At 44.0% G+C, this 273,809-nt stretch overlaps 5 protein-coding genes across 20 annotated transcripts; 3 read left to right on the top strand and 2 right to left on the bottom strand.

Annotated features, from left to right (window-relative positions):
- Positions 1-22,202: 22,202 nt before the first annotated feature.
- Positions 22,203-48,162, top strand: PKM (pyruvate kinase M1/2). Of its 3 annotated transcripts, none has more exons than XM_044438731.1 (11): positions 22,203-22,297; positions 28,208-28,368; positions 29,662-29,753; positions 32,398-32,529; positions 37,031-37,217; positions 37,742-38,012; positions 38,520-38,670; positions 39,509-39,661; positions 43,507-43,673; positions 46,636-46,817; positions 47,065-48,162. In XM_044438731.1, exons 2-11 carry the CDS (start codon positions 28,227-28,229, stop codon positions 47,169-47,171), a joined length of 1,584 nt encoding a protein of 527 aa, XP_044294666.1. In that variant the 5' UTR covers positions 22,203-22,297; positions 28,208-28,226; the 3' UTR covers positions 47,172-48,162. The 3 variants fall into 3 exon arrangements, with proteins under 3 accessions (XP_044294666.1, XP_044294668.1, XP_044294669.1); XM_044438733.1 differs by lacking the exon at positions 43,507-43,673 and adding an exon at positions 42,785-42,951; XM_044438734.1 differs by lacking the exons at positions 43,507-43,673; positions 46,636-46,817; positions 47,065-48,162 and adding exons at positions 42,785-42,909; positions 46,538-46,625.
- Positions 48,163-55,335: 7,173 nt separating this feature from the next.
- GRAMD2A (GRAM domain containing 2A) lies at positions 55,336-105,727 on the top strand. Of its 5 annotated transcripts, none has more exons than XM_044438784.1 (14): positions 55,604-55,711; positions 55,994-56,120; positions 57,850-57,963; positions 85,346-85,441; positions 86,729-86,789; positions 88,077-88,149; positions 90,330-90,433; positions 93,829-93,927; positions 97,105-97,176; positions 98,755-98,817; positions 99,838-99,994; positions 101,029-101,128; positions 101,230-101,337; positions 102,596-105,727. In XM_044438784.1, the coding sequence occupies exons 4-14, from the start codon at positions 85,356-85,358 to the stop codon at positions 102,597-102,599; spliced, it is 927 nt and encodes a 308-aa protein (XP_044294719.1). In that variant the 5' UTR covers positions 55,604-55,711; positions 55,994-56,120; positions 57,850-57,963; positions 85,346-85,355; the 3' UTR covers positions 102,600-105,727. The 5 variants fall into 5 exon arrangements, with proteins under 5 accessions (XP_044294717.1, XP_044294719.1, XP_044294718.1 ...); XM_044438783.1 differs by lacking the exon at positions 55,604-55,711 and adding an exon at positions 55,771-55,901; XM_044438782.1 differs by lacking the exons at positions 55,604-55,711; positions 57,850-57,963 and adding an exon at positions 55,336-55,369.
- Positions 105,728-114,439: 8,712 nt separating this feature from the next.
- SENP8 (SUMO peptidase family member, NEDD8 specific) lies at positions 114,440-124,684 on the bottom strand. 4 transcript variants are annotated; one of them, XM_044438899.1, is made up of 3 exons: positions 124,491-124,684; positions 121,932-122,056; positions 114,440-116,722 (listed from the first exon to the last, which is right to left on the bottom strand). In XM_044438899.1, the coding sequence occupies exon 3, from the start codon at positions 116,678-116,680 to the stop codon at positions 116,045-116,047; it is 636 nt and encodes a 211-aa protein (XP_044294834.1). In that variant the 5' UTR covers positions 116,681-116,722; positions 121,932-122,056; positions 124,491-124,684; the 3' UTR covers positions 114,440-116,044. The 4 variants fall into 4 exon arrangements, with proteins under 4 accessions (XP_044294834.1, XP_044294835.1, XP_044294833.1 ...); XM_044438900.1 differs by lacking the exon at positions 121,932-122,056 and having other exon boundaries at positions 124,463-124,684; XM_044438898.1 differs by lacking the exon at positions 121,932-122,056 and having other exon boundaries at positions 124,491-124,683.
- Positions 124,685-124,855: 171 nt separating this feature from the next.
- On the top strand, positions 124,856-255,740 carry MYO9A (myosin IXA). Of its 7 annotated transcripts, none has more exons than XM_044438892.1 (43): positions 124,856-124,944; positions 153,039-153,952; positions 161,012-161,106; positions 164,108-164,170; positions 167,396-167,495; positions 169,753-169,809; positions 173,801-173,898; positions 174,657-174,783; positions 183,319-183,408; positions 188,769-188,885; positions 192,368-192,502; positions 193,621-193,742; positions 195,840-195,981; positions 197,207-197,402; positions 202,923-203,030; positions 208,130-208,205; positions 208,354-208,497; positions 209,411-209,450; positions 210,065-210,187; positions 211,623-211,703; positions 213,097-213,207; positions 215,988-216,110; positions 216,755-216,904; positions 218,774-219,093; positions 220,003-221,631; positions 223,373-223,460; positions 223,999-224,214; positions 229,572-229,684; positions 230,938-231,095; positions 231,892-232,100; positions 233,094-233,210; positions 234,056-234,244; positions 235,061-235,108; positions 237,411-237,522; positions 238,815-238,876; positions 240,210-240,402; positions 241,123-241,251; positions 242,693-242,798; positions 243,527-243,658; positions 244,819-244,942; positions 250,020-250,222; positions 250,506-250,648; positions 251,452-255,740. In XM_044438892.1, the coding sequence occupies exons 2-43, from the start codon at positions 153,110-153,112 to the stop codon at positions 251,931-251,933; spliced, it is 7,914 nt and encodes a 2,637-aa protein (XP_044294827.1). In that variant the 5' UTR covers positions 124,856-124,944; positions 153,039-153,109; the 3' UTR covers positions 251,934-255,740. The 7 variants fall into 7 exon arrangements, with proteins under 7 accessions (XP_044294827.1, XP_044294826.1, XP_044294828.1 ...); XM_044438891.1 differs by lacking the exon at positions 124,856-124,944 and adding an exon at positions 124,983-125,195; XM_044438893.1 differs by lacking the exon at positions 124,856-124,944 and adding an exon at positions 149,035-149,046.
- Positions 255,741-257,352: 1,612 nt separating this feature from the next.
- Positions 257,353-263,564, bottom strand: NR2E3 (nuclear receptor subfamily 2 group E member 3). The gene is made up of 6 exons (XM_044438908.1): positions 263,465-263,564; positions 262,362-262,640; positions 261,505-261,686; positions 260,261-260,501; positions 259,591-259,696; positions 257,353-258,323 (listed from the first exon to the last, which is right to left on the bottom strand). The coding sequence occupies exons 1-6, from the start codon at positions 263,547-263,549 to the stop codon at positions 258,191-258,193; spliced, it is 1,026 nt and encodes a 341-aa protein (XP_044294843.1). The 5' UTR covers positions 263,550-263,564; the 3' UTR covers positions 257,353-258,190.
- Between the last annotated feature and the right edge of the window lie 10,245 nt (positions 263,565-273,809).

The following is a 273,809-nucleotide window of genomic DNA, read 5'->3' as shown; positions in this document are numbered from 1 at the left end:
AAGTTTTATCTTTTAATTTACACCTTCTAAGCAATCTTTGTCCCTTAGGTAAGCTCTTTCCACTTTCCGAGGGGAATTCTCTGAGGCAGTTACTAGACATTTGAATGGGCTAGAGCTTAGGAGAGCTAAGCCTATCATGCATACCCTGAGACAGTTTGATTATTCTAGTGTTTGGCCGTGTCATGCCTATCTGGAGCCTAGAGGAGTCATGCCTATCCTGAATGCCCTGAAACAGCTGATAGATATTTCTAGTATGTCAGGATCCTGGGGAGTCAGGCATAACATAATCCAGCAATGTCTGCAAGCAAAATTGCACGGTTGCACAGCACCTGCCCTGCCTGCGGAGCACCTAGCCGCATCCCCCGCAGCTGCTTCAAGGAGGGGGTCTCTCCCTCCACTCCCTGGAGGGAAGTTGGCCCCATTTGCCAGTTGACCCCTGGCTTCAAACTGTATGGACAGCAGAGCTACACTCCAGTTAGAAAAGCCTGCCCCTAGTGGCTAAAGGTGTAATATATCCTTCAACCACAAGGACACACTGGACACCCTTAAATTAATTGAAATCAATCCGTGTATTTTAAAAACAAAATATGTCTAACAAATACACCCTTATGGGTCCCTTAGTAAAAACAGCAAGTTTCAGGGGTCTAGGTTGCATGATTCTGGAGCTGTGGCAGTGATGGATGGACCACCAGATCCATATCCTCTTTTATTACGGAATTATCAAATAGCACACCGTGTACAAATACATGAAGCAGCATGTTCTAGAGTTCCATAGGGAAAGAAACTTTTATTGTGTGTGTGTGTGTGCCATTGGGACTTCACGGATTTATTTTATTTCGTATGGCCTAGCAGAATGCAGCATTATGGCATAAAAATTCACTGAAACAATATATAAAATGTACACAAAATGTAAATTATTTTAAAATGGGGACTGTCACAGCTAAATAGTCTACATTTTCAGCTGCTGGACCTCATAAGGATCGCCTGGCAAGAAACAGCACCATGAAGACCGAAAAAACTTCGCAGATTAAAGCCAGCATTTTCAATGGGTCTGAGACAGGATGCTGTATGACATCAACACTACAAGTGTGATGTATTTCTGCAATCATACCTTGCCTGCACTTGTTGGATCCTGCAAATAAGCTTCACTGTAGCCCTGTTTCAAAGGCCTCTGGTTTGTTTTGGGTAACAATCCATAATTAGTGGTTTAATGTTATTGCAGATTAGTTGGCAGCGATTTGAAGAGGTGTTCATACAGTGCACCCGTAATGCATTAGATTTGCCAGCACAAGTCTCACTGGGGATGCTGGGAGCTGTGGGACTTTGTTTCTGGGTAAATATGGATGGAAACATGCCCCAGGTAAAGCGTTGCTGACTTGTAGACTCCCCATGGGCACCTGGGCGGGCACTGCGAAAAACAGAACGCTGGGCTAAAAGAAATGCTCAGTTTGGTGCTGTTAGGCACCCCAAAGATGCTGAGGTGTTGCACATCCCAAAGGGAGCTGCAGGCTTCCTGCATATAAATTTCTGGCCTGCCGTTATGCCCTGATGCCTTGATTCCTCATTGCCAACACTTGCAAATTTCACATCTTGCCTCAAGACTCCAACCGCAGAAGCCTCCACTATGAACAAATTTCTAGCCTTCTTGTTTCAGCCGGATAAAAGGAAAAATAAAGAATGCAATGTCTTTAAAACTGAAAACTTAATATTACATAAGCAGAGATGTTTATTGTTATACATGATGATGAAAAATCATGTCCTGAGTTTGGACAGGATGGTCTTCATGGCCCCTTCCAACTCTACTATTCTATGATTCTACAAATTGCCATCTTTGTTTATATAGGCACCAACATCTCCCTGGCTATCTTGTTTTCCTGGCACTGTGATAGCCAAAAACATGCAGAATACTACCCTGCAGTTCTCACCCTTTACACACATAAACAAAGAAAAGAGAGCTAGTTTTCTTCTTTCTTAAGTCCTGACAGGTAAAAATCAATTATTGTTCCATGAGCAAGAAAAACTTGTTGTATTTTGATTACTACATCCTGAGAAAAGAGATAAAAGAACAACCCTGATCTATACAATACACAGAAGATCTCTTCCACTCAGAAGGGACAATCTTTCTTGCTCCTCACAGTGATCCTACTTTCAGCTTTCCCTTTTGTTCCAGAGCAGGAGTTAATCCAACCATCTAATCACTTCACAAATCAGTAGATATAAAGAAGAAAATCAGTGCATTATCTTCTGTTTTCCTTCTAAATAGCCAACTCCATTTAGACTCTTTCCTCCCATTCTCCTAATATTCTACCCCAGATTCCAAAACCACTTGGCTTAGAGTTTCCTATCACCCATTTCTTTATGTCGCTTTTCCTTTTTCTTTTTAAAAATTCAAAGCAGCTTACACCCTTCTCCTCCTGCAGCTCTCAATGTTATCTCCACAACAACCACCTTGTTGGAAAATAGAGAAATATTTCAGATATTCTATGACTGTTGTAAACTGCCCACCGTACTTCAGCTATGGGTAATATAGAAATGAGCCAGTGTGGCGTAGTGGTTAAGAGCATGGGGCTGGGACTCAGGTGATCCGGGTTCGAGTCCCTGCTCAGCCATGGAGCCAACTGGGTGACTGGGCCAGTCACAGACTCTCAGCCCAACCTACCCCACAGGGTTGTTGTTGTGGGGATAAGATGGAGGAGGAGAATGATGTAAGCTGCCTTGAGCCCTTTGTAGGAAAAAGGCAGGATATAAATCAAAAAATAAATTAAACAACAACAACAACAACACTGTGAGGTAGTTTGGGATGAGAGTCTGTGACTGTCCCAAAGTTACCCAGTTGGTGCCATAGCTGAGTGGGGACTAGAACCCAGATCTCCTGAGTCCCTTAACTGGTATACCACATGGCTTTAATGGCTCTCAGCCCACTCCTTGCAGAAACCTGTTGTCCTACCTCTCTCAAACTCTCTCACAACCCCACACAATGGCCTCTTTCTCCCTCATACAGATTATGGCAACCTGACACTTCTCCCTTCCCCCCATTCTCTGTGATCTCTCTCACATACCCACAATTTTCTATGAATCCTTGTGCACCTTACCTTCACTACTGATCTTAAATACTTGTTATCTTTAGCTTTCTCAACACTATTATATGTTTCTGAACTTCTAATTCCTTGAATGGATGGTTTGATTTGTTTTAAAATCCTCTTTTTAACAAATTGAATAATTGTTTTCAAGGACTTAATCGCTATCTTTGATTCTCTCAATTTTGGGAAGGAGGGGTAGATATCAGCTTTTCCTATGCAGCCAAAATTCGATGCCAAATGATCCTTCATGTATGCGTTTGGTTTACAGATATGCAAAATATACATTCATGTAAATTAAAGCATGCTTTGCAACACTGGGCTTTTAAATTATTTCTAAAATGATTCAAATTAATTTTTAAAATTAATTAAGTTGCTTTGTCTTCCAAGATTTCCAGAAGGCTCCAGCCCCAAATACCGGTATCTGGAGTATGGGATAAACCTGCGATCCTGTGAATGAAGCCTGGTCAAAAAGCAGTTGCTTTGCGTAGTGAGTCATCAGAAGAACAGCTTAGAGCATCTACCTGGGCTGGCTCTGGACTGTCCCACCCATCCAGTCTTTACCTTTGGGCCCCCTGAGACAAGGAGGGCTAGAACAGGTTGCTTGTCTGGGCTAGGACTTCCCCTAAGCAGCTGTGGATTGCAGGTGCTGGTGTGATTCAGTGGATGTCCTCGCTTAGGTTTGGTTCCCAGCCTGAACCTGACAGATAAAGGGTCCCCAGCAGCCTGGCAGCAAGTGCACAAACACAGGTTTCACAACTCCATCTGTGAAGCAATTCCACCTGCGTTTTCCCACGGGCAGCCCCTGGGGCTCAGGAAGTGTCTTAAGCAGGGAGGAGCTGCATTATACAAGAGTCCGTAAAGGTGCTCAGCATACTCATGTTTTGCATGATTAGGTGTTCACTTAAACATCTGAAAATATCAAAAAATAACACAGGAAAGTTCATCATTATTATTACTTTTGCTTGCTCATTTATTGCAGATCATAACATGGTAATTATTATGTCTCTACATGTTCCAAGATCGAGCTGTTTCTGAGGCTGAAATTAATCTCTGGATAATACGTTCAGGAAAGTTTGAATACAAATTATAAGCAGGGTGGGAAAGGCCAGGAAATTACTCATCGTACAAAAAAGGAGTTTCATAATTTCATGTAATAGATTTTCCAGTGTTCTACTGTAATGATTTCCTATTTGGTTGACAATTTTAACTGACTGAGTTTCAGTGCTAATGGACTGTGTTGGACGAGGTGGAATCTCTGATCTCCCTTTAGCAAAGACTAGCAGATCAGGAGAAAACAATAACAGAAATAATTCTCAAAACTCCATTTTCAGCAGCAACATTTATCTGCATAGAACCTATTCAAAAACAAAAAGGTGGTGCTTCAAATGCAGCATTTGATTCCTAAACCTTCAGCAAAAATGGCACTTATTATTTGTAACTGTTAACATGGATTCTTTCCCAACTTCCTTCTGACAACACGCAATCAGAGTCAGAGAAACTAGCTGGGTTGCTCCAAGGGGACGGGGGAGCGTTGAGGCATCCCATCTAGGGAGTACTTTTCCATAGGTGCTGATGTGGTGAGGACAAAATGGAGATGAGCAGGAGGAGGTGGGTTATGGAAGCCACCTTGGATTCCTTGCAGGAAAAAGTGGAATATAAATACAATAAATATAAATAATGTGATCGTGATACTACTGTATTTCTTCTCTAGTCCTTGAGCTAACTAATGACATGTGCAGTGTTGGGAAATTCAGATAAATCCTGGTAGAAAAAGGTTGCTTATATGTGCCTTTGAGTTATAAAATCAATCTGTGCCCCTTTCTCGGAAAGTGGCAGAATTCCAAGCCAAGTTACTGTTTAGCACTGCTGTTACTTTAAGAGGTTGGAACTCCTAGCTAGCCGGAGAGGCTGCTAGCTCTATTTGTGTGCTAATAGCAACAATTTTTTTTTTTAGCAGCATCGCAGTCACCCTAATTTGCATGATCAAACTCACAGTGAAGACTGGCAATGGCTCCTGATTATTATATCAATCTCCTGTAATCAGTGGTATTGTATTGAGCCCCCTCTGCAGCGCTCCCACATTCTTTTGACTGTGTTCCCCTTATTTCGTCATCATCTACCCTACTGCTATGACATGTGTCTCAGAACCTATAGAACACTCTGTGTATGTTCTGGAAGCTTGTAGTTGGCCTGGCACTGTTGTAAGCATGGGTTCTCTGCAGAAGTTGGTGAGTGATCTTTCAGATAAACTCCTGAGGTTCAAGGGGAAATGCGTCTTCCCTACCAAATCTGTTTATTCATTCTCCTGCTATCGAGATGCCCCGACAGTGGCAAAATACACCACAGCTTAGTCACTTCCTTGCAGTAATTATTAAAACAATAATTATTATTTTTTTGCATTTACTACAAGCTCTCTCTCTCTCTCTCTCTCACTCAAGGAATGCCTCTTTCCATATGTGGCAACCTGGACTCGAAGATCGTCATCTGAGATCCTTCTCAGCAAGTCCCCTCCGAAGGAAATTAAGAGGGTGGCTACAAGGGGAAGGGCCTTCTTTGCAGTGGCACCCTGACTTTGGAAACAGCTCCCCAAACATGTTAGCCTGGTGTCCTCTCTGTATGCTTTTTGGTGCAAGACAAAAAAAACCCTATTTACCCAATGTTTTACTAGTTAAAATAATCTTTAAAAAGAACTTTTTATCTATAAGGTATGTATTGTATTTTAGTGCTATTATACCCCTGAATTAACTTGAGTTGTGGTTGCTGTGTGGGGGGAGGGGTTGGGGTTTTTTGGCTGTGCCCTATTGCTATTTTATTGATAAATTATGTATGTTTGATTTAATAGTATTGTTTTTATTGTATATGTTGTTCGTTGTGACTTTGTAAACCACCCAAAGAGCCATTTTGACTAATGTAGATATTAAATAAATGAATATGTTTTACTCTCTGGTGTCTTTTCTTCTTGTCAAAGTAGGATGTTAATGGCTAAACTACTAGAATGCCACAGAGACAAAAGTGATGGAGGGCCTAGAAATATCCTAAACAAACAAATAAACTGAATTTTCCCGTCTTAAAACAAGGTAAACATGATGCAGCCCTTCCACCCGCACAGTATCTTTGCTTAACCTCTTATACTAGGTGGGTTATACAAAGAATAGGTGCTGTTAAATAGCAGACAGGAATGTTTTCTTCTGTTACATAACTGGAGTTCCAAACTGGGTAAACAAGATAAGAAAATCTCAGAAACCACATTGGCTAAACGCCCACAGAGATTAAGGAGAGAAAAAAATCTGAGTTTAATGTGAATTGCACAAGGGGGTTGCATAAAAGGCCGAGTTCAACGAGAAACTAAGGAGCATCTTTTAACATGAAGGACAGAGCGCCGGGAGTGAGAAAGACAGTTGGTCTTGACACCCATTTTCAAGCCCTCCTGCTTGGGACTCAGAGGAAGAGCCGGGGGGGGGGGGGCTTGGACTGGTGGCCAGTTCCAGATGTTGAGTGAGGCAGGGGTGCTTATCTCAAGGCCAGACTCCCCAGCTGCACAGGCAGCCTCTGGGAATGGCCAACATGTCCATTGAGCAGGAGAGGGCGCAGAGCAGGGCAGTTTCTCAGAGATCGACAAGGCGGGCACAGTTCTTGACCCCATGATGTGATGTTGGCAGAGGAGGATGGCTCAGTTAGATGCTTGGTGTACAGAGAGGAGGGTGCTCATTTCCAAAAGGCCCCTCCCAAAAGGATGGGCCCCAAACACACTCATAAGGAGAGTCTCTAGAAGTAAACACTAGATTGGGTTCAACAAAACACTCTGTGCAAGCTCAGATTCCTTCTGGGTGATTGTGCTTCTGGAAAACACTTTGGTCAGTAAAGAGCGTTTTGCAAGAAAGGTGTGTGGCTGAAAAGGGCATCCCATGGGAAATTGTCGTCCTTTTTCTGTAACCATTGGGATCATTTACTCAGTCATGGCTTTGCATTGCATGTTTCCTGATCCCCATTTTTCACTGGGTACTGGCACTGGTGGCGATGGAGTGGAACAGGGGCCTATTATAACGAAGCCACCACAAAGGATCACAGACCAGAAAAAGTCCCCTTTTCTCTCTCTAAATTGCTCAACGAACATGTTCCCCCTCGAACTTTTCTTCCGAAGACGACACATTTACATCTTTCAGTCACTCCTTTCTAGTCCCCCAATCATTTTTGCTGCCCTTCTCCAAACTTGCTCTATTTTACCGGAATCCATCTTAAAGTGTGGTGTCTGAGACTGGACACAGCTTTGGAGGGTAAGGTGAAACTGATGAGCACAGGATAAGGTGGAGATGTGACTTCCCCTGATGTTGAAACTACCTCTTTTGATGCAACCTAAAGCTGCATTTGCTTGTTTTTGCTTTTTGCACAGCCGTATCACGCTACTGGCTCACACGTTGACCTTTACGAAGTTTTTCCTGATCTTCAACTGAAACCTGCCTCCTATATAATTGAAGCTCAGTGCCGGGTGATAAGGAAGAAAGTTGTGCAGGTCTTTTGAGTGGCAGGCTTTCAAGCACAAGAAAAGTTCTGTGTATCCCCTCTCGGTCTTCTCAAGGCTAAACACCAGAGGGGCTCCGGGAAAGAGCAGCACAGCAGGACCTCCTCCCAGTCACCCATTCAGAGCTGAGTGCTGCCGTCTTAGTCACGGCCCAGACATTCTTCTAATTGGACCACAGCCTTGTTGTTGTGTGTGACATCAAGGTATTTTCATTGGTGAGGCCGGAAATAGGAAATGAAGCAAAACAAGAAGCGCACACGTACATGCTGTCCTTCTTCATAATCTTGTAATCCATCTTTCCTCCCAGGAGATTAGCGATGCGTCTTAGCCTCACGGGGATGCTTTGAGGAAGGCCGGGCTCAGGCAGCGTGGCTTGTTTAGGATCACCCAATGAGCTTTACATAACTCAGGGGTGACTTGCATCTCAGTTCCCCACATTCAGGTTCGGCAGCTCCGTTGCCACATCACACCAGCATTCGCTAAGAGTTTCTTGGATGGAAAGAAAAGCTGCCGTAAACCTTGCACCTGCCAGAAGGTACAGGTGAAGCAGCTTTTTCCTTCTGAAACGGGGACGTGTTTCCTTCGCAGTGATCTGTCAGGGGTGGGCGCTGTGGAGGCCAGGGCCAAAAGAGGGAGGGCCACACCTCATCTCTGCAGCCTCCTCTTCTCCCCGTTTTTCCCCTTCGCCAGAAGGTTGCTGACTAAGGGACGGGTTTCCCTTGCCAGAAGTTGGGACCAATGACTTATAGAAGGATTTGAAAAATAGGCCAATGACTATTTGATAGGGGTTGATAGGGGAGCTAGGTGGGTTGATAGGGGAGCTAGGTGGCCTATTTTACAGAAGACAGTCCTCTTTCTGAACATGCCTTCTAGTTGATGGGCTGTCCAGACCAAGCCTGGTTTAAATCAAAGAACCACAAGAAGAAGAGCCCTTGGACAACAGACTGGCTGGATACACAGTCCACCGGGCCAGTCTTCTGCCATCATGGTGATACGTATTGTATTTCTATGCAAATTATGGTTATCTCTAAATTTGCACAGATAAATATACATTTGAATATGCAAACTGGGGTCCCGTTTTGTCCCTTACCGTAACGCCCACTCTGGCTATAAAAGACAGTCAACCAGCAGAAAATTTGTGACAGTAGTGCTCTCCTGATCCAGTAACGCCCAGCCTTGTTTCCAATTTCTGGAAAGTATCAAAATAAAGGACAAGATTCAGAAATGTAGTCCTGGCTCACATGTAATGACCCATGAATTGCTGAAATCGAGTAGGAGCATACAAGCTTGCTGCCTTCTGCATGCTTGTCGCGTCAATTAACAACCGACCATCACCTGTTCTTAGGCTGCTGGTGCAAATGCCAGCATTGGGTACTCTGGGTTGCTTCTGGGTTAAACAACCCAACAGCAAAGCACAAGCACTACTGAGCCAATGGTAGTGTGTATCTACTCCGGCCTTCTTCTACATAACCTGTTTTTGTTCTGGAAAGAGGTAAGACTGTGTGAAAACACAAGGCATGTCCTTCGGACCCCTGGTACCAGACAGCAATTTTAATCATGACTTTTTTAAAGGGGGGGGGGGCAGTGAGAGAATAGCTTGTGCAGGAGTTTCAGCAGCATCTCTAGCTTCTGTGCTCCCCCTTGATTTCCCTTGCTGTCAAAATGTAGTTTGCCAATTCCTTAGGGTGGAGATCCAGGTTTTAAATTTTTGTTCTTTATTCTGCAATTAGCATATGCATTCATTTGGTTGTTGTTGGGTTCACACACCTTTAAAATAAACTTCCTCGATCCCCAGAATACAAATATATAAATAGATGGGCCAGTTACACTGAAGCGCTTGGTTCGCTTGAATAGCGTCCCACTCTGCCCCAGCACGAAGCATTTCTTTTGGGAATGAACCCCGGTTGACCTCAGAGGGATTTCTTGCTCTCCAGGTAACTACCAGGCGCTACCATTTTAATACGTGCAGTTGCCCCCCCCCCCCGCTTCCCTAGCGTGGCTCGATCCAAGCGACGCTCTCCCAATTCACGAGATGATCTGTGCCTGCCCCCTGCTGGCAAAACAGAAAATTGCATGAGAGGAACCTTCCCTCTGTGCTGACTCAGTTGCTGCAACTCTCTGGAAAGCGGCTCAAAAGGCTTTCTGCTTCCACAAACAGGGAGGGTCACAATTTCCCCGTGTGGCTCACAGGGCTGATTTTTGCTGCCATTAACAGAGAATGCTCTGGGAGAAGCATCTCTTCTGTTTCGTAACAATGGCACTTCCCACTCACGTTTCTTTTGCCTGAAAGCTGCAGCAATTTGTGGTTGTGGATGATGCGCCCCCGATCATGCGCGCTCCCGCAAGCCGCTCAGTGGCAGAGCACGTGTTTCCATGCAGACGGACTCTTGCTCAGCTCCACAAATCCCCAGCCTGGGCTGGGAAGGAAGCACGGTCTAAAACTGACAAGCCCCTGCCACTCATTGTGTGGAGCTAAGTGTAGGAATCCAGGTGCCTTCCAGAGGAACTGGACTACAGTTCCCATAAAATCACAGAAGAGATGAGTTGGAAGGGGCCACTGGGTCCAACCCAGGACTCCCAGTTAAACCATGCCTCTCAGATGGCCGGCCAGTTGCACCTTGCATGCCTCCAGTGTGGGAGAGCCCACCGCCTTCCTGGCTTGGCTGTCCTTCTGCTCTCACATGCACTTCTTTCGGATGTCCAGCTGGAACCTGGCTTCCTATAACTTGAGACTGTTGTTTCATGCTTTCTACTCTGGGAAGACTGAGATGAGATCCTGGCCTTCCCTTTTGTGACAACCTTTCAAGTACTTGTGGAGCGCTACCATACCTTCCCTCGGCCTTCTTTTCTTGAGGCTAAACATGCCCAGTTCTCGCAATCTCTCCTCACAGGGTTTTGTTTCCAGTCCCCAACTCGCCCTCGTTGCCCTCCTCTGAACCCTTCCCAGCTCGGCTGCATCTTTCTTAAGCTTTCCAGAACTGCACACGGTGCTCCAGGTGAAGTCTAGCAAGAGCTGAGTAAAGGGAAACAAGTACTTCGCAGGATTTGGAAAGGATACTTCTATTAATGCAGCCTAAATGGGCATTCTATGCATTTGCCCTTTTAGCAGCCACATCACACTGTGGGCTCTTATTCAGCTTGTGAGCTACAACAGTTCCAGGATCCTTCTCACATGCAGTATTGCTGAGCCAAGTGTTCCTCATTTGTAAGGATGCACTCCCCTCGTCTTCCTAGGTTCAGGGACTGGGTGCATTGCCGCTGACCCCTGGCCATGCTGAGTTTAAATTATGCGAGTTGAAACCCAAACAACAGAGATTGCATCAGGTTGCCTGGCCCTGGGAAAATGGCCCAGCATGGTCTAAGGCATCTTTTTGGGTTCCTGTCCTTGCAAACAGGTGATGTGATCTGCATAACTTTTTAGGAAATTTAATGTTTAGCCTGTATGCTATGGCCCTTTTTGTTTTTACAGATGTCTAATTTATTGTGTTTTAATTGGCTTTTAATGTGGTTTTTACTGTTGGTATATTTTACATTTTAAGCCTCCTAGGAAGGCCTCGGCAATTATAGGAGGCCTATATATGTAAATAAATTTAAATAAATAACCTCCAATGTTCCATACATGAAAATAGGGATCCACCTGTGCGCTGGAGTGTTTTCTCTGTGCACACCTGTCCTCCATGGGTCTAGAAGTCAAGGGCCTTGCTTCTTGAGAAGGCTGTCTCTACCATTAAGCAGAGGGAAGCAGCTGCTGAAAAATGAGCAGGACGAATGCCAAGCATCCTGTGGGCCATATGAGCTTGCAGCCCACATAGTCACGATCCCATTATTATTCACACAGTCCCAACCTTTCTATTTTATGTTTTAAATCTCATTTTATCTTCAGATTCAGATGACATGGCTGGAGCTCCTGTCGAAGCCCTGGTCACGCTGTGGAATACAGAAACGACCCAGGCAGTCGATACGATCGCTCCTAAGTTTTAGGGCTTGTACAGCTCCCTGGTACACCCAAGCTGGGAGTGATAAAAAGTTTAGGAGATGGCCAATACGGATGGGGGGAAGTTCCTGGTGAATACACCTGGTATGTGCCTATGGTCAAGTACATTTTGAGGCAGCGAGGGCAGCAAAGGATCAATGCTGCACTGCTTCTCTCCAGTTTTCTCTTGGCCGCCCAGTGGAACTTTTCAGAGTTATCCAGGGCTTACAGCGCTCTGGCCCTGGGGACAACCTGGAGCCATTTCAAGTCTGCTGCAATGGACTTGCCTGGCACTTCCAAGAAAAAAGCCTCTTGCATCTGCCCGGACGTGACCTCCAGAGTTACAGCAGATGAATCTATGGCGTGATCCACAACCCAACCTGTTCCGGCTTTATTGGATGAGTTTTAGTTGGTATGGCTTGAGGATGTGCGCCGGGAGCTTGGACAAGTTCGTGCAACCGCCTCTGGACTGGATCCTTGCCCCTCCTGGCTTATAAAAGCCATCGAGGAAGGAATAACCATCTGGGCCAGGAGATAATTAATGCCTCCAAGTGAGGAGGCGCCGTCGGGTGAGGCCACTTCTGACCAAGTCCTTGCTAGGCCTCGCAGATCAGCACGGATTCCAAGCAGCCCAGAGTCCCAGTGCAACTACCGGCGGTGCGCCACCCGGTGATCTCAGTGACTCGGCAAGGTGATCCGTGGGGAGCTGCTCTCTGAAGTATCCTGATCTCAATACCTGGCAGTAAGAATCCTAGAATCAAACGGACTACTGCTGTTTTTGGTTTTGCCCCCATAGTGGAAAGCTTGGGTGGAAAGAGCTTCTGCACCCCGTTCTGAACGCTCATGGAACCGTCTCGGAAGCGGGTCTCGGGAGACATGGCTCACTGGCCCATGAAGCTCTTTACACAACTACTGCCATCTTCCTTGGCCAGCATGGTCATTGGTCTTTCTGGCTGTGGATGATGTGATTTGTACTCTAACATAGCTGGCGAAGGCGATCCACCCACTTGGAAAAGCACATTTGGCGCTAACATCATGTCTTTATTTTAAACCTCTGCCTTCAACAAGCCACTCCCTTCACACACTTGGCCTGCCTACCTCACAGAGTTGTCGGCAGGACACAAGATAATATATGCAAAGCACTTTCAACATACAACAGCAATAAAGAAAGGCCAATTCGTATGCGTGACATGAGTGCAATGATAACACTCTGGTCTATTTGTCCTTCTTGTCTGAAATTAGTCTCTCTCAAATTTTACATGTTTCCCGAAAGTATATTGAAATCAACCCCGAGGGTCCCTTGAACTGAATCAGTGTGAAACCAGAGTTGCTCTGGGACCACACGGCTTCCCTTGGCGCTTCCTTCAGAGCCCACAAGCGGAGCAAAGACCTGCAGTCTCATAAGTAGCACAGTCCTGAGCTGTGCATTCGGGGTGGCCGTGGGGAACAGCTTCCAACAGTTTAAAATAGCTAAAAAAGCAGTGCGATTCTGGGAACTCACACTTAAACAGCAACACGCCTCATATACTTCCCTATGCCTGGGGTGGAGGACAGTCTTAATCTAGCACAGAAGGATGACCATGCTCTCCCCATTGAGGAAAGCATTCTGCATTCTCAGGAGCTACCACTGAGAAGGCCCTCCCTTTATTGTGACTCTCCCTGAAGGAGGTATTCCCAGCAGGGCATCACAGGTAAGGTATTTATGTTATTATTTAGAGCATTTGTGTGTCGTCCCATCGCATAGCCTCGGGACGGCTTACATAAATAAAATAAAAATACACATAAAATCCAGATTCATGCTGGCTGCAGATTAAAACCCATAAACTGATATTAAAAGTTATTAAAATATCATTGAAATAAAAAGGTCTTAGCCTGGGGCTGAAAAACAAATAACTACGGTGCCAGGCAGACCTCTCTGGGGAGCACATTTCATAGGCGGGGCGCCACCGCAGAGAAAGCCCTCCTCCGGGTACTTTGCCTCCTGATGTCTCTCCCGGAGGAGGGCCTCTGCTGCAGTTCTCAGGGGGCGGGAGGGCAAATATGGTAGAAGGTGTTCCTTTAGGTATCCAGGTCCCAAGCCATTAAGGGCTTTATAGGTAATAACCAGCACCTTGAATTGAGCCTGGACTTCGATGGGAAGCCAGTGAAGCTGATAGAGGACTGTGGTTATATGAGAGTAACGCCCAGTCCCCATCAGCAACCTGGCTGCTCTGTTTTGCACCATCTGAAGTATCCGGACTGTCTTCAAGGGCAGCCCCACACAGAGCGCATTACAGAAATCCAACCGGGAAGTCACCCATGCATGTGTCACTGTTGCCAGGCAATTGTCCTCCAGGTAGGGGTGCAGCTGATGGATCAGCCGAAGCTGAAGCAAAGCGCTCCTCGCCACCGCTGTCACCTGAGCTTCCAGGGACAGCTCTGGGTCGAGGAGCACCCCCAAGCTGCAGACCCTGTCCTTCAGAGGGAGTGCAACCCCGTCCAGGGCAAGGTATATATCAGTCAGTTTAGAAGTGAACAGGAGTACAGGTAGCAGGAGTTACCCGAATCTGAGGTTGCAGTTTGACAGAGGTCATGCAGGAATCTGTTTGCTAGGCATCCGTTATCGGGCAAGACTGTATGCTTGCGTCCGTTGTGCTCTGTTTGTAGGCTGCAAATAGGAATTAGTATCTCCTTTCCCTGGTTCCTCATCAAAAGCAACCTAAATCTGGTAACACCCGCTAGGAATCAGAGAGCACATGATGCTATTTTTGTAAATCCTCAAGGAAGCCTTAAAAATAAGGGGCATCTGGGTCTCAGCCCCCGCCCCCCCGGCCATGAAGCTCCCTGGGTGCCTTTGAGAAATTGCTCATTCCCAGCCTGTCCTACTTCACAGGGTTGTTTTTTGTGAGGATAAATAGAGTTATGCAAGCTGTTTGGGGTTCCTTACAAGAGGAAAAAAGGAGGGATATAAATGCAGCGTGATAATAGCAATTTAAGCAATAACTTGAAAAAAACCTTTACAACATTTTGGTTGGTCCAAATAAAAGTGTTGCCTATTTGTGGATTCAGATTTCTGTTTGTAGCTTGGGAATTTCTCCCGGTACCCTATTTTGGATATTTGATCCATGGGAGCAGTCTAGCTATCTTTGTTTTGTAGAAATGAGTGTTGAAGTTTAACAGATGTATGAATTCTATGTGAAATTCCCACAAAGTGAATTTTCTTTTCTCTGCTGAGATACATTGCACACTTTCCTAATTAAATGCTTCTCCAGAGTGGTCCTGTTTCCATCTACAAGTTCTTACAGAACAGCTTCCTTTTTGTTCCGGAGGATTTAGGAATCGGCCATACCCAAGGCTGACGCAAACATTAAACCACTAGGTGCCAGCAGCAACATTTTAGATCCTTCAGCGAGCAGAGCTGAGATTTCCCAGACCAGGAAATAATTCATAGCTTTTTCCCCTGTCTGAAAAAGAATGACTTTTTTGACAGTTTACTTTATCAAGCAGAGAAATCTCGTGATCACAGTTTCTATGGGAACTAGTTTCATGGCGAACTAATAAAATGCTTAGATGAAACCTGATATTTAACCAAAAGAGGACCTAGGAAAACACAAAACACTACCAAGTATATATTACAAAGGAAGGGCTTGTTTGAGAACTATATACTTTACAAGCTTGCTTGGAAATTTTGCCTGTATGAAGTAACAGTAGCTTTTTGTATACTGGACCTTTCCTGCCTCGTCATGCTTCAATCTGTTCCCTCCCATGTCCTGCCTCTATTCTCATACAATCCATCCTTTCCCTACATTTGCCTCCCAGCCCCTCTCCAAAGAGATCAGGGCACAGTGCACAGGGATGATGAAATTCTACTCACAACATCCCTGTGAGGTAGGAACAGCTCAGTGTTAGAGCACGTACTTTGCATGTATCACGTCCCAAGTTCAATCAGTCTCTTGTCCTATCCAATTAAATAATTGGTTTACTGTATTTATAAGCTGCTTTCCAGCTCATTTAGGCTTCTCAAGCAGCTCATAGTTAAAACCCACACAAGCTTCCAATACAGTTAAAGATATTATATTGTTTCACGAATGAGATGACTGAGCCATGCAGTCAGTGATACAGACCAGGTGCAAGGCCCACCCTTTGCAGAGAGGGGCAGGGGCTTGTTCAGGCCTGGGCCTGTGGGTCCCCAGCCCTGAATCCATTTTCCAGGGCCCTGGGAAGCCTTGAGTGTTCCTTGGTGCCAACAGATGCCACCTGCCAGCTTCATATTTTTTCAAAGAGGATCGCAGCTGGGAAGAGAAGGAATGACTCTTCTTTTTCCAGGTACTGCCACACCTCTCCAAAAAATGTTCCCTTGCAGCATGGCAATTAAACTTAGCGTTTTCCCATTGGTTTGGGCTGCTTTGCGCGCGCGCGCGCGCGCGTGTGTGTGTAATTTCGCATGTGCAGAAATCTGTGGGTCTGTAGAATCTGTCAAGTGGCTACCAACACCCCTGGAGAGGAGGCAGAAGATGCAGATTTCGTTCCTGCCACAAAGAGACCTTGAGCTTGCAGTAGAGCACCTGCTTTGCACCCAGTAGGTCCCAGCTTCAGTCTTGGCACGTCCGGTTCAAAGGACTGAGGCAGCAGGAGAAACTGCCAATCAGGGCAAACGGTAGCAGGCTAGGAGGACGAGGCATCGGAGGCTGGAGAATGCCACTGCTTATGTTCTTTGACTCAGCTATAGCTGGTGGTGAAATGCCACAGAAGCTGCTCTTTGGATGGGCGTGTGGGAGGCTGCTTTCTAGCGAGTCAGACCTGCAGTCCAGCTTGCCAACACGGACTGGCAGCAGCTCCCTGAGGTTTCAACACAGGATCCCTTCCAAACCTGTCTGAACCTTTGAAGGACTGAAGCTGTGATCTCCTGCCAGTGTTCCTGCATCAAGTTGCAACCCGTCCCATAATTTTTGGGCCGGTGGAAATTCAACCCAGCCACAAAACCCTATTCACAAAAGCACAGCCATCTTCTAGGATTCCCACAATGGCCTTATTCTGTTATATGATGCATGTTGAAAGGGAATGTCTCTTTTTCCAAATCATCTGAGAGCACTGATTCAATGTTCCTTTGTGCAGGACCTTATCAGGGCACAACGAGGTGTTTTTACACTCTGGACACATAACAGCCTTATGGGGGATCTTTGGAGTGTCATCAGGGGGACTTCACTCACCTGGAGGCCTGACCTAATGGCACGACTGAGACTCTGAAGCTGCCCGGTCCCACCAACAACACAACGCAGGGTAATTCAGGGATCAGCACTGGGGCCTCAGGCATAAATCACGACCGTGCCAAAGTCACAGCTCTTTGCATTAAGCATCCATGGTGTCCCTTTGAACTGCATGCAAGCTGGGCTGAGCGCAGGAAGAAGACAGAACACCCAACCCACAGACCGGCTGCTGAGAAAGGCAGAAGGCAATAACCAAAATGAGTCAGGAAAAGACTGGGGAAGGGACAGGAAAGTGAGTCAGAGAGGCTAAGAATGACTGTGTAAGCTCACTAGTATTGGTCTTAAGCCTTCGATATCCTGTGAAGATTTCAGTGGTGAGTAAACGAAGAGAAGAGGCAGATAGTCGAACTGAGTCAGTGTCAAATTTCCATTCTCTGATTTCTGGAGGAGAGAGGCACATGCTCTCGAAAGACTCACGTTTCCAGAAGTGTCTTTTGCTGAAGCCCCATCAGTGTGGGGAGGGAGCATTCATAGGGTTTCTTTCACACTCCTTTAAGATTACTGGAACACATTTAGACAGACACAAATCCCCGAACTCCCAATGTTCTGTAGCCTGCCATGAGGGCAATATTGACCAGAGAGGATGCTGCAACTTCCAGTACTATTTTTCTGTTGAACCATGCACAGAATTGTGCCTAAGGCCATTTTTCCCTACTTGACAAACATAAAACCACAACTTCAGTGTTGGATTGCTAAATGTAGGGGCTGAGGCAATGCAAGAGCCCTTGGGAGGAAAATATGGGGAGAGTGACTGCAAACTAGAAATGGAAATGAGTCATCTTGAATTCATTTGTAAAAGCAGCGCCCGAGAATGATTTCAGTTAGGGACCGAAGGGGAGGCAGGTGGAGCTGCAGAGAAGCCAGGCAGCAAGGCGTCCTAAAGAGCCAGTGTGGTGCAGAGGGAGGACGAGGACTAGGCTGACCTGGATTCAAATCCCTGCTCAGCCATGGATTTCCCTGCGTGCCCTTGGCACTGGAGGTTTCTTGCTTTCTACATCTGCAGCATTCGAATGGGCTTTTCATTCAAAAGAGGCTCCAAGAGCATCTGATACAACAACATAATACTAATAATACTGTTCCTACTTTTGGGCTTTCCATACAGAAGACGCAACACAAAAGGAAAAGGGATTGGGAGGGGAGAGGAAAAAGCAAAGGCACCTGGCAGGAGGGGATGAAACAAGCTGCCCGAAGCTTTTCCTGCTCTGACTGCTGCGTTCTTCCTTGCCTGAATGTTTATCCTGGGAGAGAATGGAGAGCAGCCCCCAGCGGCCCTCCCTTCTCTTGCTCCTCATATCCTCATCCTCGCCACCGCTTGCTTGCTTGCTTGGCAGGCGGAGCACGAGGGAGCAAGGAGGCGTGCTACTTACCGCCCTTCCTCCTCCTCGCCACCATTTCCTGGGCCCGCGAGAGAGGCAGCTGTACCAGCGAGTCACATTTGGGAAGAGGAGGAGCCATGAGAGGGCCCGGGCCGGGCGTGTGCCTCTCTTCCACTCGGCCTCTTGGCCCTGTTCCTTGTCCCCTGCTGCAAGGGTGGAATCGCATCCCATGCGCAAGCTTAGGGGGCTGCCTCACTGCAGTTCTTGAAGCCCCTGTGCCTCCGGGAGTCAGTGCATCACACTGAGAACTGAGCAGCTTGTCCAAGCAAGACGCAAAAGACCTCCTCTCAAACATTCTGGGAGGCACCCCTGAACTGCTCATTCCATTTCTGGAGGTCAAGGCAGACAGACATCTTCATCAGCAAAATGACACATACTGTTCAAACAGGATATGCTTGACTTTTATCACCTCAGGGCCTGCTGTTAACTGACATACTACAGGAAAAGAATATTGTGGCAAGTTTCCTACTTGAAGCATATTTCCAAAAAGGTTCCAAGGACAGTGCTACCTGATTCCCCACAGGATCCTACCTTCTGTTTGCTCGGGATTGCAGGCCTGCAATGCAATCCTATGCATGTACTGTATTTGATGCAGCTTACTGCCTTGTAACTGTTTGGGATGGGCTGTAACCCTACACACACCTCTGAGCAATTACCTCCCATTGCTTTGTATAAGGCAGATGCTGGCCGATGGGTCAGTGAATGCCTTCTGAATGGGAGGTAATGGCTTAGGTCCTTGATGGTTTCCTGGCAGTGGAGAATGAATCTCAACACCCTTGGAGCTTATCCTTGCAAACTCTGCTTTCTCATCTCTGAGAAACAAAACATTCTCACCCTTTCCCCCAATTGTACAGGTTCACAGGGCAGATTTGCATAGCTCTCCCAAGGAACAGTCAGAGCTTCCCGCTTTAAAAGGCAGGAGAGAAACCATCTGGTACATAGCTGCTATTTATTTTTTATATTTAGACTCTTTCAGCTTAATAATTAAAATCCACACAATGGTATGATTAGAGAGAACTTACTGTGCACGGGGAGCTGGTCAGTCTTTTCTAGAATATCTGATAGTGGATGACATGGATCAAGTTTCAAGTGAAGGGTGAGGGATGTGTGGTTTTCCAGATGTTTTTAGACAACAGCAGGCAGAGTTAACTCATTGCTCTTCAGAAGTTGTTGGACTGCATCTAGCATCATTCCTTATTGCTGTCAGGACTGGCGCCAAGGGTAGTCATGGTTGGGCATCGGCTGAAGGATCCCACTCCAGGAGGGGCCCACCAAAAACAATGAGCTTTACTTCTAGGTCCACCTGTGTGGGTTGCGCCACTAAAAGGACCATTTCAAAGAACGCAGAAGAGGGTTTTTGGCACTCCGGCAGGTGTGTCAGCGCAACTGCTAACAGCCCACAGCTGCCTCTGCTTAAAGGAGCAGGAAATGGGCAGAGAGATTGATGCGGCTTTACACATGGCTTGCAGGCGCTTTGTGCGCTGCTCCAACTTGCCCAGCATTTGCCAGCCTCTCTCGCTGGAAGCGTTTTTGGCAACCCAGCCAGCAGGATGGGGGAAAGCAAGTAAAATGTGCAATAAATATGTGGAATCTGGTGCCCCATGATGAGAGAATGGCTGCTCCCATGGATGGCTTTTCAAAGGGGATGGGCAAATTGATGGAGGAGTCGGTCTGTCCGTGGCTACTCACCACAATGAATGCCATTTCAGTGTTCAGCCGTCATATGAATACTTGTTACAGGGGAGCAACTTCTGGAGGGGGCTCCTGTCTTTAAGTCACGATTTGGGCTCCCTCCAGGCATCCGGCTGGTCGCTGTTGGAAAGCAGCGTGTTGTTGGACTGGATGGCCCTTTGGTCTGGCCCAGGAAAGCTCTTCTGGACTTCTCACACCCTAGCACAAGAGTGAGGAACATAGAGCCTTTGAGATGTGGCTCTCATCAGCCCTAGGCAGCACAGCCAGCGATGAGAGTCCATGGGAGTTGTAATCAACATCACAAGCAGGGCCTCCATTCCCAAATGTGAGCACTTTTGCCAACCCTTGAGTAATTTGCCTGGACATTTTAAATGCCCTCTGAGGGCACCTGCATGCAGACTAATCTCCGTCCCAGTCGGCAATCTGCCTGCTCCACTTGCCCATCTTAAACTCTCTGTAACCCCCCTCCCCCATTAAACCCAGAATTAGAATAACCTAACAAAATCACAGCGGGAGGGGGGGTTCCATGCATTCAAAACGGCTTGGTGGCGCTGCACAGCAGAAGCAGAGCTGTTCTGAAAAGGCAGAGCAGGAAGTGCTTAGCGATGTATGGAACACATGCTAATGTTTAAGATGGCCTGATCTAATGCGTGTTTCCTGCAGGGCAGCCCCGTACCTGGCCTCCCCAGGCTGACTCTCCAGGTGCTACACAAATGGCAGACTGACAATGTTTCTTTCTATACTTGTGAAGGATGCCCTTGTATTTTCAATACTGTTTTTGACCCATGGACAAAACGTTTAATTTGGCTTGGACATAGAATTCTAATGCATTACTCAAAGTTCTTCCGGGGTGATCTGAGGCAGTTTTAGCAAGCCTCAATCCTGCAATGTTTGCAATATCCCTGGAAAAGGTGAAGAAGTGGAAGTTAAGGGTGCTCCTAGGCTTGTGAAAAACTGATTTCTCCTATCACTCAGTAAACAGTTGGAAGGAGGATTTTCTAGTTTAGCCTAAACAATAAAGACTCTCTTATCTTAGAGACAAACAGGGACTGCAAACAGGAGCTTTAATGAAACAAAGCAGGTATGCTTTTTCCTTGTCTCTTTTACATTGGGTATTTTGGTGAGCAGCATATTTATCATATGTTGCTTTACACATTATTTTCTGAAGCACACAAGCAACAAACTGAAAAACAGGCAAAGAATATCTGGAATTCTCATGGACCAGCATAGCTTTGCATTTCTTTGTAGCATGCTTCTGAAAATACTGCATTTAGTTATGCCAGAATTTTTCAAAACAGGAAGTTATACTACTTGAAGTTGGTGTTTGCACCATCCTCTCTGAACACCAAGTAATAATGTATGACCTGAACTGACTTTTTAACCTAGTATACCACCTACAATTTATCTCTGGCTTTAATATAACTGTAATCTTTCTCTGCAATTTGCTCCACGCCACCTCAGGAAGCTGAGGGTTTTGTTCAAGGCAAAAGGTAGTGCTTGGCTGCCTCCAGTTTCCAAAATGGGAGATCAGCCATTGCTTCTCTTTCCCAAAATACACTGGTAGGTGCAATCCGATCCCTTGAACACCTACTACTGATTGAATTTGTCTGCAAACTTCCAGTTTAGAGGCTGGGTCCCTTGAGAACTTGGGTCTGGACACCTAGTCAACATTTTGGAGTTTGATTTATACTCGCACCTTCTAATCAGGAAATGGTACTCAAACAACAGTAACAGCCAAAACCGAACATTAAAAAAATTAAAGGAGTCATAAAACAAGTGCATTCAAAACCCTTCTCTTTCTCAAAGAAAAAGAACATTTCTTCCCCTTTTTGTACTTTCTAGCTGACAAACGATTCTGCAGAACAGGAAAGCTTGCTCAAGGTTGTGAAATGTGGGTTCTTAATAAAGTTGTGGCTTGTTTAAACCGACATAAGCCGATTTTTATATATTTATTCAAAGAAGAGCAGGGTACAAGTTACTACGATAAATTAAAGAGGGGACCGTGCAGCACTACCACTTCGGGGGGAAAGAAGTCCCACTACGCTCAGCGAAAGGTCCCCCCCCCCCCCCCGGGGGGCTACAAACCCCCCCCCCCCTTTAAGGGCTCTGGCGTTGTCATTCATCCCTCGCACGCGGGGCGCTTCCCCCTCATTGGCCGTTGCTCGCCCTTCGCATCACACCATCCCTCCGCAGGTTATAACTCCGCCGAACGGGAGGGGTAGAAAATAGTCCAGAGGCCGCGCCTACCAAGGAATATTAAAACGGAGTGGTGAAGGGCGGGGCAAAGGACGGCGGAGGGATCTGCAGGGCGGTGGTGCGGCTCTCAGAACTACCTTGACGCCGTGCCGGCTGGAGCGGCCGGTCAGAGAGGTGGAGACTCTCCGAAGGGACTGACTTCAGTAGCCGGGCAGGTAAGGATGGTGAAGCAGCCGGGCGGGGCGCTTCTTCTGGGTGCGCCTCTGGCGGATCCTTGCCCTTCTCGGCTGCAGTCCCCGCGCTGTAGCGCGGCGAGGAACGCCGCCTCGCTGATGCTCTCCCCTCCCTCATGACGCCGCTCCGCATCTCCGCCCGGATTTGTTTCCTCTGCGGCTCTTCGGGAGCCTCGCACAGAAAGGCCTACAACTCCCAGCATGCTGCAGCGCGCCGGGTCCTCCCGTAGGCCTCCCCTCCCGTCTGAACGCGCGTGGGCCGCGTTCTCAGCCTCATGGCTCTTTCTGGTCGCTGCGCCGCGGGCGATTAGCGAGAGCCGCCCCGCCATCAAGCCCTGAAATTAATTAACGACGGAGGAAATGGCTGTGAAGCCTGAGGGAGGGGAGGCCCTCATTCATGGGCGCCCGTGGCGCGAGGCGGCGGCGTCTCTCCCCCCCCCCCCCCTTCCCCCCGAAGCTGCCGGCACCCTGGGCTTGGGCCTGCGGGGTGTTGAGTAACGGCCGGGCACGTGGCCCTTTGTTCGGACGAACCCCCAGGAAGTGACGGGCGCGCCGAAAAGTGCCTCGGCGGAGCCCTTCCCCCCGCCTCCGCCGTCTCCTTGGAAACGGGCCCGGGGCGGCCAGAATCGCGTGCGGGGGGGGGGAGTAGCGTGCCGCGTGCACGCGGAGGGGCTTGATGCTGCGCGCACGAGGGACGCATGGCTTCCTCCGCTCAGCCCTCTTCCTCCCCCCGGCTGCCTCGCTCTGCTCCCCCTCGCCGACATCGGAAAGCCTTCCCTGTTCCACCCCGAGAAGCGAAGGGGTGTGAGTGGAGGTGCAGGAGAAGGAACGGCCTGGGAAGGGGCTGTATCGGGTTGCACTCCGTGACATTTATCTTACCCATAAAACTGCCCCTTATCAGGTTGCAAAGCAGTGGCAATCAGAGCCTTTGATTGCTCGTCCTTAATTACCATATTTGCACGCATCATTTGAGCCTGCTTGACCTTCAGAGGCAGGGAGTAATATAAAAATGGAGCTGCCACGAGGCTTTTTTTTTTTTTTTTGCTGGACTCTCAGTCCATAGATTCAAGTGGAGTCAGAGGAGAAAGTCATCCAGTGATCTCTCAGGCAATTTAGCAAGGGAGAAGGTACTTTCCCTCTTTTGTCTCTCCATCAGCCTATGCAGACATATTTAAGTGGATGTAAGCCCTGCTGGTTTACTGCAGTGCTTACTCACACGCAAGGAACCAAGTGTACGGTTTTGTAGCCTTATTTTGATTTGTTCAAGTAGGAATGCCTTTCCCAAATGTATTTTTAAACATCAGCGTCCTCTTGATATATATGCTTGACAAGGCATGACTGTTCCTTGAGAACATCAGACAACCATGATGTGCCGTTTTCCTGGGGTGACCTTGGCTACTGCAGCTGTTTTGTGCAGAGCGAAAGTTTCATGCTTGGAGTAGGAACAAACAGATCCCACCATTGCAGTTGCCTCCACCTTTTGCTGCTAGCAGGACAATATTGGGGCGGTCTTTGGAAGAGGCACAATGAATGAAGCTTTAACATATCCTTTTTGAACTGGAAATAGGTTTCACCTTGCTGACTGTTGAGCTAGGGTTTCTGGAGCTAAGCCAAGTACTTCAAGAAGTAAATGAGTTCTTAATGAAAGGCAAAAGTGTGCAGAACTAAAAATAATTCCATAATGGGCACACAACTTTTAGGGAATTTGTACCACATAGATAAGTGTGACTCGGTCAACAGGCTTTGTAACATTTCTGTTATCCTATATTAGTGCTGTATAGAAGCAGTGTGTAAATTCACATTCCTGTGTTGCTTTTGCCAAACTGTTCCAGAAGCTTCTGAGAATAGTGCCTGTGATCTTGGATGCTTACTTGCCTATGGTAACAAAAAACTAAGCTAACCTGCTGTTAGATCTAAAAGAGATAGCATGGGATGAGCTGAGGTGGCTGTGTGTTGTGTGCTACCCCACGTAGATCTATGGAGAGAGGGGAATATGAATAACTTGCTTTAAAGAAACTGGTTATACAAATATAATTGCTACCAGCAGCCATAAAGTTTTCCAGTGAAACCTTCCCTTCCAGTGGATTCTCTGGTATTCAGAGAACGTGCTGGAAGGGTTCTTACCATGCCAGGTAGAGGACTCAGACCTTTCCCCCAAATTCACTGGAATATGTAGATAATTTGAGGAGCAAGTTGGTACTGCTTCAAAGCTAGATCTGGAGATGCTCCGAATCAGCCTGTATCACCACCTCTAATGTGCCCCCAAATGGGGGAGGAGTTATCGATGGCCTGAAATGTTTCCTTCCTGATGTGATGTAATTTCCAGTAACTGAAATAAGGAAATGACTGAGCAAATGACAAATTGAGGATAGCTTCTAAGTGACTGCCTGTTGCAGCTTTGTCTGCTAGAATAAAATCAAGTCTTGTAGCTAGTTAAAGATCAACATAGTAGCATAGCTTTGCTTTTGTTTGTAACACCCTTGTGTTCTAAAAGATTAAAATGTTTCTTTCTGTGGGATTCTTTCTTCAGAATTGAACATGTTCTGTATCCTACAGTGCCCATATTTAACATGTCAAAGCTTTCCCGTGACACTGATTGCATTGTGTTGTCATGTGGAAACTTGTTCAAGGTGGATGGTTGTGAAGAAGAGGCTTGGCAGCCTGAAGACTTTAAATTGCTCGTCCTGTATTTGAAACTTCTGTACGTTGCCTGCAGATCAACTGCTGGTTAAACATCTGTAGTTGGTGCAAGCTTTTTCAATTGATGAGGCAGGAAATATCTCAGCTTGTTCACATTCATGCAGGTGAAAGCTATTAGTGGCTGCTAGTCCTGATGGCTGTATGCTGCCTCCATTAGGAGAGGCTGCCTCCCTCTGCACAGGCTGCTGGGGAACCGGGCAGGAGGATACTATTGCACCCGGGTCCTACATGTGGGATCCTGTGGGCAGCGGCTTGGCCACTGCTTTTGAAAAATAGCGCCAGGTTTCCTTAAAATGACTCATTTGAGTTTAAGGATGCATTCTTAGGTATTAACTGTAATGCTTATACACTCAATAGTGGGAATTCTGTAAACAGAATGTTGCCCTATCTGTTCTTTTTGAAATGCATCAAGTACTTCTGTAAATCACTGTTAACAGATACCTTGCAGAATGAATAGCAAGACACAGATTGGGTTTTTAATCCAGTTTGTTACAGCTTTTTATGCAGTTCTGTCCCGGAATATCATAGTTTGCATACTGTGTGTGTTTATATAACTTCTAGAGTAGTACATTTGGGGCTGTATGCATTTGGAAATCTGAAACACTGAATGCTGAGTCTGCTTTGTAGAAAATTGCATATCTGCTCCACTGAAATTCTACAGAGTTACACAAACTTTAGTAGAATGTTTTGAAAGATTCATGCTTGAATCTTGTCCTGCCAATTGTAACTGCACCAAAAGAAAGTAGGAAAATAGAGATGTTTCCTTCAGACATGTGCAGAACTCAAGGTTTTCCATGATGCCTTTGCCTGCTGCAGGATGGTGTGATGGCTGGCACGTAGGATTCAGATGAGACTGTAGTAGCAAGCTCTGCCCGCTACTGTCTGTGCGCGCAGTAAAGCCTCAGGCAAAAAATGCAGCCGACAAAGGCATAACCGAAATGTCTTTAAATTTAGCAGAGAGCTTGTGTCTATATATTATTCATTTGAAAGTGAGTCAGCATCTTCAGTGAGGTGGGACCAAGAGCTGCTTCTGTGCATCAGCCTATTGGAAGAGAAGGGATGGCCATGGGAGGTGGGTAAGAATGCTGCTTCCATTAGACTGCATCTGAATGAGCGAGGGAAACTGCACGTACCTCAGAGGTCCTGACCAGAAAGGGAGGAGCTTCTTAGTCCAATCTGTTAAAGAGCCAGTGCAAAGCCAAAAATAGCTTAGAATAATCATGCCGTAGAAATTGAGCTGGTTCTGTTATTTAAGTGCAGTTAACGAAGCACAGAAGTAGTATTCCACTTCTGTACTGCTCCCACAGTCCACAGGACTCTGGTCAGTTTACCTTTCCAACAATTAAAAGCAGGTATACATTTCCAAATACACTGGGATTCCAGATACATTTTACAGTAATACCATGCATTACTTGTTTCTCAACACCATTAAGGCTGAGAGAAAATTAGCTAGTCAGATTTATTTGTTCATGTAAGCAACTATTAAAAGCTATATTTAGGTAATTATGAAGTACCAATCTCTGGCTTAGTTCACTAACATACGAAACTTGATTATCAGTACAATACTAGAAAAAGGGAAAATGCTACATAGTTTCATTGCTAGAACACTATGTGGTACAAAGGACACAGTCCTGTGATCTTCAGACATCGTCTGGGGTGTCATTAGATTTTTCAGAGTTGCAGCACTGAATTACTCCCAACTCCTGCCCCCCCCCCCCACACTTGCAGACAGTGCTGGCTGGCCCTCTTAGGGTGGAAATGAGGAGGAAAGGGGGTGCCCGCCTATGCCAGTTTTTATTTGTGCCTTACCCCCGCCCCCCATTGGGACAAGGTGTGGAGGCAGAGGAGATGGCCACTACTCCAGACACTGGATGATTGTGAGCATCCATCTTCAGAGGCTTATGTGCACTGCCGGTGGAAGAGATGGGAGTGTATCCTTAAATTATTTTATTTCTGTGCCACCCAGTGGCTAGCAATAGTTCCCACAATGCAATAAAATGCAACAGAGTGTAGGAGGTGGCTTTAAAGGTGGCTGTCATGCAGGTAAGTTGTAGAGACTTAAGTTAGCATACAATGTATGCTGCAGCATACAATGCATTCTCAACTTTCAAAGAGGCTTGGATTGTGATTTGCTGACTTTCTAATTAACATTATTTGTGCATCGTAATCTTGGAGACTGCACAGTTCCGGTTAGAGTAGGTAAATCCTTAGGCAGGAGTACATCTTACATTGCTGTGGTAGCAGCCAGCTATATTTACTGCAGCGCTAATAATATAGCCAGTAAAATAGTGAAGATTTCTGGGACAGATAAATTTGGATCCCTTACACCATGAAAACTGTTGATTGAACTACTTGTGATATTTGCACCATTATTTCCAAGATTGATAGTATAAGTGGATTGTTTGAGCCTGTTTATTCTAGCTTACTGGCCTTTTTTAAACTTCCATATGATTAATCCATAGTGTTTGCTTGGCAGATGAGTGTAGTTAAATACTGGTTAAATAAGTATCTGCAGTAATATGTGTATCTCACTAACGTATAGCCTGATGTTAAGAGTAGTCTACAGCCTATACCAAACTAATTTCCTGGGATAAGGATCAACTACCTCTCAGGTTTGTTCCTCCTTAGCCTAATATGTGTTTGCACTGCTGTGCACATTTGCAGTTTACACACACACACACACACACACACACACACACACACGAGTAGTGCGTAGACTTTTGTTGCTGGGAAAGGCTTCAGCTTGCTAATTCCCTAGCATCTTCTGCATGGCTAGTTTCCTGTAATGTATGAATTGGGAGACATATTTCACAGTTCTCTGCTGCAGGAATGAGTAGGCTGAAAGGCTTGCTGAAGCAAGCCCTGCACCTGGCGTGATACCTAATCCCCTTGCTGCTCTCATAGATCAAGATGTGACATGAGCAGTGTGATTTCACGGGGAAAAGGTTGTTGGGTGAAACTTTTTATTGTAATCAAGCAATGGGTGTAAGGGGCATCCCTGTGAGGGCACCACTTCAATTATGGTAAATTGTAATCCGCATTCCTATCACTTGGTCTTAATACCACCAAAGGAAGATGCATAAGGATAGCAGGAATGAGTCTCTAATGAGCTAGGGAGGGAGGCATCAGTCTGTTCTTCTAAAAGACCCCTGGCTTTATATGTTACTTAATTGGTTTGTTCTGTTGTTTTAGATACCGACTCTCAGCAGCCATGTCTAAGCAACATGATGCTTTCATCCAGACCCAGCAGCTGCATGCTGCCATGGCAGACACATTCCTGGAGCACTTGTGCCGCCTGGACATCGACTCTGCCCCAATCACTGCAAGAAACACCGGTATTATTTGCACAATCGGTAAGTGAAATTGAGTCACAAGGTTAATCAAAAGTGAAGACAATGGTAATGAGCAGACCAGGAGTTGGAAGTATTCGATCTTGTGCTAGAGCATCATTGCCTTTTCTCTGTACAAGATTAAAAGCAAAAAGATTGTTAAACTAGTCAGATACCACAAGCTCATGCCTGCTACTGGTATTCTCACTTACAGTTAGCCAAAGTGCTTTCCTAGTAATTTGTTCTTTTGGCTGCTGTGACTTTGTTTCCATCACTTCCTAATTAGAAGCTTTCTGCCTTAAGGGATGATACATATAATCTTGGTACACCAACATGGTTGCAAAGGGATACTAACCGGAAAGTTAAATGCTTTCTAATTTGTCCTTGTTTTGTAGAACTTTCAGTTTACAGTTTGAGTGTACTCCTGAACTGAACCTGGATGCCCAGTTTTTGACAGGTTGCACAAACAAAGCTAGGACCCCAGCTGTGCCCATTCCTTGATCTGGCAACAGTCGTGTGTGCCTTCATTAGATTCTGTTTGGACGGCTGTAGCACACTGTGTGTGGGGTATCTTTTGAAAATTGTTGGAAATGGCAGCTGGTACAGAATGCAGTGTAAGTTAACTGGTGCTGGTTAAAGGGAACACATGATTTCCTTCTTAGAACAACTGTACTGGCTATTGGTCTGTTTCTAAGAACAATTCAAAGAGCTGGGTATGACCTGTATAGCCCTAAACTACTGGTACCAGACTTTCCCACAGGGGCCTGTTTTTTTACGATTTTAGAGGGCGGCCTTTCTTTGTACCACTACCTTTGGTAGAGGACATGCTGCCTTTTCAGTGGCCGCTCCTAGGCTCTGGAGCGCTTTGCTGAGGGGTGGTGCAAGTTTTAATTAATACTTTATTTCTGATTCTGTTGTTGGTAGCACTAAGTGCCAGTCTTTCATAGGAAAGTGGGATAAATATAATAGATATTGCAGGAAACATTGCCATCCAGACAGGAATTATGCACATATTGCTCTGACAGCACTTCACTATTACCTAAAACTGCTTCCATTTTCAGTGGTGGGAGTTGCAAGCCACTGTTAAGCATGTCCTTAATACTTGCAGTACAGAGATAACTTGATGCATTTTACCTGTCTTAGTATTTATTGGTTTGGGCATGAAATTAGTCTGCATGTCCTCCAGTGGAATAATGCTTTTTTCTTCACAAGGGAAACTAAAAACTGATCTCAGTAGCATCTGTCTTGCCTGTCAAGCTGATCGAATAAGGCTTAACAAACTGGCATCTGCTAATAAAATTTTGTCTTAATCTTTAGGCCCGGCCTCTCGGTCAGTGGAAATGCTGAAAGAAATGATTAAATCTGGCATGAATATTGCCCGTCTCAACTTCTCTCATGGAACACATGAGGTAAGAACAGACTGGAGGATAAGCATTGACCCAATTTTACCAGGAGCTTCTTTATTAGTGCCACCACTTATTGTACATACTACATTTGAGCTCTAGTGCTAAAGCGTGCTTCTCATTGATCCATTTTGATTTAAAAAAATAAAAAATCAGGCACCCCAGTATAGGTACCGCCCTAATGTGTTAGTCATCCCCCCATCTCCCTTCCCAACCAAATAGATGTAGTGCCACCTTCAGGGTGGTTTCTGCTGAGTGTGGGCCAGACAGTGAGAGGACATACGCTACCCTCTTGGTTTGGTCAGCTTGTTGGCTCTGATGCCAGGCTCTGGGACAAATCAAGTTATGTCTGCTCCCTTCTGGTTCTGCCTGTTCAACAGTGTTTTTCTTAGAACCAGACATGGTCTGATTTTCACCCGCCTCCTGATTTATTTCATGCCATGCTAACCTTGGCATTTCAAATAAGAATTCTACCCCACCTCTTCCAGTTCAGATTCAGATTCTGAGGTAACCACTTTGGAATGCTATAATTTGTAAGAAGCAGGCCCAGTTTTCATTTCTAAAGGGTAAAATTTCAATCTCTGAATATGATTAGAATTTTTATTATGAAAGCTCTGACTTGGCCCAGCCTTCCAATTTTATTGTCTTCCCATTGGGTTCCATCATGGAACAGCTGCATTCCTGGAGACTTTGTAAAATAGTAGAGATCAAAATCCTTAGTATTTTAATAAACAACCAGAACTCTCTGTACTTTGATTATAGAATGAGAAACATAATGCTAGAAGAGCATTTTGACCACCTTGAAATACAGAACTGTCTGCATGCGAGCTTTGGGTGTGCATTAGTGAATGTCAGACTGGAGCTCAAAAAACTCTGCTGCCATTAGTGTACAGAGTGTCCACTTCAGTACCTAACTGAAAGTTCACCAGCTAAAGGTCACTCCACTGTTACTAGATACTGCTGATGCATGCCTGACTTAAAAACAAGATCTTGAAGCATGTTCACCCTTGTAGCTACAAGCATCTCCTCCTATTAGTAGTTAAACTTTTTGTGCTGAATTGAATGGGATCTAATCAGTTCTGATGCCAGTTCAGTTAATTGCTCTCTTTTTCACTAAGAAGTTTTGAGCAGCAAACTGATACCAAGGAGGGGTAACTAACTGCCTCCTTGCAAAATCATATTTATAAGCCAAGTCACTGAAATGGAGGGTTTCCAAGTAAGGTTTGAGAATAATGTTGGTAGCACTGAGCTTCTGAAATGCCAGGATAAGGTCACAAGAATTGCAAGTAACTAGTAGAAGAGCGCAGCTTCCCGTCTATAAATAAAGCAGCCTTCTCACTATTACTACTGGGCTGGAAGGCTCCCATTCCCAACTACAACTTTACTTAAAGGCCACTGAAATGCCTTTGGGCTAGCTGATACTAGCTTTGGGAAAGGTCAAGCTGCAATCCTGAGTGCAATTTACTAAGCTTCATCTTAGCTTGCAAAATGTTCTGGCCCTTTCCGTCTGTCTTCTTTTAAAAGCTGCTTCATATTGAAGTGAGCATAAAAGTTCTGTGGCAGTGTTAAGCTTGCTGGCCGTTGCAGGTTCTTGATAGTTCTAATATGAAAAAAATGCAATAACTATAGAATTGCATTTTTACATATTCTCTACCTATTAAAAATTTCACTGGAATCTTATTGTACAGTTTAGCTTTGGAGATACTGTGTTAATGTAGATTAATACTGCTCTATAGTATGGCGATCAAATGATTTTTTTTACTTCCCATCTTTCTCACCTTAGAAACTTCTCTTGTGGTATTGACTTTTAAATAAAAGACCATATCTAAGGTTAAGCTAGTAAAACTGAATTTATTGGTTACCAAAAGAATGGCTAGACTTATTATTATTATTATTATTATTATTATTATTATTATTATTAGAACATTTCTATGCCGCCCCTTGCTGGTGCATAACTTACTGTTTTGTGGAAATAACCTGTTTTTCCAGTTTCATCCCTGTGACCTCAGTCTCCTATGCTACACTGTGCTGCCCCTGTTTTTAATAGCTTAAACCTTTTGTAACTAACTTCCAGAGAAGTAACAGTTGGAACAGATCAGTGAAGAATCTTGTGGCACCTTAGAAACAACAAAGTCCTGTGACATACCTTAAATCTGTTAGACTTTAAAGTTCCACAAGTCTCTGTAACCTTGATTGTAAACTTTGCCTTCCTTTTACTTCTCTAATATAAATGAACAGTTCTTGTAGGGATACTCAGTGAAGTATAGCCAAGGATGTGGTTCGGTCCCTTAACTGCAGTTGTGGGTATTCATGTCTATCTCTGGCATGCTACTTTCATTGGGCAGTGGATGGAATTGGGCATTAGGCTTGTTAGACAACCTAGTACTGTTCCATTTCAAGGACAGTGTATCTTGGGCCACTCTTGCTTGTGCTAATTCTTCTGGTTTAAATATAATACATATGGGCAAGGTGCAAATAAAAACTAGGAAATATTAATTGCCCAGCTTCCTGGACACTGGCCAGGTAAAACACTGAGGAACCAAGATATGAATGCAATGCATATGTAGCCAGAGTTAATTCAGCAAGACCTTACTTGGCAAGCAAAGTGCTTCTTTTCATTTTGTAATGATTAACTTTTCTTCCATGTTAGTACCACGCAGAAACAATCAAGAATGTACGGCAAGCTACTGAGAGCTTTGCTTCTGATCCTATTTCATACAGACCGGTCGCTATTGCATTGGATACTAAGGGACCTGAAATTCGAACTGGACTCATCAAGGGTGTAAGTTGTGTTACATTATTTGGTCTTTCTCATCGTTGCACCTTGGGTCACTATTTCGAACTCATTCTCACTGTAAATCAGGAAGGGTCATCTGTACGAAATTATCCAATCCACCTAATAGTCGGTAAGGAAAGGGAGAGTTACAGGCTCAGGATCTTTGCCTGCCCTCACAGAATTTCATGCCTCCCTTTTCAAGTGCTGCGTGCCTTCTGATTTGTACACCGGTTGTCTAAAGTTGGGATCTTTAGTCAGTGGATCAGCACCCAGAAATGGGTTACAAGGCTGTGTTTAGGTGGGTTGTGGGCCTGGCTTGCTCTCCATGACAGCCTTCTCCGACACAATGAAAGTAAGCTTTTGCTTTTGTTTTTTGCATGACTTCACAAGTTGTCAGTATCAGTCCCATTATTGTTATCAGCATCAATTACATACTGCCTTTATCTGTTGAAAAGCAATTGTGGTGGTATATAGTAATTTAAAATGAAACTGGGCAACGATAAGCACAAGTGCTTTGAAAACACTAAACATAAAAACCTATGCATTTTAAAAGGCAAACCAGAGAAGGTGTATTGTTATGCCCCTGCCTAAAGGCTAAGAGTGGGGGCCAAATGCTTTGTTTGGAAGCAACACAGGAAGGCCCGTCACACATGACATGTGGACCTCTGCAAGTAGTGGTACCCTCAAAGGGCCTCCCCTGCTGTTCTTAGTAGATTGTCAGATGTAGCAAAAAGCTTTCAGGTTTAAGGCCAATACCTTAATTGAGACAAGAACGCAATCGGCAACCAATGCGGGTTTTTCAAGACAGGTGGTAACATGGGCCGGATATTATGTACTGGTTTGCAGCTTTGCTGCATTTTGTACCAGTTGAAGCTTCTGGGCAGTCCTCATGGGTAGGTCCAGATAAAACACATTGCTATACTCTAAATGTGATATAACAAAGGCATGAATAATCATTTTATTTGATTTATATCTATCTGTGAGGTAGGTTGGACTAAGCCTGACTGGCCGGAAGACACCCAGTTGGCTCCATGGCTGAGCCAGGGACTAGGATCCTGAGTCCCAGTCCTACACCACACTTGGCTATCTACATGTGAGGCTATAAAGTCAGATCAGTTCAGAAAGGGCTACAATTGGTGCAAGCATAACTTGAACATAGCTTATAGTATGGCATCTGGAGAGGTGTCCAGTGTACCATTTTGTTCAGCTCTATGGGATCAGGGGCAGTTTTTGAGGCCTCAGGGTGTAGGCAATGCATTTATAGCAGTTTGGTCCACAGCTTGGTCTACAACCTGCTCTCTCAACTTCTGTGCCTTCTAATTTATCCCAACTAGTGGGAGGCTTGGCTGAGTGATGCTTCCTGTCTTCACTCATGAAGAAACCCCCCAGCATCTAGAGGTTTATATTCATTACCATGCCACCACTAATGCCTCTTTTCTGGGTGTGCTGGCCGAGCACTTCTAGACATTCTTGTAAGAGATTGGTTATCTCTACCCATTTCTGTGTGTGTTCAGGGTTTTAGGATAGAAGGCCCTCTGCTGGGTGGCCAGAATGGTGCTGCTTTTACTTGTAAGGACAGTTGCAGAAAGCAGAATTGCAGGACTGTGCTTTGGATCCCTGGCAATTATGCTGCAGGATCCCAGGGTGCCATCTTGTCCCCAGGGCTGTTTAACGTCTACTGGAAAGTGGCCATTAGGAGATTTGGGGGCAAGGTGTTGTCCGTATGCTGAGAACACACACCTTTGATTATCTGAAGTGGGACAGGCCATACAGGTTTTGAAAGGTGCCTTAATGTGATGAAAGCCAAAAACTTGGCACAGAATCCAGACAAAATGGGTGATTAGTTTCCAAGTACAGAAATTGTGGAGGGGGGGGGGCTGTCCTAGATGGGGTTCGGTCCTTCAGCAAGAACAGATATGTCACTTGGGATTGCTGCAAGGCTTCATCACAGTCTTTAGAGGCCCTTGTGACTTCTGTGGTGTGGATTACATTTTGCCAACTCTGGCTTTTATTTCATCTACACCCTTTTCTGTTCAAGAAGCACCTGCTTATGGTAGTCCATGGTTAACTTCACATTTAGAACTTTTAATGCACTTCATGTGGAACTATCCTTGTGTGTCCAGAAGCTGTAGCTGGTGCACCCAGTGGGCTGGGTAGGGAGCCGGACTGAGAATCAATTGCGCTGGGGTTGAAGCAGCTGCAATACCTACCTACTTGTTAATTGAGATGAATATAAAGTCTTCATGTTGGCATATAAAGTCCCGAACAGCTTTGGAGCAGTTTACTTTGCAGGTTGCTTTCCCAATACAGACCTGTGATCACTGGAAAACGTTTTGCTGGTTATACTGTGACCTGCAGATCGCCATCTCATAGCAAACAAGGAGAGGGCCTTCTAGGTTACCCACCTTCTATAATGTTGATGCTGGACAAGCACCAACTGTGGTGTGCTTTAGGCACCCATTAAAGACCTATCTTTTTACCCAGGTGGTCCTTGAGTGTGCTACCCAACTCAGTTAATTGTAGTGTTGTGAGTATTGGTTAATGTTTTAATAATTATGTATTGTAATTGTATTTTAGTGCACATCACAGGGTAAATTAATCTCCCTGTAAACTGCTTAGATGCATTTTTTAAAATATGGTAAGCAGTATATAAATCTGTTTAATTATGTAAATGCACTCCTTGTCACCACCACCGGGGCAGCGGGATCAAGCAGCCCTCCCAAGTTATGGACCTGATGTGTCAGAGGGAACACAACTCTTTTCAGAACAGTGTGAATTCCAGGCCCCAAGTCAGACTTACTATTGACCAGCAACCTGACATACCTGTCTGGTTTTAATTTCAGCTTGTTTACTCTCATCCTTCCCATTACTGAACCCAGGCAATGTGCTCTCTTGGTGTTAGGTGACAAAGAGCAGCAAAGTTAGGTGTACCTTACTTCAAAGTTGTGTCTGCCTTAAACAGGGTTGTGCTTTCCCCATCCAGTTTCCCCCACAGGTCATTTACCAAGGTCATCAAAGCAGGTCCCAGTCCTGTATCCTGACTGAAAACCTGATACAAATGGCTCCAGATAATCTTGTCAGCTCTTCCAATCAATCTGTGTTCCGTTTTCCAGGAATGTGCAAAGAAACAGCAAACTAGTAGCCATTTCATGTTCCTCTTTGAGAGCAGGTTTTCTCCATCCAGGAGGAGCAGCAGCAGCTCTCCCAAGACGACAAGCAAATTAAAATTTATTTTTGTTGACCAAGTTGAGCAAGTTGACCAACAGTGTGACGAGAGTGTGAGTGAGTGTTTAAGAAGGGGGGGAAGTGTGTGTGTGTGACTGGATGGAGACTTCAGCTGACTTCTCTGCAGGCAGACAGTACAAACTTACTTTAACTGATCAAGCATGTGTGTGCGATTATTAGTGCCATCGACAAGTAAAGCTAAAGCAGCAGCCAGAAGGTAGGAATGTTGCATTCCTGTTTTTGTATATAAATATATGCCCTTTAGGTTGATGGGGGACGCTATTTAGGGTACAATCCTATACCAACTTATCTGGGTATAAGCACCATCGAATACAATATGACTTGCTTCTAAATAGGCATAGAATTTTGTTAATCTTTTTGTCCTTGAGCAATCCTAAGTAATCTTGTGTTTACACGTAAGCATGGATTTTTGGATGAGAATTTGTTGGCCAGACAATACCCTTAGTAATCCAGACCTCCTTACTTGTGAGTGGAATCACCAAGTATTGTGCTGCTTCTTGCTTTACCTTTGAAAAATCATGAGGGGGGTATCTTCAGAGATGCTCAGAGAAGGATGGATTTTGGTTGCTTTTCTGTGTGGCTATGAAGTGTCTCCTTTCACAATGGGTTGCTGTTGGGTTTCAAAGCTTGTTGTTGCTTTGAAGATATTCCTATTGTTAATATTATTACAACAACATGCAATGTGTGGATTTTGATTGGTCTCAGAACTTACTACTGGGTTTCAAAAACTGTTTTCTTGTTTGTCTTAGAATATTATCACCATCCTCTTCTTGTGAGGCTGTGTGAATTCCTCCTCTCCCCCCCACCCAATTTTGTGCACCTCAGTCACTGCATTTTCTCTCCAATGGGAGTTGCAGGCAGACCCAAATCAGTCAGTGGGGGTCCAGAGCAGTGTTTTTTGTGAGCCAAGTGGATTTCTCCAATTCCCCTTCACACCCATGCGATAGTGGGTAATATGTTGCAAGCTGGGAATCAGAGGTGGTTCTTGGGTTTGTGCAGGCACATTGCTAGTCTAAAGACCATCTATGCTCATTTTCAACTGGCAACAGATTAATATCAAACGGGAGGTTAAACAGTTGTATATTAGTGTTTCCAGTCTTCATAAGACATGATGCTATTAAGTAGCAGGATTAGGGGAATTGAGGCTTTTTTTTTCATTAGTTGGGAACTGTGCTACAAGGCAATGCCAGCAAAGATGGCCCTGCGGGAGATTCCATATCCTTGGGTAATGGCATTAATGTTTTGTTTTTGATGCATTTAGAGTGGTACTGCAGAAGTGGAGCTGAAGAAAGGTGCAACCCTAAAAGTGACCCTGGATGATGCCTTTATGGAAAAATGTGATGAGAACGTACTGTGGGTGGATTACAAGAATCTCACCAAAGTTGTAGATGTTGGCAGCAAAATCTATGTGGACGATGGTCTTATCTCTCTTCTTGTTAAGGAGAAAGGTATGCTCAGAAGTCATTCCAGATAATATGACCAGACTTTGAAAATGTATTTTTATCCCACCTTTCAGAATGTGGTGTCCTCACAAGACTTTTTACAATTTCTTAAATATGATTGTGATGCTAATATTTAAGCCACTTAAGCGATGGTGTGCTAGCATCATCTTTATGTTATTTTTCTCAGAAGACAGGAAAAATGTGGATATAACTGTAATGCAATAATTTCATTGTGGCATATTTAAAATCTGCTTATCCATACTAAAATCAGTAAAGTTGTGTGTAAATCTTGGACATGTTTCCAAGTAATGAAAAATGCCTAGTCTTCTGACAACCTGATGTGAAGTTAAAAGTGTGCTGCAAAACCATAGTACATCTGACCATATTAACAGTTGTGAAAACCAGTCACCTGCTGCTTTGTGGACAGATTCTGAAATGAAGTGAGATGGGCACAGATAATGGAGGATCATGCTTGAAGTGAAAGATTTATTGGGGACAAATGTCTAAGTGACTTGCTTAATCCTTTGCAGGTGCTAACTATGTCATCACTGAAATAGAAAATGGTGGAATGCTAGGTAGCAAGAAGGGTGTAAATCTGCCAGGAGCAGCAGTGGACCTTCCAGCTGTTTCTGAAAAGGACATCCAAGATTTAAAATTTGGTGTAGAGCAGGATGTGGACATGGTGTTTGCATCCTTCATCCGTAAAGCAGCTGATGTTCATGCTGTCAGGAAGGTGCTGGGTGACAAGGGAAAGAACATCAAGATCATTAGCAAGATTGAAAACCATGAAGGAGTACGCAGGTAAGCTGGTTGAAGCTTATAGTCATACTTGGTTCATTCATACTGAACTCACTCAGGAATTTTGAGTACTTCTAAAACCTAATCTGTGTGTTAGCTTGAACCTCCTACAATAGTTCTGTAGTCCATCCTTTCAAATGGCATAATGTGCAGTGAACTTCCCCTGTGGAAAGATGTAAATAGTGCAGTTGAATGCACAGCAGCCATTTTGTTTGGTCAGATAGTAACTGGAGAATTTCCCTTTTGGAGCTTTCTCATCACAATGGGGACATGGTCCTGCTCTTGACTGTTGAACGGAGAGCCTACACAAAAGGTGGTCAGTTGCTGATCTGGTCTCATCCATCTTAAGAATCTTGCTTTAAGTTTTGGCCTTCCATACTATTATGGGCATGATCCCTATAAATATAGATAATCAAAGGAATTTATACTCAGGTTTGATATCCTCTACCACCATCTTTCCAGTATCTTTTTCATGTGGAATATAATTATTTGTTCTTGTTTGATCTTCAGGTTTGATGAGATCATGGAGGCTAGCGATGGCATCATGGTAGCTCGTGGTGATCTTGGAATTGAGATTCCTGCTGAAAAAGTTTTCCTTGCCCAGAAAATGATGATTGGTCGATGCAACAAAGCTGGCAAGCCAATCACTTGTGCTACTCAGGTACATCCTGACCCTTGCGCCAGATCTTTTCTGTATATGAGGGCTATATGAATCCAGTATTTTGTTAAACTTTTAAATACTTTGCATCGCATCTTGTGCCATTGATGGAAAAGGATAAAAACAAGCAGACCTTACTAGGAAGTCTGAAATGCCGAGAAGGCCTTGACTAGAATCCTTGTGGGATTCTGGCAGTCTAAATACAAAGGTAGCTTACAGAAGACTTGAATTTTGAGAGAGGTTGCCCTGTATCCTGTCTGTCTTAGACAAATTAGTAGGAACACTATAAAAGAATGGTAAGGAAAACAGAAAAACATTGTTTACGATATGGTCTTGAGCAAGTTGAATGAGAATGTGGTGCTTCTGGACTGCTGTTAATAGCAATGATGCTCTTCATTAGTGGCACTCATCAGTAAGATATAATCTGGCATGTATACTCAATGTATGCATGAGTATATAACACTGTATAAATCATGTGGACATAATACATGTTCAGGAAGAGTTTGGAAGCTGAAATGAAAGCAAGAAAGAATAACCTACAAGGTCATGCTAATGTGTATTTCCTTGGAAGTAACTCCTACTGTGTTCAGTAGGACCTACTTCCCAGAAAATTTGCTTAAAATTGTTGCCCCAGTTATCACCTTGTAACATGCGTTCACTTCAAACTTTAAATTGTTTTAAGGTTAACATGGCTGCCTTACTAAGCAGAACAGTAGACGGAGCCTACCTTGGAAGTGAGGGAACAGCATGCCATGTGTATTGTTTTGGGTGTTGCAAGTGCATATACGTATCATCTGGTTTCTCTAGCAATTGAGCTGCTAACTTGCTAAACTTTTATCAGATGCTGGAGAGCATGATCAAGAAACCGCGTCCAACACGTGCGGAGGGGAGTGATGTCGCCAACGCTGTCCTGGATGGAGCTGACTGCATCATGCTGTCTGGAGAGACTGCCAAAGGAGACTACCCTCTGGAGGCTGTCCGAATGCAGCATCTCGTGAGTGATAGCCGTTTGGTCAAACTGCCCATGGGTGTATATGCAGAAACACTAGCATGCATCATGCACAGCCACCCAAGTTACCCCCCCCCCCCCCAGATCTAGTGGCTAACCAAAAGTATATGCAACAGCGGGCTGGCTCTTCACTATGGTTTGTACATAAGCCATACATCTCTCAGGCTGCCATAGACTTTTTTTGACAGGGAAGCCCTGAACACTTTCTTCTTGAATGTGTGAAATACTGCTTTTGCTAGTTTTCTAGCATGGCATTTAGTGTGAGGCTTTGCAATTCACCTGGAATAAGATTAGGAATGGGCTTGGGGTTCTGGATGTTTCTTTGTTTTACTTTGTATGGATAAAAAGTAAGCAGTTGGGTGGCCCTGTAATTTTGAAGTTCTGCATGTGATAAAGGGTGTAAGCCTGAAGCCTACTTGCAGACTCAGTGTTTGGGGCAAAGGTAATGTCTTTGCATTCCTACAAATTCACAGTGGTGGGGCTAGGCTGTGGCAATTTACCCTTTTATAACATTGTCTTTATGTTTACCAGTTGTGCCCTTGGACAGCGCTTCATTTTAAAAAGTGCATGACTGACCTTTTTTACACGTTTAAACTGCCAGAAAACTCTCTGCTCTGCTTTGGAATTCTTCAGTTTCTCATTGACAACATGGTACTGAGTACCAGAATTAAAGTAACTGGTTGTGTTGGCTGTCTGCTGTGAATTACAACAGCCTTGATAACATACTAGTTTGAGAGCTGCAGTCCAGGTTAGTTAGTTACTCAAAACAACTCGCACATAATAAGAAGTGTGTTTAACACTACCTTTTTGCTTGGACTCTGTTCCCTTTATAACTTTGCGCACACCATCAAACAGATGTGGAAACCAGTTCCTGTGAGCTAGTGGCAAACAAGCATGTTCGTGTGGCAATGAGGTTTGATTACTAAAAAATCTAAAGCTCCTTTTCACATTAAAGGATCGAATGGGCTAACTTCACTGGCCTTCAGTAACTTTCTACAGCACATCTTATATGCTTCAAGAAACTTTATGAGCAGACTGGCTGATATTTGCAGGTACTAGTTAATTTTTTTTTTTCTAACTGCCACAAAGACATTTTATATGAAAGCATCTTCAAGACTCAAAGTTCAACTTGGTTTTCCTATATAGTTTCCCTCAGTTTTTCCAAAGAAGAAAAATGAAATGTGAACTCAAAACATTGAAAAGGCAAGTTGGTAAAGACTGCCTCCCTGCTTTTGAAAACATGATTCATTTGAAAGGCCAAAATAGTAGGCTCAGTTACTTATTTTCAAATGTATATGCCACTGAATAGTCTCAGGCTCATCTAATTGCCAACAACAAATATGCATACAATAAATACTGCAAAAGATTTGGAAAACGTATTGCAATATTGTTAAAGTGCTTAAGCAAAACTCAGCCAGTACATGCTGGAATCTACTTTCTCTTGCACAGCTTTGGGGAGCGTCCACCTGAATTAATAAAAGCTGTTTGGCCTGTATGTTTTTGTATAGCCTAATTTTCTGCTAAAAACTCTGCAGTTTTAAACCATATTGATCAACTACTCTCCTGAATCTCCCATGTTGAATATGTAAGTAAACTGGCATAGCCTAACAGGTGCCCTTCCTGAAAATATTATATTTAAATCAGGAATTGGGGGAAGGAATCTCTAGCCTTCCTGTGTCAGAACAACTAGTAGTGCTTCACAACCTACTGTTAAGCCAAAGCCTTCTCTTTAGACCTTTATACCCTGCCATTTTTCTTATTTTGTTTTCTCTTTTCCTTTCCCCCCTACTTAAGCATGACTGAAGCCTAGTTCTTAAAGATGAGGTGGTATACCTGACTGGACCTAGATCCCTTTTCACCAACCTGCCAGTGTTGAATGTGGAGGGTTGTTTTCTTTATTTCTTCAGTCTGCTGCCTTATCTCTGAGGGCTAGGACTTTCTGATCTGCTGCTATAGCACAAAGTATTAGAAGAGTTTCAGTCACTCCTAAGTAACAACTCTGCACCGATGCAGCACTGAGCATTCTGTTGACTGAGCATCCACATAATGGTGTTTTTTTCCTGGCTTTGTACTATCCTGTTCACCTGCTACTCTTACATAAAATGGGCCTAGTCTTGCCTCTTGGGATAGAAGAGCAGAAAGAAACTACTTCTTGCACAAATGGTACTATGAAATTCACCTAATAAGTCATGCCATAAATAATATCAGATCTTACTTTGACTATCTACAATAATTTAGTAATTCTTGAATGGCTAGATCTCTCTGAATGCTTTTAAAATGCTTTGCTTAGTCTCTACTTTGGCTGGTAAGGCTTGCGTCAACTAAAATTTAACCCACCGTATGTGCTTGCTTGAAAATAAATCTTGCGTGCGTTGATTCTTAATCGAGTAAGTGCACTGAGGTTTCAATCCTAAGCATACTTACCAGAACAAAATTTGAAATGATCCCTGTGGAATGTAAGTCCAGTTTGGCGCATTGGACTCAAATAACTTTGGCTATTGGCAATATAAGTTGACTGCCTTGCTACTACTAGATTCTGTATACACGAGACTTGTACAGCCAAAGGAGAGAGACTATGCTTCCTATAAAAGGGTGGTGTGGTGCAATAAAGAATATGCTTGGAGTCTCCTTTAAAAGAGCAAGCCAGTGACATGTCTGAATAGAGAGCCGCCAGAAGTGCAGGCATGGGAATCTGGACTGATGCAGCAGAGTGGTGCCACCGCCTCTGCGCTTAGAGAATGCAAAGCTGCAGAGGCAGAGCCTGGAAACCACGGTCTCCTCAGCCTGACACTTGGCTCCACCTTGCTGGGCTCGGTAGAAAAAGTTGCAAGGAAGAGTGTCTATGGGTCATTTTCAAATGGGCCACTAGTGAGGTTGCATCTTAATCTGGGCATGATTCAAGTTTAATTTATGACCCTACCAATTACTTTAACTTGGAAACCCAGATAGTTGTGTTGCACCACTCCACCTTCAATCTCGCATGCAAGACTGACAAAGAATTAACTCTCCTTGCAAATTAACCATATCATATCACTCTGGTGTATCTCTTTCCTTCTTTCTATGTTGCTCCTTTTTTCCTCCCTCCCTCCCTCTTACTCTGGCCTACAGATTGCTCGCGAGGCTGAGGCTGCAATCTATCACCGTCAGCTGTTTGAAGAACTTTTCCGCCACACTGCTAACATCAGGGACCCTTCTGATGCCATGGCTGTAGGCGCTGTGGAGGCCTCTTTTAAGTGCTTAGCTGCAGCTGTGATAGTTTTGACAGAGTCTGGCAGGTAGGGCTCAGAGTTAGGCAGACAAGTAGGACTTGTACATTGATTTATAATTCCTTCAAAGGTTGCCTAGACATGGTCTAAAAAGCATTGCTTCAAGCTATAGTGGCTCCTATACATGGCAAACCTCTTCCTTATGCAGCACTCGTGTACAATAACACCATAAGTCTGCCTTCATCTTTCTAGCAAAGCAGGATTTGAGGTACGTAGAAGCAGAGCAAGAGTGACTGGCAGTTGCGCTTGGATGAATGCAGAGATAATTGGCAGAATGGAGTGGGGTGACTTGGCAGATGTTAACTTCCAGGCGGGAAGTGAGCGACTGCAGTCCAAACAGCAGCTGTAACGTTTGCGCTCGTTGAAGTGCATAAACCATATTCATGGCTGAAGTGGCGCCATCAGTTTTGCTACTAAACAGTTACTTGGGTTTGCTTCTGTTTTGGCTTAATTGGCTCAATTTTATGAATAGGCATTCTGCCAAGTGCGGCACCCCACCTTCACTCATGCCGCTTGTGGTGACTGATGCGAATGTTGTCTTCCGAATGCATGTTGATCTTATAGATTGCTCGCGAAGCAGAGGCAGCCATCTTTCACAGGCAATTATTTGAAGAGCTCCGACGGCTGGCCCCCCTGAATCGGGATCCTACTGAAGCTGCCGCTGTTGGCGCTGTCGAAGCTTCCTTCAAGTGCTGCAGTGGGGCCATTATCGTACTCACCAAATCTGGAAGGTAGGAGGTGAAAGATTCTGGCAGAAATCACTTGGACTGCAGTAATTCAGGTGGCCAGATAGCTGACACACTGCCAACTTCTGAATGTCTTTAAGTACAATCTGTGTAAAGGACAATGTACTGTTGCCTCTTATCTTTACCTGGTCCATAAGGTTAATTATTTGTGTATGCCATTTTATGCTATTTTTCTGGAGCAAGTCTCAAGATCGTTTACCGTAATTAGAACAATTGACCTAAGCCATCTAAATAAGCAAAATCCAAACTCCTTCCAATGTGGAAGTTGTTCAAAGCATGTGCAGCCAAGATCACAAAAGCTAGAATAGAAAACAAAGGCTATGAAACTTGAATATGGGCAAAGACCAATACAAACTAAAAATGGAAGCCAAAATGCTTGGCAAAAGTGAACTTTGCAGTGAAAAACTAAGTGAAAATGCAGTCCTTCCAAGATTTTGTTATTAGATGGCCTTCAAATAATCTCACAGAGAAACCAGGTGTTTGAGCAGCCCAAACACTTCTTGGGCAAGACTTTGGAAGACATTGACATCCAGTAAAGCTCATGTGAGTGGAGGCAAATCAAGAACATGCTGGGCCCAGTCTGTTCAGGGCACTAAATTAGTGGGCCACTTAAACTTATCAGCACTTATGCCCTTAAGTATGGCCCAACTCCTAGAGGGAAAAGCTGTGGGGAGAATGTGCCTACCCAGGCATAATGGGACTGAAGTTCAGGGCGCATCCTTAATGGGACCTGATCGAAAGGATTAGACTTGGCACTGTTAATATATTTGAATCGCAGACAAATTATTCTTGTCAGCTTGCATTGTGAATCAAAGGTTTGACCGTGACAAATTAATTTTTATCCTGCCTGTGAAGAATGGGCTTTTCAGTATCTCTGGAAGACTTAAAGTTCTTTGCCCTTAAGGTGTCCCTGAATCGCTAAGATAGCATGTTACAGAGTTTAAGCATATGTGCTAGTACTGCATAAGCAATTGTTTTGAAATGAAGTATGAGACTTCCATTTGAGTTTTCACTCTACTCAATGGGTGCTGGATGCTCTGTAACTTGTGTAGAGTTGTATATTCATTTTGGAGCTGTTCTGTGCATGTGTATTTGCCATTTATCAGCCCAATAATATGTTTGCAGTCTGAATCTAGAAGCAATGCAGAGTTCTCATACGAAGTTGTTTCTGTTGGACGGCCTTCCTCAACTTGATACATTCCAGATAGTTTGACTAAAACTTCCCATCAACCCTGGCCAGCATGGTTCACATCTGGAGAGGGAGCCAAACTGGGGAAGAGAGACGGATTGTGCAGAAACAAGGGGCTGTTCAGAAATATGTATATATAATTGGCTAAGCAAGTGAAAAAAAACAAAAAAACCAAATTGGTGAAGGAAGGTAATTGTAAGTGTACAAAAGGAGAAACGGAAGCAGTTTGCCACCAGTTGTAGAAGCTGTAGTAGAAGGCATTGCAGTGATTGTTAAAACTGCACAGAACGCTTCATGAAATTAGACTGGGTATAGTGCATACAAAATCTTGAGTTGAACCTTTCTGTTAATGTTTGCTTATAAAGGGTTCTCACCAGTTTTATGCTTAACTTTTCTGAAGAAATCTGAACTTTAAAAGTTTGATTTATTTCTGGATTCTGTTTCACAGACTAAATCATACTGTTGTGATATCTTTAAGCCAGGTTTGATGATACTGAAGTTCACATGAGCATATTTTGAATGTCTGGTTTTAGATAAAACAACAAATCATGAAGAATGATCTGTAGGAAAGTTCTGCTAAGGCTTTATACTTAATGTCCCGGTTAGTGCTGAAGGATCTCTTCTTAGGTAGAAATATCTATATGCAAATATTGTGGTTTGATGAAATTATAGCATGTGTATACTGATCTGAAGACCCTGCCTTCTGAGGAAGAGAAAAAGCAGTTATATTCTGCTGTTATTGGGTCCCAGAGTGTGGTATAGACTTCATTTCCTTTCTGGCCAGTTCAGAAATGTGTTGCTTGGTCCTTGTTCTATTTAGAGGTTTTTTGTTTGCCCATATTTTGGCAAATTACTGAGATGTTAATAGAAATTGGTGAACAAATGTATGTACCATTTCAGAAATGGTTGGAGATCTCATAGCCATGTTTTTAGGCCAAGTTTTATTTTAACCAAAATGTTCTGCTTTTCCTTTGTGGATAAGTCTGCCAGGAATGCACTTTGAAATACTCAAAAATAGAATCTGATATGGATAGTCACAGTCCTGACTGAGTTATTTTTGTCACCAGTCTTGAAGTGTTCGCTAAGTCAAATATACCCTCTTTCTGTGCTTGCGTTGCCATCTGTCATTCAGGAGAGAATCAAGCAGAAGCCCACTTGCCAGAATGGCCGGCAATTTTGGCCAGCTATTTTGGTCCTGCTTGCTAGCAAATTCCACCATGCATTTGTGATCCTCTGGCTCAGCCTTCCCCTACCTGGTGGCCTTCAGAGGCATTTTGACCAAAACTCCCAGAATTCCCATCCAAGCAGGACCATTGACTAGGTAGTCTGGGTTTTGTAGTCCAAAGGTGTCTGGAAGGCATGCAGTTGAGGGAGGCTGATCTGGCTTCCTCATCATAGAACCATACAGTGCAGGGGATGACACTTGAGCCCTCATAAATACAGACCTCTGCTATGGGAGGAGTATCAGTGTAAGAACAAAAGATAGGTTACTCTTGGAAGAGCTGTAACTATTGGTTAATGCTGCAGCTCCTTGAAACTCAGACCACGTCATACCAGGACTTTGCACATTCTCTGTATTCCTTATTATAAAGCAAAATTGCTACCATAGGACCTGAATGTTAAACGTACAGGCACTTGGCATAAGAAGTCTGCTCAGGAGCTCTTCTCCAGTACTTGAGATTCATTGTGCATTCTTGAAGCATCCCACCTCGGCTAGTCGGATAAGGCGCTGATCTGACGACATGCTTCTCTTTCTAGGTCTGCTCATCTGGTGTCAAGGTACCGCCCACGTGCTCCCATCATTGCTGTGACCCGGAATGCTCAGACAGCACGCCAGGCCCATCTTTACCGCGGCATCTTCCCTGTGCTGTGCACTAAGCCAACCCACGAGTCCTGGGCTGAAGATGTTGACCTCCGAGTCAATGTGGGCATGGATGTTGGTATGTCGTAATCTTTGGCTCTGCTTTTCTGTCCTTTAGCTAACTGGGAGCACTGTTGAATGCCCACCCTTTCTTCTAGCTAGCAAGAACTACAAGGACTAGCAACATCGTACAGCTGGAATTTGGCATCTCAGCCTTTAGGGTTTAAGAACAAAGAGGTCAAATTACAGGCCCTGTGGTAGAGTTTGTGTTATCAGCAGAGCAAATGTCTTTAAACTTTTCTCATGGATTTTTTTCCTCTTTTCAGGTAAAGCCCGTGGATTTTTCAAGACTGGTGATCTGGTCATAGTACTTACAGGATGGCGTCCTGGCTCCGGTTACACCAACACCATGCGTGTGGTGCCAGTTCCATAAAAACAAACCCAGAAACCTCATCCCTCTCCTCCTGTCTCGCCGCCACCTTCTTGCATTAGACCAGCAATTGCTTGCAATATTGTCCTTGTCTGTAGAGTGGATAGAGGCTGCCAACAACCACCAAGTGCAGTAACTGGGGGAAGAGAGACTAAGTCTAGAAATACTTGAACTAGCAAAGCCCCTCCTGTTTCTTTCTTTCCCTGCCTTACTTGTTCAGAGCCAGCATTGGGTGGTCTAGCATGGCACCCAGGGCTTCCCTGCACTTCTGCTGTGGGTCTCATAGTGTAGAGAAGCAGGGGCGTCCTTGTCTGTGCGACTGGTAGGGCACTCTGTGCAATGGCTTGATGGCGTGCCTGCCACACTCCCTTCTTCTGCCCCAGATCTGTTCTGTTGGTCTCCACAGTCAGGCCCGCACCCACACACTCCAGTTCAGAGCAATGTTAGACCACAGCTCCCTAGGTCTTGCGGCATTTCGTGAGTCTTGCTGTGTTCCTGGTAAATGGGTTCTTGGAGCACTGTAACCTAAACTTCCTGACACAAATCACTTGGCTGTCTAAAAATACACTCCAGTAGGTGGTGATAGAAGGCAACACATGCTTATTCTCTGAAGTTCCAGAAAACCACTCCTTAAACTTGTCGCTGTACCTCATTGCCAGTATAGTTAGAGTAATGGGTGCTTTTGTTACAAGAGTCTATTCCGGGTACAGATGGCTTCAGGATGGATATTGTGGAAAAGAATTAAATGAGGCAACAGAACTTGTGTATGGAACTTAAAGCGCCGAGTAGTGCTGTCGGAATTGTTCCACCTGATGCAGTCCCACATCTTAAGCTGCTAAGAAATGCTAATATGCCTGTTGCAGTGTTGTGTTTTGTGTTTAATGTTTCCCGAGAGTACTGTCCTCTGTAGATCTGGATAAGTGACCTACTGTAACAGGTTATCAGGTTGCAGCATAGAACTTTGTACATCAATAAAGCAGAGCTCACACACCTACCCTGTTCTGTTGTTTTTTTTTTTTTTTTTTTCTGGTTTATGATGACAATACCTCCTTCCTGGCTTATGTGAAAAAAAACCCCATGAATGGGTTGTATGTCTGGAGTTCTGCCAGTGGTTTCAGACCACAAAATGACCTTGGGGGTGTGAAGCAAAGTAGCTGCTATGGGTAGGTTTACTGCATGTGTGATGAAGTTAAAGTATTTCCTGTAAAGGCTTGATAAGAGTTAAACCATTAACTCCCCCTGCTTGAGAGGTCTTTGGTTACTTTGAAATGAAACTCCTATGACTAGGCAGTAACAATGGAAACTAAGCTTGATATTCTTGTCCTTCCTTTTTAGATGTACAATTGCTAAATACTGCAGTGCAGGGTTTTTTGTTTGTGTTTTGTGTTTTGTTTTTGGTTTTTTTTTTGGTTTTTTTGTTTGTTTGTTTTTTGCAGCAGTTGCTGGGTACATGTGCATAAACAGCAAAGTGGTACAAAAAGCTGGAGTTTTAACTTTTAGAATAATCTCTGAATATTTCCCGTAGACACACAAAGTTAGCATGCCTCTAGAAGTATATTCCCTGTGCATTTTCTGCTTTGTAATGTCCTGCCACTTAAATGGTGGTTTTGAAACAGCTGGGGATGAGTATGGGACCAGAGGGGAAAGAGCCTTGTTTTCTGTCTTTTCTGTCATGGTAATTCCGGTTATTCCTTATTATACAGCTGAGTTTTAGATCAGCATGCATGCTGAGCAAAATTTCAGTTTTATCCTTCATTGTACTGGAGCTAATTTTCACTGCCGGGAAGGCGAATAAAGGAAGATTGTATGAGCTGTCACATGGAAGAAAAAATATAGAGCATTTTGGGATTGTATGTAAAACAGTCCCTGCTTTGTTCATCACAGAGGACATCAGAGGTTAAACCCAAAGGTGTGAAGAAGTGCAGTTAAACCTAGCAGTTCTCCAGCAATACAGCTGGCACAGATCTTAAGCTGTTGGGAAACTGCTGCACTTCCCAGTTCTTCCACCAGAGGGGAAGCTGTCTTCACTTTTTATAATAATGAAATGAAATGCTCCAGCCAATTCTAAAATAACTTGCTCAGTTTTATTACATGGCTGTTGTGGTTGCTGTGAGCCAGGGATGGGACAATTTTCCTGTATTTCATTAAGATCTTTGGAGAGAATTTTCAGGAAGAAAAAATGCACAGTTGATTTTAATTTATTTGGAGAGGGAAGCAGATGCAATGGAAACAAGTATAATCGAACTTGAAAATGGTATGTGCTGATTAGTGTGTGGGAGCCAGTGGTGCAGGTCCACCTGGAGCTCATCAACTGTCCTCCTGGAGCATGGATGAATAGCGCATCCTCCAGGGCACCAGTTGTTTGAGTCCGTTAAATCAAATTTAGAGAGGAGGAACAGCCTGTCCACTGGACCTGGGAATAAGCATTACGAAGGCACATTCACTCCATGTGATCATGCAGTAGAGGCACCCTGAGAGCAGAGGTCTTGTAGCCTAGCAAGTAAATGATCCAAATACACCAGAAATTCACAAGAGTGACGAGAAAAACCAGGGAAAGCAGGTTTGCTGGGCGTATACTACCAAGTGTATTAAGATAGGAAATACATGTTGCATGTAGGCACCCTGAACAGACTAGCAAATGAAAGTCAGCAAGATGCTTTTATCTATCCGTTACATAGGGTAGAGTAGAGTGGGGGGTCAATGCAGTTTGCTAGAGGCACATACGAATAAAAAGGGTTGAATGTGACTAGGACAACAAAATTCAAAAAGAACCTTGAGGACAAAAACAGCATTTCTAGGAATGTATCTGAGCAATACAGGCAAACAGCTACTCTTAAGGTGTATGTGGGAGTTCCAAGTTGAACATGTAAAATAAAGCTACCCCTGTATCTTGGAAGCAGAGTCCCCATTCACTCAGCATGCTATTCCACATCTGCATTGCAGGGCTAGTCTTCTGTAGGGTGTGAAAAAGCATAGGATGCAAGTTAGATGCACCGTCAGAAACCACCCCATGCATTATTCCCAGATACTCTTCATAGCCATGTACATGGTTGTCTCTTCCCCCTCCCTCCCCAACCCATTCTTCTGGAAATATTGCTCTTTATTACCAAAGCACAAATTTGATCAGCTTTTCCTTGTTTTGGATGACAGCAAAGGAGGGATGCTTTAAGAGGAAACATGCTTATGGGAAGTTCTGGCAAGGATTTGGGCTGGCTCAGTATCCTGAGGTCTGTAGTACATCAACTCTGCAAGAAGCTGGACGACCATGGAGATAACACCTGCTCTTGCAGGAACTTCCCTGGGGACCTCTTAATGAGAAAGATGCCTGCTTTACAGCTTCTGGCAGTGCTGTAGGCTGATCTTGAACAGGCAGTGATCTCACTCGGGCCTGGAGGAGTGGGCAGAGAGAACTTGTTGGGCTGCTAGGCCGGATCAAGGGAGTGTGTGTACACAGAGAATTTACCATCGAGCACCAGTGTGTTCGATGTGGAGCAAACTGCAATTCATGTAGCCCAGCCTGTATTTGATGCAACAGGAAGATAAGTAGCTATGTTTGGGATAGCTTTTGGAATGAGTGGGACTTCGTTAGATCCAGGTAGCACTAGCTGCCCCCCTCCCTCCCCAATCTTTCTCTCCTTTGTCTACAATAGACCCTCTGTGGACTGACTACAGGCTGTAAATATCAGCAGAGGCAGATTCTTGGCAAAAACCCCACATTCTCTACCATTGTCACAAGATAAGCCAGATCTGAATGGAGGGTTCAGTTGCCTATTGTCCATACTTGGCTTTGGCTGAATAAAAAAACTGCTAAGAAAATCAAGTACTCAGATTTGGTATTGTTATTGCCACATGCTAATTCATTCCATGTAGGAACTCAACTTGCATGATACCTGCAATTACCTAGCAATATGCTTCTGAGAAGCATAGATACTGTAGCAACACCCATTTAAAGATCTTACAGCTGATAAATTAGATAATAGATTATAGCTGTTAATCCACATATGAATAAAATGATACCAGAGGAAAAGGCCCACCTGTCTTATTTTTAAAGATGTTTGTCCACATGAAGCAGTAAGTGCTGTATTTTATATGAAGGATTCCTGGTGCTCTTCCCAGCGCTTACCAGTTACTGTTAGTGAATGTTTTAAAGATTAAACTATTCACCTTTGGAAAGAGTGCATTTAATTAAGGGGAAGCATGGTTCTAGTCAATCACACAGAGTTTTTTGGTTGATTGACCTAATCCATTAACAGCTTTACGGCCTTACTAGGGTGCTCCTTCTGTCACAATCCTTTAAGCCCTGACATGGACTAAAATGGTAAAACACATCTGCAGGAGAGGGAGAACATTGCTCTGTAGTGCAGCATGTCCTACAAGCAGAAGGTCCCATGTTCCTTCCTACTGAGGCTGGGAAGCACCTCTGTCTGATTGCTGGAGAGCAGCCTTCTGCAAACCAGTCCCTTCCAGAGGTGCCAGCCAGCATGGGCATTTATGCTGCAGCTAACAGACACTCCTCTAAGAACAGACAGAGGTACTTTGGTCTATGATGCACTTCCTATTTCGCCGGTATTGCCTGTTTGAACTGTGTGGTGTGCCTGTCCAGAATGGGGCAGTAGGCCTCTGTGCACTGGTTGCTAGGGAACAAGACAGGAGGACATGGTTGCACTCCTGTCTGGCTTGCGGGTTTCCTGGCGGCGGCTGGTTGGCCACAATGTGAACCAAATGCTGGACTGGTTAGTCTCTTGCTGTGATCCAGCAGTGCTCTTCTCATGTTCCTGTCTCTACATTCCCTTTGATGTTCAAAGAGGCAATTAGATTTCATTGGAAGTGGAATCTCTCCACTTTGGAAACATTGGGCAATTCTACTACCAACAATAACCTTCCTATTTATATTACCCACTGCATTTGGATTTAAAATATATATGGGGTACTATTCTGCCACATTAGCAAATATGTGGAACTATTCTAACCACATGAGTGGTTAGCAAAACTGTAGAACTTGCTACCATAAAGTGTATCAGTAGCTCCCAATTTAGCTGTAAAGGGGGATTAGACAAACTCGTGAAGGTGAAGGTGGTGGTTGTTATTTGCTGCTTAGAGATTCCTATTGGAATAGTTAGCAGCATGCAAGTATAAACACATACATTTCTCTACTGTCTATAGCCAAAGCTATGGCTGATGGTGATAGGCAGCCACTGGGCAGCAACAGTGGAAGAGTCGTCTACTTCTACATCACCATTTCATTCAGTGGCCAGCCAGACACTTATGTGAAGGTCACAAGCCAGCACATGAAGGCTTCCTTCCTCCCCAGTGGTTGGTACTCAAAGGTACACTGCCTCTAAACATGGAGACTCAGTGGCCAACAGCTATTGATGGACTTATCCACCTTGAATTCAAATAATCCCGTTAAAGACCTCTAAAACCAGTGGCAGCCCGCACCTTTTGCATCAGTGATGTCCATCAACATATTGCATATACTGAAGTCCTTCTGTCCTGACAACACTTTTGTCCAGAGCTCTCAACTAGGCCTCTTTGAGATAAAACTTGTGGTCTGATCCAGCAGGGCTCTGAGCGTGTCTCAAAGTCCTGACTGTGTGAAGGGACACCTTCCAGGAATCTTCCTTCTCCTCTAGGATGTCTTTGATGGAGCTGGCAGTATTTCAGTGCCTCGGTTCATGTGCCCAGTTTGTGCCACATGTTGTTGTGGAAGTTCATTTCCGTAGCAGATGCCCAAAAGGTTGGTGCTTGTTTATATTTAAGGAATGGGAATAAATGACATAATAACAGGGCGAGGGAGCAAGAATGCTGCTCCACCCAAGGCTGGCTTTGTAGGAGTTTTGAGCCAGGGTATCAGCTAATACTCATTCCCACTTCTAGGGTAACAAAGCAGTCATGCTAAGCATGAGTGCGTGCATGTGTGCGAGCATTTGTGTGTGAGAGTTATCTGTCCAAACTGGGGAGAGGACACTATTGGCTCTTCCTTTGAATGGAATCATCTGTGAATTAATAATGGGGTCATTGTGATGTGCATGCAGCCTTCTATATAAAATTAAGCAACTAACAGTCGGCAGTCTTAGGAATGTCAAGATGGAAAGAAGTCCTAGATTAGAACTTGCAACATTCCCTCGCCAGAAGTGCTGTCTAAACATGCACTGGCGCGCATGCTTTGGTATTCCAGGGTGTCAGTTTAAATCAAGGGTGTTAAACCTATTTCACCCCAAGGGCAGAATTCCATTCATAGAAGGTGGGCGGGGATGAAAGCAAAAGGGGCAGAGCCAAGAAATACAAAAAGCGATGAATTTACAGCAACTGAGCTGTAGGAGAAACATTTCAGCCTTAAGGACTGGGGATAAAACTACACAAACGCTGGGGGACCAAAGATGGGGTGGGGAAGGTGGGGGTGGAATATTGGTTGTAGTGAGTTACAACAAGTACACTCAATCGAAACAAAAGCATTTACTCTAAGTTCCACTGAGGTCCATGGCGCATCTTTCCTGGGAAATATGGTTATGATCACAGCAAGGACCAACTTGTACAGCAACTACAAGTGAGATTCTGCATGGAGGAAGCAGCTGTGGGCAATATGGAAATGCTAGTTTGCCAGAAAGTGTTTATTTGGTGCTAGGTCAACAATGGACCAAGGTATAAGGTTGCTTCCTACCTTTCTGAAGGGATGGTCCCGCCCTGGAGCCTCTGGCCCTTGTCAGAACCTCAGCCTTGGCAGATCTTACTAGCACGGACGCATACCTGGGACCCCGTGCCAGTGACTGAGTTTACAAGTTGTTTGAAAGCTCCCACAGGCGGTGGTATACCTAAGACTGGACCTCAGGGGCAAGGTCCAGAGGCTCCCAGCCAGAGACAGATGCTATCGGTGTTTGGCAGCAGAAAATTGGGCTGCAATGGGCATTCTGGGTCCTACCCAGACGGCTACAGGTCTCTGCAGCGGCTTTTCTTCGTATTTATATCAGCTGTAATGAGTGGGCAGCTGGTTGAGCATGCACATTGTTAGAGATGTCCTTTTAACATTGTTTTCTGCATCAAACTGGTGCTTATTCCCAAGTAAATGTGTTTAGTATCAAGGAAGCTGGAGCAAGCTTGATGATATTCCTGTATTTAGGATGGTGTTCTGAAGGAGTTTTGCACTTTGAACTCAAGTAGAATTTCAAATGTAAGACTGCACATGCTCAGGATTTTTAAAAATCAATTGTTTAACTTATTAGGAATATAGAAGCAGTTGTAAAGCATGGACTAGTAGGGCAGAAAGAAGATCAGTTTTTATTTCTGCATTAGTTGGGGCTTGGAACATCTGAGATTGGGACATTTGGGTTCAAGTCCCCATCACTCAGTGACTTTCTGCCTAACCTACCTTAAAAGGTTGTTGTGAGCATGAAATCGAGCGAAGGAGGATCATATGTTCTTCCTGCATGCCAGATCCACAATATTTGAACAAAGGGTGCCTTTGTTCAGGTCCTGCTCTTACACCTCATGGGAGAGATACCGAGTGAAATAAATGAAGAGCACTCGTGCAGGTTGAGTACAGCTTTCCCAATCTGGCGCTCTCTGGACAAGTTGGACTGCAATGCCCCACCATCCAGACAACCAGTCTGGCCAGGGAATGCTGGAATTGTAGTCCCAGCACATCTGTAGGACACCCTACTGGGGAAGCCTGGTTTAATGCACAGTGAGAGCCAGTGTGGCGCAATGTACAGAGACAAAGACTGGGAGGGAGAGGCGATTTCAAATCCCCACTCCTGCGCTACTCGAGCATAACATGTGCCCGATGGGAGAGATAACGAACAGCGCTTTGCATTCCTGAGAGGAAGCGAGAATAAAATGTACTGGCTGAACCGGGGCGGTCTAGTGCCGTCCCAGCACGTCAGGCGGGGGAGCCTCTGCACGTCACTTGCGGGGAAGCAGCAGGCCGCTTTGGTCCGAGGCGCCGCTTTGGCATAAACGCGCATTGGGTCGACTCGCAAACGTGGACACAGCCATCAGTTCTGCCGGCCTCGGCGGGGCTGGCTTCTGCCTGATGCTGCGCATGGCGTAATCTCGTGCGCACTTCACCGACGGAGGAGTCAGTCTCATTGAATGCCGTCGGAGTTACTTCTGGGACGAGGAAGCATCAAGGGAACGGGCTGGGAGGTTACTGTCTTTTGCATACGGTTACTGGAAAGGAAGCCCCATGGAGCTGCATAAGCCGGGTGGGTTTCCCTCCGGGCCGGCAGCACCTGCAAGGGAAAAGTGGCTTCAACTCCCCCTTTCGGCTGCCCGTCCACGGCGAGGAGCAGCCCCTTTAAGAAGCGAGCCCTCCGCTTTCTCCGGCCACCCCCCCCACTCCCCCACTCTAGTCCTGTGGGCGGGACTTCAGAAGGAGGGTGCTCGAGTAAGCCAATGAGCGCGCTCGGGTGGAGAAGGGCGCCCGGTGTGGAGGGCCGCCGCCGCCGCTAATAGGCTGGCGAGTGGGCGGGGCTTGCGCCGGGCGATCGCGAGTTGCCGGGAATGACGGCGCGGCGGAGGGGGGACCGCGCGGGGCCGACGGGCAGGTACGCGTGTTACATCATCTCCCGTGTCGACTTGTACGTGGGAACGGGGCGGAATGCGCGGCTGTGCCTCAGGAGCAGGGAAAGGCGCTCCGGGGCTCGGCCGCGTCTCTGGATGGCGGGTTGGAGGGTCATTGTCCTGCTGCTGCCCCGAGGCAGACGAACTGAGGGAGCAGCCCTTGCCCCATCCCTTGTATGTAACGCGGATGGGGCTGGGGAGGGAGCGGGACCCAGCTCCTCCGGCCTTGGCTCTGGGTCTAATTAGGGCAAATGATCTCCCTCCAGACTCCTCTCTCCGGGTTCTGATTGCTGGGACAGAGGCGGCGGCGGCGGCGGCGGCAGGGGGTGGTTTCGCTGGTGCCTTGGCTTATGCCGTCGTCTGGAACCTTTTGGGCCAGAGCAAAAGCAAAGGGTAAGGGGTCGGGGCCTGGGGTCGGGAGCGGGAGGGGTTCCGAGGGTGGCTGAGAAGGGGCTTGCAGCAAGAGGTGACCCGGTCGCGGGGGGACAAAACTGCCCCCCTTCGGGCTGTGCAAACTTCGCCTGTCCCTGATGCCGCGCAGCGGCTGCCCGGGAATGGGGCTCTGGGCCAGCCCTCAGTGTCTCAGTGTTGCCCGATCCTTTGTTGTTGTGATGTTTATATCCCAGCTTTGTACCCCTTACGAGGAACCTCGGGTGACTTACATGGTCCTCTTCCAAGTTTCTCCTTCATTTTATCCTCACAACAACCCTGCAAAGTAGGTCAGGTGGAGAGGCAGTGACCGGTCCAAAGTAACCCAGTGAGCGTCATAGTTGAGCCAGGTCCAGTTCGACAGTCCTAATCCCTTAGCCCACTTAGAGGTGGTTTCCTTTGGGGTTCCCAGTTGCTTCCAAATTAGATCTTCCTCTGAAGCGGGGGGAGGAAGATCTTCAGGCCCAAGGGCAAAGGGTAGCCTTCCTTGCACCCATTCTTGTCTCCAGGGGTCCCTCGGTTGACTCCCCAGCCCCTTGTCCCGCCAGACCAGTGCTCGGTGTTCACCTGGCCTTGACGCAGCTCCTTCTCTTCCATTTAAAAAGCTGAAAAGCCTCATCTTAGGTTTAGTTACTGGCAGAAAGGACTTGAAACTAAAATAGGCGTGCCTTTTTTGCCCTGTCTACTGCCTTCTGGCCCTCGCTGGAATGAGGCTCCTGAGAGTTGCTCCAAATTGAGTTCAGCCCTTGGGCTAAGAGAAACTCAAGGTACTTGTTTTACAGAGAGTCAGTGTGGTGTCATAGCTAAATGATGGATAAGCCTTTGTGGAGACACATGTTCAGATTTTCTGCTTAGCCATGAAACATTCTGGGTAGGCAAGTCACCATTTTTCTTCTAGCCTACCTTACAGGGATGTTGTGATGTTAAAAGGGGAAGATGGGGACAGGAGAAGAAATTTCAAACTACACATCCTGCCTTGGGGCCCCTGAGGAAAGGTGGAACGAATAGAGGTGTCACTATGGAATACTGTTTGCCTGTTAGGTGGAGTGGGGGAGTTAATTGAAAGTTATTTATCTGTAGTAGGACTTTCCCAAAATTATCCCCTTGGATTGGGAACATTTGCAGCGCCTCTTAGGTGGTGTCATCGGAATGCTGGGAATTGTGTGTGTGTGTGTGGGGGGGGTCCTCTGAAGGTGCATAGGATAGCTTCCTAAATAAATTAAAAAGTACTCAATTCTAACCTATTTTGGTGAACCGCAGTTGGAAAGAACATGGATGCATAAGGCAGCAGCCTTAATTTTACAGAATTGGCCTACTGTCTTGATTTCTGTGCTTTTGCAAGATTGCATTTAGCACTTTTAAAGAAATTTGGATACTGCTGATGAGCTCGTTGGGTGTCTGGCTCACTGCCAAAATTTCGTCAGCTACTCTATTATACTTTTAGTGTTTCTTTTCATCACACCCTGCAGAGGACTCCAGATATTGAAGAGCAAAGCCATGCTGCCGGGATTTATTTTTTGCAATTCCTAAATGTTGCATCATACAGCCAAGTTGGGCAGGGAGGCCTGGAGTGGCAGATTTGGAACCCTTGTGTGTTTTCTTGCCATTTCTCCACACAATCCTGGCTTTGTCTGTTGGTGCTGCTGAGTTGTTGAGCTAAATTGACGGGGAAACTTTCACTTCTTGGGCTCAGGTGTTCTGATTTCCAAGTGCAAACAAGGCAAAGACGTGGGAGACAAGCTGCAGATGTATGTAAATTTCTTCTTTGCTGAGGACATGTGGGCTGACCTTTATAAACCTGGTTCAGGTGAGTCGGGCAACCTCCTTTCAGAATTTGCCGTTACGTGTTTCAGCTGGTGTCAGTGGGCCACTTTCTTTCCCCTTTGAATAAGGTGCAAGGGTTAATGCTTGTGGAGATTGCTTGGACAAGACCGGGAGGCCCCCATCTCGGCTCTAACAGGCCCAGTATTGTTTGTGGTAAGCTATTAAACATCCGTCTCTGCTAGTCAAGACAGAATGTCTGATTTGCTCTTCCCACCCCCACTTCGTTTGCCAAACTTGGGCATTTTAATTATTTCTGGTTTGTTTTGGATTTTTCCCTCCTGCTGGTCGATTGCTTTCTTTTGAATGGAAGGGCTTTGCTCTGACATATGAAGAAATATGAGAAAAGACGGCATCACATGACTTCAAGTTTGGGGAATGCTCTGAGAATCGGCTGCGGCTTGTTAGGTGGATGGTCTGTGTCCATATGGCTCCGGCACTCTGTGTGTCTCTGGGGTGACCAGGAAAAGGAACGGGGTGGCAGATGGACCTTGACTGTTTTCCTGGATGTCCCTGTTTTCCAAGTGGGCCCTGGATTCCCGCCCCCTCCCCATTTTCCCCAGGCTGCTCCTGATTTTCCTGTACTGACTTGGTGTGTATTGTCTTGCTAAACAGTTGGTTTACTTGTAGTGCAAAGGGACCTTCTTAGCTGGCAGATTTTAAAAACTGAGCAGTCAAATTTAGGCTTGGGAAATACAGTTCAGGAATAGATCACATGCTTTGCATCTGAAAGGCCCTTAGCAAAATCTCTGGGATCTTTAGATAGGACTAGGACAGATCCTGCATTATCCTCTGCTAATCTGTGTCAATTAGCTGACCTTAGTCCTTAACTTTTAGTATGCCCAGCACATTTGGAGATAACTCTCCTTCCTCAAGAACTGTTTTATCTTTCTCAAAATGTGTCACAGATAGTCTTTCCAATGCTGTTTATATCTTAAAAGATATTTTAAGATAGAAGAAACATTAGAAAATTTTCTGAAGTTCACATTTAAGAACAGAAGCAGCATGGAAAAGAATCCTAATGTTCACTGTTTAAGACAGAAAAAGCATGGGAAACTTCATTAAAAGTTCAGATTTAAAGACAAGAGAAGCATTGGAAAGATAATTGGAGGCACATTTGCATAGTAATAAGAGAGCCAGTGTAGTTTGGTGCTTAGAATGGGATTCAGGAGATGCAGGTTCTAATCATTTCCCAGACTGGGATACTCGCTGGGTAACTTTGGATCAGTTACTGACTCTCAGCCCAACCTACTTCATAGGGTTGTTGTGAGGATAAAATGGAGGCGAGGAAGACCATGTAACCCATCTAGGGTTCCTGGCAAGAGGAAGAGCATGCATGTGTGTGTAATACGTATTATGGTCAAGGACAATGTATTCTAGCAGCACCTGATACCTACAGGTTCCTTACCTTAACTGGGAAAAAGTATGTGCCAGAGGTCAGTGGGGAAGTATTTTTGGTCGAGTGTCCGGCTGTTTGGGAGGAGACAGAAAGGGGGCTGAAAGAAAAAGCTGCAAGCACCATAGGTGGTCTGAAGGAGAAACCACGGTGGCAGAGGCGTAGCTACATGCTAACAATGCTAATTATCATACATGCTAATAGTGAACTCATTCTCTGAATGAGAGCTCCCTAAATCTGCTTAGAACTTTTAATGTATTAAATATTACAACCAATAATAATGAATGTAGCTAAAATGGTGCCATGTACGCGCTCGAGAGAGGAATCGGCATGCTTGAGGGCTCCCCGAGCTTTGCAGAAATGAAAGAAAAAATAATTCACCCCCCCCTCCAGCAGCGCATTGAGGACTGGACTGAGGATGCTTTGTGGGCAGGTACTGGAAGGAGAATGAAATGACATATTTAAAAAAAAACCTTGGGGTTCTGGCTGGTACCCCAACTAGGAGCACTCCACACTGCAAGAATTAGTTGCAGGTCCCATCTGCTAAATATTTGTTTCTAGTTCTTGTTTTAAACTCATCTCCCTCTGATCTTTTGGCAGTTGACTTAGATTTTTCTCCTTGATTATGCAGCTCTCTGAGCTGCCTTTTATAAACATTGCTTGAGGGGAGATGGCACATAACATCTCTGAATCTCTATCATTGCCCTGCCTGTAGAAAAGTTCAGGGTTGTGAGAAAGTTTCTACTGCTCACAATTTTGAGTCTTTTTTTTTTTTACACTAAGGATTGTCTTCCTCATTCCTTTCTCTGCAGAAAGGAAATGTAGCTTTTTCCAGTCTCCTTCTCTGAATCTGCCTGAACCATTTCAGATGGAATGCAGGCCGGGCAAAACAGCCGTGCCCAGCCTGTGCAAGGAAATGAGGTCACTGTTGAATAAGGGCTGTGACTTGGTGGATGTTCAAGCTGGCTGCGCAAAGCTCTCGGGACGTGGTGGGGGCAAATTTGAGCAAGTCTCTCGCTGGAACTTGACTCTACATGCAGCGGCAAGATGGGTCAGTTGGAATACTTCCTGGCGCCGGTTGCAGGCAGATCTTGCAGAAGTCGCTTTTGTTGCTGTGTGACCCAGGCACGGGTCATTTTGAAAATGCATTTTGCTCTTCTGAATGAAGATCGTCCTTAGCCCACCTGGTACCACCTAGATCTGTGAGATTACAATTTAGGGTATGCCTGGGGTAAGACGTGAACTGGAAGCAGAGGGCATGGACCTGAGGAAGGCATGCAGTTGCGTGTGAACGAAACGATGGGTGCTGGAATGCAGTGGCATTGAGGAAGTGGAGATTCCTACTTAAACAAGGTGCACATCCCCTTTGCGATAAACAAGTGCCACTAAAAGCATCAGCAGAAAGGAAGTTTATCTTTTTAATCTGGGATCTCACTCCTGGGGCTGTTAAGCAGATAAAATGAGCAAAGGAGGCTTGTATAAGCTACCCTGGGGTCCTTGCAAGATAAAAAATGAGGCAGGGTGTAAATGTGATGTGGTGATATTGAAATGCAGTTAAAGCAGGCGCTTTGCTTGGGGGGTTGCTAGAAAGCTTCCCCTTCATAGCCTCTCAGTGTACCTCTGAATATGCAAACCCAAACAAACAGTTTATTCTGAGCATGTTTTCCCTATTTCCCTGCAAGTCAGACTGTGGCACTTTGGAATAGGAGGATATCTGCTTCCCTACCCTCTGTTTATCTTGCAAAATCACACACCACTATGCACATGGGAGAGTAAAAAAAAAAAAAAATCAAAACAGTCTGCATTAATTCCTTCTGCAATTTTGGGGTAGAATGAGGGTGGCGGGAAGGGTAAATGCTGCCATCCTGATCCAGATCTGAGCTGCATGTGCTTGCAGGAATTAAGAGGAAATTACTCCACACCTGGCAGGTTCACACAGCAGATTAAATCACCTTGAGAATAAGCTACATGGTGTGAACTGTTCAGGAGGCAAGCCGAGGTGCACCCATGAATTGACCAGGCTCCCCGTGGCTTGCTTTCCCCTCCGCTTCCCTTGGTCCTCCGACTGGTATCCCAGTGTCTTTCAAAGCAGAACCTGCCCCGTATCTGTCTCCCTGCTCTGCCAGCTACTCCTTTTTGTTCACTGCCAAGCCATTTTTCAGAGCCTCAGAAGAACTGTAATTGGGGTCATATTTTCTTCTGATGATCGCTCAGTTGCTCAAGGTGTGACCTGAACAGCACAGGTAAGTGGAAAACAGCAAAAGAACGGTTCAGGGGGCAAGATCTTCTACACAGCAATGTATTCCTTTGACTTTTAAGTATTGAACTGACAGTTCTCCATGACTTCCACCTTTTCAACACTTCCCAAGCCTCCAGACAGTCTAGAAGCAGAATTTCCCTGAGCCAAGACAAAAGAAAGGTTTGAACCCGTGATGGTCTCACTTGGGCGTTGGTGGGGGGGCTGTCACTGGCGGCCGCAGGGGCAAGCCTGCAAAGAGCTGCAGCGAGTTTTGCTGCTTTTGCCAAGTGTTTTGCGAACTGATTTCCACAACCTGCAATGAAATCGCTGTCCTCATTTAGAATAAGGGAACGACCCATCATGGGTCAAGCAACCCTTTGACAACCCAAGGCTTGCTCTGAGGGGCGTGTTCCTGAAAAATCAGCCACCCTGTGTGAAAGAGCAAGGTTTTAACAATGCAACAGCCAGTGATGGTTGTTTTGTGTGAATGCTCCCCTGGTGTGATTAGGAGGATGTTTTGGTTGGGGTGTGTGTTTGGGAGGCGGCATCTAAGTCTTCACTGCTGATCTTACTGATTATGGGGGTCCTGCGGAGGAAGGCTGCTGCCTGGATGTGGGAAAGCCTGGCTTGGGGAGTTCAGTTGTATGTTTTTTTCCCCCTGTGGGGAAGCCATTCCGTGAAAAGCAGCCCTGAGATTCCTGCTGCCCAAGATGGAGCAGGCAGGATGGGAATTTCTGGGGCTCTGCAAACCATTCAAGGTGTGTGCCAGCAGCCGTCTCAGTCTGAGGCAGAATGAGGCTAACAGCTGTTGGGCTTCTAATCGGGATAAACTTGTGTTCTAAATAAAAAAGTGGGGGAGGGGATATCTGTCTTAGTTTAAGCTGGGGTTTCCCTCTGCCCTGCTGTGTTGTGTAACTACGTGACATTCTGTTTAAGGTCAGATTTTGTGATTGATGGCATCAATCCATGGATGCATTTGTGTGTTGTTTTTTTGGTGTGCAGAGTTGTGTGTGTAAAATGCTCTTGTTGGTAAAACAAAAACAAATAACGTCCTGCAAAAGACCATCAGGAAATGGGGACGGAAAGATAAATAGAACATTATGGTAGCCGATAGAATTGGGCAGTGCCTGGAAATTTGTGTGAAGATAGCAAACCCCGATTTGAGAGAGATTGAGACAGTCTTCCAAATCATGGAGGTTCCATAGGGAACCTCAGGCCTTGCATGGCTCCCACCTCTTGTTCCTCTACCTGCAAGGGGAATAGAGAAGACATCTCTTCTAGTTAGCCACAGACTATAGGTTGCTGTTTACCTGAATGCCATAGGTTGTGTTTTGCTTAAAGCAGCATCCCCTAAGTAGGTGGACTTGTGGTCCAGGATGCCTGGAGGGCACCAGCTTGGAGAATGTTATGTCTTCAGGCCATGGCTTGATTTTGTTCTGCAGATGAATCAGTTTGCTTTAATCAAGATTTCCTGTTCTTCTCCCCTCACATGCAAAGGGTAGAGGAAAGGGAGGCGGGAGCCCATGAATCAAACTCACCACTTTAAGCACATTAGTTGAAATCATAAACCATGGTTTCCTCTTCTGCAAACATCTGTTCACACGCATGTGGTTGCCAGGCCTCCGATGCAGTGGAACATTTTTGGGTTGTAATGAGACAACAGAAGCGGTCCTCTGGGGATGTCTGAGAAGAAGTTCTGGGTGATAATAGCCTGACTTTACTGGACAAGCTTCATCTGCAAACATTCGGAGGAAGCTAAAAATATGACATGGGATGCAAAGAACTGACATGAGGCTTGTATAAACAATGTAGTTCATATCATGCTGCAAAGGGACCAGAGACCAAGGGCCAGCCTGCTGAATTTTCGGCCTCTCTGCTAAAGAAATCTAATGCAAACTGTCTCTACTGATAGCAGGGGTCTCAAACTCAACTACCTGGGGGCCGCTGGAAGTAGACTCTGGGTGAGGCTGGGCCGCATGGTGGACCGCTCATCCTGCGGCGCTCATCCCCTCCCCCTGCCCTGCCTGTCCCGGCAATTGGCCCGCGGGCTGCGGGTTTGAGACCCCTGACCTATAGGCTTCTCTTCCCTCCACTGTGGAACTCAAGGGGATGTATTTCTAGGGTTCCCAGGCAATCTCTCAGTCAAGCGCTGATGAAACTCTCACCTGTTTAGCTCATCAAACCCCAGAATCATTTGTCTACAGACTGTATTTTGGGATCTAGCAAAGCAGTCGCTGTTTATTTGTGCAGAATGACCTGATTCTGCAGTGAAGGCTTGGAAGTAGGCTAGTATATAGGATGCTGCCTCCTCCATCATCATCATCATCATCATAATCAATGTTTACATTTATACCCCACCATTCCTCCTCTTGCAAGGAACTCAGGGTGGTGTACACAGCCCTCTTCCTCGATTTATTTTCCTAGCCCCTGCAAATCAGTTTGGGAGGGAGTCAGAGACTGCACCAAAGTCACCTGCTGAGCTTCCGGGCAGAGGAGACTAGAACCTGCATCTCTGGAGCACCACTCCATTTCTCTGACCGGGTGCAGCATTTCTTTTAACCCAAGTGCTGAAGTCCATTCCAGAGACGTTTTCAGGGGCCACATGGCACTGGTGAATGGGCCAAGAGACCAAAAATACCTGCATATTTTAATTTAAAGCCTTTACTGCCAGTAAATAAAGCAGGAGTCATTTCAAACTTTTAGAATGGGGAAAGAATCAGTACAAAAGTGGAGAAAACCCATCAGCCTCTCACCGTCTTTCCCAACCTTTTCCTTTGGACTATAACACCCAGGATTCCTGGCCGTTGGCCATGTTGGCCCGGAAGGTGGGAGTTCAAGTCCTAACCATTGGGAAGGCTGGCCTATCGGGAGGCTGAGTCCCTATGGAATGTAAATGGGCTGCAGGAAGTTTTGTCCTCCTATAATCAGAAAAGTATTTTGGTCAAATGAAAGTAGCCGCAAGAAAATACCCGCATAGGAGTTCTTGGAGGACGTGGTCAAGTTGCCTGCAGGCATTTTGTTACCACGTGGATTCGATTTGGAGAGGAATTTGGCACCCAGTTCCTCTTCCACGCTGGCGCTCTGCTTGGAAAGGGAGAAACGAAACTTCTGTCTCCTGGAGGCTTACCTAAGGACTATCAAAAGTGAATGGAGCCTTGCTGTTGAACCTTTTCTAAAAATATGAGGAACTAGGACAGCATCCAGGGTGATGAATAAGCCCTAGGTTCTGAATAGCGGAAAGAAAGTATTTAAGATTCCAGCTCCTCCTCCTGATGTCATTGATGCTATAGAACTTAAACGGCGGCTGGGAGTGTGGCGGCTGCAGGAGCTGTGTTGATTCTTGCCGCCACCTCATCCTGATCTGTGGCGGTTGCCCAAAATAGCTGACGAGAGGGAGTCAGGGTTGTATCTTAAGGTAGCTACGTGCTGAGCCGTGGGTGGCAGCCTGAGTAAGCTGCTAAGCCATTTGTCAGTCATCTTATTTTACCTGTTTATGCTCTCCCTTCTGCCAAGGAGCACAGCTGAATGGAGGGGTCCTCACTGCAATTTTTATCCTTGCAAGAGCCCTGCAGGGTAGGCCGAGAGAGGCTCTGAGCCTGACTTTTCTTGGGCTGAGTTTGACATGCAAGCACAACTTCTCTGCTCCCTCTATAATATTGGGGGGGGGGGGGTTTGATATTACTGGCCTACCTTTCAAGGCTGTTGTGAGGATTACTCAAAGGGTGGAGACCATAGGGAAAGTGCCTCTATAAAAACATGCGTTCATTCCGAGCATACAGTATCGGCAAGTCCTGCTGAGCTTTGTCATCAGGAAGTCGCCACAGGTGCTTGTTCTGATGCACAGATCAGACTTCTATTTGGACGGAGGTGAGGCTGCGCTCTCCCAATCCCTTCCCACCCCTCTTCGAGTTCGCTGCTGATCCGATGAGGGCTTTTTGCTTTCCGTCTGCAGCATGTCGTGATACCTTCTCAGCAGCCACCTGGACTTGGCTTAAATCTCTCCTTGGCCCTGTCTTGCCACCCCTGCCTTTGCAGCATGCTGCTTTCCGAGGAACAGATGATTCTTGGAAGTAACTCCACAGGAGATTCTTGGCCAGCAGGGACGTTCGCACTGTAATGTGGGCTTCTTGGGGTCTTCCTCGCAGTGGCAAGCCCTGATGTTCTCAACTGCTTTTTCACCTCTGGGTCCCCAACTATGGTGTGTGAATTGGAGGGCTTTGCTGCATGTTCCTCTTCCATCAGAAATGCTGAGAGTGGCGATGCAGGATTGAGATTGCTTAATTCAGCAGTAGTCCCAACGTCATGGAATTCTCTCGGGAAAGCTCACCTGGCCCAGGACCAGTTCTTAGGTGTTCTGAGAGACTTCTGGAATCTGCTGTGCTTTCTTTGACATCGCATTGTCTGTGTTTTCTGCCCTTTTGATCATGGTTGATACCTGTTTAATTTTTGCTAATGCTGTGCTGAGCTGCTTTGTGGACTTATGTGGATCCAAAGACAGGATAGAAATATACTCAATGAACACCTAAAAAATAAAGGGCCTTTTATGGGGACGGACTTAGCCTTGCTAGTTGCTGATCCCAACAGGGAAGCTCTGTTTCTTAGTGCAAATGGGAGCAGGCTGAACTGCCTGCATTGCATTTCTGTCTTGTGGTCTAGGCATCGCTTCTCCACTTGCCTCAGACGTTTCTCCCGGCCGAAAGGAAACATTGCTAGCTTACGTGCCTCTGTCCTCCATCTGTCATGGGGACCCAGCACTTTGGTGCCTTCACAGAGGGCCAAGTTCTCTGAGGAGCCAGCATTATGGGATGGCCATGGGGCCTCTCCTGTCCCCCCTGTGGAAGGTGTCCTCTGTTTGAAGAGCCACCCGGCCGAAGACTGAAGGAAAGAGGGAAAAATTGGAACTAGGCTTTGAAGTCACTTGTCAACAGCAGACTGCGGGGAATATACTGCGTTTTTACTTACATAATAAGAATGTTTAAGTGTGCCTCTAAGTGAGCGCATGCACACTGCAGGCAAACCGCTCTCCCCTCTTCTTGGGTGCTGGGTGGGTGCCTTCCCTTTGGATTTGTTCTTGGCCATTGGCAAGTGGCCTTTCCTGCCGGCAGCAGCTGGGTCGCCCGTGGAGACCAGGTGGTGTCCTGGTGCCAGCACGCCTCCGTCCCCCGGCAAGCAGCTTACCGCGATGCTCTCAGGGTGGAAAGCTTGACCTGTCAGGAATGCTCGAGTTTTTAAGTTGCCAGCTTCCTGATCTGAAGCTTGTAAAATAACTGGCTCTGCTTCCTGGAGGGAGCATTGGCGGCTGGCTGCAGCGACCGAGGGAGGCATGGCTGCAGAGCATGTCTCGGCATGGGGAGCGTAAGGTGCAGTGTGAAAGGCCCGGGACGCAGCGCTCCCCTCGCCTCCCCAGGTGCTCCAGGGACGTTCGTGGTAGGCGGAGAAGAAAGCAGGGTTGGTCGGGGATGGTTGTACTGCAGAAGCAGCTGGGGCTGCTGTGGGGTCACGTATTAGACCCACCTGCAGCTGGAGACGGGGGCTGTTGGGGCGGGGAAAGAAAAGAAACCCCTGATCTCTTGCCCAAAGTTGCAGTGGGCCTAGACGCGAATTTAAGAGGGGTGGGAAAGGGCCGCCTGGATGTGTCTTTTGTGCCCTGCTAACAGAGAAGGTGTTGTCTCTGTGCCCTGGGTGGCTCCCTGTGTGTGGAATTCAAATCTACACTTGCTCGGTCAACGCTTGCTTGTTTCCTTTTGTGCACGTCGGTGTGCATGCACACGCGTGTTGCAACAATACAGAAAAGCTCCTGCCTGGCTAGCCAGTTGTCGGGTGCCCATGGGTCTGGTCTGGGGCTGATGGACAGTGGAGTTGCTGGCGAGGCTTCTGTTCTGGACTGTGTTGTGCAAGGATGAGGCCGGATCCAGCAGCTTGCCGCCTGCGTCCTTTCCATCCTGACTCTGCGGCTGCAAATCCAACCTTTGCCTGGTCAGGCAAATCTGCCCTTTTATCTGTTCTTGAGAAATCCTAGCTTAAAATGTACCTGAGCAGATTCTGCCTTTTCTGAACGAGGGAGAAAATCCACTTAAGGTTTTACGTCTCTGTGCTCCCCACCCCCTTAAAAAGCTGCTGGCTGTGGAAAGGAGGCTGGGGAGAGAGCTTTGCTGGAGAACATGCGGTAGTGACTGGGCAGTCTTTGTGGGGAGGGGGCAAGAGGGGCCTGTTTGCCCAGGAAAACCCTTCCCCAAGCTAGCATCTTCCAGGCATTTTGGATGACGCTTCCCATCATCCTCGATCGTTGCCAAGCTGGCTGCAGGGGATCAATGGTCTGAAACATCTGTAGGGTGAGTTGGAAGAGCTTGTCGGGGGCACCGCTTAAGGGGGTGCTACAGGCCTGGCCAGTCTGGGGTGCACGCCCTAAGGTGGGGGCTTGGGTGACTGCACCGTCTGACCCCCAAAGCCTGTGGGGGCCGCACCCTCCCCACGCTGCCTCAAGGAGCTTCTCCAGAAGATGAACAGTCGTGCCCGGGAATGGCCGATTCTCTGGCTGCCCTGCTTGGCAGCAGAACCACCGGGAGCTGCAGCAGCCATAGCCATGGTGGGCCAGGGCCCCCCACCCAATTGCCATGGTGGGCCTCATGCCAGCCTCGCGCTGCCTGACCCTGGACTAGGAGCAGAGCCCGGCATCTCTTGAGGTGCATCACAGGAGTCAGGGTGGGTCTTGCGATCTGTGCAAGGAGCTGCGAGGTTGCAAACTGCTGCGTGACGTGCGATCCGAGGTGACTGCACTGACTTCTGGGGGATGGAGTCCATGGCGGGCCACGTCAGGCCGGTCTGTTGCTGCTGGACAGCCATCGGAGAAGGATGGTTTTTTAGGAGCCCTGCGCTGGGCAGGGCGTTGGACCCGCGGCCTTTTTGGCCCCTTCCAACTCTGCTATTCTGTGATTCTACGTTTCCTTGAATTTCATGGCTCTTCCAGCCCGGAGCCCTTTGATGCCCTTTCCATCCCCTCTATCTTTGATAAAGGAGGTGGTGTACAGGGGTTAAAAATGAGAAAACCCTTCCCACAAGCTCACATACAAGAGATGACACAAAAGGAAAAAGAATGGGGAGGGAAGAGAAAGCAAGTATGCTCAGGTGCCTACTTTTGAAATTACATCATCTTGTACTAGAACCACTCTAGTGGGTGGCTAGCATGTTGGGCTGGGGAAATCCGGGTTCTAGTCCCCACTTAGTCATGGCACTCACTGGCTGACTTTGGGCCATTCTCTGACTCCCAGCTTAACCTACCTCATGGGGATGTTATGAGGATTAAAATGGAAAGGAGGGCGGCTTCCGAGCCATCCTGGCTCCCTTGCAAGAGGAAAAAAGGAAAGCTACCACGGCACTTGACAGAACAGCTCTTCTGGCTGCTGTCTACCCCGACGATAGATTCAGCATCTGAGGCATTCCTCTGAATGGCACAACCAGGGAGGGCCCAGTCAGCAGCAGCAAGGAAGAGAGCTTTCTCTGTGGTGGCCCCCAAATTATGGAAAGATCTCCGCACTGAGGCCCGCCTGGCACTGGCTTTACTAATGTGCAGCACCAGGTTACATTGCAAGTAGAGCACAATCTATGCATTGCAGAGGGAGCTTCAGCTATTGGATGGTCTGGAAATAAAATAAAGCAGAATGCAGATATACTGTATCTTGACTTATGAATGAGAACTGAAAAAGAAAAAGGAGTCATTGTGAACGACAGGCTAAATATGAGCCAACAGTGCAATACAGCTGCAAAAAGGGCACGTGTTATTTAGGGATGCATTAATAGAAGTATTACTTCCAAATCATGAGAAGTGGTGGTTCGCCTATATTCCTCACTAGTCAGACCTCATCTAGAATACTGTGTCCAGTTTTGGGCACCAAGATTTAAGAAAGATGCAGGCAAATTAGAAAGGGTCCAGCGGAGGGTACCAAAAATGATCCAGGGTTTGGAAACACTGCCCTGTGAGGAGAGACTGAGAGAACTGGGCATGTTCAGCCTTGAGAAGAGAAGACGGAGGAGGGACATGAGATCTCTCTATAAGCACCTGGAAGGTTGTGACAAAGAGGAAGGTCAAGATCTCTTCTTGCTGATGCCAGAGTGCAGAACACCGAATAATCAGTTCAAGTCACAACAACCCAAATTCAGGCTAGATATCAGGAAAAGTTTCCTCCCTGTCAGAGCAATACAGGAGTGGAACCAGCTGCCTAGAGAGGAGGTGGGCTCTCCCACACTGGAGACATTCAAAACGAAACTGGACAGTCATCTGAGTGGGATGGTGTGACCTGGTGACCTGCAGCAGCAGGGGGCTGGACCCAGTGGTGTCCCCTGACCTGGGGGGTTCCCTCCAGATGTTCGGGAGTGCATTTCCCATAGTTTCTAACCATGGGCTGTGCTGGCTTGGGCCAATGAAAGTTGCCCAAGTTGCACACTTGATAGTATCTGGCTGCTTCCAGTCCTTTACTTTTAAGTATATATTGCCACATATCAGCTGATCTTAGAGTCCAGGTCAGAGTGTGCTTCCCTTCAGCTCTGCAGACCCGGAGTTTGGACAAGCTTGGGCAACAAATATTGTACTTCACCCCTGACGTTGCTGCCTGCATCTTTTCAAAGTTTGGTCCCGCTTCTCCTAACGGTTGATCAAGCCCTAAAATGAGAATACCTAAAGAGAAGCTACAATGCAGGGGAGAGGGTAAGTGCTTTTAAAATGGATGCAGGAGGGAGTGAATGCACTTAGCAGATTTTGCTTGTCTCATTCCGTCCCAGGCATTGTCTTGTAGGTGCTGGTGACACCACATTCTGCTCTCAGCCTCAAACATGTGATAAACCAGAGGAGAAGAGTCCTTTTTTTAGTGGCACGTATATTCTGGGCTGAGTGTCATGAGAAGAAAGTCGTTTGAAGCTATGTGAGTTCCTCTTTAACCACTGAGGACCAGCTGCTTCTCTGGGCCACAGGATGATCTCGTAATTTGTCCCTTCCCCAGCCTGGCTCGCAGAAGCCACAAACACAGAAACTGTTCACGGGGTATTGCTTGTCATCTCCTGTTGAGCGCAAAGGAGCAAAACAACCAAGACTCATGAAGCACCTTTTAAAGATTAACGCATTTATTTTGGCATATACTTTCATGGACTGTAGCCCATTTTGTCAAGCTTCTGCTAGAATAGTGCAGGGTACCACCAGAGTCTTCATCGATTTTACCTGCAATTGTAGACATTGATGTGCTCCGGAAATGGTTACTAAGGGTGAAACTAGACTTGAGGTTAACTCGGGATGGGAAACAAGAGAATTTACAGCTGTTATACATGAGGCATTTAATCTTTTCTTCCTTTGTGGCATCCTTGTGCTAAATCTTTTCTCTAAAGTTGGTGTTCACTTAAGGAGCTAAGTCCCCTGTTGGTGTGGTTAATTTGGCCTAAAGCAGAAGTACTTTAGTAAATCCAGTGCACCCTTTCCCCAAAGCTGGGTGGGCCCCAGGCTAGGACAGGTTCTGCATGCTGGTCTCCGTCCCACATTTGGTCTCTGTTGTTGCCTGTCGAAAGGTTGTTGGACAGAGGTTTTTCTTAGCTCTGGTACTTTGGTTTAGGGCTGGGCAAAAGTTAGACTTGCAGGAACTACTCTGTGATGATGGTTTTGAGTAGAACCTTGAGAGCCACCAAACCAAAGCTTTGTGCAAAAGACACACAGAATTAAAGAGTTCTGAGCCAAGGGATTGTTCTGAGCGTTGAAACACACATTCTGCCTGCTCAAAACCTCCAGTCCTCGTTACCCTGCGCACTCTTATTTTCAGCACTATAAAATAGGATGGGGGAAATCACATTATTGTTCAGAAGTCAAGAGCAGTCCAGAGTTCTCTGCCTTACCCAGTCCTCCTTGGCTATGACCTTGGAAAAACCCCTGGCAGGTGGCATGTGGGGCTGGATGGGACTGGCCCACCTGACCAGGTGTGTTAAGCAGCTGCCTATCTTCTGTTCCACTAGGGGTTTGTGGGTCTTTCTATGCCTGAAAGTGTACATTTTCTACACGAAATGGCACGTGTCTCTTTGTACTGCTAACTTGCTTGGGTAACTTCTGCGAGCCACTCGGAACGTGCTGAGAACTGCACCTCATTGCTGCTGAATCTGCTGCAGCCAACGTTGTAGCAGTTCTCCCTTGAAGCAAGGCCCAGGTCTCTTCTGCCAAGCTTCAGGGTGCTTCTGGAGGTTTTGGAAGTCCAGCTGTGCTCATAAACAAGGTGTGGGCACCCCACACTCTTTCTTTGACGATAAAACAGCTGCAATTTTCACCACTGCCCCTGCAGTTTCAATGGCAGCAGAAGAAACAGGGACGGAAGAAACAAATGAGTTGCACGCGTCTGTCTTAACGTCTTCAGCATGTGAGTGTTGTCAGGACATTTCATAGTTAAAAACAGAAATGATGCTACTAAATATAAAAGCCATAAAGCAATGTAAAGCAGAATAGGAGGAGCAGAATGTTTGGAAAATTGAAAACAATTCCAAGCCAAATACGATAATAGAAAACTTTGTCATAAGATGCTTGAGCAGTGCTGAGAGCGCATTTTCTCTGCCTGTGCTCGCCTGGGGCAAAGCACCTTTCTTTTGCATTGTTTTTCCTATGCTGCATTTTGCTTTTTGAGTTGCATTTTTATTACTTTGATCTACCCAGAAAGCTTTTGTTACCGGGCAGAGTAAAAGGATAAGAGGCGAGCACAGCACCTTTGTCTTGGCTGGATTCCACTTCTTATTAGATTTATATCCCACCTTTCCCCTTAATCTTATCCCCACGACAACAACCCTGTGAGGTAGGTTGGGCTGAGAGTCTGTGACTGGCCCAAAGCCACCCAGTTGGCTCCATGGCTGAACAACTTCCGTCTCTTTGCTCTCCACTTCGACTTGATTACAGCTTGCAAGTTTATCACAGCATGTAAAATAAGGCCTTATTATGCACTTCTGTTCTGGTGTTTTTGTAGCATGATTGATGTCCATGTTGCTTTCAAGAGATGGGTCTCTGCCCCAAGGAGACAACAGCCTGTCTGGAGACAGACTCTTAATTAGATGTGTCAGTCCTTTGGAATGAGAGATGCAGAACAAAGGGAAATTTTGTTGTCCCAGTTTGGATTGGAAGTACTTGAAGCAAATCTGCAGAATTAAACAGCAGAGTGTAAGAGGGCCAAGGGGAAGGGAGGGAAGAAGCAGGAAATGAGGTTACCTGTCTGGGCCAATGTTGATGCGAGTTCTTTTGCTGATTAAACACAAGCTTGCTGGACTATTACAGCCTGAGGGGTCATGGGATCCTCCCCGGAAGCGCGTTCCCTGCTGCGGCTCCCGCCCCAAATGTGTGTCCTAAAACGAATACAGGGATCCAAGTTCAAACCCAGAAATTGGAGTGAAGAGGCTAACTTTTCCCCTCTGAAGCTGATGCATCCTGCAAGGTCGTATTTCTGCTCTTCTTTAGTTCCTTTTAAACTTCCTTCCTAAGGGCTCCTGTCCTTTTTAAAATTCTGTCCTCACAACAGTCCTGTGAGGCAGGTTAGGTGAAGGGCAAATGAGGGATGCAGAACAAAGGGAGATCTTGTTTGGATTGGAAATACTTGAAGCAAATTTGAGAGCCTTGTGGGACAGGAAAGAATTTAGGAAGCTGGCTGGCCCGTAGGGTCTACTGCCACATTTCCCAGTCTGGGACTCTCCAGCTGGAATGGACTAAAACCCATCAGCTTGCAGGGGAGATGATGAAAGTTGTATTATGACTAACCTGGAGGACGATGCCTCCCCCCTCGCCCCCCCCCCGTGGGAGTAGCTCTCCAGGGACTGAGGCCAAGAGGGGTGAAGAGCATGCAGCATCCTTGAGCAAACAGGCAGCCCCCTACCTTGAGCACTTGGCACCAGGCGCCAACTTTCCCCTTCCCTCCCTCCTTGAGATGTTGCAACGGGAGCCCACAATGAGGTGGAGCTGGAGTGGACGAGTGGTACCTTCCCGTCACCTGCTTCAGAAGCTGGACAAGTGACTTCTGTGGGTAAATGGCAATAACTCAGTGGTAACCTGATAAGAAGTGCAAACATTCATGGCTTCCTACTTTGGGCAGTGAGTGGGGGGGGGGGTTGTTCCCCTCTCCAACTTTGCACACCAGAGCCAGTGAAACACTTGTTTCCAGTTTTAAATAGCTGCACTTTCTTCTGAATGATGTCTGAACTCGGGGGACTGTGAGTTATTGGAACTTATTTAAAACCCATAAGGCAGACTTAGTGACAAATTTTATTTTCCTGGGCTCCAAGATCACCGCAGATGGGGACTGCAGCCAAGAAATTAAAAGACGCTTGCTCCTGGGGAGGAAAGCTATGGCAAATCTAGACAGCACACTAAAACGCAGAGACATCACCCTGCCAACAAAAGTGCATATAGTCAAGGCTATGGTTTCCCAGTTGCAATGTATGGCTGTGAAAGCTGGACCAGAAGGAAGGCTGAGCGCCGAAGAATTAAAGCCTTTGAATTGTGGTGCCGGAGGAGACTCCTGCGAGTCCCTTGGACAGCAAGCCAATCAAACCAGTCAGTCCTAGAGGAGATCAACCCTGACTGCTCTTTAGAAGGCCAGATACTGAAGATGAAACTCAGATACTTTGGCCACCTAATGAGACGGAAGGGCTCCCTGGAGAAGACCCTGATGCTGGGAACAATGGATGGCAAAAGAAGGGGACGGCAGAGGATGAGGTGGCTAGATGGAGTCACTGAGGCAGTTGGTGTGAGCTTGAGTGGACTCCGGGGGCTGGTGGAGGGCAGGAAGGCCTGGAAGAGTGTTGTCCATGGGGTTGCGATGGGTCGGACATGACTTTGCGACTAACAACAACCAAATCAACAAGGCAGCCTTCTCCAACCTGGTACCTGCCAGGCACTTTGGAGTACAGTCCCCATCAGCCTCACCCAGCATAGAGGTGGTGAGAGAGTTGATGCTGGAAACATCCGGAGGGCACCCGATGAGGGAAGGCAGGCCTGAGGATACGATCAGTGCAGTTTGCACCCATGGCCACTCGTGTCCCGCATTCACTCCACCCCCACTCGGGATCCTACCTGTGCTTCCGAAGTTTTGCTTTTTTCATTTGGGTGGCATCCTGGGCAAAGAGGATGAAGCAAGCACAGGCCGCCTGCCCCTTTTAGGTCTTTCCGTTTGTGGGAATGAACTGAACCCCACGTACTGCAGTGGCCCTGAGAGTGGCTAAAAGTAGCAGCAAAGCTGACCCAGAAATAGCTCTTGAGAGTTCCAAGAAAACAGATCAGTGCTTGGGAGCAAAAGCTGCTTTTGACCTTCTCTCTCTTTCTCATTATAAACTGCTCTGCAAACCAACAGTGCAAGTCATGGTCCTTTGTGGTTAAGTATCCTGCACCCACTGCCCTGGCTCTGAATCAGGCTGCATGCTTTGGGCGGAAGAAGCCAAGCTCCAGAGGCAGGGAGAGGAAGGCATCATCCCTCTTTCTGTGCTAAAAAAATACCCCGGGACCTGCTGGCCCAGGTGCTGAAACCTGCCTAAGCACACTTCGCTACTGGTGCTGAGTTTCTTGCTGGTGCTTCGGTCCTGGCTTGCGCTAGAAGGAGACGTGGCGGCTGAGAACTGCCTAGTGATGGAACGAAGCAGGAGGAGAAAGCGAAAACCAGCTGGATTCGCTGAAATGAGTCGGTAGTGGCTACCATAGCTTTTCCTATCAAGAGCAGATTTGTTTCATTTGGGTAACCTCCCAAAATGTTGTAGGAACTAGTGCTGAAATAGCAGGAAAGCAGCTCCTCTAGTCTGAAGTGTGACAGGAAGAGAAAGCAATAAGAATGTCTCACACAGAGGCAGTGGTGTATAGTGGTTAGAGTGCTTCACTGGGACTTGGGAGATCTGGATTCTAGTCCTCCAATCAGCTATGAAGCTTAGTAGGTGACTGGTCCAGTCGTAGACTCTCAGCCTATCCTACCTTTCAGGGTTGTTGTGAGGATAAAATGGAGAGCAGGAGAAAGATTGTGAAAGTTGCTTTGGTTCTTTGCAGGAGAAAAGGCAGGATAGAAATATAATAAGCTTTTAATTTAATTATAAGAAGCAAACATTTAGCTGCTGTCAATATCACTGTGTTTGTGGGCGTATGTGTTTACACCATGTGTTTTGCTGCTTTCAGGACTAACTTTCTGGCAGAAGAGTTTGTGGATACCCATCTCCTTCATTAGGCCCTGCAGAGTCTCTGATCATTGACAATTTTATATTGAGAGGCTGGGGAGGAGGGGGAGACAGAATGTAAACCCTGTGGTTGGAAGGAATTGGAATGCAGAAAGTACAGACAGTAATACCTATGCTTTGATAAACAAGTTGTCATTCACAAAATGTTGAGAGATAACACAAAAGTCATTGCCATGGTGAGCAGAGAAACAGTCCTGTGATTAATCCCCCCCCCCCCCGCATTATTCAAGTCCCAGGAAAGGGAGTCCATTCTCTCGGTGGATGGTGCCAGCAATTTCAAGTTGATACTTGTCTTTGATTTTCCTTTCTCTCAAGTGGCCATCTTAAGGTGATTGACCCAGGAGCTTAAAAGGTTCCCTTGGAGGTTCTTTAATGTTGCCCTTCCTGGTGTCAGATATCCTACAATTTATTCTGAGGTTACCTATTTGGATTTTGTTGTTGTTGTTGTTGTTACCTTGGGTTTCCCTTCCCTTCCCTGAAGAGACAATACAGCAGCCCAGCATCAGAGCTTATGTTTTCATGCAAGAACTCCCCAGCTTAACAGATCTGAGACCCTCAGGGACTGCAGCCGCCACGCCACCACCACCAGCCTGGGCTAGGAGGGACAGATGTCTGCCCTGATACAAGCCACCTTCCCATGCGCATCACAGGTTTAATTCGGTTTGCTTCTCATTGGAAGTATCTGGAATTTCATTCCAGCCTCACCGTATTCCTGCAAGGTAGGTTAGACTTAAGACATGGGTTTCCAAAATTTTGGGACCGGTAGGTACATTTGGAGCTTTTTTGTTTTAGTGTGGTGTGGGTGTTCTCACAAACTGGCTGGCCTGTGCTTGTGGCCAGTAACAACACACCCCTTTCTTAGAGAGCGGTTGGTGCGGTTGGAAAAAAAGTAGCTTGCCTCACAACAAGAATAAAACATGCCTAGGGCCAGAATCCCCAGGCACAAAAGCGATTCTTCTGCACCGACTTGAAGAGGTTGGTCAAGGAAGCCACGTGGGACATTCTCTGAAATAAATGTGGCACTGCATGTTGGAAGGTCAACTCCAGTGAAAATGTTTAAAAATTAAATAAGAACCGGATAGGGCAGGGCAGGGAACTTGGCTGTTTCCAAAAGAAGGTTTCCGTCGGCCCACTGGGGGGGGGGGGGGGCGCGAGGGCTAAGAAATTGCAACTTGCCTGAACTCCTAAGCTGAATTTCCATTTGGAGGAAGGATCCGAACATGGACTTCCTTTGTCCAAAGGCGATGTTTGCAACCCCGGCACGCATGGCCACCGCCGAAAGTAGGCATGGTTGGGCATTGGCTGAGGATCCACCCTCCAGCAGGGGCCCGCCGGCTTTAGCACTGCAACCTGCTTGTTCACCTGCACCGCGTGCTTTGGCCCAGACAAAGTGGGGGTGACGGGGAGGGACCCAGGGGTCCCTGCCTGCTTGCTGATCGGCTCTCTGCTTGTCGGGCGACCGAATGTGAGCAGTGATGGGGATGCGGAGCAGGGGCAGCTGGTGAGAGGGTCAACCCATGGAGGGAGGGGGCCACCTGCAGATGCCTCATCCCAGGGCCCACAAAACCCTGGAGCCGGCACTGCCAAGAAAATGGATGCTAGCCACAGTCTGAACGACTGATTGAAAGAAAAAAGGAAGGAAGAGATTGTGTGTGTGTGTGTGCGTGCGCGTGTGCGAGAGGGGGGGGGAGAGGGTCAAGTTGCCATCCCTGTAGGTTTGTGATCTATTTCTGATTATTGCTTGCATAGCACCTTGGATTCATGGCCTCGTCAGCCCGCTCACATGCTCTGTACCTGCGAGGCTGCAAATAGCTTCTGAGGCTTCCTGGCAAGTTGCAGCCTGCTTTGCATCCCGCTTTCCGGGCTGCTCATGTGCAGCTCAGGAGCGGAGCAGCAACCCTGAAGCCGGGCGCCCACTCGCGTGGACCGGGGGCACGGAGCGCATGGCGGTCACCGCTTGCGCCTGGCCCAAATGCGGCAGAACGAGGACGCCCCCTGCACACAGCCTGCTCTCTCCTGCGGGCTGGGCTTCTGCGTGAACCACGGGAAAGCCATTCTCTCCCCGTCCCAGTCCACCCTCTTCATAAGGACCCACCTCAGCTCATCCTCAGCTAATACTCGCCTCGCATCACCCAGAGCCTCTGCGCTGAATGCCGAACGTTAAAGCTGCTCGGACTCCTGGCCAAGGCAGAGGTCACCTGCGCACAGATCCCAGTGCGGCCCTACAATAGTGGCTCATCCAAATGCTCCGCTCATCCAACGACCCATGCAAGACACGCCGTGACATCCCCCCACCCACCGGGAACAGCCACCGCTGCTGGTCCAGTCCAGTCCAGTCCAGTCATCCTCACAGACACATCCCTTCTGGGATGGGGAGCCTGCTGTGGCAACCTGAGAAGCCAGGGACCTGAAATTGGCAAGAGGCAAGAGACATGCTGGCGGACACTCTCAGCCGCATGAGCCTTGACATACGCAAGTGTCAGCGGGTGCCAGTCTGTACCTTTGTGGTTCGGTCGGCTTCTGCGGCTCCGCCATGAGGCGTTCCGTCTCCCTCACAGCCCAGGCCTGATATCACGAGTCCAAGACAGAATCCTCCACCCCGACCTCAACACTCCACGCCTCACAGCACGAGGACTTTGCACCATAAACCTCACAGCCGATACTCTGCCACGGGGCTTCAGAACACCCTTGATGCCGCCCTGAAACCATCAACGAGAAAGAAATCCACTGGGCACATCCTTGGATTTCCACACATGCTCTTCCAAAAAGGGCTAAAGTCCTCCTCTATCCGTCCGCTTCAAGACTAGCCTCCTGGATCGCAAAAAGCATCTCCCCAGCCTACAAGCTGGCTGGTCTGCAACTCTTGGCCACCCAGGAGCCCACGTCATGTCAGCAACAGTGAAATCCACAGCCCTCCTCATGGGAATAGCTTTGCAGGACCCTTGTGGAGCTGCTACATGGTCCACACCCTCAACATTCATCGAGCACGAAACACCTGGGCAAGGGCAGGTCCTCTGGTGAGGACGCCTCAGAGGAGGGCAGCAAGGGTGATCTGGGGGCTGCAAACCAAGCCCCGTGACGAGAGGCTGAAAGACCTGCACATGTTTAGCCTTGGGAAGAGAAGACTTGGGGGAGAAGTGATAGCACTCTGCAAGGGTTTGAAATGCTGTCATACGGAGGAAGGCCAGGATCGCTTCTCGATCATCCCCGAGTGCAGAACGTGGAGTAACAGGCTCAAGTTACAGGAGGCCAGGTTCCCGCTAGAGAGCAGGAGAAATTTCCTGACTGAGAGCGATATGCCAATGAAACCAGTTAGCTAGGGAGGTGGTGGCTCTCCCACACTGGAGGCATTCAAGATGCAACTGGCCGGCCACCTGAGAGGGATGGTTTAACTTGAGAGCCCTGCCCTGAGCAGGGGGTTGGACCTGATGGCCCTCTGGCCCCTTCTAGCCTATGATTCTCTGTATGGCAGTTAAACTCGGGGTGCAGTTCAGTGCCTGTTCAGAGAGCTTTGGCTGTCGGGCAGGATAAAATGCAACCAATAAATAGCTAATAGAGAGAAGAGACCAGCATCCTGCCCTCTTGTTAGGCAGTAGGTGCTGGAGCGGGGGAGTCTGCGTTCCACGCAGCCTGATATCCCCATGTGTAGGGGAGGATGCTGTCCAAGCACAAGAAAGGCTTGGCTGTACGTGGAACGGGAGGGGAGCATTCTTGGTTTGGCCTCAGGCACTGAAATGGCCGGGCCAGCCCCGCTGGGATGGCAAGGCAAAAGCACCGCTTGGCCCGTCTTTCTGCTCTGTTCTGCTTTTTCCTCTGCAGCTTTGTTTCATTTAAGAGTTTCACAATTATGCTTCTAATGTGCCTTGTTAGTCACCTTGGGTTTTTTCCCCTAAATCGAAAGCTGGTAATCATTCAAAAAAAATAAATGATGGCGATCCAGGGTTCCTTTGGGAGTGTGGGAAGGAGAATGCCAGTCTTTTGGAGAGCGGCATTCCTGTGGCTGCTGAAACGCGTTCCATCAGGATATTCAACTTTATTTCCTCTGTTTTGAATAAAGACTCAGGAATTTAAAAAGAAACTCACAGTACATTGCAGCAATGCCTTTTGTGAATGGCGACTGTTAACTATCACTTTCTGTACTTTTTGTCTTATAATTCCCTCTGACCACACTAAACACACATACACCCTAGATCTAGCAATTTGAGGTTAATACTTCATGTATCTAATGAAGTGGGCAATATCCATGAAAGCTTAGGCCTGACAACAATTGTTTAGGGTGCTATCAGTGTGCATGTTTAAACAAAAGGGTGCCTACAACTTCAAGGAGGTTTGTGTATAAACAGGCGGAGCATTGTGCCTTTCAGTTTTAAGGTGCTGCAAGAGTCTTCGTGGGGCAAATAGGCTCAAAAATGAGGGATCGCTTGTAAGAGCATGCTGCCAGGACATATAATTTCAGTTCCTGGGAATCTCAGATCTTCTCTTGCTATTTCTTTTCCCCTGAGCAGAGCAGGGAAAGTTGATTCTACTCTGTTCTTGGAAAGAAGAGAGCACTAGAGAAGTTTCCAGGTTTTGCAGTTGTTTATCTTATCTTGAATCTGTTTGTTCACAAGTTGCTGTGTTTGCCCTGTGATAGCTCCTGGCAGAAGAGACACCGATAAAGGGAGAGGGCTAAAAAAAAATTAAAATGGGCTTCTATTGGTCAATATGGTGCCTTTTTGGGGCATGGGTTCAAAGCTGAATTGCCCCCTGTGGATGCTCCGTGTCTGGCTCAAAGGTGCTGCGAAACAGGAAAGGAGATGGGAGTTGAAAGTTGCTGTAGGTCAGCCTTCTGGAACCTGGCGGTGTGTTAGACTACAGTCCCCCAGCTGGCTAGGGATGGTGGGAGTTGTAGCCCAACATACTTAGATGCCAGTAGGTGGGGGAAGAACCTTGCAGGTCATGTTTGGTGTGACGTAAGTGGCACGGGAGTGAAGGAATTGTCTTTTACATGGAGTTGTCCTCTGTTTTTGAAGGATTCTCCTGTCCAGCTCTGGTTTAACAGTAAAGACCTGTAGAATGTCCCCTGCCCACCACTAGCCAACGAACAAGAAGGCGTACAAAAAAATTCAAAATTTGCATATGAACAGATTAGCATATTCAGTGCTTCTTGAGATGTTTCCTCCGTTTTGGCAATTCCTAAGTATGTGTATGTGGGATGTTTCTATCACCTTTAGACTCAGAGTCCCCGCGTCCCTGGAGAGCTGCTTAAGAGATGGAGCCACGCAAGCAGGAGGAAGGGACGTCCTGTTCTGACAGCCCTTTCGGCCTGAGGGCCAGATCCTATTTCGGAGGGCTGGACTTGGCCCCTGGGCCCAGGGTTTGGGGCCTTTCCCCAGCACTGCCCAAAGGTGCTTGCTTGGCTCCCTTCCAGAGCTGCCTGGCCTGGTTGTTTGGCTTCCTGGGACCCTGAGTTCTTTCACCTCTCTTATCTTGAATGGCTTGTCAGTTTGGAGTAATTTCCTGCTCACTTCTAGCTTCAAAGGTGGCCCGGAGCTTTGCTGATGGGGAAGACCTTTCAGGTCAAGCACTTGTTTGTTTTGGCTTTTCAAACTACTCCTGCCAAGTTGGCAAACTGATAATCTGAACTGTTCAGGGAGATTAAGGGGAAAGCCAAGAATGAAATAGGCCCTAGTTTGAATGGTGCCCTTGGCAATGACAAGCTTCCAGGCAGTGCAGAGGCAGGTGGCGAGGCTGGGGCTCGCTTGATGGGGAGCTGCAGGCCACCCCGATTCTGCCAGATACCCCTTCCCGATGCACCACAAGTGGTGGATGTTGATGAGTACGGATTAAAAGAAAAATCTTAGGTGCGCACATCTCTACCCCTAGAATAAATGAGCACATGTCTTATGTCAGAAAGGGCAGGATTCGTGGAGCAAAAACAAACTTTGATCAAGAGAGACTGCTGAGTTGGAATCTCTCAACACATCTAATTCTCCCTCCAGGGTCTTGGATCAGGACTCAAGAATGGGTAGAATTTGTCACCATTAGATTTGGATCATGCTTAGGATGGGATCTTTAATGCAAGATAAACTATTTCTTTTTCAGGAGTCTAACATGCAGGGCAACCCTGGCCTTCTCCCTCAGTGCATTTGGCCTTGGTTTGTTCTATCTCAATTTTCCACATATTTCCTAATCATTATCTCTCATCCAGGAGGTGTCTACCAGCCATCCTGGGTCCTTGCCCAGTAATGTTGCTTAGCCAAAGGAATTTGGCCAGCTATAACGATACAGTGCTATCTGCTCCCTTGCCTGGTTACTTTTTTCCAGTTGCAGCTGGAGTGCTTGTTGCAAACATGTCAGAAATTGGATGCTCTCGGTATTGTACATTATCGGCATTAGTGTAACTGATGTTCAAGGTTTGGCTTCATTTGTGAAGAGAGGAGACGTGTTGCATCAGATGTAGGTGGGACTGCAGCCTCCCCTGCCTGTGGCCAGAGAACGCACTCCAAGCGTGTGATGATGGGTCAGATCCTTGCCCTGTTATAGGTCCACAAAAGCTTGTCAGGACCATTGGATTTCAGAGAGGGGTGGAGCCGGAGAGAAAGCCTGCGTATTTCCATTGGCTGAATTCGTTAAAAAAATGTTATTTCCTGATCAGTGTTTGGAAATTTCAGATAAATCCTGGTAGAAAAACGTTGCTTATATATGCCTTTGTGTTAAAAAATCAAAGCTACTCCTCTTTCTCACAAACCAGCAGAATTCACAGCCAGGTTGCTGTTGAGCATTGCTGTTGCCTTAAGAAGATGGCATTCTTAGCTAGACTGAGAAGCTGCTGGAGGCCAATACTATTAATGAGGAAATACCTGTGTTCTCATCAGCAAACAGAAGCAAAGGTGTCCGTTTGTTTCTGAATGGACCCCCCTCTGCATCTAGTCCCACAGAGACAAGCCCCTGCTGAGCGTAGTTGTCAAACCAGACTTCCTGAATGCTTCCTCCATCAGACACATTTGCATGTTTAAACAGGATCCAAACTGCAAAGAGGTCTATGCAGGAATCAGTCATGCTTTCCATATTATTGTTACCAATATTTCAATATTGGTTTTGAACATTATGTCATGTGGAAAGTCATCAGGATGCTATTGTACTAAGATTATCTGGAAACTTAACACTCTGCAGTGGTGTAGTGACTAACAGGTTATCAAAGTGTCTGTACATGGGCTGTGATTTTTTAGTTGGAGCTGAAGTTGCAAGTAACTGCAGAGGTCCTGGGTGATCTTTCAATAAAACTGCCAGGTTCAAGGCGAAAGGGGTCTTTCCAAACTGAACCGGGTTATCTTTGCTGCAGCTGCCAGCGAGGCTTTCCTGACAATAGCAACTTGGTGGAAAAGGGCAGACAATAGTACTGCTGATGTACTGACATTGTACTGCTGCTGATGTTGCTGTTGCTATTATTATATTGCATTTATACCTTGCCTTTATTCCTTTTGCAAGAAACATAAGGAGAACATCAGGTTCCCCCCACTGTCTGTTTTGTCTTTGCAACAGCAATCCTGTGAGGTAGACTAGGTGGAGAGCCTGGTCTGAAGTCACCTAGTGACTTTCCTGATTGAATGAGGACTAGAAACTTAATCTCCTGAGTCTCGGTTTAGTAGTTTAATAAATAAGCCACACCGATTTCCCCATTGTTGCTGTGATTGTCTGAAAAAGACCATAACATTTTTGGACATATGGAATGGGACAATATAGAAGGGAAAGGAAGAACGTAAGCATTGGAACGACAGCTCTTTCCCACCTGTCCGTGGTCCCAGCTCTAGTAAATGTCCTTTCTGGCAGGGAAGCATCCGTCATACTCCTGCAGCTGCTGCCTCTTGGTCGGTGTTCAAGGACAGGCTCCTTTTCTCCTTGCTAAGAGACATTCTTCCCAGCAGGTATGCAGTTCACGTTCCTTGCAGAGGTGCCTGGACCAGACGGCCCTTCGGCCATTTGGTCCCAGCGCCACTTCAGTATGTTTGGAAATGGTCACAGGCCCAGATGATGCCTGTAGCATCAATCAAAAGACCCATATTTAATACCACCAAGTCAAATACAAGCTGTAGCATCGCCTTGCAGGATGTCATCAAAAAACCCAAAATTGTTCAAAGCAAGCATTTCCTCCTGTTACCATCTGAACACTTAGGAGACTTTTGTTAGGGAGGTATGTGAAGAAAAAAAGTTGGTGAATACAAACAAGCCAACCTTCTTAACCATATATCAGTATATCAATATATCTTGCTATTTCATTTATCTTATTTTAACATGTTTTTAAAAGCTTCGCACTCCCTTCTCACTTGTGCTAGAATGAGCCGCTCCTGCTTGCTTGCTTGCTTTGGGTTTTCCTGGCAGAATATCTATTCTTCCCTTCTACACTCACACTCTTGCACACGCACACATGTGCACACAGTTCTGTGGATTTATCAGTGTATCAGAACTGCTTTTTAGGAGCTAGTTTAGTACTAAGAGGAAGGGCCGCTCCCATTTATCAAGACAGCATTGATGGGGGAAATTGTCCGCATCATATAGCAGTCCTTCAGTTTCAGCAGGCAGGAGGTGAGAGATTTCTCAGACACCTTTACTGATGCTTTAGCAAGGTGTGGCATTTTGGGGGGGGGGGAAATAACATAGAAACAGAGCGAGTCAGAAGGGGCCTCCTGGGCCATCTAGTCTGACCCCTTAGTATGATCCCAAATAAGCTTGTTTGGCATGCATCCTGCAGCAGAGGCGTCTCCTGGGAGGTGATCTGCAGCTGAACAGCATTTGGGCATCCAAGAGGAGCAATTGGAGAATCAGTGTTTGAGTTTGGATTAGTATGGGTGACCAGGTGACTTTGGACCAGTGTCTCACCCTCAGCCAAACCCTACCTCACCGGGTTCTTGTTCTGGGGATAAAAAGGGCATGGAGAAGAGTCGTGTAAGCTGCTTTGGGTTCTTCACAAAAGGCAAAAAGGTGGGATATATATGCAGTGTTGTTGTCGTCGTCATCCCTGGCATCTGTCCCGTAGGGCTGAGAAAGTTCCCACTCTGAAATCTTGGAGCAGATGTGCAGCACCTGAGGTCTGGAAGCCAGATCTAGCTTGTCTGCATTCCAATATGGAGTTCCCCAGAAAGCCACGCTTGCTTTCCTTCCCTGCAGCCACTGATTGTTGGGTGTCTTGGCTTTTGAGTCTTGGCTTTTGTGCTTCTAACAGGTTGAAATAATTTTCTTAAGACTTAGTCCCAGGTGGTAAAACCTTTAGTCTCAAACATGCCAGTAATTTGGACCTGCCTCTTTTTTCTTTGGCTCCCCCGTCCACTGGAATGTGGCCCCTGAGAGCGTCCCTGAGATGGAATTTAGGCGCTGGTCCGAAAGATTCCACATCCCGGTTATAGACCATGCTATGCCAAAGGACTGAAGGTCTGGCTTGGTATGGGGCAGCTGCTTCTGTTGCTACAATTGGAGGGTCTCTTTCTCCTTAGAGAATCAACCTGTAATTCTCTGTGCCTCCCCTCTTCCCCCACCCCACTACAGAGTGAAGCCAATGCATGACAAAACAGGGCCCATGCACAGCCTGGACAAATTGGAGGCGTTGCACAAGGAAAAGAGCTTGGATTCTCCCAATGGCAGGTGAGTGGATTCGCTGCGTAGTGCAAAGGACAGAGTTCCTGGACCGCGTTTCTGCACTCGCCCCAGCAGAAAAGTTCTGTGTATCTCCTGGTTGCCTGTTGGGCTAGCTTGGCTGCAATTCCATGTAATTGGGAGTTGACCCCATTGAAGGGGAGAGTTTGGCGACTGGACAGGACAGCCCTTCAAACAGAGGACACCATCCACTCGTAATCCTCTGGCAGCCCCGTCCAACAGAGGACAGTCCTCTGCAAAGGAGGACAGTGTGGCCACCCTATGAGCACCATCCCATGCCTTTGAATTCCACTGCAGTTGAAAGATAAGAATGCTAAGAAGGGTTGGCTGCTGGCAGTTAACACCAGGCAGGTCTCCTGGTTGCCGTCTTGCACACTTGGTTGAGATGTACTGGATTCTTGTTCCAGTTACAATGATTCTCTCTAAATCCTCTATAAATAGCATTATCAGCATGTGAACGTGTACGCCACCCACTCTCCTCTTTTGGCCTCTGTTTTGTGATGCAGTTTCTCTTTCTGTGGTGATTTAAGAGGTGCACCAGGTAATCAAATGTTAGCAGCCCAGGACTTACTAGCAAGTAAACGGACATGATGCTCTGCAAATTGGGTGACTGCAGTTAACCTTTTTCCGGTATAAATAGAAGCCAAGCACATGGACTGGGGAGGCTAAATGTTTCTTCCCGGTACCATATGTTCAGTGAAAATCCCTCTCTGCCCTTGAAGGAGTTAATATCCGCTCCACCGGCAGAGTCATTTGTGCTGGGAAGGGCAAGGGGCCCTCCTGTCCCACTCAAAACGTTGGACTAAATTGTTCCACATAACGCTTTTTGTGTGCCTTATGATGAATTTATAACTTTCCTTCCAGCGCAAAATTTGCATGCTGGGGAAAACCCAGCAGGGCAAAGTGCAACTTAACATTGCAAAAAAGTCATAAAAAGGAAGGACAAACAAAGACAAACAAACTGTTGATAAAATCACATTCAGCTTTTAGGCACATTCAGCTTCAGAAGCTTGTCGAAGCAAGTGGGTCTTTTTAAAGTCTGCTTTTATGAAAAGGCCGAGACCCCACATTGGAGAACTTCAGCAGACAGCTGTTTCCATAATCTGGGAATCAGCCATGTGGAATATCTGCTTGGCAGTGTCCAACAACCTAACAGATGACTGTATCGAGAGCTCCTCTCAGCTGACCCTTAAAGTGTGGGGAGAGATACGTGCGCCGGGTTTATCTGAGCGAGACAGAGAAGATGCCCATGAGCAGAGCCTTTTTGTCTTACAGTCTGCAGCTGAGTGATGCCGGAAAGGATGAAGAGCTAAAGAAAGGCCAAAGAGAAGTCACGGTGAGTCTGCGGCAGTTTGACATAGTTTCAGGTTCATCCAAGGGCTGGGTATAGCTCAAGCGTGGGTTGTTCTCGAGCCTAGGTTGCTGTTAAAAAATGGGTTATTGTGTCCAAGCCTGGCTGCATGAATAAACCATGGTTTATTAGCCACAAATAACCCATGAAGAGAACCCATGGTTTGGTGTTGGGCTGTGACCTGTGGGTTGTTCGTGGATAGCAAACTAGTTTGATAGCATGGGTAGGTTCAGACAACATGATCTCGATGTTTCAGTGATAACACAGTTCAGCAGCATCCTGCACTCCACCTTTGTCTGTGGATTCTCGTGTTGTCTGAAAGCAGCCACTGCCACGAGGGCCTGTAGGGCAGGGTTGAGGGGGTGCTGCTTGCATCGGGGCCATTTTTTCCTTGGAAGCTGCCTGCCCTGCTGGCTAAGCTGCATGCCTTTTATAGGAGTCGTAGTCTGAAATACCTGGAGAGCACCAGGTGGCCTATCCCATGGCCCTAAACAGTTTAGGGCCTGGTTGCCTGAAGGAGCATCTCCTTCCATATGTGCCTGCCTGCCCCTTAAGATCTGGGGCAGAGGCCCTTCTCCGGGTGTCCTCCCTGAAGGAGATTGGGAGGGTGACTACCCAGAGAAGGGCCTTCTCTGTGGTGGCACCCCGATTGTGGAACACGCTCCCCAGAGAGGTTTGCCTGGTGCCGTCACTTTATTCTTTTCGGCCCCTGGCTAAAACCTTTTTATTCTTCCAGTGTTTTAAGATTTGATTGTTTTAATTGGGGCATTATTGTTGGTTGGAAATTTTATCAGGGCGCTGTGTTTTATTTTATTTTACATTGTCTTTTTGTTAAACTGTCCTGAGACCACAGTAAGGGACAGTCTAGAAAAGTTTTAAATAAACAAACCGTTCTCTAACTTGCTATTTTCCTGATAGTTTGCACTTCAATTCCCCATCGCCCCAGCCAGCATGACCAATGGTCAGGAATCCTGGGAGTTGTAGTCCAAAATATCTAGTGGGAACACGGGCTTGCAGGGCTGCTTTTCCATACTGTGCAATGGGTCCTCAGTACTTCCCACTCCAGGCAGTGTGTTGTCTGTTTCCTGACTTCTTTGCAACAGTCCTGTGAGTGAGCAACCGCACTCGCTTGCTTGCATTTGCAAGCAAAACCCCCAGAGGAGTAGTAAACCCAAGCCAAGACCTTTGTCTTGATGCCTGCCAAGACTCCGTTACTGTCCTTTGTGGTTGTGCTCTGAGAGCCTGCCTGAATTTGTCTGTTTTTATTTCTAGCCACCAAATAAATACAACTCCCAATACCACAAGTTATTCAAAGACATTCCCACAGAAGAGAGTGTGCTTAAAGGTGAGTGGCAAATGCTGTTTTGTTTTTTGTTTTTTTTTGGGGGGGGGGGACAGCAGCAGCAGGAGGCCCTGGAGGCCATCAGAAATCCAGAGTTCAAACAACCTCGCCAAACAGCTGTCTGGCCTGCGCTTCAAAACCTCTGGCCAAGGAGAGCCTATCATTTCTCTGGTTTGGGGTGGGCAAACTGCAGTCTTCCAGGATCCACCTAGTTTATTTTTGTACTGGACTCCCAAGTTCTACCCATCAGAACTGGGTGCAGAAGGCAAGTCCTTCAGGGCGTTCTGAATCCAGGCATTCCTTCCCGTTAGCCCAGCTGAGTGGCGTTCCCAGTCCTTGCACACAGAGAGTCGCTTCTGCGTAGTTGACCCAGGCGGTCTTCATTTTAGCTGCAGCGTTTAGGCTGGGTGGAGAGACATTTTGTGGCTGCTTTTCTGCGTGTGCGGAGAATGAGGAGGCCAGGCAGTCCTCTGCAAAGCACCCCAAGCTCTAGCAGTGGGTCCGGATTGACCTTGTGCACCCCCCCCCCCTGCACATTTGGTTCTCTCCTCAGCTGCTCTTACCATTCGCAAGTTTGCAACATGGAATGCTGCATCTTGAGTCAGGTTGCCAACCAGTTCAGCTTAGTATTGCCAACACGGACTGGCAGAAGTCCTTCAGGGTTTCAGGCAGGGCTTGATCTGTGGACCTTCTGCCTGCCAAGCTGGTGCTCCACCACTGAGCCTCTTTTCTCTTGGGAACATTAACGTCCACCCCAAATCTCCCCTCCTTTCGGACTGGTAGCTGTGGACTTGCTCTCTTGCACTGAAGAGGTCCAGACTTTGCCCTCTTTTTTGAGGGGGCCCTCTACCGGTGCTAAGGGGGAGCTATCAGATTTTCTATTAGCTCTGTTTGCCAGGCTAAATGTTCCCCTTCAACCTGGCTGCAAATCCCTTGCTTTATTTATGTATTGTATTTGTATGTCCGCCCTTATACTCCAAGGGCTCTCTGGGCGGCTTACAAAAAGAACCATAAGCAGCCAGCATAAAACCCCTAAAGCAAGAATTTAAAAAAACAGCTGAGCAAAAATGAATCCAATATCATTTAGAAGACGGGAAAACATAATAAACAAGCAATGAAACATAGTGGGATAAAACCAGAGTAGCTGTTAAAAACAAGGGTTGAATAAAAGATGTCCTAGCCAGACGACGAAGACGAGGTTGCGAAGGTGCCCAGTGCACTTCCTCAGGGAGAGCGCTCTGCAAGCGGGGCCACAGCGGAGAAGGCCCTTCCCCCAGCTGTCATCTTGACCGCCGGGACTGTTCTCCTCTGACTCTCCTTCCAGTTTGCGTGCCGCCTCATCGAGCGGCGCCTGGAACGGGATGCGGTGTCCATGTCCGTGCTCCAGAGGGGGTCTGATTCGTGATGCAGAACCTCTTGTTCTTGCAATCCAGAAATGGCCGTTTGGTGCATTCGCTCTTTTTTGTCACGTGGCTGATTTGGCTTTGGCTTATGATCAGACACAATCCGGGGACTTTTCTTTAGGGAAAAGAAGATGCGTTTGCAAAACTGCACTGCTCCGGCAGGGCCGTCCCCGGGGAGAGCGCAGTCCAGTGAGCCCTTCGGTCAAGCTCAAGAGAGGGCAGAGACGTTGCAGCAACCGGGGATCAAAGGCAAGGGGGCGGAGCCTCAGGCAAGGCCAGCCCACCTAGGGTGCCTCTCTGACCCCCTGGGGTCCGCCCCCCCCCACTCCCTTTCCCCAGCCACAGAGCCTCTGGGCGTTTTCCCTGCTCTTCGCAGCTTTTCCTCATTCTGAAAAGCTGAGGTGCCTCTGCTCAGATTTAGTCAGTGAAGGTAAAAGCTCTTCCTAACCTAGGTTGACGTGTTGCCGTCACCACATTGCCTTTGCTCCTGTCCACTCCTGGAGTGCAACGCCAAGAGTAGGGTTCAGCTCTGGGGCTGAAAGGGGTCAGGCACCCCAGTTCGGAAGGGTCAGGAGCATTTGACGAGGTCGAGGGCGGGCTGCCCTCAGGTACCGAAGGAGGCAGGACTGGCACTGAAGTGCCGTCCCTCTTGGTCGAATCTCTCTCTGCGCAGCTCCTCTTAGAGCATGGCGAACCTACTTTGGGAGATGGCTTTGTCTGAAAGGCAGGATAACAATAGCCGTGACGTTGTGCCCACATCCTTTGTTGTCTTTTTTGAAGTCTGTTCCTGTGCCCTTCAGAGAGACATTCTCATCCAAGGCCGGCTCTACATTTCTCCAAACTGGCTTTGTTTTTATGCAAACCTTTTTGGCAAGGATATCAAGGTGAGTTCTGATAAGGCATCTTTTGATAAGGTGGAGTTTTCATGGAGTGGAGTGTGCATTTGGAATGAGGGTGGACTCTACACAGCCCCTGACAAATTGCCTCCAAGGCATGTGACCCCTTGCAGGAAAATGTCCCTCATCCCAGACTAGAGTATTTACAGAGCAAGTCAGCAAGTGGGAGGAGAGAGGCACAGGCTTGGGGCCATGATGCAGACCACTTCTGTGCCTTTGCCTATTTTTCCTCTGTTAAGGTTTTTTTTTTGGGGGGGGGGGGAAGGTGGAAGCCTAGTTCACCTTCCTGCTTAAAAGACTTCAGAACAGACCATGGCAAAAAGAGCACATTAAAATAATAGACCAGCTATTACAAACTACTGAACATTAACAGACTAAAAGTGGAGAGAGCTAAAACAGATGAAATTTAAAGCTGGGTGTAGCATTAAAAGCAGCAGTTGCCCAAAAGCTTGAGACAATTAAACTGTCTTTATTTGCTCCTAAAGAGGCCACTGTGCCTTCTGGAAACAACTTTTTCCTGCTTCTCTTTTTAAATTCTCCAAGAAAATGGCTTTGGAGTTGAGCCTGTTTCAGTGGCATGTGGGGAGCCGTAACTGAATTTGATGCAATCCAGAACACCAGTCTTTCCACTTGAATTAGGGTTTTGAGGTTATCCAGTAAACAGTGCCGTAACTTTCTTCCTTATTTAGAACAGACTTCCTTAAAACAGTGCCAAAGGGCGGAAATATTTATATAAAGGCAGCACTACCTATTTAAATAAACGTCACAAGGGAAGAATGTGAGTTCCCACCCCCAACTTCAGCCCATTTAGTGGGGTTTTCTAGTTGGGGCACGGCAGCTACTGTTGACTTCACCCTTGACCCTTTTCCCACACGCCTGCCCTGGACTGCCCAGGTCCCTTGGATGCTTGGCCAGGTCCCTGCTGGACCATATCGGGCAGGTCTGTGTTTCTCCCCCTTGCCTTCGACACTGACCAAAGGGATGCCTTACCTGTCCAGACAGCTTTGCTGAGCTTCCTGTTCCATTTCTGAGGCTGGGTGCAAGGTACTGTTTCACTGGATGAGCAGGGCCAACTCCGTAAGAAAACCAGAAGAGCTTCCCGTCCAGTTTTCTGATCAAGCAGTGCCAAGCGACTGTCCGCTGAAAACCCACAAGCAGGCCATCGGTGCCGGAGCACCCTCCTGCCCATGTTCCCCAGCCCCTGGTGCAAGTAGTCACGCAGCTGCTAATACCAGAGCCGGCTGATAGCCATCGGGACCAGCACGCGTGGCTAGATTTCTCCTCCAGGAATTTATTCAGTCCTGTTTTAAAGCCCTCCAAGTGGGTGGCTGTAACTTTAGCGTGTGGCAGCAGATTCCATTGTTTAACTCAGCGCTGTCTGCAGGTGCCCTTGCTTTTCTGTGCTCTGCATCTCCCACCAATCAGCTTCACGGGAGAATCTCACTGCATTTTTAGCAGAGAAGGGGGAAATGCCACCCTCTCCTTTCTCCTCTGCATGCACCTCTCCTTTCCTCTTACTTGCCGTCATTCGAAACCAGGCAGTCCCAGAGTGGCTGCAGCCCCTTGAGCATTTTGGTTGCCCTTTCCTGCACCTGTCCCAACTCCTCCATCCCTGCTGCTGCTGCTCTGATCCAGTGTCCTGTACTTGATATTAAACATACACACATAAAGGGAGATGGGGCAACCTCATTACCTTGGGAAAGGCCTGCCGCTTCTCATGTCCCAATACCAGCAATGTCCCCTGGCCCCCGGGACTCATATTACTCTCCTGGGTCCTCGGGAAGCTCAAGAAGCCAGTGCCAGCAGGAATGCTTGCTGGGTGACCAGCAGTGGCCACGGGGGCTTTTCCTCGGAACGCAGCAGCTTCATTTGTGGTCTGCATCTTGGTAGCTTTCCCCAAGCACAGTCACCTTACTTACTGTGGTTGCAGAATGCCGGTATCCCAAAACATGGTGTCTGCCATGTTGTTGTGATAGGAGCTATTTTCACCCACGGTGCTATGGACTAACCTGCATGGCTAGATTTCTCCTTCAGGGATTTATTCAGTCCTGTTTTAAATCGCTTTGGAATATCGGCGATTGCAGGGCTTTGCACCTGTGGAAATCCAAGATGAGGGCTGCGTGCGTCTGTGCGTGTGTGTGTCTGCTCTTGAGAAGACTTCTTCAAACCCGGGCCCAGTGCTGCTAGTCTCATGCAACTCGGGGAGCAGAGGAATGAACGAAAAGGGGCTGCAGGAAGGGTGTCCAGCCGATCAGTATAACTTCCGAGGAAAACTCTTTCAGAAGGGTTGGCAAATAGCAGGACACGGGGAAAGGATGAAGTGGCCCAGCCTGTTGTGCGTGCGTTGCTTTTTGAAAGTCTTGGTGTGGGTGTGCACCGACCTTTTGCCTCCCTGTGAAAGAAAAGTCATCCGAAGTGTAATGGCAAGGAGCCCATGGTGGGCGCTACCCAGTGGGGCACTTAGCAGAAGTACCAGCTTGCAGAACACGCACATTTATTCCCATGGTGTTAGTTATTTTGAGGTTTTATTAGGTGCAACGTGAAGAACCTTACACACACACACACACACACACACCCGGCAGCCATGTCTGTCAACCAAATCTGGGCATGTATACACAGTCAGTAATGCTTTCCTGCTTGTTCCTTTACATTTCTGCAAGTCCTGTGCATAGCTGGAGTGATGAGAGCTTACCAGCCCAGAGGTAGAAGAAATTACCTCTGGGAGGTCACCTTAATTAGTCCACCACTTGATAGGCTTGTTCACAAGCAGTGCCTGATTGGAGGCAACAGGCCCGAACAGAGTTCCTCCCTGGGCAAGGAAATCTGACAGTGAGGTGTGATAGCTTCCATATAGTCTGAAGTACCTGAGCCTGCCTCATCTTGGAAGCTAAGCAGGATCAGGCCTGGTTGGAATCTGAATGGGTGACTTAATGTTGAGAACAGTCCACAGAGCTTCGGCTAGGGGCAGTATAGAAATGTAAATAGTTGTAGCAGGGGTGGTGGTTAAAAGTGATGCGTTGGAACTTAGGAGATCTGGGTTTTAGTCCCCACTCAGCCATGGAGCTCATGAGTGACCTTGGGCCAGTGCCAGACTCTCAGCCCAACCTACGTCATAAGCCTCTTGTTAGGAGGATATGACTGAGGAGGAGGAGGAGGAGGAGGAGGAGGAGGAGAATTATGTAAGCCACTCCTTCCTTGGAAGGGAAACAAGGGATGTAAATGTAAGAATAAATAGGAATCAGAATGGCTTCCTTCCAAAATAAATATAGCTAGGATTTGATGATTCGGCAGTCAATAACCAGAAAACCAAGAAATATATTACCCTCTAGTCCATTCATGCATATCTGGCAACTACCTCCTCCTTTCCCTGCTTCCATTTCCAGGTGGTTATTCCTGTTGTGTCTGTCCAACTGATAAAAAAGCACAAAACGGCCCGGCTCTTGCCAAATGGACTAGCTATTACTACCAACGCCAGCAGAAAGGTAAGTGCCATTGGCCAGATCTTCCCCCGTCTTCCCCCACCAGCACCGCTCCGGGCGTGTCAGGCACAGAGCCATACCGCTGCGCAGAAAAGCCCCAGTGTTTTCCCTCGTGCAGACGTAGCGTAGCCGGGCTTGAAGGTCTTCTTGCCCTGTGAAATTTAAAATGCGTAAATAAGCGAGGAAAAGAAAACCGCACGCGGCAACTAAGGTGCAAACATACAACCCACTGGGCCCTGTTGCTCAGTGAGGGTGTTGCAGGTTAGCTGCCGGTGGATCATAGGACGTTGGAAGAGTGGGGTCGGAAGGGGTCGGAAGGCCGTCAGGACCAGCGCCCTGCTCAGGGCAGGCCTGCACACGCTCCCCAGTTCCATTCTTGTACAGCTTCAGCAGTCAGGAGTTTTTTCCCGATCTCTAGCTGGAACCCGGCTTCCTGTAACCTGAGCCTGTTGCTCCGTGTCTTGTACTCTGGGAAGATTGAGGTGAGATCCTGGCCTTCCCTTTTGTGACAAGCCTTCCAGTACTTGTGGAGCGCTACCATGCCTTTCCTCGGCCTTCTTTTCTTGAGGCTAAACATGCCCAGTTCTCGCAGTCTCTCCTCACAGGGTTTTGTTTCCAGTCCCCAGCTCGCCCTTGTTGCCCTCCTCTGAACCCTTCCCAGCTCGGCTGCATCTTTCTTCAACTGTGGTGCCCAGAACTGGACACCGGACTCCAAATGAGGCCTCACCAGTAAAGGGGAACTAGGACTTCACATGATTTGGAAGTGATACCTCTAATACTGCAGCCTAAACTAGCATTTGCCACTTTTGCAAAGCAAGTCCAGAATCGCATTCTGGACTCACATTCAGCCTGGGCTCTACGGCAGTTCCAAGATCCTTCTCATGTGCGGTGTTGTTGAGCCAAGTGTTCCTCATTTTGTAATGACTCATTTTTCCTAAGTGAAGGACTTGGCATTTGTCAAAAGTCCAGGTCATGGCTTGTCACTGTGTGGGCGATCATACACTTTCCGTGGGAGAGGCCCTCTCACAGGGATCATGCCACTGAGTCCCATGCACACCCTCTGTCCAAAAAGAGGAAACCCCTGTTAGTCTTCAGGGGCACAAGGTGCCCTGAGCCGCCTCCTGTTGGATTCCTATCATCTGGTCTTGTCTCCAAGCCTCCAGGCTTTCTGGAGCTCTTGGCGATCTTCCCTGGCCGCTGCTTCATTGCAGATGGGTTTGACTACCACCCCAGTTGTCTCCAGCCACACTTAAGACAGATGCTGTAGCCCGGCATATCCGGAGGGTTCGGGTTGAGGAAGGTGGGAGTGGAAGGTGGGAGAAACTTTGGACCAAGGGTCAAATCCAGCCTGCCTGCGGTTCTATTGCTTTTCCCCTGACCCCAATCCTTGGTGGTTTCCCAGCTCCTGCGGAGGGTTTTTCCTCTCTTCTGAAAGGTTGAAAAGCCTCTCCTAAGGTGTAGGAACCAGCAGTATGAAGTTTGAGTTGAAATATGCCAGTCTTTTAGCCCTTCCCTTTTGCCCTCAGCCTTACCTGCCATAGGTATGCAGCCCTGAGGGCTTCTTCAGAATGGAACGATTCTGGCCTGAAATATGGTCTTCCGCCTATGTGAAGGTGTCACGAGCCTTTTGCTTTTTATACCCTCAGTGTTTCTGTGTTGCCAGCTCTTCTGTGGTGTCTTCTGACATCCTGGCCTTTTGTTTCCATGGTGCATGGCTCCCTTAATAATTGAAAATCCCCTTTCCATCTCTTTGATCTAAATGGCTCCTGATCTTTTCATTCCTCCATTTCTTGAATCGGTTGCGTCTCCTCTGAGACAGGCCTGCCTGATCTCCTGTTAGTTGTCTCCTGTGAGCAGCTCCGCCATGCAGTTCTTGCAGCTGAGTGTGGAGCTCATCTTTCCTCCTCCCTCGGACAAGTGGGGTGAGGGGAGGGACGTGGCCAGGGCACTGGGCAGAAAGGGAAGTCTGGTCCTGTGGAAATCCCTCTGCAGTGGGAGATCACAGACCCTGCCTCGAGAGTGAAGGGCTTAAACGCGGGTACTCTGCCTTTCAGGTAGCAAAACTTGCCCATCAGGGTTCCATGCAGAGTAAAAAACATAAAAGAATTGCAGTCAGGCTGCAAAGCAAATTGAAGGCAGGAAATGAAGGCAACGCCCCCTGTTGAAACTTGACGTGCAGGGGTGGGTGGAATGTGGCTTTTTGTTGGAGCCTTTTCACCGCAGCTACATGAATCTTGGCTTTTTGGTGCCTGACCATCAAATTTTCCTTTCATGGACTTCCTGAGCATGAACCCTGCAAAACGTTTCCGGATACATGCATGCTTTCCCCTCCAAACCACCCCTGGGATGGGGGCGGGGGGTAGAAATGGCTTGGGGAGAAAGCCCCTCCCTGCTCGGTCAAGCCCTGACTTGTGTTTCATTGGCAGGATGGACAGTTGTCCTTGCACAAGACCATGTCCTGCTTCCTTGAGGTTTGGCCGGCTGCTTCTTAACCTCTGCTTAACCTTTGATGCTCTCCAGCGATCACACTATACCTCCCATCATCCCTGATGCATGCTAGCTAGAGATGATTGGAACAGTAGTCCTACATATCCAAGTGGGCACCCAGTTGGGGAAGGCTGCTGTCGGGGTGGGACCGCTTTCAGCCTGTGGATGAAATTAATTTTGCATCAGTGCTCGGGGATGTTCCAGTGGTGAGCAGGGCCAAGGCCAGAAGAGGCAGGGCCAGTACCCAAAATGCCATCATATTTCTATTTAATGTATTTGCATCCAGTAAATAAGCTTTAGGAAGGGCATTTCAACCTTTTTCTGGGGAAAAATACAGAAAAGCTTGGAAACCAGCAAACAATTGGGGGTTGGTGGAAAGTGGGGAAGGGACTGTGGGTTTCTGTGGTTTCCCAGGGAGTCAGGCTGGGAGCCTAGATCAGCCTTCTCCAACCTGGTGCCCTTCAGAGGCATTTGGACCACAGCTCCCAGAATTCCCATCCAGCAGGGCCGTGGACTGAGAATTTTGGGTGTTGCAGTGCAATTGTTTCTGGAAGACACAAGAGGTTGGGGAACGCTGCCTGAGAGTTCTGCATCCCGGGGAGCAGCCTGGCCAGCCCCTTCCCCAAATACTTTCCTCGGACTTTGTGCTTGGGATCGGACCACTCAGTGCTGCCCGTTTTCCTTTATTTCCAGTACATCTTTGTGTCCCTGATCTCCAGAGACAGTGTGTATGATGTCTTGCGAAGAGTCTGCACCCATCTGCAGGTATTTCTTGCCGCGGCTTCTACTTACTTATCCTTCTGTTCTGTTCAGATCCCACCTCTCGGGCAAAGCACAGCTCTCCAAGTGGGTAGCAGCACACAGCTCTCACTCCCCAGTCCCCCCATCCTGGCTGGGAAACACTCTCTGTGCCATAATATAGAGCCTCTGCACAAGCAAAAACAATTGTTTTCAAACCTCAGGTCATTCTGAGAAGGTGGGATCCTGCTTAAATTAGGACAGTTAGTGCCCAGAATGAAGGTTAATGATAGAAGCTTCCCGGCAATAGGCTCTGTGCAAGAGCAAGGCTCATGTGTGTGAATGCACAGATGACTGCTGGAAGAACAGCGGTTACAGGTAAGCAACTTGCTTTTCCCTTGCAAGGATCGGGGGCTCAAGAGCCAGTGTGTGCACCACATCTGGCTTGGGGCCAGCTTCTGAGAGTTGTTTGTGGCTTGATAGACTAAGGGGGTGGTGCAGGCCGAACATTTCCTCCTCCTCCTCCTCTTGATTTGTTGGTTTCTCGCTAAAATGGGAACAGAGCCTTCTCTTGCTGCATGAACAGTAATCATAGGACTTGGCTCTGATGAGTCGGATCTGCCGGTTCTATTTACAGCGGGTGTTGCGGTGCCCATGGCGACTCCAGTGGGACTGTGTGTGTCCGGCTTTTCTCTTCCAGCACTCGGGTGTGGTGTTCGGGCAAGGGGGGACTTCCCTTTTTAGTTGTCTGGGTGAAGCGTCAGCCTCGAGGGTTTCTTGAGACACAAGAACGCTCAGCTTGGAACACTCAAAGGCAAAAGCCGTGCAGCGGAACCGAAGAGAGACGCCTGCAGAGATGTGGGTTTTCTGGAAAAAAAACTGGAGCCTTTTTATATACTCGTGATATGAATTTGCATAGGATCACCTGCATTAGAAAAATTTAAGTTTGCACTGGAGTGTTTTCTGATGGCCCAATTTGGTAGTATAATTTCACAGGCATATTTTACTTGCATTTAGTATACTGCCAGATAAAAGAAAAGCTTTTGAGCACCAGGGTGGTGTCGTGGAGTGGTTAGGAGTGCAAGGAGAGGCCCAGGTTCTAGTCCCCACTCAGCCTTGGTGCTCACTGGGTAACTGGTGGTTGTTGTAAGGATGTGACCGAGAGGAGAATTATGTGAGCCGCTTTGAGTTCCATGGAAGGAAAAATGGTGGGGTAGAAATATAATAAATAAATAAAATATTAAAGATTATCCATGTCATTTTTTGTCCCATTTCAGGGCAAGCTAGACATGCACATGGTGGGCGTGTCGTGAGTGGAGCCGGCTGGAGCCAGGGGTCAGACTAGATGGCCCGGGAGACCCCTTCTGACTCGCTCTGTTTCTATGTGTCTATGTATTTGACCTGTAATATTTGAAGGGAGTGCAAAGTTAAGCTATATTTAGGCTTCAGTCTTACACCTACTCACTGAGGATGAAGCTTCTTTAACACAGTGGTACTAGTCTGTCTCCGTAGGCAGACATAGGATGTCCCTCTTACCCACAGAGATAATAGACTCGGGGGCACATACTGCGTCAGTAATTTCTCTGCCTTCCCAATTCTCCACAGGTTTCGAGCAAAAAGAGCCTAAGCTTGAAAGAATTGACTGAAGAGCCCGATGCGGTGTCACTGGTAAGACTTAAGTTTCTGGGAGGAAATCAAAAGCCCTCTGAGCTGTACAGTTCCTCACAACAGGCCTTTTGTCACTGGGCGGTTTCTGCAGCGGATCTGAAATATTTTGGAGCGGAGGAGGCCTGGATGTGTAACCCTTTGCTAGAGGAGTCAGTGCATGAATCCTGCCTCTTGGCTCGCCCTCAGTGGCTAAGAGCAGAAGTTATCTGGCCTTATCCATGAGAAGCTTTTAAAGTAGCTGGAGATGGAAAGAGGAGCCTTTCCCTCTCTAACTGCAGATGATCAAGCCCAGTTCAGCCTCCCCTGAATATGCCGTTTACTCTGATTGTTTGCTTGTTTAATCATCTTGCTTTTCCTCCAAAGAGCTCAAGGCAATGCAGATGGTTCTCCCATTCCTTTAGCCTACCTGTGAGGTAGGCTAGAGAGAATGACAGGTCAGCTTCAGTGCCGAGAGGGGATTCAAACCTGGATCTCCCATGTTCTAGTCCGATAGTTTAACCCAGCTTTCTCCAATCTGATGGGCTGCAGATGTGTTGGATTGTACCTCCCAACATGCCTGACCAAAATATCAGGGGGAAACCAGATTGAGGAAGGCCGCTAAAATCGCTGCACCACACTTGGTATTTTTCTGGTTCAGGTATAACGCTGCAGATATTTTAACCATGGTTGCGAGGTATGGGACTCCTGCCCTTCACTCCTGCCCTTCTCTTCATTCTCTCCATCTTCTGAAGTGCTTCCTAGTTTCTTTCCCTCTGCTTTACACGTGTCCTGCCATAAAGTCATTTAATGCAAACCAGACACAGCAACATAGGTTGAACTGTCCTTGCAAAACGATGGTTTTGGTTCAGTCCATGCAGAACGCTGTTAGTTTTGCCTTTATTTTTTTAAAACTGTTGTATACCGTCCACTACAAAGTAATCTCAGGACAGTCTTAGGAAAAAACCCTTGTCAGAGGATGCTTCTGTGATGACCACAGTTCTTTTTTGCAGCAAGTTGACTTGCGTTTTGCACCTTCCGCAGGAGGTGATTGTCCCAGAAATCAAATGGAGGAAGGGCGCTTCAGCGTCGCTCTCACTGGCCCTCCCGGATACGGGCTTCCAGTGCATCCACCGGGCTTCCATCAGCAGCCTCAGCACGAAGGAGAGCTCCTGCAACTCTGAGGAGCCGCTGGTATCAGGTGCGGGGCGGCAGGAGGGTGGGGAAGAGTCCTTGGTGGTGCCGCCACTCTTGCGTGCTCACGGGCACGGCTTGGCTGGCCACCTGGGGCAGAGCTCCCCTGAGGAGCATTCTCTGCAATGGGCAGCACAGATGGTGTGGCTGCTCCAGGGACCTCCGTCCCTCCCGGTCACCCCAGATAATCCCTCGCCATGCTGATTGTCTCTCTGTGCTGCTTCTGAAGGCAACGCCTTCGCATCTGCTGGGCAGCACTGATCATAATCATTGCCAGACCCCAGAGACACGGTGTTGCCCTTGTGGCACCCCAGGTCGGCCTGCAGGATGCTGGCGTGAGCGTGTATGTGCACACATGCACAAATACTTATATAAATCCTCACATCTGTATACATTAAATACATAAGCAAGTGAAAAGACCCATCTCTTTGTGTGTGCATGTGCAATTGTGTATGTACGAGAGGGTTCTTCAGAAAGTCTCCACACTTTTTAAACTTTTCTGAGCAGGGCAGTTGGATCTGCAAGGCCCAGGGAACGAAATAAGGATGTGCAAAACACTACTTTTTAGTATAGATATCTTTGGTTTTTTATACTAAAAAAACATCCACAAAAATAGTGAGCTGACCCTTGCAAGGGGGTCTGACAACCATTTTTTTAAAAACCTTTGGAATATTAACCATGACATTTTATATTCCAAATTCTGTTCTGAAATAAAGCACTTAATGTGATAAACCATTTTTCCTTCCTTTTGACTTAGTTAATAGGTAAGTTTCATTAAACTTCATGTATTTTAGCCACGTTTTACCTTATCCTTCAACTGGGCGCACACTCCAGCCTGGGTGTGTTGAACGAGCAGGTGGGTTGATTAGCTAACGTGTGTTTGGAGTAGGCTCATTTAACACAAGTTTGCCTCTACAAAGCACTTTGATGTTCCTGCTTGACGAATCCTCCAGCTTTGTCCATTGGCGCGTGTGTCTCTTTGCGTCTTCCCTTCTCTGTGTGTTTCATTACTCAAGCTGCCTGCACCTCCTTGTGTTCCAGAAAGTGCAATAAACACGGAGGAAGAGCTGGAGGTGGAGCAGAGCTGCAAAGCAGCATTGAGACCCTCCGATTATCAGCTGCTGAAAATCTTCATTGTGCTGTAAGGCTGAAGGCAAAGTTTTCCATCTTGGCAGCAGTTTTCCTTGCTCTCTTGTTGGCTCACCCCTGAACAGTTTCTCTCTGTCCTGTCTCTGCGCTCAGGATCTGTCTCCTTGTGGTGTCTTCCTCCTACCTGGCATTCCGCATCTTCCGCTTGGAACAACAGCTCTGGTCTTTGAATCGGGACTATCTCTCCCGGGTACCCCGAAGGTAAGGAATGCCAGCAATTGCAACATCTGCTTGGAAACCTATTTTCCCCAGCTGGAAAATAGGAACCAGATTCTTCTTATTCTGCTGGTAGTATTGTTTTTATCCCCCTTTCCTTTGAGGAGCTTAATCTAGTGTTCTTTACCCCCTTTATTTTATCCTTGTGAGAACCTTATGTGGCCAGTTATGATAAAGACAGTGACTGGGTTCAGACAACAGGATAACCCACCCTCAAGAGTTGAATCATGGTTTGCCATGTTGACGGTACCCAGCCACCCCTGCAGAGAAGCCATGGTTGGTTGTTGGGTGGTACCTGTGAGTTGTTCATGTTAAACAAACCGTGGCTTTTTACCAGAGTTGGGTTTGGACAATATGATAACCCGTGTTTCAACAACAACCCACACTTAGCCCAGACTCAACCTGGGTTGGGTTACTGTGCTTGCTGAACCTAACCACTATGAGGTCAGGGCTGTGGAGATGTTGTTTGCATGAATGCCCCTGAAGCCAGCCAGTAACCTCCCCAGAATCAGCCAGCAGGATTTGAGTGTAGGCCTTCCCAGCGCTAGTCCAACAGTCTAAGCACTGCACCTGGATTTGCTTTTCCTTCCACGGACTGAGGCGTGGATGGGGCGGCATTGCTGGAATACTGAGGGCAAAGAAGTGGGAGCACCGCTGGCCAAAGAACTAGCTATATTAAAATAATAAATCCAAAACTTATATCCAGCTTTATTTCCAGTATAAATCCATGCAGATAACAAACCCAAATGCATCGCACACAATCCCAACATCAAAATAGCAACTAAGACCAATAACAATTTCTGGAGAAACTAGTCCAAATGAGGGAAACATTTTTTCAAAAATATACCAGGCAAATAGTCAGCCTGAAGCCTTTTGGAATAACCATGTTTGTGCCAGTCGCCTGAAAGAAGAGAGTACGGGAAGCCCAAAGCGCCTCCGTGGACAAGGTGTTCCCTGTGAGGGCTGGCACCCCTCTGGAGCAAGGGGCCAGGGAATCTGGAAGAGGGCCTGCAGGGGAGTGCAAAGAGGACCGTGGCTTGGGCCACCCACTCCATGGCCTCTCTTCCTTCTCAAAAGCACATGTGCACACAAACACACAACATTCTTCACTGTTGGCCACGTATCATGGCATTTAAACGAGGAGAAATGCTTTTGTCTCAGTCACAAAACTCTGGGAAACTCGGAGTTCTTATCAAAGTGTCCCAGGCCCTGCTAATTCAGAGCTCACCCTCTGTTTTCACAGGTGACCATGGCCCCAGGCGGGTCAGCGATGGAGAAGACAGCACCTTCTGGATCCTTGCCATGTCCAAGTAGTTAATATGGCTGCCATGAGGACAGAGCCAGTGGATCCCTTCTACTTGATCTCCCTCCAGGACAAGAGCTCTTCCTTTCCAGCCATGGAACCTGGAAGGGCTCCTTCCAAGGCTGGGATGCCCGGCCTGCTAGCTGTCCTGTAGACTCTGCAGAAGATTCCTTTAGACTGCTGCTACACTTGTGATTGTGGTTAAGCGTTATCCCTGGACTAGGTGTGTTCGTGGCAGTATCTCTAGCGCCAACCCTGCAGGGCCTTGTTGACCTCTGAAGACATTCGGGCCAGTGGTTCTTGAGAGCTTCCAGGAAAATTGGCGTTCAGTTTATGACTTCTTCTGAAGCACCCTCCTTTTTTCAGAACTGCAGCAGCATCTTGTGACTCTGCCTAAGAAAGACCAGAAAACTGTTGAGGCTGGTTTGCGGTCATATCCAAATGGATCTTTAGCAAGTTGTTCTAGCAGGACCCTCTGTTTACACGGGCAGTCCTTGCTGTCTGCTTTCCCTTAATCCCGGCATAAGCACCAGAAAGTCCTGGATTTTTGCAGCAATAAAGAACACAAATGAAATTAGACTGGCTAGTAAGGAATAGTCTGCAGTGGATGAGGTACCAGTCGGAAGCTGCCCCTTTTCTGCTTTGCCTGACCCTCTGCATTCAGTGTCATGAAATAACCTCCCTTTAGACCAATTTTCTTGCACTAACAGGATTCCTGTTACCCAGGGAATACCCTCCAAGCAACTCTGCGTCACTGCAAAACTGCAGGAGTTGCTGAAGTGATGTTCAGTGGTAGGGTGACAGTGGGACCCCTGTGAGGTGCCAGGCAGGCCCTGAGCGCTCAGAAACCGTGACTGACTTGAAAACAAATTCCTGAGGCAGGGGAAGGAGCAGGAGAGGTGCGAGACGAGACGTGAAGAGAACATGTGTAGTCCTTTAAAGCACTTTACATTGGCCTGCTCCAGTTAATCAGGGACTCAGGAGCTTGGCACTGGGGGAGAAGACGGGAAACGGGTGAGGTGAGTTCTCAGGCTGCATCCCTTTGCTTCAGGGAAGGGACCTGATGCCCTGTGGTTGCACCAGCTCTTCCAGTCTGAAGCAGGTGGAAGCGAGCGAGCCGAGACCTGTACACGCAGCTTGGCATGCTCCCATCGCCCTGCAGCTCGGCAGCAGGAGAGTCTGCCAGTCAGCCCTGAAGAGAGATGGCGGGATGCGCGGGCTTGAGCTCCTCCTCCGCATCGCCAGCCATGGAAATCTCGTGCCGCTGGTCCCGGCAGCCGGGGCTGCTTTGAAGGAGGATGGCCTTGTGCTGTGACCCCCCGCCACTGCCAGTGCCTCTGCCGCCGCCGCCTTGGGCATACGGCAGAGCAGGCCCAGGGTGGGATTGCTGAGGCAGCACTTTCCTGGGAAGATGGCCATGCTAGATAGAAGAAAACGAGGGTTGCCGTGTTCAGGAGCCACCCTGAACATTTCGAGTCCGCCAGAAAACCTCCCAGGTGAAGTGAGGCATACGAGCGAGCAGACGAGCTGTCCTCTGGCCTGCCTTGCACGCCCCTCTTGAAACTGGCCTCTTTCAGGAGCAGGGAGCTCTGTGCATGCGGCTCCTCTTGGGCCGAGAGCTGGCTTTGAAAGAACATTCCACTTGGGGGACTGGTCTGCCCCACGTGCCCAGCACAGCCCCCGCCCCCCGGTGCGTCGCATTAAGATTTGGAAGCACGTTGTTCTTCAGTGTGATGTTGGCCTCAGGACTGGCCCTGCCACAGAGCAAGGCGATGCTTGCGGGGGGGGGGGGGCAGGATTCAGGGGAGCAGATGAAGGCAGGAGTGGATGTCTGAATCATGCAGGAGGCTGAGGAGCTTGGCCTCCGCTTTTCGGGGAGGGGGCATTACTGAGACAGCAAGGTATGATTCCGGCTAGCATCGGGCCAGTCAGGCCTGGCCGTCTGTCCTGTGCCAGCTGAGAGGGCATCCTGGCCTATACCCTGATACTCTCTGTTCCTGCACCTTGCAGGGAAAAGCGCGAGTGGAGAGCAGCAAGTTTTTCTGCTGCTCTGAGAAGGTCCCCCCAGTGCACAGTTTTAAACCTGCACCTGGTAGGAAAGGCCAGTCCTGAATGCGGGAACAGCTCTGCACTGGAGAGCGGTGGGCTTGTCCAGGGGCCCGTCCTGGCAGGCCCCCGGTGCGCTGGGTTGCTCCCTGACAAAGGCCCGGGCAGCCCCTCCGCACCTTGTCAGCGGTAGTGGCCGGCAGGCAGAGCAGGCGTTTGCCATTCCCGTGGAGAGCATGCGGGGGGATTGAAGGGGCCGCTCCTGCACACAGCTGCGTGGTGCTGAGGGGAGCCCAGAAGAGGCTCCTGCAGGGCTCTTGGGCCCCAGGAGTGCCGCCTGCTTGAGTGGGCAGGTTCCAGAGGCCTGGTGTGTGTGGCCCTGTGTGAGCACCGTTCTTGCCACCCGCTTCTCTTCTCCCCCTGCTCCAGGCCTGTGCCAGAAGTTCACCGGGCTGCTGGACAGCTGGTGGCTTCTCTCTTAGCAATAACGACTCAGGTGTTAAGCATTTCGGTCCAGCAGGCCCTCGTCTGAGAGGGGACTGCTCCGTGTGCTGAGTTTTGTCATGCCTGCAAGGCCTCTGTGCTTTTGGCCGCAGGCAGCGAGTGGGAGCGGTTCCAGACAAACCAAGCTGATGTGGTAGAGAAAGGCAAGGAGGTCCTGGAAGTAAAACAAGGCTGGATTAACACCGAGGCGCTTTTTGCTGCATTCTTGACCAAGTCTGTGCTCATGCACAGTGGTTCAGAGCATGAGCTATGAGTCCGAAGTCCCCAGTACAAATCGCAGCTGAGCTGCAAGCTCGCTGGTTGGTCGTCTTTGGTGAGCTGCGCGCTCGCGCGCTCTCTCTCTCTCTCTCTCTCTCTCTCTCTCTCTCCCTCCTCGGGGCTCCCCAACCCTCCACAGCTCTCTAATATGAGAATAACGACCATCCTACCTTACAGGGTTGTTGTAAGGATTGTTGAATAATGTATGTGAGGTGCTTTGAACAGTTTGGAAAAGCGCTTTATAAATACTAAGTATTATAATTAGTGTTGTGCAGTGTAAGCAATTCTGTTTCTTTACTTTAAAAAAAATAATTGGGCCTTTCAGAATTATAGCACAAAGTTCACAGAAATCCATTACTCTCTGGCTGTGCCCTTCCTGTGATGTTGGGGAAGATGCTTATGCCCAGTGGATACACAGCAATTTTGCAAGTCCCTTCAACCTTCACTGACTTCTCTTTATCTCTAGAGTTCTGTAAAATGGGCTGCTTTTCGGCAGGCGGGATCTCTGCTTTTGACCAAGGGTGGCTGTGTAAAGTAAAAAGCATGCTTTTTAGCTTCAAATGTGCAGGGCACTGGACAGCCTAAGATTTCCATCTCTTTGCAAGGCTGCGTTGTCAGGAGTTTCTGACAGTCCTTCCCGTTCTGCCTCAGCCAAAATGTAGCAAGCAGGTGGCCTTTTTTATTATTATTATTATTATTATAACATTTCTATGCCGCCCCTTGCCGAAACCTCGGGGCGGCTTACAACATGATAAAATACATTGAAATACAATAGTACATAATAAATTACCATTAAATATAAAAATACAAAAAAATACATTGATTTACAAATACAAAATTAAAATTATCAGTATAAAATAAAAATATAGGAGGAGAAAGAGAAGGAAGAAGAAGTTGCCCCGGCCAGATCATATGTTTTAACAATTGAAATGATGTTTAAATAAAAAGGTCTTTACCTGGCGCCGAAAAACCAGTAACGACGGTGCCAGGCGGACCTCTTTGGGGAGTGAATTCCATAGGTTGGGCGCCACCGCAGAGAAAGCCCTCCTCCGAGTACTTACTCTCCTAATTTCTTTCATGGAGGGTTCCTGGAGAAGGGACTCTCCCGCAGATCTGCCCTGGATGATGCGTTAGCTCTCCTCACCGCTGCTCCTCACACCAGAATGGGCGTTGGGTGAGCTGGTGGACCAGCCAGGGCTGAGCGCCTCCAGCCACCGCATCCAGTCCCCTCGCACCCCCCGGAAGGATGCCCTGGACGCGCTCCGGCACAACTGGCTTTGTTAACGCTCCTTTTATTCTGGCCCAGACAGGGGAGGTGGTAAGGAAGAGAAGCGGCAGCCAACGCCAGGGCCTGGTTGCTCTCCAGCTCTGCTCCTACCAAGCCAACAAGCTGGAGCAGCGAGGAGGGACAGGAGCAGCTGGTGGCGACTGCAGGAAGGTGCTAGGCCACAGCAGTCTGTCTGAGAGCCTCACGCAAAGGTCTTGGAAGCACTGCTCCTTCGCCTGGGAAGTTGGTCAGGAGGCTGCTGTTTCACTGGTAATTTTGTAGGGAATTGAGGTAGGGAAGGGCTACATTCCGGGGAGGAGGGGGCGCTCTGTTGTGCATAGCAGGCTGGCACTGGATGCAGCTGATTTCCTTCCTCGTTCCCCCCCAGTATACATTGGGTGGGAATGGCAGGTGTCTTAATTCAGAACAACCGTCGAGCAACTATGGAGCTGTGTCTGTCTGAGTAAGAAAGACGCCACCTTGCTTCTCTGCTCCCCTTTCCTTTTCAGGAGTGGCAGCTTTTCCTGTTTTAAAAAAGGCAGTCCGGGTAGCTGGCACACACTCCTTGCCTTAAATATCTTGCTTGGCTCTGGGAGTCTGTAGCATCCAAACAGATAGAAAGCTGCGTTCTGGGCATCTGTTAAAATTTGCCCATTCGGATGACCTTTCTAGTTTGACTGAGCTGCTGTGGCTCCACGTTTGATGGCAAAGCCACGAGCGAGTTTCCCTTGCCAGGTTCGCTGACAGCCCAGCTGCCCGCTTGCGCTTACGGTCACGACATAGCGAGTCCACAGACGGCCAGCGCGCACAATGTTCTGGATCCATCTGTTCCATCCTTTGCAAAGTGTGGCTAAAAATACACACCCCACCCGTCTGACCAAAAGGTAACCATCAGGTAAGGGGGGTGCTGTAATCTGCCCAGAGGCATGAAGGCAACAGTGAGGAACAGAGGTCGGCATCTCAGACTTTCCACTGACTGCAACCAAATGGGAGTTGCAATTTCTCTGATTCAAAACATGACTTACAGTCCTGTGATAAATGAACTGCTTTTGCAAAGTGGGGAAGAAGGCATGCAAGCAGAGTGATAGGCTGGTTTCACAACCGTGTATGCATGCAACTAATTTAATGTAACTGCCTGAACACGCAGCTGTCGGGAGTTCAGGAGTTCACCCTTCAGCTGTTGAGAGTTTGGTGGAGACCAGCCAAGAGCATTTTGTGTGCCTCTGTGGTCCACATCCGCTTCTGTACACTTGCCCCTGTGGCATGCCTGCCTGTGGACAGGTGTTGTCTCCCTTATGGGGATCTCACATATGTGCAAGGCCTGAGATTGGGGACAGCTGGTCTGTTCCAACGTTGAATCTCAGAGGTGAAGCCTTCCAGTTGGGAAGGCAACTGACTCTTGGGATTGCTAAAAGTAGTCGCGTGTTTTAACACCAGCAAGTGAGGCCCAGGTTGGGATACCAGCTCTGGGTGCCACGGCTTTTGCTGAGCTTCCCCAGCCTGGTCCCTCCCGATGTGCCCGACAAATCCCAGGAGCACTGAGGTTTGTCTGGCGTAAGCCATAGGCGCTGGGAGCCATTATTCCCATGTGCCATTGTGCAAGCTTGTGATGCCAGGTACCAAATGAGAAGGTGATGCTGCCAGCTTTTTAAAAGCTCTAAGCTGGGAGAGTGGCTGTAACAACTTGGCCTTCCATCCTGTTGCTGCATCGGTCAACATTATTCTTGCTCTTGCCTGCTGTAGCAAGCAGCGCTTTCCCCCAAAGCAGGCAACAGAGTGGAACCGGAGCAGCTTCTTTGGGCCTCTGGAAATTCCAGCCATACAGCTCCCTTCCACAAGATCCAGAGGGAGGCCCTTTGCCATGCCATGAATCTGGAAGAAAGTGAGTACAGGCTGTGAAACCCAGCGGTCTGACCTTCAGCAGGGGCTGTAGTGATGGTATCTCAGCGCCAGACCTCCTGCATCTCAGGGCTTTTTCCAGCCGACTTCATGTTGGCTGCTATACTGCTGAATAGGGAAAGCTGCTACTGGGATGTGCCCAAATTGTCATGTGTAACAAAAACTAAGACTTTGGGTCTTATCCATGTAACTGTTGCTAGGGGAGTCCTGTAGGTTAAGACTTCTGACGTTCTGCAGTTGGGGCGACCGCAGAGTGGGCACCTCCTTCTTCCGCTAGTTAAACAGCTGTTGGGGTTTCAGACGCACCTCAGACTGAATGGCTCTTGTGTTGCTGACATTGAAGCCAGCAGACATCTGCGCTCTCAGGAGGGGCTGTCTGGATGATGGCGTGAAAGCATCTGAGGTGCTTAGCAGCATTTGTCTCTCCCCTACCCCGAATCAGGCTGTTTTGAGAGCAAGGAAGATATTTCATTGCATGCAGAGGAAAGCAAAAACTCTCCTGTGTATGATACATACAGTTGAAGCATGACAGAGGGATAGTGCTGCTCCCTCTGTCCCCTTGTTTACAGAAGAGCTTTGCATAATCCTCTTAGTGAGTCTTAATCAACCTAGCCTGTCCTTCCAATTGCAGCTATCAGAACTGTCACTCTCCCTTTTAATAGTTCCTTAGCCATCCATAAGAAGTGTCAAGGGTGGCCATGATGGACTCAGTTAAGGCCTCAAAACTGCCAGATGTGTCCAGTCTTTTCAGGCCCACAGGGGCTTCCACTTTCAGGGAAACAGAAGGGTACGCCAACATTTTAGATTCTGTGTTTGTGGTCCAGTGGATCAAACACAGCTTAGCAAAGGGCTGTTGCTTAAATGGATCTACTCTTGCCGCTTCAGCACTGCCAGCTACAGGCAGGGGAGGGCCATGGAGTGCCTGAGGGATTTGTTGTTAGTGCCACGAAATGAACTGACCCATGGCAACTCTGTGAGACAGCCCTGCACAGGTTTTATAAGCACAAGGCTGTGGCTTCCTTTGTAGACTTGATCCATCTCTCATTTGGTCTTCCTTTTCTTTTTCGTTTGACTTTCCTTAGCACTATTCCAGTGAGTCTTGCCTCCTCGTGATGTGCCCTGGCATTTCCCTTGCTTCATGGGCCTGGGAGATCCCTGTGTCTCTTGCTTCCCTGTTTAACTAAGTGGAGCTTGAGCAGTGAAAGAAACAGCAGCCCCTGGAATTCCATGTTAGGAGAATGCCAGATGCTTCTTTCCTAGAGATGCTTGTGAACCAGCTGCAATTCATCCCATACAGGTGACTGGTATGTTATTGATGATTTCCAGCAGAATGCGACTTGCACTCCTGCTGTCCGTAAAATGCACACATGAAGAGGCTGACAAACCACTGGAGTCTTCCGCTGTGCTCCAGTGGTCCCACTTCCACCCCTCCGTATGGTATAAATTTGACTTGATTACACAAGCCAGACATCTCTGCTTGCAACATCTCCTCTGAAAATGTGCATTGTAACCTCCTGCACTTCCCCGCTTGCCATCTTCAAGAACTTGGTGGTGATTCAACAGGACTCTACAGCGTGACTGTCTCAGCCCTTGAAGCATGAGAAGAAAGTAGTTCTGGTAGGAGATGATTCTTTCTAACACTTCTTACTTGCCTGGGACAGTCTTGATTCTTATTCCTGTCCCTGATACATCACTGTCCAGAACTGTCCCTTTTTGAGGATGCCTTGTCAACATTTTATTAGTTCTACTACCCTGTTTTTGCTGCATATATAAACCAATCACTCATTTTCTCATTCTTCAGGGAAGTAAATGCCTTCAATTTTAAAGAAGAACCTATGAAAGAGTCTGTTGTATTAGCTTTAGGGGCAACTGGGAGAACTGTATGCTTAAAAGCTCCTATATGCAAAAACCTTCCTGTACTTGGAACATTTAAAAAGTCTTCCTAATGTATTGCCTTCCTACATGCAATTTCTCTTCCTCCTCCTTGTTCTTACTAGCTGCTCATACGGGAGGTAGTGATTCTTGAGATAACGCATTTCCCAGTGGAGCAAGCTATCTCAGACTTTTTCTCTTTTCAAAATAGACTGATCTACTATAAAACAGTCACACCGAAGTAAAAAAGTCACACTGAAATGCGGGACCACATTTCAAGAAGTAGGGATGCAACCTAAGTGAGAAATGAGACTTGTACAGATAGGATCTCCTGTGTTTTATAAAAAGTCACTATGGGGTTTAAATAGGGCCAGGGGCCAGGAAATGGCCCATAGCAGTCCAAAGCTCAGGTCAATCCTCTGCAGTGCCCCCTCCCAGGGCAGTTGTTTTGGGGTTGATTAAGATCTCTGCCTAATGGTGTGTAGGGTTTTCTCTTCCAATTTTTGTGGCAGCAGCCGGAGGCTGGACCTACCTGTCTCTGTCCAGCCTTATATCTGTCCATTGCATGATCCTCTTCCATCAAGCAGTTCTGTGATCACATGAGATTACCTGAAGTAGGATAGCATGTGTAGGTGTTTGATATTGAACTCCTGAATGTAAAAACAAGGCTTTATTATCCTTAGTACATACACTAGAGGGCAGCAAAATCTTCTACTTGTGTTCAAGAGGCAAAAATGCCCTTAAGGGCATCACTGCAGTCTGGGCATCCTCCCTTAATCTAGAAACTGTTTCTCTCCCTTCTTGTATTTATTTTAGCAGAGCTGCGATTAAAGCATTACAATGCAGGAAAATGCCTAGCCTGCTGAGGTTGCAGCTAGAGAACATGCCCCCTGGAGACTCTAGGGTCTCTAGAATCTGTGTTTGCAGTATCCGTGATACACACTTCCATGATTACCTATTTCACAGTCTCAATAGCTTTGAGGGAGACTCTTCTTGCAAGGACTAAAGTAGGTGGAACTACAAACCCACAAGGAATGAGCCCCAATTTCACTGCAGTAAATGAAATCCGAAACCAAAACAAAAATAGCCATCTATTAGTTATTTCCCCAATGTATCTTTGACTCCCATGAATTCTATCTTTCCCCCTTTGTTGTCCTTCACAAGCATAGACTTTGCAATGCTACCCCAATTCAGCTGCCTTCACTGTCTTTGTTGCATTTTCTGTAACAGTGTGGCTATATCCGGAAAAGGATAAATCATATTTGGTTCACATGTTTCTGCAGGCTGTAGATGTGCTCAGATTCTGCAATGTTTTCCTCACTTCTGGCTATTTCTGATAGAAGGCCTTATTGTAAAGGGGGTGTTACTCATACATCCAAGACATAGGAAGCTGCTTTGTGTCAGGCCCGGCTCCCCCCTCCCCAGCACAATATTGTCTGCTCCAGCCTCTCCCATTCTAAGAAAGGTTTAGTCCAGATGGTTTGGACCACAATTCTGATTAGTCACAGCTGGCACGGCGCATGGTCAGGGACAGTGGGAATTGCCACCCAAAGCACCTTCAGTGACCCCATTAGGGACAGCGATCTCCCACTGACAACAGCTTGCCAAGGACTTGACAGAGGTCCTTCCCATTACCTGCTACATGATCCTTTCCGACTGAAGAGGATGCCAGGACTGGAACACCTGGGCCTTTGGCACACATAGCACAAGTTGTACTAGTGTGCTATGATCTCTCCCCATATCCTCCCCCTCAAAAGGCCTTCTGAAGTGCCACATGCACAAAAATATCCCCACTGAAGATGAGCCCAAATTCTGTAAACTTCCCCAATGGCTCTGAGGATAAAATGTTGGGGAGAGGGAGGCCCTAGCATACCACTTTCAACTGACTGGAGGAAGAGCGAGACAGAAACAGCACGTGGGAATACAGCCCCAAGCACCACAGTGCTTGCAGCCCAGACTCTCTTCTTAGCTGCAACATCAGTATTCAGGTGGGAGTGCTCCTTGTAGCTGCGCCCAGGAATAAGCAAACACTTGGCCTTCGGTACAGTCTCCTACGCTGTAATCCGGCAGGTTTTTCTTGTGATGCAGGCACCTGGTGAACATTCAAGGCTATCAGAAAGCACAATGTAAGGATTACACTGTTTACTGATTGGGCCTTAACAATCCATTTGTAAAACTGGAAGAGGCCAAGGGCTAAGAAAGTAGCTCTGCAGCTTCCTGCGTTAAAGTCTTAGCAGATCAGCATGGTATGTTGGCCCCTGAGGGAAACAGATACATAGATGAGAGTCTGGAACACCATCAGAAGCTCTGTCAGCTTTTTGACTCAATCGTCTTGATAGATGTTGCATCTGCCACAGTGAGGATGCAAAATAAGAAAGATTCAATTCTATGCATTTAAGCAAGGTCATAAAATGCTCAGCATACCTGAGCCATGAAGATGGGCAAATAACTCGTATCAGGAACTATTCACAACAATTAATATGCTTTTTTCAAAAAGCTCCAGTGCATGCATATCACTCATTTTAGGAAACATTCCACATACAAAGTAGCTGTAAGAGAGCACTGAAAGACAGCCTGGCTACCAGCTCTTTTCAAGAGATGGTGATGGTGCATTTTGCGGCTTGTTTTGAGGAACGTCTCTACAGATGTTCCATACAGCCACAAAATTGGGAAGGATGGTATGCAGCCAAGTCCCTCTTGGATATAAGCAGGGCTGGCCATAGCATTCCACATGCACAGATGGATTAGGTCTTGATGGCAGTGTAGAGGGATGGCTTTGCCAGAAAAAGTGCACATGCCGAAGTTTTTGCATGTTTGTCCCAGTTTACAGTGTGTGTTCTAGTTTCCCAGGTAACACACTCAGTTTGTGCAAGGAGCAGGCAATGCTGAGCAGCAGCAGCTCCAGGATCTGACACTGGCACGACTGGTTTCCTGTTCAAATGGATGGGTGCCAGAGCAGTTTCATGTTTGTGCAAGGAGAGCCTTCCGTGCCACACCTCTTGGGCCACTTGAATCCCTGACAGATGTCTGTCCAGTTTTCCTTCAAAAATACCTATAACCTCCCCCAGCAACCTCTCGGTTGAACTGCTTGACTAGTTTAAGGCCACGGCATTCATAGTTCCCATTGGCAAGAGAGTGAATGGCAAGCAGTGGCTGCAGCCACTCCTCTTCTGCATTTCCAGCACAACGCAGAAACATCCCACATTGCTGTGATGTGGAGCCTGCAGCACATCGCAGTATTGTAACCCTCAGCTACCTTGCCATGGTACTGCAGGCAGTGGACACCACAGACCTATAACGCCTCAAGGGGAGCGGCTCGCACTGCTTTTGCTCGTTATGCGCTTTTGTATACAGAACAGAGAACTTGGAGATGGCATACTTGGTCCTTACACCTCACCTGCAAGGGTGCAGGTATTCAGGCTCACCTGCGCATTGCTATAATTGGTTGCGATGCAGATGCCATTTCTTTCCCAATAAAGGAAGCCTTTGCCCTTCCTCTAGTCACTAGAGTTTAACCACAGTTTTCAGCAGAGTTCATTTTAAAGCAAGCTTGGGAATGTTAGATACCAAGAAACCTTGTTGAGTATCGTACAGAGAGATTAATATTACTATGTTCACATAGACCGCAAGGACGGTTAGCGGACTTACCTTTACTAAGAACAATGTAAAGAAAAAATGGCCGCAGGTCTTACTATTCTTTGTTCTCACCTAACAGAAAAGTGTTTGTCTTTCTCTACCTGTTCACGCCCTAGATATCTGAAGCTGTTTGCTTTTTTTATGGATAAAGAAAAGAAGTTTCACCTGAGCCCTTCTTGGGTTTGCCATTTCAGGGCAAGCAACTCTACCATGTAGCTCTCCTTCCTCATCCAGCTACATAGATGTCCCACACCACACCTTCCCCAAGAGAACAAGCACCCTGCTACATTGAGACAAACTCCTTGAAGTGAAAATTCTTTTATTAATGGTTGAAGATTTTCCCAAACACATTAAAAGTTGTCATTCCTTCTCCATATAAAAATCAGAAAATGATAAACTTCTTCTGCCCCAACAGTGACATAAACTAGAACTTGTTTCTTAAACACTTGCTGTGTTTTATCTTCAGTGTTAGAAGACTGTAAGTGGATAAGGCAGCAGCCCTTGGGAGTAAAAGCAGGCTAACAGGAAAAACAAATGATACAGCTTTTTTGGCTTTATCACCCACACAGGTATATAACCCAAAAGGACAGGTTACCTTCTTCAGCAGTCCTAGGTGCACAGCGGCATGAGGCAACCCTATGTTGTCCAGCAATAGGATTTCATATAAGCAACCAAGTATGCTGTCAACCCTAATACTGCTGATCTCAAATTAGTAAGCAATAGAGACAAGCTGGGAGACATGTTAAGGAACACGCAGTAGCGGGGCATACGGCCTCTTTTCCTACCAGGGGTTTTTTAAGGCTACCATCTCATGTAAACCTACTTAAGCCCAGTTCAACATAGGTCCAAACAGATCATGCAGTAAGAATACCAGCCTGCTTCCGCAAATGACTGAAGCAGAATGGCATCTCTAACCTGACACCTTGCTGTTCACAAACCTGCAAGTCTCATGAAACTCAAATATTCCAAGTCCTCGCTAGTTCCCAGTAAATTCAGATATGCAAAATAACATAAGCATATCCCCAAACCCTTAGGGTTCAGTCCTTGGCATAGGAACTAAGTCATATTAGACTCACTTTCAACTAAATATGTTTTAGGCTGATTTATTTAGTGTACTTTTAAGCCACTTTTCTAGGCCAAAAGTGCTCAAAGTGATGTACAGAAGTTTAAAAAAATAAACACACACTCTCATACTTAAATTTCTATTTCTTTCCCTTCCAGATATTGAGAGTGGAAAGCCTGGGGTTTCATAATAGCTTCCATTTAGAGGTGCATATTTCTAAGTAATTCATTGCATGATAAGTAACAGCAAAAAGAATAGCCAGAAACTGAACAAAAACCAAGTCCCTTTTGCTATCAAGAATTCTGTACATTATAGAATTTCTGTTTAGTCATCTCTATAGTGTTCCCTACACAGCCGAACTCTGTACAGCAACCAGCTGTTTCCCTGCAATCCCTTTTCAGAAAAGCAGGAACAAAACCCCCATTTTGACAGATTCTGAAATAAGCATGTTAGTGGTTTAACAGCATCATACCAGCTTATCTCACTTCCAGAAAGTTCAAGCATAGTTTTGGAAGAGAACTGCTGAAATTTGTCACAATTCAATTCAGGCAGAAATATATTACGTTGCTGACGTCACTGAAACTTGATCACACACAGATGTATAAAGAACTTGAGTGCTGTGGAAATGTTGTAGATATAGGAGAAGGGGGAAATAGCCAGAGCCATAACTACCATAGACCTTAAGTCGTCTCCTATGACTCAACGCTTCTAATCAATAGCAGAATAAGGCAGTGCAAAAATGCAGAGGTAAATACATTCTTTCTCTAGGGAAACCCTGTGAACAAGCTTCCTTCTTCAGGCACAGGGAGCATGATGAGAAGGGCAATAGCTGGAGACTGGCTGTTCATTTCTGAGAAAGCTTAGCAATGAGTTTCTTCCATTCTTCTCGCTTGCCTGTTACGTATGAGGGTGTGAGGAGCTGTAGCACAGGCTCCTGCTGTCCTTGGAAGTATTCTTGACACAGAGCTTCTGTGTTGCAGATGACATACATTCCACAATCGTAGCTATTCTGCTGGGCCGGAGCCTTCTCCTCTACAAAGGCAACTTTGCCTCTCTTGCTGAGAAAGGCCTCCAACTTCCCTGCTACCCGTCTGGCATGGGCAGAGTTGCTCCTGCTCTGAGAATCATAGTGAGCAAAGCAGTTTTTATCTTGGAAGTAAACTAGTAGGCTCCAGTGGGTGCCACCAGCAGCCTGGTTGGAATTGTCATTGATTACCAGAAACACAATTTTCCTGTGAGGGAGGTTCAGCGGCTCAAGAAATATGGCCAGTTCCTCCTGGCTGGTTGTGCATTTAATGAACTGAGCCACCTCAGGACCAATGAAGCACACTTGATCAGTGAAGTCCCGGAATTGGTCATTGGCAAAGTACTCAAAGGCAAACCCAATGATGCAGTCATTAAGCCAGCAGGGAGGATCCAGTAACAATACATCAGATTGTCTTAGCAAACTGTCCATGTAACTGAGGACAACAGGGTCCATTCTATGCAGGCAGAGTCACAGCAGCCAGAGAAATTCCAGTGCCTAAAATTATCAAGAGTAGAAAGAAGAGTTACGGTTAGATGAGGTCGTGCTTTTCCCAGTACTGAAGATCATGAAGGCAGTCATGGACTAATATCAGTCAATCCATTGGGGTCTTTTAGCCAATGTCCAGTTATGCTAACCCCCACTCCCTCTAAGGCATAGCAACAATATGCAGAAAGGAGACAGGAGTTTCGCTCCTTTGTACTGGCTTATGCAGTAGGTAAGAAAATGGGAGAAGAAACCTGCTATTTCTTCTCTGAACCTCAGCGTATGTGAGATAAGTCCTGAGACTTTTATGTATAGGACAGGGTATAAAAGTTTTAAATAAATTAACAATATCTTGAATTTTTCCCTAACTCTGTGTTTGGTGGTGAGCCTGAGAGAGAGGCATGGATATCAGGAGTAACAAACAGAAAGACTGAGGTTTCTTAGCATCTCCAAACCTCAGCATCTGAGAACTTCAGAGAGAAGTCTCACCAGAGGGCCAGTAACACTTCCTGCAGCAAGCAGATTTGGGGTTGCCTTCAACTAACTAATATAAAATGAAGAACCAAGTTATTCAATAAAAACCAAAGCAAGAGAGGTAGGCTCATTTACAGTCAATCTATCTTAGTCTAACCTACCTCACAGAACTGTTGTGGGGATAAAAATGAGGTCCTTGAGAGAAATGCAAAATATAAAATTAGACAAACACAATACATTCATAATTAAAAGGACAAAAATAGGGTCCATATTTAGAAGTAGTATCCAGAGTAGTACAACAAGCCACCATAAAAGGTAACGTTCTAATTTAGTCTGTGTGTATTGGTGTTGAATCTCCTCTATTCTGAATCCTGTGCTAGAATTGGCAAAGTTATGTTTGTCCAGCTCATAGTACCAGAAATACTACCTGTTTCCTCCTTCTAGCTAGACAGAAAGGCAGATGTGTATGTGTGTGCCCGTGGGAAGTCACAAGTACCAAAAGACTTTTATTCATGACCTTTCGTAACTATTACTCATTCTAAGAGGCAAAAAATGATTTTGTGTTCCAAGATCCCCAAGGCAGCATGCTGGGAGACACAGTCCAACATAGCTGGAGAGCACCAGGTTGGGGAAGGCTGGTATGAATCTATTTTAGCATCATTAACTGGTTCCTTTCACAACCAAAATTATTTTTAAAGCCAAAGTGGGAGTCAGCAATTAAACTACATAAAGTACCATAGCAACTCACGACTTACCATTTTACATTCTTTACTGAACAATTCCTGAGTCTGCCTTTCTTCTAATAAACCCACTCTGCAGCAGGAGGGAAAATCCCATCTCTGCCTTCTCTTTGATTCAGTAGATTTTTTGCATGATTTGCCTTCTGGTTGAAACTAGACATGCTGGGCATGGATCTGCTACCAAGAATGACAGCCCCTTCCAGAGTGTTCTGCCTGCTATAGATAGGCACACATACATAGCTTCCTATTACCCACCTACCCCATTTTTCAATACCTGACAAAATAGCTAATGATGTGAAGCAGAGACAGAGAAATATAATATGCTGCCATGAAAAGTATGCCTAGATATTAGTGGAGGAGGGGAAAACTTTATGCATGGCTGTAATTTTAATCAGCAGTTCTGTATCTGGGTTAACTACAGCATCCAACCAGTCCATCCTATTTGTCTAAATTGCAGGAAAATGGGAGAAGATTCCGGAGTGCTTCTATTATGAGTAAGATGTATTAAAGATCAATAAGAATTGAATAGAGAAAACATGCACTAAGCATTTGCTATATAAAGTGGGTCTATGACAATTGGATTTAAGGGCATCTTTTTCTAACTGCTGTTAGGAAGATAACTTTCTTCATTGCCGGTCCTGAAATCAGAGACGTGCAAAGGGAAATTACAATTAGATCCTAATACATATTTACTTGGAACTAAGTGCCACTTAGCTCAGTAGGGCTTTTTCCTCAAACGTGTGTGAATTTGATTGTAGTCCTGACATTATCTGAGGCTCCATGTCCTTTAAATATCACCTCATGTCAACATGCATTTGATCCAACCTTTAGAAAGGCACCATGAAGAGCAAACATGTCCTTTCGCATGATTCAGTGCAAGCCAGGGAACACCCATACTGCAGCAAGAACAGACTCACATGTGCTGGTTTGTTTACTTGTCAGGAAGGTGTAGGAAGGTCCTCTTAACTGCAGTGTCGAACTATTTAGACAATCAAACCTAATGACTACTTCATTTCCAGATGTGTAGCAGTGGCCATCATCAGTAATTAAACAACAATTCTAATGAAAGATAGTTAAGATTGCAAGGAATGCTGAATCAATTCCTTGCATTAATCTGGATTGCACTATGTGTATGGCAGATATTTTTGAACTGATTTTTTTCATTTTTTTCAAAACTGTTAAAAAATGACAATATATATGTGTGTAGTTCTTTATGAAAAAAAAAGATCACATTCAGGCAGTATGTCTGTGAAAGCTGTTCAAGAACTCAAATGTGAAATTTGAGTTACATCCCAATGTTTGGCCTCTGTACCAGAGGGTTAAAAAGTGGCCAATGTAGTACCATGTTTTAAACAAGGATCCAGAGCAGCAATAGAAATTACAAGCTAGTTGGCTTAATGTTTGTTCTGGACAGAGTGTTACTCGAGATAAAATTATGAAACATACAGAAAAAGAACAAAGCTTGCTAATTTTAACCAATATGGCACCTGTAAGTTTTGCCTTATTAGCTTTTTAGAGTTCTTTGACAGTGACAATGTGCGTGAAGGTGATCCAATAGATATCATTTAGCTTGTCTTTCAAAAAGGCTTTTGGCAAAGCCCCTCAGCAAAGATACTCAGCACATATGAGGTAATTTCTTATGGATCAGTAATTTATTAAAGCAGAGAGCACAAATCAATGGGCAGCTGTCACAATGGAGCAATGCAAGAAGTGAGGTGCCTCAAGGATTTCTGTACCTGCACTTTTTCACACACTCATGTTGTGGGCTGGTTGTGCATTTTCCCTTGTTCATAAACAACAAAGAGTTGGGGTTGAACAGTGAGGTGCCACGTTTGCTGACATCATCAAGTTATTCAGGGTGGTACAAACAAAAAGAGATCTTTCCCAATTGGGTGATAAAATGGCAAATGCAGTCCAAATTTAGTATGTGCAAAATTATGCACACGGGGGCACAGTGAAAATGTTAAATTAGAATGTGACTGCTGTCAAAAAAGTGGATTCCATACTATAAAAAAGGGACTGTAAGTAAAACTGCCAATGTTGTGATACCTTGTGCACACTGATGGTACAACCACACTTGGAATATTGTGTACAGTTTAGTTTGCTGCATCTTAAAAATGGTATTGTACCACTGGAAAGGTGTGCCAAAGGAGGCTCAAAGCTTCCTATGAGGAAATGTTACAACTGACCTTTTCTAGTTTAGAAGAAGAGTGTGCATGAGGCAGATATAATTTTATAAACCTGTGTTATATGTCGTGTGGAGAAAGAACAGACCCATTTTGCTCCACTGCTCATCATTCTAGAATCTGAGGCCATTCGATGAACATGTATGGTGGGAAATTCAGGGCAGACAAAAGGAAATACATCTTTATATACAGTCCATAAGTAAACTATGGAATTCATTGGTACAAGAATTGTCCTTCATGTTAGAAGGATTTAAAATAGGAAGGATAACAGTGCTATACACCTAGAGAACACTAGTTATTGGGCAAACTGTAATAAAGAAAGAATCATGATGGATCAGGGGCAGCATCTCTCTGAACACTGTAAGAGGGCCATTGCCCTTGTGCCCTGCTTGTGGGTTTTTCACAGGCATCTGGCTAGCATTTATGGGAAATAGGATGATGCGTTAGATAGCCCTTTGGCCTGATCCAGAAGAACCCTTAATGTTCTTGTGGTCTGACTCTTTAGATTACTAGAGTAAAAATTAACAGTCAAGCTTGCACAGAATTAGTCCCCCATCTTGTTGTTTGCTCAACAACATTCGATCACAGAGCAATGCAGTGTATTCCCCCTACCCCCTTTTGGCTCAGAGCAACTAACTGGCAATTTTTTGAATGTATTATTTCTTTCCAATAGCAAAGAAGGGCTGCTCATTTCTAACTATTAGCTGTTACTTGAAACCTCTTGACAGTGAGTCACCACATGAATCCCACATCTGAAGAAAACCCTTGTCAGACACCAACTCATTTTCCTAGGAGCTACAACAAAGCACTTCATATAAAGTATACAGAGAAAAAAAATACAGCCTACAATTATGAAGCAGGCAGAGGGGTGGGGAGGCATGTAAGAACTCTTTTTAGATCCAGCAACTTTCCTATAAGTTGCAAAGAAACAGAAAGAGGTCACTGGGGACTATATGCCTATTTTCGTAGCTACAGTTGGAATTCAGCAGCTTCACCTCACACAAGTCCTAGCCAGCACAGCCAATAGGAACTCTTGAGAGCTATAATCCAAAGTGTGAAGTTGGGGAAGCCTGGTTTATATGAAACTGCCTTTTGCCGTCGGACCACTGGATGATCCAGCCTGCCATTCCTTTCTCTGGCTGGCAGTGAATCTTCAAGGTATCAAGTAGAGACCGTTCTCAACCTTGATGTTTGAAGCCTTTGCTTACAGGTGCCCCAAACTGAACTTGGAACATTCTCCCAAAACTCAACCCAGAACACAGCTTGAGCTTAAGACCCTTTCTGAACAGAAAGTATTTCTGAAAAGTGCTTGGGCTGTACTCCTGGTAAAGGCACAGGGTCACAGTATGGGTTTGCCATTACATCTGGCTATGGATGCTCAAGTGTCCTTTATGACATGTGGCGTCTTTCACCAGCTAGGGCTGGTACATTAGCTTGTGAGCCCTTCTGGTCAGAGATAGCAAGGACACAGTTGTCCATTTGTGACGTATCCATCACACTTGGATTGCTGGAATGAGGCTGCCTTTGAAGATAGTTTGGAAACTGCAATTTGTCCAAAATATTGTTGCTTAGATGGCTAAGTGGGACTGGCAGAAGAGGGCATATGTTGCCAGTTTCAAAATAGCTGCATTCTCTCCCATTCTGTTTCTGAATACAGTTTGAACTGCTGGTTTTAACCTGTTCTTTTTGTGGGTCACCATGGCACCAGATGTAAAGTGGATGGCAATGGGCTGGAGAACCTTTTGCCTGTGGCAAATCCATTTGGCGTTCTTTTCAAATTTTCTGTGTAATGCTCAAACTGCAAATGTTATGCACACTTACTTGGAAATATGTCTTCCTTGTTTCAGTAAGGTTTAATTTTGGATTTTAACATGAATCCAATGCAAATTTACTCTCTCTGGGTTGTTCAGGGTAGCTTTTTGCAGAAAAACATGAAGTACTGTCACCTTAAAGATTAACAAATTTATTCAGGCACAAGCCTATACCACAATATATATGTTAACATGAAAAAAGAGTGCTTCTTTTCCCCCACCCCAGCTGCTTGCTTCCTATAAAACTATCATCTTTCTGTGGGCTGCCTATTGTTTTTATGTATCACGAACTGTGAACTACTTAATATGTCATAACTAGGACTAATTATGCTTTTAAAAGATACTTTATAACTAGAAAAGATGCAGAAAAGAACAACCAAAGCAATCAAGGGGCTGGAGCAGCTCTCCTATAAGGAAAGGCACGTGCAAAATGACCTGGTTCACATGACGTAACAACCTACTGTGAATAACTAACTATGGTTGGTTGTTGTGGTGGCCAAGCTTAGACCAATTCCTACACACAGTTTATTTTTGAGGTGTTTACTGCTATGGATATTGCCTCTCCCTTACCATTCTAAAGGAACCCTTGAGGCAGGAGAACAGGACTGGGCAAGTGGAGTCCCACTGGGGAACCTGTTGCTACATATGCTCCAGCCCCTTCCACTTTCTTTAAGGCCGGATTTTTAAAAATCATGAAAATTTAAATTTTTTTGGATTGGGAAATATACACAAATTTAATAGCTAGGAAGTAAATGGAGGGAAATCTGTACCACGTCCCTGAGTTTCCAACTGCTCCAGAAGGGGAAGTTATTAACCCACACTCTCTTTTTTACCGAATTTTCTTTAGAGATTACATCCTTCTGTGGTCAATGTAGTTTCCTGACAGTTCTTTAAAAAACGCATAACTTCATCTATATTTATTTCATTTCCATACTGTCCCATAATTGGGCCCTCTGGGCAGTTTACAAGTTTAATAACATGTAACAATACAATAATATTTAGATATGCAAAAACAATAAAAGCAATATAACAAATGTTGACAACCTCCAGCGTTAAGGTAAAATTAATGCACAGCATAGCAGCAAATATAATAAAAACAGAATAAAAACATATCTTTTAAAATACCTGGAAAATAAAAAGGTTTTCACCTAGTACCAAAAAGAGAACAAGGATGGATAGCTCCAGGTGCAGCTCCTTGGGGAGCGTGTTCCAGAGACAGGGTGCAACTGTTGTGAGAAGGCCTTTCTCCTAGTATCACCTCCTTCCTTTTGGAGGAGGTTCCCTTTTCAGGTAGGAACATGCGGAACAAGGCATTGCTTCAGATAACCTGATCCCAAACCATTTAGGGCTTTAAATGGTAACATCAGCACTTTAAACTGGGCCCAGGCTTCGACTAGCAGCCAGTGCTGCTGAATCTTGTCAATTTCTATTTGTTAGCTATTGCAAGGTCTGACAGCTGAAATGTACAAAGACACTGAAAGGCCTACAGGTAAGTACATAGTTGTTTACCTGCAAAAGACCACCAACAACAATAATTTTAAAAATTAATATTGCAGAAGAGAGCTGTAAAATAATTTAAAAAAGAACTCAGGAGCACATTTCTGAGGCTCTAAAAAACAGCAGCAGCAAATGAAAACAGGTAGCAATTAAGGAGAGGGCAGGACAAGATGCCATGAACAGCATTAGGATCCTGACTGGAAGACCAAGGGGGAAGGAGGGTTAGAACAGTAAGTTGAATTGTCTGTTGGGTGCACCATCAGTTGCTTGTGGGCATCCTAGAAACATCTGGCTGCCCACTGTATTAGATCTTGGCCTAGATCTGACAGGACTCTTATGTATTTACTTATATTTCACTCACAACTCTTACGTTTTTGCATGGCCTTGGCCATTGTGTTTATGTTCTTTTCAGTTTTATACTTCGATACTTTAAAACCGATTTATTAACAAGTTCAGCATGTAAGAGCAAAGAGTACAAATACAAATGTCTTGCAACAAGGTTTCGAACAAGACTTAAAACCAAATTGCACGTGCTGATTTAAAAAAACCAGCTAGCGTGCAGCATTATAAAATCGGGGCTCTTTTGCCGGGGTCCAGTCTGGATGGCAAAGGACCCCCCACCCCACCCCCCAGCGCAGCGACTGACTCTCCCAAAGGACCAAAAGGGTGCAATCGTCAAGCCGTGGCTCTACGAGGGGGAGCTCTGGGTTCTCGCCCCCATTCGACCATGAAACTCACTGGATGACTTGGGCCTCTCATCCCATCCTAGCCTACCTCACAGGGTTTTTGTGAGGATAAGTGGAAAGGCACTGCATCACGTGCCTCGCCTCGGCCTCCCTGCGTGAAAGGCGAGGGGGCGAAAGTAACTAAGAAATACTACAATCCAAGAAAGGAAGCGCTCCTTGGCGGCGGCCTGTCGCGAAAAACGAGGCAACCAATGTGCGCACCTCGTCACTAGCCTCTGAAGAAAATGACCATTACGCCGCTCCTCGGCCCCGTTAATCATCTCCGGACCGCGAAGCCGTCGCTTCCCTCGCGCTTTACCTCACAACGCATCACTCCGCACTCTTACCTATCGCCGACTTCATTCTTTCCGTAACGTTCTTGGTTGTTACCGGCGGCCGTAAAGCAAGTCTAGCCCAGCACCCGAGTGCCGTAAAACCGCACCTTCCATTTTCAAGCGCTCCGCCTCCCTCCGTGGTCAGAACTCAGGTAGAACAAGGAGGGGAAGGAAAGCGGTTAATTAACATACGGGTCCAACGCATCTGGGCGGGGACTCCATACGGCCGCTGCCTGCTCGAGCGCGCGCCCTTGCTCGCGCCCGCGCCCAAGGGAGTGAGCCGAGGCGAGCCAGCCCTGCCCCCTCGTCTCCCGTTTAGGTGTGTGGGCGGGGCTTGGCGTGACGGTTGGGGCGCGGCCGTTGGACGGAGAGACAGAGCCGCGCGCGTCACGTCAGCTTAGAAGGCGGGCTCTGGGCGAAGCCTGGCGCTGGGAAGTGTGAGGAAGAGGAGGCGGAGGGGGAGCGGGTGAGTGCGAGGGACGGAGATTGACCGGAGGGCGGGCGCTGCGCGTGCATGTGTGCGGGAGAGACGGAGGCGCGGCGGCGGTTCCTCGCGGAGTACGAGGGCGAAGAGAGCGGACCTCAAAGCGGCGGAGGCGGAGACTGCGGCGAGGTGGTGGTGCTGGTGGTCGCCCCCCCGCCCCGCCCCTCCCCGCCCCGCCAGCCTGAGACGAGGGCGATAAGCCGAGGGATGCGGCTCCCCCGCCCGCCCCACAGGTGAGCTGCGAGCCCCTTCCCCGGGGACCACCTCCCGCCGCTGCGGTGCTGGCGGCACGTCCCTCCGTCCCTCCTCCCCAGCCGCCTGCCGTCTCCCGAGTAGCCTCTGCAGACGGCGATGAGGCGGGGGGTGGGAGAGGGAGAGGGAGGGACGCCCCGGAGCTCTCCGCGGCTGAGCGCCCTTCCTCCCGTGCTCTCCCTCGCGCGGCTCCCGGGTCCAGCCTCGGCACCTGCGGGCGTCTCGGGAGGTAACTGCCGTGCCTTCCCCGCCGCCCAGCTCGGCTTCCTTCATCTCACGGGCGGAGAGAAAGGAAATGCTTGCGAAGAACGGGGCTATTGGGGAAGTGGGGCTGGGTGGGGAATGCCTGATGTCTTGACAGCGTGGGTGCTTGGGTAGGTTTCTAGTCCCTCGTGTCCTGAGAGGCTGGGTGGGAGCGACAGGAGTTTCGTTCATTCATTCCAGGCCACTGGTAGCTTGCTTCGTTCTCCCTCCCCTCTCGGCTTGCTGGTTCTGCTCCTGGATTCCTGCGCATCTTCCCTGTAAAATGCCTGCGAAGGCCCCCGTTCCTCAGTCATTATATTCTCCCCCACTCCAGTTATTTATTTATTTCGTTTTGAAGCTGCTTGCAAGGTCATGGAGCCTTCTGCCTCGCTACCCACCCCCCATCCCTGCGGTGTGAATGTAGTATGAGATCATCCATTTTCAGAGCCCTGCTACAGTGTCTTATATTTCTGGCAGTGTGTGTGTGTGTGTTTTAATGAAACGTTTGCAATGCATGTCTCTAAGGCTGAAATCTATGCTACAGCTGCTCTGTTGTGATCTAGAAGAGAAGAACCCAGGCTGGATTGGCCGATGGAAATAACTTTTTTTCCTTTTAACATGTTTAGGTGGCTTTTTGTTTCTGACTGTCACATTTGATGGTCTTCACTTCCTTAACGACTTCCTCAGTGAAAACTTTTTATTTCACCTTCATTGTTTCTCTTTGCAAGTATATATGCTAGATAAGAAGCAAAGTGAGACTGTGTTCGATTTTGCTTAAGTGGCAGGGTTTGTGACAGTGGCTATGACTTTGTTTAGTTAGTGTGTCTGGTGTGTTCAGTCAGTGCAGCTAGAATGCTGCAGCACAGGCAAATCTGTAAATTCTCTTACATCACCCTGGAGCACTAAGAAGCTGCATCACTGTGAGCAATTAATAAAGGATACAACAGAGTTCTTCTTTTCAGGGAATTTTCAGCCTGATTATGTGGTTGAAACAGTCGAGATAGTTCAGTAAGTAGAGCTCGTATCCTTAAAACTTGAGCATGTGATCATTTTTTGTGAAGTAACCTAGGAACTTGTTTTCAACTGTGAAAAAAACCCCATATATAAAGCCAGTAGTGTTTGTGTTAAATCGTTCAGTGATGACAAACTGTGCAATCCCTATTCTTCTCTTTGCCATGTATATGCACTTAAAACTATTGGAAAGGCACTTCCCTGCTGTAGTCCATGGGTGCACTCATCTCTGTCTTTAGTCCATCTGGGGGAAAGAGTAATGCTATTAGTGACATCAAGTCACCTTTCCCAATGGCCTTACCATTTCTTTCTCTTTCTGGTAAGAACCACTTCTCTTTAATTCTTGAAGTTTTGTAACTCTACTGTTGCTTCTTTTTTTCAGAAACTTGAGAAAATCATTCTTCAGGTTTGTCATAATAGAAATGAAATTGACACAGCTCTCTTTAGAGCAGGAAGAAAGCTTGCACAGGGCATTCCTCCTCTTATTCTCTCCCTGCCCCCATTCTCTAGGGAATGATTGTACTATTAAGGAACTTGCAGGGAGGGCCCTGCAAAGATGAAACTCAGTTCAAGTGCTTTGCTCAGGATTTCCATTTTTAAAAAATGCTAAATATTCGCATATATCATGGTGGTGGTTAGTGAAATACTCCATTATGGCCAGTATACTGTATCACTGATCATGTTTCTTTGAGTTACACGTTATATTATCTTTGGTGAGCAACACATACAAGGATTATTCACATTAACTGTTCATATTAAACTCACAAAAAGAGAAACTGCTTGGAAAAATTTGGAACCTTAAAGTATGAGTAATGTTTGGGTGTTTCATTTTGATTCTGTATTTATTAGAGCAATGAACTAAAGATGAGTTCATCTGCCTGTTCTGGTTCTTATACAGTACTTTTGCCATCCCTGCTCTTTGCTGTATATTCTATAACCTTATTTCCATCAATGCACAATTGTACTCCTGTCAGCTAAAAATGATTAACTTGGTCAGAAGTCAACAGAACAAGCATCAATTTGCAATGATGCTGAGTTATTGCAGCAATGATGGCAACTGTACAGTGAGATATTGTGTTAATTTGTAAGACTTATCTGACATTTCACCTGAGTATTTATTCCAGGTCTTTATCAGCCAATACTTAGGAAAAAGTCCTCACGAAGTGACATACACAAAATGAATGGAACAGTGGTCCATTAGGCAAACCTTGTCAATATATAGCAGACACAGAGAACTGATCTAGATGAGTGAATCTCCAGTTCTTGTTCTGAAATGCAGTAGTAAAAATGACAGCCTTCTGTATTGAAGGGGCCAAGTGAATGTTAAGTGGAAGGAAGTTCCATAATGTGGGGCCCCTATTGAAATGACGCTGTTTCTTTAGGATCACCAGCCTAACTGATTTTATCATCAGGCATATAATTAAAACCTCCCAACACAGACCTGAGACCACAGGTAGAGGCAGTTACATTAAATTAACTTGTTCCCCAAACTTGTAGGGTATCCATAAAGGTAGCCAGTCTAGCAATCTGTTCAAAAGTGATATTGGGAACATAGGAAGCTACCTTCTACTGAATGAGTCTATTTGAACACTGACTGGTAGCCATGGCTTTGCAGGGTTTCAGGCAGGATTCTTCCTTAGCCCTGCAGATCTGGGATCTTCTGGCCCTGTTAAGCAGCCATATTTAGCCCCAGTTAAAGTTTGCAAGGCAGCACCATGTAGACAACACCACGGTATTCTAGTTTGGTGACAGTGCATTAATAAGAGAGACCAGGTCTTTCTAATTCAGGTAGGGCTGCAAGCTTGAGATGCGTGAAGGTTTTTACTCCTGGCTATTACAGGTAGTAGTAAGGAGAAATCTTTTTTCAGTTTGTATTACCATCAGGACCATCTCATATAAATTTTAAAGCAGAAATGGTTAGGTATTGGCAGTATATAGTTATACACAGGTCTCTTTAGTACTAAATACAGTAGAAGAACTCAGGTTTGTGCCTTTTATATATGTTGTTGGTAATTTTCCTAGCCAGTGGTGTTAGAATTGAAAGAATTCCTTAGAGGGCCCAAGGCTTGTGTTTTCCAGCAGCACCTCCTAGTTGCTAGTTGCACATCTCAAAGCTTGGATGAAATTGAGAGGCTTGTCAAAAGCAGTTTCTGACACAGCATGATGCCCAGCTGTTCAAATAAAGAAATGTCAAAAAAAACCCATGGGAATGCACAATCCATTAATCTTGACTAAAGAAGTTTTTAGGATACTGGCCATGGTTGGGTTTCATAGACATTTTCTATGTTAGCGGACAAATAACTTAAATATTTAAGTGTGGCTTGTTTCCATACTACAGATTTAGTTTTTCCTGAATTCCTCACTGACCTGTGTTCTTAATAATGAATATGATCCATCAGAAGTTATGCATTTTTAAAGTAATTTTGGTAGAAAGATAAAACACTTAATGCTTCTTTCTATTCAGTTGAAAAAAGACATAGAAACTGAAGTTTGGGTTATGATCTTTCCCTTTAAAAAATGAAAATGTCAACTGCATGTCCTTAAATTTATGTATTTAACATATAGCTTGTTCCTTCATACTTCATTGTTTAAACCAAGTTTCAGTAAGGTTTCCTGATAGTTTGAAAATTATACCACATGATTTGAACAGTTCCAAAAGCCTATAGATCACTCAAAGAATTAGAACTGTTTATAAGCAATATTATTTGACTGTAAATTTTTCATGAGGCAAAACAAACAGTTTGATACTTTTCTGTAAGCATATTGCTGTGACTATCTTCAAGTGTTGCAGCTGAATTTTTTGAAATGACTCAGTCATGAAATACCATTGACTTTGGTTATTTTGGGATTGTTGCTAATGTCTGCTCCTACAGTGTCATAGCAGCTTTAGTGAAAGTTGTTGTGAAAGGGTAAATATAGAAATGAGTAGAGTAAAAATATTTACTAAGAAGGGAATTGAATGCTTTGTTTCAACTTGGGTCTTGACTAATGAAGATTGTCCTCCCAGTTGTAACTTTGCTGGCATAAGTAGATCTGGAGTATTTTACCTTTTATTTCTCAGGAAAACTTGAGATGGATGGGGGAATTGCATTTTTTTCTTGCATTCATAGCTTGTGAGTATGTGCTGCAGTGATGAGAAAAAGGTGGCAGGCTAGCATCTTGATTCTATAAAAATACTTATATTCTTACATATATGAATATAGTTTTGTTGACAGAGTATGTCTATAAAGACTGGTAGAATAGCACTTTGCACGTAGATAAACTGTAAAAGTATTTTTCTGATGCTTAACTATTAGTGCATAGTGAAATTTTCTTTTACCAGTAAGTTATCTCTTCTCTAAATCACTTGAATATTTAGTATAGAAAGATATCTAATTTTTCTATTACCAGAAGTGTGGTTATTCAAATCCAACCCATGGTGTAGGTTTTTTGGTACAGTATTAAAGAAGGAAGGGATTTGGCCTCTTTCCAAGCTACAGGTTTGCAGTTTCAATTGATTTTTGAGCTTCTGTTTCTGAAATAACAGGGGGAACTGCACAGATAATTAAAGTGTATCATTTGTTTGACATTAGATTAAAAACTAAGCAATTAATTTAAATTAAATATTATTTTTAAAGTTTCTATAAAATTATTATTTATATTTTCAGAGCATTACATTTTTCCTCTATATTTGTTCTCAAAGCATTTATTCCTGATTTGTTAGTTTTTTCCTTGCATGACAGCTGCCTGCTCAAGTGACAGATCCAGTAGTGGCAGTTCCTGAGTTGCTTAACCCCGGAGTTGCTGTGACTGAGTGGGAGCAAAGGAATGTGTTGCTCTGCGCATGCCTTTCACCTTTGCTTTCAATTTAATCCCAAGAATAACCCCTTTCCTTGACTATTTTGTGATGTCCAAGCCACGGAACACTGGGAGCATTTAAAAAACCCTGAGTTAACGCAACAACCCTCCATTTAGGTTTGCTAAGTTAGTTCTGGTTGTTCAACTCCCACAGGTTAAACATCCTGGGTTCAGATGTTACAATTAAATGTGGGAGTGGTGACTAATTGTTTAACCCAGGAGTTGCCATTATATGTGAACCAGGTGTTTGTTGGTATATTATTGTTTAAGATATTCATGCTTTATTTAGAGACAAGTGGTTTAACCCAATATACCCTCTACCTTTTTTGCTATGTGAGTCTCTGAGGTGTCTGAAATAGTTTGACGTGAATCTATATCTGGTTACCATAAAGATATGAGACTGTCTAGGCACCTCATATAAGCATCTTGGCCAAGTGCAAGATATACATTTAATCAAAATGTATTCAAACTTTTTGGGAAAGCAGGCGTTTGATATTCATTGCTTTGGTGAAATATGCATTTTGATTTTATTTATTAGCACTATTGGCATATTTGGGTGTTTTCCTACAAGCTCATGGCTAACTGTATAGCCATGTAAGAATTGTTCATATAGTTTTCTTGTCCTCATTACAGGCATTGAAGAAAAGATAGAGATTCATTTAAAGCAGCAAACTACCAATGAAATATATAATGTATAGTCAACTGCTTCAAAGTTAATACCTTTTTAAAGCCATCTTTTCATACCTTTTTAAAGCAGTGTCATAGTTAATGCAGGAGAATGATGGTTTTCAGGCATGGCAGATTGTTTCCTAGAGATCTTCTTTCATAGAGAAGATCACAAATTGCTAGGCATGTAGCACTGTTCCTCCTGCATGGAAGAATTGGCTCACTCTTTTTGGAGCTCAGAGCCATTGAGTACATGTACACACTTTCTTCCCCCATTTCCACAATGACATTTGGGAAGTGCTTGGAAAAATGTACTGTACCCTCCCCACCAAGTTGCTACCAAAACATCTGTGATTCCAGCCTAGCATACATTCCACCCAAGTCGAATCCCATCTGCTATAAAAGTTATTTGGTACAGTGGAAGAGAATATCAGATGGAAAAATGCTTTTTCTATTTTTTTTAGGGGGTGGCTATAATCCATATCATTCTTTGTAGAACGTTTCACTGAAATGAGTGAGACGCTTTTCGAGTAAACACCCTTAGAATTGCACTAGAAGTAAGCCACAGACAGGCGGCTAGGCTTCTCAGCTTTAGTGATCCTAATGGGAGGGACTTATGGTAATAAATAGGACGGGGTGTGAATTTAACCTAGAATTCTCCATATTCACTCATTGGCCCTATCCTCAGGACTGTTGCTCTTTAAAATGGGATAAATATTTTTCTAGATCTCTGGATGCGTTATTACTTAATTCGTGACATGGAATGTGTATCTGGCAACCTTTCACAACCTGGCATTATTCTACAACTGCCACCATCCCCACCAGCACGACCCTTGTAAGTCTATCACAACTAGACAGCACCAGGTTAGGGATGGCTTGTTTTTGACATAGTTCATAGATTTTGATAACAGCTTTTAGATTTTTTCTGTTTTCTTCCACTTTGCTGAACATACATCAGACACTAGTCATTGAATTAGTAAAACAAAAGGTACGGGTATTCCAAATTTTGAAGATATGGTCCTTGTTATGCAAGATACTCTGTACCAGCATTCCTCATCAGTGGGCAAAGTGGGCATGGAAAATGCTTTGAGTTCAAAATAAACAGTATAGTCCTGGGAAATTAAAATAAATGCAGCACCAGATGTACCAGTAGTCAAGGATTGACTTTAATTTATGGAAACATTTTTTAAAAATGAGATCCAAAAATGGCATATGATGTTCATCTAGTTTTATCTCATGCTGATTAATACATTTTGCCCAAGGCATGGATATTTGTAATCCACTGCTGGTAGAGGGTGGGAAAAATGGTTAACATTTAATGCTGGAAGTTCATTTTGGAAATGACTTCCTATCTTGGAATGTGCATATATAAATTAAACATGTTGATGAAGAAACAGGAAATAAAGGTCAGTATCCTGCATTCCTTCACTGTAAGCTGCCTTCATAACAGAATGCAAAGCCGAAACAGGACTTCCAAGATCATTATGTGATACTTATGAACATTTGCAAGAGATGTTCATGTCTAGGAACATGACTTGTTTATGGGATCCTATAGCTTTGTGGAAAATGTAGTATTATCCTTTTATTCAGAGAAAATAGTGTATTGTATAGGATTGTATTTTGTGCTTTATTAAAGAAAATATTTAACATATCCAGCACAAAATTGTGTAGTTGATACCTAATGGTTTTAATGGAAGAAGTTCATATACTGACCTTGTTCACAAGACCCTACAACCAACCATGGGCTATTTTGCATGAACAAGCCTGATAACTTGTGGCTTGTTTCAGGGTTGCTCACACTAATTCTTGCTTGTGTCATCCAAACCTGGCTGTGTGATAGTATCATGTCCTGAGAGGAGTAGTTTGAAAGTTCCCTGGACAGAACAGCAAAATCCCCTACTACTTCTTGTGATGTGCTTTGTATAGCTGTATATGTCCAAGTCCAAAATCCCCATTGCCCTGTCAAAACTCTCCTTTGAAGGGAACCCTGAGTTTTAATCCTAGCTGTCAAAATTCCTTTATCCAGAAAAAAGGGGTAGGAAGCATTTTTGTACTTTCCCAAGCAGCCTGAATGTTAGGAGGAAAAGCAGAAATTGTGCGCCATGCTGAAGATTATTAGGACTAAACAAACAAAAAACTATTTTTGCAGAGGGATCATAATTCCCACCATGATAACCACAGTGGGGTGCTATGTTGTCTAATCAGATCAATGACTTTCCCAGTCATTTTTAATGATTCTTTAAAATTCTTCTCCCAGCATCAGGCATATCCTGCTAACAAAAATGAGCTCCTCTTCTGAAATTATTTCTTGCTCCTTTATTTAGCTAAGTATTAAGTTAGTGAAATCTGAGATTTATTCATAATGGAATCACAGATTTCAACACCACCATATTGATGTCACTGCCCACATTTCTCAACTAGTAGCCCTCTGTTGGATGCTTCTTTTTTAATGAGCCTTCTGGGAAACTATTTTGTTTAGTTTAATTTGTGTGTAACACAAATAAAACTTCAAAAAACCTGGAAATGTTTTAGGATCTTAAAAGAATAATGCTATTATCTTTGGCTTTGAAAGAGGATGCTTCACAGAATTGCTTTAGCTGTTCCCATTTTACAAAAACACTGTTTTAATAGACTTTAGAGAGAATGAAAAAGAAGAGGGCACTGACTTGCTGTCCCTGTGTAATGAGTCAGCATCTTCAAAAGACTCCAGTGTTCAAGAGGTTTTAACTGAGAACTTGGAATTTTCTTCGTATAGACATTGGGATTTTTAGATATTTCTTTTTTTTAGTAACGTAATGCTTTCCCTAACTGTAATCCCTTTCCCCCACTACATGGCGACTGCATAGTCGAATTGGGGTGAGAGCTACCTGGAATTTGGATGTGCTGTTTTAATGATTGATGAAAAAAACATCATTTATTGTCCAATCTCTGTATTAGAAGGGACTCTCTATTAGAATACTTCAAAGATCTTGATGTTATAGGAAGAGAAAGTGGGCCAGAAATATCCTTATAAGGGTTCTGGCCCCAGGCATTTCTGCCCATAAAAGGTCGTCTTCCCTATGCTCATGGTAAACTGGTCCCCGTAATCTAGATATGGTAGCCACTCTGCACTTCTGTTTGTAGTATTCATGCAAGCTAGTCCTTATCCTATGCCCAGCTAGTTGTGTGTGTCACTAACATAGTAAAATCCTTTGAAGAGCTTCATATAAATTGCAGCCTTGAGAATCTGGTTCAGATGTATATTAGTCACAATATTCTACTCCAGAGGAATCCTCTGGGAACTGCATGAAAAAACAACAGATGTGGTGGTGGTGTACGTCGTCGGCAATATTTTATGTCTTTGCACTTGCGTCTTCAGGTCCAAATCATGGTTCACAAGATCCCTGCTCTGTAATAACCAGGCTAATGGTCTGCAGTATGTTTGGATGAACTAAAATATGGGGTGACATCCCAATATATGCAATGTATTGTTATACCTCCTCTCAGCTCATTTATGGTTGATTTGCTTTAGGAAAGTTGTTTCATATTCTTTACTGTAAATGACGTGCAAGAAAACTAATAAGATAGTCTCCTGGTTTTGCCCAAGATTTCAGTGGTCTAGTCTTTGAGAGCTTGAATAGGATCTATATTGTTGGAGCATCTGCTCACTGGAACTTGTTCCCACTTCAGATTGTTTAGATGCCATTGCTTCTAGAGCTTTTCAAATAAGCATTCCCAAGAAAGTAACCCTGTCTTCTTTATGGAGAAATATTATACCGTAGTTGATTGTGATCTTATACTTTTTATATGGCTTGGACACTTTTAGCAATTTAACTAATTCATAAACAGTGATGAATAAACTCATTAAGCAGAAGGTTTAGAATTAATGTTTCCTGGTATATATAGTTAGTAAGTAGAGCTCATGCAGCAGATGTTACCTGCGACATATGTAAGAGTGCCTTTTATGCGTTCCCATAAGCCTGCTCTGTGACATGCTGCACAGCCTACTCTCTACTTCTGCACAAGCCTGCATGTGTTTTTGGCTAAGTTTCCATTTTGCTTTCTTTGAGAGCAGTGATAAGCTGGACTATTGCTGAGCAGGAACATTGTTTAAAATGAAGTAGATAATCTGCTTCCCTTGCTGCAGTAAGGAGGAAGGTGGGGAAGACAGAGAACTGTTTGGTAGAAAGATAGAAAGTGGGGTGACTGTCCATTACTGGCACACAATGCTTAACAGATTACTTCTGAAGGAATGTGGCTCCTGAGAGAAACAGATGCCCGCAGCTAGTTTAAGACATGGAACACTGTGGGTTGTGTTTTGAGTTGTGGTATTTATGTTGATATAGCAGCATTTGTGTGCTGCTGCTTTGGAAAGGAATGATACATTGTTGGTTTGTGGTTGGAATGGGTGTTTGCTAGTTCTGAGTGTTGGTTGGGGAATGTCTACACCTCTGTGCCTCTAGCCTTGCTTGCTATCCCCTTCAGTTCATGTACCTTCTCACCTTGTCCATCAATCAGCTGTTCTGATCACCTGGTGCCTCACTTACAGGAAGCTTGTGTGTAGGTTCATCTGTTTGGAGGGAATGTGTCACTCTTTTAGTAAGCTTATGATAAATGTCCCATCAAGTGGTGCTATGTGTTGTAGAAGTTATCTATAGTACCTGCTTCATCTGTGGCTTGTACCTGAGCAACACCAGAGCAAGGGTCTGCCTTATTTGAGCTATTCAACACTTATCCTTTAAATTGTATACATGCCATTTTTGATATGGTGCTTCCCTCTTTAGACAATGTTCTTGGCATGTTTGCCATGGAGGCTTAAGTTGTATTCATCAGCAGGTGTACAAACGTCTTGACAGCTTTCTGATGTATCTTCCTTAGGAAGCCTATTTGGGTGATCATTCTTATCCGGTATAATTTTCTCTCCATGAAAAATTGTTTTCAAATGCTTACTTTTGGGAGAAAGATGTTATAGTAGAAAATATTTGGTAATCACAACTGATAGAGCATTAGGTAAAATATAAGAAAGAAGCTTGTCTGTGCAGATTTATTTTTGTAAAATGAATTACCTGTGGAGGTTGTGGAGTTGTTCTTGTCAGACTGCACAGCTTATTAACAATTTCCAAGATAGCTGTAGTTTGAGTATGGTGGTTTTGGTTAAGGACTGGAGTCTGTCTTTAAAGGTACCTTTTGGCCCCAAACACTATGGGGTTTTAGGCCTTTCCCTTTCAGTATCACTTTTTTTGTATTTATTGGACACATGCCATAGAACTGTGTGGAGTAGTAGATGACATACTCATGAAAGAATGCAGTCCCATTACTGTTGGCAAACTGCTATTAGAATAGGCAGCATCATTTGAAATATAGTATTCACTTTATTATTGGCATCAGCTAATTTAGATATATTATTTTTGCACGTGGGCACTCTTTTATGAAATTTGTCATAGCATTATTTTTAAAAAGATAAAGTTTTGCTAGGTATTAGCATAATTCCATTACAGGTCACAGTTAATTAAGATATAATTATATCAGCATCAGTGCTTGAATTCCCAAGTGTCCAATCTCCGGTTTTTCCCAAAACCCTTCTCACATGTAATTCTTGTATACTATCAGCAAATTCATCACACAAATTAAATCCTATTTTGAATGTCAAATGCAAAGTAAGATTGACTTATAATGTCCAGTGGAGATGTTTGTCCAGTAATGGGTTTGGTTAAAATATATTCATTGTCCAAACCATTGAACATGATGTTGGAAGCTGGTTAAAGAACCATGCTTTGCTGTATAGGTTTGACCTTGCCGCAGCAGAACAAATGGCTTGAGCGAATTATTTTAAGGTTTTTTTGGGTATGGGAAATTAGATTGATCTGGAGAAGTTTGTGCTGGTGATGAGTGGTATGTTTGGTGTTTCAGAGGGATGAGTTCATCGACCTGTTATGGGAGTTTCCTTTCCTTTTGTGCTTACAGCATGAAACTGCTCCTGGAACTAGAACATGCTTTCTGAACTCTGTGCATATGAAGAGGAGTTCCAAATAGCCTACCTTTCATCCCATGTACTGCCATGCTATTCTTTTCCCATGTCTATTTTGCCTGGTATAAGGTGAGGCAGTATTTCTTTTGGCCTAAGGCAACCTTTCTTAGCTGGTACCTTCCATATGTTTTGGACTTAAACTGTAGCCAGCATGTGCAATGTTCAGGAATGTTGAGAGTTGCAGTCCAGAACATTGGAGTAATTTATTCTGTACATACGTACTTTGGATTTTACTTTACTGAGATTAAAAACTGCCTGAATTTCATTTCTACTATCTTCTATCATTCTATCTTTTAATATAAGGGTTTTAATAGCCCATTAGTATTGTTAACTTATGTACAAACATTCTACTGCTAGTGGTTTCTTGTTGAGAAGTGAAGCAGCTAATGCAACTATAATGTGCAATAAATGCAGCTTTAAAAATGTATGTGTCATTAATGCTGTGCTTGTGACTGTATTGTCAGAAATGTTTCCTCATTTTTTTCCTGAAGCAATCAAGCCTTACTGACTTTGAGAAAAAGTCTGAAATTGCCAGTAATGTATTGGGTGTGGCTCTGAAAGGGCCTGTTTCTGGTGGCGTGTGTTGGGCTGAGTTAGGTCTAATTATAGACACAAACAGAAAGAAGAGGACAGGGTCAATTAGACCATCCAACAGTGTTTCCTTTAAATTACTAGTTGGAATGAATAGAGAAATATAGCAGAGCACTATCAAAAATTCCAATATACTGTCAGTAGCAACATTTAAATGAAATTTATCACTTGCTATAATTAAGGACTACAGAACAAAACATTTTGCTAAAGTTGCAGTTTTACTTTCCAGTAAATTACAGTCATAACTTTTTTCCTTACCATATTGCTTCCAATACGTGTAGTCCCTCTCTGTCACTTATCTTCAAGATCTTTTAAGAAAATCAGTTATTTTTGATGAGTTCTTTCCAGGGTTGCTGTAGCCTAGCATATTCCTGTACTTTCTGTTGCTACCCAGCCTTTCTCTCATTAACCCTGCCTTCTCTTGCCTGTCTTGGATGGATTAGAGGCCTTCCTATGGACCATGTGTCCTGTGCAGTACATGGCACAAGCTGGTGTTATACATTTGTGCATATAATGGTAAATGGGTTTAAATGTTCTACTGAGGGATGTGGCAAATGAAGCCAATTGAGGAATAATATGATTAGCTCAAATTTACTTATCTCTTTAAGTTGGGAGAAACTGAGCATAATACTACTAAGCATTTGCGAGCACTGGATTAGTATAAAATAGGTTTATGCTTAGTTTTATATTACCAAATAGTGGTTTGAAACACATGAATTTGAAACTGTGATTGTTTTACAACTGAAGCAGAAAACACACCCTTCTGAGATGACCAATGGTTTGGGTACCAGATGTAGGGTCCAGAAGAAGTGAGCTGTAGGTTTTTCTTAGAGCGTTGGTGCCCTGCTGTTTCTCTCTCTTGATCCTACCAATTGTGCTGATGCACACATCATTTAGGGGGCAGGAGGAAGATTGCTTTTGTGAGAATCATTGTCCCTGTTGTTTCCTGAGGAAGAGGAAAAATTCTAGCAGTCTTTTCAATGCGACTTTTCACATTATAATTTAGACGTAAAATTTCTCAGTTTGCTCACCAGGATCAATAACGAAGTGGGTCAAGAAAATGACAAATCTCTTTTCTCAAGACTGACACACATGCTGCCTCTCAAACATAATGAGTTTCTTGGTGAAAATACATATTTGAAACACGGGGCCTTTTATAGGAAGCTAAATGAGAGGTTTTCATGACATGGATCACAATGACCCAATGGTTTCTTGTTGAGGAGTGAAGGAACTAATGCAACTATAATGTGAAATAAATGCAGCTTTTAAAATGTATGTGTCACAACGGTGGTCAGATGAGAACTGAGGAAAGAGTGGGAGCCCCTCCATGTTATACTGAGGAGTGGGAGGTGAGAGATTCCTGCCAGAATGTATCTAGCTTGGAAAACCTCCTGACAAGAGACCCCAAACAAGAACAGAGCCCATATGTGCGATGTGCAGAGACCATGAAGAAGAACTTAATCAGTTTGAAGAATAATCCACACATAATGGAGGTCCTCTAACCAGTAAATAAGCCAACTCAAAAGTTGACAATGCCCAGGAGTGCCCTTCACTCTTCTGTACCCTCTCTGGAGATTATGGATTGGGTACTGATTATGTCCACCTTTTCTCAGATGGGACCACTTAGAGCTGAAGCAGGAGTTCATGGCAGAGCCTGGGGTGGGTGTGGCGGGGGGGGGTGGAGAGGAAACAACAGCATTCCTCTGTACTGGAGATGATGGCTTCTTCTCCCATGGTATAGAATGCAGTGTAAGAGTGCAGCAGTATGAAGATACCTGCTTCCACCTCCAAAAGGAGAACAGGTGAGAGTAGGAACTAGTGGCTGAATGGATCAACAAGGTATTTTTAAGCATTTGCTCTCGTGTGAAAGTCCAGCAGTTAGGCTCCAACTTCGGTGGTAAAAGGTCTTGGGCAGGTCCTGAAAGTGAGAGGGATGCTCCCCAGATGAATCAGCTTGGTGGTCCCTGCCCAGCAGAGATCACACACTGAATGGACGGCAGCTCCGTGCTACTTCGCTAGTCGTAATGGCACAGACTCAATCACATTTACTGCTTCCTACAAAGCACCTGAAACTACACTCAGCTCTTGTACTTTCCATAATGAACTTAAGATTTTGAAACTGATAGTCCCATTTCAATCAGCATAGAACTGTTTCTGGTTCATGCTCTTGGAGAACTATCAACTTACTGTGGTTCAGTACTTTGTGTCTTGTTCAGGATTTTCAGTAGTATTTACTAAAATGGACTATTTATAGCAATGTGTCTGTCATTAGTGTCCCATCTGGACTTCATGTGACTTTAAAAGAACTTCTCCCCATCCCAAACAAATAATCACTGTTCTACTCATTTGTGTCATATATGAAGGCAAGTAGATTAGCAATGAATAGAGGAGGGAATGAACCAAGGAACAGATGGTGGTCTTAGCTTTATCCGTTGCAAATTCTTAATGTGAAACTGAAGTTCTCTCTACTGAAACAGGTTAAAACTTCGAAGTAAACAATAACCAACTGCATAATTTCATTTGTTTTTGTATTTTTAGAAAATCAGCCATATAGGCAGAGTGGGTAGGGAGAATGAGGACCAAGATCGTGGGAATGAAGTTAATGCTTTCTTCCACACTGTGGTCCTAACTAAAATCTCCTAGTTGGCATAGGCATGTCCATTTCCATATACATACCCATGCCAACTAGGAAAACACAATTTCCAGTCAATGGGTAAGATGTGAGGAATATGCCCATGCACACAGTCTGAAGACACAAGCTCCGTATATGCACTTATAGTCATGTAAATACAAACTAGATGGAGGCCTTATTCCAGCGAGGAGAAGGAGGGCTTCGGTGTATGAGCAGACTTCATTCAAGATACTATAAGCAACTGTATTTTTGGTGCCAAAGTAGTCCAGTTAATTGGCATTAGCACCAAGAATTACTCATGCAATGTGGAGCCAGATCTTTAGGGCCTGTCTTTTAGTGGTCATGCTTTGTGAGGAATATGTGATGTGCAGACCATTCTGTTAGTAATAATGCAAAATAAACACCCCTCATGTGCTTGCTTCCCCAGGAAGCTAAATGTGGACTGTAAACATGCCACAGGCAGATGCTGAATGAGAAGTGAATGAAGAAGTAGTTAATACATACAATTCTACTTTGCCTCATATGATGCATATTTCAGCAGGGAAAGGCTTAATTGTCTTATATTCTTTCAGACTGGTTCTGTGGGGTTAAAGCAGGGAATTCCCTCCCTTTCAATTTGTAGGAAGAAAACTTTTCCATAAAGCTACAAAGTTCTTGCTTTTGTTGCATGATCTTGGAGTATGGGATCCAAAATAGTTTTTACGTATAAACAGAATTACAGTAATGGATCATTTGAACCCATCTCCTTTCTCTCCACGATGTGACATACTGACTTGGTTTGCATGACAGCCAATTATTGGTTGCTATTCACAGTGGTTTGTTGCATCATGTGAACCTGTTGCACGTATTTCCCCAGAGTGACCTTTGTGTGGGCAATGAACCATCATGACAACCTATAGCTTGTTTTAGGGATTATTGTACCCTTGCCTTGGAATTGGCTAGCAAGCCCCATGGCAAAAGTGGCAAAGGAGCATTGCCTTTCTTGCCATGGGGCTCCTGCATGAGTGCCAGCTGCCCCCAGGGTAGACAAGCAGATGGTGAGCTCTCAAGAGAAACCAAAGACTTGAAGTATGTTCTGCTGGGAAGGGAATGTTTTGTGGGGTTTGTGCCCTTTCACAGTAAGATCCTTATCTTTCTCCTGTTTAGTTCCCACCCAGGTGCACAATTTGCATTCTGTCTGGACCTGTTTGAGAAGTGCACTTCCGCACATTTTCAAGGGGAAAGAGGTTTTTGACAACTAGTCAAAAGGGGGATCACAAAAGCTGCCTGAATAGTCAGCTTTTGGTATCTTCGCCATAAGATGTTTAGAAGGGAACAAATTTGTGAGCACCGTACAGTTCCTGGCACTGGCAAAACTAGTTTAACCTTTGTTATAACCCAGTAGCACTGTTCTTGGCTTTTCTTTAGTGTGAAGGCAACGTCTGTAGATGTTTTTGCAGCCCAGTGACTTATTTTCATTTAGGGCTTTAAAGGTAATTTTAAATTGGGTCCAAAAAAGCACTGACAACTAGTGCAGATGTTAAACAATCGATGTTGTTACTTAAGCCCCACAAACAACCAAGCACACTAGTGTTTTGTACAAGTTGAAATTCTCAAGTTATGTTAAAGGCATCTGCATGCAGAGTGTATTACAGTAGCCTATTCTGGGTATGACATGGTCATGAATGACCAGCAATTTTACTTGATTTGCTAATACGGAATAAGGAATAATATGGCATAAGGAAACTGTCTGGAATTGGGAAAGCAATTCAAAGAAGCATTCCTCCTTGCATAAACTTGTACAACTAGAAAACGACTAATGGACAGCAAGGGTTCTACCAGTGTAGAAATAAGAGCAAACACTTCCCCATCCTGTAGAGAAAACGTAAAGAAAAAGAGCTTCTTATTTGAAAAGTGCTGGTAGTGTTTAAAGTCTCAGAAAAAATGGACTACTGCTGAAACTACCATCTTCTGATACAAAAAAACAAACAAACAAAAAAAGATTTAAATTGATAGTTCCAGTGAATAATTGTTGGGCCCGTTGTCAAAGTAATCCTTTTAATTTGGGCATAACATACAAACATAAACCACCGCATCACATGTTCAGAGTCCACAAAGTAGAAAATAGCTCGGAATATATCCTGCTATTGTTGGGCTTACTGGCCACGGGAAGACTTGACAACTGGCCTTCTGCCATGGGGTTGGAGGCTCTGTTCCTTGATCTGCTGTATCCATGTGGAAAAACAGGCCTCCTGGGGCTCAACTGCTTTACTAGTTCTTTGACTTGTTCCACATTTTCCCACTGTGATTGGTCACTGCTCTTTCCTGTCTCTCTCTCACACACATACTTCCCCTTCCTCTTCCCGTTAGCAGATTCTTCTGTGCAACAACACACAGACAGCAGCTCACAGATTTTCCTGTGCATTCCTGCTTTATTCACCATCCTTCAACCCCTTTCCCTGATTCTATGATTCCAAAAGTCTTAGTATCTGGTTGTTTTTTCTTCTTCTTCAGTCCTCCCTGCATTTGCCTGCTTTGCCTGGAATGTCTTCCTAGAATTGACCTGAGCTTGGCTTTCTGACAACTAGAGAGAGTTAACATAACCTGGACATGGAGTAAGAATGGGTTGCTGCGTTGTGTGAACATAGCCATGCTAAAAAAAACCCCCTGTAGTTTATTAACCATCAGCAACTCATAAACAGAGTCTGATTATCTTATTCAGACATTGTGGTTTGAAATTAGGCACAGCACACCAAGTCACCCTTTGAAGAAGCCAAGCAGTATGGTTTGGTTGCTGAACAACCCATGCGGTTCCCGAAATATGATGGCACTCACCATGGTTGTTCCCTCCTCATTCCTCTAGCCTGGATTCCAGTGTCCAGAACCCAACTTGTTTCCCAGTGTCCACTCCAGTCATTGTTCATTTTTGTTTGATGCTTTTTAAAAGAACTTTTAAAGAAAAATCTCAAGCTCATTTTTTTTTTTTTTTTGCCCCAACGGTGTTTACTGATGTTCTACAGTCTCAACACTCTTTCACAGGTGAGCAAAGTTGCAGTTCAAGGCTGCCCAATATGTGTAATCTTGCTTTGTCAGAGGCCTTATTTCAGCTATCCAAGGGAACAGGGAAGTGGAATGGATACCAGATATGGAATTGACAAAATAGTATATAGGCCAATTTGTATATTGTTGCTAGTTGTCAATTGTTTGACTGTCAGTTGAACAATAAGAAGGGGAGTAGCAAAAGTAGGTGTGTCCAAAATAGGTGGTGGCAGTATCACTCACTCAGCGATGTAATTCTCTTGCTTTAAATTGTTGAATTGGTAGTTCTCAATGTGCTCTAACTTTTCAGTATATCCTAGCAGCTGGAAACGCTGCATATTATTACCATTGTAGTTTAGAAAGGTCTTCCTATGTTTAATTTATGTGTAGCTTCAGTAGTTTGAATTCTTTGTTTCATGTGTCTCCTGTAGAGAACAGAAATGTGCAGTATTGGTCTACCTAGAAACAGTTACATTTTGTAATTCCAAATGATAGCAATCTGATTTTCCTTCATTCTTGAGAATATAAAGGGAATGAATTTGTGTTATAAGCAATTAATCTTTAAAAATGCTTGAACATAAGAATATGTATATAGTGTGGAATAGATTCATTTTCATTTTATTTGGTGAATTAACGCTACCCTTCACAGATGCTTCCTGAGCAGTTCAATTATAAAACTAGATTAAAGGCAAATAAAATTGTTGAAAAGACCTGAGAGAATTGTTAAAAAAAACTGGCACTGAATAGCTTGCGACATGGGTTCTGAGCAAACCTTGTAATAAAGGGCCCACAGAAAGCACCCTCTCCCCAGTTGCCACTGTGCTCATACACAGTTCCTCATATGGAGGAACCTTGAAGAAGGCCTCGTCAGATGACCTCAATGCACATCTGATTATATGGCACTTGGTATTTGGGTCCCAAGCTGTGTAAGCCTTTTTCATTGTGAAGAAATCATTTCCTGTGGCTGTTTCCATCGATCATTTCTTTGCTTGGTAATCCGTTCAGCACATGCTGTCGTCTTCTTGCTGATTTGCAGAATGAAAAAAGCGAGGTAGTTTGATTCATGCTCTAGTTAAAAGCACCAATCTTACTGGAAAACCTTCAGAGCTCTCTTGTGAAACTGACAAATAACCAAGTATTCAAACATCTGATTGTGGTTGAGAGGTAGCATCTGCCCTATGACTGACCCATTACTAGTGGACTGTGACAGAACAGGCTGCCCATTGAATGGATGGCTTGTTCTGTGCTTTTCCCTCTGGCAGTTGCCTGCTGTGTCAAGTGCTGCTAGTCTAATGTTTCTAATTCTTCCAGTGAAATGGAGTGCATATAATTATAAAGAACATTAGGCTATATTCCCCCAAAATGGATCCTCACCACCACTACATTTCCATAATACACTTGTCTGCCTCAAGGAAAATGGAGCTAATTGGTTAAAATAGAGACACTAAATTTTCTTGTATGATAGTCATTCTTCACTCTTGCCTCTTTGTGTGCTCCAGTAGTATACACGGTGTTAAGCTGACACCTGGTACTCTACAACAAACCTGCATGTGCTTATTTTGAAGGCAAGCTCTGGGATAGTTGGGGGTGTCTCGTATACTAGTGACTGTGAATAAGGATAATTTATTTAAATGCATGCTGCATTATTGTTCTGGATACCTTGCTTATCTTTTACCACTTGAAATATCGTTGGTGTTTATATCACTTTATTCACCAGTTTATCCACCTAGGAACACAGGAGAATCTGCCTTATACTAAGTCAGACCATTGGTCCAACTAGCCTAGTATTATCAACAATGATAGGTAGCAACTCTTCAGGGCTGACAGGGGTTTCAGGCACCTTGGAGAAAGAGCCAGCAGCAGTACTTTTTAGGGGATTTGGATGTTAGCTGAATCCTCTGTTTATCCCCAGTAAGTGGTTCTTCATTTAGGGAATGTCTTGTTTTGTTTTGTTTTGTATTTTTGGATATACATTTGCCAAGGTGTCTTAACAGTGTTGAAAAAGTAAAATTAAATTTCAATAACATCCAGTTTATAGCAACAGGGAAACTAGCAGAACAAAGCTAGCTTTCAAATAGCGGCAGCTAAGTAGCCACCAGAACCAACAACTCAGGCGTGAAGAGCTTGAGTGTAAGAAACTGTCTTAATATGGTGTCTACAAGCCAAGCAATGGCCCCAAACAAATATGCCTGCAGGAGATTTTCCAGAGTTTTTCTGTGCTTTTCTCTCCCCAGTTGCTGAATTTAGAAAAATATGAATTACACTTTTTGGATAATCAAAGCATAACCTTTGTATGATATATTATTAGTATAAATTAATGTTTACTTGCTTTTGATCAGTCCCTTTTCTTATGTAAAACTTTTCTTCCATTTATTTTTTCTTCTTATTTCCTTTTTACCTTTTAATGAACTGGAGATCCTCTGGAGTCCAGATGTTTAGAACTATAATCTGAACTGCCTTGTTTATATCACCAAGAGGAAGAAAAAGATTGCTTTGTGTATAGGAGTTACATTGCTGTGTAATTGGCTTCTTTCTGAGGTACAACTTTCACAGTCTCTGACTCTGCGACTTGCTGGGGCCAATGGGAATTGTAGTCTAAAACATCTAGAGGTTGGATTAAATGGTGTGGCAGTGCACCACTTAAAGCAGTCTGATTAGAACTGCTGTACCTTCTTTGCAGTAAATTTATTCAGGGGGAGTAATAACAGAATACCATTAGAAGAACTAGAGTCCTTATCAAACAAAAAGAATATACCTCTTTGTGAGTGATGTAGGGAAAAAAGTGCTTGAACTTTAGAAACATTTTTGCCTCACTAGAGGCTTGGCACATAAATTTAAAAAATACTATGCACATACTTTCATATGGTTTGGCTTGCTTTTTCAAAGTGAGTGCTTAAACTTTTTCTGTGGCACATCTATTCAGATGATCATTAAGTGATTGTACTGCTGTGCGCATTATTATACATTTGGCCTTATTGGATTGTTTAATTTTAAGTATTAGGATTAGTAAAGCTGGTATCTTTGCTTCACAAGGCCATTTTCTGTTGTTGGCCTATGCTTTAAGTAGAATCGGGAAGCATTGCATTTGTTGAATTTGGGTCATAAATACTTGGACTGCAGTGAGGTAATGTTCAGTATGTTCATAATATTTCTCTTGCAAAATCAAGACTCGTATATCACTGTCTTAGAAAGCTAGCTAAGAGCCAAACAAGTGATAGAATTGCAAATAATTTTTCACCATACAATCCTAATGTTGTCATTCTCTCTCTCTCTGTCTCTCTCTGTCTCTCTCTGTCTCTCTCTGTCTCTCTCTCTCTCTCGGAATTGAGTTACACCCTGCCTGCCAAACATGTTGAGGTTACAAGGCATTTGGAAACATGATGAGATTTGACACCCTGAAAATTAAATAAGTTACCACAATCAGCTTGTATGTGGTGGTGTTTAAAAATTTGGCAAATTGTATATGACTGAATACCATGTGGATGTTATGAAAATTTAGAGATCCTCTGGCTTTCCCCCTACTTTGCTTCATTATACTAACAACTGTGGTGGTGACAATAATGCTAGGGAAAGTTGAAGGCAGGAGGAGGAGGAGGAGACCAAGCATGAGATGGACCAGTTTCATAAAGGAAGCCACAGCCTTGAGTGTGCAATTGCTGAGCTGGCCTGTCAGGAATAGGACATTTTGGAGAGCACTCATTGTTAGGCTGGCCATGAGTTGGAGACGACTTCTTGCATGCAGCAAGAAGAATGCTGGTAACTGTTGGCTTGGAGCATTTTTTTTTCAAAATTGTACTGGGGTAGTTAAGAAATAAGCAACTTGTAGCACTCTTAGATTCATGCTGTTGGTCTGCAACTCCCATCATTCCTCAACACTGGCTAGTCTGACTAGGACTGATGGGTACTGTGGTCCAACAACTTCTGGAGGGCCACATGCTTCCCATCCTTGGTTTAGTGCAAGGCTGAAACTTTCTCGAGGGCTTTGAAAGAAGGGCAGTTTCGATTAAGAACGTAAGTGCATGCAAACCCAACAAAGGTCTATTCCTGAGGCGGCCAGACTTGCTCAAAGGAAGCGCTGCATATGGTAAATGCCATGTGTTTGAGAGCTGCAAGTGGGTGCCTGCCGTCAGTGGCAGAAGTCAGTAAGCGGCAAGTGGGCACCGGCAGGGGCAAGCGGTGAGCCGCAAGATAAATTCAAAGAACTGCATGCCACTCACAAACGGCAGCTTGGCAGCCCCAGGTCTATTTAGACTAGCATTCTGCTCATAGAAGGGCTAGCCAGCGACCTGTGGGAGACATACAAGTAGGACATGAGTGCAGTCGTACCTTCATGTTCATGTTTCACAGCAAGTGGTATACTGCCTCCAATGCTAGGCTTTGATATATTGTGATTATGACAAATTCCATGAATTTGTCCAGTTCTTTTTAAAAAGTGACCGGGTACACCACCATGTAACAAATTCCATATTTTATGCACTGTGTAAAAAAGTACTCTCTCTCTTTCCACTTTTTCCACACTGTGCATTAATTTAAACAGCTCTGTCATGTCTCCTCTTACTTACCATACTTTGCAGAACAGTTCTAATATGCTGTCTGGTATTGTTCAGCAAGACACTGAAGGCAAGACTCAAAAAGGACTATTTAGTGAAATAATTGTCAATTTCTTAAAATCATTTTAGTTTCCAGAATATTCTGGATTGAGGACGCTACTTAATAGCTGAGTGAACTTGACCAAGAATCAGAAAAACTGTGGACTGAAACCAGACAAATGATTAAGGAAGAATGTCAAAAGACAATTTCAGAAAGAAAAAGCCTAGATTGATGATGGAAGACACTTTCACAATTTCTAAGGACAGGCAAGAAGCAAAGCAAAAAGGTGATGGAAAAAGGGATCAGAATTCTGGATGCAAGTTTTCAGTGACTATCTCATAGAGACAAAAGTAACTGTTAAACTGGTCAGTGTAAGGAAACAGGAGAGAGCAACAAACAAGAAAAAAACAAGAGACTTCTTCTAGATGATCCAAGAAAACAAAAAGGGAATTTTCAACCTAGATTAGGAATGCCAAAAAACCAAGAGGGGAACATAAGATCTGACCAGGAGAAAATAATGTGGAGGTGGAAGAAATAAACGGAGGAACTATACAGAAAAGATGAAAGGACGATAGAATCCTTCAAGAGGAATCATTTGAGGAAGAATCTTGAATATTAGAAAATGGCAGTGGAGCACACCAAAGAATTTCAGAAGATCAGTTTATGCTGTTTAGACTACAACAAAGCCTTTGACTGTGCAAATCACAAGTAGCTATGGGTGGTCTTGAAAGCAGTGACTATGCCTCAGCACTTGATTGTCCTAATAGCTGTATTGTGCACAAAAAGCTACTCTTAGGACAGAATATAGAGAAACAGAATTGATTCCTATAGGCAAGGGCATCAGGCAAAGATGTATTTTATCTCTCTAGAAGTGAAATTTGACAGAAGATACATCAATAATTTAAGATACACAGATGATACTGGCAGAAACCAGCAGTGGATTGAAACAATGCCTGACGAAACTGAAAGAAGAAAGTGCAAAGGTGGGACTGAAGTAGAATATTTAAAAATACCCACAGAAGAATTACACAGCTTTAATGTCAACAATGAATAAGCAGAAATTATGAAAGATTTTGTATACCTTGGCTCCAAGGGAGGCTGCAGCCAAGAAAGATTACTGAGACTTGGAAGGGCAGCAATGAAGGTACGAGAAAAGATAATCAGCTATAGAGAGGTTTTATAAGAGACAAAGGGTGATGATCATCCACACTATTGTATATCCATTCACTGTGCATGGGTGTGAAAGCTGGACAGTGAAGAAAGCTGACAGGGAGAAAATTGATGCTGGAGGTGCTGTAGGAGAGCTTTGTGAATGCCCTGGACTGACAAAACAAGTGTTTCTTCTATCAAATCAAGCCAGAACTTTCCCTGGACACAACAATGTCAAAACTGAATCTTTAATATCTCAGGCAAATCATGAGAATGCAGGACTCACTGGAGGAACAGTAATGCTAGGGAAAGAGGAAGGTAGAAGAAGACCAAATATGAGATGGATTGGTTGCATAATGGAAGCCACAATCTTGAATTTGAAGAACTGAGTAGGGCTGTGAAGGACAGGACATTTTGGAGGGGGCATTCACTCATATGGTCCCCATAAGTCAGACATGATTTGACAGCACATAACAAAAACTGTCAGACTAAAAGCGAATATCTATTCCAGTAATATAGACATCATTTTTGTTTGCAAACTGGCAAGAGGTACTTGGACTTGGCTCCGTGTCACTTGCATGTGTTATGTGCTCTCCTGAGTAAACTGGCCCCAGAGATAGCTTTGGGAAGTTGCTTCATGTTGTATTGTTCTACTTATGAGTTTCAGGAACTGGAATTAATGCAGGCTTGTCAATATGCAGATCATGTACTGTAGTTTCAATTGACCACATTCTAATGCTTCATATATCTTTTATCCACTATTTTGAAGTGGGAAGGAAATGAAGACAGCTGCTCTTTAACACTAAGGAGAACAAGCATCTTTTCCTTAGTTCAGTGATATCATGATTCCTTATAAACTATAACTGTTGTTAAGAGCCAGCATGGTGTGGTGCAGGGATGGCCAGACTTGCACAGCAGAAGAGCCACATGCAGCAAATGTCAGATATTTGAGAGGCACAAGCGGGCGCCTTCAGGCAGTGGCTGTGGGCGGTGAGCAGCAAGTGGATGCAAGAGTCACAAACTCAGAGAACTGCATGTGGCTCCCAAACCTCAGTTTGGCTACCCTTGCAATAGTGTTTAGTATATTGGACTGGAACTTGAGAGATTCAGGTTAGTCCCCACTTGGCCATGAAATTCAATGGATGACTTTCAGCCAAGCATTGCTGCTAAGCCCTAACCTACTTCACAAGATTGTTGTAAGGATAGAATGAGGGAAGGTGAACTACATAAGCTGCCTTGTTCTTTGCAGATAAAAAGGCAGGAGGCAGGCAGGCAGGCAGGCAGTCAGTTCAACGTTTGAACTTGAAAATGTTTAATTTGGGATTTTTAAACTGTTGCTATTATGCTCATTCTGCTTTGGTTCAAAAAGATGAATTCACTGTGTGTTGGTATGCGGTCCAAAATGCATGTGCAGGTTTCAGGCTTACTGGATCATCTTGGTGGATATGTTAAAACTAGACCAAATGAAAAATACTGACTATGGGGCCAGACATACACTTACATTTGAGGAACAAGGTACCTTCTGAGGCTGTGTTAACCTCACGAATCAGTTTTCAATATTAGAATTGAGTTGTTCTATCCATGAATTCCTCCTGGTCACAATATTCCCACTCAGTTATTCTTCATTTCAGTGGCCTAATTTGGGGTGGACTAATAGATCCTCTTGCATCTGTTATTCAGCTGTCAGAAACAGCCTGGCATAGGGAAAAGCTCCTAGTTACACATGCTATCTCTGTGGTAGCAATGTTGGAGAAACCTGCGATGGACTCAATTAAATTTAAAGAATCTGACCTGCAGATGCCAGAGTGGACCAGCATTTCTCAAGTTGTGTGGACTTGCAGGCTGGTTTTTTTTAATTTGCTGTAATATTATGCAAATGTAGTCATAGAAAAATGCAGAGAATTAAAAAAAACCCAAATGCTCATTTCCCCATAGACCAGAGCATTAAAATAAGCATTTTGGGAGTGGGATTTGCATGTGTTGGGGCAATTTACACATTCTTGGAGAATGTGTCCATACATCTGTTGCCCCTGGCAATTGACCAACATAGACAGATGTTTGTTGCATGAAGGAAAATTGCAGAAATAAAACATGAAGACTTGAAAGAGAAGTATAATATAGCATTGTTTTCTGACAACCAGAAAACTTTTCAGTATGTTTTCAGATGTTACTTTTCGGTAACATCACAGACAGGTATACCCTTTTTTGGCCCCTTGATATCTTAGTCACAATGCCTCCAGTTTGCTTTCCTTCACTATTCTTGAATGAGCCACCCTATATTTTATCTGTAAATGGAAGGAAGAAATAAGCATCCCCATCTCTTAGAAATTGCTCTGAATTTTTTGCTTTCCATTTTGTGCTAAGAACTGGTGACTGAGCTACTTTGTAAAGGGAAAGCTACAGGAAGCAATTTTTTAAACTTGGACTTCCTTTCTTAACATTTTAATCAATCCATATTAGGAACACTAGGAGAGTGCCATTATAATGTACATAGTCTTGCCTACATCTATTGTGAAGGTTAAATGTAATGTTTTTTGGTACTGAGCTGGCAAGCATAAATACCTATAAATAATAGCTCTTAATGGGAAATGGCTTTCAGAAAAAATATATTGGTTATTTTGTATAAAATATAGAAGCAGTAGTCTTGATGCCCTACATGTATACTAGATGCCTACAGAGTATAAGAAGTTCTTACAAAGTGTATTCTTTGACATGCTGTTTCTGTGGGGTGTTAGCAAACAAATTAGTCATTTGATTCCAAAACCTCAGTTTTGTTCATGAGGATGAATCACACATATATTAATAGGTAAATCATACTGAGCCATAAGAAAACAATTACTTCAAAAGGACTGAAGCATACTTAATCAGAAAAGAGCTAACTTTCCTTTGTTACCAGGGCAGCATTGTATTGTGTAATGATGCGACAGCAGTTAGAAATGGTTTGTTCCATTTAGAATGGGATGCTTGTCTGACAATGCATATAGGAAATAATTTCTAAGAGTAGTATCTAGTGATGTCCCAGCACTATTTATTATCGCTATTACTACTACATTGCATTTATATCTACTTTTTCCTCTTATTTTATTCCTTATGAGGAACCTGAGGTGACTTGCATAGTTCCATTTTATTTTCACAACAACCTTTGAAGAAGGTTGGGCTGAGAGTCTGTGACTGGTCACCTAATGAACTTAGATCCCCTGGTCCTCAGTTCATCACTTTAACCACCAACACCACACTGACTCTCTTTCCCAATCCAATTGGATATGTTATAGAACATCAGTTTATTCACATTGGAAACCTAAAAGGAACATAGTCTCTTACTACAATCCTGAACCTGAAATGGCATTGCCAGAAGGTTCCATTATTTAAAGGCATATTTGTGCTAAGTTCTAAATGAAGTTAATTTCACTTCGTGCTCCCTACTTACTTTTTACCCTACCTCTGAGCAATTCAGAGCTGAATACATGGGAATGAAACTGGTCCTTCATTCAACCGCTAGCCTATCCCTTCACCTCCTGATCATACTAAACGTGATACCTCCAGGTCATTTTCTCATTGCCTTCTCATTTGATCTTTAAGAAACAACGACTGGTTTACAAATTTCATATGGAATCAAATCATAAAGCACATAGCATGAGTTATATTGTAATGCTCTATCATAATTAGGAGCATGATGCCATGTCTTACATTTCTTTGCCTTTGCAATTCTGGGGAAGGTTTAACTTTCTAGGCTCTCTGCAAACTCTTCTTGTTCTATTAGGTTTTTTAGTTTCTGTTTTGGTCATATCTTTGTACTTTCTGTTATAGTGCTACTTGGTGGTTTATTTTCTTTATCATTGCATTTCTGAGATCATACTTTGAAAATAATTATATGTGAGACTGTTTAGGTTCATTACTGCCTTTAAGTAAAATGGATACAAAATTGGATTTTTATATTGGTTGCTCACATGTCAAAGTCAGAAATGATCATTAATTTATCTGGATTTTAGATTGCTTCTGTAGCTTAGCTGAAATATTGACTGGTTTGTTTTTGGAAAAAATGCTACCTAAGTGTGTTTTTCCCCCCTGTTCTTATTGTAGTGCTGATGCCATAATTGCTTATTCGGCCATTCTAAAGATGGACTGCTGTTACTAATGGGAAGAACTCCAATATGAGTGGAAATGATGTTGGAGGAAGAAGACGCTTTGAAGACAGTGAGCACACACTACACATCTACCCTGGGAGCATTGCTGAAGGGACCATCTACTGCCCTGTTATTGCACGGAAAACATCAACTGCTGCTGAGGTGATCGATTCCCTGATTAACAAGCTCCAGCTGGACAAAACAAAATGCTACGTCTTGGCAGAGGTGAAGGAATTTGGGGGGGAAGAATGGATCCTCAACCCCACGGACTGCCCCATCCAGCGCATGTTGTTGTGGCCCCGCATGGCCCTAGAGAACCGTTTGAGTGGAGAGGATTATCGTTTTCTTCTAAGGGAAAAAAACGTAGATGGCTCGATACATTATGCCAGCCTCCAGTCCTGGCTGCGGGTGACAGAAGAGCGGCGCAGGATGATGGAACGTGGTTTCCTTCCTCAACCGCAGTACAAGGATTATGATGACTTGTGTGCTTTGCCAGACTTGAATGAAAGAACACTCTTGGAAAACCTTAGAAACCGCTTTAAACAGGAAAAAATTTACACATATGTTGGAAGCATACTAATAGTTATTAACCCATTCAAATTTCTCCCCATTTACAATCCAAAGTATGTTAAAATGTATGATAATCATCAACTTGGGAAGCTGGAGCCCCATATTTATGCAGTGGCTGATGTAGCATATCATGCTATGCTTCTACGTCGGAAAAATCAGTGTATTGTCATTTCTGGAGAAAGTGGGTCTGGGAAAACACAGAGCACAAACTTCTTGATTCATCACCTCACTGCTCTTAGCCAGAAGGGATTTGCTAGTGGAGTAGAACAAATCATTCTTGGAGCTGGACCAGTGCTTGAGGTAAGATGAAAGTCTTTCTGTGGCTTATGATGCATTTCCCAACCCTCCATGTGCAATAAAGTAGTTATGTTTTGTGATTATCATTCTGACCAGGAGCTATCTGCTAGTGGTTTGATAGTGTCGCGCAAAGCTCTTCTGCTTTTCTAAAGATTCTGGTGAATAAAGACATGTGGAAAACATTACCTCGGAATGTTAAGTCCATATTTTTTTTACACCAAATAACTACAAACAGGAGCTGGCAGTCCTGCACAATCCTGCTCACAAATCTTTTCTGGAAAGCCTTTTGTGCTATATTGTGGTATCATAATGTTTTCCATGTGTATTTGTTGCTGAGAATCATAGCATACTAGTATAGGAAGAGTAAGTGTTGGAATGGGTCCAGATTAATTTGAGGTGTATGCATCATTACAAATGAGAAAAGGCATATTTAGAAAGGCTTTAGAATAGTTAGGTACTGGTGCCACCTGTTTGCTAATTTTGCTGTTTCCTCAGCTGCCTCAGGTAAGTACAGGATCTTGGAGAACAGAAGCAAAGCTTGCTGAATCACTCTTAATAGACACTTGCTAAGGGCCTTGCAGTTTACATAATTAGCTCCAGTTTTAGGGGGAAATCAGGAGAAGTAGAACCAGGGGAGGCAAAGGCAGCTTCACATGCTTGCTCCTACATTTGCTCAGTTACTTCTACTGCTTTCTTCCTCTGCATTCAAAGGAATTAAATGTTCTCTCTGTTTTGAATACCATTTTTAAAGTATTGAATGAGTACTCTTTTTTTAAAGAGTAAGGTTTTGGATTGATCTGTTGCATTTTAACAATGTTATGGTCAAAACTCAGGGTTACAAGTGTAATAAATTAAGATTTGGTTACATATTTACCCTAGTGATTAGTACTTTGTTAATAGTGTAACACTGTCCTAGCAGGTTCAGTAAAGTTTACAGGGTATGGAAAAAACTCCAGTGGTTTTGTAGCAGTGGCTGTTGAGTTGTTTTAGCATTCAGTCTTGTCATCTTGACTTTGGAAAGGAGGGAGCTCAGATGTTCCTTCTCATTAGTACTAATAATGTTTCGTGGTGTATAGTTTTTCAGGATCTTTAAAATCCTAATTTAATACCATCATTTCATACATCCTATGTATGTAGAAGCCTACAAACAACTGTGCCTGAAAATCTATACACGTTCACATGTGAAACAGGTTATTGGAGGTGTCAGCTACCAGTCAGAGTAAGTTCGGAAGAGAAGTTCAACTTCAAAATGTTTAGGAGAGATTGGTTTGGGGGTGAATGTGTCAGATATAGACTTGACGCATTTTCAAGAATAAGCAAATGTGTTCATGGGTAGCATACATTTTCCTAGCATGACAAAAATGCAGGTAGCCATACTGGTCTGTTAGAGGGTTCTCATAGGATCAGCTATAAAGTTCCCCAGAAAGTAAACAAATTTGAAACTTGCAAAAAAATATTTTTTATGCTGAACAAAAAAATAAGGAAATGAAAAAAAAAATGTTACTGGCCTTCATGAAATATGTTTTAGTCTGCCCTCTTCTAAGATCGTTTTTTAATGTTTACCATAACATCCTACTTGATAGCTACTTTATAACTATGGTCTGGGCTATGAAGTATTGTGCCTTTTTACAGAAGAATTGCACAATACAAACACAATCATCAGTAGTATCAGAAGAAGAAATATCATGGCATCTATTTAATACCAGGTTAATTCAGGCAACATTGCCTGCTTTCACACTTGATCTTCCATGGCAGTTCCCTTTAGCCATCATTTACTCAGCTGCAATCCTGCTGACTTCCTCCAAGGCAGGGTAGTAGTGCAAAAGCTGAAACTCAGTCAGCCCATGAGAGAGCAGCTCATCTTGCAATAGACTTTGATGCCTTTCTCCAGTCGATTTACAAAGACAAGATAGGAGCTGTTCTACAATGCCAAGAAATGTTTCTCCACTTCTGTTGTCCTTTCCAGGTCAGCCTTAATGACAGCTAAGGTTCATCTTCAGAATTCTTAACAGTGGTGAACACTGATCAGAATACAGTACCAACCAAGAGAAGGGTTTGTTTGAGAACTCCAGTTAGTAATAAACTGACTGTAATGAAAGCCCAGTATTGGGGAACTGATACTTGTTGCATCCCTCAGAACTGAAACCTGCCATGAGCATAGCAATGAAACCTTGAATATCCTGGGGCACAACATACTCAAGGAAGTATTATGCATTACAAAAGTTTTTGCAATGTTGACTTGTGGATTATTGCATAATATCTCTGTGTGTACGTATGCATTATAAATGCTTACACTGCCAAGAGGAAAACCTCATTTAACTTTATGGGGCAAGGATTTCAAAATATGTCAGAGCTGCTTCCCCATGTCTCATTTTGAAGTTAACAAATGCCTGTTTTATCAGCCTTGCCAGATTCAAGCTCAGGCAAGGCTAGATTTTTCTCTTGATCCTGAATGAATCCTTCATATCCATTCTGAATCCCTCTTACATTATCCTGTGTCTCTTGGATCTTCACAATTAGCTACAAGATACTTGAAGACAGATTATAGAATAGTTTGGCCACAGTTTTTCCTCCTTATATGCTCCTGACAGCCAAAGCCAGCTTCTAATAGCACTTAAAACAGGCAAACACTGTGAGCTACCCATGTATTATTAGATTTCTGTCTCCCTTTTTCCTTACAAACTCAATGCAGCTTACATCGTTCTCCTCCTCCTGCTCTCAATCTTATTCCCACAACCGCCACCCTGTGAGGTTGGTTGGGCTGAGAGTCTACATGGCTGAGTGGGGACTACCACCCAGATCGCCTGAGTCCCAGTCCCATGCACCACACTGGCTTTTTATAGGAATATGTAGGGCATATACTTCTATTTACTACTATTTGAAAGCTGTTAAGCTGTATTGCACTAACATGGCAATATTCACAATGACATTCTTAGAAATATTTTTGGAGTCTAGAAATGCAAGACCTCCTCTTGGATGCACTCTTTAATATAATGAAGGGGTTTGAGAGTGTCAGAGAAGCCAAGAACAACACTGCTGGGTGTGGGAGGCGGGGAGCAGACTCTCTCCTAGGAGGGTCACCCAAGGTAGAAAGGTCAAAGCTGAGACACCACTCTCTTAAGGAATAGCAGTCACTCCAGCAGAAGAAAATGGATTTTTCTAATAGTGGTGGAGGCCAAGAAACTCCTGAAGGATAGCTACTGGGCTACAGTGGTAAAAGCTGACAGGAGGGAAATGGATGCATTTGAAACATGCTGCTGGAGGAGAATGTTGTCAATACCCTGACTGACAGAAAGACAATCAAATGGCTCCTAGATCCAATCAAGCTGGAACTTTCCCTGTAACCAACAGTGGCAAAACTGAAGCACTCATGCTTTGGGCACATCATGAGAAGGCAAGACTCACTGGAGGAGACAATTATGCCAAGGAAAGCTGAAGGCAGAAGAAGAGGATGATCAAATATGAGATGGAGTGCCTCCATAAAGGAAGCCACAGCCAGGAATTTACAAGAGCTGAGCAGGGCTGTCATGGATAGGACATTATGCAGGGCATTTATTCATGGGGTTGCCATAGGTTGAAGACAACTTGGCGACACATAACCCAAGAGCAGACTTTCTCCAGAGTCTGCATGTAGTTATTTTCCTTCCTTATTCTCAGTTTTGAACTTCTCCTTTCCCTACTTCCACGGCCACTCTCTTCCTCTGCCTATTGATAGGTTCTTGTGTGTGTCAGCTACTTTTCCACTCAACCCCAGTTATGTTAATCGAAACATCTTGGTACCCTCCCTTTGCCCTATACAGTTCTGGTACTTTCCTCCTACACTGTGGGTCACATTCGCTGAGCCAGCTGCTTATTTTCTATCTGCAATCCTGTTTCACAGCCCTCTTTTGAGTTTTAAAATGAAATTACTATTAGCAGGATTTTCCGCTTTCTGACACCCAAGAGCCTGCTGCTTTCCTCTGAGACTGTTTGCTTGACAGTGCTGTTATTCAGCATCTCATGCTTTTCCCATTTAGGAAAAGGGATTTGGACCATCAAAATAAAGGTGAAAATATAGTATCTGGTAAGCAGCATCTGTTTCAGTCAATTCCAGTTATTTACAGGGAAGGAATGGACTTTCTCCAGTGCTCTTTATTTTTAGATTGATTAAACCAACTGTCTAAAAGAAGAAAAAACTCATTCATTCTTGGGTGAAACAATGTGCATTCAATAAGCAATCAGTGTGACAACTGCCTTTGCAAGCTGTCAAAGACAATAAACTCCTTTATGAGGAGACTAAACCATACTCTACAAAAATCAGTGGGATTAACATCTGAATTTCCCTGGGCTGCATATATTTAGTGTCAGAGAGCAAAACATTCATCCCATTATTTAAAGATTTACAGAAGACTTAACTACTCCTAAAGGGCCAGTGGGGCACAACTTTGAGTGCCATTTTATCTGCTTTTTATATATGAAAAAAACCGTTTGTATTATCACATCTCTGTCCAGCAGAACCTGAGATCAAGTACCCTCTTGAGAATGCAAGCAACTAAACAATATTCACAAAACAGCCCTAATAAAATGCTAATACATCCTGTGAAAAAAAGAGAGACTATAGCACAATATTTCCTCAGAAAGCTAAACATGGAACATGTAAAGGCAGCAGCACTGAGAACAATAATAAATTACAAGTGCTAAGGGAAAACCTAGCGGGTTATATTGTCTATAATTCAAGTGAGATTTCTTCAGTATTAGTGTCACCAAAAGCCGTTTAGATTAAAGATGGTCTTGTCTTCACAGGCTGGTAGAATGTTGTTAGAAAGGTAGCCAGGGGATGTGAAGACAAGGGAGAAGAAAATGGGGTAAAAGCATCCTTCCTGCCATTTCCTAACTTTCCCACTAGGGCTTTGGTTAGTTCAGGTCATTTGAGCATAAAGGTGTTCTGATCAGGGTTCCAGATAATTCCTACTTCTCTAATTCCTTCTGATTCCTTTGAAGCAGGGGTCTTTGATTTTCAGTGTCTTTCTTCACCTCTGAATAACGGATATTATTTTGAAGTGGCCCTGCATACATAGGACATAATAGTTCTGTGTCTAGAAGAAAATATGAAAAATTGAAGTTCAATACCTTAATGCTGCTGTACTATGACTTTTTATTTTCTGAGTTTTTAAGGCATTTACTTTAAGGACTTATTTCAAATAATTTTCTGTTTTAACTTTTTAATATTCCCTTCTTCTAATCCTTTAGAGTATTTGCTTATTACTCCACTTGGTTTTGACTCCAAACAGAGATGTAAAATATTTGGAAATTTAAAGACATGGAGGAAAAACTTGCTTCCATTCCTTATTACTGCTCTATGTATCTTTTACTGATAGCTGTTTTGGAATGTTTTAAGTCATGGTCCATTTCCCAATATGGGACTAGAGTCACCATATGATAATACAATAAGAAAATGTGCAAAACCGTGTAGGTTTTGTTCTATAGAGTCCTGTATTTCTAGAATTGTTCTTGTTGTATACTATAGGAATCAGGTTACATCATTTTATAGCATTCATTTGTGGGAAACACTGCAGATTAGCTATTCCACTTGTTTTCATTAAAAGATCTTCAGGATTCCAGGGTGGTGGTCATCCTGATTCCCAGAGGCTTCCCACCTCTGGCTCAAAAAAATTTAAGTATGCTTGGTTACCATCACTAATAGATAAGAATTAAATAAATAAATTTTCCTTTAGATTAAATTTCCAAAACCGTATCTCTAACAATTCCTCACAAACAGGTGCTTGCTACCAGTCTTCCTTGATCTTCAGGACTTCTTGCTTCTTCTAAATTTTGCCATGGTTCAGATATTGCAGGGAGTATTTGCTGAATTTCCCCCTGGTCAGATACAAAACAGGAACCTAAAGTGAATTATATTTTTTCTGATAAATTGTTATGTTTGGTTAATAAATTGAAAGGTTAATTTATTCAGACATTTACAAATTTAGTAATAGTTATTGGGTAGTTCAAAAGTACAGTAAATAAAAAAATAAAAGGCTCTACTTTTAAATGTTTTTAATTTTAAAGATAATTTTATGAGTAAATCAATTTCTACACAATACATTTTATGTTCCTAAAGTAATAAAGTGACCGTAGGTCTGTAAAGTATATTAAAAAATGTTACATTTTTTTTCATTATCCCCCCAAATTTGGGGTTTTTTCCCTGAACACCAGTGAAGTTGAGCCTCTCCTTCACTATTCAATCAGTCAATAAGTCTTAAATCTTTCTTTTTAAGGCTGCCTAATTTAATTAACCTGCAAATGGATCAATGCTAAAAAATTACTGTCTCAGTCAACTTTCTTCTGTGGCATGCCTTACCAGAAATATTGTTCTATATACCTTACTATTATTGTAATATACTTCATTTTAAAATACATGGCCTTAAAAATGGCTTTTAATTCTCTATAAATAGGCAGATGCACTCTTCTTCAATGGGGGACCTTTCAGAGGTATTGGACTACAGTTTCTATTGTCTCTAGCAAGCATGATAACCTACACTTAAGGACTGAAATGGATTGCATGTGGGTTGTTGCTGACACATGAGTTATTGTGTTGTCTGAACCCAGCTATGCTAACAAGCTATGGCTCATTAACCATGAATAGCCCATGAATAGAATATAGAGTCTGTTGCTAGGTTACGAACTGTGGGTTGTTCACTATGGTTTGCTAAATTGGTTAGGCTCAGACATATGATAACCCTTGGTTCAACAGAACCTGTACTAAACAGTTGTTTGAAGCCAAAGAAGAAAAAGAGCATCATAGAAACAGAAACAGAGCGAGTCAGAAGGGGACTCCCAGGCCATCTAGTCTGACCCCCGGCTCTAGCCAGCTCCGCTCACGACATGCCTACCATGTGCATGTCTAGCCATCTTCCCTTGACCCCAATATATAAACAAGTAAAAAAACCTGTGCCTCTAGTTTTTCCTGTGCCAGCCTGAGGTAGCAGTCCAGAAGGAAAAATGGTTCCCCTACCTCAGTTCCTTCTCTTTACTCCTACATAGAATTGCTCTCTTAAGTTTTTCATTCTTGTCTTATTTTGACAGGCATTTGGGAATGCAAAGACTGCACACAACAACAACTCGAGTCGTTTTGGCAAGTTTATCCAAGTGAATTATCAAGAGACTGGCACTGTGCGTGGGTAAGTGTCAATAAGCAGTGACTAAAGGGCTTTAAGCATGGATGAGCTGCAGCTGTTAGCATTTGGACATGCATGGGGAGAATGTTAAACATCCCATGTAAATCTGGGCCCTCATTACTTGTCTGGGAAAGATGTGGGCATGCCATGCAGGACAAATAATTGGCTTGACGCATTCTTCTCCCCACAACTTCTCCCCACAATCATAAGAGAGATACAGAAGATAAATTTCTGAAATGTGCATTTTTTCTGTTGATATAATTGTTGGGCAAAATCCATCATTCACTTAGGAATCTTTTGCTGAACTTTGTTCATCTCTGGAGTATGCATGAGCTTCAGAACTTCTTGATTCTGGGGTAAATATTGTTTAATAATTAGCTAAATTTTATGAAAGCAGACGAAGGAACACCAACTGAAGTGGATTACCTTGACACCAGAAACCTAACTGCAATAACTACAATTTAGTTTCTGATTTAAGGATTTTTTAAGTAGAAATAAGATTAATTCCATTATTTATGAACAGCTTAAATCTAGTCCTCTGTATTATACTGTCACATGCCCAGCAAAGACCTTCACGCTGCCTTACCCCTTCTGGAGCTCACTCTGTCTGTCTGTCTGTCTGTCTGTCTGTCTATCTATCAGTTAGTGAATGTTAAACTTGTCAACATTGGAAATGTTCAGCTCAACTCATCCTAATTCGTTATTCTTGAAAGTTTTTTGTGACTGTAGATTTTCAGTTTTTTAATGTCTTTGTCCAATCTGATGGATGTCCTACAGTGGGAACCATTTGGGATTCTCTGATTATATTTAATTATCTAGTAAAAACTCCAGTATCTTGAGCAATGCTATATAGGGATGGAGGCAGAGTTTCCCATATTTTCAATTCTTTCCTTGTTTGGTTTCTTGAATGGATTTTTGTTGCTTTTCTTGACCAACTGCAATTGGCTACCTGTCCAGTAAACAGTCACACCATCTGTTTTATAATGTATGCTCTTCTGTGTTAGTTTCTTTATCATGTTGGCTGAGTAGGGAGGAGTTTCAAAGAATGGTACAGGATGTATTTTATGAATCTTGCGTTACAGTGTTGCAGCTGACAGATAAAGAAAAAAACTTGTTAAGAATTTATTGCTTGAATAAGTCCGTGCTTTCATTCTGCAGTGACCTCTTTAAAAGAAACAGCATACTTTTCATCCCCTTTTGTCTGTTAGTCCTCAAATATCCCTTTATATGTTTCCTATTGGGTGATGAATCTACTGCTTATGAGTAATTGTCACCAAGCTAAAGCAAGGGGAAAAGTCCCCTTTGTTAACAAATATCAGTGATCACCCACAAAGTTACTACATACAGCTTTTTACAAGTTATGTCTTACTAATCTTCTGAATATATAGGAATTCAAATTACATAAAATCTGGCCCATAGAAATCTGATTACAGACCAGAAGCTTGATTTATCCAGTTATTGATCTGCTTGTGTTTAGCAGCAGTCCAAGTTGAAGCTTAGTTTCTTTATAGTTATATTTCTTCTGAAAAAGAGATTAGCAAAGAGCTCAAGCATTGTCGCACTTAAACTGCCTGAAGGGTACAAGTAGTAAATGCAAACACAAACCAGGGTAATTTAAGATTCAGAGCCTCCATTTCTCTATTTACTCTACACATACCTCTCCAACACAGCACAAAAAAGAGGGTTCTGTTCCCTTAAGCTCAGTCTATGATCTTGGTGAAAAGCAGAGTGCTGCATTCCAGTCTTCACTGCATTCCAGTGGCTAATAACATGAGGCATTGACTGATGCAGCCTGGGTAGCTGATACATTTGTGAATCATATATACTAAAGATCATACATATTCCTCAAATATGGATCCTCATATAACAAAATGACATCATCCATGCACTGGAGGGGGGGTGTCAGCCAGCTTGAGAGAATTCCAGAGTTTCTAGAAATGCACAAGCTTTTCAGGGGAGACCCCCTCAGGGGAGAAGAACTGACTGGAGAGGCATGCAGAAGGATAACCAGGGAGGTGGGGAAGTGGAATGGAGTATCAAGAAAGAGGACATGTGTTGGCTGTAATACTGAACAGGAACACTACACTGAGATTTTTTGTTGTACATCCAACTTGTGTTCCTCAAAAGCTCTAAATTTTATAACGGTAAAAAGCCATATGAACCTTCAGTGCCAAGGTAAACCTCTGATAAATTTGAAGTATTGTCAGAAAGGATCTTGTACTTTTCCTAGATAAACATGAATGTATGTTCAGAAAATAGCTCTGTGGGCCTGTTCAGCAGAATTCGTTTGAGTCAGAAGCCAAAAACCTTTCACTGAATTTTGGTAGTTTTTCCTTGTACTGGGTGGAGCCTTACCTCAGGTAGAATCTTGGAAGTCCAGTAACAACGGAGTAGACCTTTCTAAAACTTTGCTGACATTTTCTGAGACTACCGTAAAGTCTTTTCCAACCCGGTACCCTCTAGGTGTGTTGGAATATAACTCCCATCATTCTAGGCAGGTATGGTTGGTACTCAAGAATTCTGGGAACTGTAGGTCAAAACATTTGGAGTCTGTCAATTTTGATAAAGTTGCTGTAATTAGTATTGTGTTTCTTAAAATTACCTGTTCTTCAAATGCACATTTCCCTTTCTGAGCACAAAGGTGCAACAAAAAGTTTGGGACTGTCTTAGTTTAGAAAAAAGATGGCAAAGGCATAAGTATGAGAGATTAGGTCTAAATAATTTTGAACTGTGAAAAAAATGAATGTACCTGTTGGTCTGTTTCTCTCAGGCTGTGAAGTTTAGGCATTTATATTGAATTGCAATCTTAAGATTGTATTAAAGTTGTTTTGCCGAAAACTTTTCAACAATTATCCAATCTTTCCTGTATCCATCTGCCTGCATGCACAGACTTCCCTCATTCCTTGTGAGGATCAGGCTAATAACATTTTAGAAAATAAAGGTAAAAATAAGACTGTTCTTCCTGTGTAATACTGTGCTGAGCTAATATTCACTCTTTCTCTAGAGCTTACGTTGAAAAATATCTGTTGGAAAAGTCCAGGCTAGTCTATCAGGAACATAATGAGAGGTGAGTAATGAAGGAAGTTATGTATATAAAGTAGTAAGAAAAATAAAAAAGGGTATGCCAAAGCAATTATTAGAATGTTGAGCTATACATATATTGGTTTATAAGTTCTTCTTCATGATCTCTGTGCATCACATACAAGGGCTCTGCACCTGCACCTGCTGTTAGGAAGATCTCCACGCTAGACTCATTTTGGCAGGAATCCCTCTCCACCGGTTATCAAAGAGAGGATGCTGCCATTTCCCCCACTTCTCCTCTGACCACTATTGTGGGTGCCTCGGGTTTTCCTCTGCATAGTAGTCTTTGTGTTCCTTCAGTTCTTTCTCCTTCTTTATCACGTTCATCTAAAATTGTTCACTTGCTCTTGCTAATTCCTTCACTTTCCTTTAAGAAAAACCCTACCTTCTCCCCTAAAGAAATTACCTCCCCTCCAATGATGTCTTCTGCAAACTTTTCCTCCCTACTTTCTTTTTCTCCTGATGACACTCAAGGTGCGCTTCTGGAAGTAGGAGTCAGCCTTGTCTAATGTGTACTGGCTACCACATTGACCACAGACGCATCATGCCTGGGATGAGGAGTGTAGTTTGGCAGCAGCAGGACTCATGGCATGTGAATGGATCAGCACATAAACTCTTTCAAGCTCCTTGCAGCCCAGAAAGTGCTGGTCATGTTCCAGTTCCACCTCAGGAGCAAGCATGTTCAGGTTGCCTTGGACAATAGTGCAGTGGTGTTTTACCTGAAGAAGCAGGGCAGCATGATATCCATATCTCTGGCACGCTTCATTGTACAGATATGAGACTGGGGCTTTGAGACAAGCATTACCCTTGTGGCCATCCGTCTTGCTGGGACTGTCAGCATTGTAGCAGATGCCCTGAGCAGGAGGATAAAGGGGAGCCTGGAAGGGGAGCTGCATCCAGAAGTCACTGTGCAGCTCTTCCAGACCTGGGGCCTTCTGTTGGTAGAACCTTTCACCACTCCAACCTATGCAGTGTGCACTGGCTTCTGTTCCCAAGCCATGACTGGCTAGGGCTTGCTAGAAGATGCATTTCTCCTCTGCTGGGAAGGGACCCTATTTTATTTGTTCCTGCTGTTCATGCTGATTACCAGGGTGCTGGTGAAGATCTGGGGGAAAACACTTCATGCATCCTGATCATGCCACAGTGGCCCTGCAGTGGTTTGCCCACCTTTTTTGCCTGTCCAGCCACAACTTCCTGTGGCTCCTGTCGAGATGTGACATGATCTCTCAGGATCTCAGTGGGGTCTGTCCACTGACCCCACATTGGTGTTGACAGTGATGGTACCATAGTTTCCCTTTGGATCCATATCTGGATGGTACCAGTTGGTCATTCACTGGCCTTTCCTCTGGTTCAGAGACTACAATGTTGATCTTTAGAGAACCGTTAATTATTTATTAACTAGGGTTTTTTTTTAAAGCTGAGAATGCACTGGGGGGTGTTATTTATTGTATTATTTATTATACAATTTTAGTATTTATGTGTTGTGAGCCGCCCCGAGTCTTTGTTGCAATGGGGCGGCATAGAAATGTTTTAAATAAATAAATAAATAAATAAACTGGGGAAAATGGTGGAAACATTTCCTAGATAAACTGGGGCAGGGGGAGCTCCCACCAGAATGAGTCTAGGTTGGAAATCTTTCCGACAAGAGGCCCTGTACAGGAACAGAGCCCATATGTGTGAATGCACAGATGACCACTCGAAGAACAATAGTTACAGGTAAGCACCCTAACTTTATATATGCATGTATTTTGAAAAGATCATGTTAGATAATAATCTGCTCTGATGAACAATAACAGTGATTCATGGCCTTGGTCTGAGAACTGGGTTATACAACAGTATTCTTATCTGTGGGTTATTGTTGGGTTAAAACTCTGGGTTGTTTCTCCCTCCTAGTCTGTTTTGCTATCTTGAAGGAAAACCAGAGTGGCAGGCATATGAACAGTAGCACTTGCACAAATGCAGAGAGCCCAGAATGTAAAGCTCTCTAGATTATATCCTGGGAGGTATCTGCTGCCAATGAGCAGCAGGCCACAGTCATGGATGTTGAGACAGAGAGGCTTTTTATTTTTGCTTTGCACTCTCTCGACGGCTATCAAAATGTGGACTGTTATAGAAAAGCAAAGGTGCAAGGGATTTTTGCTTACAAAACGGATTGGTGAGTGTATCATCACCTTGTGGAGAGATTCCCCAGTTTTTTCTAGCTATTCTCAGTGTCCAGCACCTTTTCCTGAGACTCTAGACACACATGACTATGCATGTGTCCCTGTCCAAAAACCCAAATTAGCCTGGTCAAACCCCCTGTTTTAACAGGAAACCTGATTTTTGACAGCAGTCCATGCTCTACTTAATGAGGTGGCTTGCACTTTTCCACCTTCCTTGAGCTTCCTAACAAATATTTGCACAAATTTCTTGGATGGACTTAACAATTAAAATAAAAGGAATGATGGATCAGGGTCACCCCCTCCAATGTGCTGCTTGGGCACAGTGGAGGGCCTGTCATTCACTGTTACCTCAGAGGAAAAAGGTAAAAGAAAGGAGGGGAAAAGCTGCCATGAGCAAAATAGTAATGAGAAGGCAGCTTATCTGCCAAGTCCCCTGGAAGACCAGTTTGAGGGCTAAAGGAGAAGGAGGGGTGAGGACAGCTCATGTTGAACCGAATTATGTATTGGGCACACCATGGGGTGGTCTGAGAACAACCTGCCATTGGTTACTCACAGTATGGCTTACTGTGACACATGAAGCCATCCATTGTATACTCGTACTTCTTGCATGGATGTCTTGAAGGCAGAAAGACAAATTACAACCTAGATACAGAGAGCCCAATGTTTTCAATCTCCAACCTGATTAAGATAACACAGTGCAGCTTTTCATGGGTTATTTAATACTGAGCTCCCTCTTAGGTCATGTCATTCCAAAAAGTGTGTGTTATACAAGAGTTAAGCAAAGTTTGCAAAATTTCTAACGTTATGTGAGGGATGCTTACCATTTACATAATTCATAGTCACTGGTTCACACAACATGAGGGGTGGATATGCACAATGGCAGCTGTGTACATGCTACAGCTATTGTGCTGTGCAAAGCCGTCCGCTGTACTTTTGATTGGTTACAACTATTCTAGTCCTTCCTTGACGTACCAGTTTGTTCATACTTGCAGAATTACAATTACAGATGGTACTATTGATTGTTAACACTTATTTTTATTTGTTACCAGGAACTACCATGTATTTTATTATCTTCTGGCAGGAGCAAGTGAAGAAGAGAAATCTGCTTTTCATCTTAAACAACCTGATGAATATCATTATCTTAATCAGGTGGGGATATGCAAACAGCTTTGTAGTGGTTGTATATGCTTGCTGCTAAAGCAATAAGCCATTATTTCCTGATGTTGCTGTTTTGAAACCATTTTTGTTACCTGCTCATGGACTTAATGGTGTAATACATGTTGGTATAGGTAATCCAACTAAGAAAGAGGCATTATTTTCCCCATGCCGTCAGTGTGCTACAGAAAAGAAATGCATGTTTTGGTTTATCGCTTTCCTTAAGAATATACACTTTTCCAATCAAATAAAAGGTAATACCAGTCTCTTCGAAAATTGTGTTTATGCTAATCTTCAGCTAAGGTCAAAGCTTAAAAATCTTGCATGGTTTTGTAATTCTTCTAACAGCATGCTATTTTTTACTTTAACAAATAAAGCTAACTAAAGTCTATTGATCCCAACTACTTTTGGATAACTGAAACCCACTGTGGAGGTACTGCATCTTATACTAATAGGATGCAAAAATACCCAGTACAATAGAATACAGAAGGAAGGAATGGTTATGGAGAGAAAAGTGCCTTCTCTGTCTGCTGTTCATTAGAATTACCAAACCAGAGTTACTTTGTTTTTCAAAGGCTGATTTATTTTCCATAGAATATGAGGTGGGTGGGCGACACAATGCTTCACAGGTCAAATGTCATACCTCGTTGCCCTGTCACCAAAATACATGGTAGCAGCAAAACAAAGCAGTGGTTTACCACTACAAAGCAATAAACATTTCTCAAACTAAATTGTACTTCCTTCATATTCCAGAGTGGCTTGCCTCTGAATTTTCATAGCAAAATGTCAATTTATTTTTTGCTGCTGCCATTGGTGCCTACAGAATTGTGAGGGTGGCCAGCAGGTGTTTGGCCAATGGAGGGTGGTTCAGGGGACAGAAACTGAACATGGAGCTCTCAAAGTTGCCAACCCCAGATATAATTGCAATAAAACATGAACTTCCAACATTTCCTCCAGTTCAAGATCATGAAGACACATTGCTAAAGGTTCCATTTCTTCTGAGCGTTGATATCTCAAAGTTAAACAGATACACTGTTACGACTGAAAGTGAGGATGAGAGGGGTTTATCCTCCTCTATAACAGTGGCTGGATTACTGCTTCATGAACTGTTTGTGTATGCTCTGTAATATATACTTGAAATACATAGAGATTCTCCTTCTGTTTTCCTTTCCTCTTAAAGAATATGACTGGGTTCAAGTCAACACCATAACCTACACTCAGGAGTCAATAACAGATAGAACATGGATTATCAATGAACTGTGGGTTGTTGTGAAGGGTGGATTATGTTGCCTGAACCAAATTACACTCACAAACTATGATTGAGCTTCTCTTCATGTTCTCTTTGTAGTTAACCAGTCATGGTTTGATAGCACAGCTGGGTTCAAACACAATTATCCACAAGCCATGGTTTATTGATGACCCATGCACAACCCTTGTATATAGGCTATTGTGTGGCCCAAACCCCAGCTGTCTTTGCCCATTGACTTTAGAATGGGAACTATAAGCAGAATAAATAATTGTAAATTGTGGTTTGATTTAAAGAATTTAATTTTTAGGCATATGAAATTGAGGATTTCTAAAAAGAATTTAAAATGCAGAAATCTTATGTTTTCGACTCATTAAATGTTGCAGATGGTTGCCAATATCACAGTGGTTTTTAATATAGAAATTGGTCTTAGCAAAGTTGGTGGTTATGAAGCACTACAGACAGTGTTCAGCTTGGATCTGTATTTATTTGCCTGTTCTCCAGCACTAGTTCATCTGTCGAATTGGAAAGAAATTGGCCTACCTACCCCACATGATTATGCGTAACAAATGAGGTGTTACAAGGTAGTGCATGCTTATGTACTGCAGCATTGTGCATTCTTAATTGTCTTTCCTGAATGTGGTATTTAATAGCATTTTGCCTTTTTGGAATTTGTACTTAGATGTATTGCTAGGCCCAAACTTATTGAGCATAGCTACTGATTGGCAGCCCTCTTGGGTAAGTTTTTAAGTTTAACTGTAAAGTAGATTGGTTTCTCTTGTAGCATAGTGAAGTAGCTTGATGTATTCATTCTTATATCAAATTTCATAACGTAAAGAAAAATAAGTATGAAGAGCCAAGCCATCACTTTCTAAAATGGTAAATCTTGCTGCTTAATGTATTTTTTTTAGATGTTCACACAAATGAAGGAAATCAATAAAAAAGTGGGAAGAAATGGTTGTGTGGGATTTAGAATGCCACTTACTCAATCTGCCTTGCTTTCAGATGACAAAGAAACCCCCTAAACAGAGCTGGGATGACTGTTACTATGACTCTGAGCCGGTCAGTACGAGTGCATCCATCCATTCTGGTAGCTGGTCACAGGCATTTCACTCATTCTGGCTTTGTTCCCAGATGCAAAACAAATATGAAATCAGTTCTATTTGATTAAGAGCCAGGCAAAAGTTTTGTGTTCTCTTAAGAATGGCTTGGTTAGTTCATCTGTGATAATATACGATTTTCTAGTCATTTTTATGTAGTATCTTAATTTGATAGGTTAACAGTAGCTGAAATTTCCCCTTGTTTATATAGTTTTGCTTACTTTTGATGAAGCCCAGTGTTTAGATTATAATAACATGCATTTTCTGCCCAGGAAAATATTTATTTCTGAGAATATAGGCAATGGGCAAATTTGCACATGACACTAACCTTCTGGCAAATAAGCTATGCAGTGTGGGTTCTTCTTGGTGCTCCTGGCAGATGATTTGGCTCACTGTTCCTTTTCTGCTCCTTTCATCTCCAGACAGTATCCTAGTGTCCTTCATGGCAAAACACATCTTGTCTACCCCTCTCCATATCAGTTGCTATTCCTTTTCATTCACCACCATTTTTTGTTTGTTTGTTCCAGAATTTTTATTCGTTTTGGCCCTATTGTGTTCCCTATTTATTTTTATTTTTGTTGGGGGAGGGTTTTCACAAATACACAGGAATGTAGTACAAGAAGCCTTGCCTGATCAAATTTCATGTCTGTTTCAGCTGTTTAAAGGCATGGCAAAGTATAGTAGGAAACAGACTGCAAAGCAAGACTACATACAGGCAAATCTGAGCACAGTTGTCAGGGACTGATTCCCTAGCTGTCAAGTGAAAATACCTTATAAAGGACATAAGGGGCAAAATAAGGCACTCCTGATCTCCCACATAGCAGTGTGATGATACAGTTTTTAAATGTTGAATTGACAGTTCTCAGTGTATTCCACCCTACTTTAGGGGGGCTTCCTTTTGAAGCATTACTGCTGTGCTTACTGCAGCACACTGAAAGTTCCAAAAATCCCTGAAGGAATTATACAGATGTTTAGTGGCTGGGAAATAAATGAAGGGAAAATTTGCATACCTGCAGTAGCAGAACAGTTAATGCAAGTATATAGATTTCTTCTCTATTAACTTTCCAGACCCTTATATTTATGCAAAATTCCCTTCCTTTAACTTTCTACCCCTAAATTTGCATATATTTTCTGCTTTAAAAATACAAATATTCCTGGCAGTTCACACCACTACTACTCCCAGTAGATGTGGTACTTACAAGTTTGTTCCATTCAGCTATCTTCTCAGTCGTTATTTGAGAACTGTTAAGGAACCTCAGTTAACCACACCTGTAAATGCTCTAAAATGGAGCTGCATAAGGGGAGGTAGGAGTTAGTATCTCCCTTTCTGGAGTAACTGAAGATTTGGAGCAGTATTGAAAAGATGGAGGACACTGAGAACTCTCAGTTCAACATTTAAAAGCTAGAATATTATATAGCTAAATGGGATGCCTTAATTTATTTTTAAGAGTGGTGTACCAGGGATGCTTTGTTTAAACTGCCACTTGGACATTAGTGGAGGGACTGTATGTGGCAGTGGCATGGGCAGGATTGCAAGGTATCGCTGCTCTTGCTGAGGATCTCATTGGCCAATCCCCACAACCCATGTTGATGTTTGGACATTCCTAATTATAATGAAGACAACAATCTTCAGAACAAGCCATGGGTTGTTTGATTGGCTACTCACCTCAAAATAAGCCACCCTGTGGAAGTTAGTCTGGGTTTGGAGAACATATCAACTCACCATGACTAGTTACCCATGATGGGTTGTTCTGTTGTATGAACCAGGTTAATGAAATTGTCCAGCATTTCAATTCAAGGGTGCAGAAAGGTTAATATTTCATTTAATACTCCTATAGTATGGTTAGTTTTCATGACTTACACCAGTGAATACAGTGAATGTATGAGAGGTTCACTAATGGAGAGCCTCTGGCTATGGGGCAGCATACAAGTACAATGAATGAATGAATAAATAAAGCAACTGAAAGGAAATGGTTTACCACAATGGCCCAAAGAGGCAAACTTCATCTCATCTGAAGTCATATGGTTAGACTGAAACTGCGTTGTGTGGGGGGGATTGTCAGTATTCATATCATTCATATACCAACTCTTGGTATAGGAAGCATGCTTATTCTAACTGCATGTTAACAATTCTAACTTGGATTCACAATTTCCCACGTAATACAACCCAAAGAAAGTTGTTCCTCATGTTTGTTACACTTGATTGTAAATAAATATTCTGAAATAAGATTTAGCCATATATTTAATAATCTTTACTCAATTTCTGTTTGGAGTCTCATAGCTTCATTTTTTAAAACTGCAAGTAATAAGTGTTACAACACTACACCAAGAATTAATTCTGGAACATTAATTTTCTATCAGCCTATTTGGATCTGTGAAATTAACTTGGATTTATTACAGAAATCTATGGATAAAATAAACTTTCTCTTAACTTGACAGTGCAGTCATGAAAACTCCAATGCAGCCCAGTTAAAAAATGATGTAGGAAACATCCCCATCTTGACCACTTGAAGCATTGCTTAAGAGGACTTTTTCAGTCTTGTAAAGGGATTGAATTTTTAGAGTGCTTAGAGATTAAAATGGCCATATTTTGAGATGTCATTTGTATTAGTATTGTGCTAGTAAATTATCTCCTTATTGCAGCCCCATCCCTCACTGTGCTGTTATAAAGCTGTTCTCTTAAAAGCCTCTTCATGCTTCCTTCATGTCTTCAAACTTTCCACACACCTCTCCTTGTTTACTCCCACTTCCGATCCCCTGCTGCCCCAATCACTCTAAGTTGGGGCTTGGCTCCCACACCTCAGTATATCTTCTTATACCTTTGTATGGTTTCTTTCTGACTCCTGGAGACTGCATCATCTGCTACTCTTCATCTGTCCTAAACTATCAGCTCAGACCTGCATTCTTGCCACGTAGAAAGTAGTTTCATAGACTTTTGACCTTTTGCCTGCTCTGCTCTTGCAGACTGAACAGGAAGCTCAGAGACATCTCTGCAGAACTGTTGAAATGATGCTCTTATGGCATCATGCAGTATCTGGAAAATGTTGAATTAAATAATGCATTTGGGAATAGTGATTGTATAAAACAGATACAGTGATCCTCCATTTTAATTGCATTAATTAACCAATTAATTTAATTGTTTGTATTCTGCTTAAACATAGTTATCTAGGAAACACCAGGACTAATGATTGCTATTGTGAGAGCAGAGGTGCTTGCTTTGGCTTGTATGCTGGGAAACTACTCTTTAACATGATCCTTTGTAAATGTTATAGTGAACAACTTTGTGTTTCCCTAGCATAGTGATACTTTTAATGAGATAATGAAAATGAGCTCTTGTGCTAACAGAACAGAATGTTTGGGTTTTATACTGGTGAACAGGAAACAAATATTTAGGAAAAATCTTCAAGCAATTTTTTACAATTCCAGCATCTAAAATCTTTGTTCTTAGGGAAAACCCACTGATGGAGCTAGCAGATAATAGAGGCTCTTAAGGACGTTTGTCCACCATTTCTAGTGTATCAATCTGTTATTGGGATCTAGTGGACCCCCTAACTGGAAATAAAAAAATATTTCAAAATGACTTCTAACAAATAAAATATAGTGCGTATTGGTATCCCTTCCTTTATACCTGCTAATGCTTGATCTCATGGAAAAAGAAAAGACCCCCCTCCTGCAAATGTACTGCATCTGTTTCTCATATCAAGCTTTAGCTTGAACTATTCAAGGTCCATCCTTAGGCCTATTACCTGTCACTATGATGCATGGTGTAGGAAATGGATGTACATATAGAATGAAGGTTGTTCATGGCATGTAGACCGAAGACTGTCCAATTTTAACTTCTGCTACTTGGGCCTGTATTGTATAGTCCCAAATTTGAACTGTTATGTATCACTTCCCCTTCCTGCCAATGTCTCCCAGTTTTAATAATTGTTCCTTGAATTTCACCTTGATAGGACTGCTTCTCTGTTGAAGGGGAAGACTTGAAGCATGACTTTGAGCGCTTGCAGCTAGCTATGGAGATGGTGGGCTTTCTTCCCAAGACTCGCAAACAGTAAGATGTGATTTCTTGTTAACAGGACGTTGTGTTGTAAATTGGTCTTCTGAGTCTTTCAGCATGCATATTTGGTTGCAGCTCATCATATCCAGCGTCAGCTGATTTTTAAGTTTTATGCTGGTTTGAATTATTTGTTGCCATGTCACTGAGCATTCACTAGTGTTCAGAAGCAAGCTCCATGGAAGTCAAACTTCGCCTGCACTGTACCAAAAATGAAGGTCATTTTAGTTCCAACTAGACTGTCTGTCAGTGACTAAATTAAGGCGTTATAACCAAAGCAATGGTTATGCAATATTTTATATTCTGCATTGAGCCTTTTGGATTGAGTAGGTTAAAAATCCAAGAACAATAGAATTTTATTCAATAGTTCATAGAAAAATACTCTTCCAACAGACATTACATAGGTATTACTCAGTGGTTAATGGAAGATTTCACTAAAATATTCTGAACAGATGTGTTTGATATGTTAAAGAAATAATATCTAGCTTTTTATAAGTAGCAATCAAAACATCATAACAGAGCCTATTAGACATAGCCTTGTAGTATCCTCTCTCTCTCTCTATAAGTGTTGATATATAATTTATATGCAATTTAGGAAGCATTTCTATATATCAAAGTATTAAAGAGTATCAAAGAATCTAATACAAAAATGCTGAACTCATTAATGCATAATAAAATACTCATGAGCTCAATTTAATTTCTTGCATTGTTAGTTCTTAAGCAAAAGAAAGCAATATATTCTTTTATGTCCCTAGGATTTTTTCCCTCTTGTCCGCAATTCTCCACTTGGGTAACATCTGTTACAAAAAGAAAACCTACCGGGATGATTCGATAGATATCTGTAACCCTGAGGTCTTGCCTGTTGTCTCAGAACTTCTGGAGGTGAGCTGTGGAAAGTTATCATAATCAATTCTTTTTTAAAGGGAAACTATAATGTCTTAAGGCTATAAGGATGTCAGTGAAGTGATTAGTTTTGGTAGTCTTTTGGTTTCTTGAGCAGTTCAATACAGTAACGGTGTTTTTGTTATGAATGCCAAATGGTATTCAGAACAGTAATATATTAGGACTTGTAAATCTACTGCAGACCTCTCAGATTCTAGAACCTCACTCAGTTATCCTTTTAAAAGAAATATGGATGTTTAGCAAATATAGTTATCTGTTCTCTCAGATTCAGATGCTCTGCTTAGGTCAAGTCTGTATATCAGACAAGTGGAAAAACGTTCCCCATTTTCCATTCCACCTCATAATTCTTCCTCATGGCTGGTTCAAGTGCATCTAACTATACCATAATAACTTAGCATTTATATAGCACTTGTAAAGGTTGAAGGTGCTTCATATATTTTTGTTTGTTTGTTTGTTTCATTTATGTGCTTTCCCATAGCCAAAGCACTCTGGGCAGTTTACAACAGTGCATAAAACACACATATGTGATCTATAAGGAAATTGATATATCATGCAGAGCGGAACTGAGGCTGAAAGATGGTGGCTTGGGGCTTCCAGTTTATAGCCTCTGTTGTGCATTCTTTTTCCAGCTGCTGCAGGGTAGCGTTTATGGAGCTTGGTCTCATGGACAGTTATCAAGTAGAAGACTGAAGATATTGGAAAACTAGTGTTATGAAGTAGTTTGAGTGTTGCACTAGGACCTGGGAGATGGTCATGAAGCTCACTGAGTGACTTTGAAGTAGTCACTGACTGTCAGCTTAACCTACTTTGGAATGTTGCTTTGATAAAATAGTTATTCTGAGGGTAATAAAAGCTGCCTTGGGCTCTTTGCAAGAAAAAGGGTAGGATTATAACAAAATGTAATATAGCATTTATCAAGCTCCTCAACCAGCAAAGAAATGCTAACTTAAGAGTGTTGATTTCAAAACTTTCTCATTATTTATCTGTGTGCTGACAAAAGAAATCTATTTCATCGACTACCCATCTTATTTGCAACTATAGTATATGCACGATACAGAATCAAAGGATGGAAGAGGCCTTATCTACTAGGTCTTATCATTGAACCCTCTGCACAATGCAGGACTTCAGGTTAAAGCATCCCTAATAGATGGCTGTCCAGCTGCATCTGGAATGCCTCCAGCGTGAGAAAGTCAAAACCCACCCTGCATAATTGGTTCTGTTGTCATATTGCTCTAAAAATCAGGAAGCTTTCCTGATCTTCAGCCAGAATCTGGCTTATTGCAGCTTGGGCTCATTGTTTTGTTTCCTGAACTTGGGGATGATTGAGAGGATATCTTAGTCCTGTTTTCCAAGTACTTGAGTGCTATCATATCTTCTCTCAGGATTCCCAAGGCTGAACATGCCTACTTCTTTCGGTCTCTCCCTGAAAGGGCTTTGTTTCTAATCTCATGATCATCTCTGTTGCCCTCCTCCAAATCTTTTCTAGTTTGTTTTCATCTTTCTTTAATTATGGTGACCAAAACTGGACACAGTACTGAAGATGAGGCCTAACCAGTGCTGAATAGCAAAGAACTAGTACTCCACATGGTTTGGAAGTAATACTTCTGTTAATACAGCTGAAATTGCATTTGTCTTTTTTGCAGCTGGATAACATATTTGGCTTGCATTCTACAGCAATTCCAAGAATCAGTGCATGAATGACAAATAGATGTGATACAGTGGGAACTGAACACTGGAAAGTGCTCAAGATGAGTCCTTAAGGAGAACTGCAGTTTGTGCTTGGGTCAGTCCAAGACACACAGGGCTGAGATTTTAAGCAGTAGTAGAATAGCAGGGGTCAACTTCAAGGCCAGGAGGCTGGCAGTAATCACAAAATGGACACAAAGACCAATAAATTACATGTGACGTTAGAACAAGGATTTGACTGGAGAACAAGGCAAGCATGTGAAAGAAAACTATGGGAACTTTGCAATATTGTCTTGTGAAAATGCATTGAGAACAAAATATTGCTGTACTGTACATAGCTGTCTTGAATGCCATTTTTGGTAGAAAGGCAGGGTATAAGTTAAATACATAAATATATATTTTACCATGAATGTTTTACAGGTGATAAGTAAAGTTTTGAATCATTTAGGTCTAGTATATTGTTCTCCTGCATTCTCTTTTAAAAATCTGATTAACAATTATATTGTTGACAATCAGATAGAATAGAATTCTGGTGTTAGATGAAGGGGTACATTCAGTAATTTTAGTTTGGTAGAAACCTCCACATTCTTACACTTGTTTGGTTGTGATTTTACTCTGCGCGAAAGAAATCAGTCTCTGAGTAAAAGCTGTTCAGTGTGAGAAATTACTATTACTGGTGCAGCAACATGTTACAGAACGCTGACAGACCATATAAAATTTCTATTTAAGAAGTTGACTCCAAAGACTAGGTAAAGTCTCTCTTTTTTTCCAAATGAGAAAGTTTGTTTAAAAAAAAATATCAGTTCCTGTATAAGTTTCCAGTAGTAAATACAAATGTCTTTCTCAGTGAAGTACCTGGAGAAGGTCGTTTGATAACTGTTTTTATTTTGGGGCAAGAAGAGTGATCTGTTCTCAGCTCCCATGTTAAGATGGATTTTTTTCTTTCTTTCCTGCATTTTGTCTCTAACAGCTTTGTCAGTTCTGGAGAAGTAATCTTTAGTCTGCCTTGGCTTTCAACCAATCTTTTGTAAGAGTCTGGCTGCCTGATCTCTGCCCTTCTGTCTGTGAACTGTTTGACTTTTATAGATATGTAGGAGGTGCCTGTCTTCTTTTACTTGTCTTTAAAAACCAACTGTCCTTAGCACTTCATTGCTAGTTAACTTATATGTGGCAAATAGTTCATGTCTATATCAGGACCTGCTTCCTAAAAGACTACTTTTTTTCAGAAAAATGAATTAAAAACAAAGCCAAATAATAAAGAGACTGATTTAAGTCAGCTTACCTATTTTGAAAATCATCTTCTTGAAACTTGAATGCTTTGTTTGCATATTTCCTGAAGGCACAGTTGGTGGGGGCATTAGAGGAATCTTTCTAATTATAGCACCTTGATTAGGTGACAGCCTTCCCAAAGAGACTTTGGTTCCCTTCCATTATATTCAGACCTGCTGTGAAATACCCTTTATTTTTTCAGACTACCTCCACTGCATGTCTTCCCTTGCAGTGTTTAAGTGTGGTTTTGTGCACTTGGATTGTCATTGTATTAATTAGTTGTACTTTTACTGCCTTGAGGCCCCTTGGTGAGTGTGAAAATCAAGGGGTTTTTTAAATATAATTATTCTGAATAAGCCTACATAGTATTATTAGTATTATTACATTGTATTTATGTCCTACCGCTTGTGAGTAATAACTGGCTGCTGTAACCAGGTAGTGCCTCTGTACAACATAGGTCTATGAAACAGAATCTTTGGTCCTGCAGTGTAATGGCTTTTGTGCCACAGAATGACATCTTCCTAGAGACCAGAGACAAGCTTTTGTGTGGAGCTTTCTGCCCACATTAAGCAAGATGGGTTACTTGAAGGCTAAGAATGCAACCCTACACGTGCACTTATTTGGAATAAAATCCAGTTGATCAGAGTGGGATTTTTTTCTGAGTGAACATGGACTGTAAAGCTTAGGCATCTGGCATACATAAAATAGGAATTACAAGATTACCCATATGGGTTTCAGCATATAATGCTGGCTTGAAACAAAATAGCTTCTTCTGGATGTTTCAACATCTGCTTGGCTAGATCTTGGTTCCAGTAGAAAGCCCACCATTATAAATGCCTGATATGTCATTTATAATGATTAAGCTCAGAGGTCAGACATCTTTCCATCATGGTATTCTCTCTTAGAAAAGCAATTGTTGAGTGTGCAATAGATTATGATAATTCAGCATTAAAAGATTGTTCGCATTACATTCAGAATGCCTTTCAGTCAAGTCACTTTTTAAAAGATGATTACCATCACTGGGATTTTAGAAATTTTAAATGATCCTTTAAATCTTTGTTCACCTCCAAAGGACTGCAGGATTTTATTTTTTTTTTTAATTGTACTTCCATCCCAAAATAAAATAACTGGTAATGAGCCAGTGACAGTCACTCTAAAAGTACTGTCATTGGCTGACAGAATTGGGATCGTGAAAGCCAACCATCAATTTTCACCATTTCAAAATAAATAAATAAACTGCTAAAAGGCATGGGCAACCCCAAACAATGCTCAAACATTGGCAAGGAAGGCAGCAAGCCAGTGCCAGCCACTCCTAAGTGCTACTTGGGCATTTGCAGGGCAGCTGGCACTAGCTATGGCTTGGGTGAGCTGGAAAAGTGGCAAGGGTATTTTTGCCACTCTTGCAGAATTCCTCACCAGCTGCTGGACTATATCCACAATGGATTTGGTCATCTAGATGACACAGTTAACCCAAATGGGTAGAACAACCCCCATCATGGTCCATGGGTTCTCAGGGTGGCTTGCTTGGAAAAAAGCAAACCACTCTAGGCTAGGCTCAGACAGTGCAACAATCCACCATGGCTTCTTGGAAATCATGCATGATCAGTGTTAATGGATTTTCTGAATCTTTTTGACAGTTAAAAGACAGGTATTACCGGAGAGATTAGGGCTCATCGATAACGCAGTGGATTGAAGAATTTGCAATACTTTCAGTATTGCAATGGGTATCATATAGATGCCAACTTTGAATGGGTATTTATTTGGCCATCTGATCTACTTTTGTTGAAGCTTGATTGCTAGAAAGTTGTACTTTCATAAATATGGATTTCACATGTACATGTTTACATTTGCTAAGCACCATCAAGTCATCCCTAAATTAGGGCAAGCCTTTTCATGAGTGCAGCCTCATATGTTTCCTTCTTCATTGTCTGTCGCATTTCTCAAGCAACCATGAACAGATTGATCAGTGGTTCTTGCCTGCATAAGTGAGAACTGAATAAGGATGCCACACAGCTTCTTTCTACATACCATGTATCATACCATGCATTGTCAACCTTAAACATACTCTGAGGAAACACAGTACATGAACACTTAAGATAAGTGTTGAGAACCATTATTTGAACTGGCAAAGGTTTAAAGCACTTAGATTTGAAAAGCTGAGCACGCAAAGGATGCATCTGTCGAATTGTCTTTTAAAAATAACCAAGTCTTACCCAGCAAAGAGACCATCTTAACAAATGTCGCCAGGCTAGACTTGTTTATTCTTTACAATATTAAATGTTGGCAATCATGCACTGTTTCTACAGACCTGAGATTTTATCTGCATATCATCACTTTGGGTCTTTTTTTTCTTTGCTGTTTCATCTGTTCTAGGAAAATTTCATTTAAGCGATTGGAATGTTATTTTCTGGTAAAATATTTTGCATGTTTGATAGGCTATTGCAGTCTATTGCAGAGAAATGCTGAGAACATTTATTTTTGAGTGTTTTGAGATCTGACTTGGGGTGTGTGAGTTGCAATTAGTTTTGGAGCTGGTTCAAGTGGGAATGGCAACTAGAAGCTGGGCAAGCATGGGAAAAATCCCCGAGAACTCTATCTTCCCCCACAATGTTTTACAGTACAGTTGTCATACCAGCTAAATAGGAAAAGCTGGCTGCCAAACAGGTGAGGGTAATGCTTGGGGCCATCTTCCTATAGACATGGCATTAGCACTTGCTGGATATCTCCCTCTTTCCCACCTGTGCAAGTGCTAATCCAGTTTACAGGTTTGGCGGGAACAACATTCCAGGCAAGTAAAGTTAGGCATGTAGGGAGCTGCCTCACGCCAGATTTGTCCATCTTGCCTTCTAAATTGTGGTGCACACCATAAGGAATGTTCTCTTTATGAGACCGGATGGGTCCCTAATGTGGAGGGTTTCCACCAACAGCTTAAAAGACACATCTGTTTGCTCAGGCATTTCCTGACCCCTTTCACTGCCAGCTATGCCTGATTATTTTAATGCTAATTGTACTGAGATTTTATTGCTTTATCACCATGTTATTGCTTTATTGGTTGTTTTATGGTTTTTTATTATGTTTTATCTTGTTTCTATCTTTGGGAGTCCTTTTTAATTGAAAGCAATATAGCAATATAGGCATTTTCTGAAATAAACAGAAGCCTAATATTGACTGCCCTGTCCATTGTTCTGCAGGGTCTCAGGCAGAGGTCTTTTCCAGTCACTTGTTAGCAGATGTTCTCTTAGTTGGAGATGTCAGTGAGTGAACTTAAAACAACCTCCATGCAAAGCATATGCTCTTTTGTCAAGCTATTATCCTACACTGCTTACATTATATCATATGTGAAATGGTTTTGATTAAAGAGATACAGAGTAGGTACAGGAACTCTGTATGATTTTTAGGAACTTTTTCTGCAAAGAGCAATATCTATATTTATTGGACCTGGACGCGCAGGCTAGAACCATTCTTGCTGTGAAATGTGCAGTCATTTAACATAGAGTGTGTTCATATGTGTCTTTTTGTAAGGAATCTGAGGTTAAAGGTTCAAGAAATCTTCTAGTTTGAGCCAGTTTTGAAGTTGGAATGAACTTAGGATCATGAAGGGGAGGCTAACCATTCTTTGCTACGATATTGTTCTTTTTATTTTACTAGCCTGAAAGTGTTATGAAGGCAAGGTTTATAAATGGTGTCTCTTTCAGATACTGTGCTAGAGGAATGTGAACTTATGTCCAAGTGGAATGAAATATTTTGAGTGAATCATAACATACAGAGTTCAACCCCTCTAAACGTACAGTCACACTCACAGACATTTAATGTAGTTTCCTTTCTAGTTCAGTGGCTTTATCTCTGCGCATGAAGCCTACCCCCTTGTCTTATTTGTGACACTTTCATTTTCCTTCCCTTCCTCAGGTTAGCTTTTGGTTTCCTTAGCATCAAGAAGTCTCATAGGGGCCACTTCAAAACAATATGAACACCTTTATGTGGAAAGCACACCTCTTGTGGATTCACTTGAGACGAGCCATGGAGGTTATTACCCTGTTTGATAGGAAGGTACTGGGTCATGTTCCTCATCCTGGGGAACTATAAGATGCCAGTGGACATGAAAGCCACAATACAAGCAGAATAGCCTTGCATGAAAACTATCTTTATTCCGGTCAGAAGAAAAGGCACTCAGGGTGACCATGTGTTGCTACCCACCAAAGCAGTAATCAGGCCAGAGGCCCATCTAATCTAGCATTACTTCCAACAATGACCAGTCAGCTTGCAAACAGGTCTGAAGTTAGTTGCCACCTCCTGCTGGTCTCCAGCATCTTTTAAGCAAAGGTATACTGTTTCTGCACATGGAGGTTCAATTTAGAGCCATAGCTATTAGCTATAATAGCTGTTTTGCATAGTTTTGTCTATGCCTTTTTAAATGGCATCTGTTAAAGGCATTTGCCACATCTTGAGGTAATAAAGCCTATAAATTGCTTATGTGCTGTGTGAGGCCCTTTCTACTGTCTGTCCTGAGCCTATTGCAAAACTGCTTTCCTCGGCAAATCATTGGGGGGGGGTATCAGTGAACTTGTGCTGGGTAGACTTAGACCTCGAACACTGGCTAATCCAGACTTAGCAATAGAAACATTGGGTAGCCATTGCCATATTTGGTTAGTTTTTCTCCATGATGTATGTGTTGTGCAGATGAACAAAGCTAAAAAGTACCAAATCTCCTTAAGGTTTGTAAATGAATAATGACTTGTGTTCTGTAGTGCCCATCTTTAGAATGCCCTCCAGATTGAAGCTTGACTTGCATTGGTACTGATGTCATTTCAGTACCAGATTAAAATGTACTTATCTGGTCAGGCATTTTAAAGGGTGATGTTTGCTTGAGCTGCTATTCATGTTATACATACTCTGTTCTTTTCTTGTAACGTTGTAAGTTACAGTGTATTGGTAGTCTGTGTTGGTTCTTGAATGTTTTTGCTTACCACTCCCTCTTAGGGTGAAGGGTGGCTTAAAAATGTCTTTAATAATTGTGGTAAGTTTTCCTGTAGAAAGTTTCTATCATTTTTCAGAGAAGATTTCAACTGTTAGCATTTTTCCTGGCCTCTGGGCAAGGTTACCAAGGGCCACTATTTTTGCCTTTCTGGTTCACTGCGACAAAGAGAAGGGAAGGCGTTTAATGATCAGCGTGTTCATTTGTACTCTCAGTGCTACTGTTAGTTTTCTGTGCTTCCTTTCCTGAGATGAGGTGTGCTGTACAAGAAAACTGTTTAAGTTAAAAACAGTTTTAGTGCCTGCTTGAATGCAGTGAGACTGTCTATGGGTTCCAGGTAGCAGAAATAGTCGGTCACATAGAGAACTGTAAACTTGTATCACTCAGCCTTCAGATGCTATATACAGGAAAATAATACAGCAATTTGAAAACTGAATGTAACTAAGACTGGGTTTGTTTGCATTATAATAAGTTTATTTGGGTTACTTTGGCATTTTAAACACACAAGTCTTGCTCTCTCCTAACACTTAAGCTTTTATGTGTCTAGAATTCTGATTAATGGTGGATTTTGTTTTCTTTTTTGCTAGGTCAAAGAGGAAATGTTGTTTGAAGCACTGGTTACAAGGAAGACCGTTACTGTTGGGGAGAAACTTGTGTTACCATACAAACTGGCAGAGGTCTGTTTACCAAATTTCTTACATCTGGAAATTTGCAAGGGGCAGACTAGGAAAAAAACTTTTATGTTCCTATAAAATTTGGGGAGGGGGTTTTGCAGTTGGCAGGTAATGCTGCCTAATTTTTCAAGAGCTTCTAAGTGTGTAAGCAAAGATAGCACCAGAGTGAAGTTTACGTATCAGACCGTACAACTTCCTATTTTAAGTGTTTCGTGAATAAGTTTTATTGTCAAATCATACTGGGAGTGAAAACAAGCATTATTTATGGCATTTACCTACAGACTTCACTCCTGGCAATGGCATGTGTGTGTGTGAGAGAGAGAGAGAGAGACAGAGACAGAGACAGAGACTTTCCTTCCTTCCGGAAGGAAGTCTTTTTGCCATAGTTTTTCTTTAGCAAAGTATTGCAGTTACCTCTCCAGTCTGAACAGCATGCATTACTCCATATTTCGGCACGCTTTATCCTTAGTTTTCAGGTAATGACCAAAATAAGATAATTTCATAATCATTTTAGGTATATAAAAAGTGGATGCAGATTGAAGCTTTAAATGTGGATCTCTTGATCATTTCTCTTCCTAAAATTATTAATACTCTTTTCAGTTGAGTTGAACATTCAAGGAAAAGTTAAGTTTAATTTAAAATTACAGCCTCAAAATTTACTCTTAAGTGTGTCCACAAAACACTAACCCTCTGTGCTTAGAATTCCAGTGATTTGGGGAACTTTGACTTCTCAAATGAATCCTTCAGTAATGTTTAGCTTTCAGCAGAGCCAACATACTATTTGGTTAGTTCTCATTAACTATATAAGTTACACGTTTTTCTGCCTATTATGTTTAGTCATATATTTTTAAGGGTGGGATATACCAAGTAGTACTTGGAACAAACTGTTCCCCCACAAAATGCAAGTTGTTTAAAAGTGTCATATATTATCATATTCTCTGATAATCTGTAATGTAACATGCATCATCATGTATCAACATATAATCATATTTATCAACATATGAGTAAGAACAAGCAACAGGCATTACGCAAGCAGGGAAGTCAACGCATTACTTCATTATTTGTTTTTAGTTTAGATGTTTTTCCAGATTATTTCCTGTTCAATCTAATGAAGTTTCAGTAATCAGTTTGGCACATCTAGAACAACCAGTTTGGGTACTTGAGCTCATGGTTCTGTATGATTTCTGAATTTGCATGTGATAAAGTGATTGATGTTATTCTGCTATGATTCCCTTGAATTCCCATGAAGGCCAGTTGATATGCACTCAAAATTTATTTATTTTATTTATTAAAACATTTTTATGCTGCCCCATTCGCCGAAGCCTCAGGGCGGCTTACAACAATAAATAAAAGTAATTATAATATAAATTACAATAAAAATAAACATTAAAAATCCAAAAAATACAATATAAAATAAGCCGCCCTGGCCAGATAAGATCAAATAATACTAACAGTTAAAATGCCGCTTAAATAAGAAGGTCTTCGCCGGGCGCCGAAAAGCAAATAACGACGGCCCCAGGCGGACCTCTCTGGGGAGCGCATTCCATAACTTAGGCGCCACCGCAGAGAAAGCCCTCCTCTGAGTACCCACCCTCCTAATTTCTTTCACGGAGGGTTCCCGGGGAAGGGCCTCTCCCGCCGATCTCAAGGGGCGGGCAGGCATATATGGATGTAAGCGCTCCTTCAGGTAACCAGGACCCAAGCCGTTTAGGGCTTTATAGGTCATTACCAACACCTTGAATTGGGCCTGGACTTCAATGGGAAGCCAGTGAAGCTGACGGAGAACTGGAGTCATGTGACCATAACGCCCAGTCCCCGTCAGCAAAATGGAACAATTAACACTTAGGAAGGCAATATTCCTAGGCTTGGGGGAACTCCTTGGTTTTCAGAAGTACAAATTCCTTACCAGAGGTGGGAAGATACACCAAACATCCCCAAAGAAGGAGAATGGAATGGCGTATCCTGGAAAGGAGCATAAGTGCCTGGCATAATGAAGCAGTCAGCACTGTAGCAGCAGCTTTATGTTGGGCAAGTCATGGATTCAGATCTTCCGTTAGCAGGGTGCTGCCCAGCTGCTATCCTTTTAAGACCTCTCAGACAAGTCTTCAATGAGAAGCTTTACCCAGTAGTCACTTCCTGGGACCATACGAAATAGACATACTAAACTGCACTTGTGACTTTACATAACACAGCTTTGCCTTAGAATTTACCACATATTTTCTGTCTTTTTCTTCCCTTAGCTGCTTTGTGATATCCCTCAAAGCAGTGCATTTTAGTTTTGAAATCTCCACAGTTTCCTGTATACTTTTGTAAATTCTAGGATGACAAAATGAATAAGCCAGTATTCCCTAATAGATTGCAAGAATACATATAGAAGATCTGCCAGAGATGGTAGATCTCTATTCTGAGGATGCTGTTGTTGTGAAAGGCATTTGGATAACAATGCTGCCCTTTGAAATGGTACTTGAGGGGGAGAACTGAATCAGCAGAATGTGAAGTACATGCTCTGTCCTCTTAGACTGAGGGTGTACCTCATGTGTGCACAAGCAAATCATTTTTCAAGAGGCCATATTTGAAAACAAGTCTCTGTTAAGAAGCATTTGAGATCCAAAATTGGTCTTGAATATAACTACAAGCGTGCAGTTCATTTACATTTCCTTTGCTTTGGTCATCATATTAGTGGCATATGTAAGAAACATCGGTATAGGAAATTGAAGAGAGAGGGATGAAGAAACAGGAGGGAAGAGGGAAGCAGTATACTAACAACCTGTCCTTTAAAAAGAAAGAAAACTGTTCATGCTCATTATTCAAGAGTCTAATTAAGATGTTCTGTAGGGATTAAAGCTGACCTAGGTTCTTTTGATATATTAAAAATGGGCTACATGAAGAGGCTATGCTTGCATAAGTTGGAGCATGATAAATAGAATGCAAGCATCTCATTCTAACTGACACATCAGCAGTATGGAGCAATTATTCTCCAGACTTGTTAACATTCTTTTAAAATACCATTCTATTCCTGTTTTTATTTTGTTCTCTGATAATATCATGTGAGGATGGATGGATAGAGTGATAATAGGTTGTTCTGAATCCAAGGATTCCAAATATGAGACAAGCTTCCCTACTGAAATGCAGCTGATTTTTAGGGAACCTAGTAAATTACTCCTGACACATACAAGCCAAAGTAGTTCTTATGTGTTTGTCTCAGGGCCCAGTTTGTGCCAGGTCAGAGAATCAAGTTTGGTTGCAGCAAGGCAGAGGAAAAGTGAGATAAGCCTAAGAAGCTGACTTATATTTTGTCTGTCAGCAGTGGCTCTCCATGGTTTTAGAGGTCTTTTTCAGCCCTACTTGAAGATGCTGTGGATTGAATCTGGGGCCCTTTAGATGCAAAGCATGTGCTTTCCTGCTGAACAACGGCAGGGAAGAGCCACAGAGTTGCATTGTTGCAAGCCTGACCTGGTAATTTTTATAGGAGGAGGTGGGGAACCTCTTTCAGCTTGTGGGCCAAAAAGTGGATGATATTCAAAAAATATTCAAAAAGTGAATATTGTGATTGTTTATATGCTGGCTACACTAGTCTATTTTCTCAAAAAAAAATCCTTTGCAGGAATTTAAAAGTTTACCCCGTATTCTTTGCTGTGCTACTAAATAGCACTAGCTAGCTGCCTCATATTAACTCCACACTTGTCAGTGGGTAAACAATTTAAGTGACTAGGACTCAGAATGAAATACAAAGTAAAAATGCTTCCAGTAAATCATGAAACATGCTTACAAAGACAGCTTCAGCAGGCTGCAACATCCCCTGCGCCTCCCAGTGTGAAATACCAGTTCCTTTTATTTCAGAACCTTTCCTGCACCCCATCTCCACCCCCAGGTGAGCTTTAGGTTTATGAAAGCCATTGTTTTGACCCTTATATTTTAAATGTTGGCAAATTGGATTTGGTCAGTCTCTCCTCTTCTCTCTTGTCTGGTGGAATAAGCATCAGGACTTAGAGGATATTGCTAATGAAGCATTATCCTTGTTCAAGCCGTTTGAAAAAATATTCAACACATGAAAGGAGGATTTGCTCTATACATTTGAGTAAATGCACCACATTTCAAATAATTACCCTCAAAATGTAATTATTATATTAGGCAAGAAAACAAACTATTTAAAACCATTTTAGTTCATGTGGCAGTAACGCATGCTCATGCTGTCAGGTTTCTTCTTCCTGAGATGAGATCAAGAATGGACTTTCAGCCAGAAGTGATAGAAAGTAACTGAGAATGCATGATCTCATACAGTTTATGCTTGATGCGGAGTAGGATGGGAGTGTGTTAACCCAGGTTCATACACAGTGTCACACTGAGTATGAAATCTTGGTTTCAAAACTTTACTGTGAAAACCTGTGGGTGAGTTTGCATGTTATGCCAAGCCACCTGAGAATAAACCACAATGGGCTGCTGTTTTATCCTGACAGGCAGTCAGGCACTCTGGCTTTCCATGTATTATTTCTCCAAATCATTCTCCCATTTCCAGCATGTATTCTTTCTACCATTGTGTTCGATTTTTTAATTTTATTATTTGGGGACTTGTGAAGGGCACAGGAGCTCAAGACTGCTTGCCCACTATTTAGTACAACGCAGTGGTGTACCTCTCTTGACAATGTACTTAGCTTCACCTTCCACTTTTGCCTTGCTATTTTACACCTTCAAAAAAAGTTGCTTCATGAATCGCCATCGTAATTGGAGCTGCCCTAAGAGAAGGAGGAACTGCTATTCCTCCTCCTCCCGTAGCTGCCAACTTCTTCTGACTTAGTTCCACCTTTGTGCTTGTCACTTCCCTTTACTGTGAAAGGATGAGGAAGGAGAGTGGTGACATGAGCAAGACGAGGAGGAGTGGCAAGGATTTTTGCTGCTCTTGCTGAGAAGTACTCTGGCTGTTCTGGCTAACCCATGAGGAATTTGCCATGCCAGTTTCAGACACCCCAACAGGGCACTCTGAAGACAAGCCATCCAGAACAATCCAACAGCAGCCTGTGGGCTCTTAGAGTGGGTTTTTTTTTTTCATGAAAGAGATGCATAAAGAGAAAGCTGTCCTATGAATGGACATCATGAGAAGCTACCCTGAAACAACCCATGACTTACCATATCATGCAAACCAAATTGGTGTGGTGTAGTAGTTATTGCTGGATTAAAAGTAGGGAGGCGCAGGTTCAGATCTCCACTAGCTGTGTATCTCACTGGGTGACTTTGGGCCAGTCAAACTTGCATAAAATGGAGCCTGAAATACTGAAAATAATGCAAATAGTTGGAAATAACATATTTGCAGGTAAACCAATTATAATATTTGGCTTTATTTCTAATTATCCAATTTGCTTTTCTAGGCTGTTACTGTACGAAATTCCATGGCTAAATCGTTGTACAGTGCCCTCTTCGATTGGATAGTTTTTAGAATTAACCATGCACTTTTGAATACCAAGGACTTGGAAGAAAGCACCAAGGTAATGGTCTGCCTGAATGTAATTTGCATGCTTTTATCAAGAGCTTTGTTTAAATAGCTAGTGAGATGTTGGCTTGGCACCAAAATCAAAACAGGGAGAAATGCAAAAGCAAATGAAGCTAGTCTTGCTGTGTCAGAGGTATATTTGCTGAATCGGATTTTCTGAGAGGTAGAAATAGACCTGTAAGGTTCCCATGCTCAGTCAGATGGTTGAGTTGCCAGACAGCATGGAGGAAAACATCCTGTCTGCCCTAATATATGAATTAATTTCATCTAAGGAAAAACCCTTCTGTCTCCAGGAATAGCATTCAAATCAAATTAAGCAAAATTCTTCCTCAGTGGACCAGACTGGAAGGATAGTCACATGGACCCACCATATAATGGGGGGGATTACACCTTCTGCGTCTACCTGTCCTGCCTTTGGCATCACTCTCTCCATGAGGATATGATATTCTTGGGCAAGCAGGCATAAATCCTGATCATGCAGTTAGGATTCCGATAAAATCCAGGCCTTTTCATGGGAGATATGCATGTAGACCATCAGGAGCATTGGTGGTAGAATAAGCAAGGGGTGGGAAAATGTGCTGTTAGTGATTCCAGCAGAAGACATCGTGCAGCCCAGTTCAGTGTCTCCCTGAGAGTGAGTGTGGGTGTTGAATTACACAGGTGTGAGCTGTGCCTCAGTGATCACCATTTTCTAAACATAGATTGAATTACTGCAGTCTATCACTGATGCACAGTTTAATTCCGCAGTTTTATCTATTTTCATTGAAAGATGAAAGTAATTGCTCTCAGAGGTCATAGGACACAATGTTCTGTATTCTGAATGTTTATGAATAACCTTTCTGACTACACCAGTCAAGTCAGGGTTATAGGCACCCCAGTTATAATGTTCAGCATTTAGCGGATTGCAGGTAAATCCCAATTGTTCAGGTTCACTATGGGTCATTGTTTCATACTTGGTATGGGGCTTATGCATATAATACTGTTGACGTAATCTGTTGCAAAACCTGCTGTTTGTGGGAGTTAATTCTATATGGTATGTTCCAGTCTGGTTTCCTTGTAATATTGTGTGCTTTTATATTATTGCAGAACATCTAGCACTTCCACCCACCCACCCATCTTGCTTTTCTTTTCTTAAAAGGTTTAACTTCCCGTGTAACTCTGGTGCACAGTGACCAGCATGCTTTATGACTCTGTTGTTTTATCTTTATTTGGTGTGTGAAGTACATGCATGCAGAATTTAAATAATGTTATTTTAATGCTGACAAGTACATGCCAGTACTTTCATGCCCATTCAATACTTCTTCCCAGTTGGGGTTTTTTTTAATGACATCTTTTTGTGGCTGAATATACAGCAAATGGTCTTTGTGAAAAAGCTCATGTATCCTACTGAAGAGAACCTCACAAGACACAACCATTTTATAACAGAGTTTAAAATTTGATGTGGTCAATCAAGAAAAAGGCAATGCTAAAACTGTGTATAGTTTCTTGTGTTCAATCATGAACAAATATATTTTCTTCTGGTTCATCCTGGTTCCAGAGTACACAGGTCTAGTCCCATAAGTCTATTTATTAGCCATTGGAAACATAAATTAGGCATCTGATTCAGATTCCTTCAGATTCCATTGATGAAAATGCAAAAATACATTACTGCAATAAGAATCTGGGATGTTTTTTGATGGAGGGCACTGTGCATATATAAATAAATCCGAAGAATGCCTGCTTCACAGTATCTCACAGGATCACAGTATTTCAAAGTACATAAAAAAACCCTAAAAGGCCAGCATTAAAATCTGGGAATGTATCAGCCATGCCAAATAGCAGATGGACATATTTAAATGTAGTAGTGAATTTCTGCATTAATTTGCTCTGGAGGAAAACCTTAGTAAGCTTGATGCTGTAGAATTGATCATATTTACTCCATTTACAGCTTGTATTTCACATACAGCTGGGAGGAGAGATGCAGCTGTAACCAGTAGGCCCCTTATCCTCTAGTGTTAACAATCAGTACAGAAAATGTGCGCGTGTGTGTGCCCCTGTAATGATTGCAGTTGTCACAATGTTTTGAAAGCAGAATGAGAGACACAGTATTAGAAACAGATGGAAGGGAAACGGTACTGATAATTAGCAATGCACTTAATATTGCACTTTTTCAGGGTGAAGTTAACATGTTATATACCACAGTGACTCATATCATTATTATTATTTATTAGATTTTTATCTTGCCCCATTAACTATGAGGTTCAGATAGTTTCATGAGACCTTTATCTGATGGTTGTGGAAGTGCCTCTAACTACAGCTTCCTACTTCATTTAGCAATTTTATTTTAACTATTCATTTCCTGTTAATGGTTTCCATCATGACTATAGGTGAATGTGGGTTTTTAAACATTGGTTAAAGGTTAAAATTAGGACTAAAGCTGCTCCTTAGCAGGGATGTCAGCTGTAAAAGCTTTTTTTTTTTTTAATGGGGGGTTAGCAGTTCTACAGATATACTTAAATGCAAGACAGAAAATAGTCCACTACTTTATTTTTTACGGAACATTTCTTATTCTAGGAAAATAAATTTTATAACAAATATAATAACAAGCATATTTGCCAATTAAATCAATACAGTTTAAACAAAAATTGTAACTATCTTTCAGGCAACTCCCTTGATGTAAGTGCATTTATGCATAGATCTCTTGCTAAAATTAGTACATCAACAGTTTACAGTGTCTTCATGCTTTCTTAAAATCTAAACAATATAAGTACAATATTTCTTATTGAATTGTTTGTTCTTAAAATAGTTACAAGTGTTCTAGGAGAAATAATGTTCAAGTAGAGCTTTGAGTTTGAATATAACATTTATATAAGTTAATGTAGTTTATTTTGTTTCTCCTCCCTCTAATCAAATATTCAGTTCAGTTGGTTTTGGTTATTAGAGGAGGGGTAACTTTTGAGATGTTTATATAGTATGCCAAGCTAGCATGGCATTTTTTAAATTTTGCTTACTAAATAAAAATCAAATACACTAAAACAAATCTCAAACAATTTTAGAATAGCAGACCATTTTCAGATTCACACTTTTTTTCAGAATACAACCTCACATTTGGATAGACTTAATAATACTTTGCTGTTAGGAATAGAAGAAATATTTTTAAAACAACAGGCACATCACATTATTGGCCCATATTCAGCATGTCATCTACCACAATTCCAAGATCCTTCTTGCTTGTTGTATTGTTGAATTTTGTAATTGTACATTTGCTTACCTTTTCCAGGGTTGGAATTTTTAATGCCGGATGTTAACTAAACATGCTTAAATGTTGTACATAGCCATTGGTAAAATGAAAACTCAAATTGTAGTGATGATTTGAGCTCAAGGGGAAATCTTCAGTCTCCTGTGATTAGCGGGACAGCAAAGGGCTTTAACATTTGAGATCTTACGCAGTCTTGCAAATTCAGGTATTCAGTGCAATATTGCTAACTTCTTTTGCAGACCTTGTCCATTGGAGTACTTGACATATTTGGGTTTGAAGATTATGAAAGTAATAGCTTTGAACAATTCTGCATTAATTTTGCAAATGAACGTTTACAACACTATTTTAACCAACACATCTTTAAACTGGAGCAAGTAAGTCTGGAAAACTGCATAGCTGTTATATTTTTAACTGGACATTGATATATATCTCACTTGAATAAAACTTCAGTAGATTATATTCACCCCCAGGTGAATAAATTTATAAATGTAAATGTCTAAATCTTAATCTCTTGGATACTGTGTAGACCATGCCTGCTAGCCTAGAGTCTTAGCTTCCGACTAAGTGCCATCTCACTTTAGGCCACTTCGCATGCAGTGCCTATGGAACCACTAATATTCATTTTTATAGCATAGGTACATAGACTGGTTCTGGACTGCATTTGCAAAGGATATTTCTGTAGTTCGCACAATTTTCTATTTTGCCACTACTCTCAATACTCAATTATTTTTATTCTGGCCAGGATTTACTCTGCTTGTTTTTGACTGTTTATATTGATAGCTTTATTGTATTTTATTGCAGGCTTGTGATTTTAGAGTCATGATTTCAATGTTTACACGACATGCTGTGCTTTATATAGCTTGTTTGTGAGATAGGGCATGATACAAATCAAGTGCATAACAGTTTGTCAGGTAGCTAAAGCATCATTTTTGCCATCCATCAAACTGAGCCCTAGACATACCTCAGGCATGCATCCCTAACTCCCCTGAAGGCGTTTATTTACCACCACGGCTTCGTTCAAGATGTGGCTGAGTACACAGTCAACCTTTGGCACTAGAATGAGCTGCAGAGCTTTGGGATAGCAAAGCGGGGTAAAATGAATGGTGCTTCCTTTCCCATAATTGGTTTTTCTGGAAGACTTCAGGAAACTGTCACTTCCTTAAGGCATCATTTGACTCCCCCTCAAAAAGAGACCTGCCCAACCCCCTTCCAAGTGCACCTGCGCCACACAAGGTGCAGAGAGATGGCGTATAAATGTATCGATAATAAAGTTTTGTTGGTGTAGCCCAAAATAATACTGCTGCTTCCCACATGTCACCTGTTGGCCATCCATTTATGTAAATTGTGTGCCTGCTTTTGCTGTTGCTATACCCACTGTTGCTTGGTCTGTTAGCTTGAGATGACTTCCCTGTTGAGTATCATGAAGAAATAGATTCAGTTTCCTTTAGTGTTGGATGGGTTTTTGCATTAATGTAATCTCCTCCCTATCCAGGAAGAGTATAGACTTGAAGGCATCAGCTGGCATAACATAGACTATATAGACAACTCTGGCTGCATAAATCTTATCAGTAAAAAGCCAACAGGGCTACTCCATCTGCTGGATGAGGAAAGCAAGTGAGTATACTTTCTCCCAACCCAATCGAGATTTGTATTATCAAAGTGCTGCCTTTATTGCACTACAGTAACAACCTAAAGGTAGAAATCAAAATGAAAAACTTCTTCTGTTACCATCCTAGTATCCAAGGAGTCATGAATGTCATCTGTATTGAACAACTGGGCATTGCCACAAGACTTTCTGTGTGATGTGCTCCTGTTCAGGTTTTATTCCAGCTGTCCTTATTTTAGAATACTGTTATATTCTGTTCATGCTATGGCCTTATCAGGTCTTCAGAAAATGCATGGCCATAGTCTGCACACACCTCCCCCTCTAGGGTGTCCAGGTCTTCACATACCTGGATGACTGGCTGATCATCATGTCATCCAAACAAGCCATGACACAGGCCCCTGTGACCACATGCATACTGCTTTCCCATCTAGGACACTACATAAACCTGGAGAAAACTTTTCTCTCTCCCTCCTAGTCAATCCTTTTCATTGGACCTTGCCTAGACTCTTGTCATGGTAAGGGCATTCCTGCTGGAGACCAGAGCCTCCACATTGGTGGAGGAAACATCCAGTCCACAAACCACCACCACCTCTTGAGTCCAGAGGGTGCTTGGCCTAATGGCAACCTTGATCGCCGTTGTCCACTGGCCCTCATTCAACCTTTCCCTTGACCTACAGAGAACCAAGCTGAGAATCCCCAGGCACATTCAGGGAAGCTTCCAAAAGTGGGTCAAGCACCACAACCTTGTCAGAGGGACCACCTTTATTTCCCCAGACCCAAGTCTGACAATCACCACAGATGTCTCTTTTTCTGGTTGGAGAGTGCAGTGCAGGCCCTCTGCAATTTGAGGCAGGTGGAATGCCCACAACACTACTAGACATATCAATAATTTAGAGATGTTCACTGTACAGAAGGCCCTGAATGCATTCTTGAACCTCATCTTGGGCCAGCTTGTCCAGATAATCTCCAACAATACAGTGGTGGTCTGTTACATCAACGGGCAAGGTGGCACCAGGTTGATCCCGCAGCACTTCTGGTAGCCAATATCTGGAGCTGATGCATCAACCATCCTTACAGTGATCCATGTTGTAGGTACCAGCAGTGTCCTAGGTGATGCCCTTAGCTGTGCCTCCATGGACCTTCACGAGTGGGTGCTGAACCACTGTATCTGGAGAGAGCTGCAGTCAAGATGGGGTTGTCCTCATGTAGACATTTTCACAAATCAGGACAATGCTGCATACAGACACTTCTGCTCCCAAGCAGGCACAGATCCAAGCTCCATGGAAGATGTCTTCCTTCAAACATGTTCCAGGACGCTGCATTACCTCTTCTCCCCATCCCTGCTGATTATGAAGTTCCTGGCAAAAAATCACTAGGACCAGATCAATTGCATCTACATTGTGCTGTGACAGCCCTTCAGCTCTCCAGCCAGATCTTCCTCCACCTCCCACTTGAGCTTGACGTCATTCCCCGGATCAGGGAGCCATCCTCTGTCCAGAGATCCACACACTTCAACTCATGACCTGGAGAATCTGTCCCTACTCCCCAATATAGATGATGCACACGCAGGCCTCTGGGCAATGCTGTCAGTGAACTTAAGGCCAGCCACAAGACACTTAGACCGTGCAAAGTGGAGAGCCTTTACCAACTTGCCACAAAGGCACGGTTCTCAAGCCCTCAATTGCTCCATTCAGGAAGTACTCTTACTCCTTATTCCATACAGGGGCATGGCCCAGAAAGGGGTTCCCACCAAGTAAAAACGTAGCTATAGCATCTTCCCAAACAGGCTCCACACATGCACATGGAGCCCATGTGTGTGAATACACAGATAACCACTCAAAGAACAATAGTTAGAGGTAAGCAAGCTTACTTTTTTGCCTCTCCACTAAGCAGCACTTAGATGCGCACCATCTGTGCACTGAGGAAGAAGAATGGCAGTCTAAGCATTTTTAGTCCTAAAGTCATGTTATCCATAATAAGAATATTGCTTAGCATGTTACTGACAATCATGTTTTAATATTAATTGATAGCTGTGATTAGAAGTTCCTCGCATAATTGTATCAATACCTAAGAAAAGTGTTCATGTTCCCCCCTCTCACATATAGTTTTCCGCAAGCCACGAATCAAACGTTGTTAGACAAGTTTAAACGTCAGCATGAAGGGAACCTCTACATTGAATTTCCTACTGTGATGGAACCAGCCTTCATCATAAAACACTACGCTGGGAAAGTTAAATATGGTGTGAAGGTCTGTACATTGTTCACTGCTACCAGTTTTTTAAAAATAAATGTAACTTTTTTATTTAATGCTAGAAAATCAAAATTTGTTGCATAAATTATGTAAATAACATGCACACAAATGGCATACTGTGGAATGGATGTAATTGCATTGAGTATTGTAGACATTTTAGGAATGTAGGAACCTGCCTTCTATCCAGCCTGACCTTGTGTCCATGTAGCTCAGTATTGTCTGCATCAGGAATGAGTGTCCATTTCCCTTCTGGTGAAGTGGCTGCATGCTGGTGGTCAGCAGGGACAAAACACATGTGCGCACACAGCGTTCTTTCTTCCCCTTGCACCCTTTCTGACCGCACAGCGTGGAAATGCAACAAGCTGCCGATGGAGGAAAAAAGGGTCAGTTTCTTCTTGGGCCAGGTAATTTTATTTCCACGCTGCAGTATAGTCATTAGAGTGTTGGACTGAGAAGACCTGGATTCCAGTCTCCATTTGATCATGCAGCTCATTGGTTGACTTTGAACCAGTCACTGACTCTAATTTCTCAGGGTTTTTTGAGGATGAAACGGAGAGGAGGAGGAGGAGGAGGAGGAGGCGAATCGTGTGTGCTGCCTTGGCCTCTTTGGAGGAAAGGCACAATATAAATGTAAGAAACAGGTACATAAAATAAGGTGAATGGAGAGCAGGACAGTAGACTTTCCCTTCTTTTTCTCTTCCTCTCCTCATCAGGTCCTTAGCTAATAAAAGATAACAGGTAAGGTGGACCTGCAAGAAGTAGGTGCATCTCAGGAGAGGATGGCCGGCCAGAGGTTCCTCACCCCTGGGCTAAACTAACTGGCAGTGACTCTCCAGGGTTTCATACAGGAACATTTCTGAAGCTTACCTACTGCTTCCAAAAATTGAACCTAGGCATATCTGCATGCCAAGCATGAATTCTGCCACCGAGCTATGACACTCCAATTGAAAATAGAGTTTAGCATTTCTGAAGGATTATTGGTACTGCTCAGAGTTTTCTAGCATAGGTAGCTGAGTGTACTTCATTGTAATAAAAATGGTGTTCTAAATATGTTCTTCTAACGAGATATCATTGTTAAATCAGCCAAGTAGTTTTAAGTGTTGAATGAGTGTCCTTCAGTTTCACTGATACAAGAGAACATGGAATAAAGCACCAATCAGAAGGACAGAGGGAATAAATAATAAGGCCATGCTGAACACTCATTTCCTTTCTCGGTCTTTAGGATTTTCGAGAGAAAAATACAGATCACATGCGACCAGACATTGTGGCCCTCCTAAGAAGCAGCAAGAGTGCCTTTATCTGTGGGATGATAGGGATTGATCCTGTAGCTGTGTTCCGATGGGCCGTCCTTAGAGCTTTCTTCAGAGCTGTGGTTGCATTTAGGGAGGCTGGAAAGAGGTACACTGAGAAGAAAACTGGTAGGTGTTAAATTTAACTCTGGCTTCATGTGTAATTGGCTTTTCCTCTTTGAATTTCTCATGGGTATCTCAGTGTGCATTTTTATGAATAGTTTCCTAATTTCAGATATTCCATTGTAAGGAATACTCAAGAGGTCTGATGCATTACATAAGCATTTTGGATGACTTTTCCAAAGATTGTGGCTTATTAAAATGGTTATTATGAAACAGTGAATCAGAAAGACTTGTCACAGTTTAGGATGAATTATATGGTGGTGTGTTAATACTCTTTTCTGCAGGATTAATTCATTTGGGAGTTTGTGAATTGTGCATAGATTGTCAGCATTTATTAAGCATACATAATAGAAATACTTCTCTCTTTTTATTAAGTCTTTGTTTTCTCTTTAAGTCTTCATCCTCTTTCTGATGCTCCCTGCCCTTTCCAATATTGGTGTTTGGTTTGGCCTGGCATTTGGGTCATTTACACAAGACACATGTAAACCACAATCAGCAGTCTATTAGAAATGTGGAAAGGATTGCTCTTTGAAAGGTACACTCCGAAAGATCCTATTGTTTTTTGCTCACCCCCAAGAAGATTCAGCATACCAGCATAATTCACAGTGGCCCCTGCTGACATAGGAAGACATGGGACTGCCATTATGCTTGCGGAGAGACACTATTAGTATTGATTCATTTTCATAGAGCGATCTATATAAGCCCCTATATAGAGTCTGTTCACTAGTGTGAACAAGGTCAAACACTTTAAAGTTTTTCCAGAAAATAATTTTTAGGTTGCTTTAGCCCATTTCATAGCCCCAAAGGGTAGCTACATACTTAGATGTGCGGCAGTGCTCTGAAACTATCCTTGTCCTTAAATATGTTTTCATTAAGTCACATTTATGGGGCTAATTTCTTCTCCTCTTTTAGTATTTTTGACGTCTGACTTCTTTCAAAGCTGCTTTTAAACTGCTTTTAAACAAATGTGCATTAAATTGTCTTTGCACAAGTTCATACAGGACATACACAGATGCTGTTATATAGCAGAGTTACTGCTCTACAAGCATATATATGAAAAAAGAATGTGCATGCAAAAAGTCTGACATTTAATCACAAATCACTCAAGGTATTAGTTTTGCAAGTACACTGGCAAGAGAGTACAGTGAATTCTGACAGCTGCTGTTTTAGAAATAGCATAACTGCACTTGAATGTCATGCTAGTAGTTTTTGCTATTTTTTCATGGGCTTAACCTTCCAAGCATACATTAACTAATGTTCAAGAAATCACAGTTGAAGAAAAGAAAGTTTTATGGTATAGGTTTTACTTGCTCCATGAATGACAATAGTTAGCAGAGTGAGGATTAAGGATGTTGGATAGGTATTGCTTCCATATCGGGTTAAACATGCATATTGCAACTACATGTGGAGCATATATTTGTCTGTTTTGCTGGCCGTATGGTGGAAAATCACAGTAGCTAGCTTTCTAGAGGGTACACAGATGGCAAGATGGACAAGTTTGTTTTTCATATATAATAGTATACATACTTCGAATGTTTACTCATATTTGGAATTTGTGTTCAAAAAATAAGGTGCAAAATGTAGTTTGTTTATATGCAAGCTCTTTTAGTCTGTGATATAATATAGGAAGTGGGCATTTGAAATTCAGACTTCTAAATGGGGACCGTCTAGCCTGCCTGTGCCTGATATGGTAGGTTTGGGTTCCCTATCAAGCTTGCAAGCTTCTTCCCCGGGCTAAGTTCCTTCTTCTGACAGGGAAAAGCTCTTCTCACCATTAAGCAGCTGTTCTTTTTTCCTGCTCTGCAAAGGGAGGCTTTGTCACTGTGCAGCAGGGAAAGATTCTTATCTCAAATCAACTACTGATTGGAAATTTGGGTTTTTCTCTGCAGGGGAGTGGAAGTGGGACCTGGAGAGGAAGCTGCTGAGTGATTAAATTCTGCTTATTTCTGAGCAGAAATACAGAAGCTTACTATTTGGATGCTGATTGCAAGGTTTTATTTCTGCCTGCTTGTGACTTAAACATGCAGAAAACATGTTCAGTGCTTCTGAGTAGGCTTAAGATTGGTAGTAATCACATTCTGGTCCTGTACCTGTGTTGCCTTTGCCTATAGCTGCAGATGGGAATGCAACCCTAGGATTTTTATCGCATTGGAATTCCACCCTTGGGCTGAAAAGTTTTCCCACTCTCATTCCAGCGAATACATATAATGTTTTGTCAGCAGACACAGCCTTTAAAATGCTTCTTTGGCTTTGGCTCTTCACATGGACTGTCACCCTTCCTGAAAAACAGCAGAGTTTAGTATTTCTAAGAAAATGAATTATTATTATTATTTTATTTATTTATTTAGTAAACTTCTATGTCGCCCCATTCGCCGAAGCCTCGGGGCGTCTCACAACAATAAATAAATACATATAATCATATAAAAACAATATGATTGGACAATATCTGAGCACATGTATGATTGTATTTCTAAGAAGGGAAAACTAGGAGAGGTGGGGTAAAGGGAAGCAGGGTTTGGGTGGCTAACAAGGTGACTTTGCAGATGCAAAACATTGTTTTTGCTTTGGGACCAACCTATGTGGCACATCAGTGTATTTAAACCTGGAAGATTGCTTCTAGGAAAAAATAGCCTTGGGAAAGGGGTATTTCTCAGTGAAGTGGTGGAGAAGAGGTGCTTAATCCTACCTCTTCCTGTCACTACTTCTCTGTAACTTCCCCTTTCTGTGGAGATCCACTCATGCATTTTCAAGAGTGTACAGTATGTCTAGAACTCCATGTGGAAAGGCAGCTCTGTGGAGTTGCAGTAGAAAAGTGAGGGCAGAATGCTGTGTGACCATGGCTTATATTTTGGCCCAAATACAACCTCTATCTTTTTGCATGTAAACTAGCAGGACTTATATCCAAAAACATCAGTACCAATGTATGACACTTAGTTGATGGGCAAACGATTTCTCAGAGAAATTGCAAGATATTCCCAGAGATGACAATTTCTTGCAGAAATTGGTTAGTAATCTAACTCTAAGCCAGTTGGTGGCAACAATTCTGTGAAAAAATTAAGTCTTAGAATCCTGTAGTTAATCCTGTTTTAATAGTGGCTGCTGAAAGATGGAGCTTATCTAAGGACTTTAAATGGAATTGCGGTGGCTTTGTATTTAGTGTCTTGCATTTGATATAGCTCAGTTGTTTGCTCTGAGCATTCCACATCCACACATACATTCCCAATTATTGTTAGTTTAACTTTATTTTTTTTACTCCAAAGGTATGAAACTTTTTCACTCTAGGAATGTAGAACATCAATACATGACCAGTTAGAAAGCAGTATGAAAGATGATCCTATGCCTTTTCAAGTTTTGCTCTAGAAAACTAGCTGAGTAACTTTCATGAATCAAGTGGGAAGTATATCATGCCTGTGTCTGGTTTGATTTCCTGTCACTATTGTTTGTTCTTTTTGTGCCACTGGTGTTGAACAGTTGTGAAAATACCTCTTTGCTTAAATAGCTTTGACTTGAAATTAATATTTAGTTGCCATGTTGTCTTTTGAAGCTTTTTTGTATTTATTTTACTATAAATTTTAATATACATTTGAGAGCTTTCTAAAGTCAAACAGATGCAACTGTCTGCATTTTCTTGTGCCTTTCTTCTGCTGACTCAGTAAGTGACCTTTCTTTATGTTGACTGATTATTCTGATAGCTGAAAATATAGTTTTCATATTTTCCCCTTTTAGTGCAGAAAAACCATCAATCTGTACTAAAATCTGACTAGACTTTCCCTCTTCAAATGAAGAAGATTCAAAGAGGAGTGTAAAAAATAAAAGGATGTAAATCCTGACTAAGATTTGTGATGTTTAGATTATTAAGAAAACCTTGTGTCTATACATTATCTGCACTATTGCAATAGCTGTGCACCTTTGGTCCAACATTATGTTTTGGTATAATTCTTAATATAACATCTGGCTCTCTTAAGCATTTTTGTTAGGATCACACTACAAGCCTATAGTCCTTTACACAAAACCCTATTTTAGCTATAAGGCATATATTTATGTTTTAGGCTATGTTTATGTTTATTTAGCTATGTACTGTTACTACCAGTATAATCCCTGTTCCTTATTATATAACCATTTGTATTGACAAGGGACAGTGAAGTAAACAAGAGAAATGGTGCAAAGTGGAGTCATAGCCATTTTGAAGACTGACTCCACAGACAAGCATAGAGGATAAATATACAACAATTAGTGAGGAGGAGGAGGAGGCTGTTCTTGTTGTTGCATCTGTTCAGATCTAGATTGGAGCTATTCTGAGATTTATTTAGTCAAATCTAGCACTTTCATTAGTCTTTTCTTCTATTCAACCACCCAGTATAAAACCTGTCGCCTGTCTAGAGCCCTAGGTATCTAGAACTGAGATCTCCAGGTGTCCAAGATTAAAAAGGCACCATGTCCTATTGGGTACCTTCCATACTCTGATCTCTAGATAAGAATAGTTTGGCTGGCATACTGCAGCTTGCCATGGGTTATTTAATCCATAATGAGCCATGACACCCATGGGTGTCGAATTATATATGCAACTCCTCCTCAGGCCTTGCATGTGCAGACCTGGTGCATGTGGGTTACACAAGGGTTAAACCCTCTCAGAACCCTAAAATGAATGCAAGGCTTGTTTAACAAAATAGTGGCCACACACTCTCTGCAGGTATTGCAGCTTCACCCTGGGCCCACTGTTGTGTAAACAGCTCCATTATGTTGTAATAATTGTTCTGAATGGGGCTTCAACTTTTTGTTTTCCTTGCTGTAGAATTACTGCCATTTAGTTAGTATATGTCTTCCAAATTCCATTGTGCCCTCAGCAAGCTCAGTCACCTCAGGCTAATAATTGTGGCATTCTACAGGAACTATGTAAAAATGGGCACTCAGAATAATTTCAACAAGATTAATAAACTCCTAATAGAAAAGGTATACTGGTGCATAATAGTAACATTTATCCAATCTGGAAGTATGTACTACCACATATCAATTCTTCTTCAAGCTTTAGCAGTAAGAATAATATTTTCTTAAGGACATTTCCTAATACTGCAATTGAAATGTATTGCTGGAGTTATGTTCAGATTGTGTGTGTGTGTGTGTATGTGTGCTAGTCAGTTCTATTAAGCATCAATATGCATGGTGTCTGATAATTTATGGAAACAGAGGCCCGCATCACAACTCTGTATTATAATTTACAGTGCTATTCCAGTGCTGATTTCTGTTTATAAAAATCAGTGGGCCTGATAAAAACTGTTTTAGCTGCCCTCTAAGACCCACAGATTTGCCATGCAATGCTTCAATAAAAGATGGACCCTTCTTGTCTTGTGTACTGATCAGAATTGCTAGAAATATTGAAGCTCTTCTCCACAGATAAAAAGAGAACATGACTTCTGTATACTTTGTGTCAATATGGCGGTTGTCCTCGCTGTTCTTGACTCTTCCCTGGTTTCTGCTTATGTAATCTTTCTCTTCTCTCCATGTTTTTGTTTTGTTTTGCTTCCCAAGGGCATGATGATGCGGTTTTGAAAAGTGTGGATAGTTTTAGCTTTCTCCATCACCCAGTTCATCAGAGGAGCTTAGAGATCCTGCAGAGATGCAAGGAGGAGAAGTACAGTAAGGCGCCATATCCCACCATCTCTCTGACATGACACTCACACACAGCAGGAAATGGAAACCAGGAGCATACTGAGTAGCAAGGGTGGGCACCCACAAATAGGAATCTCTAAGCAGAACCTGAAGTCATCTTGAATAACAGTCCACTTAGAATACAGGGAATATTTGAGTGCTTTCCTACTGGGAATTTCAAGGCAGGCTGGGAGCTAGAGGTTTGAAATGGATGCTCTGATTAACTTAATCACAAGGGCATCTCCAGTATTTGAGTCTAAGGCATGGAATCATTTTTACAAAAACAATTACAGATTGAAGGCCTAGGTATCCTATGTAAGAGTTTAATGGTTAAAAACTTTTCAGTAGCTATGACTTTTAGATACTTGGCAGAATAGCTAGCTAGAGGAACTGGCCAAATGTTGGCTCCTTTTTTATATAATAGCACCTACATACAGATTTTTTTAAAATCCTTTTGAAGCCACCTGCAATTTCCCAAGACTGTAGTGTATATTGTAAGAACTGCTATGCCCTCAAGGACTGCCTTCATATAAGAGAATAGAAGAGATGCCCTTGGTCTCCATTTCCTTCTCCTCACTTCTGTTTGTTACATAATGAACTAGTCCTGCATGAAAATCAGGCCCGTTTGCCTTTGTTACTAATGATAGCTGGATCCCTGTTGTGGGAGGAGAAGGGGTCCAGCAGCATGAAACATAACACCCTCTGCCATAAAGAGAAGCACATGGTTTTTCACTTGTTATAACTACATTAAGAGCCTTCTCAAGGGTGCCATGATGCTAGCTTGCTCATTAAACAGCTTTGCATATAGAATAATTAGTTCACCTTAATAATCAAATGCATCACTGTTACAAACTCTTCAGATAGGAATATAAATGTTTGCTTAACTACTTGTAGAGCAAATGATCCAGCTTTTCAAGAAGTTCCTCTGGTTTTGAGGGGCTTTGTAGACCTCCATTGAACATTTTATCATACTATAAAGGTTTATAGAGATGCCATATTTTCATTAATCTCCATAAAGGAAATCTCTCTCTCTCTCTCATGTATATGTTGAGTATTACCAGGAGTACCTATCCAAGAAATTTGGTGCTCCCTCTAAATTGAGATGGATGGTAAGTGTTCATTGATAAGGAGTTGTTTGATTTTGAAGGTTAAACAAATGGTTTGAATTGAGGGAGGAGCTGCATGGGCCTAAGGTAGTACTGGTTTTCCTATACGATTCATAGTTTTGTTTAGTGTAACAGAATATATAATATAGAATGAACTAAAGAGCTTTGTAACAGCCTCTTTTAAAATAAGTTCTGTATGCAGCAAGAACCTCTGTGAAGTTGGGCAAAGGTCTGTCTAATCCAGCATTTCTTTGCAGCAGCATCCAGTCAGATGCTTATGGGAAGTTTGAAGCCAACAACGCTCTAGTTTTCTTCAGCATTTTTTATTTAGATGCTACCTCAGAATATGGCATCTAGCCACTATTGCTAATAACTCGATTGGGTATATTCTTCATGAATGTCTGTAATCCTTTTTGAAAACAGAAACAGGTATCAAACCTGGTGGCTATCACAATATCTTGTAGTTAGGATGTAGCTGGGATGTAGGAATCTGTGCCTCAAAGGATTGTGAGCATCCTCTTGTGCTCCAAGTGGTCTTCCAAAGCCAGGTTGAGAGGAAGTCCTTGAATGTTCGCAGACCCTCTGTTGTGCAACCAGCAACCTTCTTCTGCTTCAGGTGCAGCAGCTAAAAAGGTGGCTGCAGCTGACACAGAAGAGGGATGCTGCTTGTGCAGTAGTCATGGGGAGCAGCTTTTCTAGGGAGCCCCTCGCAGCCAGCCTTCTTCAGTACAATGCGAGAGGGGCACTGCTTTCCTAGTGAGTATTCTGCAAACACTGGTCTCGCAAGTACTGGGAATGCTTTCCAGGAACTCAGATTCTGGGCCACTGCAGCTGAGCCCAAAGAATCCAGTGCATTCCCACCTCTGGACAGATTCCTCATACATCTCTACTTGTAGTAAATAAACTCATAAGCTATTTTATGCTTTCTGTAAAAAACAACAACATTTTTTTGGCTGTCTTGAATCTATTGCTGATCAATTTAAATTTCAGTACTAGTGCTGAGGGGGGCAGAAAAAAATCTTAGTCCACTTCGTCTATTTCTCATATTTTGAAAGCCTTTACCATGAGTCCCCACCACCATTTTTGCTGAATTAAAAAGTCTTTCCTCATTAGGGAAGCTGCTTCATTCCTCAAGTACTTTCACTGTTCTTTTTTCTGTCTTTTTCTGGCTCTACAGTATCTTTGAACTGAGGTAATCAGAACTACAGACAGTATTTTCAAATGTATCATGGATTTTATATAAGGGATTATACTGATTCTCCTATGCCATCTCGTTGCCCATTTTTCCAGTTTTAATCTGTTCATAGATTACCATTATCAAGTTGTCACTTTAGCAATTTGGGGAAGGGGAAGCCACTTATTCTTCTAAGTGGTGTGAAACATAGGACTCCTTGAGTTCTGATCAGGTGAGTAATGCAGGGAACCCTGACATAGCACCCACAGGCATTTCTAATGCATTCCAGGAAGGGATCCCTGTGGGCACCCAATTATCTATTTATTTTTTGTGTTTTAACATACATACATAGATGATTACATGTATGAAATCCTTACAACATTCTAGCAATTATATATAGGCTTCAACAGAAGTATACCATATATTCAAACAGTTACCTATTTGAAGTTGGCATGTATATACCAACTGTTCATATATCAAAAGCACTGTAAGGTGCATTGCCTTATAAGAGGTGACTGCTTAGCCTTCCAGTTTTGTAATATCAGCCTTTAGCTATCAGAGGGATGGAAAGAATCAATTTCCTCTTCCATTTGTTAATTTCCATGAGTCAGGTAAACAGTTTAAAGGAGCATGAATATTAAAGATGATTCTATGTGATAACCTCCTCTTAAAAAGAATAAAGTACTGGACATTGCTCAAACCAATGTTTAAAAGAAGTATCGCAGTGTCGGCAGTTATCTAAATTAGACTATCTCTTATTAAAGAGAGATTTCACACATGTTTTTACTGAATAAGGCACAACCTAATATCTGTAAATGCCAAAGTTAGACTAGGCATTTTATGTTGGTACCCACATCAGTTTCCCAAATTGGCAGATAGACCCATGGATTGAAAAAGTTTGGAGCTCCCTGTTGAAAGGCATGTTATGATTTTCTTCCCTGCTTGGCAGAAGAATATAAGCAGCTGGTTTTTCAAGTGCTTGTATACAATTTGCTTAGAGTTCCTATTTGACAAGTGCTCTTCTGTTTTTACTGGCAATCTGCCTTGAATAGATATGATGTCCTCTGTAAACTTGGCTGTCTGTCTGCTCACCACTAACTTCAACTCATTTATTAATAAGTAGCACTAGTCCCAGGAAGATCTTTGAGCGGGTTTTTGTTCGCTTCCCTCCAAGTGATTCCTTCCCTATGTTCTGTTTATCAACTAGTTATTGTTCCATAAGAGGCTGTCTGTAGAAGACGCTCAGGAGCAGCCTTGCTTAAAGCCCTAGTCAACTCCTGATTCCATTTTGTGACTAGGGACATGACAGAATCACTAGTAGAACTGTCCAAAGAACCCCCTTGGACTGACTGGAAACTTATTGAATTGATAAGTCTTTAGGTAGGCCATTCTAATAGGTCCATCATTTCTACAGGGGCACAAAAAAGGGGATGTGCTCGTAGCCTTGACCAGGTAATGGTCTGACCAAGCCTAGACAGGAACCTCAGTCTTCAAAACCAGCTGTTCAGAGCAGAATATAACATCAAGTGTGCACCCACCAGTACGCATGAGTGCAGAGACCAACTGGGACAGACCCGTGGCTGCCATGGTTTGGTGGGAAGCACCAGACAAACTGGACTTGAATACATTGAAATTGCTCAGATGAAACATCTGGAGGAATCCAAGACCAGTTTAATGAGTTTGGCCAGAGATTCTACTGGGCAATGAGGTGGTCTGTGTATCAGCAGGGTCGCCAGACTGTCTCCAGAGCCCAGCTTTGAACACACACGCATGATCAGGAATGATTGTAGTTTTATTACAGGCTAGTCCGACATTACAAAGGAGCAGTGAAAGGAATTGCGGATGGCTCAGACTACTCTCCAGTTTACCCTGATTGGTGGGATGACAAGAAGGGAGAGAGAGTCATAAGACAATGTTCTTTCCTTCTCCTACAAAAGTATTTTGCCCTGTCAGCACCATATCATATGTTGCCATGCAGCACCTGCATGGTTGTCCCCCTAAATATAATTAACAAACTACAATTCCCAAACAGCAACTGTTGGAGGACCAAAGCAGGTGCTTCCTCTCTGCACCATTGGTCTTTGGTGAGGCCATGGAGGTGGTTGGAATGCAGGGAGGGTGGTCAGCTGGCTGTAAATATGTTAGAGGGCCAGGAGGCCTCTCCCCCACCATCCCCAAGCTGCTCAGCAGCCCTGGGTGCAGGGTGCCAGGCAGAGTCTTCACCCTAGGCAGTAGACCTGCCTGTAAGCCCAGGAGGAGGTTGCTAGAGAGCCAAGCCAGGTGCTTCTTCTTTGCACTGATGATCTTCTGGTGAGGCAGTCAGAGTTGAAGTTACAAGCTTATATTAGGAGCATCCAGACATTGGTTTTTGCAGGAATTTTTGCTGTTTGTATAATCAGCATTTAATTATTTTATAGTCATCTTCCCAGAGGTATATATTTTAATAATTTTATTTTGTCTTGATTGTGAAGGCAGGCATCAAGCTTGACTGACTTTTTTCCCTGTTTTATTTGCTGAAAATAGAGATTTGTATCTGATTTGAATTATTTTAAACTAGGGCCGGTATGCGGGATTACAGGTAGATTCTGTGGTGATCCAAGTGACAAGATCATAGCTTCCCTTTTTTTCCAAGTGTGTCAAGTATATTGCATCATATTACCAGCCATGGCTCCTCCTCTACAATCTTTCTCCCCTGCTCCTATTCCCAGCATGTACCATTTCCAGCACATGTTGCAGTTTGGTCCTTTTTTCATTCTACACTGTGCATTTCTTTCAATTCCAACTTTTTTGTTGATATACTGCTGCAGGTATTGCCCGGAAACATCCAAGAACACCCCTTTCAGATCTGCAAGGAGTTAATACTATCAATGAGAAAACCCAACGGTAAGCTAAAGTGCATAAGTGAAGCAGTGGAAGAAAGAGCTCTTATATGAAATTGCTACTGTTTTTTACTGGTATTTTTTTTACTGGTATTATCTTTTTCATTTTTGTGGCACTAAAAAAGTAGCATGTACTTTTTCCCATTTTGCAGTGATACATATGGAGTTGGCTGGAATAGTAGGATGGCGATGCGACAGAACCGACTCTCCAGCCATAGCAGTTTCCTTGACAAAGACGGGATATTTGTGAATTCAACTAACAGCAAGCTCTTGGAGAGAGCCCATGGCATTCTCATGTTAGTGCATGTTTGTCCTTTGTTCCAAGGAAGCGTTATCCTGTTGGTAGAGCAATTATATGGGACAAGCCAAAGTAAAAGAGGTCCCTGTTGGTCTTCACTGTCCATCATCTGAGGGACACAGATTTGCCATTCAAAGAGTCTTAGTCATGGTTTATCTTAGTTTATTCCAGTTTCCTGGGATTGTTCTGTAACACAGAAGTCAGAATTTGTGAACAGGTAAAGTTGCGATAGTCCTTCACCCTTCAGAAAAGAATCTTAGATGCCTTCCAAATAGTAGAAAAGTACCCTAGATATTTTAAACTGGATACAGAGACAACCTGCAAATTACATTGGGCAAAAAGCATTGATCTTTCTTGCCTTTGGGATTTTACTTTGATGACCCCTGATAGGTGGTGGCAAAGATTTTATTATGGATATGATCTCTTAAGATTTAAATTAAAAGATTACTTTTTTGCACAGTTCTCATTTTAGACCTTTGTGAAAATATTGTAATAAACTGCAACATTTACATAATGTTCACATAGTAAGCTTTAAAAAATGCAAGTGAAATAGTTCAGTATCTGGGTTTGATGAATTACTCATCAAGGAATATAGTGTTGTATAGTGTATATATTCATGAAATATTTCACAAGGTGTTGATTGGGTTTGAAAAAAGATTTAAGAAATGTAGTTATCTTGAAAGTTTGATATCTCTTCAAGCATGTGTTCCCACTTGCATTCACAAATTAAAATGCATATAAAAACAATAAGAGAAAGGAGCATATAAGCCTAAGGCTTGTTTCAAACTTGTAAATGCAGTACCAGAACATGGTTTAGTGTTACATCTGAAGCAAGCCTTTGTCTCATGAAAAATCTACAAATTAACAGCATGTCTCTGCTGCATTAATGCAGATCTGATTATATTTTTTAGGCGAAACAAGAACGTCAAAGCCAAGCCTAACCTTCCAAAGGTGAGAGGATTCAAATATTCTGTGCCAGAGCCTTGATAATGCATATAAAGTGTTGCTTCATGCATGTTCTGCTTTTGCGCAAATATTGCTATCTGCGTTTAAACATGTTCAAAGAAGCAGCCCTTAATTAGCATTAATTTGTGCCAGAATTTTGGGGTTGATTTGACATGAATTTCTAAACTGCCAGTTTAAAAACATTGATGAACAAGCTTCAAACATAAAATATAGCTGTGAATTGTTAGTAGCTTCATCTGGAGACACATTACAGTTAGTTTACTAACCTGACGTTCAACTAGTCCTGTAAATTTTCCTATTTCAGTGAATAAAACAAAAAAGGATACTTAATTGCCTAGTGTCTTGAAGTCTCTTCTGGAAAAAAAAGATCTTGTTGGATTAATTCATGCCTTGATGATATTTGTTTAGGCACGTGCAAAATACTAAATATGAAGCTGTCTCTGAAAAGCTTTCAGAAATTGCTGGTAACTGCTGACCAGATTGTTATATAGTGCTAGCACACTTAACATGTTCATAGAAGAGTGGTTAGCTGGATTGATGTTTGTGCCTGCTCAGTATTCTTATAACAAAAAAATAGCTTCTGCTTTTTATTTTCTCAGCATTTACTGGAGGTGAAGTCACTGAAGCATCTGACAAATCTGACTCTCCATGACCGTATCACAAAGTCTCTTCTCCATCTTCACAAGAAGAAAAAGCCCCCAAGCATCAGTGCACAGTTCCAGGTAATTTGTAGTTTTTAATTTCAAGAAGTTAAATCCCAGGAAAAACATGTGAATATTTGGCTCTGGGAGGCTCTGCTTTCAACAGAAAGGAAGGCAAAATAGAACCTTGAGCTCCCAATTTTCCTGTGTGCCCTGAATATCCCATTAACTAATTATATATCACTTGATTTAAAAAAAAACCTTCATCCTTTTTGAGTCCCTTATTACATTTTTAGGACAGGATGGTTTTGCCTTGAGTTACTAAGCAGCCAGATTGCAGCTGAATAAAAAATAGTTACATGGGACTAACCAGCACATTGCATGTACTAAAAGGAAACTAGGAACAAATATTGAACGACCTAATGAAAATATTGGTGGAAGAAAAAATCACTGGAAGGAGAACAGGAGCCACCCTGATAGTAATAGAAGATAAAGTTTGTGCATACCAACAAACTCTGCTATGTGGTTAAAAGGTTTGGTTTGGTTTGGTTTGGTTTGGTTAGGTTAGGTTTTGGAAGTTGACACCACATTCAATACCTATAAATGGGCCAAGAGTGTGAGGCAAACAGTAAATTCCCAAGCTCTCTGCGAGCTTTTCTACCCCTACATATCTGACCTGCATTAAAGAAAGAACTCTTGCGAGCCAGGGTTAGAATGCCTTTAGAATTGCTTAGACATGGTAATATTTGATCAGTGGAGAAATATTTTGCTACTTTACAAACATACAAGACAGGAAACGTTTTCTTGTATGATGTAGAGTTAGATGTAAGAGGACATTTGCCACATATTTCAGACTCATTCCTTGCGCCTTTATGGAATTCACTGGGGTTGACATGCAGCTACTCTGCGGAATGTGCCTGGAATCATGGCCCACCATTCAGCAAAGCTATTTTTCTTGTATTTGCATCCTAATATTCTCTGGATGATTTACAACAGTCCATAAACAGATGATTAAAAAGCAATAGACTATCCTAAAATCAGGAAAAAAGTTTGAAGCACCTAAAACGAACAATAGCAAAGAATGACTCTGCAGAACACCAGGGATGCGTAATCCCCTCAAGTCCCTGGATGGCCAAGTGAGTCTTTAAATGCCTCCGAAAAGATGGCTGTCCTAACCTGGCTCTGAATCCATGACAAATTTGGCACCAGCTGGGCGGTGGATGGGAAGCCATCCCATAGCCAGGGGGCCCCCGCAGAGAAAGTGCCCCCTTGTTGCCCCCCTCCACACTTCCCTCAGAGTTGGCACTTGGAGGGAGGCCCTCCAGAGGTTGAACGTAGTGTCTAAGATAGCAATTGGGAGAGACTCTCTGACAGGTATTGTGGTCCTATAATAAAAGACAACATTATCACAGCTCCTTTTTCATGTTTGTTGTAAATTCCAGTTTAAAAGCAAGATTAGGGGAGGCATGGAAAGTAATTCTCACAGAAGCCAATTTTGTAATAATCTCTATTTTAGGCATCACTTACCAAACTGATGGAGACCCTTGGCCAGTCAGAACCCTATTTTGTCAAGTGCATTCGTTCCAATGCTGAAAAGGTAAGCACTCCCCAAACGCCAAGCAATCTGCAACTAAAATTAAAGTTTAGCTGGACTGTTACGGGGGAGACCTCATTAGAAGGGTTTGTAAGCGTGTAAGCTTCATTAACAAAAGAGAGCAAGAAAAAGCAGCTTTTTCCTTTGATTAGTACATCTTGTTCTTTGAAATCAACACAACAACACCAACCTGATTTATTTCAACTAAATCCGGCTAATTTAAGTCCTTTCTGTTGCACAATGAAAAGTAAAATTCTGTTCCACAGAATTTAGCGTTTGACATTTTAAGCATATTTAGACAACTGTCTTGATTTTATTCAGATAATTTAATACAGAGCAGATTCATCAGGGATTATATTTGTGCCTTAGTAAATATATCAGTCTCTTATGACTTAACACTACGGGCAAAGATGGTATTTAGTAAATCATCTTAATTACTTTGCTTTCTCCTGATAGATTTACACTTTTGTCAAAGTAATGGCCTCTGGTTTCCAAAGCCTGCACAATCCAGTGATCGCCTGTGTAGTTAATTTATAGTTAACATAATTTAAAATAAGTTTTAATTTAATTGTGAATTATTGCCAAAACCATCTTGTGTTTGTGTTTCAACTTGTTGAAAGATGCCACCCCTAACATGGACTATATGTAAAAATGTAACCAATGTCAAATATACTTTCACAATTGTTCTTCACAAAAACAAGTTTAAAATTTTGTATGTAGTGAATCAGTTTGCTAATGAATATTGCTGATGGTTATTAAATGGCTTTTTATCTAAATGAAAGCATGACAAATTCTTCATATAATTTCAGTTGTAAATATGCATTTATTCTGCTCACCTTTTGTTTTAATGGCATGGTTCAGTTTCCAGGATTCTGAACAAGATTGTTTGTCAAGCACTGAAATATTATACACTGTGTAACTGAGTCTTGTTGTCTAAAACTATCATGCTTCGATACAAAGAGAAGCAGTCTTGCTTCCTATTGCTGTCTGATCTTCACAGACATAACTTTCCTGATATCATGAACCATAGCTAGAAAATCAAAAGCAGGCCACAAGTCCCCTGCTCCTTTCTCTTTCTCCCCTTCATAGAGCTAAATATAGTGTAGCATTATGTCTGCACAGATATTAATGCTCAACATAGCAAGCCATAATCAGAGTTTGATGCTAACCATGGTTACTATTAACAGTGATTTACATTAATGCAGAATTGTTGGGCTTGAAATGTGGGGTCAAATTTGCATGTTGAGAGGAGGTTGCAAGCTCAAGATTCAAGCTTGAGGATTGACATTTTTCATTTCATATCTATTAGTTTGAATCATTCATCCAAGCTTGCTTTCCTAGATGGTTCTGCAGTCAGTATTCAAGTGCTTGGTGGTTGTATGTTTCACTTTTTCAGCTTCCCCTGAGGTTCAGTGACAACCTGGTGCTTAGGCAGCTACGGTACACTGGGATGCTAGAGACGGTGCGCATTCGGCAGTCAGGATACAGCTGCAAATATTTATTCCAGGTCAGAATATGTTAATTCGGTTTTCTTGAAGATTACTAACAGAGTAGGCCTCAAGGCAACTTCATCATTTGGGCTATGCCTTGATTTAAGTGTAGGTGAATTCACAGTCTAAAGAAGTGTATGGCAGTGCTTTTGGTGAAACTAGTCATGAAATTGCATTGAGAGCAAATAACTATCATGAATCGGGGCCTGAAAGCACAAAAAGCTGTGAATAGGAATGTTTCTTGTGCGCTACATCTTCCCATTTGGCATGTTTGCTTACAGTAAGTTGAAAGGTTATACAGTTTAAAAAGGCTAAAAAAAGACAATGTATGGATTGAACGGATAATGTGGAAACATGATGCCAGAAAATATCGATAGGATTTTGTTTTTGCTTGTGGGAAATCTGTGTAAATAAGAAAACTAAGTACACAGAAGGAATCAAATCAACATGTTATTCAAAGAATGCATTTCCATGGTTCTACTACAGTACACTTGCGCACTGAGCCACTTGGAGTGAGCTACCCAGAGGGCTTTGCAAATGCAATCAATGCAAAGTGCAGAAATAATTGAATCTTCTTCGTGGTCTCTGTGCATCACACATATGGGCTCTGTACCTGCATGGAACATCCATCAGGAACCTTCCGTAACTGAGGAATTTTTGGCAGGCGCCCTCCTCCACTCTGCAAGTGGTAATGTTCCTGTTAGATTCACACTTACTCCTTCGGTTCCCTTTATGGCAGCCTTGTAGGGAACTTGGTCTGTTCATCCACTGTTTCCCTGAAGCAAAATCTGCCAGTTTTCTATTTCTCTTCTTACTATTTTCACATTTTTGATCTTTATTGTAATAGCTTTATTTTATTTGAATTGGTTTTTACAATGTCCAGTATCACTGGACATTGTATAGCAATGCCTTAGAGAGGCAAAATTGGGGCATGCTCCTGTTCCCAGGACTTTAAAGGTAAAGGTTTCCCCTTGACGTTAAGTCCAGTCATGCCTGACTCTCGGGGGCGGTGCTCATCTCCGTTTCCTAGCCGAGGGAGCCAGCTTTTGTCCGCAGACAGTCTCCGTGGTCATGTGGCCGGCATGACTAAACACTGAGGTGCACGGAACGCTGTTACCTGCCCACCGAAGTGGTGCCTTTTTATCTACTTGCATTTGCATGCTTTCGAACTGCAAGATTGGCAGGAGCTGGGACAGAGCAATGGGAACTCACTCCATTGTACAGATTCGAACTGGTGACCTTTCGATCAACCAGCCCAGCAGCACAGCAGTTTAAACCACTGCACCACCTGCAGTCCCTTCCCAGGACTTTACCAAACCACAAAGCTTTAAATTAGCTTGTTTTCTGAGACCTTTTTATTTGGAAGAGAGCCTTGGTGGCAGCCGAGCCTAAAGACTAAATGCCACTCTTCTTGTCCAAGGTGTCAAGGGACATCCCTCACTTATGCATCAGAGATCTTTCTCCAGCTCCTAAAGGAGTCAGTGGAGACCTTGGGACCGAAGTCTCTTTCACTTCTTCTTTCCGAGATGGTTTGTGCTGGCTTGGCAATTTCAATCAGCATTTATTGCCCCCTTTGGCATTGGGCCACAGGTGGCTACACATTTGGATGTGCTGTTCTTTCTGTGATTTTGCAATAGGACACAGACTTCACTGAACCGGGTTGCTGCTCACTGATATGTCTGATGCATAAAGGCCACAAAGAAGACAGATTACTGTGTTTCCCCGAAAATAAGACCTAGTACTATTTTTGGTACCTGCTTAAAATATAAGACCTACCTCGAAAATAAGACTTAGCTGTGTTTATTCCCAGGGCCAGTGGGGAACATAAAGAGCCTTTTTCAACTTCATTTTTCAACTTAACTTGAACTTAATGCACTGTGTGGAGGAAACATGCTTATGCAGTTCAGCTCCTGTCACAGGCAGAGTGATACCAAATGTACCAAATGTACATGTATTCATGCTGTTGTACATGAATAAGTGTGGATTGTTGTACACATTAAAAAATAAAATAAAAAAAAGACCTACCCCGAAAATAAGACCTAGTGTGTTTTTGTGAGCCAATATATATATATATAAGACAGTGTCTTAGTTTCGGGGATACATGGTACCTACCTGTAACTGGAGCTTTTGAAGTTATCTGTATGTCCACCCAACCCATCCCCTGTCTCCACTTTGACATCAACATGAATGTTGATAGCACGGTTCTCTTCAACTCCAGGGCTGCAAGTGGCAGTCTTAGAGCTGTGGAAATTGGCAAGCCCTACTCTGGACTGTACTCTAGATGGTTGGGGAGTGTTGCCTCTCAAAAAAGTTCGACTGTGGAAGAATTTTGATTGAGACTTCATGCAGGCATATGTGTGAAAGCACATATGACCACTTAAAGAAATACAGTTACAAGCAAGCTGCCTGTTTTAGAGAGGAGTCCTATTCTTTCCATAGCATATTTCCAAAGCTACAAATCACCTGGAGCAAGTGTCAGCTCCCACTCATAGCATGGATCATTCATTGTTTTTGCAGTGTGCTTCACTTTTCCATTTTATACTTCGGCAAGAATATTAGTCCGATGAGAATAATGTTTGAGTGTCTTTTTACATAATTCTGCCATGTAAACTAGGGAGCCATGAAAATATTAGGTAACGAAATGGTTAATTCTTTGGTATTTCAAGTGACAGTCCTTTTAAGGTTTGCATTCTTAAATGTGCTTCTGTGGATACAGTTGACTACTGTGAATTCATACAAAATGACTAAATGTGCATTTACAACTTAATGATGGTGGTGGGATATCTTAATTTTCCAGGACTTCATAGACCATTTTCATGTTCTTCTCCCACGAGCTACTATCCCTTCTAAGCAAAATATCCAAGATTTCTTCAGGAAAACAAAGATGTGCACAGAGAGTTATCAAGTGGGGCGAACAATGGTAAGTTCCAAGTGTTATCTCATTGTTCCCTGATGCAACATGACAAGGGGTCTTCTGAGCATACACAGATAGTCCTACTTATGTGTGTTGCATGTTGTCATAGCCTAAGTCATTTTTAAAGGAACACAATGTTTGTTGGAGCTTAAAAGATAGACACTCAATATCTGTCTTAGTTTGGACAGGAGTTCAGTTTTTTTCCTAGTGGACAATTATTGTCCTGAAATGAAAGTAATCCATAATTTCCCTTTAAAAGGTTTCTGTGTTTTTCCTACTAAGTTTCATCTTTATTTAACTTTTCATCTTCAATTTTGTGATCTCTCCCCATCCTTTCCAGTAATACTTTTCTGAATTTTCTCTCGGAACCTAGACTGATTTGACCTCCACAATGCAAATTGAAAGATTCCATACCTATGAGCTATGACCTGAGGATAGGATTCAAACTAACCTCTCTATGAACATCAAAAGAGGCAGGGAGAATCAAATCTTTTAAATACCATTTTCTATGTGCACAGTTGCAGATTATTTTAGCAAAACTAATGTATTGCTGCTTAGTCATTAAGACTGCCTACAATGAATTTTTTTAGAAATCCGATCATGATAGTATATGCATGCTATTGCCTCATGCTTCTCATATTGTGCATTAGGTTTTTATGAAGGAGCAAGGGCGGCAGCTTTTACAAGGTCTGCTGCATGAGGAGGTGCTGCGAAGGATCACTCTGTTGCAGAGCTGGTTCCGCACTATGCTCTACAGAAGGCAGTTTCTGAACTTGAGGCAGGCAGCTATTGTCATACAGGTGAGTGTCAGTAGCTTTTTCATTCATTTAGGTTCTGCTGCATGTCTGACTTGCTCTCAAGACCCAAGCTGTTCTTATGTGACAGTTGAAGATTCATGCTTTAAACAGTGATGAGTTGGGAAGTTTAACATATACCAACAGTGGTATCTGTCCTCAAATGTATTTATAACCGTTGAGAAAATTACTTATCTTGACCACTTCATCTTCAAGTCTTAATCCTGTGTGGATTAGCCAACTGTTCTCTCTTTGATTTTGTCCAGTGTTGCTGCACTTCCTTATTCACACAGAGTTGCAACTCGTTATGCACATATAAGAACAAACACAAATATAAGAAGGCCTCCAACCGGAGGTGTCTGCTGCGCAAACAGAAGATTTATGCTGTGTGCTTATGCAAAGTGCGATACATACTTTTAAAATTGGGAAATTAACTCAAAGTACATGCAGTTGCTGGGGGAAATTGATAGATCAGGGAGGGCAATACCAGAAGAGAAGCGAAGGGAAGGAGGGAAAAATGCTACTTGTGCTTTAAACCCTCAAATTTACCAGCTTTAGTACCAATTTCAAAAATGGGATGGTAGCCTCAAGCAGTCACAGACAGGGTGGTAACAGGCTGCACCACTTTGTCTGCAGACATGCAGAAGAGGTACTTTTGGATAACTGGTAATGTGGAAATGGAGTAGAGGCTAAACCCAGTATTAGGCATCCTGAAAGAACTGCAATTTCTTTAAGAATAGCTTTTGATGAAGGACTCCCCCTCTTACAGTTCCTTGGAAAGGTAATCCATCAAGGAAACGAAAGCAATCTCAGTCCCGTATCACATGAGTTCAAACAATCTATTGTTCAGATGCATTTCTGGAGTTGCTCTTTTAGGGAAACTGAGGTGAGATATCTAGGGAGTCTGTTCCTGGAAACACCCTGGGTATGAGCCAGAGGAGAGTGGAGAAGCATGCTAAGAAAGAGTCACAAGGAACTATATTAGAGTCTTTCGAACCTCAAGTTATTCTCAAAGCTGAGCCATACCAGTGTGAGACGTGTTTCAGCAAAAACAAAACAAAACATTGCCACACAGTCTCCAAGCCATCTTTAGAGTTTAAACCAAAGAAAAACAAAGAGCTCACTGGCCCAAAGACTAGGCTCAGAAGGGGCTGGAGCAAAGGGAACCTTCATTTGCTTCTAGCATACTTATGTCTTAGACTTACCTCTTGAATGATTTCCACCTAGTTGGCTAAACATAGCAGTGCTGTACAATATTCAGAACAAAGGTGCTCTGGGTAGCGCTTGATCTGACCGGGCTGTGTGGACACCGTGGGATTTGGCATTTTTCTTTCCAGGCCTTTTGCCAATTCAAAGATACTCATTGTTTAATTCATTGGATGATAGCATGCAGTTATGCAGGCATTTGTACGTTTTCTGTGGTTACTTAATGGGGGAATGAGCAAGTACACCTTCTACACTTTGGTGGTGCTTCTAGTACTTAGCCACATTCCTGGAAGCTTTTAAAGCTGTTCATTATGGAACTGAAGTGAATGCCTAAGCCAAGGTGCCAGGACAATGCCATATGCTGTAAGCTACATTATGCATATAATACAGGTGTAAGAGAGTCGGGATTATTGTAGCTCCTCTGTAGCACCACTGTCCTCTTACAATAGCAGTAAAATACTGGCTTTGGTCTCATCTGTGACTTATGTCTTATGAGTATCCGTCAGTAGATTTATAGCTGAGTACCTGTGGACAGATTCCCCACAGGAAGGCCTTTTTGCACCGTCATCTTTGCTTCAATGCACTTTATTGTACTGTGGTGATGCTAACAGATTTGTCAAAAAGAAGTACTGGAAAGTGTTTTCTCTAACTTTTTAATTCTCCATGTAGCGATACTGGCGTAGCTTTCAGAGAAGAAAGCAAGGTGAAGCGGAAGAATCCTTGTACAATTCAGTCTTTTTAGGAAAGGCAGCAGTCGTCCTTCAGGCCTTCTGGCGAGGCTTTGTTGCGAGGCGAAGATTCCAGCAGATGCGAATGGCAGGTTTCATTATCCAAAGCTATTGGCGAGAATGCCTAAGGAGGAGGCATGCTGCGGCCACATTCATCCAGGCAAAATGGCGAAGCTACCGTGCCAGGACTGTGTACAGAACTAAGAGGAACAAAGTGATTGTGTTGCAAGCAGCATATAGAGGCTACAAAGCACGACAGAGGTAATACTTGTAACCTTCATCAGAGGGCCAATGTGTGAATGCGGGAGCACTTTGGGAACCGTGGAGACTGGACTGCTGATAGAGGGAATAGGTCCAGGCATTGTCCACACCACAGAAGCATAAAGACAGCCATTTGTGACAGCTGTGGTACAGATACCGCTGCGCAAACTAGTTTGTGTAGATATCATGGGCCTAGGTGAAGATCACAGTATAACAAAAGGCCTGAGTGCTAAATGGCATTTATTGCCACGGGTAGTGCCTCTTGTTGCTTCTGCGGTTACTAATGCTCTGCTCTTTAATGAGGGCTTCCAGTCCACTCACATTATCTCACAGATTCTGAGATTGGAGGAAGGACATACAGCAAACTCTGGACTCAACCTCTGGCATCTCTAGTTTAAGAGTCAGGTAGCAATTGCTTGCAGGCTACTGACACATCACATCTCACCTCATACTCAACCCAAATGGCCATTTGCCAGGGGTCTGAAGATGATGGACATTGTACTATAACACTTCCAAAGGGTGCAGTACTGAGGTATACAAGCTAATATTTTCATCTGCTATACCACAGCTTTCTAAATTCTTATGAGAGCCAATTCAGATGCAGTTACATCAGTTCAGCTGAATGCTTTCATTTTAACTACAGTGTAACGTTAATAGCATGACCTTTCTGTAACACATGTAGTACTGGTTATTTCATCAGTGGTGGGATGTACTGACTGGAGAGCAAGTGGGTCTGCTTGAGTCAGTGGAATCATAGGTAATGCCCAAAAATCCCCATTCATATTTGATGTTTTTATCCTAGAAAAACTTGCTTTTAAGTGAGAAGGTAGTTGTATTGAAGTAAACATAATGAATGTTGACAAATGTACAATAAATTCAACTTCCCTCCCTCCCCCTTTCTCTCAATAGGTTTAGAACTTTAAAAGAGCAGAGGTTGAAAGAATTGTCTCTACGGAATGGACTAATGGCGAAAGAAGAGGACGGACTGGTGCAAGGGGATAGCTTGGATATTAAGGGTTCAGATCCTTCTGAATGGGAAGATCGTTCATTTGAAGAGAGAGTGAAAGCTGTTGAGGAGCATAAGTCAGTGATGGATAGGGCAGGTCAGATCGACAGTTCTGAAACTTCATTATACAAGCACCATGAGAGAGCCAACAGCCAGAGTAGAGTGAACACAGAAGAGCAAGTTGTTGTGAGAGAGAGACCCAAATCTCTGGAGGACCTCAACCAAAAAAAAGGAGTGCGCGCAAAACGAGAGAGTCGGCGGATGCGTGAATTGGAACAAGCCATATTTAGTTTAGAGTTGCTTAAAGTCCGGTCCACTGGTGGGGCATCTCCATCAGAGGAACATCAGTGGTCCTCGGAGTTGCCTTCTGAAGGGATGCACTCTCCCCATGGAACTCCAGAAAGTGAAAGTTCTCAGGGAAGTCTAGAGATGCTGAGCCATGAAGAGACTCAGAAGGGCAAGTGGGACCCGATGGTGCTACAGGAGCACAATATGCAACCTGTTCCCAGAGATTCGTTGCCCAATAGCCCTAAATTGGAGGATGATCAAGGCATTTCCATCTTTGCTACTGATGTAAATAGAAATGTGTCTGATAGGAAAAGGTCAATCTCAAGTTCTGAATTACCAGAGTGCCTTGCTGCAAAAGAGCAGTTGGCCTGTGATTCCCATGGTATTCACCATAACATGCATACAAGAGAGCCATTAATTTCAAGCAGTCTGCCTACATTTTACCTGCCACCCCAGGACCATGTGAGAGCTGGCCATTCAGTGATAGAAAATAACCTAAAGAATAAACAAATGGAAATGGGCACATTTTTGATCCCAGAAGCCAAGAAAAATGTCGAACGCAAAAGGCCAGGGCAAAGCATGACCTTTCAAGGGGATAATCAGTCTTCCTTCACCGGAGAAGAGGTCCCAGTTGTTACTGATTCAGAAATGTCATCTTCCGATTCAATTATCAAGAAACTTGAAAAGTTAAATGTAGAGAAGGAAGAGCGTCGTAAACAAAAGCAACTGCAGAATGAGAAGGAAATGATGGAGCAGATACGACAGCAGAAGGAAATTTTAGGGAAGCAGCGTAAAGCTTTTGAAGAGCTCGAGAGGCAAGAGAATGAACAGAACAGGATTAAAGAGTCATTCCAGGGAACCCCTCTCAGGTCACCAAAGAGAACATACAGGCCTCAGTCTCTCCTCATTGTGGATCCCCAGAACAAAGGGCAGCAGGACCCCACAACAAGTACAGAGCCAACCTCCTTGTGGGATGCTAAACTGCTCACTGATGCAAAAAAAGGAAGCCCACCTCCTTGCCAGGTGACCCAAAAAGAAAGGGCTGTCATCCAGAAGTTTGCTGGAACAGATCGATTAAACTCACAAACAGTTTCTGAATCTGAGGAAGGTTTGAGCAATCCACCTGCACGAGAAAAACGATTCAGATTGCCTCGAATTCCTAGTCAAGGCTCTGATAGCTCTTCTACTGAAACCAGAATTGGTTCCATTTTCTTTACCCCAAAGGACAATCAAATGGGCATTAAGTGAGTACAACACTGGGGAGCTTTTATATTTGTTAGTTTGTTTGTTTCCATTTCTCTGCAGGCCCATAACCCAAAGGTTCTCTGTACAGCTTACAGTGCTAGAGCATAAAAACACACAAATTACCATAAAACAGTTATTAGTCAGATAACAAGATAAAACAAGAAAATAATAGATAGCACCTCAAATAAGGTATATTTGCCTAAAGATATTACTTGTCCTTCTAAAAGCACTAAGCGCTTGTTTAGAAAACCAAAAAGAAGTTACCTTCATTTCAAGAAAAAACAGAGGAACATACAATTATGCATACAATTGAAGTGTTAAAATAAGTGTACTATGTTAATACTTACTAGAAAAAGGTGATATGCAGGAGACTGTATTTGGTTTTTAGGTTCCAAGGAGTTTGGTTGTGGCGGTACTTGTGTTGATGTGCCATAAAATCATCTTCATCTTCAATATATAAATGAATGCCCCCACGCCGGCCCCATAATGTCCTATCCATGACAGCCCTGCTCAGCTCTTGTAAATTCCAGGCTGTGGCTTCCTTTATGTTCATCTCGTATTTGATCTTCCTCCTCTACTTCTGCCTTCAGCTTTCCATGGCATAATGGTCTCCTCCAGTGAGTCTTGCCTTCTCATGATGTGCCCATAGCATGAGTGCTTCAGTTTTGCCACTGTTGGTTACAGGGAAAGTTCCAGCTTGATTGGATCTAGGAGCCATTTGATTGTCCTTCTGTCAGTCAGGGTATTGTCAAAATTCTCCTCCGGCAGCATGTTTCAATTGCATCCATTTCCCTCCTGTCAGCTTTCCTCACTGTCTAGCTTTTCCACCTATACATAGTGATTTATTGTTTCATATGTTTATTGTTTAGCATGTCTCTTTCTTATAATTGTATTTATTTTGCAAGTTTAAGAGGCGTGTATTTTTATGTGCAAAGTTTATACTCCCCCCACCCCGTTTTCTCCTTTTCCTGTGTTGCACCAGAGTGTGTGTGTGGTTCGCCTCCTGTCCTTGACAAAGTTAATGGATCAGAGACCTGTGATATATAACTCTGTGTCGTGCTCCACGGTCAAGAAATCATTCTGTCCTAACATCTTCAACATGTATAAAGGGTGGAAAATAAGTAGTTTTGCATATTTTCCAATAATTCATGTCTTTCTCAAAGTTGTAGAGTTCCTGGTTGCAGTTCTTTAATTCTTACTGATGTCTCTCTTGTTTCTGAAATTTCACTGAGGTGCCACCCATATATTTGATACCATAGTATCCAGCCGTTCAAAGAACTGGCTGGGAATGTTAGGCGTTTTTCCTGTTTAACCATACAGAAGCTTACTTGGCAAGGACACAGTCGTGTGGATAAAGCCTTTGATGCTGGTACGCTCCTGAACTCAAAACCTTATGAGCATCTAGTACAGAGTGAGCGGAAGGTGGAAGTGATTCGGATCTCCCACTCCCACTAGACAGCCGAGATGCTTCAGAGGGAGAGGATAGGTTGCTGGAGTTCCGTCAGGATTCACCATACCCTGGTGGCTCCAGTCTCCTGCCTGTTCACTGAACTGCCTCTTTACCTCTTCTCTAAGATCCATTACCTGACCTTGGAGAAGCAGCTCATGCAGCTGTTTGGATTCTAGACTGTGTTGTCCAGGGTCATGATTACTGATTTCACATGCTTCTCCCATTTTATGCAACTTTGAGTATGTATGGATCCTGGTTGTCAATCAATTTGCAAGAATTTTGTTTTCTAGTTTCAGCAAAGAATCTTCAGCACAGCAGTTTCCTCCAAAAGAAGAATATAAAAAGCCATTGAAGATTCCTGGACCAGGCAGAGGAGAGGTAAGAAATAGGTTTTTTTATTGCTAGCTCTTCTGTTTTTGCTGGACACCTTTGTAAATTTTAAGAAGACAGAACTGGTAAAGTGAGATCACATGGACTGGGAAAAACACAAATGTTTACCAGCAGGAAAGCAGGTGCAAAATTTAAGATACAAATCATACTGTACAAAAATGGTATTTTATATATGGGAGCATTGAAATATGGGAGCCCTCAGCTACAGTTTGATGAGCAGCCTAGCCTCAGGAATGTGACTTCATTGAGAACTAAGTCTGTATCCTGCCCTGAACATGTCATTTAAGCTGTTGCCTTTTTCTGTTGTTTCCATTATTTTTATCCACTGCCATGGCAATATATTTTTGTGGTACTGTCCTTCATTTTTGCTATTAAGTTATTGTTTCATTTGAAAGTGAACATTTTTAATCCTTATGTTTGCATGTTCTCAGTCCTTTGAACATCAGCAGAATCACCTTGTGTTGTTATTTTTTGTTTGTTCATTTAAAACATTTTCATGTTATCTGTTTTATCATTTGGTATCAAGCAGGTTGCCAGACCAGCCCATAAAAAGAAAGCCCGCATGGCACGGACACGCTCCAATTTCTTGACTAGAGGTGCTTTTGCTGATTGGGAGGGGGATACGGAGGAAGAAGATTGCGATGACAGTTTTGAATTCCTTCCATCCCTTGACCAACCTCCTCACCCTGAGCCCGGCTGTGCAGCCAGACTTGGGCAGCCCTGTCACAGTGACTCTGAAATGGTAATTTATCCAATAAGCAGCGTAATGGGAGCATTTCTTGGCTAACCCATGGCTGTACTGACACCTTCCACTTCTATTTTTCCCTTCTTGTAATGGTATTGGCAATGGGTAACCTCTAAGAACACAGTCACAAAGTACGTTGAAACCTGATTATGTGAAAAAGTGCTTCTGGCATCTCAGGATGGACTTTGCCATTATTAGTGTGGTTAAGAAATAGATGAAGGCACAGCCTGTACATTCTTAAATAAATCAGAAAATACAATAGAAAAAGAGGAACAGGGTTGTGCATGTGAAGTGGCAGCGTTATGCAGGTATCTGCAAGCTTGATGATCAATGGCTGGAGTCACCAGGCGAAGGCTAAGGTTAGCAGCCACACCAGTCAATGGCTGCCACTTGTAACTGTCCCTTACACAGGGCAACCAGTTCCTCAGTGACAGGAATTCACAGCCAGGCTAAAAGGTAACATGTCACTTTGTATACATAGATTTTGCACCCTGGCAATATACATTTATGTCCTGGTAATACAAGACCTCTCTTTGCACAAAAATACACATGCTACTTGTCACAATAATAGACGTGTTCCTAGGTGTTTGTTAAATGAACACGTTGATCTTTAACCACACCATCAATCCTGAATTGATGGAATTCTCTAATGTCTTAAATTGTCCAGTACTTAACCCAGGGGTTAAATCATCTCCAGCTAAAGGACAGAGAGACTCTGGAGACATATTCCTATTCAGAAAAGGTAATATGGTCTGGATTAAACCTGGGACTTCTATATATGCAAAACTCACACTTTAAGCTTCAGCCACTCCCAAAAGTATATTAGTATTTCTAAGTCTAAATAAAGTCCATAGTATGTTTCTTCCTTTCAGTGAGTTACATCATCAGGTCAAAAGCGCAAAACACTTGCAAATCTTTCTGTTTAGATATGAATGCTTCTCTTACTGTACAGTTTCACTAAGAGCCATTTTGCACATTCATTAAAAGTGGGGTGTTCAGTCATTTGCCTTAGTAAATGGATAACTTCATTCACATCTAGCATGGGTCCATGATTGCATTAAGAGATATTGAGGCTGAAAGAGAGTAAATATATAAACCATCTCATACTACATTTTTAAGCATCTTGGTTTGTGTCAAAGCTATAGAATTATCAAGTTGAAAGGGACCTAGTTGGTCATCTAATTCAATCGTCAGCTTGTTACAAGTTATTGCGCATAATACTTGCAGCTTACTAAAACAAAACAGCTCATAAATGAAGATGAACAACATAAATGTAAATGATCCCATTTAGATGCAATTGTTCTGCATAACTCTGAAAACAAACAACATTTTTGCTAATAATCTGAGCAAATAGGACAGCAGTAAATCCCTGGTATTCAACAGGAGCTCTATCTTCTCTAAAATGGGTGCAGATAATTCTTGCCTCCCTTTCACATGGAAGTGTGAGCCAAGTTCTCCATCATGCCCACATCTCAGAAGGGGAATGTGGAACTGAGTGGGCCTTGGCACAGTATTTCCTAAAACTGTCAATGCCTATATGCCACCGAATGGCCTTCTTGATTTTCTGCAACTCATGCCAATTAACTAGCCTTCAAGTACATTAGTGCTCTTAAGTGCTTTTAAAGTTTTTGGGACACTCTAAAGCTTTGGTCTGTATCCAGCTGTAGCTCAAATATCTCTGCAGTAGAGCCTATTTATATGAGCTTTCATGGTCAACATTTGGTTTGTTGCAACTCCCAACCAAAATCTGTAATGCTGTATGCAGTTAAATATGTTTGTCTGAACCCATAACCCTTAGAAATTGCAGATGGAATCCAAGGGAGAATGTTGATACGAAGATTGCCTATAAAATAAATATAAGGAAGATTGAGTTAATACAAATCATCAGTTTATGCAAAATGTAGGGATTGAATGCCTGTTTCTAAAATGTATACTCAAGTACTGTACAGACAACTAGTGATTTGGAACTGTTATGCAGCTGTGGTTGCTCCTTAGTTACTGATTTCTGTTGCTACGTAGGTTTTTCTTGTGCCTCTTCCTCTACACATTGCTCCAGTGTTTTTTCACTACTTCTATTTTTGTTCAGGTGTCCTAAAAGCTTACCCTTACTGATGATGATGTTCTAGATAATATCCACAATGTTTTCAAAAAGATTTTTTTAAGGTGCTTTTTTAAAGCATGTGTGCTTCATTTCGGTGCACACATTTAGACGATGCTTTCAAGATAACTATATGGAGGATAAACTCTCCCCTCCCAATTCCATGTGCTCTAATCCTGCAACACACAAACTAAAATGGCATAAGAGGTACAATGGTGATTCCTTTGTAAATTCTCAAATGGAGCAAAATAGACATTTTTAAAACCTTGTGAATGGTAAGTATTTAAAAAAGCAGAAAAGACTCCCTTGCATGGGCAGGAAATGTGCTGTGTTCTTAGAAATGTACCCTGTTACAAAGTACTATTTCTGTTAGCGGTAAAGCCTTTCTTACTGGGAATCACTGCTGAGAGGTAAAGGGTGCTGGGTTCACTGTTTGCTTGAAGAAATTCATCTTTGGAAGGAGCCTTGCTTGCGCCACTTTTCAAAACACTCCTCTGATTGTGCTGTCATTTTATAACAGATACCATTTACATGCAAGTACTTCTAGAGCTCATCTCGCTTGGCATGCTTTCTCTTCCTCTGTTCCCTTTGGCACTCCACCAATTTTTTCACTGGTGGTTTGGCACTCTACTTTGCACAAGGAGCTGTGCCAGTCAAACCTTGCCTTTGGCTTATACTCAGTTTCTGACACATTCTTATATAGGAATACTGTATAAATGTGCATACCTGAACATATGAATGCTTCCCATTTTTACTTTTGCATCTCAGAATAATTTTGTCTTTCTAGCCTGGCCATTGGCGTAGGATATTCACTGTGTTGGATGGATGCAATTTCCAGCAGGTCTTTAGTGTTAAAGGCTAATCTTTGCAGAGACTCATTTTTAATCAGGTGAAAAAGCAAACTGCAGAACAACAGTGGTGGCATCACTGCATATTGTTCAGTCCATGAGCATATAGGATATTTATCTTGAGCTTTCAGTACAAGAGGCAGGCCAGTCACTCACCCCTCTTTGCATACAGAGTTGATTAATTTCATGGAAGAAACAAATTAGGCTATCGCTTCCACACCAGTTGTTGGTGAACAAAAGCCCTGAAAGTCAACATTCTTCCTGTTTTTCACATCACTCATTGGCTTTTGAGTACATTAAAGTAATGGCGTAGCACTGAATTAAAAAGAAATTCTGATGAAACGGCAGCCGCCTTGTTGGTTAGCTTGACCAGCTGGCCATGTCAGAGCAGCACAGAATGGACCAGCACAGTCCCAGTCCCCTTCTGTGCAGAGAGAGTGAACATCCATGTCCAGGCAGTGATGAACCTTGCAGGCAAAATGGACTGCCTCAGTCTTTCTCAGCCTGGTTCCCTCTAGATGTTTTGAATCACAACTTTCAACATTCTGGCTTGTACTGTTGGCAGTGTGTCCAGAATTGGACGGCACCAAGTTTAGAAAGGCTGGAATATATATAGGCTCAGTTTAAAAAAAATGTAATACTGTTTTCCATTCCACAACTCTGGGAGGCTTATAGACTTGAGGGGTTTGTTATCCTTTTTCAGTAATACAGTTTTGTACAAGTAGGCAAACCTACAAGTCAGAAGGAACATCCAACATTTTACAAGGCAGGAAACTTGAGTGTCAGTAATACGTAGAGGAATGCTTGCAGGTACTCTCTTTCGTCCTCACACTGATTAAGCTTTGGAATCATCTTCACAATATATAAAAGCTGGGAGATTAAACAGGCCATTGCTTATTAAAATGTCTGTTGGATGCAGTTAGAGATGTATATGCCAAGGCTGCAATCTATCTTCTTGCTAAGCCTGGAAACTGATTGGATTTCACTAAGCTATTATTCCCCAGAAGGGAGTCAGCAGAACAAAAATAGCCGTACTGAAGCCATTCTTTCTTCCTTGCTGGGAATTAGAGAAATTGTGCAGATTTATATTCCAGGATGAATTACTGATGTTCAGGCATAACAACAAAAGTTGATTGGGAAATAACCATGAGTGACTGCTTCCAGAAATGCTATTCTGGAACCTTGTCATCTGTCAAACAAGCATTTTCTTGTGTAAGCAGCTCCCCTACAGCCCTCAAGGCAGTTAATGGAGCATGTTCCATATGGTATACAAATGTCTTTCATCTGAATTGTAAGTAAAAGTAAAAATGAAACGTGCCAGAAATCATGTTAAGACAGCAGTGTCTCATCCATGGGAATATTGCATCCTATAAGGGTAACAACATCACTTCTTAGACTGAAATATTAAACCAGATTTAGATAATCATTGCCCAATTTGCTACCTTTTAAAAAATTGTGAGGTTTCTCATGCTCTCTAACAATTTGCTGGTTGTATTAATGAAAGAAGTTTGGCATGGTATCTTCATAGGAGGTACTTCCTTGAGAGTACATGAATGCTGCTTCTGAAACTTAGAGCCAGATCCTTGAATTCAAAACATTTCCCTTTCATAGAAATTATACGTGTTGGAGGGCAATTGCTCTGTCCCCCATTTTAGTTTCTGCATGCTCAGCATACCTTTTCCATTAAATTTGCTAGGTGAATTCCCTTCAGTATTGCCCTTGTATAAGCTTAAGTATAATAATATACTTAGTATTGAAGCAGGAAATACATAGCACCTTGGTTTCACTAGGCATTTGCCCCAGTACTTTTTCACATTTTCTGCACTCCAAACCTTACTCAGTCCCAAAAGAATATAATTGCCCCTTAGACCTCTTTGTATGTGTTTCTCATGGTTGAATGTATATTTATTTTTCATACCTGCATTTCCAATAAACTGCTGGACACCCCCACTTCTATTTGGCCGAAAACATAGTTTTAACAAGTCCTTCTCTTGTGACAGCAACTTATGAACAGAGAGTAAGGCATTTTCAGTAATAGTAAAAGACAGGAGTCCAGAGGCACTAGATAGCAGCTTCTAAGAATATACCAAAGGGGTACAAAATGAATATATAAAGTGTCTTACTGGTCTCTCCAATATTGACTTTCTGAGCTAAAAGTGACAAGAAAATGTGCTAATAGCCCTTCCATGTAACAAAGTACCTGCAAATACCATTTTAATTTAGGGTTCTTTAATAAACAGGCTGATATTAAGGCAAGCCATTCATACCTGAACGCACTTTTTCATACAAGGTCTTTTTCTCTGTAGCAGCTTAAAATATCTAATCAATTGTAAGATGATTGTATCTCCTTACAGTATCAAATGAGTGTGTAGATATTGACGTATTTATTGTGTTTGTAATTGTTGCAGATGTTGCAGCGGTTCATGTCAAGTGAAGGCCAAGCAAAACTTCACAAAACAATGTCTCAAGGAGAGATTGGAAACTTGGGAACAGCACAGAAAGTTGTAGCTACAGATAGAAGGTATAAAATGTCTAGTACAAAGGAAGGGAAAGAACCCAAGTTAAACCTGCTTCTGGGTTTTTTTCCCTCCAGATTGTTTGTTTCTTACTTGTGGGCCTATTTCATGAAGTATTTCTGGCCATTTACATACCATGTCTCCTTGCTTTGCATAAAAGTATATCTGCATTTGCATAAAAGTATATGCATTTCTGTCCCCACTTCAATGAGATGTGTGTTCTGGAGGTGTGTAGAGTCTCATCAGGAGGGAGGGCTAAGTCAAGTCATGCAAAAGTGTGAAAAGTCTCTAGTGCAAATTGCTCACACTACTTCTTTAAGTACTTCCAGCATTTTCATAGGAATGTTCTATGGGAATTGAGGGGCTGGGCTAACAAGGGTGCCGCCTGGCCTAACCAAAGCATAGAGAAAATGTGATAACTTCTCCTTTTCTGTATAGAGAGGCCTGCATCACACCTTGCGTACGCTGGCATTAAATGATACCCTATAGCCAGAATAGTGTTCAGCCACCTAAGGGAATACTAGACAAATTCCTGCAGCAGTTGCCTATATGTAATGTTGAAAGTTTAAGACACACTTGAGCAGAGCAAACATGCCAAAAGGAAGGGTTCCAGCCCTGCAAATCTCCAATATGGCATTTGCCACCCTCTGCCACCCTCTGCCACCCACCTTCCTATTCCTATTTGAATAGGAAGTCTCTTCACACATTCCAGAGTGCTGATGAACATGATAATGGGGATGGACAGTGGATTCTTCTCACATGTTTTCTCTATTTAGGTTCAGAATACTTACAAGAGGGCTGCACTGGCATGAACTGGCTTAGTTGCTTGAAAAATATTCCTGAGGGCTATTGCTTTTATCTTATTGGGCATTTTGCATGCATATAGTCAAGATGAGGAGAATGTAGTTAACTGCAAACAAATGATTACCATATTTAAAATTCACCAGACTATTTAGTTGATATGCATCTTCTCCACCATGACATTTGAGATGGTGAGGTCCCTGTGTGATGCTGTACACTCCTAACTATGCATGTTGGAATCAGAACTTAATTTACCCAACTGAAACAGAATGAAGTGCTCTGGCCCAAAATGAATTGAGTAGAAAACTAGTCCTTTTTAGCTGTCATTTTCCTACCACTTTCCAAGTAAGATTGGGAAAGGTTTGTCAAGGTGCAGGAAAGAAAGTTCAAACAGCAGTATAAAAACACAGAATAAAATGTTAACTCAAGGTGTCTTTTTTTAAATGTCATTCAACAGACCTCAAAAAGCCAAGATGAGGTTTTGGGGGAAAGGGAGGCAGGCAGAGAAGAAAGCAAGCAGAGAGAAACTTGCTACCCAATCAGAGCTGTTGGAGTTGTATCCAGATCAAGATGCCTCAGGAAGGGAGATCATTACAGGTCGACATCTTGAAGAAGGTAAAATTGGGGAAGTGGCATCCTGACAATTTCAAATAGGAGCTGAAAAGGGCTCTGCATATACATCAAGCATAGAGAAAATTCAGTAGTGAGTCAAGCCTGCAAAGGTTTGTGTGCTGGTTTGATGCTAAAACAGTTTTGTAATAAGCTGTTTCTAGGAAAGAAGTCTTAGCTGGTGACTTAACAGAGTGAATGCAGCAGCCCTTTATCACCTTGCAAGGCTGGTTGTCTCTATTCACCTGTCAAGTGGTGAGGAGAATCTTGCCACTCTTTTACACCTGAAAAGAAATCTAGGAAGTAAAAGGGCAACAAACCTCATTGCTTAGCAAAATGGTTCAGGCCAATTAGCACAATGTGATAGGTTACCACTTGGTAGCTGATTGCCCTGTCAGCTAATTTACCCTGTCTAATTTACCCTGCATCCTGACTTTCCTAGATATCCTTGATAGTGTACTGGACGAAGAAGTCTTTGTGCATTCCAGTGATGTTTCTGCACACAGAAAACCACCTTACACTGAGACAGACCCTGGGCAGTATTGACAGCACTGACTGGCAACAAGTGTCCTAGCTTTTAGATAGGGTTCTTTTCCAACCTTACCTAGAAATGCTGGCAAGTGAAACGGCGAGCTTCTGCATGCCAGGTGTGTCCTCTGCCACTGAGCTGTAGTTCCACATCAGAGCCCCAGGCACATAAGGAAGCTCTGGATTTGAGGCATTAGTGTTTGCAATGTATGTCCGAGCTGGAAAAGTGTGGTGTTTGGTATCTGATGAGGCATTCATTTATTTGCATTTCTAGAACTGACTCCCCCAAGGAGTCCTGAATTGTCTGGCAGCTATCAAAGAGAATGTAAAGAAAACAAAGAGCCATCTCCCAAGGTGAAGCGAAAGCGCAGCCTGAAAATCAGCAATGTGACTATGGAGCCTGCACAGTGGCAAAATGATGCTCTTCAGATCATAACCAGCGCCAGTGACTTAAAAAGCATGGATGAGTTCCTCTTGAAGAAAGTAGGTTTTATTTAAGCATGCGTTTTGTACCTCATATCACACATAGCCAAGTTTACAAAGGATCTTTCTCAGTGGCAACTAGTCATTACACCTAAATCAAATCTCCATGTTCAGAGGTAGTGTGCCAGTTGGGCAACAAAAGCAGGCTAGAGGTGAGATATTATTCTCATATGCATGAGAATAATGGGCGTCAAAGAAGTATCTGGCTGCTCACAGAATACAGGATAATACGGATCTCATGAGTGGATCAAGCAGAGCTCTCCTTGGTTATAAAAAGTGCAGTACATGAACTGATTTCTACTGCTCTCAAATGATGTTACAAGGACTGCAGTGCAACTGGGGATGCATTGTATTTTTGTGTCCTCATGGAACATAAATGCACTATTATTTATTTTCTATACAGCCTTGTAGCCAAAGCTCTCTGGGGAGTTTACAGCAATATATAAAACCAAACAATAAAATACAGTACAAATAACATAAAATAACATAGAATAACCATGTTAAAAGAATGTAAAATTAATTACAACTAGCTTAAAATACAGTAAGAAGCACAATTGAAGACTCAGCAAGAAGTAGAATCACCAGGATGATCCCCTCAGGTTCTTGAATAACCAAGGAGATCTTTAAAGGCCTCTACACTGTCTTGACCTGGTGCCGAAAAGATGGCAGGATGTCTGTTAATGCACTGCAGGCTGCTATTTCAGGGGTGCTGCCCCTACACTACAAGAATGTCACCAAGTACAGTTCCTTATTCTCTCCGTCAGAATGGTGGGCATAATTCTTTACCAAAAGCAAGAGTACTCTCACAGTCTCCTTTCCATGTTAGGCTAAACCTGCTCCCTGCCCTAGAGAGTTCAAATTTTGCTCCATTTCTATCACACCCAGGTAGTGTTGAATTGGCTCATACAAGAATATGTTGGAATTAAGCTCATCCAAACTCTTCCCAATGATTTTTTGAATATAATCACATGTAACTTATGTTGTGTTTCCTAGATGAATGATCTGGATAGTGAAGACTGTAAGAAGGATACTCTGGTGGATGTTGTATTTAAAAAGGCTTTGAAAGAATTCCGGCAAAATATTTTCAGTTTCTACTCTTCTGCTTTGGCAGTAAGTTATAGGACTGCTGTGTTTCAAAGTTACGAACTGCAGATTTGGATACACCTAGTACTGCCAAACCGCAGTACCGCTGAATGTTGCTTTTAGTGATGATTGAGGAGCATGATAATATACTGGCTGTGCCAGAAGGGAGAAGATCACCTGTAACTGCTTCAGTAGAGTCATTCCTTTCTATAATTCCTCATCTGTAATTTCTCGTGCTAGAGATAGGACTTCTTTCTTCAATTTTGTCATAGAAATTTAAATCTAAAAACAACAACAGAGGAATGTATGTCTAGAAGGGTCAACTCTCTGCAGAGATATGATTTTTCATGCTGTCTTCACAAATTAGCTTCATCTCCACCCGATTTATAGTATGTGGTATGTATAGAAAAGGAGCATGGGAAGCAAAAGTTCATTGCATAAACTGGAATTGTTGGAGCAAGTATAAGTGTAAGAACAGCAAGTAATACTTGGAGCATGTGCACTTGTGTAGTTCATAGAATCCGTTTTTAACTGAAACATTACCATACAATGAAAGGTTTCTCAAACCAATGTATTCCTAGGAAATTACAGCCCATATCCCAGGTTGAAATTCCAAGAACAGAATTTTAATGGTTTCATACAAAATGCACCATTAAAGCTCTCAAGCAGCAGAAATCAGGAAATGATTTTCTTTTGCTGTTTTGGGGAGTTAGTGCTTATTATTAGCATCTTTTACTACACTCTGGTTTAATCATGTGTTTATATTTTTCATTTGATTCTGATTAGTCAATATGTTTTGTATACTGCTTTAGGAAAAGCAGTATAAAATACTTAAATAGACATTTTCCTTTCTTTTCCATGTTTTTTAATAGATGGGTGATGGAAAGAGCATCCGATACAAAGACCTGTATGCCCTTTTTGAACAGATTCTGGAAAAAACTATGAAGTGTGAACAAAGGAACTGGAGAGAATCACCTGTCCGGGTCTGGGTCAATACCTTCAAGGTGTTTTTGGATGAATATATGACAGAATATATGCCTTTGGATTATACTGCTGCGAAGGTAACCCAATATCACAGGCTAGCAAATGAATAATCATTAAATTCCCCTGGAATTGGGGGTAGAATCACATTCTTAAAGAACTCTCTCTTGTTCTCTTGGAAGCTTTATTATTCAGAAAGGGCATTTGCTGCTGAAGTATTAAGCACAAACCACTTAATCTTATTTCCTAACATAATTTCCCTGATTGCAATGTCAAATAGGAGATGCATTTTGGGAGGGCCAGCTAATGAAACGTGTTAGATCACAAAGCATAGTCCTCTACTTAATTGGAGATGGGCATCTCTATAGTCTGATATTCTCGTATGCATGAGGACCTACCAGCTCTGAAAAGGTACATGGATGAAGATATGTCTGTCCTCATGTTATAGCTTCCATTCTATAAGACAGAAAAAGATGGAAGTTAGTGGACAGATCAGGAAGAAATACAGAGAGGGAAATCTGTCCCTCACAATGCACAATTCAAGGGACTATTACAGTTAGAGTTCTACTATCCTCTAGAGTGTTTCTTAACCCTCACCAAGATTTCCTTCTGTCATTTCATCTCAAGCCCATCAGTCTGAGACATGGCTGAATTAAGCTCTGGGGTAATGGGTGGAATCCAGAATCCCGATGACATGGCAAATGATGGCAGCAGTGGTTGTAAGAAAATGCCTACCAGTGTGACTACAGCAAAAAGACTGGCAAATTTAAGAACAAACGTGATCTCCATGCTTTGGTACTAGTAGTTACTCAAAGAGGCAGAATGAAGCATGGATGGGGGAAGCATTCAAAAGATTCTAAATTGTTAATCTCTGATTTAGTTCCTTACTCGTTTAGGTGACCAAAACAGAAAGAAAGAAGAGAAGAAAGAAGGAACCAGATGTTGTAAGTTGAATCATTTTTCTCTTTCTATGCTTAAATGAACCTTACTCTTCACTGAGGAAATTATTAGGGATATGGAAGGAAGGTCTATTCCAATGAAGTGTACCCAGAACGCTACAACTGTCCCAAAGGTAACACATATAACTAACAGGTTTTGTTTTGTTTGTATGTTTGTTGCATTTTTTTGGCTTTTAGTTTTGGGATGTAATTGTTTCATACTGGTTGTAAAGCTTAAGTAATCATAAGATTGCTGTTTATCTGTGTGATCCATGGCTAAAACTAGGAATTGCTTAAACATGGGTCTGAAACAAAAAGTTTATTCTGTTGCTGTTGTGACATCTGGTATGTCATAAAGACATAACATGTTTTTATAACTGGTGCACCACCTAGTGGACTAACTGAAAACTACAGGTCAGGAACAGATCTTTGTGTATGATTTTATCCCCCTGCTAAGCATCAGTTAATTGCTCTGCGTTCTCTACTTTGAAGCATGCTGGCCAACATCCAGAGAAAGTCTTGGGTGCATTTGTCCTTCTGTTCAATGGGATTCATAATCCAGTTTACTTCAGTTCATTTCTGATGTTTACACAAGTAACACTGACTCTTCTTTCTTTCTATGCACTAATATGGCTGTGTTTGGATTTATTGAGATAGCTGGCATATCTAAATGATGTAGTCATTATTCCTCTAATTAGTTCATAACCGTGACTAACCTGGTTTATTTGAATGATTATTCACAAATGTTTTCATAAGGAATTACCAGGATCTGGATAGTAGATATGTTAGCATCATTACTAATGATAGAACACTGGGACTCCACTGTCCAGGAGCACACTAGTCTCTTGTGGATAATATAAATTCACTTGTGGATGTACATGATGCAGCTTGATTGCATTGCTTTATAGATATATAGCAAGTACTGATCCCTGCATCTCCTGTAAAAGCACTTTGAGTACCATGTATCGGTCAAACAATGACCTTGTTCACAGAACAGTCCAGAGTACAGGTTGAACATTTTTTGTCATTGAATCAATGACAGCTCTTGCATCATGGGTCACCATTATTTGTAAACCCTGTGCTCTGGTTTCGGCATGGATTGTTAACTACAAACAACATAGAAAGAGCACCCATGGGTGGTTGTTCGGTTTAACAATGTATAACTCTGGGTTGTTTGTGAACTCTGGGTTGTTCAGGTGTAACAATTTATAGTTAAACCATAGTGTACTGCTCGCATATAATGACAAATTACAGTTCAGCCACAATGCATACTCAGCCTGCACGCTGGATCGCTGTTACATGCAAACCCAGACAAAGAGGCATAAAGATGCTTGATGGACACTGAGCGTTGCTTGCTCCATGAAATTCTCACAGAAGCTCAATTTTCTTATAAACTCATTGTGAGTTTAAAGTCACACTTTGAAAAACAAAACAAAGGAGGAGGAGAAGACGACGATGACGACACAGTAACAGAAACCTCAGCCTTTTGCATTTGGACAATCTATACTTTTTGTCAGCAACAAAATGAGGGCACTCCATTTAGAAGCCTGTGTGTCTACCCTTCCTCCATTAATCTATTCTCCCAAGACTTAGTAAGGTCTTGATTGCAGGGAAGCAGCTATCACTAACTGCTTGATTAATCCAATATGTTTATTGCTCTTTGTGCTTTATGAGCTAGTATAAACTGCACTAGAACTTTGTATTTGAAATATGATATAGAAAAGAGGAAAAAAGCTCCTACCTGGATCAAAAGTCATACCTTGGATATACGTCCAGATAACACTACCAAACAGGACAATCCATGAGTGCCAAAAATTAACTCATAAGGCAACAGAAATATCAGTTATTGGCTTAGGCATTCTCATGGGATATTGGCCTAGTTAGACCATCTTTTAATGAAGATTGAGGGCATAAATCTTTATGTTTTCTGATATAGCCATACATTTTTGAGAGTTTGGGTGAGAGCAGCAGGGATTACAATTCTTTGCTGGTATTCCAGGCACTTGTTAACTTCCCGGGGCTTTTAAGGCGTGCCATTTTTCCTGAGCAGGCTACAGGTTAGGATGGACAGTGGGTCTGATCAAGATTTTTATATGTTGTTGCAAGTGTTCAGCATATTAAAATGCAGCTTAGGAACTGGGGAGGGTTAAGAATATACCTTGGTTATACCTGAAAAAATGTATTAGCAGCCGTCTGATTTTTTTGATATTGTTTAGTTTAGCTTTTTTTGTAGGAGTAGCTATTCAAACTGGTCTTCAGCTGTCATTGAATGTCCAACTGCTTTTTGTTTTTGTCTGTGTGTGTATAGGTAGAAGAATATAATGGTCACATTTTTAAGGCCACTCAGTACAGCATCCCCACCTACTGTGAATTCTGTTCCTCTCTGATATGGATCATGGACAGGGCCTCTGTGTGTAAACGTGAGCATGAAATATTATTCTTAATTGCTCTATTCTGTCATCTTCACATCTGTTCTCCTTTTAAAGGATATTTTCTTTCATGAGGCTATCGTCTGCTCCATCTGATTGGATCCAAATGACATATTAAATAGAAAATTGCCATTTCCATGTTGAGATTTTCACTGCTGCCCAACTGATGGCCAAGAAAATTAGTAGAAAGCTTTACTCATTAAATGAACTGTATCAATATAGGACTACTTCCAGAGATTAGTCATATTGTGTTTCCAGTTCCTAAAGTCTAGCCTGTTTCATTTCTCTGCTTATTTCTGCACTCTCACCCCATCTACATTAATGACATGAAGTAATTTGGAATTGACACAGTAGTTTGCCATCAGTGAACATTAGAAAATGGAATTGCCCATATGGAGGCACGTAGGAGTTTTTAATCCAAGTGTGGCTCATAATACTAATGCAAGGGAGGGCTGGAAGACAGAAAGGTGCACTTAAACTGTTTTCTTCCCCACCAGTCCTCCCTTTAAAAATACTGCCCCTTTTGCTTCCCCACTACCTCAGCAAAAGCAGGGTCGTGGACTGTCAAGTCGAGAATGTTAGTGCCAAGTGCTTATGACCTGACCACCAGGACCATGGGTGATGGAGGTCTTGACTTGATGCAGTGGGGTCAAAGGTGAAGGTGAAGTCTTTGCAGGTGCAAGCAAGGGTCAGATACCAGCCAGGAATAGCAGAATCCAGGACAGGTAAGGGCCAGATGCCAGTTACGTAGGGCCAGAGGTGAGAGTGAAGTCAAGAGCAAGCAAAGGCCAGATGGTGAGGCAGAACTAGGAAAAGGCCAAGAGCAGATACCTAGTAATGGAATGGTAGGACCAGAGGCAAAGGCCCAATCAGGAACAGGCAGGAGCCATGGCACAGACAAAAGAACTGAAGTTAGGGTCTGGAACATGAAGGTGCATGTAGCTGAGCAGTCTTGTGTAGCCCCTCCTGGGCTTCCGGCGGTTTCATGATTTCGACAGTTCTAAATCCTGCAAACACCAACAGACTTGACATCAGTCCTGCGAGTACTTGCAAGGTGACCAAGATTTTATCAAGTCACCAGGGGGAGACATGTGTTTGCCAAGGTGTCATATAAGTCTGCCTGACAGGTCTCTGTCACCCAGACACAGCCTAGAGTCCAGCTGCATGCTTCAAAATCCAGCAGAGAGTCTGGGAAACTGCTTTCTCAAATAGCCCTCAGGAAAGCTACAATTGAACAATATTAGAATGTGTGAAGTGCTAAGTGTTTTTCCTCCTAATTTCAGTGTGCAAATATGCTTGCCACAGAAAATGCTGTCTGAAGACCACAACAAAGTGCTCCAAAAAGGTACAGTATCTTCATCTCTAAGCCTTTTAATCAACTCTGATATAACTCTCATTGCAGGATTGTGAAGGAACTCCTTTTTAGATTGGCAGTATGAGAAATCCACATATCTATGGCAAAGTTTACTGCCAAGTAAATTCTCCTCTTCAGTTTTTCCCCAGTATAGGCTTGTGTCAGCGGTGCTTATCACACGGAGAAGACTAGATCCCTTGGGTGTCTAACTTCATGCCATGTGCAGTATAGTTATAATTTCTGAAGAGGGCAGAACCTGTGTTGCGGTGCATCTGTACAGGAGAGGGTGGGCCTTGCAGTGTGCTTGTCTCACTCATGTAGATTTCTTGTGGCCCTAGTGGCAGTACAGGGGGCCTAGTATTACTCATTTGGTTTCCTGTGCATCCAGTAACTTTACTGATTAATAAAATTTCTTTTCAGTTCCCAATACATTAGGTAGTTGGGGAGTAAATAAGAAAGAAAGGAAAGAAAGAAAGTGAACCCATTAACTGGTCAATCTCTAAACTTTTCTCTTTTCAGTTCCTCCTATGTTCAGTTTATTCAGTATCTAGTGTGCTCCTGGATAGGATATTAGGATGTAATATGTTATGTAATTAGGGTGGGCAAAAGCTTTATCATCCTTTGAAATATTCTCAGGGTTTACATTACTATAGGGCAGCATGAATAATGCTCTCCCTATACAAACTGCCATCCTTTTTCTGTTTTAAGCCTGAAAATATTTTTGAATGTATTTTTGAAGCTATTTAGACTTGGCTGTATACCTCTTACAGTGTGTTGTGAATCAAGCAGATTTGCACAGATGGCATGCATTTTTGCTGTAACCATGTGTGCTAAATATTTGATGCTGAAAGAAGCAAGCATAAAAAACTTGTGATTCCTCATTGACTGTATATACTGGCGAATATACAGTCAACTCTTGAAACCAGAAATAGCGAGGCAAAATTCAGGGGGTTGTCTTATACACCAGGTGAAAAGTTTTCATCATACAGAAGGACCCCCATATCCATGGGGGATAGGTTCCAAGCCCCCCAGCAGATGTCTAAAAACACAGGACCCCTGCAAAAGTGGAAAAACTGCAAACATCTCTAGGAACACTGGGGGTGCTCCACTCTTTGCCTCAGCATTTTGCCAGCCTCACATGGTTTGTCTCTCAATGGATGCAAAGACTTTAAAGATTTTGTGTGTGTTTTTTTAAGCAATGTACTTCACTAATCTTTGCTTCTGTTTCCATAATCATTTCTAAAAATTTCGTTGGTTCATATCTGCAGGCAGCATTCCTTCTGTGCCTCTTAAGACAGTGATAACCCCAACTTTGTTCCTCTAGTATGATCCTGAGCTTTCTTCTCGACAATTTGGAGTTGAACTCTCCCGTCTGACCAGTGAAGAACAAACAGTGCCATTAGTGTTTGAGAAGCTCACCAGCTATATAGAAATGCATGCACTGTACACAGAAGGCATTTACCGGAAATCTGGATCAACCAATAAAATCAAAGAGTTGCGGCAGGGGCTTGACACAGGTGAGGAGGCATTCTACAGAAGTGGGGGAGGGGGGAGTGTGCGAATGTGAGAGCATAAATCCAGATGATTTGCCAGGTACCTGTTCTGACACAAGTCATTTTAAAGTAGTAACCTCAGTTCAGACATTACTGCTAGTGATGATTGAAGAAACTTGCCTGTGGTTTGACATGACGTCTGAATTGGCCAACCATGCTTTGCAGTCAGCACAAGCCATGGTTTGTGGCTAACACTTGGATGCAGTGTTTGAATTGACAAACTATAATGGCCCCTGCTTTGCCTCCTGTGCACCATAAATAAGGTGAACTGAACAGTTAGAAATGAAAGCAGACAAGCAGCTTCCAGCTTTGGGTGCCTGGGTTTGGCAGCTTGGAAACTCAAGCTGTAGTTTGGAGTCTAGTGTAAATCAGCTATTATGCCTTATGTGATTCTTAATTAAACTTTGTTTAGAGCTGACCAGTAAGGTCAGCAATAGCAATGCTGATCACAACAGGGGCCACAAAGAGCTTGCTAGTTCCTAAACCATTCCCACAGAGGCATTCTTGATTAGCCGTGCCATGTCCCTGCATCATTTTGTAATCTAGTCTTAGGATGGGGGTTCTGATCTGTGTTAGTTGTTATGTCGGCATGGAAGAGCTGACTTGCCTTTTGATAATGAAAAAACAGTTTTTCTATTCAAACCTTTCTTCTGCTCTGCTGTCCCCATTCTTCCTGCTAATCAGAAATTGAGAATGTGAATCTTGATGACTACAACATCCATGTCATTGCCAGCGTTTTCAAACAATGGTTGAGAGATTTGCCTAATCCTCTCATGACATTTGAACTCTATGAAGAATTCCTGCGTGCTATGGGTAAGAAGCTGCCATGTGCATCAAATAATGCCTTTCACTGAATTTTTCGGAAGGGCTAGTGATAAAATTGCACAGTTGAATCTAAGGGAGTTCTGTCTTTTTAAAATAATGAACTGAACATATTAATTTCCCACTCTGAGAAGGAAAAATTGTGCTCTCCATCAAGCAGATCATCTCTGCTACTTGCTCTTCAGCTGCAACATCTCCTGGACAGGGAAAGTTTGGCCGCAGTGATACAGGCAAAAGTAACCTCAGGACTGCACTTTATGGCAACAACCCTTGTGACTGGCCTGGAAGTTGAAGCTAGCACAGAATACAGCAGTTCAGTGGTTGTTGGGAATTGTCCCTTTTCTGCATGTTATTTCTTGCTGAGTGAGCCTCTGGGGTTGCCTATTCACTGCTAAGCCAAATTTAAGGTTTTGGTACACACATAGATCCCTAAACAGCTTGCGACCAAGACTGAATTGAGTGCCTTCTCCCTTATCAACCTGCATAGTAACTAAGGTCATCAAATAGCATTTTCCTGATGGTTCCACATGGCCTGTCCTATTTGGACCCTTGCCAGAGGAGAGCATTCAGCATGGCAGCTCCATTTCTGTGGAACTCCCTGCCTCTGGAATCAGGCAGTCATCAACATGTTGCTTTCTCTGGTGCCTCTTAAAAGCATGTTTATTACAAGAGGCCTTCCTTGAGTGACCGGCCACTGCTTTTACTGATATTCTGGTTTAATATATTGTTTTATTCTTTATTCTTTTTAATAATTTTATTGATTTTTAATCATAGTATACCAATTCAATTGCTTTTAGCAAATAAGGTAGAGTTTATAGAGTGATAATAAATAAATAGTTTTCAGAAGTCCAAGGTTCTGTAGTATAATCTCTCTGAAATAAGAATACAGCAGTAACTTTTTCGTGGGGCTAATAGATGACTCTCTGGAACATCCAACTGGTACTTAATATACCCTCTTAGTAGGTATGAGATGCCAGCGAGATGTTGGAAGGATGGCATCCTCCTTAGCATTTCAGACACAAATGATAGCGTTGCTTTTTAACCTTAATGTCTTGGGGCCACTCCCACCCAAAAGATTTAAGAAATAATGTCCATCTTCACATTTCACTGTGACTGCGCTGGACACTGTTGTTACTAACACCATCCGCGTGCCACTTTTGGATGTCAAGAGCATTTAAGGAAACTATGTCACAACCCTGCCTCCTTGGAGGCTCATCAATACTTGAGCATTTGGGTGCGTGTGAAACATTTGTGTACCAATGTTTGGAGGGCTAGGGTGAATCGTGCGGGTGAAGAAGGTGTAATGCCTTTTCCTGCTTAGTTGGATCTTCAAATGTTACTTTAAAGGGCACTTGTTATTAAAAAACTCTGAACAATTAGTTATAGGGTTGATCAAATTTCCAATTAATTAAATGAAATGAATTCTGTGCAGGCTTGCAGGAGAGGAAGGAGGCCATCCGTGGGGTGTACTCAGTCATTGACCAGCTTTCTCGCACTCATCTCAATACCTTGGAACGCTTGATCTTTCATCTTGTCAGGTACCAGTCATCAAGGATGTTCTCCAATAGTGCACTTATAATTTTTCTGTTGCCTTAATGAATGCTACCTCACATTGTAGGTAGGTCCCTTACCTTCAGTGCAACTTCCTTTAAGGGGCATTGCACCTCAGAGACCAGTGCACAAATTCTGTGGGCACAGGGCTTGACAAGCTAGCAGCCAGTCTTTGCAGACTGCTCTGGAGGGCAAGCTCCATGCATCAGCAGCATCTTGTTTAAAATCAGACTGATTAAGCTCGTCCAAGGACACTCTAGGCAAACACTGTGCTAATGGCTTTGATCAGTAGGATGCTTCTCTTAAATTCTCAAGGCTCATGTTAGAATCTGAGTCCTTGCCTGCATCTTACCCTAATGCTAGTGGAAAAATATTGTAACTTTTCCCCCAGTAGCTTGGTTCCTTACTGCTGCTGCAGCTGCTGAATATAACTCAGAGATGTTCCCCTTATGACATGCCTAGCAGATTACAGAAATTGACAGCTGTTATGTCATCAGTTCTGTGAACACTTATAGAAAAGTATGTAGAAAAGTGAATTGGTCTCTTAATTTTATGGAAGAACTCTTCCTGCAGACTTTGAGAATGTTCCCTACATTCCTTCCCGCAGAACCTGGCATATAGTGTGCCTTCTGTTTAGCCTGAGTCCAAACACTTTCATATATCATGTATAGTTTTATGCATTCTCTCAAAGCTGTTATATCTTGATATGCTCTAGGATTGCCCTGCAAGAGGAGACAAACCGAATGTCAGCTAATGCCCTGGCAATTGTATTTGCTCCCTGTATTCTCCGTTGTCCAAACACCACTGACCCTCTGCAGAGTGCTCAGGATGTCAGTAAAACCATCAGGTAAAAAACAAAATGGTATCATTACCCTTGAAGCATGAGATTCAGAATTCAGTATCTAACATTATGTGTCTGCCAGTCTTTTTCTGTGGAAGTATTTTGCTGGCCCAGGAAGGGGAAGTACATTCCAAAACACCAGAGAGAAGGAAAGGTAAAGGCTGCATTTACAAAACCATCTACTTTTCACATGGGAGTGAATTTCCTCACCCTTACATGCCTCCTCCCCTGAAGTACCGAGTAGGCAAATAGCATTGCTTTTCACATTTTCCAAGAGGCCTCTGTAATTTTGTGTGTCACTTTGCAGCCATTATATTAATTCTTGCTCCTTTCAGACAGAGGTGCATGCCTAGCAAACATCACACCAAGGAAAGACAAAAGCTGCCGTGAGTACTAGGTCTAGAAACAAAGGTTCAAGTAGAAATACAGACATCACAGGTGTTGTTTGGAAAGACAGCTAAATACAGTGACAGTGCAAGGTACAGATGCAGGGAAGAGGTAAAGATCCCAAGGGATGGAGAGGGGAAGAATGCACAGGATTTAAGAGTGGTAAAGTGGGGCAAAACCAATTTGGAAAGGAAAATTAGGTCTCCCACTTGTTCACTAATTCTCCAAGGTAGTACCCAGCTCCAGACCTTCTCACACACAGTCTGAATGTGTTGAGGAGGGAGCAAAAGCCCTGCATTCAAGCAAAAATGTGAAGGGAGCTTCCACATGCACCCAGCTATGCTTGGTAAAATGTTTATGTTCTGCACTAGTATGACCAGTCATTGTTTGCCCCCTCGACCACAGCAGATGTGCTCCGTGTCTCTGAAACACCTCGAATAATCTGCCTGCTGCCACCATGCATGCATTTTTGCTGATATTCAGGTCACTCATAGTATCTGTATGTAATACATGATGGGATTGAGGAAAATGTTTCTAGGAAATACAGATACCAATTCTCCCAGGATGACTCACGCTGAGACTGTTCCAGTCTATCATGTGGATGGGGCAGAAATGAGCCATTTGGATGGGACTGACTCTTCCAGTTTCCCTGTTATTATACTCAAAATAAGAAAGATCTCTAAAATAACAATTCTTGGTGTATAAATGTTCTTGCTAGATCTAGCGAAACTAGCAGCCCTCAAACATCCATTTTCCCTCTTAATAATTTTCTCTTTCAGCTGTGTAGAACTGATTGTTGTAGAACAGATGAATAAATATCGGGCTCGCCTCAAGGACATCAGCAGCCTCGAGTTTGCAGAAAGTAAAGCCAAGAGCCGTCTGTCACTCATTCGCAGGTCCATGGTAAGGGGCAGGACCAAAAGAATACCAAGCTGACTAGAACCCCTACACCACGAAGAGATGTGCACAGGGATCCCTTGTCTTCCCCACCTCTGCACTCCACTTTACTGGATATAACTTTCTTCTTTAGGAGAGAGAATTTGGAGGATAATAGCTTGTGTGTGTCTATCCCAACCATGGTTATTTAATTTAAACTAGAATGTATATGAGTGGGTTAATTTATTTGGGATTGGGTAGAAAGCCATTGGCCCTCCCCTATCCTGACACTTTCCTTCCCTCTATTCTTTTCCTTGTCTTACTTTCCAAACCTTTAACCAAACCTTTCCTTGTCCTATCTGTCTTTCTCAAATCCTTTCACATGTGATCAGGTTCATCACAGAAGCTAAAGATTGGCTTTATCACTCATGTTTGGATCTTCAGAATTTAAAGCATATATAAAGCAAAACCCAGACAATTTGGGATCAATGCCTCTCTGGCATTATCCCATATAGCCAGCGAACCCCTACATTCTGGGGGCGGAGGGGCAGGGTAGGGTCTGTTTTATTTATATATATATTTATTTAATTTCCAGGGGTGTCTGCAGCAAACCTGGGTCCCTTTAGCTTGTGTGTAATTGGCCTTCCTCCATGACCAATCACTCTTAGGACCTGGTTCCCTCTAATATCACAGAGCTCTCATCTGGCACTGCTTATAACAGAACAAGCTTCCATTCACCTCCTTCCAACCTGCACATGCCTTTGGAAGAACTGGGTGAAGCAACCCACACGTACTGTGGACTGGCCCGCATTAAGCTCCTTCTGGTGGGCTGCTTCCTTTTGCCTTGCAGCCTTCATGCGATGGGGAACGCTTGCACGCTGTTAGCTGGGCTGCTGAGCTGAAAGGCAGCTTCCACACTGACGTGAGCTGTATTCTCCGTTGCTGCGAGCTGAAGATGTGGCAGGCTCTGTAATGTGCTGCATTAGCTGCTTATATAAGGGAGGCCATGGGCTTTTTTGGTCATGTGGCAGGTGACCCATTTATTGCACTGTTGGAAGCAAGCCTGCTGTCCAGATCCTCTTGGCATGCTCTGCTGGGAGCGCATCTGTGACCCTGGCTGGTGCTCCCCCACCTCCTTGATGCAGTGCACCACAGCTTGTAGCGCATTCATGCTTTCTTGCAGTAGTAGCCAAAAGCCCAGCAGCTCTTTGGGAAGGGTAATGGCACGTGCACTCTAACCTGCTCCTTTCCTTTTCCTGTCCTCTAATCCAGAAACCTGTACTAATTGCCGTTAGATTTATGAGCATAACCCGCAGTTCAATCCCGGTATGTATCAGAATTGCATTGCACTGACCTTGTGCTGTAACCCTCCACTCATTCTAGTGCTTCTGCATGCTCCATGCCATAACCCACACTTCATAACTGCGTGTGTCCCCCTTAAGCCACCGTCAATTTCTCGTAGTAGAGGCACCACCAATAGGGAGTGCGCACGGCCATTTTTTTCTAGAGGAGTTACCAGGAAAGAGGGGGAAGAAAAGGTCAAATAGTCATTGAGACTGCAGTGGACTAAATGCATTGTTTTCTACCAATGTCTAATGCAAAAGGGTTCTCTGGAGCAGCAGAAGACACCATTCTGCCTTTTTATTTTGTCTTATCTCACAGAAATGACCAAACAGTTTGCCAGTCAAAGAGTGAAATAGGGCATGTGTACAATTTCAAAAGGCTATGGTTGCCTGGAGTAAAATGCTTGTATTCAAGGATTTCTAACCCCAGCGCTTTCTCCAGCTAGTGTCTTTCCCATCTTTGTTTTCTCTTCTTTAGCTTTTGGTCTAATAATCCCTTATTTCTTCTGTTGCTCACTCCTTTTTCTCACAGTAAGGTCAAAAACAATGATCTGTTGAAGAATTACAATAATTAAATCCCTGTTTCAGGAAATCTTTTTCTCCACCTAACACTGCCAGTTTTCAGAATAAGAATAACTGTCATCATCATCATCATCTTGCTTGGATTTCCAAACCAGACAACAACAATGCTTCCAAGCTCTGTCAGAGAGAGAGAATGTGAATAAATGTTGATTTACTCTCTTTCTGCTAATGCAAGAAGAAATACCCACTGTAGGAAGCTACTTTTTAAATGTATGTGCACATGAAGCTGCCTTATAGCTAGTGTGCTTATCGATCCATCTAGTTCAGTATTGCCTCTCCACACCATCTGGCAGTCTCTTTCCAGGATTTCAAACAGGAACCTTTCCCAGGCCAGCACAGGCATGGCAGAGACTGACCCTGTTGCCTCCTGCATGCAGAGCGTGTGCGTTGCCACTAAGCTGCAGTTCAACTGCAAAGATTCTTGCTGATCAAATTCGCAGATGACACTAAAACTGGAGCAGTGGCCACAACTGAGGAGCAGGTACTCCAGATCCAAAAGGATCTGGACAGACTGTGGAAGTGGGCAGGAGACAACAGGATGGCGTTCAATGTGGATAAGTGCAAGGTCTTGCACTTGGGGCATAGGAATAGCTGTCGTAAGTACAGGTTAGGTGACAAGTGGCTGGAGAGCAGCACTTGTGGAAGGGACCTCGGGGTGCTGGTTGACTGCAGGCTGAACATGAGTCAGCAGTGTGATGCGGTGGGCAAGAGGGCGAATGCCACCCTTGGTTGCATAGCCAGAAGTGTGGCTTCTAGATCGAGAGAGGTATTACTCCACTCTATACGACTCTGGTGTGCCCGCAACTGGAGTATTGTGCTCAGTTTTGGGCACCTCATTACAGGAAGGATATAGGCAGGTTAGAGTCAGTGCAGCATAGGGCCACAAGGTTGGTGGCCGGTTTGCAGGGGATGCCATACGAGGTGAGACTGAGGGAACTGGGTCTGTTCAGCCTGGAGAAGAGGAGACTCAGAGGGGATATGTTGGCGACATACAGGTATGTGAGGGGATGCCACATGGAGATGGGTAGAGACCTGTTCTCCCCTGCAGAGGAAGGCAGAATGCGCTCCAACGGAGCCGAGCTCAGGGAGCTAAGGTTTCGTTTGGGTGCCAGGAAGCACTTCCTGAAAGTCAGGACCCCGAGGGTGTGGAATGGGCTTCCACGAGAGGTTGCTGAGGCCCCGTTGATGTGGGTGTTCAAGGATAGGCTGGACATCCACATGGTGGGCATGTCTTGAGTGGAGCCAGCTGGTGCCGGAGATCAGACTAGATGGCCCGGGAGGCCCCTTCTGACTCGCTCTGTTTCTATGTTTCTATGGAATCAGGCTCCTGTCAGCATCAGTCATCTGCTGTGAGTACCAGTCCAAGGTCCCAGACAAAGGTCCTTCACTTCATTTGCTATTTGAAATGCATTTGGATGGGAAGGCGGGGATCAAAAATGATACTTTGGGTTTAACCACATTAGAGAACTAAATATAGTCAGAGTCAGCTAAACGTTGAAGCACTATTAGGGATGGAACAATGGATTAAACACATGTGCAAGCACACATGTGTGCATATATAGTTTATTTATCCACCACTTCTCTGCTCAAAATCAGTGTACTCATCTGTTTTTTTCACTGTGGGATTCTAAGTGCTTTTTTTCTGAGAGTATACAAAAACAGGTGTTTTGAAACAGCAGTGTGAGAGGGAAAGCTAAAGAGGCACAATTTGGAGTGGAGGAGCAACCAGTAAGGAAAGGGATTAAGTATTGCATCCTCCACAGTTTTCTGGGGGGAAAGTGATTCTTCAGTTTCTGTTCCACTTATGAAATTGTTATGGCTTTCCCAAAGCCTTCTGGTTGAGCACTCTGGAAGGGGGAAAGCAGGATGAACCAGATTTGGGTCCAATCCAGCTCTTGACTTCTTATGAAGTTATTCACCTGTCTACAATATGAAAATACATATTTTCACATGCAATTGTACAGCAATTCCTAGAGAGTTAAACATAATTTTGCTAGGTTTGAGATTCTCAGCCGTGAATTGCAGACAATAAAATGTTTCAGGAATTTGCTTTCAACTAAACATGTTTCCTGCTCACGCAGAGGCCACTTTGTGATGTTCATCATCTTTGCAGGACTACAACACGGTTATACAGCATCGAGGGCTTACCCTGTCTAAATCAAACGAAAAAGAAAATTGTTTCAGGTTATAAGAATGTTGTTTTCACCCTTCAAAGGCTAAGGATTTCTTCTTCTGTTGCACGTGCATCCTATGCTTCCTCGTGGTAACATCTTAGAGGGGCAATTCCACCTCCCATGTCCTATATTTTTCTAGTAAGTGAGGCCATATTGAAGAAAAGGGGCACACTAAAGGAAGTTGATGACATGAACTCCCATTTTGAACTCCCTATTTGGGAACACTGCAAGAGCTTGACAGGATTCAGGTACGAAAGGAGATTTTGAAAATGTCTAGAAATACATGTTTGGAGTCACATAGAATGAGAACCTTTAATCATGAAGTGATTATCTCAGAATGGTAGGAAGTTGTGCTAGCGCACTTGTTTTGACCGAAACAACCATTATCCAATAGTCTTTGAGGATCTGGTTCTGTTCGGATGAACACTGAATTGCTTCTTAGCATTGTGTGTCTAAGGGGCTATTTTCCCATTGCTGTTTATATAGAGATTCATCCTCACTTGTGTCGTTCCTGGATTTTCATTGGATAACGCAAGCAGGAGAACAACATAGCTTTGCAGATAGCCTTACTTCTTATTCTGTTGCTTTTGACTCACAGAAAGGCAGCCTTTTAGATTAACCTCTGTGTTGCATGTTTAATGCTTATTTCAGGGTAAAATGGCTGTAGATTGGATAAACAGGCTTTGGTGAGTGGCAGTCCCGGGCTAGTGTCACTGCTGACATACTGAGCCACCTGTAATGCCATATAGAGCTGCAGAAATACCCCTTAAGTTTAATTCTAGGATCTGGCTAATAAATGCTTTAGTATGCACAGGTCAGGGAGCATTTTTAAGAACCACCGAAATAATGAACATCCTATATTTCCTGTCCTGTCTGTGTTTGCCAGTCACCTACAGATGTTGTTTGTTTGCTCATTAGATTGTGCACACGTGTCAGGAATACGTGTTCTTCCAATCTAGAACTTAGACCAAGGCCGTACTCTCATTAGGACTGCTTCGCCTGCAGGGTAAAGGGCGCCTGCGCCGAGGGACATATCCAAGCCCCACGTCCCCAGCGGCGGTCCGGTTGCCATCTGTGTCGGACGTCTCTGAAGAGGCCCTGAGCAGCGAGGAGGCCATGGAGACGGATGTCACTGAACAGCAGCAGGTGGCCATGCAGCAGGAAGAGAAGGTGCTGACGGAGCAGATTGAGAGTCTGCAGAAAGAGAAGTGAGTCTGGACGTGTTGGGAGGGTCGTCAAGAAGCTGTCAGTCAGGAACCGTACATACTGGGCTGGGCTGCAGGTTCAAACTGGAACACTTTATAGCAGTAGTGAGCTGCTTTTTTGGTGCCCGGGTTTTGGTATCCCATTTTGTATTTTAGATAAGATCTTTGTTTTCTTTGCCAGAGAATGCATTTTTTCCAATGACTCCATGGCTTCCAGGCTAACTGCATATGTGAATGGTTCCTCTCTTCCCCTTTATTTCAATTTGTTTTCTGGTATTCCGTTCAGGGAAGAGTTAACGTTTGAGATGCTGGCGCTGGAGCCACGAGCCTCTGATGATGAAACTCTAGAGTCTGAGGCTTCTATTGGAACTGCAGATAGCTCAGAAAACCTGAACTTTGATTCTGAAGGCGCCATCTCAGACAGATCAGGTAAATGAAATCCCCTTGTCTGGATGTGTAAGGCTGAATTAAGCCAAAAGTATCTTCAAGCACTTTCTCTGCTTTTCCACTGTAATGAGTATAGGAGTTTAATTATACGTCGGGTTTGAAATACCCGGCTCTGGGTACAACATGGTGGCTGCTTAGAGAAGATGATGTTAACCACTATCTATAGGTGTTGCTCTGTTCATGCTGAATTCAACAGATCCCACAGAATCCTTAGAATCGCAGCTTTAATATTTCAGAGCAAGGTTATAGCTCTCACGACTGCAAAATGAATGTGGGCAGCTCAGACAAAAACTCTTTCTTTGCTAATAGCCCTAAATGTATGGGAGAAGATAAAAACACTAGTGAATCCTAGCACTTACTAATGGGACAGATACTGACTGTCTTGCCAGTGATACAAACTAGAAGAATATGCCTTCCATTCTTCTCTCTCACACAACTCAAAGCAAATGTGTGGGTTTGTTGGGTGGGGGGGGGCGGGGACTAATGCACAAGAGCATCAAGAATGGTAGGTAAGACAGGTGTTTTCTCACTAAAGTTGCATTTAAGCTTTCTGCTTGTTTAAATGGAGCAGGGTGGAAGGAACGCAAACAGTGGATCGGACAATAATATTTTGAAAACACTTATTTTAGTCACTCAGCTTGGAACAGACAGTGAAGAAAACGAAAATGAAGTGCTTGATTTCATTTAGTCTGGCTTCCTTTTGACCTTAGCAGACAATGCGGCATCTTTCTCAGTGTACACGTACCAGCACTACTTAAACCCTTTTGGTCTCTCTTTCCTGCCAGACAGAACTTCAGCACTAGGCTCAGTGAGACCCATCAAGGCAGAGCCCGTCACCACCACCAGGCCTCGAAGACACCTGAGAAAGCAGCAGGATTCCACGGACTCGGTGGACTCCTCTGTTTCCTCTCCATCCCTGTCACCCTCCTCCTCCTCCTCCTGCTTACCTCACGTAACTAGAAAACGGTTCCAGATATACTCCAAATCGCCTTTCTATCGAGCAGCTCCCTCTGGCGGTGCCACCGCACTGGAGCGATCCCCAGGGCATGCGAAAGGCCTGGATGACCGGCCACAGTTCACCACCAGAGGGACATTCAATCCCGAGAAAGGCAAGCAGAAACTGAAGAATGTGAAAAACTCTCCCCCCAAAGCCAAAGAGCTCCCCGAGGGGGCTGCTGGGACAGGCCGGAAGAGACACCCTGATGCTGCTGATTACACCAGTTCCCAGCAGCTGGTGCTGCATGGAAATAAGGAGTTCATGGTGTGAGCCCGTCCATCGCAGCAAAACAGAAGCATCTCTTCCTTAGCATCTTCCCGCCATTTCAGCACCATCTGCCACCGCTTCCATTGCAGGCCTGCTGTCGCCACCCAAGTCAGCTTCACTCTCTAATTCATAGCTTGGAATCCCAACGTTGTGCTGCCAGTACGGAAGAGTGAAGGCGAACTCTAACTAAAGCCAGTGGAAGAAGGTCCGGCTGTGGCCTTAGCTGCCTTGACTTTCGGAACTCAGTAATTTCTTGGTGTCTCAGGCTGGGACTTGTAGCAAAACCAGTAAAGTAGGCAGAAGAATGGCTAGAGAGCCACATCTGTGTTTCTCATCCATCCTTTGTCCCATCCTTAAGGGACAGGGAATGTGCCAGCCAAGAACACCAGGAGGGCACCTGGAGTTCAAGGAGCTTTTCTTCATCCCAATGGTCAAAACTGCTGACTTTGGGATTGGGTTTTTGCACTGGGATCAACAAGCCTGGACCATCTTAGTAGGGGCCACAGCGAAGAAGAAACTGAACCCTTTGTTCAGAGTCATTTATAATGCACTCCATGGTGTTGTCAGTTGGTATAAAATGTCATTTCTACTCGAGCACTTCTCAGACAACCACCAGGTGCATGCCTGTTGTGGAAAAGAGTTTTATGTCTGTCTTTTTGTTTAGGTTTCTTTGTTGACAATGTCAGAATAACCAATTCCAGATTGATTCCAGGTAGGTTAAAGCCAAATGTTTGTGCTGGGTTTCCAGTAACCATAGCTATGACAAATATCCTGAGTTTAAGGCACAGGATTGGATTCCAGAAGTTAAAAGAAATGTCAGGAGGAAGAATCCTTTGTCTTTCAGACACTCCTTTGTCCCAGATGTTCCGTGCTGCTATCTGAGCAAAAAGCTCCACAGACAGACTTTGACAGACAGGAAAAACTCAAGCAAAATGCAAATGTATGGAGAAGCCGTAAGAAAGGCTGCTGGTGCAGTCAGTCTGTTTAAAAAGTGATTTAACCTCACTCTCTTCATGAAACCATCAGTATTAAAGAAAGGCGCAACAAACCCCAGAGACTACTTGAAGCTCTTTGTTAGTATTATGGTTACTGAAGTTCAATGTAAATAAAACTTGTTATGTTTTTTAACTTTTTTTTCCACAATGTGGGACCTTTTAATGTGGGACAGTTAAGCCAGGAAGGGAAAGGTGAAGGGAGAGGGACGAGGTGGGTTGCAAGAATTAGATCTGAGGTCGTTGCAATATGGATCAGTAGTCACATTTTTGCCAGTGCACCGCCAGGTACTCCCACAAGTATCTCAAATGTGAAGCATCCAGCAGTTCACCCTTGTTGCTTAAATGGCTGTGAATGGTGCGAGAAGAGCCCCTCCTTCTCTAATGGTCTTTTTTGGAAGCTCCATTTTTCAGAGCGTCCAGTAATACCATTCTCCTGTGGTGACGGTGTGACGGAAGATACTGAGGGGAATGAGGTTTGTTCAGCGGGCCACCAAGTGGTGTGTCACCTACATAAATGTAGCTACAATTTGGAACAAAAAAGACAGGGCTAGTGTACATTCACTGCATACGCAGAACACGGTCTACATAAAACTGGTGTCCTTTGCAAGCCATTGACCTTTAGCGTCCCAACATAGGTCTCATCTCCAGTCTTAAGGGGTTTGACTGAGAGGCAGTGGTGAGTTCACTGTTTAAACCTGCCTCACAATAAGTGTGTGAGCAGCCCATTCAAGTTCAGCCACAAAGGTCCCGAGAGGCTTGTGAATGGATGGAAGCTTCAGCTCGGCCCCCAGCGTGCAACACTCTGGCACTATACAGACCTTGAGGTGTTCCGTGTGTATGGAACAGCTGGGCCGGCTTTCGCAGGTCAAAAACTAGTTGTTAAAACCAAAGGTGATGTGATCACAACAGAACAGAAGCTACTATTGAACAGTTTACTGGGTGGCAAAGGTAGGAAAGCAAAAAGCACAAAGCAAAGCAACAGTATCTTTTAAAAAAAACTCAGCATTTTCAGTTCTGAAGATATATAAATAGAGATGTTACTCTGAAGAGGATTAATTAGAGAATTCAAACTGTTCCTTCAGAGATTGTAGATGGTACTTGCTCTGTTAGCCAAAACTTTCTCTAGCTGCTAAGAGGAGCCCCCGGCTGTGCTTTTCCTGCTTCAAACCACAGATTGTCCCTCAGGCAAAAGCTTTGATTTGGGCCTTTCTGATGGCAGCTTCTACCTTTGGCTTCGCAAAATTTGCTCAAGGCATCATCTCAGCTGTGACCTTGAGGCCTTTCCCTGCACCCGGGTGGATCCTGAGGGAGCCCAGCAGGCAGAATTTTCAGTATGCGTGGGCCCAGTTGTTGTTGTTTCTTTGTCATGGTTTGTATTTTTGTGTTTGAGGCATTCAACAACTTGCCCATTTCAGCCCCAAAATTGAATGGCTTGTAGCATGAGTTCCAAGTCAAATATTAAGAACTGTGGCTGAGGATCATCCCTATCTTTCCCTCTCCCCCTTGAGGCACAAGGGTGCTAGGACACCCACCTTTCTGCCATCCAGAAACTTGTCCGCTGAGGTGACAGCTCAGTGTCCTTGGGCCTTTGTCCTCACAGTGGCCTTTCTCGTGGCTTTAGATCCAGGTTGTGTTGCGACACTGAGGAGCTCTGGTGAGGTAGGTAAGGGAGCCCTCAGTATAGTTTGGTAAGCAACGTTTATCAACAAAGGGACACCTCTCTCTCTCTCTCTCTCTCTCTCTCTCTCTCTCTCTCTCTCTCTCTCTCTCTCTCTCTCTCTCTCTCTCTGCAGTACCAATTTGCTGCAGATAAGCTAAACTCCCCTTCACCAGCCCTACCCCAATATTATCCCATAACTGCATGAGGTAGTCAACACATTTCTGATGCACACATTACGTGCTTGCTTCTGTCTGTACAATGCTCAGCAAGTACGCAAAGATCCTTGGAAACTTTTCAGACTCATTTTTAATATTCTCTCTCTCTCTCTCTCTCTCTCTCTTTCTCTCTCTCTCTCTCTCTCTCTCACACACACACACACACACACACACACACACAGCTGATTTCTGTGCTGGAAGGCACCGGATTTTGCAAATACTCCAGGGGACTAGTTCCTTTTTCTTCCAATGCAAAGCCTTTTTCTTAGCACTGGCCATGGGGGCAGGGAAGGCGGGAGGGCATCTGTGTGCCTGAGACTTTCAGTTGTTGCGCTAGGTTGGAATGTGGGCAACAGGAAAAAGTCCTTTTGCTTCCATTCCCTGTCCTGGCTCTGTGCGATGCCTGTCTTCCAGGATCGCCGCCTCTCCTCCATCCCTGCCCCAGGGCAGTCTGTAAACATGGAATCTTAACCCTTAGTCCACTCATGGTATCAAGTGAATGTACTCACCACTAGGAAGGACATCGGCTGCATATAATTATTTTTAATGGAAATTTTTAAAGTAATTTATAAGTATACTGAGTGTAAATTTAAAAACAGACTATGTATTGTAAAAGGATATATTGTCCAGTGTCATACTCTATAAATTCTACCTGTTTAAAGAAGAAATCTATAAAGGAAAATGCTTTATTTTGCTCATGGAACCAGCTGGCTTGCTGTGATGCCGTTGGGCCAGCACATTGTAATTTCATGTCTGGAAGTTACTCTAATTTTTTTTTTAATTAATGTTATTTTGTTTCTTTCTTCTGGAACAAGGCCGTCATATTTAAAGTGCAATTTGTGTAATATTTCGTAAATAATGATACTATATGGCTGTACAAAAACAACTTTATGAACAAATAACCCCTAGCTTATTAAAGAACAAAGCAATGGAAAACAAAGCAACAGTGGCAGATGTGTTTCGTAATTGGTGATGTTCGGAGTCACCATATGGAAATCAGCTTTTGCGTCTGAAGAAAGGTGGGGGAATATGAAGAACAGCAGCAGAGTGTTGATGCCATTAAGGGACTGTCCTTTTTCAGAGTGCAGATGAGGGAAGAATCGCCATGCTTAATGCTTTCTCTCTGGTGAGAGCTCTCGGAAGATGCGGCACATCAGTGAAAAAGGCTGGGACATCTTAATGTGCTTCTCTTCTTCATACAGGGTGAAGGCTTGGCTTGGCTTGGCTTGGCTTTTGAACCATATGTGAGCCAGTCCAAACACGTTATCTTTCACTTCTGGTCTGAGAGTATACCGTTCCAGGGCAATGCTCGTGTGGTTTTTGCCAAGTGTGTAATTCAGCTTTTTATTTGCGGGCAGAGGAGGATTGTCCTAGCGGCTTGCTTATTTCCACTGTATGTAGTAGCAACAGAACTGCTGACATAGGAATATAAACTTGGCCCATCATTCCTGTACTTCAAGATAAGCGTCTCACCTTTCCCCTTCCAGCAAAGCGGGAGAAATAACCGACAGATGCGTTTCTACTGACACGGCCAGCATGGGTACCTTCAGAGGGTCTGGGGCCCAACTTCCTGTCTGTCTGCTTGCTCCTCCCCCACTGCATTCCAGAAAGCAGTAAGTGGCTATGAAAAGAGAATTTGCTTCTGGCATTCTAACGTGTGCCATCTGTTGCCTTCCTGATCCCAGAAAGAATGATTGATTTTCATTAAACTGCAGAGCTGAGTCATAGAGGTGATGTTTTCCACAGGGCTGGATGATCCCTCAAGCAGTGACTTATTACAAAGGTTGATCTTCAGTTTGCACAAGGCAACCCTGGGCAGTGGGGAGCCACTGTAATAAATAAACTCACCCATTAGATTTGGAATGCAGGCAGAAGACTTGTCCATGAACAGTCAGTGGGAGACGGGGGCTCCCTCCCAGGGCGGAGCCTTTTGGGTCTAATCCCGCTTTTGGTGTTGACCAGCCCCTCAGCATCGATGGCAGGCAGGTCTCTCAGGGCGCCCCATGTGCTGGCAGTCGCCATTCCTTTCCCCAAGCTTGTGCACTTTCCTGGCCACGCAGTCAGGCATAAATGTGGGAAAAATACTCAAGGAGAGAAGCACTTCCTGATCCAGGAAGAGAGGTGGTCAAAAAGGAAGTGAGGGAACAGGTGGGAGCCTCTCCCATGGATGTGTGAAACAGAGACGAGTGGGGCTCCCACCCAAACTGGCGCTTCGCTGTAGAGTTTTCCCAACCACCGGCTGCACGCAGGCACAGAGCCCGGACGTGTGGTGGGCAGAGGCCCCGAAGAAGAACAGGTAAGCAACCTGGGTTCCCAAGTCCGGTGCAATTTGGTTGGCACTTCCAAAGGCAATGTTCAGCTGGCAAATTTCGGATGATGATGATTTTGGTCCACATATTGTGTCTCTTTTCAGGTTTGTATTTCTGTTTTTGTGCACTCTTACAATTTTTAGATGACTCTATATTGGTGTGTTGCAGCTTTTGTATTTAAGATCTTAATATTCACCTTGGGCATATTTTATGAAAAGATGCATGTAGCTAAATAGAAATTAATGGAAATATGTTCAGTATAGCATAAATATATTGTAAAATCTGGATTTTTTTGACTGGAACAATAGGTTGGAATGGAATTTAATCATACTTACAGGCAAGCTATCAAAACTAATGGGGTTTATGTTAGTAATTGTTTACATAAGTTCCATTAATTTCAACTGGTCTACTGCTGTCAGCCACCCAAAGCACTTCAGGTATTGGGTGGTATAGAAATGAAATAACACCTTTAGGTATGATTAAGCCTGCATTTGGACTAATGGGTTTGCACTCCTTAATTGTACCCTCCTTTAGAAAAGCAGTGCAATAGTTTCTCTTCTATGGTGTTTTCTCTTAGATGCACCATAGTTTATAGATAACTCGGTTATCTCCCATTATTTCCCCATAGCATTCTTAACCTTGTGCAGCATTCTTCCACACCATCATGGGGTTTTACAGTCAGGATCAGAGCTTACCTTGAGTTGAAAACCCTGTTTTCAAGGCCCAGACTCAGCCCTGCAATAGAAACTAATGGAGAATTTTGTTGTGCGTGTACAAAATGTATTTTCATTCAAATCCATGTGCATGCCCAGACCACCAGGAAGGGCTTGAGAGTTAGATGGTGCAAAATGAGCCAATTATTGTTAAAATCATCAGCACTGCTCATAACTGTTCACTGTTGGGATCCCAGTATTTTTCCTTGTTATGTGAATGTGGCTGAGCTGCAGTTAAGATGCCATGTGGTGATTCAACCAAAGTCCAAGCAGTCTGTGGGAAGGAGCACCCCCATGTCTCTTCATGGCCTTTCAGACCCAAGTTTATAAGGATCGGTGGAACCTGGGGAGGAGGCTCCTGGAGCATGTCAGTTTTTGAACATGTCACATAGCAGCTTCTCCATGGGAGTGTTCCCAATAGTCTTGCGGAAAAAAAGAAGCTCAATGCGCTCTGAAGGAAGAAACTTCAGTGAAGGCAGCAGCAGCAGCAGCTTTCCAAACCTGTAAGGAGGAGAAAACAGACATGCTGGTTATGGTGGCCTTCCAAGATTCCTAGGCAGAAAAGGGGAGAGCATTTCACTGAATTTCTCCCATGGGAAGAGAAATTTCCCAAACTTTTTGGGAGTGGAGGTGCAAGTTCACCAGCAGCAGCAGTTCTGCTGCTTTTTCTTCCAAAGTGGTGGCCTGTTTTGCTGTCAATGCAACAAATATTTTGCTTCCTCCACAGTGCCCCAGGCCTAGCATTCTGCTCCCTTGTGGCAGAGCAAATAGTGAAGAGTGCTTGGTGAAATGGCTCTCTCTTAAAGGAAGAAATGGGAGAAAATGTGTAGGGTTATTTTGTTCTCCCCAGATCTCTTCTCAGACATTTCAGCTCAGCTGTCATTTCCTTATAGAATAAGCCTGTCACCATGCCACTTGCTTGAATTGGAACTCTGACCTAAAGGACTTGAACATGTTTTAAAATATATTTAACCCACTTTTCAACTGTCAGGATGTAAAGTGGTAAGCAAGTGGTAATTTGAACTAATACAGTAGAAATACAATAATGCATCAAACCAAACATTAAGGCAGTAGTAAGTAGAACTGAAGAATTGCCTTAAAAGCAGCTAAAACAACAAATGCAGCGACTGGAAAACAACCAACAAGTGGGAAGTCACAGGAAGCAAAGTCAAATTTGCAGTTAAATGAAAAGCTCAGGCAAATTTAAAAAATTCTTCAAGTCCCTAGAACTTAACAAAACCAGCTGTTGAAGTTCTCTGAACAAGGCATAGCATAAATGAAGTGCTACAACTGTTCTCAAAACGTGGAGGTACTTAAAGAACAGCCTCAAATTAAGACCTTGACTCCTGGCCAGATATGTTTGAGAGAGTGTGTGCATCACTAGCTGTGGATAATGTTTTGCTGGAAACTAAAATATATTGCAGATTTATGCCACCTGTTGTCTCCCAGTTAGTTGAACTACAGCTCCCAAAATTTGGCTGGGAGCTGTATTCCAAAAAATCTAGAGGGCAACAGGTTGGGGAAGGATAAGCTATGAAGGGATGGTATAAGTTGGTGTCCTGCACTAGCAGGGAGTTGGACCCAATGGCCTTCTTGGCCCCTTCCATCTCTAATTTTTGGTGATTCTGTGATCACCTGTCATGCAGCCAGAAAAGAAAGGGGGACCCTGCCAGAAGGAAAGCTTGCTGCCCTAAATGTGGGAGATCTTGAAAATCCTTCAGGGGCTAAGTTGTTAGGAAGGTAAGAACAGGGAATTGCATTCAGGTACCTGACAGGCTGGTTTGGGTAATGGATCTGGTTATGTTGTCCCAGCATCACCTGTGACTGATCCTGCAAATTCTCCACCTGGTCTGGATCCTTCAGGCCTCTGGTTTCTACCAAAGAAAAACAGCCAGAATAAACTACATTTTTGCAGAAACTTGCTTTTAAAGAAAGTGTGCATTCATTGGTGCTGTTTTGCTGGAAATAGGTATGAATGCTTGGGTATAAAAGTGTTAAGAGTAGCATGGAAAACAGAAGAGAGGTGTGATTCTGGTTGTAGAATTCAGCTTTCATAGGAACTCGGCTATAACGTTTAAAAAGTGAGGGTTTAATCCTCATGGCTGCAAATACTTCTTTGAAAGTTCACAGGCATTGCCTGCTGGAATCTGACTCTGGAGAGGTGACAGGAAAGCTTTTTAGTGTCTGAGAGTTGGGATCCTGAGCCCTGCTTCTCCCTGGGGCAAGGAAAACCAGACTCTTTCCCCCCCAGCGTTAAAGACTGAGGAATGAATTACGCAATTTGCCTAATTTGCATAGCATTTGCTGTAGAATTCACATTTTTCTTGGTGCAGAGTGTGCATTTACCTTGATAACTGAACGTTGCTTCCATTTCTTTCATACAGAAAAAGCATCACCCTCTGCCGGTAACCAAATGCTCTTCCTTCCAGCTAGCTCACCTGGTTTGAACAGCACAATCGCTTTCATGCAGGCAAACTCCGTGGGGTCCACGAGCAGCCCTCTGAAGCGAGCAATGATTTCCTGCAGGGCACGAATGTCCGCTCTGCCAGATGTAAGCTTTCCATGGAAGGTCGGGGCCAGCTCCGACACGGAGAGGAGGGGGCAGCTTTCCAGTGGCAAAGACCACTGGATGGCACAGAGCAGGAACAGCTCACTCCATGCTTCCTCCAGTAAGATCACCTACAAAGGCAGAATAAAGGGCTAAGTCTCTGGTAGCTTCAGGAACTGACTGCTACATCAGATCTGTTACTTAAATAGCTCAGGAGCTGTCACGTCAGGCACATCAGCATATTATTTTATGTCAAAACTTTCCTTCTTAAACCTACTTTAGGATAATGTGCCTTGTGTTTACAGAACGTTGCATCAGACACGGTCGAGTATCACCTTCCAGTGAGCCAATTCCACTGCTGTCTGCTCACCTTAGGCTTTTAGATGAGTATACTATATCCATGGGAAGGAAGGACTCCCTGGAGAAGCCCCCAATGCTGGGAACAATAGACGGCAAAAGAAGGAGGGGACGGCAGAGGATGAGGTGGCTGGATGGAGTCACTGAGGCAGTCGGCGAGAGCTTGAGTGGACTCCGGGGGACGGTGGAGGACAGGAGGGCCTGACACGACTTTGTGACTAACAACACTATATCCATCTAGCCCTCATCCCTTACTTTCCAGTTCCTCACTCTAGGTTCCTTCCCCCACCGAACCTCCATCTCCAATATGACCCACACTGCTGAGATCATAGAAGATAGCCCTCTTCAAGCAGGGAAGGGGGCGATTGGTGGCCCGCCAGACCTGCATCTCCTGCCAGCGCTAGCCAACACAGCCAGTGGTGAGGGATCACAGGGGTTCTGGGCCAAAACATCAGGCTGCAAAGGCAAGCAGAACTGCATTTGCTTCAAGTTCACCTCTTTCTGTGGCTCAATAAAAATATCACAGGTCCAAAATTCACATATACTGAATCCAAGGATATAGAGAGCTGTGAATTTGGCATTTATGTTATTTCATAAATTACATATGAAATGGGTATTTCTTTGCATTGAGATGCCTATTGGTTCACTTAGTGCAAGGACAAGAAGAGGATCTCATCCTGATAGCGCATGCACCGAGACCCACACACCTGAGCCCCCTGCCCCACACACTGCCAGTACCAGCAGCTGGTACCAGCTGCACCTGGCCCAGGGACTCACCTGGTCTCGGAAGGGCAGGTTTGAGAAGACAGGTAGGTTTTTTGCCCATTTCACAGCCATGAAAAGGAGTCGCGCAGAGGTTTCGTAGACACTCTCGGGGCTGGTAGTGGGGTAAGGGGACGCAGCAGCCTCACCCCCTGAGTGCTCGGGCTCGTTACTGGTTACATCAACGTTCTCATCAGCTGCGGAAGGGAAAACAGGTCCATCACTACCGTGGCAACATCACTGCTAAGCAACTTTTTCCTGTGTCTATGCCCAAAACGGTTTAGCAGGACGGCTTGCGGGTACCAGCAGCTGTGGACTATCCACATAAACATGGCAGCAACACTTAATGGGCATAATGAGATTTAAGAGTTTTTGAAAGATCTGGCACCATTCCTAGAATGCTGTTGAGGGTTTGAGGTTTAATTTCTAAGCAGCAGCAGCAACAGGCTGCTTCGTCCTCCAACTCCCACGACCTCTAACTGTTGGCATTGCTGCTTAGGGCTGGTGGGAGCTGTAGGCCCACGCATCTGGAGGCTGACCAGCCTTGAAGCTAAACACAGACCTGAAATATTTTTAATTCTGCTTTTTCCAGTCCGAACAGTACCGTGGCCAACCCAGGGCCGGGAGACCCGATGCAGGCAGTACCAGCAGTGCTCGCTAGAGGGCAGCGGAGGACGGTCCTCGCCAAGCCCCGCAGGCCCGTCCAGCAGCGGCAAGCCGCCCCTAGGAAGCCGCGGCCGTGGCGCCGCGTGCTGCACGGGGCCGAGCGGGCGCTGCCCGGGCAGGAGCCTGGCGCGGGCCCCGGAGGGCGGCGAAGCAGGTGAGCCCCCCAGCCCGCCCGCCCCGCGGCGTGGCGGAGCGGAGCGCCCTACCGTCCTCGGGCTCCAGCTTGGCGCAGGTCTCCGCCGTCATCAGGCTGGCCATGAAGCGGTGGCTGCCGGCGGGCGGCGTCGGGGGCCGCGCCCTCGGGGCCGGGGCGGCGGCCGCGGCGCAGGCGGTGAGGGTCCGGTGGCCCTGCAGGGACGGGCAGGGCGGCGGCGGCGGCGCGTCCCGCGTCGTGGCCAGGTGCTCGGCCGGCCGGTCGGCGTCCAGGTCCGCGGCGTCGAGGCGCACCTGGGCGGTGCTGCGCGGCTGCCGCTCGTTCTGCACGGCTGCGGGCGAAAGCGGGCGGCGGTCTCTGCGCTGCCCCCCGGGGGGGGGGGTTTAGGCGGTTCGGGGGGGGGGGGGGGGGCTGGGAAATGGGGCTTTAGGCTTTTATCGGGGGCTCCAGAAATCACCTGCTGCCCGCCTGCCTCCACAGCCATACAAGTTCCTCCCACGTCCTTCGTGGCACTGGCCCATCGTTCCCCCTCTCTCGCCCCATTCCTGCGTCTCTCAGTGGAACAAGTGAAGCAAAAGAAAAAGGGAAAAAGCTTTTTTAAAAAAAGCCCCAGCCTGCTCAAAGTGGGTCTCCAAAGGATGTGCTTGGATTCCCTTCCTTCTTCCTTTCGAGCAACAGGCAGATTTTTGGTAAAAAGCACTTTATTTCCAACATACAGACAGGAAACTAATAGCCAATAGAGGAAGAGTCTCTGAGCATGCACAGAGCAGTTTGTTGAACCCGCACTAGAAACTGCTTCCCGCCACCCTCCTTTGGGTCACCCTGGGCTCCACCCCTCTCGTGGATCCAGGCAGGCGCTCTGGCTGGGTAGCCCTCCTCTCCTGATGCGCCTTCAGGGGGTCAGGGGCTGGAGCAGGCCCCTCTCCTGTGTCCCCTTCCAGCACTTCCAAGCCCTGTCGGTTCCCAAGGCCTGTTTTCCTGTGTACTACAACTGTTTCAAACATCCTGATGCTATGTTGATTTCATGGGACTGGGATTATATTTTATTGTTTTGTCTTTATGAATGGCTGTAAACTGCCCAGAGAGCTTTGGCTCTGTGGCAGTGTAGAAGTGAAATAGTGAGAGCTTTTCCCACCCCCAGCACCCCCTGCTCACCATCCTTGTTCATTCCAGCTTGGAGGCATTTCTTCAGCCGACAGGCTTGGCACTGGTTCCTGTGTGCTTTGTCCACTGGACACATCCCTGTCCCAGCTTGGCACCTGTTGCGAGAACAACACAACACTGCATTAGATCTGATCGAGCCGGCAGAGCCCTCTGCATGCGCGCTTTGTGCCCTGTCCCTGAGCTGCGGTCCCCCACACCGCCCCGTCCAAATGACGACAGCTGGGCCCGTCCTGTGATGGAGCCAGGGACCAAAATCCTGCCCATTGTGCCAGTGGTGGCTACCAAACGGGGCGGCCATCTTCCTCTCATCTGCCCAAACTGGTCGACTCAGCCAGAGCCCCAGACGCTTCTTCATTCCTCACCTGTGCCCCACTTCACCTGGAGGGCGTGTCTGAACTTGGAGCACATTTCAGACAAGAACTGGGCCTGCAGAGACCCAGCTCCAACACCCCCCCAACTTGGATTAAAAATGGAGCTGCTTCTGCAGGGCATCAAAAGTAGGCAGGTATGGGCACCTGCCAAGGGTGCACCCCCCATTAGGGGGGCACAGAGGAGAGCCCCTTCCCTGTGCTGCTCTCCATCCTTGCATTCTGCTTGCTTGTTCTTGTCTAACGCTGGCCCAGGGGTGCTGCTGACGAGGGAGCAGCAGAGGATGCCCTGGCCTCCGGCCAAGCAAGCAGGCAAGCGGACCCGTGGAGCAAGCAGCTGGCACCAGTGCTGAAAAGTTGGTGGGCCACCAAGGGAGGAGGCCGACTGAGGGTGCCTCACTTGCGGGCTCCCCCAAAACTGACGGGCAGTGTTGCCTGCATGATATTGAAGCTGTGGGGCATCTCATCACACCTCCCCTGCCCCACTGATCGGTGGACGGCTGGGCTGCGTTCCCAGTGCAAAGATGAGCCCCTGACCTGTAGATGAGCTTCCTGCGGACGCTGCGCTTGAAGAATCCGCTGCAGCCGTTGCAGGCATAAATGCCGTAGTGCTTGCCGCTGCTGGAGTCTCCGCACACCCTGCACAGCAGCACCGGGCTCCCGGCTTTGCCCGGAGGAAGGCAGAGCCCTGCTGGGAGCAGAGAAGAGGTGCCAGGACCGTGCAGTGGCACAAAGACGCGGACCGGCGGGTCTCCCCAGCCCGCTCGGAAAACAGGTCACGCTAGGAAGGGGCGAGGAGGCATGTGTTCCCGCACCCCGAAAGGAGCTCCGTCTCCCATGGTTGGATCCCTGTGTTTACTTGAAGGAAGGGCACTTTGTGCTTGCTCAGATTCTTGCTCATTACTTTATGCTTACTGTAATCAATACAGAGAAAGAGCCTCTCCTCCTGTCAATGACAGAATGTGACTGAATTTGCATCTGGAAGGTAGCCAGCTAGAAGTCCGATTTTCGCATTTTCACCATCTCTGGCAGGTACATTGTCCAGTTGCCACCTCACCTCAACCTGTGTCTAAGCATCCCTCCGGTGTTGCTGGCAGGGCAAGACTTTGGGGCTGAAGTCCATGGGCCCCACGCAGCAGCATGAGCAGACCTCCAAGTGCAGCAGTGGGCTGATACATTCCGAGATCAATGACAGGATTGAGGCGTCTCACCATCACTTCCTGCGTAAGGGCATTAAGCCCAGACTCAGAAATTACCCAGCTTCATGCACAGTTCCCCACCAATTTTTAAATTTACTTCATGTTTCAAGCCAGAAGAAGCCAGTTAGGAAACAAGACGCTATTGCAGCCTTTTCTCTTTTAGTGTGTTTTTTCTTGAAGTATATGTGCCATTTTTATCCTGCCCTTCCTTCAAGGAATGCACGACGGCATGCCTGGCTCCCCCTTCTTAGCTTCACCGCAGCCTTGCAAACTCCTTTGGGCTGGGAGAGCATCCAGTGAGCAGGATTGGAACCCAGACCCGCACAGTCTCAGTCGCTGCCGTCCGCCCCCCGTGGTCCTCAGTGCCCGCTAGGTTTACTTGAGAAGACACCAGACCAGGAGGTAAGCGCTCCGGTCTGGGTTCGGGGGACTGGCTGGGTTGGAGGAACTGAGCTTACCACTGTTTCGTTTTCGTTCTCTCTTGAGGATAGATGACCGGCAGTTTCGGTGCCGTTTCTGCAGCTTAAGGGACGGAAGCCGCAGTGCAGGGACATCAAGGGGGCTGGCCATGCATTTGCCCCACCCCTGGGGTGCAGCTCTGCCACCCAAGCCTGCCCTTCCCACCTGGTGACCTCCAGATGTCACAGACTGCGACTTCTAGCATTCCTAATAGCCGTCCGTGCTGCCTGAGGCTGATGGGAGCTGGAGTCCCACAGACCCAGAAGGTGTGAGGTTGGGAAGGGCTGATTGCGCCTCTCGCACCAAAGGAGGGTCCCGAAATCCTTCTCGGGGGTCCCTGGGCTTCCAGCTGGGCCTATTTCTTGGGAGCGCCTCGGACCTGGAGGGAAGGGCTGGGCAAACGGAGCGATGGCGGTGAGATCCGGGGAGCAGCGATGCCACTTACCCAGCGGGCTGCCTTCCGGTCCCTTGTACCCTGCAGGCTCTGCAGCGGAGGCAGCCATGCCAACGAGGGTGGGGGTCTGCTACCCGCCGTGCCACGGAGCCGGGCTCTTCCTTCCTCCTCGGGAACTGGCCCGGAGGCCACGTGCAGGGGAGGCGGCCGCAGCCGCGCTCTTGCCGGCTCTTCAGGAGCAGCTGGACCTGCTGCCGGGGAAGCCCTTCGGCACAAGGCAGCCTCTCCTCGGGGCAGGTCCGGCGCCCTGAGCCAGCAGGCGGCTGTCCCGCAGACGGCAAAGCCTCCGGCTCTTCTCGGGAGCCTCCGGGCCCTCGGGGCATATGTGCGTGTGTGTGCGCGGGCGAGGCCTGTGTGTGTGAGGCCCTTCTTGTCGGAGGGAGATTAGCCTTTAACGCTGCGTAAGCAGATGCTCGCGGTCATCCTCTTAATCTTTAGTCTTTCCAAAGGTGGAACCACCGGCCGCACGAGGGAGCGAGGTGCTGGAGACCCGTCCGTGAGCCCCGGACGGTGCCAGAACGCTGTAACCAGACGCCGCGTGTGACACTGAATCTGTCGGCACCGTTTCTGTCGGTGGCCGCCGAGCAAAGCTGCTGCCGTGCCACGCTCTGTGGGCACCTCTGCCCCTCCTGGGAGGCGTTTGCACCCCGTTTGTTCGGCCATCAGCTGACAGGCCGGAGCGGACGCCTGGCTGCATCCTCTAGGCATTTGATCCGCCGTGGCCCTGACCCCCGACACGGTCCACTTTTGCCCCTGCCCTGGGATCTGATCGGAAAGACACCCCCCCTCCGCCGGACCTACATGGGCGACCTGCTGACCAGGCTGAATATCAGGCCGGTGAGCAACTGCCTCTGGGACGAGGTCCTCCATTATTGAAGGCAGGGAAGGGGAAGCAAGAAGGGGCATGCCAAGGAAACCATGCGGGGCTTCAGGGGCGGGGAGAGAGGCCTCCAGATGCATTCCTGAGCTACCCAGACACTGCAGGCCCCCAGGCAAAACCCTCAGCCAGCCCCCTCTGCCCATGCCGCCCCCGTCTCTTCCTCATGGTCGCCCCCACTTCTGCTTCCCCTCCTCATCACGGCTCCCACTTGCTGCCGGCCAGAGAGAGAGCGCCGGCCAGCAGCAGGCGGGGGATCCCTGCTCCCCTTCCCGGCTCCACCGTGGTCTGAGCCAGAGGGGGGGGCAGGCAGGAAGGGAAAGGGCGGGTCGCCCCAGTCCAGAATGCACCTTCTCAGTCTAGGCAGGAGCTTGGCCGGCTGGGGGCAACCATGGCTTCTTTTTCCCACCCCGCAGCTGATTTCCATACTTGGAGGAAATTGCGTGGCCTGCAGCTTCCTGCATTGTCCAGACCCAGCAAGATGCCTGGCAGGCAGTGGCTCTGGAATCGCCCAGAACCCGCCACGAGCCGTTCTCCCCTCCGCCTGTGCTTGCCAGCTGGGGACACGGCCCTGGTGCCCGTCCCCGTGTGGGGCGCAAAAGATGCAGGGCAAGGAGCGAGACGGGGGGGGGGCGAGGGACGGCCCCCTTGGCCGGCGCTTGTGGAGACGCTGCTGCAGCCAGTCGTCTTTCAGTGGCTGTTCTCTGCAATCTGCCAACTAATCCATTTACTCGGTGTAAGCGGTGGGGGGGCACGGGGGGGGGGCAAAGGAGAACAGAGCAGGCGGTGGGGAGTCTGCTAGTTTAACAAAATCAATTAGCCCAGGATTGAGACAGCAGCTCTGAGTCAGTCAATCCCCTGTGCCCAGTCAAGAGACCAGATGGTGATGGTCATCCATTAACGGCAAGGTCATAATTAGTCTGCAGCCCTGATCTCTCCCCCCACCCCCACCGCTCAGTGAGGTAACCGGAGTCCCCTGGTCACCCACCCCTCTGGAGCGTTTAGATCGGTGCCAAACGGTTGTCTCGGTCACCCATTTCAGTCTCTTTTCCTTTCAGCCAAGCCATGAGCCATTTGGGTCAGGGGTCCGGCTTGCTGGAGAGATGCGATAGAAGGGCATGGCTGGTGCAAGGAAACGAGGCTGCCCATCCTCTCTCTCAAAGTCCGTTCTGTCGCGAAACCCCGAGGCTTCCGATCAAGGCAAGTACACCCCGTTGGAAGGGGATGCCTCCAGATGGACGGGTTGTTCCTAGCATTCCTCTTTCGCAGGCACCCTGCAGCTCTTCCAACCTTCCCCACCCCATAGCTGGGGTGCTAAGGAAAAAGAAGATGGGAGAACAGGAGGGGTACAGCAGCCAGGTGTCATCTGGGACACACAGTACACCCACCAGTCAAGTTCTGAGAATGAAGCACAGTGAGTGCATCATAAACACCATGTCCAAATTTGGGGAGCACCTGGGCTCAAGCGTCATGAGAAGGGCCTGATTCTATGCAGTTTAGGCAGGAGAAAGGACGACTGCTCCCAGCCCACGCCAGCCAGGCTCAGGCCTTTCTCCTGTCTCAACTGGCGTAGAACTGCATGTTAAATGATCTTGCAGTCGCAGACTCGGGAGTTGCTGGCTTCCCTGGAGAAGGGGTGGGGCCATGGGACAAGGACGGGGATCCGGGGAGCCAGAGGGTCCAGAGTTCGCCCACGGGTGTGACATTCAGCACCTCCGGTCAAAGCCCGGCAATGGTCATCTGAGCCTTGGCCTGACTCGGGCCGCCTGCTCAGCTGCCGTCTGGGAGCAGCAACGGTGGGCGCACCGAACAAGGCCAGAGTGGAACTAGCTTCGTTCCTCGGAGAGGACGCTGACTTCCCTCTTTTCCAGGCGCTTCTGAAACGGACCTGCCCTTTTCCCCTCGCCTCCCTCTTTTCTCTCCTAACACTATCGTTTGTGGGTTCTTCTGTGCTGATTTCTCCATTCTGAAACAATGACATCCCCATCCTAAAGGTTATCTATTGGAGAGGACGAGGGAACCCAGAGAGGGTCCGCTGGGGGTGTGCACGCAGAAGAACATTTGCAGGTTATTCGGACACAGAGGAAGTCCCTGCAGCTGGTGGGTAGCCCCTGACGGACTCTCTTATAACCTCTCAGTTCCGTGCACGGTTTGGGGGAGGAGGGGATGGGGGATCGAGTGGGCCTTTGCTAGAACAAAGGGCATTAGGGCAACACAGGAGGGGAGCCTTCAGGACAGGCAGACATTAGCCTGCCTAAGGTGTGTCCCCAGAGGAAGAGCTTTTGGGACGGGGCATTGGCAGCTCTGAGGTGGGTGGGCGGTGGAGGGTGGGTTGGTGCCCACTCTCTTGGTTCTCGGACACCAACTTAAGACATTTTTGTTCCATTGTGTTTTTAATAGGTGAATTGCTGGTTTTTAATGATGTTTTAAAGATTTTATCAATTTAATAAATACCGTATTTTTCCATGTATAAGATGCTACTTTTTCTTTAAAACATTTACTTAAAAATAGAGGTGCGTCTTATACACGGGGCCATGGGTGTGCTGGGGGGGGAGGCAAGCACGGGGGGCGGCAAGGTGCCGTGGGGGAGCGGCAGCAACTTGCTCACTGGAGATGAGTAGGAAAAGTGGGGGGCATCCTATACATGGGGGCGTCTTATAGACAAAAAAATACGGTACTATTAAATGCTGCTGCCGTCATCATTTTAAAATGCTAGGTATTTATATTTATTAAATTGTAATTGGTTTATATTTTATTTTTGGATCCTTGTAGAATATGTCTTTTGTTTGTATTATTATTATTACTATTATTAGTTTGTTTTATCTAATTTTGGTAGTTTATGGATTTTTATTCTTATTGCTCTTTTGCAATTGTGAGTTTGTTGTGCTGTATATTTTATTGTTCATTATGCAGAATATGGATTTTCTCATGATGGAAGCTGCCCAGAGAGCTTATAGCTAGTCAGGTGGCATATAAATCAAATAATTAAATGAATAGGTGGGGAGCAAGACTTGCAATAAGATTCCTGTTCAGATTGGGAATCCCACCTTAATCTAAAGCTGTTCCTGCCGGGTCAGGATTTCTGGACAGTCCACGAACAGCCACCCTAAGAGCGGACACCCCTCTCTGGCCCGGACAATGGCGGGAGGTGAGGAGGAGATATTGCAGCCACATTGGTCCCTGGCTATCTGCCCATCAAGGAAGGAAGCTGTAGCAAAGATGGGAAAGGGAAGGAGCAGAAGACAAGGGCAAGGAGAAAAGACTCACCGTTGCTCTCGCCCCTGCCGAATTTAAAAGCCGCAAGCCTTAACACATTGAGAAGGGACTAAGTTTTCCTGAACTTAGGACTTCTAAGTAAACTCCCAGATCCTGCGCTATAATGGTGAATCACCTGGGTTGGATCAGGGCCACAGCATTTGGTGTACGACATTGCAGAGGCAAATCAAAGGCAAGGGGCTCTGGCGCCCCTTTCGCGGTCCTGAGCCGACCCACTTCCAAAGAGCAGCAGAGTTTGTTTCCAAGAAGCTAAAGCCCCCAAATCTCAAAATGTGCTGGGCTGTCAGAGTGAGTGTTAATGTCATAATTCATTACATGAATCATCGGGGACACCCAGGTGTGTCTGTGAGGCCTGGAGGCAGGAGGGGCAGCGCAGCAAAGACAGATCAAACCCGAGCAAAGCGCTGGCGTCAGCATTTTGGAGGCTCGGATCTGTACATACGCGGTGGCTTCATTTTGCAAAGTCGGTGGCGCTTGATAGCGTGACGGATTGTGCATGTGTGCCCCGCGCCTCATCCTTATACAGGCGAAGCAAGATGCTGCCGCTGAAAATGGAATCCGTGCTTCGCGTTCTCATCCCTTGCTGAAATGTGGAGAACCAGTTTCTCCATCCTCAGCTGGATCTTTCCCATCCAGTCTTCACATTCTGGTCTGCTGTAAGTGGGGTGTGAAAACCAAGTGGCGAACACAAGACGCTCTTGCAGCGTCGTAAGAGAGAGAAATCACAACTCAGAGGAGAAACTGTGTTAAGTGGAACCTCCAACTGATGAGTGCACGTTTTTGACAAAAAATCGCCATTTTCTTGTGAGACCATCCCTGCACTGAAGCGTAAGAGTCAGTGTCCGACTTTTCACAATATTCGTCTTGGTGACCACAGCAAGACTTGTTTGCGGAGAGAGAGAGAGGTGCCTCGGAAGGATTGAGAGGGGTTGTGTGTGCCATTTGTAAGATGCAGACAATTCATGTCCAACAGCTTTCGGTGAAAGGGCAAGGCCACCCACGCCCGGCGAGGAGTGTGGTCCCCTCTTCACACCCTCTCCAACACAACGTGAGGATGCGGCAGATGGTGCCCTGCATATTCTAACTGGGTCGTGACTTCCCTGCGTATGCGAGAGCCCCTTGAGCACCCCGAGAGCCTCAGGGGACGGGATCACCCAGGCCTCTCCTTCCGGGAAGGGTCCCGGCTCTCGACTGGGCCCTGCAAGGGCTCCAGCAGCCCGCAAGAGACCCCGGGTGCCATTTGCACCATGCCATAAGGTGGCCGTTTGTGTGCCACCCAGAGAAGAGGCGCTGCGGCACCAGAAATGGGGGTGGGGGGACCAGTTTGCAAATGCTCAAGCACATGGAAGGGTGCAGATGTGGGAATAGGACCCCCGACCTGGTGCCCTCCAAATGCACGGATCGACTGTTCTCCCCACCCCCCACCAGCATGCCTGGGGTAATGGGCGCGATAGATAACACATCCGGACAGCATCAAGTTGAAAGAATCCGCCATCCAGGGCAAGGTGCCGCCCCCACCAAGTGATCACCCTGAGAGAAGCGGGTTCAAAAGGAACATCCACTTTATTCCTGTGGGCATGATGGGCTTGGAATTTAAATGAGCCTAACATGCAGGTGGCACAGTGGGTCTCCGGTTCGAATCTGCACAACGGGGTGAGCTCCCGTTGCTCCATCCAGCTCCTGCCAACCTTGCCGTTCGAAAGCCTGCAAAATGCAAGTAGATAAAAAGGTACCACTTCGGTGGGCAGGGAACAGCGTTCCATGCACCTTGGTGTTTAGGCATGCCAGCCACATGACCACAGAGACTGTCTGCGGACAAACGCTGGCTCCCTCGGCTAGGAAATGGAGATGAGCACCACCCCCGAGAGTCAGGCATGACGGGACTTAATGTCAAGGGGAAACCTTTACCTTTTAACATGCAAAACTGCACCTGCTCATGTTGTTATTACTGGTTTTGTTGTTTTAAATCAGTGTTAGGGAGCAGTTTTGTTGTTTCTGTTCTAAGAGGGAAGGGGCCAGAGGGTCCAACCCCTGCTCGGTGCAGGAGTCCCAGTTAACCCTCTCAGATGGCTGTCCAGCTGCATCTTGAATGTCTCCAGTGTGGAACAGGCCACGACCTCTCTAGATGACCAGTTCTCTTGTTCTCCTGTTGTTCAGCCAGAACCTGGCTTCTTATGACTTGAGTCCTTTACTCTGGGATGATTGAGAAGAGATCCTGTCCATCCTCTTTGTGACAACCCTTCGTGTACTCGTGGAGTACTATCCAAACAAACCTTTTTGAAGCAGGAAGAATGAAGCTGAAGGGAAGAGAGAAGGAGAAATGTTACTTGCGTGCTTCACAACGGAAAGAATGCACGTGGGCTTCTAAATGCCCCCTAGTAATTTCCATCTAGTAATGCAGGAGAGTTCTTGAAAACATCATCCGGTGAAAGATTTCTCAAAAATAGTAGCAAATGCCTTTTTGACAAAGGATGACCAGGAGTTACGCTGGCTGACTTGTCTCTGACAGGGCTGTTTTGGATTTTAGAAGTCAACCAGACACCTCCCATCATGGCATCCTCCATCCTGAAAAGCTTGCAGGGCCAATTTCTCCCTGCCCTGCAGGGCAAATCCATCAGCCTTTCGCAGGGCATGTGGTCGTGCGAACAGGCCCTTGCACAGGGCAGGCCCTTGTCCCCCTTCTGCTTTCTGAATTCCAGCGCTGGCTGTCCAGGCAGGTCTCCGCCTGGGAGGCGAGGACTCGGCACTACTTGCTGACCTGGCCAATTTGCGCCCGGTTGATCTCACCTCCGCTCAGTCAGTAAAAAGCCAGCTCTGGAGTGGGGATTTGGGAGGGGGCCGGGGGGATTAGCTTGGCCACCATCTGCTGCTAGGCCAATAATCATTGCCTGAGGCAAATCCAATCATCCCAGTAAGAGGACCTCCCCCCGCCCCCCCAAAAAATAGTATGGTTGTCTTTTGCCTCCTCTAAAATCACTGAGTTAATACCACTCCTAAACAAGGACTTTTAAGTGTCGCAATCTGGTAGGGCAAAAATGCAAGGGGTAGGTGGGAAAGTGGAGTTACTCCCAGGCCACGCTGGGGGTGAGCCTCTTGCGTCTCCGAGTGCATCGTGCTCAACAGTGTGACATATTTTCTGAAGAACTTCCTATACCTGTATGAGCTAGTCCAAGGTCAGCATCAGAGGCCTACTCCCTGGCCCATCAGTAAGAGCAGCTAGGCTGGCAGATGCTAAGGGCAGGGCCCTCCCAGTGGTGGCTCCTCATCCCAGGGAGATTCCGCTGGCTTCATTGCTTCTATTGGTTCCGGTCTGCCTTTGCTGCTGTACAATCACTGCATTCTGCTGTGTCTTCTTACTCATACCATAAACTGCCTGGTGAGCACGGTGCACCCTCAGAGGCAGCTTTTAGAAACCCTTGAGCTACACGGATGGAGCAGAATTTCAGCGTGTAAAAGTTCTCCCCACGGTGCTGCAGACCCCGACTTCCTGTGTCCATTAGAAGCCTGCCAAGCTGGGCTGGGGGCTCAAGGACTGCAGTACCTGCTTGTCTGAGCTTTACTTCAGCTGACCCCCCTCAGGACAAAAGGAAGGACAGCTCTGCCCAGTGTGGCAGGAGCAGCCTTGGCCTTAAGGTGGGATTCCTGATCTGAGCACGAATCCTTCTTGAAGTCTTGCCCCCCACCTACCCCTCAGAGCTGCTAA

This window comes from Varanus komodoensis, unplaced genomic scaffold (genome assembly GCF_004798865.1).
Source record: "Varanus komodoensis strain SLA01 unplaced genomic scaffold, ASM479886v1 scaffold33, whole genome shotgun sequence".
Taxonomy (NCBI): Eukaryota; Metazoa; Chordata; class Lepidosauria; order Squamata; family Varanidae; genus Varanus; species Varanus komodoensis.
The sequence above is the reverse complement of the archived record's forward strand: the minus strand, read 5'-3'. Positions and strand labels throughout refer to the sequence as shown.

What these genes read in the sequence shown, in the direction of transcription:
- GRAMD2A (XM_044438782.1), top strand. An exon ending in TTGGATTCTCCCAATGGCAG is followed by an intron (nt 85,442 to 86,728) that starts GTGAGTGGATTC and finishes TTTGTCTTACAG; the next exon opens with TCTGCAGCTGAGTGATGCCG. An exon ending in CTACCAACGCCAGCAGAAAG is followed by an intron (nt 93,928 to 97,104) that starts GTAAGTGCCATT and finishes CTTTATTTCCAG; the next exon opens with TACATCTTTGTGTCCCTGAT.
- SENP8 (XM_044438900.1), bottom strand. Translation starts at nt 116,680, where the DNA reads ATGGACCCTGTTGTCCTCAGTTACATGGACAGTTTGCTAAGACAATCT.
- PKM (XM_044438731.1), top strand. Translation starts at nt 28,227, where the DNA reads ATGTCTAAGCAACATGATGCTTTCATCCAGACCCAGCAGCTGCATGCT. An exon ending in AACCATGAAGGAGTACGCAG is followed by an intron (nt 38,013 to 38,519) that starts GTAAGCTGGTTG and finishes TTTGATCTTCAG; the next exon opens with GTTTGATGAGATCATGGAGG. An exon ending in CAATCACTTGTGCTACTCAG is followed by an intron (nt 38,671 to 39,508) that starts GTACATCCTGAC and finishes AACTTTTATCAG; the next exon opens with ATGCTGGAGAGCATGATCAA.
- MYO9A (XM_044438892.1), top strand. Translation starts at nt 153,110, where the DNA reads ATGAGTGGAAATGATGTTGGAGGAAGAAGACGCTTTGAAGACAGTGAG. An exon ending in GTTACTATGACTCTGAGCCG is followed by an intron (nt 169,810 to 173,800) that starts GTCAGTACGAGT and finishes TCACCTTGATAG; the next exon opens with GACTGCTTCTCTGTTGAAGG. An exon ending in AGAGCCCATGGCATTCTCAT is followed by an intron (nt 208,498 to 209,410) that starts GTTAGTGCATGT and finishes TATATTTTTTAG; the next exon opens with GCGAAACAAGAACGTCAAAG.
- NR2E3 (XM_044438908.1), bottom strand. Translation starts at nt 263,549, where the DNA reads ATGTGTCCAGTGGACAAAGCACACAGGAACCAGTGCCAAGCCTGTCGG. An exon ending in CAAGCTGGAGCCCGAGGACG is followed by an intron (nt 261,687 to 262,361) that starts GTAGGGCGCTCC and finishes TCCCTTCCGCAG; the next exon opens with CTGATGAGAACGTTGATGTA. An exon ending in ACCTGCCCTTCCGAGACCAG is followed by an intron (nt 260,502 to 261,504) that starts GTGAGTCCCTGG and finishes CTGCCTTTGTAG; the next exon opens with GTGATCTTACTGGAGGAAGC.